The sequence below is a fragment of the Mytilus trossulus genome, chromosome 2 (assembly GCF_036588685.1).
Source record: "Mytilus trossulus isolate FHL-02 chromosome 2, PNRI_Mtr1.1.1.hap1, whole genome shotgun sequence".
Lineage (NCBI taxonomy): Eukaryota > Metazoa > Mollusca > Bivalvia > Mytilida > Mytilidae > Mytilus > Mytilus trossulus.
In genome coordinates this window covers 91,248,096-91,470,279 of record NC_086374.1, presented here as the reverse complement: position 1 = coordinate 91,470,279, position 222,184 = coordinate 91,248,096, and the positions used below count along the sequence as shown (strand labels likewise).

Sequence of the window (222,184 nt, the reverse complement as noted above, 5' to 3'; positions counted from 1 at the left end):
TTAAAAAAAAAAGTGGGTTTTATTCAATATAAAAAGAAATTATATTTGTACCTTTATGGCCTAAATCGAGCATTAAAACTTAGCATGTTCATAAAGGAAATGCATTCTTGTCCTATTCGGAAAACGTTCTTTTAAACTTTATAATGATATTTGTAATATAAAAAAGCAGTCTATGAATATAATTCATAAAATAAGAAATAGTTATATTTTTAGTGCGGGGATGATATACACAATGGTTCGATTATATATCTCGACGTCAGCAATATCATCGTTTGTTTTAATACACATTTTAGGTTATTTGTAACGACTTTTAATTGATAGAAATAAGATAGTATAAAATAAGGAGATGTGGCATGACAGTCAGTCAGACAAATTTCCACCAAAGACCCAATGCCGTAGAAGTTTACACATATCGGCCTTCGAAAATGAGCAAAACACAGAATGAATAATAAACTATGGAAGGCTACGAAAAGACAGATGTAAATAGATGTCAAAGGTACCAGGCTTATAATTTAATACGTCAGACGCGCGTTTCGTCTACATAATACTCATCAGTGATGTTCAGAACAAAATATTAAAACGACAAAATTTACGGCCTTGATTTATGTTCAAAATAATTAACGAAAAACAAACGCAAACCACTGAATCAAAGCCTCTTGACTTTAGAAAGGCAACTACAGAATGTGTCATACAGAGATACAACACTCCCAACCTTTTACATAACACGATGAACACGTTATAACCGTGTAATATATATAAGGTATTTGCTTAAACACACATTAAGGATGTACTTAGTTGAGGTTTAGGAATTATTTCAGATTTTCGAACTCCTCAGTGTTTTTTTCCTTTAATATACAGGGTAAAATATTTTGCCCTTTCATACTAATTTTTCTTTTCATATAAGACTTCAATAGCTCTTAAAAAGTCATTTATCAAAATTCTTAATCAAAACAATTGTGCTGATTCCATCGTTAAGTTCTTCAATGTTGTATCAGACGGAAAATTTCCCCTTGACAATATTGCATTTCTCTTATGGATTGAATTAGTTAACTTTTTCAGCACTTCAAAAGCAGATTCTAGATTTCTTTCCTTTCGATTTGAGACCCAAATCATATCGATCCAAATATAAGGTTAAATTCAAAGTCAGCCTTTTCCCGCCATTTTTGTAAAAATTAAATCCCTGGAAAAAGAGTTCCATAACCTATCAACATCTTGTGTATATATGTCTACCTCATTAGATACTCTTGTAAAAAGGATGTTCAAGTAAAGATTGACAATACTTTTAAGCTTATCAAATCTTTGATAGAAAAGAAGGAGACTCTTCATACGAGAAATACCTTTGGTAAAAGAGCGTTTGACTATGTCGAAAAATATGGTGGCTCAGAAGAAATTAAACTGAACTTAGAGGAAAATCATTTCGGAAAGTCCATAATCACATGGACAAGAACTGTAATATTTCTGACTTGGTACAGGCATTTTCAAATGTAGAAAATGGTGGATTTAACCTGGTTCTATAGCGCTAACCCTCTCACTTTAATGACAGTCTCATCAAATTCCGTGATATTTACATTGATGTGTTAAATAAGCAGACATAATAAATCAAATAATCAAAATATGGGTACATCAGTCATAAGCAAGTTGCTTTTTAGTCACTTTGCGTCCGGCGTCCGTCGTCCGTCGTCTGTCGTCCGGCGTTAGCTTTTCAAAAATCTTCTCCTCTGAAACTACTGGGCCAAATCAAACCAAACTTGGCCACAATCATCAGTGGGGTATCTAGTTTTAAAAATGTGTGGCGTGACCCGGTCAACCAACCAAGATGGCCGCCACGGCTAAAAATAGAACATAGGGGTAAAATGCAGTTTTTGGCTTATAACTCAAAAACCAAAGCATTTAGAGCAAATCTGACATGGGGGTTAAAATGTTTATCAGGTCAAGATCTATCTGCCCTGAAATTTTCAGATGAATCGGTCAATCGGTTGTTGGGTTGCTGCCCCTGAATTGGTAATTTTGAGGAAATTTTGCTGTTTTTGGTTATTATCTTGAATATTATTATAGATAAAGATAAACTGTAAACAGCAATAATGTTCAGCAAAGTAAGATCTACAAATAAGTCAACATGACCAAAATGGTCAGTTGACCCGTTTAGGAGTTATTGCCCTTTATAGTAAATTTTTAACCATTTTTCGTAAATTAAAGTAATCTTTTACAAAAATCTTCTTCTCTGAAACTACTGTGCCAAAGTAATCCAAACTTGGCCACAATCATCTTTGGGGTATCTAGTTTAAAAAAATGTGTGACGTGACCTGGTCAACCAACCAAGATGGCCGCCACGGCTAAAAATAGAACATAGGGGTAAAATTCAGTTTTTGGCTTATAACTCAAAAACCAAAACATTTTGAGGAAATCTGACGAGATAAAAATGTTTATCAGGTCAAGATCTATCTGCCCTGAAATTTTCAGATGAATCAGTCAATAGGTTGTTGGGTTGCTACCCCTGAATTGGTAATTTTGAGGAATTTTTGCTGTTTTTGGTTATTATCTTGAATATTATTATAGATAGAGATAAACTGTATACATCAATAATGTTCAGCAAAGTTAGATTTACAAATAAATCAACATGACCGAAATGTCAGTTGACCCCTTTAGGAGTTATTGCCCTTTATAGTCAATTTTTAACCATTTTTCGTAAATCTAAGTAATCTTTTACAAAAATCTCCACTGAAACTACTAGGCCACAATCATCTTTGGGGTATCTAGGTTGAAAAATGTGTCCGATGACCTGGCCATTCAACCAAGATGGCCGCCACGACTAAAAATAGAACATAGGGGTAAAATGCAGTTTTGGGTTTATAACTATGAAACCAAAGCATTTAGAGCAAATCTGACAAGAAGTTAAATTGTTAATCAAGTCAATATCTATCTGTCCTTTTTCAGATGAATTGGACAACTGGTTGTTGGGTTGCTGCCCTCCAATTGGTAATTTTTAAAGAAATTTTGCCGTTTTTGGTTATCTTGAATACTATTATAGATAGCAATAAACTGTAAACAGCAATAATGTTTAGCAAAGTAAGATCTACAAATAAGTCAACATGACCTAAATGGTCAATTGACCCCTTAAGGAGTTATTGCCCTTTAAAGTCAATTTTTAACAATTTTCATTAATTTGGTAAATTTATGTAAATTTTTACCAAATATAGTTCTCTGTTACTAATGGGCAAAGTTCATTATAGATATAATTGTTAGAAGCAAAATCGTTCAGTAAAGTAAGAACTTCAAACACATCACCATCACCAAAATACAATTTTGTCATGGATCCATTTGTGTCCTTTGTTTAATATGAACATAGACCAAGGTGAGCGACACAGGCTCTTTAGAGCCTCTAGTTAAATTAATATTAATGTAGAGTAAACATCATTCAACCGGAGAAAAATAAGCCACACAATCAACCCAAAACGGATAACTCGATTAAGAAGTAAAAAAAAATCAAACATCAGGATAAGATTTTTAAATCATGTTAAATGGATAATATATAATTAAACAATAATATTGATGAGGATGTTTCTGACATATTTTGGGGTGGTAAATTAAAAGTTTAGATATTTTTCGTTCAAGGCAAATAAGCTTATTTTGAAAAATGTATTAACATTATTAGAAGGCAAAATGTTGACAAAGTTCTTTTAAAAGCAAAATCAGAACAAACAGTTTCGTTTTCTACCACTTCGTGAAAGAGCGAATATAAAAGATCGCAGATCCTTTCCGTTCTTCTTAAGTATTTATATTAAACATGACAACACTATTGCCACAATACATAAGGATATGAGTCTACCATTCCTCATTCAGTGATAGGTAATAAAAGAAAGAAGTTTATGATTACCAACTAGCAACCAGCTATATCACTAGTATACATAATTTTGACCTGAAATAGTCATTTTGATCTAAACATCATCTTAAACATTTAATATTTCAGTCACGTTCAGTCTTTCAGTCAATTTTCAACTGAAAAGTACTTTCAGTACTGTGCATACACATTGCTTTGTTTCTTTATTGAATTATGACGTGGCTCTGTACTTATATACTTAATGTGTTATTGTTCTATAATACTTTTTGTATTCTTGTCTTTCATTTTTGCTAATATGCTTGATCTATATGCCTTTTTGTTTTTTTCTTACATATGATGTGGCTCTGTTCTTATGCATCCTTTCATTGTGTTATTGTCCATTGACAACTTTTGTATTCTTGTCTTTCATTTTTGCTTTTATGCTTGGTCTATATGCCTTTTTGTGTTTTTTACATATGATGTGGCTCTGTTCTTATGCATCCTTTCATTGTGTTATTGTTCATTGAAAACTTTTGTATTCTTGTCTTTATTTTTGCTTTTATGCTTGGTCTATGTGCCTTTTTGTGTTTTTTTTTACATATGATGTGGCTCTGTTCTTATGCATCCTTTCATTGTGTTATTGTCCATTGACAACTTTTGTATTCTTGTCTTTCATTTTTGCTATTATGCTTGGTCTATATGCTTTTTTGTGTTTTTTACATATGATGTGGCTCTGTTCTTATGCATCCTTTATTGGTATATTGTTCATTGAAAACTTTTGTATTCTTGTCTTTTATTTTTGCTTTTATGCTTGGTCTATGTGCCTTTTTGTGTTTGTTGATACACATGGCGTAGCTCTGTACGTATAAATCCCGTCATTTGTTTGTTTTTTATAGTGATCAAGATAATAACACAATGTTGACTGCTGTATCCCTATGTTTGACTTTTCTTTCTATTATGTGTGGTGTTTTTTGTTCATACATCGTTGTAAATATAATGGGATTATGCGACTGTCATACAAGTGAGAAGTTTAGCTAGCTATAAAAGCAAGTTTAATCCACCATTTTCTATTTGAGAAAATGATTGTACCAAGTCAGTAATATGACAGTCGTTGTCTATTCGTTTGATTTGTTTGAGCTTTTGATTTTGCCATTTCATTAGGGCCATTCCGTTTAGAATTTTCCTGAGAGTTCAGTATTTTTGTTATTTTTCTTTTTACAGTCAAATCGGTACCAAAATCTATGACAAATGAGACGATTTTGATTTTAAAATTATCAATTTCCCCCACTTTTATAGTAGGAAGATTCCAACTTAACCTGCATATGGAATATACATTTCCTGTATTCAAGAGCTTTCTGCTGATACTAAAACGTAACCAGTGTCTGAGCAGAAAGTTGATGATTCAGGATTATATCAAAAAACGTCTCATCCTTTTTCTAAAAAAAATCATCGGAATATTCCAATACCTTGTTGATAAATATTCTGTATCAACTGCACAAACAATACACGATGATCTTCAATTATAGATTCTCGGTACTGACATTGTTTATCATATAAATAACTTGATGTACATTTGACATGGCTCGGTACTTGTACATCCCGTCATTGTGTTGTTGTGTTGTGGTACATTTTTGTGTTTTTGTGTTTTTGTTGCTTTCCTTTTATACGTGGCTTTTGGTTTTTATTTATTGACATATTTGTTTGTTTTCTAAAGTGATTAAGATAATAACATAATGTTGACTTTTCTACCCTGATTTTTGACAACTTTACCTATTATGCCTGTTGTTTTGTACTCACATCGTCGTCAAATTGAAATGTTATGCGTCTGTCTTACAAATTAGAGGTTTAGCTAGCTGTACAATAGAGTTTAATCCACCATTTTTTTCACATGGGAAATGCATATTCCAAGTCAGTAATATGACAGTTGTTATCCATTCGTTTGATGTGTTTAAGCTTCCAATTTTGACATTTGCTAAGGGACTTTCCGTTTAGAATTTTCCTCGGTTTTTGATATTTTTGTTATTTTACTTTTTTCAGCCGATTCCGTACTGTTCAGTAGCTTTTCAGAAAATTTAGAATGATGCTGATGTATGCATGTAAATAACAACTTCTAAAAAGTCTATCTATCCCGCGGGTCTATCTGTGTTGACATTGTTGGTCATTGTTATGGTCATAGCTTTAAAAAGTAAAATCACAAAAATACTGAACTCAGAGGAAAATCAATTAGGAAAGTCCATAATACATGGCAAAATCAAATAACAAAACGCATCAAAAACGAATGGACAAGAACTGTCATATTCCTGACTTGGTACAGGCATTTTCAAATGTAGAAAATGGTGGATTACAAATAGTATTGAATGCTTTTGATATACTTAGGATTTTCCCATTAAGGAAATATAACCTTAGCTATATTTGACAAAACCTTTCGGATTTTTTTATTCAAGCGTTCCCGATGAGTCTTCTGAAAATTAAACGCTCACGTCGAACGCAAGTCTTGCATACACTTTTTTAAATCCCGGTATCTGTGATTAGCTTATTCAGAAAAAGTAATTTTTATAAAATTTATTTTCAATATATCTTGTCTAAAGAAGTGATTTTGGATTCAATCCGGTATTATTGGATGAATATTTTGAAAGGAGCCGTCCGACAAAAAGATGTTATTATTTTTATGCATATACTAGTATATCAATAATTACATTACATTTACATGTATTTACAAGCAGAGATGTACAACTTAATGTTGCACAATTACTGCGCTTGCTTTGATTAAAGTGCACGCACAGTATAAACACAAATAAACTCATCATAGATACCAGGAATAAATTTAGTATATACGCCAGACGCGCGTTTCGTCTTCAAAAGACTCATCAGTGACGCTCGAATCCAAAAAAATTAAAAAGGCCAAATATAGTACGAATTTAAAGAGCATTAAGGACCAAACTTCCTAAAGGTTTTGCCAAATACAGCTAAGGTATCTATGCCTGAGGTAGATAAGTCTTAGTATTTCAAAAAAATCAAAAATTTGTAAACAGTAAATTTATAAATATAACCATATCAATGACAATTCATGTCAGCACAAACAGTGTTGACTACTGGGCTTGTGATACCCTCGGGGAAATAAATATCCACCAGCGGTGGCATCGACCCAGTGGTTGTAAATAAACTCATCATAGATACGAGGACTAAATTTAGTATATACAACAGACGCGCGTCTCGTCTTCAAAAGACTCATCAGTGATTCTCAAATCCAAAAAAAAAAAGGCCAAATAAAGTACGAATTTGAAGAGCATTGAGGACCAAAATTCCTAAAGGTTTTGCCAAATACAGCTAAGGTAATCTATGCCTGCGAAAAAAAGCCTTGGTATTTCAAAAAATTCAAAAATTTGTAAACAGTAAATTTATAAATATAACCATATCAATGACAATTCATGTCAGCACAAAAAGTGTTGACTACTGGGCTTGTGATACCCTTGGGGAAATAAATCTCCACCAGCAGTGGCATCGACCCAGTGGTTGTAAATAAACTCATCAAGAGATCTAATATCCAAAAATCCCATTGAAATGGTACAAAATGAAACTTTAAATCCTCATTAAAGAATGCGAAATGCCAAACCATCTTTGATAATGATCAAAACACGTCTTTTAAAACATAAAAATATAAAAAGGACAAAATTCAAAACAATATTTTAACAGTAAATTTGGTTCTGCTCATATCAAATAAATGACAGAAGTTTGAATGTATTTTATTTTTATCATAAAATCGTCTCTTTTCTCAAATATATGTATTTTCTCTAATAGATAAAATACTAGAATAACTACTAATGGAATAATAAAAAAAAACCACCGCGTCTATTGCTACTCTTTATCTTTGCATGTTTTAGGTGCAAAATATATATAGAAACAAAGAGATGTTAAATGAGAAAACACAACACAATGTGTAAAATGTAAACAATTATAGGTCAACTTTCGGCCTGCCATAAAATATAATGGCATAGACCACAAGTACGGAGACAGTATGCACGTATAAGTGTTCCTAAAACATGCGTTAATCTCCATAGCGTTGGATCGTTGAAGCCATTCTTTTAAGATCCCGATGACGTATCTTCATGATTTACATATATACATGAACAAATTTTATTTACACTGTTTCGGATTAAATCTCGAAAGTATTTAATCTTGAAAAGGTATATGAATGGATTTATCATTGAATTTATTCCTGCAAATAGAAAGGACGCATTCCTTATAATTCTCGATGATGACATACCAGTATAAAACCCATCCAGTAAATACACTACAGTCAGAGGTGTATTGACAGCAAAGAATAAAACAGCTATCATACCAATTGTTGTGCACAGTTTAATGTCGGATTTTTTTATTTTGCGAACATTTAATTTTTCCATTTTCTTTTGATGTTGATTAAGAAATACTAATAAAATTGTCATAGCAACCACAACTCCAACTTGGGTAATTGCAAAAACGATTCCAAGGGTACCATATGCTGTATATTTTTGAGCTTGAAACAAACTATCAAATGAGCACACGCGGGCGTCATTGTAACTTCTGACAGTAACCACCGACACGATGCTACTTAGTAGAATAGCTAGTCCCCATGACATTATTATGATGAACATTTTCTTTTTCTTTTGACTCATGAAAAACCTTGACTGTAAACAAATTACCATATTTCGTTCAATGCAAATTCCTAACACCTGAAACATCGATGCCATAAACGTCACGCAAAGCAGGTAACCTCTGATAGCACAGTCAGCGAAAGACATCTTTGTTCCTGTGAGTGTGTTCGTTATCAACAACCAAGAGACTCCAATAATAGCGTCAGTAAAACTTAAACTCAGTATATGAATGTATTTTAGTTTAAGTTTCCTTATGAATGTTATTATCACCATAACTAAAGATGGAACATTAAAAACAACAGTTAAAGATCCAAAAACGTATAAAACGACAATGAAAAATGTATTATTTACTTTGATACAATTGCTAGCGCAATACGTATCGTTTTCAAATACGGTGAAGTTCTGTTTTGCGCTCATTTTGCAGAAAATGACCACTGGCAATGAGTTGATTACATATACATCATTTATATATGTTGCGTTCCTGTGTCCAGACATTCAAATAGTTTTAAACAGGTGGGTAATTTCCTGTTGGCGATATGTTATCAATATGTATACTGAAAATAGCATGTAATACGTGTAATTAGTATAATTGCTAACGCAGTGTTAATTTAAGTGTAAAATGTAAACTCATCAATTAAATAAGCTAACAGAGGAAGAAATTCGAAACCAGAAAAGAAGTATCGAATTCATTATATAACGTCAGCATATATGGGGACACAGGTTCTTTTGAATACTATACAATTATAGCATTTGTACAAGGTCAATACAAGGATATATGTAACTGAAAGAAGTATATTGACTGAGGACGAACCATTGAACTACAGGCTTCTGACTTGAGACAGGCAAATACATACATAATATAGCGCGGTTAAACATATACGCGGGATCCAAACTCTAACCTGGGACAGTGGGGTAACAAAACGACAGAAGAACGAACTATAATAATCAGTTAAAAAGGCTTAACTCATGAGATGGATACACATAGAAATAATATAACAAGTACACAGAGTGGATGTGTCTGGGTACTGGTAACAAAAAGACAATGATTACAGATCTGAGAGTACGTGCAGTTACTGACAGCTAGTTCAAAGCCAAAATAGCTAATAAAACAAATCATGCATCTACGATTAAATTATCAATCAGTAGACATCCAACATCCAATGGATTTCATAAAAAGACGTCATAAACCGTGAAAAAAACCACCTTATGGAATACCAAGATACAGGAATGGACAGATTATAGATCCATGAAGGTGCATTTGTATATAACAATAATATTTAGTTTGCATTTAATTTGCTAATAACAATATCAATATTAATACCAATAAAAACAATATTCAAAGATCTAATGACAGTACTAAATGGTAACCTTTTAGAACTAGTTTATTTAAAGGATCGACAAGTTTACCAGGATAGTTTCTGAATTTCAGGACACTATAAACGACATCTCCGTAAAATTGAGGATGTGATATCCCGTTTAAAATAATTAACTGGTTTCGAGAAGAAGATATTTGTATAGATTAATGTGTGAGGTTAAATCTGTATACTTGCATTTCTCGTAAAGTCTTATAATGTTCCACTGTGGTGATATTTTTTTTGTTTGTTTTGACAACAAAATGGTAATAAGTATATATTTTGCTCTATGGTCGGGTGGTTGTCGCTTTGACATATTCACCATTTCCTTTCTCAATTTTATTATCAAGGTTAATAATACCGTTAAAATAAAAATAAAAAAACTACGTGGCAAGATTAAAATACAAAACAAACAAATGCAAGAACAATAAACACAGAGAAATAAGTAAATACATAACATGCATAACATAATAGTTAATTACAACATGTAATCCGCAGAATAATAACATATACCTACAGCGAATTTACGACAGGACACAAGGACACAACAAACGAAGTATAAACCTACGTGTCACAGGCAGTGATCAACGCCACAACAAGTGACGTATATTTTGTGACGTTTATATAAATACACACGAATTTTAAAAATAAAATATATTTTGATTCTTATATTGACACAAAGAAGACTATTAAATTGGTATTGAGTTTGAAATGGTTTTATTTTGTGTATTTTCTACCATCATTAGCATATCAAAATGAAATTTGTTTTGAAGAATAATTTAGTTTCAAACATCCTGTAATAGTTACCGATATTAAAAAGACGAATGGCGTAATTACCATTATTTGATTTGATTGAATCCATACCGTACAGTAAACTAGAAAACACACCAAAACCACAGGTATTACGGAGGTTTCGACAAATTGTAGAACCATGACTGCACATGTGCATATCACAATGATATAAAGTTTGTTATTGAAAAGTAAAATCACAAAAATACTGAACTAAGAGGAAAATCAAATCGGAAAGAAAATGGCAAAATCTAATAACAAAACACATCAAAAACGAACAGACAAGAACTGTTATATTCTTGACTTGGTACAGGCATTTTCAAATGTAGAAAATGATGGATTAAACCTGGTTTTATAGCGTTAACCCTCTCACATTGATGACAGTCTCATTTACTGATAAAAAATCAATATTTATACCAATCAATAAATACAATATTCAATGATCCAGTTACAGTGTTAAAATTGTAACCTTTTACGATGGGTTTGTTTGATCGTTGTAACTATCAGTGAATGTTTTATGAATAATAATAATACTTTATTCCGAAAGCAATACAGCTTATAGGATACATATACACAATTTTACACCAATATAAGAATTTCACAAGAGATATATTAATAGTAAATATAAATATAAGGTGTGCATGAAAGAACATATAATACATAATACATAATACAAAATACGAGCGGAGAATGATATGATACTTAAATAAAGTGAGAACAAAAATATTATTTACTGCAATTAAATTCTAAGTTTTTCAGCAGATTTTAGAAATATACCTAAGTTATTCAATTCTTTAATATTTCTGACAGATAACAACTGGATAAGTTTGAATGTAGAAGGATTTCTCCAATAATACTTTTTTATATACTTTTCTCGAATCTGACTATATTTTTTACATTCAAGTATAAAATGGTATTCATCTTCAATAGAGCTAGTATTACAATTTGTACATAGTCTATTATTTTTATCAACATTATAATATCTACCTGTTTCTATACTTAATATATGAGCTGATATACGATATTTACAAATGTATGGTTTGTATATATAATTTACAGGTCTATCTAAATAAAATTGCAATGTGTGTGTACAATACATGTATCTATACAAATGACATTTATTTGAATTCTCAAAAAACATAGTTGCTTCACTAATGAATGCACCAAGCATTCTTTCTTTTAATTGCGATAGAAAAATATCTTTACAATCTACACTTTGGTTCAACCAAACATAATTAAATCCATATCTTAACAAAATATCTCTAATTTTACAACACCAGTTGTGTTTATCGTTCTTTTTAATAAAACTTCTGTCATACATCTCATCATAGCTATTCTTTAATATACAATTTTCTGTACTCAAAATCTTAATCCAATATTTGACCATTCTATACTGCCTTTCAATGTACATTGGCAATCTACCTAATTCACAATAAACCATATTAGTTACAGCACTCATTTTGACTTTAAGAATACGTTTTAAAAAATACAAATGAACTTTTTCAATATTTGGTGCCATATGAAATCCCCATATTTCCGAGCAATAATTCAGTATACTTGCTACATAAGTATCAAATAATGACAACAAAGTTTCAAGATTATAATAATCATCATGTATTTTATTGAATATACTAAACACAGCCTTTTTACCCTGTTCTGATAGTTTCTTTTGAGTATTTGCAAAGTTACCAGTATAATAAAATAAAATTCCTAAATACATGAACTCGTTACATACATCAATAGCCTTTCCATTAATATACCATTGCTCTTCTGGTCTAATTTTCCCTCTGTTTCTAAAAATTACAATTTTGGTTTTTTAAGTAATTTGTATGAAATTCCATGACTATTAATAAACCAGTAATATATAGATAACGTAAAATGAAATAACAAAGAAAAAACGCGGCTACAGACAGACACATGGTGAAGGAGTAGTGATATATAAACACTGTAAAATGGTACCAAAGGATCATTTCCGTTTAAAAAGGAACAATTAACACAAATGGATGGAAAATCGTTCCCTTTGTGATTAAATGTTTGTGTATAGTTTCTCGTGAAATGAAATATAGCAAATCTAGGAAATCACAGGTTATCCCTTTATTTTTTCTCTGGGTAAATTCAAAAACTTGTACCAAATATCCACGTATAACCAATACTTGTACCAAATATCCAAAGGCTATAATAAATACCAAAGACTTTCTAAAGCGGATAGTCGCACGAAAACGACAATGCTCTATATTTAATAAGAAATAAATACAATTCATACATACATATCTACACATATAATATATAATTCAAACATCAGTATCAAACACAAAACTCTCCAAATATAAAGCTTAAGAATTATAATTTACCACGAAAATTCGACTGCTTTAGATTGACGACGTCGTGCTGAATGATTACATTGGCAAACAAATACCGCGAAAATAATTTTGAAGCGGGAAAACATAACGCTTTCTATGCTATATGTGATGAAACACCCAGGAGAAATTAATTTCATTCTTATGCACTGCCCGTTTAAACGAATGAAATTCCAATTCATCACATTTAAACAGCACACTTCAGAACAGAACAATAACCAGTCTGCTATTTAAGGGACAAAAGTGGTTCCCATAGAAATTAATACCTACAATCTGTCGATAAACTGTAAGAGCTTCAATCATGTCATCGCACCTCTAATAAGTATATATAGCAAATTTTGCCTTTTGCATTAGGGAAGAATGCCTTAACTTAGTTATAACACATATATGTGTAAGCAAGTTGTCCATACGACCACTAAAGTTACTTGTTTTTATACCAAATTTATTGATCTGGCAATGAGGCAACAGAAAAAGATCGAGAAACTTCAGAGCGATTTCTTATTTGAATTCAAATAAATCGTGTACCTATCTACTTTTCTATCAGGTCTCTGATAAAACGTCGCATTCACAAGTTGAAAAACTGTGTGAACGATCGACCAAAGTCCGTTTTCAGAGACAAAGAGGCCATGAAATGTCTATCAACTCTTCATGATAAGTATGTTGTTGTTCCTGCGGACAAAGCTTCAAATAATATTGTCTTTGTATGTAAATCGTATTACTACGAATGTCTTGTAAAAGAATTGGGTATAACGGAGCACTCAGGTAATCCCACATACAAAGACATATCATTTGACAAGGATGAGATTTTAGCAAATCATAAGTCCATCATGGCTTCAATAAACATTATATTGAACACCATATCGGAGGACTTACCTTGTTTGTATTGGATACCAAAGCTTCATAAAATTCCGTACAAGCAACGGTATATTGCTGGCTCATCTTCATGTTCAACTAAAGAATTGTCCATTAGATTGACTAAAACTCTGTCCGCAGTGAAAGAAGGTCTTCAGAAATACTGTGAAACTGTTTACTCGCGTAGTGGTATTAACCATATGTGGATTCTTAAAAATTCTAAAGAACTTCTAGACAATTTTAAATCTCGGTTTTTAACTGAAATTAGTTCGATCAAAACTTTTGATTTTTCAACCCTGTATACCACCATTCCCCATGTAAAATTGAAAAATCGCCTAAAAGAAATTATCCACAATGCCTTTCAACATAAAAATGGTAGCATACGCTATAAATTTATTACTTTGGGATTTCATGAGGCATATTTCGTTAATAGTGACAAACAAAAAGGTAAAACATGCTACACAGAAGAACAAGTTGTCAGTATGCTGGAGTTTCTTATCGACAACATATTTGTTGAGTTTCGAGGTAGACTTTTCCAACAAGTTGTCGGCATTCCTATGGGAACAAACTGTGCGCCTCTTCTTGCCGACCTCTTCTTATTTTCATATGAATCGGAGTTCCTCCAGACACTTGTCAAAAACAAGAGGATCAAAGAAGCCAGATTATTTAATTTCACTTTCAGATATATTGATGATGTTCTTTCCATAAACAATCCGAACTTTTCTGATTGGGTTCCTTTGATATATCGCCCAGAACTAGAGATTAAAGAAACAACAGACACAGCTTCCTCCGCCTCATTTTTAGACTTATATCTCTAATTTGACTTACACAGTCATCTCAGTACCAGAATCTATGACAAACGAGACGATTTTAATTTTGAAATTATAAATTTCCCCCACCTTAGTAGCAATATACCAACTTCACCTGCATATGGGATATATATTTCCCAACTTATTCGATATTCAAAAGTAAAAACACAAAAATACTGAACTCCGAGGAGAATTCAAAAAGGAAAATCCAAAATCAAAAGGCAAAATCAAAAGTCCAAACACATCAAACGAATGGATAACAACTGTCATATTCCTGACTTGGTACAGGCATTTTCTAATGTAGAAAATGGTGGATTGAACAGCTCCTACTCAGACTTTGTAAAACGTCATCAGTGTCTGAGTAGAATGTTGATGAACCAGGGATATGTCAAAGAACGTCACGTCCTTTTTCTAAAAAAGTTCATCGGAAGGTATCAAGACCTTGTTGATAAATATTCCGTATCAACTTTTCAAATAATACACGATGGTCTTGATGTATATATTCTGCGTACTGATGTTGTTTATCATCTTAACAACATGTTTTATTGTTCTTTCATTTGTCTTTGTTCTAGTATTTATATAGTTTGACGTGGCTCGGTACTTATACATCTCGTCAATGTGTTTGTATTGGCTTTCATTTTTTTGTGTTTTTTTTTGTATATGCGACTTTTTGTATTTCTTTTCTTTTTATTACTTGACTCTGTAATTTAAAAGATCCCGTCAGTATTATATTGGTCTATTATATGTCATTATGATATATTTCTATTATGAAAATCATTCAATCGCGTAGTGGTATTGACTATTTTTGGATTCTCATAATTCTACCTATAACTTTTGGACTTGTTTTAATATCGGTCTATTTCTGTAATTTATTCTTACATACTTTTGATTTTTTAACCCTGTATGCTTACTTTGCCTATGTAAATTTTAAAACTGTTTGTATGCACATTGAACGACACATTTATGTGACGTATAAAATTTTCTGACGTCAGACACTCAAATCAATTAATGTGTTCGTAGATAGAAGATGTTTTTGTGTTCGATTAAATTGTCCCCTTTTTAAATTGTTATACGATGATGACTGATGTACCCATATTTTGACTATTTTATTAATTGTGACTGTTTATTTAACGCATCATGTAAATATAACGGAATTTGATGAGACTGTTATTAAAGTGAGAAGGTTAGCGCTATAGAACCAGGTTTAATCCACCATTTTCTACATTTGAAAATGCCCGTACCAAGTCAGGAATATGACAGTTCTAGTCCATTCGTTTTTGATGCGTTTTGTTATTTGATTTTGCCATGTGATTATGGACTTTCCTAATTGATTTTCCTCTAAGTTCAGTTTTTTATGATTTTACTTTTTTTATTCATTAACTGTACTCTTTCGTCATAACGTCTACTGTAGATCATTATTTGCACTTCACTTCGGTTGGTTGAATGATACATCTAGATTCCCCTGAATGTCATTCACAGAATCATGAAGTCGACTAAAAACCTAATTTGACCAGTAACAAATTTGTTGATATTTTGAAATATTTATTACACCTATTTCGCATTGTCACCAAAAAAAAAACATACTTTAACTGTTATGATCATTTGACAACAATTAATAAAATATGATTCAACGGATATAAAAACTTACAAAAATGCAATTTTGTACGCCCGAACATTGTTTCAAAAAGGAACTTAACTAAATTAATACAAAAATCCTCTTCACCAGTTACGCTAGAATCCAAAAGTTACAGTCGATATCCAGTTCGAAATTCAAGGATCCAATTTACCGAAGGTTTCATTGTACGATCGATAGATTTGTTATAAAATCAAGTAACGTAAGTGGTAATGTAAAAAAATTGCCTACACATATATTTGCTGTAGCATAGTTAAAGCATTCGAAGGTTTAAACATTTAATGTTGCTTCTTGCTATTCCCGTGGTTATACATCCATTGTATAATGCATTTATATTTATTTATAGTTGACAATAGCTGTGTTGATGGTTTTGATTTTTTCACTTCAATGTGAGTAACAATATGAAGTTACTTCTGAAAAATCTTATGTTTCATTTATTAAATGGTAATTAATTTTAACCCCAGACATACTTTAGTTTGTTTGCTGTATTGTGCTTGTGCTGTTTGTATCATTTAAGTCAACTCAGCACTCTATTGAACCATATCAAAATTCCGTAAAGGGAGATTACAATTGTACAATGTATTAAAATTACAATAGTTATAGTCATTAGGGTTAGTTCATTTGATGATATAATGTATTGACTAGTCTAAGAGTAAGTAAATAGATTTAAAAACTTCACTGTCGGATAGTCTTTAAAACTGCCTATTATTTCAAAAAGATATACAATTATTGCTGGCTTAATGTTTATGTTAGGTATAATCTGTGTTGCAAATGAAAACCATTGATTTTAAGGAATTGCAAATACATATTTTAATAAATTCTGTATTATGAATAACAACGACAAGTTCGTAAATTTAACTACTATAACAATACATCCATTTAAACAATATTTAAAATGTTTATCCAACACAATGCAAAATAACAGAATGGTCAATTAAAAAGTCAGAAGTATTAATTGACCACTTAAAAAACTCAAACTATTTACTTAGAACTTCAAGTAGACAGTTAATACTAAATTTCAAAAATGCGTACAAGTTTTGACATTGGGTTACATTAATATGTTTATCATATATAGTTTTAATTATTAAACGAAAAACGTAAAAATAATAGCATTCACATTTTTGAAATGAATACATGAAAGAAGTTTTCCCCACACGAAATGAAACTCATTTTTTCAATCTTTAAACTCATTTTGCTAACCTTTATGTCATAGTCGATACCAGCTTCATTAAACCGATTATATTACTTCTCATTTGCAACTATTGCAGTCATATTTGTTGGGTCTTACTTATTGTTTGGGTAACAATAATTTTGACTACAATCTCAAGAGATCAAATGAATGAACACTCTGAACAAAAATGTTCAGGTATTTCACATCCAATGTTTTATGATAATATTCTATACAAACAAACATATTTAGAAGGCTTATGTTTACGATACTGTTCCCAGGTCATTAAAGATGGCATAATTAGGTATTAAAATTGATGAACCCATAGGATCTCTACATCAGAAATAATAATTATTTTTTATAAAACTGAGTTGTTGGCATAATACGAGCACAAAACCAGGTTCTCTCGTTTGACTTTCAGGGCCTTGCACAACTGATTATGCGGTATGGACTCCCCTCATAGTTGAAGGACGTACCATGACCTATAGCTGATAATTTCTGTGTCAATTTTTGTCACTTGTGGATAGTTGTCGTAGTGGCAATCATAGCATATCTTCTTTTCTTTACATTCAACCTACTACTTTTCTATAAATGATCTGTACCAAGTCAGGAATATGTCAGTTGTTATCACATTGTTCATTTCTTATGCATGTTGGCGTTTGTTTTCGTAACAGTCCATTGTTTATGTTGTTTTGATTCCTTTTATAGTTGATGTGTTTCCCTCAGTTTTGGTTTGTGATCCAGATTTGTTTCAGTTAAATCGACTATTGATTGATCAGCGGTATACTACTACTGCCTTTATTTCTGTTTTTTCCCCATATATCCCATAGAAAGGATACTATTAGGGATTGTGCTTGAGCCCGGCTCGTTGTTGAAAGCCCTATTTATTACAAATTCTAACTTGGATGGAAAGTTGTCTCGTTGGCCCTCATACCACATCTTTCTATATTTATAAACAGTAAACCAACAAAATACCGCACTCCAAGAAAAATTAAATTGAAAAGTCTCATATCAAAAGTCAAAATCAAAAGCTGAAACACATTATCAAACGAATGGAAAACAACTGTCATATTCCTGATTTGGTACAGGAATTGTCTAGTTTAGAAAATGATTAACTAAACCTGGTTTGATAGCAAGTCAAACCATGCACTCGTATGATAGTCACATACATTTCCATTATATGGACAACGATATGTGATTAAACCAACAAACATTATAGGTCAAATTGTCAAAAAAGGAGTACAATGCTTATCAAGATTTAACACTGTAACACGTAATTAATATGAACTGCCGTTAGTTTTCTCGTTTGAATTGTTTTACATTGTCATATCGGGGCCTTTTATAGCTGACTATGCGTTACGGGCTTTGCTCATTGTTGAAGGCCGTACAATGACCTATAGTTGTTAATACCTGTGTCATTTTGTTCTCTTGTGGACAGTTGTCTGATTGGCAATCATACCACATCTTCTTTTTTTATAGTTAATATTTTTGTTTAAGGGCCAGCCGATGCCCGCATCAAGGTACGAAATTTGTTTGCTGTGTTGAAAACCCATTGGTGGCTTTGGACTGTTTTCTGATTTTTTGTCGCATTGTTGTCTATTTTGCACATTCCCCATTTCCCTTCTCAACTTAACTCTATTTATTTATCTACTTTTGCTCTACTGATTTTTATTGTATGTTGCTTTGTAAGATTTTTTTTTTAACTAATCCTACTTCAAAAGAAACAGGTTATGTATATGTAATGTGCCTGTTCCATTCTCGGTGTCTTTTATCACTTAGACTAAATGTTTGTTATGTATCTTTTATTTTTAGTGTTAATGCTAGATCTGTGATTTACTTTATTTTATTTGGTCAGAACCCTTTTGTCGGATGTATTAGAACTTATAAGAACTCGTCACTTTGTGTGTACAAATGTTTATTTGTTATGTCGTATTGATATGCATCATTCACGCTAAGACTTCATCTCACTTCATTCATAGTAAATTTATTTGCAAGCCACTTGTCGTCGTCGGTGGAACTCACTAAAAATGTGGGTAGAATTATTAATGTTCTATTCAGTGTTCATTGTATCCTACAAGTATTAAAATAATTAAAATAAGTCTTTACGACTGTGATTTGTAAATATATCTAAGAGCAAGCTTATGAATAGAATTTAAGGTAATCTTTAATGACAATGTATGACTTTGTTCTTACAATTTAAAATTAAAAAAAATGTATATTAAAAATAGATATAGGAAGATGTGGTGTGAGTGCCAATGACACAACTCTCCATCCAAATAATAATTCATAAAACAAGTAAATGCCTACTAAATGTTTCATGTTTAGATATTTCCTAAAACTAACTGAAAAGGATTAATTTCTTCACCAACTGCAAATGCTTTATTTGTTATCAATTTATCACCTTAAATGGAAACGACAATTGACCAGTGAGTAAAACAATACAACCATTTAAACAGGAAACCATACTTTTAACCAAATGATATGACGCAGAAAGAAACAATTGAATTTTGAAATATCCAATCAAATTGTGCTAGTTAATAAACATTTACACTTTATAAGTAGAAATATTTGGAACGTCCAGTTATCATTGATATTATTTCGAAGATGTGTAAAGACGCTTTCAAAATTTTATGCTTTATGTTTATCTTGTGTGGTTTTCATTATAAAGCTTGGCAAATAACTGATGCCAAAAAATTGCGTTCACATCTATTAGACGGATATGTGAAAGACATCTTTCCCATACAAAATGAAACTGATTCTTTGAATCTTCATATTTTTTTTCATTTATTTTCCATTGATTCATTTAATGAGGTTGAAGGAAGAATAATTGTAACAGCGGCACTTCGAATAATATGGAAAGATCCTTCGTTGTCGTGGGATCCTGATTTATATGGAGGCAAAGAAAGTCTTTATATTTCGTCCGATCAAATATGGACGCCACTATTATATCTTCTATATACACCAGATGAAATGAAATCTGTTGGAGAGGACATTGAGTATGTTATTTTAATACTTCACGATGGAACCGTTTCTTATTCGCCTGGAGGTGTAATGAATACAAAATGTGATACAGATGTCTCTCGATTCCCATTTGATGTTCAAACATGTAGTCTAAATTTTGTAACTTGGGGAATAGCATCAGACATTTTGATTTTGTTAAATCATTTTAATTATGCTGGAACTGAATATTATGTAGACAATCCTGATTGGAAGTTGATAAACACGGAGACATACGCTTATGATGAAGGCGGCTACCTTGCTAAGATAACCATCAAACGAAATTCTTTTTACTATGTTATAATGGTTATATTGCCTATGATGTTGTTCTCTATTCTAAATCCACTTGTCTTTTTACTACCAACAGAATCAGGTGAACGTATGTCTCTAGCTATTTCAATTTTGTTATCATATGCAATTTTTCTGACCATAATGTCATCGACGATACCAGCGACATCAAATCCAATATGTTACTTGTTAGTGGCCATGATCGCTATCATATTTGTCAGCGGAATCATTATTATACTTCTTATAATATCAGCTGCATTTTACTATGAGGAGAAAGTGAAAATATCTAATTGTTATAAATTAGTTCTAAAATTTGACGATAGACGAGACATGTCAAATAATGAGTACCTTTCAGGGAAACAGATGTCTAAAATACTGGACAAACAATTTATTGTGATATCGTATTCATTACTTACTGTTGTCATGTTAACATTGTTTATACTGATCGTTAATTAGATAAGGTCTCTCACGATCTGATTATGCAATGTACGAACAAAAGTTTAGCTCTTTGAAAGGGATCCATTCACAAAACTTACATTTCAGTCATAAAACATGTCACTGTTAAAACTGAATGTTTACATGTTGTAAGCAGATGTTACGTGAGAAGGAATGACAATATCATTTGAAATGCGCAACCTTTCTTTTATTTTCATTGTATTGGAAATGTAAGAAACTTATATTCTTTTAAAACAAAAAGTTATTGTATGATTAAGTCTTGTTTTTCAACACAGAAAGTTCATGTAACATTTCATTGCATATACGATATTAACAATCACGGGAAGACAACCTATCAAATGTTCACCACTTTTTTTCCCTGTGTGCACAAGCTTTAGTAACCATGTAGATAATCTATAAAACATACCGATTAAAATGAATTGTGATTGTATATGTTTAATACTAAGAATATATTTACTGCAATGCATTATTGTCCATTTGACTTCTATATATTTGCAGAAAAAAAATCTTACAAATTCATTTTAATAAATTAATATTTTTTTCCTTGATGTATGTTAATATATGATATATGCGAACTCTGACTATTAATTTCATAATTTTTGGTCCATTATTAAAAAAAGTTTCCCATTAGGTCTCTATGTTAATTTTATTTTTTGAAGTGTTGATTACCTGATGGAGTAAGTATAAGTAGTGTAATGACCTTCAAACCAAAACAAAAACAACATCCATATGCTTTTAATGTTTGTTTATTTGTACCATGTGACTATACCGATTTGAATATTAAAGGACACCAATGAAAATGATCATCACTTTATAGTTTTGATTATTGATTTTATTTCATTATATAAGTTAACTTACTATACACAAACTGTGCATGCTTTTAGCATGGTGAGTTGTATAACAATGCAAAGAGACTCTGAAAAGTTTATTAAAAAACAGCCTAAAGTTAATATACATTCAGTTATTTATTAATGTGCAAAATGCACATCTTGGAAGCAAACAATTTTGAAAAATAAAAAAAATGTTTTTATAGTTGGAAAATTCTATCATAACTCATGGCCACTAACATAACATATAAAGGACAAACATATGTTAGGTAAACATATAAAACAATATTCATTTGCATATCCTTTGCCTATAAAGTACTATTTTACTAGTTTATACTATATCCTCTATTTTTAAACAGAAAATGGAAATTGCAGTTTCCTTTCATATATAGAACAATTATGACAACCACATGACATGAAATCTAAGTTTGGTTGATGGTCAGTAGAGGTCATCTTAAAATTTAAATATTCAAAGTCACATGGTACAAATAAACAAACATTAAAAGCACATGGATGTTGTTTTTGTTTTGGTCTAAAGGCCGTTACACTACTTATACTTACTCCATCTGGTAAACAACACTCCAAAAAATTAAATTAACATAGAGACCTAATGGGAAACTTTTTTAATTATTGACCAAAAAATATGAAATTAAAAGTCAGAGTTCGTATATATCATATATTAACATAAATCGAGGTAAAAATTATTAATTTATAAAAATGAATTTTTAAGATTTTTTTTCTGCAAATATATAGAAGTCAAATGGACAAGAATTCAGTTCCTACAACTGTCAACTCAATGCAATATGTTTTCGACCCCCCCCCCTTTTTTTTTTTATATGTAACCGGATGTTACGTACTATGATTTGGTGGTATTACATCTTAAATAAAATGCTTCGCTGCACGCACACAGCATGATACGATTGCAAGCTCTGACGAACTCGGAACAGCTGGGGCAAATTTGAACACACTATTCAAGCTTGATAATGTCTGAATCTGGATTGTGGTCAAATTTTTGACATAATATAGCTTAGTTCACAATAAATGTGGTCAAAGATCTTAAACATATGATGCATGATACTGTATAAGTGATGATTGTATGATTCTAGTATAGTTTTCCAAAACAGAATCGCACAAATTTCCTCTTTCAATACTTGTTTGTTTATCAAAATAAAGTTTAAGTTGAACACTCATTTTTCTCTATTATCATAGATTCGAAAAAGCGCAAAATAGTAGTTATATTTTTCGGCCAAAAAAAAAAAGCAATTAAAGACAAAAGGACAATAACTTCTATAAGCAACCATTTAACGATTTCGGAAAGCTTTATTTGTTTGAAGATCTAATTGTATCTTTGCTGTCATTAGTTATTATTATTCCCTATTTATTATGGCCTCTTCAAATAGCAAAACGAAAAGGTGCGACTTTATGCTGTGGCTGAAATTCCCAAAGAGGTGCAATACCGCCAATGTTGCACCCTATTCTCCTATCTTTGTTATATAATGAAAAACTTTGAGTAGAAAATTATCCTGTCCAGCACTACAGAAAAAATATCACATAACATTTCACAACATACAAGATAATAAAAAGTAAGATCACAAAAATACTGAACTTGGTGGAAAATTAATTCGGAAAGTCCGTAATCACAAGGCAAAATCAAATAACAAAACGCATCAAAAACGAATGGACAAGAACTGTCATATTCCTGACTTGGTACAGGCATTCTAAAATGTAGAAAATGGTGGATTAAACCTGGTTTTATAGCGCTAACCCTCTCACTTTGATGACAGTCTCATCAAATATTCCGTTATATTTACAATGATGCTATAACTAAACAGACACAATTAATAAAGACAAATAAAAGAACAATAAAACACGTTGTTAAGATGATAAACAACATCAGTACGCAGAATATATACACCAAGACCATCGTGTATTATTTGTGAAGTTGATACGGAATATTTATCAACAAGGTCTTAGTACCTTCCGATGAACTTTTTTTAACAAAGGACGAGACGTTCTTTGACATACCCCTGGTTCATCAACTTTCTACTCAGACACTGATGACGTTTAACAAAGTCTGAGTAGGAGCTCTTGCATATCGAATTAGTTGGGAAACATATATCCCATATGCAGGTGAAGTTGGTATATTGCTACTAAGGTGGGGAAAATTTTTAATTTCAAAATTAAAATCGTCTCGTTTGTCATAGATTCTGGTACTGAGATGACGGTGTAAGTCAAATTCGAGATATAAGTCTAAAAATGAGGCGGAGGAAGCCATGTCTGTTGTTTCTTTAATTTCTAGTTCTGGGGGAAATATTTATGGAACCCATTTGATCCTCTTGTTTTTGACAAGTGTCTGGAGGAACTTCCTATTCATATGAAAATAAGAAGAGATATAGGAATGGCGACAATTTGTTGGAAAAGTTTACCTCCAAACCTAACAGATATGTTGTCGATAATTAAGAAACTCCAGCATACTGACCACTCGTTCTTCTGTGTAGCATGTTTTACCTTTTTGTTTGTCACTATTAACCATATATGCCTTATGAAATCCCAAAGTAATAAATATAGCGTATGCTACCATTTTTATGATGAAAGGCATTGTGGATTATTTCTTTTAGGCGATTTTTCAATTTCACATGGGGAATGGTGGTATACAGGGTTGAAAAATCAAAAGTGTTGCTAGAACTAATTTCAGAAAAAGACCGAGATTTAAAATTGTCTACAAGTTCTTAAGAATTTTTAAGAATCCATATATGGTTAATACCACTACGCAAGTAAACAGTTTCACAGTATTTCTGAAGACCCTCTTTCACTGCGGAAGTTATCCAATCAAACGTTCACCGCTTTTGTTGTGTTCAAGCTTTAGTAACCATGTAACCTGAAATTTCTGAATATTTGTATAGAAACACCCAATGAAAATGAATGACGATTTGAAACACCCAAGTAATAAGTTTGTGACTCGAAATATTTTTACTGCAATGAAATGTAGGATTAATTTCTTAAAACTGTCAATCCAAGGGAACACTTTTTCGTATGTAATCGGATGTGACGAAAGTTTGACTATGATTTTGGTGATACTATACTTAAAATATAATACTACTGATACCAAAACAGGCATCTGTAGAGTTCATATATAAATGGCATTCCCATCCTAATGGTACGGTGATATTGTTTACTAATAGTTAACAAGGGTACCAGTCCTTGGATTTGTCATTAAAGCTTATCAATAAACTCATCATGGATACCAGGACTAAATTTAGTATATATGCCAGACGCGCGTTTCGCCTACAAAAGACTCATCAGTGACGCTCGAATCCAAAAATGTTAAAAAGGCCAAATAAAGTACGATTTATCACAGTAGTAATTTCTTAAACATTGTTCTTATTTGTCTAACGTTGATTTTGTTAGTTAAGCTCCAACATTCTTTATATATGATTCTGAGCATGTAGTTCAATTGTTGTCATATTCCAAACGTGGTCCAAATGTACCGATTGGTTATAATCATGGAAAAGTCTAAAAGGGGCACTAGCTGTCAAATTCGTGTTCACCAATTTGACTCAAATTCTCACATTTTATTTATAACAATGTTAATGTTGTCATTTTTTATGTTATACTTAACACTGCCATTAAAGCGGGAGGTTTGGCACGCACAATACCAGGTTCACCCTACCATTTTTTCATAACACGCCCTGTACCAAGTCAAGAAAATGGCCATTGTTACATTATAGTTCGTTTCTGTGTGTGTTACGTTGTGTCTCTGTTGTGTCGTTGTTCTCTTATATTTTATACGTTTCCCTCAGTTTAAGTTTGTAACCCGGATTTGTTTTGTTTTTTCTCTATCGATTTATGAATTTTGAACATTTTTGAACTTCTGTTGCCTTTATTTAAAACATTCATACAAATTATAAAAAAGTATAAAATAAACAATTTACAGGACATGGGCTCAATTATATGTAGTTTCATTTCCTGTGTATTTTTAGTGTAGACGCCATCTTATTAACTATCGAGTTGACCTCTGATGACCACATATGGGTTATAAACATAAATATCGATATCGAAATCATGCAATTGGATTTTTCCAGGCCGGTTTAATTTCATTTTATAGATTAAAAATATATGTTAACCATCGTTTTTATCGGTATATGAATGATTTTTTATGGATCCAATCAGTCAAACAGATGATTCACCTTTTCAAATTAAAACTCGGTCTGTGTTTTGTGTATAAGTTTCACAAGATTTGGTTGAGGCAAACTTAAATTAGAGAAAGGATACCAATTTATTGATATATGTACAGATGGACAAGTGTAAAACTTAATCCCACCTTCACTACAGCGAATACATAAAAACAAATTAATATAATCTTTGAATTTGAAATGATAACCAGATGCTCTGCAGGGCATAGCTTTGTACGACCTAAGATGTTGAACCCTGAACAGTTGGGGCAAGTATGGACACTACATTTAAGCTTGATATAGCTCTTTGAATTTGGATATTGATTAAACACTTGATACATCATAAGTTTCTTACACGGAATGACTGTGATCTAATAAATTTTAAAATTAATATTAATCAATTGTTACTTCTAAAAATAAATGTACAGCTAATGATCTCAAGACAATAATAATTTCTTAATTGTTATATGTATTTAAAATCACAGTATTTAATGTTTGTATAAACAGTTTTAAAAATTTCTTACTATAACTAGCAAACAAATAGCAAAGAGTACCAACATAAAGAAACTAAGCTAAAGTAATTGTCCATTAACCAAGAAACCCTTGATTTCCACGTTTTTTGCCCCTAATTCGTAAACAGAATGAGTCATAACTCCACAACCCCAGTCCTTACCATCCTTTTATGGTGTGAAAACTGGTGATACAATTTCAGGCAATTCTATACACTGTTCCACAAAATATTGTCTGGAAACTAGAGAAATGCTTATTTTGGCCCCTTTTATACCCCTTATTCCTAAACCAAAGGGAACCATAACCCCAAAAATCAATCCATTTCAAATCAATTCCTTTTTTGTGGTTTAAAACTTAGTGTTTAAATTTCAAAGATTTATATTTTCTTATACTTAAGTTATTGGCAATTTTCAAATTATGCTAAAATTATTGGCAATTTTCCAATGAAGTTTATTATACTGAGGTCATTGACAAATTTCTCATAGTTTATTAATATTATATATAATGGCAAATTTCAAATACAAATAGTATGAAGAAGTTCAAACATTACATTTGGATTACCTCCCTTACACTGCTTTCAAATGATCGTAACCATCCCTAAGTAGTATGGAGTCTTGTGGTATAATTTCAGAAAGATTCATACACTTTTACACAAGAGACATGTTTTGTCGAAATGCGCATCTGGTGCAACAAAATTGGTACCGTTGGTTTTTATTATTGTCTTGAAACTACAAAATTGCTTGTTTTTGGCCCTTTATTCCGAGACCGTCCACAACCCTTAAACTAAATCCAAATCTTCTACTTATGGTATTTAACATTGTGGTACAATTTCAGAGCAATTGAAATACTTATACACAACTTATTGTCCCGAAACTAGATAAATAATTGTTTTGGGTCACTTTGGGCCCTTAATTCATAAACCTTCGGGACCATAACCCCCAAAAGCAATTCCAAGCTTCCTTTTCTGGTTATAAACATTGTGTTTAAATTTTATTCATTTCTGTATACTTATACTGATAGTTATTAACTGGAAACCATTTTTTGCTGTCAAAAACTCTATATGTCCCCAAATTGTAGCGAGTTTGAATAATGAGTATTAATAGGACAAAGCTACTTAAAACTTGATTTCCTCTCAACCATGCTGCTTCATCTGAACAATTAAGTTTTGTACTGTTTAAATGATAAAATCTAATAGCAGAAGAATTCCTGGTTCAGATAACTTTTTAGAATTTTGGGTCCTCAATGCTCAACTTTATACTTGTTTGGCTTTTTAACTATTTTAATCTGAGCGTCACTGATGAGTCTTATGTAGACAAAACACATGTTGGGCGTAAAAAACTATAAGCTTGTAACCTTTGATAATTACTTTACTGTGAATATTACACAAGAGATAAAAAAATATTGACCGGTATAACAGGCCAAACCAACCACCAAACTTTTCCTTAAAAGAATTACACATATAGACTTACAACACATGTCTAGATATCCTGACTTGGTAAAAGTGGTTGGGCAAAACCAGTTAAACCTTACAATAAACATCCAACTTTGTCTACACATGTATATAGACCTTATATCACATATTTTAGTTTGGCTATTAATAGTATGACCACTAGCCTAAACAAAGAAATAATGCGACATCAATTTGTACCAATACAGACATGTCTAAAAACGGGACAATATTGACTTATTTTTACTTCTATCAAATGAGGTGAGTTTTTTTTAAGATAATTACAGACCTTTAATACTTGTGTAATATATAACAAGAACAACACAAGGTTAGATTTGTTTTATTGGTATGGTTTCATACCAAAGTGAATTTATATCTAAATTACACAAGATTGTACATATAAAGCACATTGATACACACATTTTACACCAAACCATAAACATGTATACACTTAAAAATGAAACATCCATTCAACTTAGTACACTATAGTTAATGTCACTTCCATTCACTTACAACCAAAATCATCATTTCTAAAAATGTAGTCATTAAATTTAGAATATCTAATGTTCTTTACTAACTTACAAATTGTTAGCAGAATGAATACTGAAAATTCAGAAATTATTGTGAATGAATGAAGGTTGCATAAATAAGAACTCCCATTTCTGATATCTGGTACAATATTTTTTGCAGAAATTGCAATAATTAACCTTGCATTTTAGTTCAATTTAAAAATAATAAATCACAATATCGAATGCTTGAGATTATTTCTGAAATTAAAGTAATAAGAAATTAGCCATGTAAATTTTGTAAGGCTAAATTCGTATTTAATACTATACATTACAGTTATATAAATAAATTGACTTTAAAAGAAATTTAAATAATGTACAGTAATTCTAAAACATGTCTTCAATTTGCATAAAATTAAAAACAAAAAAAATTTACAGTTAAAACTTTTCCTCATATTAGCCAAGCTGAACCATACATTCAACATACTCCAGTGAATATGTACATTCGAACTAAACAATTATTTTCATGTACCAGGCAAGTTGAAATAGTACAAATTCTAGTACTATACAGTACTTAAGTACTCAATTTTTTTTTTAAATCACTCACACTACACACATGCATATCATAAATGACCATCTTGTTTTGATACTGAATATCCAAACTATATCTGTTTAGACGTTCACATGTAAATGATTAAACCCTGAACCCTATTTCATTGAAAACATTCTTATAATATGTTCCTTTTTATTATTCAAAAAAAAATATTGCCTTTACATTTAACTGCTTGCATATTAAAGCACAAAAAAAAAGAGTAAAAAAAGCTGTAAATTTGAAATTCCATATGACAGTATTAACTGTATGGGTTTCAATTTTTGTCAAATGCTCAAGTATTTGGAAGCATAGATCTTAAACTTAATTGTTGATTCCATTCATATACTAAAGTGTTCACATACGTCATTGTGATAAAATTAGATCTCTCAAAAATTAAAAAAAAAAGAAATACATATTCTTGTCATCCTCCCAATTATACATTTTATTGTTCCCCCTTTTGTAATCTGTACACATCATACATCACTCTCTATTCATGTTTCCCCTAATCTGCACTATCTTCCATTCTAATCATTCAATACAAAATTAACAATATCATAAGTACAAGAACCGCATAACAGGTTACTTGAGGATAAGAAAGTGAGAAAATATGAAATGTAAACTTCTGCTTAAATGTTCATAATACCTTGTATTATATTCACAGAAAATTTTAGAAAAAACCCCAACATTTTGTGAATGGTAGGTTTTCTCCATAATGACAAAGGAAGCAATAATATTTTGTTTGACTGGACAATTATATTGATATTATGTTATATGAATAAAAAAGAATGTAATACAACCTCAGTTTTTATCACTTCTGCACAATAACAAAAAACGTGACCTTTATATCTAAAGGTTGGATTCATCAATATTTCTATGAAGAAACAGATTCCTGTCAAGTCTCCACTATGGAAGAATATATGCCACATTTTATTTCATTGATATTTCAAATTAGTTGTGGATTTTCAAAATATTAAGAGTTTTGAATATTTTTCTAATTTGTGAACATCATATTCATATCAAAGATTACACCTTCATATTTAATTTTTTTTTAATAAATATTTCAACAGTATTTCAAATTGGTCTGGACAAGAAAACTATTAATAATCAACTGCAAACTTAAATTTATTGGAAAAACCACAAAAAATAGGTTCTTCCTCAACTGTCAGGCCTTTTTTTTTTGTTGTCAATGAGAATTCACAAAATTATATTCACACTTCTATATGTTATGGTTGATCAATGGACAAGAATTTGAGATTAATCAAATCAATTTAAGAAATAAGAAATACTGTATGCAAATAATGGAATTAAAAGAATTTAACATGCAAATTTTACTAATGAAAGTCCATCTTAGCTGAGTAGGTTGTAAATAAATAAAATCTGAAAGTATCTATGAATATAAGAAGTTTCAAGATACTTTTTCCATAGAAAATTCTAAAATTCTTGCAAGATGAAGATCAGTGACACACAATCTCACATGATATTCCATCATCTAGTACCATAATTGATATATTTTATAATATTGTGTTTTAAGAAAAAGTTTACTTTATTTTGCTATGATTATAAAGAGACTGACCTATGTTTTATATATATAATAATAAATACTGAGAGTATATTCATTCAAACAAGTCATTGTGAAGTTATTAAATAATATCTGTCACTAATATCTAACAGAACCCATAAATTATTTCAATAAAAACACACTGGACTAGCATCAGATACAAGTGAAAGATATAAATAAATACATAATCTGTTTATTTGTTCGTGGTTAAACATAAAACTTTAACCAATCAGACCACTAATGTACAGCTGAGCCTGATCCATCAACCAATCAAAAATCACAGACAATTCATGTGAGCAACTTCTATCCAATCAAATAGCTTTATAAATGGCAACAAAATCCATCAAAAATCACATGGCTAAGCTGTCCAATTAAAATGCAGTATACATCTGAGGTTATGGAAAGGCTTGGAAGTTTGATCACAATTATTTGTATTATAATGAAACTGATTGGAATTGTTTACATATTCTTCTAGAATGTTATTTGATCAGTTTCAGATCCCTCCCACTTTCTTCTCAGTTTCCTTCTGTTGATTTCTCTTGATGTATAAATTCAATAATTTTACCTACGAAAAACAAATACAAAAAAATTACAAGATTTGTATATAAAATGTGAAATAACTGATGTGGAAAGTATGTGATAAGGTCATAAATGTATTTAGATTTTAGGTAATGTTTTATATATTTATGAAAAAGTCATTTTTAATTCATGCATGATAACTAACAATTTTACATGTGAAACAGTTTTATGTCAAACATGGGACTACCAGGCTGTCAAAATCAATAAACAGTAAATTCTACAAAATAAAAATCACTTTATATTTGGCCATTAAACTAATGAAAGACGGTTAGAAGCACTTTGTAAGCAATGAATAAATTACTCACGATATACATTTTTTCTGTAAAGTAACTTTTAAATAATTTATAGTCTTATTTTAAATTTATTTATAGTTGATTCAGAAAAACACACATAAATGTAAGGTACATGTAACTTCAGTGTCAATAAATCTCAATCAACATAAGACAAATTCAGATTTATATTCTTTAAATATTTATCAGAAAATGGAAAATTAAAAAAACAAAAAGAAAGAATAAGATTTTTAGATTATGACGAAAAGTTGCAATAAATCTGAAGAATACTTACTTTACTATAATTGAGTTTGGTAAGGTAGTTCCATATTGTCTCTCCCACTTTAGTATGAATTGCAACTAAACAGAATACAGCAGACTTTCTGACGGTACTAACTTGATCATCATAGGCCTAAAATATTAATTTCATTGATATTACAACTGAACTTTTGTTTTTATGTTACTTATTTGTTTTCTTTCAATTTTTGCACATAAATTAGGCTGTTAGTTTTCTATTTCAGGGCCTTTTAAAGTGGACTATGCAGTATGAGCTTTGCTTATGGTTGAAAGCCGTACGATGACCTATGGTAATTTCTGTGTCTTTTTGGTCTCTTGTGGAGAGTTGTCTCATTGGCAATCATACCACATCTACTCTTTTATTTATAAGAGTGGAGTTCATGCATATAAACCAAGTTCACTTGTTTTGTTATGTGAATCATAAGCTTTTGTTTATATAGAACCAAACTGATGAAACAGGTTTTCCACAATGGGCTGTTACAAAATTACACATAGGAGCAGATGCAGAGGATCACAGAAGCCACTTTCCAAGACCAAGATCACCCATGAGATCTAAATTGTAATTTTGCCTATATTCATTCCAAAATTCTATGTTGAAATGTCTGTAATCCTTTTGTTACCAGTTCAATGATTTGCTTGACTAGTTGTAACAGTTTGTTACTCTATCAATCTATAGAAAACAAAGGTTATATTGTATTCTTTCTTCATGTTTCCTCCATCTCTTCAATTGGAAAATAACATTTCTTTTATATGTGACTTTTGACAAAAGGGGTGTGGCTGTACCATTTAAATTCCTTTAGTGATGTATGTTCACAAACTTTTCTGACTATTTATTAAGTCATAATATGCATACTTAAATTGCCATATAGTATAAGATTTGGCTAGCCATAAAACCAGGTTCAACCCACCATTTTTTCTTAAAATGTCCTGTACCAAGTCAGGAATATTGCAATTCTATTAAATAGTTCATTTTTATGTATGTTGACCTTTGTTTTGTTACACTTAAGTGTTTTTGTTGTTCCATTGTTCTCCTCTTATATTTGATGTGTTTCCCTCAGTTTTAGTTTATTGTTTTATCTCAATCAATTTATGACTTTTTAACAGCAGTATACTACTGTTGCCTTTATTTATTAAGAAGTGACAATTGAAACTCATTCCACTCTTGGTTCATTGTCACATACCTTTACTAAACCAGGAATGATGTCAGTAAGTTTGCCTTCCAGGGCATCATTACTTACCTTTACTAAACCAGGAATGATGTCAGTAAGTTTGCCTTCCAGGGCATCATTACTTAGCTTTACTAAACCAGGAATGATGTCAGTAAGTTTGCCTTCCAGGGCATCATTACTTAGCTTTACTAAACCAGGAATGATGTCAGTAAGTTTGCCTTCCAGGGCCTCATTATTTACCTTTACTAAACCAGGAATGAAGTTGGTAAGTTTGCCTTCCAGGGCCTCATTACTTACCTTTACTAAACCAGGAATGATGTCAGTAAGTTTGCCTTCCAGGGCATCATTACTTAGCTTTACTAAACCAGGAATGATGTCAGTAAGTTTGCCTTCCAGGGCATCATTACTTACCTTTACTAAACCAAAATGATGTCAGTCAGTTTGCCTTCTAGGGCATCATTACTTACCTTTACTAAACCAGGAATGATGTCGGTAAGTTAGTCTTCCAGGGCATCATTACTTACCTTTACTAAACCAGGAATGATGTCGGTAAGTTTGCCTTCCAGGGCATCATTACTTACCTTTACTAAACCAGGAATGATGTCAGTAAGTTTGCCTTCCAGGGCATCATTACTTAGCTTTACTAAACCAGGAATGATGTCAGTAAGTTTGCCTTCCAGGGCCTCATTATTTACCTTTACTAAACCAGGAATGATGTCGGTAAGTTAGTCTTCCAGGGCATCATTACTTACCTTTACTAAACCAGGAATGATGTCGGTAAGTTTGCCTTCCAGGGCATCATTACTTACCTTTACTAAACCAGGAATGATGTCAGTAAGTTTGCCTTCCAGGGCATCATTACTTACCTTTACTAAACCAGGAATGATGTCAGTAAGTTTGCCTTCCAGGGCCTCATTATTTACCTTTACTAAACCAGGAATGATGTCGGTAAGTTAGTCTTCCAGGGCATCATTACTTACCTTTACTAAACCAGGAATGATGTCGGTAAGTTTGCCTTCCAGGGCATCATTACTTACCTTTACTAAACCAGGAATGATGTCAGTAAGTTTGCCTTCCAGGGCATCATTACTTAGCTTTACTAAACCAGGAATGATGTCAGTAAGTTTGCCTTCCAGGGCATCATTACTTAGCTTTACTAAACCAGGAATGATGTCAGTAAGTTTGCCTTCCAGGGCCTCATTATTTACCTTTACTAAACCAGGAATGAAGTTGGTAAGTTTGCCTTCCAGGGCCTCATTACTTACCTTTACTAAACCAGGAATGATGTCAGTAAGTTTGCCTTCCAGGGCATCATTACTTAGCTTTACTAAACCAGGAATGATGTCAGTAAGTTTGCCTTCCAGGGCATCATTACTTACCTTTACTAAACCAAAATGATGTCAGTCAGTTTGCCTTCTAGGGCATCATTACTTACCTTTACTAAACCAGGAATGATGTCGGTAAGTTAGTCTTCCAGGGCATCATTACTTACCTTTACTAAACCAGGAATGATGTCGGTAAGTTTGCCTTCCAGGGCATCTGTAGGCATTCTCTCGACTGCTTTAGTCTGCATTTTGATGGCCCCTAAATTGATAGGATGTGATGCTGACTGGACAATAGGGGTTAGGATTCTGATACATTGATCAGGTGGGATATAATTAGCTAGAGTCTCTGCGCACTCATCAGCTGCCTTTTGTACCTAAAACAACAAAGGAACAATAGTATTGATTCATTAAGGGTGTCATACTCGACATGCAATAAATCATGAAACTATACTGAGTGCCAATGAAAACGCAACACTTGGGTTTTCAAAAATAAAATTTATATTAGAAATGATAATCTTTCAAAATAAATTGATCTTGAAAATTAACAATTCTAACAATATATCGATATCAAACAAAAATGATTCGTTGTCATCTTTCAGACGCTATAGGTAAACGAAACATCCAATGTCGAATCATCAACTCACAGTCCTAACAAAACATGTTACAACCCCGTTGTGCAGCGCAATCTCGACAGCGCCGTGAAATTCATCATCCCGGACGTTTAATGTGATCTCGAGGAATGTTATCCCACTTATCCCGCAAAGCAAACTCAAGCTGACTTTATGATATTGGTGGTGGTTTTCATCGTCTAAACCATGTCTAATCTGATGCAAAATTTGCTTGATTGAACCAACATCGGGCGAAACACATGACTTTTGGCCGAGATGGATGTCAACTGTCTATGTAAGCACCACTAACGGTTTTTGGTACATAATGAATGATTTTTGGTCTACATAATTCGATGTTTACGTCTGAGGGCTGTTTAGAAGTCACTAAGGAAAGACTTTGGTGCTCTTTAACAATCTCTGCGCAAATGGTGCTTTATTGAAATTGCTCCAAAGGATCTACCGTGACAACCATTGAACTCTGGTGACCTTTGTACAGCCATCAGAGTCATTATCGGATATGTTTAAGACCAAATGTATCCGTCTGGCTGAGCATTTTTTGCTTTTTGTACCCCGGGATGTGGCTTATCATTGAATGATCCATTTTTTGTTGAATTTGTGGAAGATTTGAGTTATTTTAGAGGCTACAACTTCAGTCTTCTCGTAATTGTATGCTGTAAAAGGCTTCATTGGATCATGTCCAAAACTGCATGTCGCTGGTTGTCAGAAAGTCCTGGCATTTACTCAGATGTTTATTGCAGTTTCCTCACAATAAGGGCGGGAAAATTCATGACATTAGCCAAGCTTTAAATGACAAAATCGTGAAAATGGTGCGTATGTTGAAAAGCGGTGAACTCGGTTTATGTCCGTTCAAAATAACCCTTTCTTCGCATTTGTTCCAAAAATCACTCAACCGTAAAGTTGTCGACAATTGCCTTAAAAGTCAATTTTAACCAACTATATAAAGTTCTAATATAAATAAAATAAAAATTATAAGATTTTTTTGAAAAACAAAAGCGTTGAGTTTTCATTGGCACTCAGTATATATGTTATTCTTAACTGTGAAACTGATTTCAAAAGTATTTATCTGATGACTTGAATCATGCAATTTGAATTGTTTCTTGTGTAATTCATCAACAGGAAAATATACATTGTGTAAAAGATTTTGGTCCATGCCAAAAATAAAATACCCTCTCTTCAATATTCATACATCAATAAGAAGTCAGTTTAAACAGAGAGCTAGACAATGTATTTTGCATAAACAAAACTCATCACATACCCTCCAATCTGGATCTTTATGTGCCTCTAATATCCTCAGTGTAGTTAATTCAGCATAGTCGCAGAATCGCCTTGGTTGATGCCGCAATATTTCTCGCAGACATTTTAAGGCCAATGCTCTAATTTGTACCTGTAATATAAAAAAGAAAATTTGTAGTTGTTCCTAAAGAGAAATGAAATAAAGTTAAATGATACAACAAAATGGATTCTATCACCAGTCTGTGTGAATTACATTGTCAATAAATGTGTTAATTAAAAACACTCAAATTTGTCATAAGAAAATAATCAAATAAAACTCAACTTATTAAAGTTGTGTAAGGCATTCTGAATCCTAGATTTATTTTGAACATATCACTCAAAGAACAAAATGTTCACCAGTCATCCCTACACTGTAGTTTATATATATTTTGCACATTTTTTTGTCAAAAGTAAACTTCCGTAAAATCATTTTTAGTGATATCAACAATATTGATTACTTGTACTAATTATAAGCTTACATCGTTATCGCCCAAAGTTTCTAGTAATATCAACAATATTGTTTTAAAGTGTTCATCCCACAGTCCAAATGATCCTTCTCGGGTTAATTTGATTAACTGTTTCATTGCTTCTTCTCTCTCTTCATTTCTGAAAAAATTAATGAGAAAATACACTAATCTATAAAACACTTATTATCTCCCTTTATATGAATACAAGGGTATTTATGTCAAGGTGTAATACCACCAAATCATGGTAAGTCACATCTGCTTGCATACGAAAGTAGGCCTAAAAAAATATTCCCTTGAATTTGACAGTTGTAGAAAATTAACCCTGCATTTCAATGCACTTAAATTTTTCTGAGTCGTACATATGTATGTTGGATGTCTGAAAGTATCATCCTTTTTTTATTTGATGGTCTTATAAAATATTTTGGAACGTTAAGGTTACATAGTTACCAAAGCAGGTAACCAGTAAATAACAGTATGAAAATTGGGTTGTTTACTTCCGGTGTTGATTACTTTCTTATATGCAATGAAATGTAGTGTGAAATTTTCACTGTATCACTGGAAAGGATTAAACTTTATACATGCAAAGTATTTCTTTGGTTGAAATAAAGGTAAATACTGTACAATTTTTTTAAAAGTGCCAATTTAACAAAGACTAATAGGGAAAAATCAATGGTGGTATTACACCTCAATGAATTGGAAATCTGACAACAAAATACACATATTGTCAACTTCTTTCATTTAGTAAATGAATACGTTTTCAAGGGTGATTTTAACTTTCAATAAAATATAAATTTCTGTTATGTTTGTAGGCAGAATTTGATAAAACCAGAAAATTGGATACCCCAAAATTAAATGAATCCCCAATAAAAATTAGATACCACAAAATTAAATAAATCCCCAATAAAATGTTTACTTTTATCAAATGTTTGTCTAATCCACTTACCTTTCATTGTGGTTAGATAATTCTTTAAGAATTTCAGAAATAATATCATTTTCTGAAAAATCTGAAAATACAATGATGTTGTTTAATAAACAAATAAGATCACAATGTTTTCTTTAACTTAAATAATTTATCCAGTTCAATACACTTTAATTCAATTTTAAATCCAAACAAATCACTGACAAAAAGCCTTGATCAAGTTGACATAGAATGTATGTATGAATAATTAGTACATGAAAAGTGATTTGAACAAAACAAAAACACATATATAAATAAATATTTCACTAAAGCACATTAGTTTAACCTTGGCAACAAATGAAACACTGATGAACCCAACAAAGATTTTAAGTTTGTGATAACAGCTTATTATGAACCTAAGAGACAACATGAGTGAAAATGTAAAATGTCCGAATTATTTCATGCCAAGCAGGGAAAGTTAAAAATGTCAAGCTTAAATTTATGTAGTTTGATATCATGCATTCAAATGGCTTTTAAAATTTAATTTAAAAACATGCTTTTCTAATAAATAACAAACATTACACTTTGACTTGAATATCTTGCTTAAAAAAATTTGTTTACTGGTTTTAGGGGTGTATTAAAGGCCATAATTCACCTCTCAATAATATTGGTGTATTTGCATTGAGAGTTTACTGTTCCATTGATGTTTACTTGTACCCAGAAATAGTGTCTTTAATTCACAACCAACAATCAATCTTTTATTCAAAACCAGCAATCTTTTTTTTCACAACCAACAATCAATCTTTTATTCACAGTACAAGACATTGCTAATGTTTAAATGTGGACTGCTTGGTCCTTCATTTCAGGTAGGTATGCCATAAAATAAGTCTTTTTATCTTAGAATTTCAAGATACAGTTTACAAGGACTACAATCAAAATCACGTGATGGATAAACACACACTGGAAGTAACAGTCGAGCAGACCGCTTGAAAGGTAAGTAGTCGTATTTACTTGTTTATATCAATAAAATTTATTAAATAAGGTAGTGCACCAAATGTCGGATACTATCTAGTGTTGAAATACACAATTATCCTTGCTGGAAAGCGTGCAGTTAATGCTAACACTTCGACTCAGTTCCGAAATTTCACCAGATAACTGTGTCGAAGTGTTTGCAATAACTGCACGCTTTCTAGCAGAAACAATTGTGTATTTCAAAACTACATACTATCCAACATTCGGTGTGCCAACTTATTAATCAAAATTTAATTGATATAAACAAGAAAATGCAACTACTTACCTTTCAAGTGGCTAGTTCGACTGTAACTTCCGGTGTGTGTATATCCATCACGTGGTTTTGATTGTACCCCTTGGTTTAATATGTTCTCAAGAACAAACACCCAAAAATCTGTTGTTAATGTTCTTTAAAAAAGTCAAAAACCAAAATATTGGGAAATTTACTTGTGTAAAGATGTGAATTAAAAGAGAGTCCTACAGTATGTTCTATTGCTCTTTACTGGTGTTCAGAATAGAATTTAAAATATAATTGAATCCCCTCAAGCTGTTGTTAAAAAAATCCCTCAATTCTAATTAAATTGAATACAACACATGTTTTCAACATACACACTAAAGTTTAAAATGTAAAATGTATACACATGCTATTATAACAACAAATAGTGTTTGACAGCGGGTTGTGATAATATAACAAATATTTCAATGATGTTAATTTCAATAAAACCTAACTAGAGGCTCCAAAGAGCCTGTGTCGCTCACCTTGGTCTATGTGAATATTAAACAAATGACGCATTTGAATTCATGACAAAATTGTGTTTTGGTGATGGTGATGTGTTTGTACATCTTACTTTACTGAACATTCTTACCAACATTCTATCTATATTGAACTTGGCCTAAGAGTTTCAGTCGAAAATGTTAATCAAAATTTACAAATTTTATGAAAATTGTTAAAAATTGACTTTTAAGGGCAATAACTCCTTATGGGGTCAATTGACCATTTTGGTCATGTTGACTTATTTTTAAGTCTTACTTTGCTGTACATTGTTGCTCTTTACAGTTTATCTCTATCTATAATAATATTCAAGATAATAACCATTTTGGTCATGTTGACTTATTTGTAGATCTTATTTTGCTGAACATTATTGCTGTTTACAGTTTATCTCTATCTTTAATAATATTCAAGATAATAACAAAAAACAGCAAAATACCCCTAAAATTACCAATTCAGGGGCAGCAACCCAACAATGGGTTGTCCGATCCATCTGAAAATTTCAGGGCAGTTAGATCTTGACCTGATAAACAATTTTATCCCGTGTCAGATTTGCTCTAAATGCTTTGGTTTGTGAGTTATAAGCCAAAAACTGCATTTTACCCCTATGATCTATTTTTAGCAATGGCGGCCATCTTGGTTGGTTGGCCGAGTCACGCCACACATTTTTTTAACTAGATACCCCAATGATGATTGTGGCCAAGTTTGTTTTAATTTGGCCTAGTAGTTTCAGAGGAGAAGATTTTTGTAAAAGATTACTAAGATTTACAAAAATTGTTAAAAATTGACTATAAAGGGCAATAACTCCTAAAGGGGTCAACTGACCATTTTGATTATGTTGACTTATTTGTAGATCTTACTTTGCTGAACATTATTGTTGTTAACAGTTTGTCTCTATCTATAATAATATTCAAAATAATAACCAAAAACAGCAAAATTTCCCTAAAATTACCAATTCAGGGGCAGCAACCCAACAACTGGTTGTCTGATTCATCTGAAAATTTCAGGGCAGATAGATCTTGACCTGAAGAACATCTTTACTCTAAATGCTTTGGTTTTTGAGTTATAAGCCAAAAACTGCATTTTACCCCCTATGTTCTATTTTTAGCTGTGGCGGCCATCTTGGTTGGTTGGCGGGGTCACGCCACACAATTTTTAAACTAGATACCCCAATGATGATTATGGCCAAGTCTGGATTAATTTGGCCCAGCAGTTTCAGAGAAGATTTTTGTAAAAGTTAACGACGACGGACAACGGACGACGGACAACGCCGGACGCCGCATGCCAAGTGATGAGAATAGCTCACCTGGCCCTTTGGGCCAGGTGAGCTAAAAATAGGAAATACTTATACAAAATTAGTTTGTTAAAAACAGGATCTTAGATTCTTTTTATCTATTTGATTTAAAGAAATTAACATATTTATACAGGCTTCACAAAAATCAACAATATCATCATCTATGACAATTCATACTTGTTTTGTTCTTTAATCTAACAGCTTTTAATCTATAGGCAACATTAAAATTAATTGCATTTTATGTTAGTCGAATTTCAAGTTTCTATTTTGTAAAAAAATCCATAGCAAAATGCAAAATTATACAAAATCACAAAATTCAAGCAATAAAACTGTTTTGGTCTTTTTAACTGTCAAAATTTTAAAAGCTGTTAGACATGATGTTAAGGGGAGATAACCAGACATGATGTTAAAAAGGGAGATAACCACAATCCTGCAAGGTCACACCACCACACAATGAAATATTACCGTCTTCATACTGAGATATCCCTAACAATGCTTTCCATGGTTCTGAAGCGCAGCAAAAGTTTTATATCAGTTTTGATAATTTACAAATAGTACATCTAATTAATTCAATTTTCAATTTTTGTTCAACACTACTTGATTATATCAGAAAGGATTGAATTATATAATTTTACACCTTATTTGATTTTCTGTAACTTGGAAAGTTTCATGAATAGCACTGTGGATTCATTGTTATTTGCAGAATACCATTTTCACTTTATTTATATTTAGTGGGTATAAAATTTAAATGTTCAATGAACCTTAAATTTCATAAATGCTTCTATGCAAACTTTGTTAAAACCACAAAATCATAAATCTGAGAAAAATGATTTTCCTAGATCCACTGAAAATAATACCCACATAAACACATGAATCTACAGTATATAGCTATTCATCAAATAGATGACTTCATTGCTACTTTCTATTCGTGAAATCTAATCCTTAGAATCTGACAATTCAATATTGAGGGTGAACCATATTGGAACACAACCAAATAATTACAAAAATTCAGTGGGAAACATATAATGAAAGCTTAGACACCTAGAATAATAGGAAGCTGTGTAATATAAGCACAGATTAAAACTGCAAATTAGTAACATCAAATAAATGAATGATATATGCAAAATGAACTAATGTGTGTTGAAATAATTACATTGAAATACATTGATATATGTTTTTTTGTTGAAAGATACATTGAAATACATTGATATACGCTTTTTTTATATTGTTCTATCAAATATCTAATTATACATAATTAAGAATGATTGCTATAATTCCATCCTGCAATATATCAGCTAATGGCAAAGTATATTGGTCAAATTCATCAAGATTGCAGAATAAAATAATTTGTATATGTGAATATACTTTTAGGAGCTTGATTAAGATGACTAAAATTTATATTCCAGATTAAAAGTGTATGATTATAAATCAGAATAAACCATCTACCAGATATATAGGTGAGTAACTGATGTATACATTATATAACAAACCTTTTGGAAAACTAAAGCGTTCAATTTCTGGAAATAATTTATACAACTGAACAAGTAGAATATAAGATGAGATGGAAAATCAATGTTTTGAAAAGTTAATAAATCTAATTTTAAATCTAACTGTATTACATATGTTTTGTTATGTTGTATTGGTTTCTTTGATAACATTGAATTCTTTAAGACATACCAGAATCCATGCCAATCTGTTAACCATATATTCATTTTTTTCTGTATATTTGTTTTTTGTACCTTACACAATTTTTACTGGGATGAATTAAGATTCAAAGATTGAGATCTGAGTTGAAAGAAAGCAAAGTGAACCAACTAAAACCACAGATATAGTGCTGTGCTGAGAGAAAAAACCTGCAAAACTGATCACCAGGGAAAAATTAACTGATATTTACTTACCTTCATTAAATGATTCACCTTCGTCAAAATCTGGATCTGCTAACCTTGACCTATTCAAACCATTTAATATTCCCTGTAAAATAAAGGTGGATGAGCAAAGACAAGGCTTTAATATTACAATAGAGATTTTGACAAATGTTTTAGTTGCAACTTAATTTGAAACTTCTCAAGACAAAGTTCAGTTTACCTTTCAATTTCGGCTACAAGCAACTTCAATTTTTGAAGGATAATAAGATGGATACTGTAAACAGGAACCAATGCCCTGTTTGCTAAGAAAAAATCGAGGACAGCAATATGATGGACAACTATATTTCTGCATTAAGTGGATATCATTATCTGCCTTCTTCATAAACACATCTCATGAGAACTTGTTACAATTTACTAAGGCAATAGGTATTATAATAGCACAAAGGGTACTTGATAAGCACAGTAAAGCAAGTTATGTGATAATAGATTAGTTAGTATCAAACATCAAAACTATTACATAACATTTCAATGTCAATAAAAAGAGTGACCTTATCACAAAACTAAACCTCAATTGTCCTTTATAACTTTGTCAACATGGTTCTAGAAACAACAATGTGTCCCCAATGAGATAACCATACATACTATACAATGTGTAACTTACCTCGTCTTGATAGTGAGAAGGATTATAATGTGTTTTCCTCCCATCAACGGCATCAGGACTGTCATTCCGTAAATCCTGAATACCACTATCTTGAGAAGTAAAGTCTATCTTTTTCTTAACATTTTCATAACTGTCCAATTTACTATTTATACTTAAATTCTGAATATCGGCAGAAGTCTTTTTGATAGAATTATATATATCTTCTGGGTTCATATTTTCTGTTTCCAGCTCATCATGATGCTCCGTCCTACAACAATAATGTTTATTTCATTATTTCTGTTTCTTTTTTTATAGATATGAAACACTAGTATGCTCTAGTAAAATTTTCAAGGATCTTTATTTTCTAACAAAACTGTTCAAATTTAAATACTTTCATTTATCGCTATTTTGTTCATTTTTCCTTTGATCTTTTTTTTGTGATCTTTTTTTTTATATCATGCTACTCGCTTGAGATGGAAAATTATTGCTAGAAACTATGGAGGCAAGTGGTGTTGCTAATGAAATTGACATGAAATTGTGAAATCATAGGTAAAATAGCGATAAACAGATTATCATTGGTCATTTCAACTCGATTGCTTTTCTCACTTACCCTGTATGGGCTCAAGTAAGAAAAACAATCTCGTTGAGATGATCAACGATAATCTATAATTATCTCATATGCTTATAGTGAGATAAAAATATGTTTTGAGATAGAATGTCATATTATACGGAGGCAAACACTGATCAAGAGACCTACTCCTATTCTAGAGATTGGCATTTCATATAATTGGAAGACAAAACTTACCGCGATGGTGGTCTACTCCTGTTTTGAGGGGGACTGGTCACATTTCTTGGAGACAACACATCACTTTCATGACTAGCGCTACGAATGTGATTATGTAAAATTTTCGTTGCACCATCCTAAGAGACAAAAAAGGAAAGTATTGTAGGATTTTTTACATAAAAAAATGACATTTTTGTTTGCATTGTTTCACATAAACTGATATATAAATTCAAGTTTTCTTTTATCATATCATATGAAAAAGTATAATAATTTACAAAAGCAGATGTTTGTGGTTTTAATTGATTTTCCAAAATTCTCCTGAAGATAGACATAGGAACCTAGCATGATCAGAGAAAAAAATATTTCTAATGTCAGACAAACTTTTCTAAAAGCTTATACATTTTTGTGCTTGTGTATATAAAAAATTTGTAAGGGTTCCGCGGAACCCAGTGTCTCGCCTACTTTTGCTGTTAATCACACACTCAACAAATATAATGATGAAAATATATTCCTCTCGATACTGTCTTTTGATTGTCAGAAGCTTCTGTCCAAGTTTGTTAAAAATCAAGGATAGTTTAAAAATCTTAAAAAATGTTTTAAAAACACTTTAACTGCGGACTGTATGTAATGTTAACTGGAAGAAAAACTAAGTCCATTTATAAGTAAAATACAGAAAAATTGGAATTTTATGTTTACAAAATTCACATCTGGACACTATCTCATGAATATAAACAAGCTTCTGTCCAAATTTGGTACAAATCAAAGATAGTTTAGGAAAGTTATTTAAATCTTAAAAACTTTAACCACAGAGTGAATGTAATGTTTCCTGGCAGAAAATACTATGTCCATTTATATAAGTAAAATGCGGAAATATTGGAATTTTCTTTTTACAAATTTTACTTCTGGATACTATCTTCTGATCATAAACCAGCTTCTGTCCAAGTTTGGTACAAACCCAGGATAGTTTAAGAAAGTTATTAAAATTCTAAAAACTTTAACCACAGAGTGAATGTAATGTTTCCTGGCAGAAAATACTATGTCCATTTATATAAGTAAAATGAGGAAATATTGGAATTTTCTTTTTACAAATTTTACTTCTGGATACTATCTTCTGATCATAAACCAGCTTCTGTCCAAGTTTGGTACAATTCCAGGATAGTTTAGAAAAAATAGAAAAAATTTTTAAAACTTAAACCAGAGTGAATGTAATGTTTCCTGGCAGAAAAAATCTAAGTCCATTTATAAGTAAAATACGGAAATATTGGAATTTTCTTTTTACAAATTTTACTTCTGGATACTATCTTCTGATCATAAACAAGCTTCTGTCCAAGTTTGGTACAATTCCAGGATAGTTTAAGAAAGTTATTAAAATTTTAAAAACTTTAACCACAGAGTGAATGTAATGTTTCCTGGCAGAAAAATCTAAGTCCATTTATAAGTAAAATACTGAAAAAATGGAATTTTATTTTAACAAAATTTATTTCTGGATACTGTCTTATGAACATAAATAAGCTTCTGTCCAAGTTTGGTAGAAATCCAGTATAGTTCAAGAAAGTTATTAAAATTTCAAAAACTTTAACCACAGAGTGAATATTTGTTGACGCCGACGGAATGTAGGATCCCTATGTCTCGCTTTTTCGACTAAAGTCGAAGGCTCGACAAAAATCATCCTATTCGCACGATTTCAAGTATCGATAGTGAAGAAAAGATAAAGATGAACTTACTTGGAATGCTTTAGGTAGGTATGATAACATCATGGAAAACTCTGGTGGATTTAAGTTAAATAATGCTATTAATACCATTTGAGCACCCTGAAAAGGAAACAAATAAAACAATCTATAAAATAAATGATTGGAATTAGATAACATACATTTAGCATTTGATAATAAATGCAATAAACCATGAGTTTTTTTTAAACGTTTTTTAAATTTTCAAATATTTGTTTTGAACTTTTCATTCTTTTCAATCTGTATTTTTAAAATGAAGATGGAATACTTTTTTATGAGTGCCAATAAGACAACTCTCCATCCCAGTCACAATCTATAAGAATAAACCATTATAGGTCAAGGTACAGTCTCCACAGTGCCTTGGCTCACACCAAACAGCAAGCTATAAAGGCCACCTAAAAATTTCAAGTGTAAAACCAATCAAACAGGAAAACCAACGGTCTAATCAATATAAAAAACGAGAAACGAACACTTATGAACAACATAAACAAACAACAACTACTGAACATCAGATTCATGTATTAATGGTACCAAACCTCGTCCTTTATCTGAAACATTAGTGTAACATCACAATATAAAAAGACGTACTATCAAATAACAATTGGAATGGCTTAACTCAATAAAAAAATATTTGATCAATGATACAATGTAAATACAAAGTTAACCAGATGCTCCGCAGGGCGTAGCTTTATACGACCGCAGAGGTTGAACCCTGAACGGTTGGGGCAAGTATGGACACAACATTCAAGCTGGATTCAGCTCTAAATTTGGATTGTGATTAAATAGTTGACACAGCATAGGTTTCTGACACAGAATGAATGTGTTCTAAAGAACTTCAAATTTTTGTTTTCTCTTAGAGCAATTCACTATGCTGTTGAATATTAATCCTCTCAAAAAAATGTTTGAAGAAATTTTCTTTTTATTTATGAAATTTCAAATGAGAAAAATTGAACCCAATTTTTTAATCACATCCCCCTTTCCCTTATTCCAAAACTAATCTCAATTAAAATATTCTAATGGAGTTTGCAACAATAACAACTCATTTAAATACATCATAAAATATTAAGATGTAAAAAAACTGTTTGTTATCACTGAATGGTAAAGATTATTTAAATTTATCAGTTGGTAGTAAAAAGTGAATATACATTGTATATTGTACATAACAAAGATTTCAGTGGATTCTGGACAAAGAAAGATAACTCCAATTAAAAAAAATTCTTGCTATTGCACAATAATGTGCAATAAGATATTTCTTGCTTACTATTCTGGACAAAGAAAGATAACTCTAATTAATTTTTTTTTTGCTATTTCACAATATTGTGAAATTAGATATATCTTGCCATTGCACAATACTGTGCTATTGAAAAGACTTGCTATTGCACAATACTTAATATAAAAATTTTATATCCTGATTTGGACCAACTTGAAAACTGGGCCCATAATCAAAAATCTAATTACATGTTTAGATTCAGCATATCAAAGAGGCCCAAGAATTTAATTTTTGTTAAAATCAAACTTAGTTTAATTTTGGACCCTTTGGACCTTAATGTAGGCCAATTTGAAAACGGGACCAAAAATGAAGAATCTACATACACAGTTATATTTGGCATATCAAAGAACCCCATTTATTCAATTTTTGATGAAATCAAATACAGTTTAATTTTGGACCCAGATTTGGACCAACTTGAAAACTGGGCCAATAATCAAGAATCTAAGTACATTTTTAGATTCAACATATCAAAGAACCCAACCGATTCATTTTTTGTCAAAATCAAACTAAGTTTAATTTTGGACCCTTTAGACCTTAATGTAGACCAATTTGAAAACATGACCAAAAGTTAAGAATCTACATTCACAGTTAGATTCGGCATATCAAAGAACCCCAATTATTCAATTTTGATGAAATCAAACAAAGTTTAATTTTGGACCCTTTGGGCCTCTTTTTCCTAAACTGTTGGGACCAAAACTCCCAAAATCAATACCAACCTTCCTTTTATGGTCATAAACCTTGTGTTTAAATTTCATAGATTTCTATTTACTTATACTAACGTTATGGTGCGAAAACCAAGAAAAATGCTTATTTGGGTCCCTTTTTGGCCCCTAATTCCTAAACTGTTGGGACCTAAACTCCCAAAATCAATACCAATCTTCCTTTTGTGGTCATGAACATTGTGTTTAAATTTCATTGATTTCTATTTACTTAAACTAAAGTTATTGTGCGAAAACCAAGAATAATGCTTATTTGGGCCCTTTTTTGGCCCCTTATTCCTAAACTGTTGAAACCAAAACTCCCAAAATCAATCCCAACCTTTCTTTTGTGGTCATAAACCTTGTGTCAAATTTCATAGATTTCTATAAACTTAAACTAAAGTTATAGTGCGAAAACCAAGAAAATGCTTATTTGGGCCCTTTTTGGCCCCTAATTCCTAAAATGTTGGGACCAAAACTCCCAAAATCAATACCAACCTTTCTTTTATGCTCATAAACCTTGTGTTAAAATTTCATATATTTCTATTCACTCTATAGAGTGCGAAAACTAAAAGTATTCGGACGCCGCCGACGACGACAACGACGACAACGACGACAACGACGACGCAGACGACGAAGCCAACGTGATAGCAATATACGACGAAAATTTTTTCAAAATTTGCGGTCGTATAATAAAAATAAGGGATGAATAATTAAAGTAAAAGTATTTTATACTGCTGTGAAATGTTTAACAAGTAAACTGCGAGCTACCCCCGCCGCAAGTGGATAATATTAATAGTGTAAAAATATGCAAGTGTTCGGTAAACAGGAAGTTGTCAAGTGATCAATCTGAAAACGCATCACACGGTATAGCTGACTTATATAAATCCTGAAACAAAATTTCAGAAATCCTTGTATTGTAGTTCCTGAGAAAAATGTGACGAAAATTTTCAACTTGGCTATCATGTGTAAAATCGTACAAGTGTTCGGTAAACAGGAAGTTGTCAAGTGATCAATCTGAAAACGCATCACACCGTATAGCTGACTTAGATAAACCCTGAAACCAAATTTCAGAAATCCTTGTATTGTAGTTCCTGAGAAAAATGTGACGAAAATTTTCAACTTGGCTATCATGTGTAAAATCATACAAGTGGTCGGTAAACAGGAAGTAGTCAAGTGATCAATCTGAAAACGCATCACACGGTATAGCTGACTTAGATAAACCCTGAAACCAAATTTCAGAAATCCTTGTATTGTAGTTCCTGAGAAAAATGTGACGAAAATTTTCAACTTGGCTGTCATGTGTAAAATCATACAAGTGTTCGGTAAACAGGAAGTTGTCAAGTGATCAATCTGAAAACGCATCACACGGTATAGCTGACTTAGATAAACCATGAAACCAAATTTCAGAAATCCTTGTATTGTAGTTCCTGAGAAAAATGTGACGAAAGTTTCATGGGATGGACTGACTGACGGACGGACTGAAGGACTGACAGACGGACTGACGGACAGACAGAGGTAAAACAGTATACCACCCCTTTTTTAAAGCGGGGGTATAACAATTTCAGAAAAACATCAACTTTGATAAAAAATATGTCATATTATACACAGGTAAATGAAAATAATTTTATTGTTAAGTATATATCTTCTGTTTGTATAATCTTCCGTTTAGAAATACCAAGAACTTTCTTGTTTTAAAATGTTTTATTATGGTGGAGAAAGTAAGTTGGTTAGAGAAAAAATAACAAGAGAATGTCCATATTACACGGATGCCACACTTGCACTATCATTTTCTATGTTCAGTAAACCCTTGAATTGGAATCAAAACTCTTATTTTGGCATCAAAATTATAGAGATCATATGATAGGGAAAATGTGTACAAAGATTCAAGTTAATTGGACTTCAATTTCATCAAAAACTACCTTGACCAAAAACTTTAACCTGTAGCAGGACTGACGGACAGACGGATTAATGAATGGACTCACACACCAATAAACATAATGACCTAGGTGGGTTATAATCATGCTTAAAAAAAATTGCAGGAATTGATGATCAAAGTTTCCATAATGCAACTTTTCAATTATTTACCTTTCTAACATCCACACTTTTTGGCTCAGTTGTCCAATTAATTATCCGTGAGATTGCTAGTCGAGAGTCTGCGGAATTCATTAAATCAGAGACATCCATAACTTGAACCAAACTGTGCAGAAAGTTCAATAAACTTGACTTAACCTGTAAGCAATGAAACAAAAAACATGTTATATCATAGTATGCAAATAATTTTATAATTCGAAGGATTGACTTCTGTATAATTAGCTCATATCTGAAATTGTTAGACTTTTTATTTATTCCCATAGTTAGTTTCTGTTCTCTGCAATTTTTAATAGCATATTAATAATATTCCATAACAAACATGGCTAAAAATCTTGAAGCAATTTTCATGCACTATCAGCCCATTATTGTAATGTAGGAAGTAGTAATTATAAAACAAAAGTTTCTTATTTATCATTTCTGGGAAATGTCCCCTCTTCTGATACACTGAATGTTAAAAGCAGAGACAATTGCTACTAAATTATTCAAAAGTAAAATCATTTTCTGAATTCTAGGAATTCTAAAAATAAAATTATCTCAAATATAGTTATATCTGATAAAACTTTCCCACTACAAATGAAATCTATTAGTTACTCATTCAATAAATGTTTTTTTTTACATTTAGCAGAAATTTTCAAAAAAATATCATCTTAATAATATTGCAGATGCGTTTGTGGTAAACTTGGTTGACAATGAGGCATAAATGGATAAAAATATGTTTGCTGAATGGCAAGCGACAAACCAAACAAGCATATGAAAATTGAAGACTTTGTGTTCAAAAGCTAGGAAAATTTCAATTGGATGTGCTTAAGTAAAATATGTTTAAGTGAAGGCTCTGTTTTGTTCAACAGGGAAGAGGCTTTGTAAATAATAACCATTTCACATTTAACAGAATTTACTTTCAACAAACTGTATTTTTTTTATTATATATGGTCAGAATATTCATCTTCCGACATTGTGAATAACATTAACCATGCACTAACAACCAATGTTGATGAAACATGACACACTAATGATCAGAAATGAATTTTATTCTCAAGCTTTTGCTTAAGATGTCTTACTGCTACACCAATTTCTTTTACGATGAACTGATTTTTCTGTTAGATTCTAAAGATAATGCAGCAGGCAGGCACCAGCACCAAACAGGCTGAACTTTTCTTCATAACTGATACTTTTCATTGACAATATACTATAGCAACTTAGCATCATATATAGGTATCTAACAATTGAAAGAGCTATTTCAAGTATTGGGTGTTTTTCAGAAAGATAACTTTGAGATTGCATTAAATGTACTAGGATAAAAATGATGTTCATCTTGACACTGTGAAAACTGTTTGACGGGTAGAAATGATTGTCACTATTATTAAAATTGTCTTATTTCGTCCATTTTGTTATGGGGAGAAAACTCTTGCTAATGAAGAAAAAGAAAACGATAATGTACTAAAATACAAAAGTATATGTCATAAAAATGGAATAAATTTAAATTGAAAATATTGTCATAATTCACATTATAAACACCACCCATACTGTTCCAAAGTTTTGAAACGGTGACAACAGAATTAAATTTGACTTTTAAAAAGAATTTGAAAAAGTGCAATAAAAGATAGAAAATTTACAACATCCATTATGAAGAAAAGTAAATAGAGCGGGAAAAGAAATGACATTTTACCTTTGGCTGTGTAAGGAAGCATGAAATATAAAGAGATACATGAGAACACTGTGTAAACCCTATTAATTCATATCTAATTCTTATTTGTATCACTGAAATACAACAAAGGAACAAAATCTACAAAGATATGGTCCATTGAACATACTATTTTCATGTACCTTTTCAGAAAATGGCAGATTTCATACTGTAAATTCAGTAATTATTGTGAGCATTTTTAATTGCAATTTCAAACAATGGCTGAAATACGAGAAATTATTGCATATCTGGAAAAGCTACATAGAGATACAATGTACATGTATCAAATATCAGAATAATCATGAAACTCCTCCTGACGCATTAATAACATTTTTTTAAACCTTGCAATAAATTCTGAATTTACAGTTATAAGTCATAAACATTACTAATGAAGCCATGGGAAAATTCAGTAATAAATCTTCTTCCTTTGTCTGGATTAGTTATCTTTTAAATTCTGCATTTTTGCAAGTATTGTGTAAGAATTTGTTTGTATTACCCATGGTTGTCAGTTTTGTCTAATGATCAGACAAAAAGGGTACAGTAACCAAAGTTTTAAATAGGATAAACAATACAGGAAAAAGATCTACCACATTTACTTCCCATGGCCTTTAGTATTATCAGTAGTAACTGCAGGAAATGATGAGCCAAGGGAAAAATTTTAAATGCCGGTACCAGTCAACATCAAGAAAATGTTTCTCATCAATGGCACAAAAAGCATTCCCCACAAGTCACTAATAATTCCATACTAATTTGTAACAACTAAATTATTTCATTTTTCAAACTAACAAAACAGTGGCTTTAACTTTTGTGGAAAAACCTGAAAGTCTGAAATACCTTTTTTGGAGGGTCAATTTCCTAAATTTTAAAAGAAAATGCAAGCTAATTTCACAATGTCAGTTCAACATTTAGAGCAATAAATTGTAGAGAAAAATAAATGCATGTAAAGGTTTTGGACCTCTATGTCTAGCTTTTTGTTTTTCTTCAGATCAATTTAATTTAATACATTCATTTTGTTTATGGTACATGTATTTGTAATTTTTGTTTTATATCTTTATGTTCAACACTTATCTCAGAGAATGTAAGCAAATCATAAAAAGCAAAATTTGAAAAAAAGCAAATCTAAATGGGATTGGAGAAGCTATTTTCTATTTTTAAATAAGATCTAAAGCTAAAACAAATACAAAAAAAGATAAAAAAATATTACAATGGATTTTGCTGAGACCTACTTTTGACGACATGAAACTTTCAGAAATATCTTTAGAATCATTTCTGTTGGAGCTCTAAAAAGTATTGGTTTGTAAACGTTATTTGTTTATTCATGAAAATGTGGATTCATTGTTGTTTTTGGGTACTAGTTCGAAGAGTTTCATAAGGATAAGAAGAACGCAAGTTTAAGGTATTCACCAGAACAAATTTTGTAAAGGCTTGTATAAGATTTTGTTAAAGTTAATATAATCAATAATCCATGAAGATATAATTCTTCCTTAATCCACACAGTCCTTTATAATATTTGAAAACAATTATCATAACTAAATATTACAATAACAATAAAATTTGAAGTGACTATGACTTAAATTTTTGTGTGCACTTGCAGAAATCTTTTTCTTATTTGTTCTTTCCCTATTATTCAAAAGATTCATCCCTGCCAAGTATAAAAGTAAACATTTCAAGAAGATGTTAAATATCATAGATGGTATAAACACTTGTTAACTAAATGTTTCTAACTTACCTTCAAACTATGTGACTGTGTCTGGTCTATGATAAACTTTGTTACCACATTAAACTGCATATTATATGGAAAATTGTCCCTAAAAATAGAAAAATGTCAATTAGGCTAATGCTACTACAATATTAGTTGTTTGTTAATCCAATTTCTTTTCTTTTTTGTGGTGATCATTTTTTAATGTGAAAGCCAGAAATTAGACAATATTCATTTTTCCAAATTTTCTTGCATTGAAAACAGAAATTAGAGATCAACTCCACCTGTTGCTCAGTTGTTAGTTCTCTATCTTGTGTTTTGTGTACTATTGTATGTCTGTTTGTCTTTTCCTTTTTTAGCGATGGCGTTTTCAATTTATTTTTGACATATTGAGTTTGAATGTCCCTCTGGTATCTTTTGCCTCTCCCAATAGAAAGCCAGGCTTAACTGACCATTTCTAATCATTTGGAAGGAACTGGTACAGTTTTTTTAGAATTTCTATTTACTGTCTCCTGTAAATGAATATCTTTTGTTATGAAACAATATTTTTTTTTCAAATTCAATTGGTATATCTTTAAATGAAGACGTGGCTTAAATGCGATCAGAAGTAATTTTTAGACTTCATGAATTTACAATGCTGTCTCATTGATGTGTACTCAGCATCATCTTGTATTCATTTAATCATCATATTCTAAGTGTGGAATGTTTTTCACAAAGTAATAACCAGATCAACCATAAAAGAAATGGAGCATTTAATTCAGAGGTTGTCGTTTGTTTATGTGTTACATATTTGTTTTTCGTTCATTTTTTGCATAAATGAGGCCGTTATTTTTCTTGTTTGAATTGTTTTAAATTGGCATTTCAGGGCATTTTATAGCTGACAATGCGGTATGGGCTGTACAATAACCTAAATTTGTTAATTTCTGTGTCATTTTGGTCTCTTGTTGAGAGTTGTCTCATTGGCAGTCATACTACATCTTCTTTTTTATATGAAGCTTACCTAATAGTGTCTAAACATTTCTGTACTTTAGTCTGCTGAGATCCCAACATATCAGCACCAGTTTTCACAATCAATTTAGTTAAAACCAAATACAAATGATCATGTAAGTCCCTATTATGTACAATCACTAAGTCAACTAATGTATCCAAAAATAAACTTAAAACCTGAAAAATAACAAAAGGAATGTGAGGAACATAGCAGTGCAATACATCCCCAGATAATTATGTAAATAACATGTGAGGGATGTAAGGGGAGGGCATCAATATGGGAACTTATGTCATGAAATAATTCAATATTGTCCAATCAGAAGAAAGATTATAAAAATGTTGCATTCAATCAAGCTTATTAGAAGAAAGATTGATATTACTAGTAATTCACAAGACGATGTTAGTAATTTGGTTGCATAAATATTGTTTTGCAACGTACTGTAAGTAATTTAGCACTTTTATTATTAACAAAATTCTTTTTTACGTTGACATATATTAAAATTTGATCTTCTGTATATTTTACTCAGTGGTGTTCACTTCAATATTTGACTACTAGTGCCTTATCATATATAGTCAAGCTTGGCTAACATATTTTGTCTATACACATTACTTTATTCCTTTGTAAAGTTCCTAAAGAGACTTCCTTTTTTATTCTTTCATTTTATGGCCATTCAAATAAATAAGTGTATAATGAGAAATTGCTTTTATTTTATGCCACCATGTATTTATATAACGGCTTATATCAATATGTCAGATATTTTTTTATGAGAACTTCAAATCATAAATCTATTACATTTGTACTCACTTTACTTGCTGGGTCATGAAACATTCTTGTAAAAATTTCCATAACTTTCCGTAATTCTACCCGCCTGTAAATGACAACAAAAGTTTAGCTAATTTAATCTCTATACAATCTTAACTATTTCACTTGCACAATCCAGAAAAAAATTCACATACAAACAAGTGCATTGCATATAATTCATATTTTAAGACAAATTTTTCAATAATTGCCAAAATTTACTTTTTTTCTTTTAGATACCTGACATTTTCTATTTTTACAGTAAAGAGTAAATCTGATTTATATAAAAAAAATCTTCTAAATCAATAAAAAGAATAGTTTTTATTCAGCATTAATCTTCCACGAGTTCTGTAAAATTTTGGTTAACTGATGAAAACTGTTAGCTACTTACGTTAAATACCGATTTAATCGTAATAAATTCTGTAGAGCTATGAGTCCTTCTTTTCTGTCTGATGTTGAAGTGCTTCCTAAGAGAGAAATAATTTCTGCTGTGTCCTGAAACGAGAGTTGAGACATTGAAGTCATGGTTACATTTAAATTAAGGAAACAAATTGGCTTATTTAAAAATTAATGTTTTAAATAAAGCTAAACATTTGTTTAAATATCTCAGACATGACATTTTTAATAATATATGACATGATTTGGAAAAAAAAGGTTAGTGAAATATGCAACTTTGAATATAACTAGGCTAAAAATCAAATAAGTGAGCACTTCTTTTTATCAAAAATATAATATATAAAATTAAACTTTCTATGTACAAAAACAAATTATCTTCAACCAAGACTTAAATTACCATCATTTCTTTCATTCTATAATTATGTATGTGTGTTTGCCCTTGTATAAGACTATTAAGGAAATCAATAATAAAAAAAAGATACCATTCTGGTTAACTACAGCAAAAGCTTTACATTTATTTACGAATACTCTTATAGATAGAGGTTGCCACAAATTTGAGAAAAACTTGGTAATGACAGACCTTTAATGATTTGTTTTCAATCTATTCTCAACTTTAAGAAGGACCTTGGTATCATTTGGACAATTTTTTGAGCAAAGTTAACATATGGACTATTAAACTTAATTTTTCTACCCGTACAGATTTATTATAGATGAAATTTATCTATATTGATACATGTGTGATGTTTGACATAAATAATATGAAACGTCACTCAGAAATCCTTAAAAAAAACCCAATCCATATAAAAATCTGATCGTTTTAAATATATGTGTCTATATCACAGAAGAGAACAAGAAAACAAGAAAATTTCATATCATTATTGACAATCAAAGTGCTTGTAAGCACTGAATGGTCAAGATTGCTTCAATTTATCAGTGGGAAGTAAATTTAATATTGCATTAGGTGTAGTTGATTTAACAGCAATTATAGACAAAGGAAGATAACTCCAATTCTTAAAGATGACTTTAACAATGACATCAGAACAGATATTAGATTCCTGCACCTTGCAAAAGTTAAGTAATTTTCTTGACAAATGTAACATAATTTTGTGCCTTGAATATTTGAGCATATATTACATAATAATTTCTGCAAATTTTCATCAATAGGATGTATAGAATATTATGATCATATGAACTATATTTTGAGTATCAAAAAGGGAGTGATAAGCCTTGGAAGATTTTGATATCAAGTCAGTCACATAAGGTTTAGATTGCATTTCATGCAATCTTTACCTAAAAACATAATTAATCAAAAAAGTGGTGGAAATGAAAATTCCAAAGAAATAGGAATAAAAATACAAAATGTACAACAATCCACAAAAATCATAAATTATTTAAATTATAAAAAAGACATGATTACACAGCTGTTACCTTGATTTCATCAGATTTAAGTGTAGGGGGCGATGACGATGACGAGTCCATATCTTTGTGCTGATGAGAGCCAGTAAAATAGTGTAAAACTAATATCAGTTTAACATTCTCAATAAATATAGGTACAATCCAATGATGTCATAAGATAGACAAATCTTGTTCTTAAAAAAACAACAATTCTTTGTATGGCCAGACTGCATACATTAACAATAAATTTTCATGGGGAAAAAAACCCAACAAAATAATATTTGCCTATGCTATGAAATTAAGAAGGCAGGATAATTTTTAGGGATACAGAGGCAAAATAAACCTTTTATACTGTGGATTCATTTATTTTCGTGGATAACAATTTTTCGTTGATTGCTGAAAACTTGCCTTTTCGTGGATATTTGATTTCGTTATTTTGCCAAAGTCTACAAACATCCTAATACAAAATTTAAATTCATGGTTCAACTGTACCCACGAAAACCCCGAAAATTGGTATCCAACGAATAATAATAAATTCACAGTATTTAATGTTGAACTTACTGATTTGGACTAAGAAGCAAACATATTATGCTTAATTAATTTCCATGTCTATTTTAAAGGATTACTAATAATGTTTCTGGGGTCAAACATGAACAACCCTGAGTAGATTAATAGTCCTGTTTGATACACTAGGTTGGGTTCAGATGTTAATCCCCACAAGATTTGTCTACCTTATTGTTGTTTATAGATGATATGAGATTATACCACATATATAACTGATAAAAGTTTACAACATAGAAATAACCAAAAATTACATCAAACTAAGTACAATAAGAAAATACAGTATACAAAGAAATGCAACAAAATATATAAAAAAGAAAATTATAAGTATAGGAGAGGAGAAACACCAAGTTTGATTTCTAATTTAGGCAGTTCCATAAACAAATACATTGGTCCTAGGGAAGGCACTTTGGAAATCTCATCTACAAGTTGGTGTTTTTTTCCAGTTAAAGTATATGAGAAATTCGAAAATTTCCTATACAGTTTTCACCATTTTCAAATTGCCTTCCTCAGGTACCCTGTATGTTAAAATAAAACAACCCTTACACAAATAATCAATATATGGATAAAATAATAACAAATAGCTCAAAACTAAAAAGTTACAAAAATCTATAAAAAAGTTTCCCAAAACCAGAAATATGTTGTTTTTCAGAAACACAAGATATACAAAACTGAATACCTGCGTAGGCGTGGGGAGTCGATAGTACCATTTTTCAAATTCCGATGATGCCTTTAGGAAGCAGCAGAAAAAAGCAAAAGCAACAAAATCATTGACTTGACCACAAAAAATGTAACTTAGATCATGTAGCAATAACTACATTCAAATAGTATGAACGATTGTGAATTATGATAAATTGTAAATGATACGATGTTTGAAGGCTAAATATTTTTTTACAAACAGTTTCACATTTTCCTGAAGTACAGTGATCTAGATACATTTGTATAAAGGTGGTTTTCAATTTTTTTTCTCTTAAAAAATTTCTGCATAAAATTTTCTACCCATTTCAAAATTGAATTTCTCAAGACATTCTACGTTTTTCAATCTGTGTTATCTTTTAATGAGGTTTTGGATGATCTTAATACTTCTGAGGTTTAATTTTGCATCGGGTAAATTTCTTTGTATAATGCCTACTGGAAACATCTAGCAAAAGTTAAGACTTATGCTGAAATTCATTAATTGTGCAACCAAGAAAGGTTTCAATTCACAAAAGAAAGGGTTTTAATTGCAAAAGAAAGGTTTTAAATTTACAAAAGAAATTTTTAATTAACATTTGTACTGAAATCTTTCAATTTTAAACAAGGTATCCCGCTAACTGTTTGTAAAAAAAGAACTTGCCTTCATAGAATGCTGATATACAACAATTACTTCATATTATATAATATAAGTCGTGTGGAATATTAAAATTACATGATGCACATACACAGTGAAAATTCTAAATAATTCATAACATATACATAATAAACAAGTGATTTTAATATCAAAATGTAAATATTATCAATACATGTATTATAAAATAAATGTACAGTAAAACTTAGTTTATTTATGCTGAAACTTCCAATAACAGTCTCTTTGGTAATTTCTATTATTGAAAAAAAAAAACAATTTAATATATTTTGAACAATAAATTTCAATTGCAAAGCATCAATTTATCTACCATAAATAATTTTAATTAAAAACTTATCAAATTAAAGTAGAAAATGATTTTAAAGCTTTCTAACAAAGTTTTACTGTGAAGGTTAAACTGAATATCAATATCAATAAAACCAACTTAAATGAATTAAATTCAAAGATTTTTGCATAAAAAACCCAAACTTGGCTTAACACAGTGTCCTATTGGCATACCTCATTCAAACACAGATGTACCAAGGGCTAAAGATTGTATTCCAATGGATCCTGACACATTGTCTATTCATAAAGCTTTAGGATTTTAGTGTTATCAATATGTTTTTTTTTACCCTGGTACATGGTACACATTTCTAGGACATAAACCAATCATATTTTACCTAGATTTACTAACTCAATTCTATTTTTCTCAATTGTATTCAGAGCTTTATAAATATATAAAAAATAAAAAAACCTTGATGACAACAAAACTTGTGAGTTAAACCTCAGGTGTAAAGTCACCAAAATTACGATGTTTCACATGAAAAATATGCATTTCTATTGCTGAAAATGAACACACTAATCATTCTCCAAATAAAACCTAGTTTTGCATATGATTTGTTTCAGCAATTAACAAAATAGCGCTCAATCCATGACTTGTTTTATTCACAAAACATTTTACATCCCACTATTCATAAGAAATACACTGCAATTAAGATTGTTCATGATATACAGATGTTAGTTACTAACAAGCATATAACTTCTGTCGCTAAATTTATAACACAAGTGATAACAAGGGAAACGTTTTTAGAATTAGTAATTTTAGTCAATACATGCTTCAACATTTTTTTATAACTTTGTTAAAATGCCTTCTTGAATAGAAAAGGCTTCAAAAATGTTAATCCTAAGTTACAGTCTGTTTGATCTGAGGAATACAAAAGTAACAAAATTTTAACACTGCTTTAAGGGAGGCAACCATATTTTAAAGCAACATGCTTACAATTTTCTAAGCATAAAATATATGAAGTAATAAATACTGTGTTATATTTTATTAGTCAGGAATCATTTTAAAGTCAACAATACCAACCGAAACAAAATTTAATTTAAAGAAGTTTCTGGGATTTGTAACTTGTCTAAAGACCTTTTTCTTTTAAAGAAGACATTCTTAAATAATCTTTGCCCTATATTGAATCATTATACATTTATTGTTGTACAAATTTAGTCAAACTCACCTCAGAAGTTTTGCCAAGAGAAGCAAAAGACCTTTCTGAACACACACTAGAGTTTTCACTGGCAGCGTCATCTGAATCATACGTATCATATCTTGATCTACCTCCACGTATCTGAAATAGAAATCTTACAATACAACTAAATAATAAATATATGTTTGGTGCCCACATTGACACATACTATAGATAAATTTAATTAAGTGTTCTTGAAAGGCAAAAAAAAGCTGAAGCTGCATAGGTACTTCATTTCAGCATTCAACATTGTTCTTATCACAGTAACTAACATTTGTAATGGGAACAGAAGTATTGAAATTTTGTGGTTGACCATAATCCACAATACTTTGTATCCCTATAATATTTATAAATCAATGATACCAAATCAAGAAAACACCACTGTATCAGGTTAGGGGGTATGTTTGGTTTACTTCAACCAGTGTTTGTTGTTCGTTGCTGTACACTGCATATCATATTTGTTTTTCATACTTTTTTTGTAGATAAATCAGGCAATTAGTTTTCCTATTTGGCAATCACACAACATCTTCATATTTTAATTATTTAATACAGATAAAGTATTTGCAAATGTTATCAAAATGGAAAGCTAACTTTTTTCAAATGCAATTAGGCATAAAACACACAATGAGCTGAAAATAATGAAATCATGATAATAATGTTAACCAGCCAGTCACTACTAACAACAAGTAAAAAATTTAGGTGATGAAAAATGTAATACAAAATCAGTACCATATTTTTTTTTTATATATCCCTAAAGATAATAGCTGTCAGTCAGGTGAAACTAGAAATTAAGAAGATGTGGTATGATTGCCAATGAGACAATGCTCCACTAGTTGAAATGACACAGAAATTAACAACTATAGGTCACTGTACGGCCTTCAACAATGAACATTGAAGTTATATTTCATCATTTACTTACTAAGGCTTCAGCCAAAGCATCCTCCACATCAGAGCCGGGACGTAACACACGATGTGCTTGCACTGTAAAAACAAACTTACATCATTACAAATCTTAGCTATAAAATGCTATTTTTATTTAAATCATTGAATTTAACTATAATTTAAACTTTTTATAGCATTAACTGTACTGGGTTTTTTTTACTCAGAAGACTTTAAAGAAAAAAAGATTGTCAGTGTAGAAATGTTGATTTTACTTAAGAAATAACCTATTAATATTATATAGATACCATAGTCTATAACAGATTGAATTGACAAGTAATACCCTTTTACAAAAGAAGGTTAAAGCCAAATGTTAAAATATATGTATGTAAAAGTTTTAAACTGAAAGATTTATTTTTTCTGTGTACTAAAACTTCAAAACAGTAAAGAATTTTGTTCTAACCTTTGGTCTTGCCACCTGATGAGGGGATTTTACTTCCACTTAGTCTTCGTTCTCTGCCAGAATGACCATATCTATTGGGACTACCTTCACGACTAGCACCTTGACTTCTGACCATTCCCGATCGCCGTGGTTTAGCTGGAGTTCTGTCTTTTCGTGTATGGGAGACATAACCAAGTCGCGAGTTGGGAGAATTAGATCTACTGTTGGCTGAAAAAATAATAATCAACTCATTAAGTCTTTTTACATGACTGTAAATTCAGTAATTTGTTGTGTGCAGTTACCGATGTATCATTATTGTCGTTGAACAATTGATTAAGAATACAAGATGAGTTATCAAGTTTTCAGGATATTCTACAAATAATGGTAACAAATATAAAATGTATGATTTTTTTTGTTGTGAAATCTTATCTTTCACAATTTTTTAAATAATAAATATTACAAAATTTTTCAATTTACAGATTGAAATATTTTCAACAAACAATTAGACTTTATTCCTTGATTTCCATTATAAGCTGCTGTATATGACTGTTCACTTAAACAAATAAAAGAAAGAAAGTAAATAGGCCAATATGTTTTGGAAAATTAATACTGTCACTTATATATGAGATTCTTAATAAGGGAGATAACTAATAGATCCATCAGTTTTTGTCAATGTTATCTTTTTCATCAAAACATTGTAATATGCAAAATATATAAAAAATATTAGTCTGTTTGCTGATGAGCTATTACTAAAAAAAAATATTGCAAAACATACTGTTTTTTTAATTATTAATATATGTTAATGTTTACTTTTTCTTATGCATTGCAGAATATAGTACAATGGTCAAATTTAAAGGACATCAACTTTGAATCAATATTTTTATATCATTTTTATACAAATAATTGAATATAAATTCTGACCAATAAAAAAATGTGTGAGTTTATGGTTTCCTCTTTTCTATTTCTTTTAAATATTTTTTGCCTTTTGTATATGGACACCATCTGCTGTTTGTCATGATTCACTAACAAGTGCAACTAAAATTTCAATATTTAAAATTTTGAACTAAATAAATATGGTAAGTTAAAGTAGTGAAATTCTTAAAAAGATAAATCCTTAACAAATGCAAATTTGTAAAAATCGTAAATGGCCTAAATCTATGCTAAAGTCTACAGAAAGTTGGTGTTCAGTATCTACAAATTTTATTGCACAAACAATCACACCAAGCAGTGCACAATAACAAAAAAATGTTATAAGCACAACAGGCAAACCAAAAACAAAAGGAAAGAAAAGGAAGAACACAAAAAAGTAATAACTTTCAAAACATTTCAATAACAAAATATTTCAACATTTTTCTAAATCTTCCACACACAATTCTCTACTCATTTTCAAGAATGAAAACTCTTGTCATTTTCACAAGTAAAATTATCATGCTCCAGTGGATTATTGAAGTATTAACCTGAAGCTATAATAAAATTAACCAAATTTGAAAAATATATATAAAATGAGCTACATGCTTTTATGCATATAATTGACTACTGGTACATATTTTTCTAATGGTCACTCTATCACTATCTATGATCAGTAACATAAATTGCAGAAATGTCATGCTTAGTACAGTACAAACTATGGACTAAATCCGTTGTTAGTTTTGGACCAATCGAATTGTTATCCTACACCAAACAGACACAACTCAGATCAAAATCCTCAGTCAACACATGTTATAATACAAGATGTCTAACATTCAGATCTATAAATCCAATTTAACTTTCCAACACAGATATGTCCATGTGTTCCATTACTTACGTTGAGACTGTGATGCGCCTGAAGTCCTCGGTCGTCGACTGGTGGATGAATGACTGGTACTACTTTTCTGTCTCGCTGTAAAAGGTTCAATTCCAATACAAAACATTCAATCACATTTTTCTACAATTCTCTACTAATACCTGAGATGACCTTAACTACAAATGGACAATACTTCTTAGCCCACATCAGTAGGAGAAGTAATGCTGCAATCTTTAACATACCATGTTGGAACATACCAGTTTTTTTGATGTACATGAGAACTAATGTTAAAAGCCGAAATCAACTAAACTTTATTAAAATTTTGTTGAACATGTACTGTAATTTCTGTTCTATATGATCAATTCTAATTTCAATAGTTTAATATTAAATATTCAAATTAGCTTTTACTGAAATTAACATTATAACTCCCAGAAAATATGTGTTCAAGTTTGATAACTTGATGGCTTCAGTTCTTACACATAGACTTACATTCTCATACTTTGACCTCTGTATGTATCATTGGCAATTATTCCACATCCTCTAACTTTATACAAAATTTTTTTTTTCTTTTTGAAAAGTATTTTAAGCAAGAATCTTAGAAATGATATGCCTTACTAAACATTTTTTTTTTGCATTAAAACTATACATGTATATAAAGGTATAATTGAATAATACAAGACAAACATAATACATTATATTATAATAGTGATATATTATAGCTTTGTATATTGGAATCTACACTATTATGTGCCCTTTATTCCACAACTAATTATCTAGCCATCCCCTTTCCTTTTTGTGAAAACTACAGAAAGTTCCTTTACAATCCTACTGTTTAATAATTATATTAAAAGCTAAATTCCATCTCACTTTTATCTTTTCAACATAACCAATTCACAATAGTTCTCAAGAAACTTTTAACTTTTATTTGAACACAGTAAATAGCAATTACATTGTTCTTGGGTTACCATTTTATTTTAAATCTGTAAAAACGTTGTAAATTGGTATTTATAAGCGACTTTCTTAATAAAATATAAAATAAAATGAAAGCCTAATTTGACAGGGCAAGGAAAAATATTTTCTTGATATAAAATCTGAAAATCGTATTTGATCTTTCAGCAAACCTCTATTATTATTTTTTCTAAATGACAAGATTGAACAATCGTTACCAAAATTTTCATCCATTTCAACATCTGAAAGGTATTCCATGTCATCCTCATATTCACCATTTTCAATCTGAGATCGTGACGGTATTTCAACAACATAAGGGAATAAGGCAAAATGCACCTTTTTAGGTCGGTTCCACAATGCACTACTTTCATTAGCAGGCATAATCATTTTCAAAAAATATTTTAACGTTGATCAAATTCTTAGAGAAAAGGCTAAAGGCTGAAGGTCACATTATAAAACTTTTCAACATCCATAATTTTACAATTCCAAATTACAAAGTGCTCTTCACAATAACTATCAGTAAGAAATATATTCCATGAACTTTCAGTGAAAGGAAGCATACAAATTGTCATCAATGTTCACATACAATATAACATCCATATCTTATTCATCCAATAATTATTAATCAGTACTACAATCCTCATTCAATAGTTAACTATTTGTTAGTATTAAAGAGAGATTCTTTCCATGCACAATCCACATATCACACCATTCCATTCTAGTTTTAATTAAAATCCAAATTAATCAACGTTTTATGTTTATGTATTAATCACAAAGTTTTAAATCAACACCCACACCCATAACATAGATGGACTACAAAACAATATAATCCACAATTGATTTCCAATCCTTTCAACTTTATAAATATTTTAATTCAATTTTATTATTGACTTTCAATACTACAAATTCCTTCGATATTAAATATACATAGTTCTTTGTTTTCAGAGAGTATCCATTGTAGAAATCAGATTCATAGAAACGATGAAGGGAAAAAAGTTCAGTGAAATCCAGCTAGGCTATAGTACATTATTCCAATGAAATTTCTTAAACCAAAACTTCAAACAATCATCTGGAAATTATTAAGCAATGCCGTTTTCCATGAACCAGTTCAAACAAATCTCTAAACCGGAAGCACAATACAAACAGAGTATATCTGTTAAATTAAAATTCCCTTATTTGTTGATTTCCGTTTTGATCCTATTATAAATCACGTCTTATTAAAGATCCCAATACATTATGGTCAATGATCGGCACATTTAAAAGTTAACAGTGCAGACCTGTTATAGAATTTGTTTTTAAAGAAGTAAATCTGATGATCGTTGGTCAGAATAACTATTTTCTCCTTTAGGATCATATAAAACACTAATTCTAATCCTTTACAATAACACAGGTGATTAATAGATTAAGGCCATATCAGATGGTCAGTTAGGGATCACTGAATCAAAACAATATATCTATTACAAAATAGTTTGATATCCTAGTCTTTTGGTCACTTGTCAGAGTATAGATGGTCAGTTAGGGATCACTGAATCAAAACAAAATATCTATTACAAAATATTCTCATATCATAGTCCATTGGTCACTTGTCAGAGTATAATTATTTCTTGACCCTCTCTATCTATAACTTGTAAAGACAATAAAACACTAAAAGACACTTTTATTGTAAAGTCATAAGTTTTTTATATCATTGCCTTTGAGCATTTTCTATCACTCAAGAAACAAAGAAATATTTTTTCCATAACTAACAAGTTTTTAAAATTTAATATTCCCAACTAACATAATGTTATTTTTCACATGGCAATGTTTTCATCATCATTTTTATAAATAATTGCTGCATCCTTTAATGTTTTTCTTTTTGAACCAGTCTTAAAGAATTCCAGAATAACAAATCCAGTGTTTCTTAAACTTCCTTCAAAGACACAATGCAACAGTGACCCAACTTCTTTTTTTTCTCTCACAGCAATCTTTATCTCAATTTTAAACTATCCCACATCACTTCATCAAAATTAATCATCTCAACAACAAAAAACAATGGATGCCATATATAATTACAATCGATCTACATTCAGGTAATCAAATTAGTTTCAGGTTGACAGAACTTTATGTACCAGTTTTTTGTTCGGAAGCAGATTAACTTATCCCACATAGTAAGGTATAACCATATACAAAGGACGGTTATGACTCACGTCCAGGTAAAAACCGTTACATACAAACAACTTATCACCTAGCCAGGTGCTATCAACTCAGCTAGCCATAGGCAATAATTTGTACCTATATCTCAGACCAATATTGATGAACAAAATGTACGGGTCTTGTGAAAATGTACTAATAACAGCTACAAGTGCTGTCATCTATAAAGTGATACTTCATTTTAAATCTAAATCAATACATAATCAAGAGCAACTTAATCATTTAAAGAAAGTGGTACTGAAATTAATCAATAATGAAATATGTTACTTAATGTGCAGAAAAAGATGCATCTTTAATGCACTAGTCATTAAATGCATGGATGAAAGCTGACAGCACTCTGTTAACACTAATTGTGAATCTCAAACCATACAATTTTACATTGCTAGTAATTTGCATAGAGTCAGGGGATGCAGTATAACCATGCTGCACCCCCCCCCCCCCCCCAAACAAACAAACAAAAAAGGCAAAATTTTTTTGGTTATATTTTACATTAACATTTTTTCAATTCACATACTTTTTTTATTTTTTCTATTCAAAAGAAAATGTTCCTTATAAAATTTCCTTGTCCAAAATATTGCAGTACAATTGTAACAACAATGTGTTAACTGGTGGGAAATTGATCACACTGTATGTTTATAAATAAACCACGATTTACCTGTCGTTATTATACAACTAAGTATGTAATAATTTCCTTTTACTTACTATTTTATTACCTAGATTAGCAACAAAAGATTACTAAGGAATGTCACCATTCAGCTACTTTGATCTTTTCATTATGAATAAAAGGAGACTGTTCAAACTTTATTGATTACTTTATAATCTAATTTGAAAACATTTTTGCCTCGTCATCACACATTCTAAATGGATATCTATTGAAAGATGAATTTTTGCCAGTGCTAAGGGTCTTTGGCCTTATTAAGTTATTTGATTTATAAATAATATAATTGATATTTAAAACTATTCAAAGTGTAAAAAATCATTCAAACTGTACTGTAAATTATTTTGGGATACATAATCCTATTTTAATTGAAAAATGAAAAAAAAGACAAGAATGTGTCCCCAGTACACAGATGCCCCATCCGCTTTATCATTTTTAATGTTCAGTGGACCTTGAAAATGGGAGAAAATCTCTAATTTAGCATTAAAACTAGAAAGATTATATCATAGGGAACATGTGTACTAAGTTTCAAGTTGATTGGACTTCAACTTCATCAAAAACTACCTCGACTTCTTTTTTTTTGAAGGAGGGCCAATGGACGAAGGAACGCACAGACTGGAAAACATAATGCCCATAAATGGAACATAATAAATATGAGCATGGTTATGTTTTTATTATTTAAAAGAGGAGGATATTTTACCTTCTAATGGAAATGCCAATTTTTTATGGCTTTTTCATCACATCTTTTAAAATTACTCAAGATATGAGTTGGTTCAGATCGTAAATTACAGAAATATGTATTTATCATTTGTGATGTAATATTATGGAATTTAAAAGTTTAAATGATTCTAAACAAAACCTTTCCAGAATCATTTCTGAACCAGTAGTTAACAGAAAACAGAACAACAGTAATTTTGTCCATTACATTAAAATATTGGGACACTTTCATAAAATATTAGGGATAATTCAGCATGAGTTGACATCTATGGTAAACAAAACAAATTTTCTAGTTAAAATAATTGTTTTAAAACAACTTGAAGAGTTTGTATCATACTAATTCAAGCTCAAATTCTACATCCTGTTTTGGGATTTTATCAATTTAGAAACCAAACATACACATCAGTGAAAAATGTAAACAATACAACATGAAAGACCACCACAAGGGGCTAATATCTATAATATACCATTTATCTCACAAATGAAAACCTTTAAAACACTGCTGCCTTTAATAACATATGAAATTAATGACCAGTAACACATAATAGTTAACATATCAGCCTAGTCCTGTCTAATCAAAGATGTATACAAGAGTTGCAGAGTTTGTACAAACAGACTAAATAGATTTTTTTTTTCTTTTAGAAAATAGCTATAACTCTTTTTTATTCACATAAATCGAGGATGCAAATTTTATTTATTTTATATTGATGATAACCAAATAGAATTTAAGGCTGTGAAGCCAAATAGGCAATAAATGGAACATTCTCTTACAATAAAAGGTATCATAAATATGGTAATACCTATTAAATACAATTCATTTTTAGATCTACATTGTCCAAGGTATTCTGAATTTAACCAAAAGAATGCAGAAGGAATTTGTTATTGCAGTTCCTATGTCCAGGCATAATAAACATTTGTATGGATATAAATAAGAGAGTTACTTTTGTTTCTTATTCCTTATACCATATTATTGAATTACTTGTTATATAATAAGCACTTTGTATTATTACTTGTACAAGATCAAATGATAAATTTAATTTGTGAATGTAATTTGTTTGTGACTCAACTTTCAGATTTTTCTCTCTCTCTCTCTCTCTTTTTCTCTAGTAGCTTTCTTTTGCTTCTGTATTAATGACCTATAAACAATTACAATAACACACGTACACCTGACCACTCATTAATTATAGGTAAATGTCAGGATATAGGTATAAACTGTCAACTTTTTAACTAATGGTAACTAAAAATAGCCAATGGTTATTTCAACTATCTTTAACGTCAAAATACTTCTCTTACCATCCATCTAGTATTTTTAATAAACTGCAGTATGCTTACTCTGTTTATTTCTTAATACTCAAAACAGCTTCTTCAGTCCAGAACCTATCGTACTAAATGGTCCACTTTTTTATTCAAATATAAGTTTATTTTTTTTATCCTAAGTATTATGAAATTTCGTACTATTATGCCAAGTCATTCACCATATATGTTTTTGTTTATATCTAAACATTCATATCTCCTCAACATCCAGAATAACTTCCATACATGTCAACAGAGAGGGATACACAAAAGGTTGGGATTATTTTCAACCATAGTACTGGTAAATGATTTCAGAAAATGTGTCCAAATGACAACTTTCATATCCAACTGGCACTATCACAACTCTGAAATCTAGATGAAAACACTCAATTATCTTGCATCTCTATACATTTCTCACTACCCCTATTCTGAATTTTCTAACCCTATTATCCAATTCATATTTTGGGGAAGGGAAAGGAATGGAATCCATTACATGACCTAGTACATGCTTGTTAGTTAGTGATCACACCTCTATAAAGGGCACACTTGAGGATGGCATGCTGTGGGTTTTTATCCCATCTAAACTTCCACTCTAAAGGTTTAAAACATCCATTCCCAGATCAAAATGGATTCTTTAAAATACATGCTGGGAACAGCTTTAAATATCTTTTCAATCAAGCAAGCCTCAACCAACAATTGTCAAACATAATTCTACAAAACCATCCATGATCTTATCATGCCCCTAATCTGAAACATATCATTCTCAATATTTATAAATCTCCTTACGCAGTGAGTTATATGTTGAATTGTATGATGATCCTGAGTTATGAGAAAAATGCACAGGAGTTGTTCTTCCAGTTACGGACGATGTAGGTGTCATGCGTCCGGATATCGATGATGTTGGTGTCATACGTCCAGAGATTTGTGAAGTTGGTGTCATACGACCAGAAAATGACACTGGTGTTGTTCTCCCAGATGTCTGATTTCGACGGTTTCTGGGCGCTGTAGCATAGGGATTGGTTATGTCTGCGGCACTATTTGAACGTCCAATTCTACGGCCATATAAATCGTAAAGAGGTTTGTCTAAGTCTGAAAGTTATTACCAGGCATGAAAATAAATATATAAACAGAAACAAATGTTAAAAGAATATAGAAATTAAATTTAAAATGTTATAAATACAAATCAGTAATACAAGATAAGTACAAGATATAGAAATTAAAGATTATGAGTGTACAGAGGTATAAAGAAGCGGTATTAAAACAAAGACTGTCTTAATTCAGGAATAATGAAATATTGAAACATTTAATCAAAAATTCTAATTCAAAGCTTTTTGATTTTTTTTAAGCATATGGAAGTTATATATATTGAAAGTAATAAAACATGAAAAACTTCCATAATGGTTAAGGATTGAATTGAGATTCAATCATTGATTGAGATCAAACATATCTTTGAAATCTGCAGTTTTTTAGTTACCTTCAATCTACAAGTTGACATGCCTACTTTCATTTTGTACATATAAAGATAAACAGTCTTTGTTCTAATTAAGCAGATAAACATACTAAGAGAGATGGCAGAAATAAAAGTGGTTGAGTGATGTGATAACTAAAGGCCAAACCACAGCAACAGCTGATATCTAGCACGCTATACTCTATCACATGGTGGTCATGTGATTGTCTTACCTTGTTTGTGGGCGTCGCCTTCAACATCCAAATCTGGACGTGAAAGTGAAAGTAGAAAGTAATAAAAAGGATACATGCAAAACAAGCACAAAGGAAAAGTACTAATAATGGTATTGAAAGGGGTCATGTCAATTTTCACATTGACTTGTGGCTGAAGATTAAAACATTTCATGTTATCATGCTAATTGAAAATGCAATGAATAATTTGAAGAAAAAACATATTCCATGCTATTTTATACAACCATTTTAAATATGACTTCTCGCTTTGCCATCAAGCAACTGGTTTCAATCATCGGTAATTGCAAATAACATTTCTAGAGTTTTCTCTTGTAACAAATCTTTTACATCCAACCTTTTCATTCGCATAACTATGATTTTATCATGAAACAAAATTAGTAAACTTCTTTCTTTTCTCAAAATATAGGTAAGAGGTATTAAATTGAATCAGACAATATCATCACAACCAATTTAAACTGCAGATTTGACAATAGATTTTAAATAACCCCATTCCCCAACTTTTTTCAAGTTTCTTTCAAACTATATGTATTTACGTCCTCAACACCATAGGAGAAAATGAAAGAAAAATCTATCGTGAGATTATATAAATAAACTGCAAACTTGCAGGCAGAATGTATATAACAACCAGCACCTGAAAACACGAAAAAAAGTCAGGGAAGAGATGTGGATTATCTCCCTTACCAAAGAAAAAGACAAGAGACACAATTCTACCCAAGCCAGTATGACATTAAAATATTCACTATAAAAAGGCTAGTTTATAACTGCCATTTTCTTGAAACAAACTTTATCAGACTGCAAAATAAACTATAAATGTTTTAAATTCCTTATTAGCTTGCATGCAATTTTCTGCACTCTAAAGTCATATTTATAAGCTACTGGTGTAATCTTTTAAAAAAAAATTTTTGTTTTATATCTACATGTATACTAAGGGACATTGTTCTTTCGATGAAATGAATTTTGACACTAGATATTTTAAGGTTCCTGCTAAGTTAATAAAGCCTCCAGAATAATAAAGGGAACTTCATGCACAAGATTTTTAAAAACAATTTTAAATTTTGCTTTAAAATAGTCATGCTCTGCTTAATATATATGTTAATAAGCATCTTGCCTTTATAGATAATCCTCGTTACTTTTCTTAAATTATAGATAGTACAAACTACTGAACTTTAATATAAGTTTTATTTCCCAATCATAGTAAAAATTATTCTTTAAAATAAATATAAAGTAGAACTGAATTTGGTTGCTGCATCATTTGAAATTATATATATTTATATCAAACTATGAAGTTAAATCTGAAATTCTCAACCAATTTCTCAACCAATGCATTTTTTTCTTCTTCAAATGATCTTTTAATACATTGAGACAAATGATGACATTCATCATCAACTACATACCTGCACCACCTGTATCACTACTTGCAGAACTGAACTTATTTTTTCTCTTTCCAATCCTTCTGTAATAGTAATAATTCTAATGAAAAATTTCAGTAAGAGCAATGTTGCACAGATTTGAAAGCATTCATTAAACCACAAGATTTGGGACAAGTAAATTTGAACATCACATCTAAGAATAGATTTCCATAAAAGTTTGTCCTATTCACATAACATTTATTTAAGGCATATAATCCAAAGGTAGCAAAACTATAAAAATTCATTCAAATCAGAATTTTTTGACATTTCCCACTGTAGTTTTTTTTGGTTGAAAATTCACAAAAAACAAATTTGAGGCTAATAATGAAATATCTTACAGAAAGATCATAGATGCAACATTTTCAAGGCAAAATTATGTCCCTTGTATTATATCATAAACGTCTATCCATAGACGAAGAATAAGATATAACTTTATAAACATACAAATTAAAATTCAGTACCTTCAGTTTCAGATACAAAATGCAGACATCATTATAATTTAGGGGTAAAATAAATTAATGTAACTCGAATTCTATTTATGTTTAATGCACTCACCCTAATGTACTGGAATCGAAGCCTCTATCTGTACTAGCTGATCGTGGACGTGATGTCAACCCTTCAGCACTATTTAATGAATTATTACTAGATGATCCACTCAGTTCTCCTTTAACCTGTTTTTGTTTGGAGGGTTCTAAGGCATTCAACAAGGCATCTGCCTGATCTTTGAAATGGTCAGCAAATCCCCAAAATGCTCTGAAGGTAGAAAATATATCATTAAGACATGATACTTTTAAAATCGGCACATATGATATCATTTGAAGTTACAGCTGGAGAATTGTGTATCTCCATATTGCAGGTCTGCACACGTTCAATGTCCTTGCTTCATATTGTATGTAAATGCATTGAAAATCTTAAAATGTGCACAAAGTTTTAAATCTTGACAGTAATATACTGATATAAAATACGGTGTGTTATTCATATTTTTCAATGTTTTATAATTTGTATTATTTACTATACTTATACATTTGAAATGTGTGCAAAGAACAAATCATAGTGACTATATTGGCTGTGATTAAAGGAAATGTAACATTTTCATGTATGTTTCACCATTTTCTACATAAGAAAATCCCTGTACCAAGTCTGGAATATGGCAGTTGTTATTTATTTGAATGATGTGTTAGAGCTTTTGATTTTGTCAAATCATTAAGGACTTTCCGTTTTGATTTTCCTTGGAGTTCAGTAATTTTGTGATTAACTTTTTTCTTTCACATATATACAATGACATAAACCATAATATTACATAAATAATTTTCCAAAAATTAACATGTAGAGGGCGTTTGGTGTGGAAAACACATATCATTGTGTCAAAACAAAAAGCTTGAATGAAATACTTACTTTCTAGAGAATGCCCTGGCCTCAGTATCTGCATCATTGATTCCTCTCTTTAAAGCATCCTGTAGATTAGCTATCTGTTTCTCTAAAACATGTGTTGGCCAAGTGTGTAAAATTTGATTTATGAATTCACAAACTTGTCTGAAAAAAAGTAAAAAACAGTACATATATTAATGTGCCTGTAACTTTCAATTTGCTAAACATAAAATATAGACAACTATTTGCATTAAGTAAGAAAGTTGTTGTCATAAAAAAAAGTTGTTAAAGTATATTTTCAGCTGGCATTTTTTTCAGGAAGTAATTTCATGTTAAACTCAATAAACAAATTCCTTTTTAGTGTTTCAGAAATCTAATACACTGGTTTCATTATTAGACCTGCTTTAGTAACCAAACACAGTACTTTCTGTTTTGTTTCATTTTTTGTTTTGGGGACTGGGAGGGGCAGCTGCTCTGCATTGGCCTTTTTGTCATACAGGTTTATGTTGAAAATGTGTGTAAAAAGCCTTTTTAAACTATTCAGTTTTGATATGCACACAAAACATTTTTTGTTTTATTTTGTTTAATTGTAACATTTTGAATGTACTTATATCCTTTTAATATGCATGAGTGCAACCTGGTAGAAATATGGTTCTGTTCAGATATATTCAAATATTCATTTTCTAGTACAAGGTATACTTTACTGAATATTTTTATATAGATAGTATATGAGGTAATCAGTAAGGTTCTGGCCAGAAGTTTTGATAAGTAGAGATGGGTAGCTAATCGTCTCATTGTACTAGATTTTGATATTTAACCTTCTCTAGTGATTGGTAACTTACAGTTTTATTGACTTGGATTTTGATGCTAACACTGAAGTAATGGGTAATTTGAATTTTATTACACTGAATTTTGATGTTAAAATTCTAGTGTTGGTAACTTACTGTCTTATTGTAGCGTATTTTGATGTTAACACTGAAGTGATGGGTAACTTACCGTCTTATTGTAGCAGATTTTGATGTTATTACTGAGGTGATGGGTAAGTTACCGTCTTATTGTAGCAGATTTAGTGATGGGTAACTTACCGTCTTATTGTAGCAGATTTTGATGTTAACACTGAAGTGATGGGTAACTTACCGTCTTATTGTAGCAGATTTTGATGTTAACACTGAAGTGATGGGTAACTTACCGTCTTATTGTAGCAGATTTTGATGTTAACACTGAAGTGATGGGTAACTTACCGTCTTATTGCAGCGGATTTTGATTTTAACACTGAAGTGATGGTTAACTTACCATCTTATTGTAGCGGATTTTGATGTTAACACTGAAGTGATGGGTAAGTTACAGTCTTATTGTAGCAGATTTTTTTTTTTTTTTTTTTTTTTTTTTTTTTTATTTTTATTATTTATAACTTCCAATTTACAACATAATATACACAAATATAATAGCAATATATAATATATAAATCTATAGATATTATCTAATCAATACATCTTTCTATTAGGAAGCAATTTTTTTTTTATTTTTTTTTTAAATATACAAATATAAGATAAAGAGTAAAGCAGTTTGAACACCGGAGAGAGAGAGATAGAAAGAGAAAGAGAGCGAGAGAGAATAGTGTGGTGAGTTTTCAATATAATTCATCTAGAAATTGAATTCTATTTTAGTATAGTAAATACAGCATTTTCATTTATAACATGTATATACATTTTTGTACTTAACTAAGCATGCTAAGTAATATATCAAAAGCATTCCATTCTCTGAGAAACTGATGTTCACATTTGTTTTTCATAGCAATATTTTTGTCCATTGCATACACATATTTTATCTTTTCTTTTACTGAGTTTATTGTCAGTTGTTTTTTAAAACATCTGGAATTATAAATATATTGCTTTATGGTAAGAAAAATAGTATTTTCTGCATTGCCTTTTGATATTTTTGCAGTGTTACCAAACAAAAAAACTTCTTTTTTAAAAAGTACACTAATTCCATTGGTTAGAAACCAATTTTCAATCTGTTCTAATAATAATTGTGTATGTTCACATTCCCAAAATAAATGTTCTAATGTTTCAATTTCTCTATTACAAAATGTACAATTTGGATTATCATAAATCTTAATTTTATGAAGAAATTTGTTTGTAGCTAAGATTCGATGATTGAATCTAAACTGTAGCCACTGTAACTTAGTATTATTTGTGACAACAAATGGCAGTTTATAAATTTTTTTCCAATGATTTTGATCAAAGCCAAAAATTTCAGTCCATCTTAACTGACTAGTGGGAACACTTCCATTTTTATTCAAAACAATATACATATCTTTAGATCCTTTTGAACTTTTAACAAGTCTTTTAATAGCAGATGGAATTAAAGGTAGTTCTAATTTGTGATTTTTTCCCACAAATGATTTTGATGCTTGATGTATAGCAGATATAATACTATTATATCTCATGAAATTCACATTTATCTGATACATTTCTTCTATCTTTTGATGAGAGAAAAAGGTCCCATCTTCATTTACAATATCATTTATAAATCTTATACCATTTTCAAACCAGTCTTTATAAAAAATAGGTTTATTTGCTACCTTTATATTATTGTTAAGCCAGATTGGACTAGCAAGAAAGCATTCCCAACTGTCATATTCATCTTTTTCTCTAAGAAGTTGCCATGCTTTCAGAACATCTAGCCAAAATTTATTTTTGATATGTTGCTGTAATTTTTGGATATAAACACTTCCACAACCATAAAATTTTTCAAGTTCTACATGAACATTTGACAAAAAAACATTCTGCCATTTGTTGTCTGTTTTAAATAATCTCCTTATCCATGTACACTTCAGTGCTAAAATAAATGCACTAAGATTTATCATTTTGAGTCCACCATCTTCAATATCATTTTGTAAAACATCTCTCTTAATTCTATCAATTGGTGAACTCCATATAAAATTGTACATAAGTTGAATAACATTTTTTAAAATATCATCACTTGGATTTGGTAAGGATATAAACAAATGATTTAAAATAGGCAATATCAATGTCTTTACTACAGTAATTCTACCAATAACAGTAAGATTTCGTTTTGACCATTGTCTTATTACACATTTAATTTGTACAATTTTTTCATCATAATTAATTTTTACAATTCTATCAAGATTAACATCAAAGCTTATACCTAGTACCTTAAAACATGTTTCTCCCCATGTAAGGTTTCTATTTTGGCATAATACCTCATTACTATACTTTTTATTTCCTATCCAAATAACTTGTGTTTTAGAAAAATTAATATTTAAACCAGATATATTTCCAAACCAATCTAATTCATTTAATGCTTCATTCAGAGATTCTTCTTTACCATCTAAAATAAGAGATGTGTCATCAGCAAATTGTGAAAGTTTGTGCTCAACTTGTGTAATTGTAATACCATTTATTTTATCATTATTTCGTATTTTTAATGCTAATATCTCAGCACAGAGAATAAAAATATAAGGCGACAAGGGATCACCTTGTCTACAGCCTCGTTCTATAGAAAAAAATTCTGATAGATGTCCTCCCTGGTTTACAGCTGATTTGATATTGTTATAAAAAACTTTAACCCAATTAATTATTGATTCTCCAAAATTGAACAACTTCAAGACACTGGTTAAAAATTCCCAAGAAATCGAATCAAATGCCTTTTCGAAATCTATGAGCAGCAAAAGTCCTGGAATATCTTTTTCCTCAGTAAATTGCATAATATCATAAATTAAACGAAGATTTTCTCCAATATATCTCCCACTTATAAATCCAGTTTGATCGAAATCTATCAGTTTATCTAAAACTGTTTTAAAGCGTTTTGCTATAACTCCAGAGCCAATTTTATATACTGTATTTAATAAAGATATAGGTCGCCAATTTTTTAAGAAATGTCTAGGCTTATTTCCCTTCGGCAGGCATGTAATGATTCCTTGTTTTTGCGTAACAGATAGTTCACCAATCTCAGTACTGTAGTTCAAGGAGTTTACAACAAAAATTTTCAAATCTTTCCAAAAAAATTTAAAGAACTCTGTGGAGAAACCATCAGATCCTGGTGTTTTATTATTTTTCATATTTTTCAATATCAAACCAGCTTCTTCAATTGTTATTTCACCTTCAAGATTTTTTTTCTCATCATCAGTTAGTTTTTTTAATTTTATATCTTTCAATCCTTCTTTAAGTTTACTGAATTTATCTCCCTTTGACTTGTCTTTATTCTTGTACAAATTTTCATAAAAAGATTTTACTTCTTTTAAAATATCTTTTTGTTTTGAAATTACATCTCCATTTTCTTTTACTACTTTTGGTATTATCTTATTTGTAAAATTTTTTGATTCTAGCCCACAAAAATAGCTAGTAGGTTTTTCACCCTCTTCTACCCATTGTATTCTTGATCGAATTATCTTCCCTTTAATTTTTTCTTTTCTTATATTTTCTAATTCACATTTTTTATTTTCCAAAATCTGTATTGAACCTTCATCTACCTTTTCTTCCAAAATAAGAATTTCATTTCTAAGATCTTTCTCTTGTTTTTCTTTTACCTTTTTCTTATAACTTGAATAAGATATAGTTTTACCTCTAATTTCCATCAACATTGTCTCAAGAAATAAGTGACTATTAATATTAAAATGGAGATCTTCATTATTCATGTCTTCAATTCTATCTATATCATAAATTACATATTGTTTTTTAACTTCTACTATTTTTTCTTTAACAATCTTTATATATTCTGGATCATACAATAATGAATTATTAAATTTCCACAATCCTCTACCTCGATCAAAAGGATTAAATTCTAGATTTAATACAACCATAGAATGATCAGAGCGATAGCTAGGCTCGATATTACAATTTTTCAAACAGCATAGTAAATCTTCAGATAAAAGAAAAAAATCTAGCCTTGCTTGTTTAAAGGGGGTTCTTTTTCTCCATGTGAAACGCTTCAAATCTGGGTAAAGTTCACGGAAAGGGTCAATGAGACACCTTTCCTGAATGATTTCTAAAACTTTCTCCCGAGCATTTGGGTTATTTACATGTAAATAATTATAATAGTCTATATCAGGGTTGAGAACAAGATTAAAATCACCACATATCATATAGCTATCATTACCAAAATCATCTATAATTGACATAATTTGATCATAAAAAATAGGAGTATCTATATTTGGTCCATAAATAGTTACAAATGTAAAATGTAAAGTATCAACAACTAAGTCTAATACTAAATAATTACCACCAACATCTTTTTTTTCTTTTAGGACCTTTAACTCAAAGTTGTTATTAAACATAACTGCTACACCTCTTGAATTTGAGCTATAAGATGAAAAATAACTATCATATCCCCACATAGCTCTTATATTATTTTCATTTTCACATAAGAAATGAGTATCTTGTAAACAGTAAATATTGTAATTCTTTGTTCTTAAATAGTTAAAAACATCTCTTCTTTTAACACTATCTCCTAAACCTTGACAATTAACAGTTAATACCTTCAGGGCACACATGATATGATGTCAGTAAATACACTAGCACATAATATGACCTTAAAAAAATCTAACAGTAATATCTGATTATTCTCAATGTGTGTAAAAATACTAAAGAAAAACATTTCACCAACATAAAGATGCATAAAAATGATAAACAGGATAACTCACCATAAACTAAACCAAAACAAAATGTAATGGAATGATATTGCAGAAATGCAATAATTAATAAAAAGAATAAAGGACTGGAAAGAAAAAGAAAGAGATAAAAACAAGAATTTAGCATCAAAATGGCAGACATTTTTGATTGAATTAATGTCAAAACAAAATTCTAGTTTTTTGCAGTATAATTGTTCTTTCAATTTTATATATCCTGTATATGATTTATCAGTTATGACATAGTCAACTATTTTACAAAGTGGAGACAACTTTTATAGTATTAAGATTTGTCCCATGAAAATAAGAATGGCACTTTTAACATGTTTAAAAAATAGATCAAAGTTCATCAAGACATAATGTACATGTAACAATGAGAGTCAAGTACTAAGTTAACTACTTATTTCCTTTGTCTCAATCTAAGAAAAATGTCATCAAATATATTGAACTTCAGCTGTAGACCATCAGATATCCTTCCATATACACCACAGTTGAAGTACCATACGTCGCTGAACCATTCAGTCTCATTTAGTCTTTTCATCAGTTCAATGTTCCTTTTGGAAATGTCATCATAAAATCTTACATGGTCTTGTAAATTCTTCTTTTCTCGCATCACTCTTCGTTTGACATCACTACTGAATAGTCTCACAATAAGAGGTTTTGGTCCTAATTTGTCAGATGGAATTCTATGGATGGCGACAACATCTCTTTCCTCAAGTTCAACATTCATGTCCCTTTTCACTTTACTAATAAAGTCCGCACGCAGATCTTGTCGCTCTCGCCATGGAAAGTTTATAACTCTTATGTTGTTTTTGCGAGAATATTGTTCATTGTAGTTGCTGCTGGTAATAGCTTCTCTTGTCAGTTGTTCATTTTGGTGTAGTTCTTTCTTTGTTGCAGATAGGCTTTTCATAGCTACCTCCGCTTTCTCCCTCAAGTTCTCATTTTCTATTGATAATGCATCTATTTTCTCTTGCATTTCCTCTATTACTTCTGATACTTTTTTATCAATTTTTGTCTCTATGGATGAAGTAAATTCTTTAAATAAATTCTTCACTATAGTAGTTACAATGACTTCCAGATCACTTGACTTAACAAGGTCTTTTGTTGCATTTTCAAGGTCTATCTTTTTTAATCCACCCTCCAGGTTTTGTTTAATTTCTTCTATGTCCCTTTGTATACTAATTATACCAGTAAGATCAACACTTGTATTTGATTCATTTGACACTTCAGAGTGAGTCCTTTTTGGTTGTTTATTAGGTTTTTCAGTTTTTTCTTTGTCAACTTTATCTAATTTGGCAGCTAGTAAAGTCTGAACAGTGTTTCCACATTTTCCACTTTTCACAGATTTGTTACTTGTAAGGCTATTGCCTCCAGGCATGTTGAATTAAATCCTTTGTTATCAAGTAAATATAATCAATAATAGGTGAACACTTGAATCCAAAAAAATGGTTATCTGTAAATATCACAAAAGTTCCACCAAATTTTTCTCATAAGTTGGCATCCAATGATTCAGCAAAATGTTATCTATCAGTCTATCCACTTTTCATCATGCAACAATTCATATAAAACACAAAAAACTGCAAAAAACTGGGAGCTGACTTTTTACAGTGTTTTCAGCTCGGCGGCCATCTTAATCTCTATTATCTAATCTCTAATCTTATTGTAGCAGATTTTGATGTTAACACTGAAGTGATGGGTAACTTACCATCTTATTGTAGCGGATTTTGATGTCAACGCTGAAGTGATGGATAACTTACCATCTTATTGTAGCGGATTTTGATGTTAACACTGAAGTGATGGGTAACTTACCCTCTTATTGTAGCAGATTTTGATGTTAACACTGAAGTGATGGGTAACTTACCGTCTTATTGTAGCGGATTTTGATGTCAACGCTGAAGTGATGGATAACTTACCATCTTATTGTAGCGGATTTTGATGTTAACACTGAAGTGATGGGTAACTTACCGTCTTATTGTAGCGGATTTTGATGTTAACACTGAAGTGATGGGTAAGTTACAGTCTTATTGTAGCAGATTTTGATGTTAACACTGAAGTGATGGGTAACTTACCCTCTTATTGTAGCAGATTTTGATGTTAACACTGAAGTGATGGGTAACTTACCGTCTTATTGTAGCAGATTTTGATGTCAACGCTGAAGTGATGGATAACTTACCATCTTATTGTAGCGGATTTTGATGTTAACACTGAAGTGATGGGTAACTTACCGTCTTATTGTAGCGGATTTTGATGTTAACACTGAAGTGATGGGTAAGTTACAGTCTTATTGTAGCAGATTTTGATGTTAACACTGAAGTGATGGGTAACTTACCCTCTTATTGTAGCAGATTTTGATGTTAACACTGAAGTGATGGGTAACTTACCGTCTTATTGTAGCAGATTTTGATGTCAACGCTGAAGTGATGGATAACTTACCATCTTATTGTAGCGGATTTTGATGTTAACACTGAAGTGATGGGTAACTTACCGTCTTATTGTAGCGGATTTTGATGTTAACACTGAAGTGATGGGCAACTTACTGTCTTTTTGTAGCAGATTTTGATTTTAACACTGAAGTGATGGGCAACTTCCTGTCTTTTTGTAGCAGATTTTGATGTTAACACTGAAGTGTTGGGCAACTTACTGTCTTTTTGTAGCAGATTTTGATGTTAACACTGAAGTGATGGGCAACTTACTGTTGTTTTGTAGCAGATTTTGATGTTAACACTGAAGTGATGGGCAACTTACTGTCTTTTTGTAGCAGATTTTGATGTTAACACTGAATTGATGGGTAACTTATTGTAGCAGATTTTAATGTTAACACTGAAGTGATGGGTAACTTACCGTCTTATTGTAGCAGATTTTGATGTTAACACTGAAGTGATGAGTAACTTACCGTCTTTTTGTAGCGGATTTTGATGTTAACACTGAAGTGATGGGCAACTTACTGTCTTTTTGTAGCAGATTTTGTTGTTAACACTGAAGTGATGGGCAACTTACTTTTTTTTTGTAGCAGATTTTGATGTTAACACTGAAGTGATGGGCAACTTACTGTCTTTTTGTAGCAGATTTTGATGTTAAAACTGAAGAGATGGGTAACTTATTGTCTTATTGTAGCAGATTTTAATGTTAACACTGAAGTGATGGGTAACTAACTGTCTTATTGTAGCAGATTTTGATGTTAACACTGAAGTGATGGGTAACTTACCGTCTTTTTGTAGCGGATTTTGATGTTAACACTGAAGTGATGGGCAACTTACTGTCTTTTTGTAGCAGATTTTGATGTTAACACTGAAGTAATGGGTAACTTACCATCTTATTATAGCAGATTTTGATGTTAACACTGAAGTGATGGGTAACTTACCATCTTATTGTAGCTGATTTTGATGTTAACACTGAAGTGATGGGTAATTTACTGTCTTATTGTAGCAGATTTAGATGTTAACACTGAAGTGATGAGTAACTTACTGTCTTATTGTAGCAGATTTTGATGTTAACACTGAAGTGATGGGTAACTTACTGTCTTATTGTAGCAGATTTTGATGTTAACACTGAAGTGATGGGTAATTTACCGTCTTATTGTAGCAGATTTTGATGTTAACACTGAAGTGATGGGTAACTTACTGTCATATTGTAGCAGATTTTGATGTTAACACTGAAGTGATGGGTAACTTACTGTCTTATTGTAGCAGATTTTGATGTTAACACAGAAGTGATGGGTAACTTACCGTCTTATTGTAGCAGATTTTGATGTTAACACAGAAGTGATGGGTAACTTACCGTCTTATTGTAGCAGATTTTGATGTTAACACTGAAGTTATGATTGGCAACAACCTATGGGAATGTGTGTACTGCAAAAAAAAAAGAAGCATACTGTTATAATGTGTATATTTACAATGTTTGTACTTAAATAATAAAATCTTCACAAATTTTGTTGAATCTACAGTAATTATTCCTTGTACATTTGAAAGTCCTTACCGTTCACTTTCATTAAACTTGACATGTTATGTAATATATTTAAGGAATGACTGTAATATTTTCTATGAAGAAATAACATAAAACATTTGGTGCACACTGAATAAAGCGTGTAGCGGGTCATTTAACAGTGTGCACCACATTTTTTATGTTATTTCGAATAGACAGAAAAAAATATTACAGTCATTTCTTATAATTTAATTCTAAATTCCATTTTAAACAGTAGAAAACCATGAAAAAAACGTTGTTGACGTCAAAGGTCACATGACTAAATTATGTCTATGAGCTGATAACAAAATAATGTCAGCCAATCAGAAGACGCATTACATCCTAAATTAGATTATTTAACAAGCTTATCCAACAATTGAGATTTTTTTTTTTCAAAAAGGTCATGTTAAAAAGTAATTGAACCAAAACATATTCAAGTTGTATCCCTTGTTTGTTAGACTTACTTGTAAAATGAATCGTATACAGACTATTCCTGATGTAGCCATGATTTTAGCACTATTGGGTATCAAGTTGATGAGATGACTCATCTGAGATTCGGCAAAATGATCAAACTTGCTTCCTAATTGCTGAGACATATATCTGAAAATAAAAAGAAACATCTTACTAGAACTTATAATATGACTTTATCATCACTGATATTAATTAACTATAAAGCTGACTGTTCAATATGGGTTTTGCTCATTGTTGAAGGCTGTATGATGACCTATAGTTGTTAATTTCTGTGTCATTTGGTCTCTTGTAGAGAGTTTGTCTGAAACAGGTTTTTTCAGTACAGGACTAAATTTTTTTATCTACTCAACTTGTATATATATTGTCATAGTAATCAAGTTTCATGGAAAATGATTTTAGTCATGTTTAGAAGTACAGTAGACTCCACCTAATCGGATATCGGCTAAACGAATATATCGGCTATTGTAATATTATTTCAAAACACCAAACCATTCCCTATACATTTCAGTCAAAATACATCGGATAATCGAATATCGGTTATTAGAATATATCGGCTAATTGGATAGGAATATTCATGAAAAATGTGTGAAACCATGTACAATCGAATATTTTGAAATAATTTCATATTTTTCTTGACAGGAAATGAAGCCGGAAGTTGCGCCATTACGAAGTTTAAGAAAATTTCAGTACAGAAATGTTTCATTTTATTAATAAAACGATCTTTTATAGTCAAATAAAACATGTTTCTTCTTGTTGTCTTGTTTATTTTATGAATCTGATATTATATTTTGCCTAAGATGTGTTTGTTATGTGTTTATCAAAATGTGATGGTTATCATTTACTTCACAAACAAGGACACGACAGAAATAATAAACTGTGCGTGATGTTCATCAATAATTATTAAATATGAATGAAAAGTACCTCTTTCTCAACAATTTATTAAAATAAATATAAAAGTCCCGTGTAAAAATAAGGAATCGTGTGTCAATAGCATATCCCAGGTGAAATAGAATTATGTAACTTGTACACATGTACGCCATTTTCCTAATTTACATAATATTCAGCCTTTTATTTTGAACCACGGCAGATAAGATAGAAAAGTAAATTAATTTTCCTCATCTTGATGTCCAATTTTATAATCATAAAAGTAGTTGTATTACTTGAAATGGAAATGTGTTTCATAAATAAACCAGATGCTCCGCAGGGCGTAGCTTTATACGAACGCAGAGGTTGAACCCTGAACGGTTGGGGCAAGTATGGACACAACATTCAAGCTGGATTCCACTCTAAATTTGGATTGTGATTAAATAGTTGACACAGCATAGGTTTCTGACACAGAATGAATGTTTTCAAATGAACTTAAAATTTTTGTTTTCTCTTAGAGCAATTCACTATGCTGTTGAATATTAATCCTCTCAAAAAAATGTTTGAAGAAATTTTCTTTTTATTTATGAAATTTCAAATGAGAAAAATTGAACCCAATTTTTTATTCACATCCCCCTTTCCCTTATTCCAAAACTAATTTCAATTAAAATATTCTAATGGAGTTTGCAACAATTACTACTCATTTAAATACATCATAAAATATTAAGATGTAAAAAAACTGCTTGTTATCACTGAATGGTAAAGATTATTTAAATTTACCAGTTGGTAGTAAAAAGTGAATATACATTGTATATTGTATATAACAAAGATTTAAGTTGATTCTGGACAAAGAAAGATAACTCCAATTAAAAAAAATTCTTGCAGATATTTCTTGCTTACTATACTGGACAAAGAAAGATAACTCTTAATTAAAAAAAAAATTGCTATTTCACAATATTGTGAAATTAGATATTTCTTGCCATTGCACAATACTGTGCAATTGAAAAGACTTGCTATTGCACAATACTTAATATAATAATTTTAGATCCTGATTTGGACCAACTTGAAAACTGGGCCCATAATCAAAAATCTAAGTACATGTTTAGATTCAGCATATCAAAGAGGCCCAAGAATTTAATTTTTGTTAAAATCAAACTTAGTTTAATTTTGGACCCTTTGCACTTTAATTTAGACCAATTTTAAAACTGGGCCAAAAATTAAGAATCTACATACACAGTTAGATTTGGCATATCAAAGAACCCCAATTTTTCAATTTTTCATGAAATCAAACAATGTTTAATTTTGGACCAAGATTTGGGCCAACTTGAAAACTGGGCCAATAATCAAAAATCTAAGTACATTTTTAGATTCAGCATATCAAAGAACCCCAAGGTTTCAATTTTTGTTAAAATCAAACTAAGTTTAATTTTGGACCCTTTGGACCTTAATGTAGACCAATTTGAAAACGGGACCAAAAATTAAGAATCTACATACACAGTTAGATTCGGCATATTAAAGAACCCCAATTATTCAATTTTGATGAAATCAAACAAAGTTTAATTTTGGACCCTTTGGGCCCCTTTTTCCTTAACTGTTGGGACCAAAACTCCAAAAATCAATACCAACCTTCCTTTTATAGTCATAAACCTTATGTTTAAATTTCATAGATTTCTATTTACTTATACTAACGCTATGGTGCGAAAACCAAGAAAAATGCTTATTTGGGTCCCTTTTTGGCCCCTAATTCCTAAACTGTTGGGACCGAAACTTCCAAAATCAATACCAACCTTCCTTTTGTGGTCATAAACATTGTGTTTAAATTTCATTGATTTATATTCACTTTAACTAAAGTTATTGTGCGAAAACCAAGAATAATGCTTATTTGGGCCCTTTTTTGGCCCCTAATTCCTAAACTGTTGAAACCAAAACTCCCAAAATCAATCCCAACCTTTCTTTTGTGGTCATAAACCTTGTGTCAAAATTTCATAGATTTCTATTAACTTAAACTAAAGTTATAGTGCGAAAACCAAGAAAATGCTTATTTGGGCCCTTTTTGGCCCCTAATTCCTAAAATGTTGGGACCAAAACTCCCAAAATCAATACCAGCCTTCCTTTTATGGTCATAAACCTTGTGTTAAAATTTCATAGATTTCTATTCACTTTTACTAAAGTTAGAGTGCGAAAACTAAAAGTATTCGGACGACGACGACGACGACGACGCCGCCAACGTGATATCAATATACGACGAAAATTTTTTCAAAATTTGCGGTCGTATAAAAACTGTAGAAAATTAGATCCGAGTTCGATCACCTTCTTAAGCTATTAATAGATTTACCTGTGGCCTACTTCCGAGAATTCATAGTTATTTTTAGCTTTTACCTGTTTTAACACACAAATGAAACAAATCACCCAAAAACAACAAGTCTCATTATTTAAGAGGTACATATTAAATTCAGATAATCAACACATAATTAAAAAATCAACAGACTGACAGTTAAACAAAATACATTGTAATTAACTGATCGATCTATTACTCAATCAACCGATTTATCTGAACTTGTACCTGAAAAAAACATTGAGATTAGTTACAAATTTCCATTAATAAAGCAGCTATAATAGCTATTGGTATCTTAGGGTTGTGTCTTTCAATTTAAAAAAACAAACTTGGAGGAATATACGTTCATCGGCTAATTGAATATATCGGACAATCGGATATTTTTAGCTGACATTTTGGGTATCCGATTGGCCGGAGTCTACTGTATAACATATCCAATTCCTTTTAGCTTATTAACAAAATATGTAGATGTAAGTCTTCTGTTCCATGTTCACTAATTTTAAAATAAATGAAAAAACTTTTATGAAAACCAACAACATAAGTTGTCTAACGATAGCATGCTTGATTTGAGCGTGTTCTATTCGTGTCTGGGTCAAAGAATTTTTAAAATCAGGTTTTTGTATCTTCTTATACAAGCTCACTTTACAAATGATTAAGATTAAGATTAAGTAGTGTCTGCTTAATTCTTGAATAAGGAGTGCTTCTTGAATAATTGTTAGAAATTAAAAATGGGACTCATTCTAAATGAAGTCCTTGGGTTAAAACTGAATATTTAGAAATTTTATTTTCTTTTTGAGTGGAAGTGTGGGTGAACAATTACATTTCAGCATTTTATTTTAATTTTTCTGCGATAAATCAATGTCAAGACTTAATCTATGTAAACTTACGCTACAGTAATACAGGCTTCTCTAACAATCTGAGATCGAAGGTCCCGGATACAAATGGTAAAACAGGGTTCCATACCCCTCAACAATTGGAAAAACTCATCCTGCTGCTGCCCTCCTTGTACTATCACAGATCGAACAGTTTTAATCTAAAATAAGGACAATCAAAATAAATATTTTAGCCCAGGTATCATGCATTAACAGTCATTTATTCTCTAGGGAATTTAGTGTTGTTTGCATACCTTTAAGACAAATTTTGGTTTGGTTCCTTGCATTGCTATCAAATTGATGTTTACCCTTGGCCTCCTTTATTCTTATTTTCCCTTAAGAGCGATTACAATGACAAAATATTCTTCATACATAATTCAGAATCACTCTTTTGACAAGCTTAGACAATTTCTTTCTTATAGTCATGACACTTATTGATGTTAACAATAATCAACCAAGTTACCATATTGAGACTACAGCCTCCATTTGGGCCTAAAGTATTCAAAGACAATTTTGGAATTCTGCTGACTTAGGTGTCATTGTGTAGAAGTTAACTGATATGTATATTTTCTTGCTACATTGAAGACCTGTTGGTGACATTCTTCTGTTGTTTTTTATTTGGTCGGGTTGTTGTCTCTTTGACACATTCCCCATTTCCATTCTCAATTTTATATATATATATATTTTGCCTTGGTAACCTTACAAGTTACATCAGGTAGACAGAGTCTGATTTTATTATTAATTGACCAGCTCCACCCCATTCCCCCAAACAAATGCAGTGTATCTGGGTCTCTGATATATTAATCAGTAATAAATGGGAAGTTTTGACTGCAGCTGTCCAAGATTTATAGGTATCGTGCAAAACAGCAAAGTATTGTTTTTTATACAAAACATTTTCTTAAGATATTTCTTACAGAGCAATAACAACAAATTTTGATATTTTTCATGGACAAAAGACAAAATTAGGATAAAAACGGAGCTTACAGCTTCATTTCTTTTCTCCCAATCTTTCTTCTCATCTGACAGGATGTCTTTGGCTTTGTTCAATACATCTGTCATGTCTCGTGCAGAAAATATCTGAAATACACATAAAACGATTACATATGTTGAGAGTTATGGAAGCAATTTTCTTATCACTTAATATGTAAAAATATGCATGAGTTCCATAGAATTTTGTGAGGTAAATATAAACGCCAAGATACTTAAATGTGGGATCTCTATTCATTTTCATTTCTTAGATAAATAACTTATGATTTCAAAGTTCAAATGGAGTTCTACTTGTTACAGTTGAGGACAAGGAAAGAGGTTAATATATAGTGTTATGCAACACATCATAATGAAGTCATGGAAGTGGTTACACCTAAAACTATATACAATGTATATCTAAGGATAAAAAAGTTATAACCCAAATTAAAATTTATTTGAACTTGAGCAAGGTCAAGCGTAATCCATATTGGTATTTCATACTTCACATGATACACTCCTAATTCAATTATCTAAAGAATACAGCAAGACAGTCAAGGTGATCCCTATACAACTGTACACCCACCTCCCCTATAAAAATAGTTATATAATAAACGATGACTTTACCTGTACTTTAGGGACATCTTCAAATGACCTGGTGAAAAAATCTTCATCCACAGCTCCTTTGCTGGCTTCTGATGAAACTACAATGGATAGAATAATAATTTTAATCAAATTGCTGTTCGTAAAATTTTACATCAGAATGTTATAGAAATAATGTCATTCAAAGTTTGCATACTTTTAAAAGCATATTTTAGGCCTTCCATTCATTAAAACATGTAGATTTTTATTTAGGTAAATTTGAAACCAACAATTATCTGTCATTTATTATTCAGCTAGGTCTGTATAAAACCCTGGTGTAGACATATTAGGTAACTGATCTTTGATATGTTGATCATCGTTGTTTTATTTACTGAAATTTCTTTGCAGTTTCTTTTTTGTCTTGTTGCTTTATATTTTCTCAAAGTGAAAGACAATTAAATTAAACCATAGATAATTTGTCATATTTTCAAATAGTAGAACAAAACATTCTTACTACATGTATTATAAACTGAAAATTGGCAAAACAACTGCTCCAAAATTTGTTCATAAATTATTCCTCCAGCTAAAATACATACATATATACAACAATATCTATATAAACATGTACAACAATGAATTGATAATTTCTGGTCCTATCACTTAAACATGCAAGACCAACACAAAATCTACCAACTACTGTGAAGAAGAAAAAAAAGAAAAAAAGAGGAAAAGTGAAGTAAACGTTACCTCTGTTGTAATAGTTTTCATTTCAATTATTTCTCTGAACAGTACTTAAAGTTGATTTTAAAGTCAAATTTTTATTCTTGAAGTTGTTTACTCAATTTCCGAAGATGTTTTTTTCTGAACATAAATGAAGGTACTATACTTTGAACTAAATATAAGTTTAATTTTTTTAAATTAGATTTTCTAAGTTCTCTACAATATTCTTCAATTAAATCTAAATCACTAAAAATTTGTTCCAACTAAACAGGTATGATTAAGGGGATGTTAGAAAGGGTGCGGTGTCCACACAATGAGACATGAGGTGCACAATATAGTTACCTGGCCCAGAAATAGACCGACGACGTTGGAGTGAGCTCCCTTTAGTAAGAAAAGCAACTCGTTAGTATAATGAATGAAAAAGCAATATTATTTGTATGTCCATGAAACAACACAGCACAGCCAGCTCATAGGCTAATGATACAAATGTGTTATAACCTGTATTGTAATGAAAATATATAGTACATAAAATAAAATCGTAATACTTTGAAAGTTTTTACCGCAGAAATTAAAGCTGATTATAGTTTGATAGTCCCTAACCACATGCTACAAATTTCTATTTTACAATTCAAACATAAATTTGAATAGGAGTGTTATATAATATCGTAAGCAATAGCATAGTAGCACTAATTCATTATTGATGATTTGACAGTATGATTTTTTGGCATAGATGTACAGGAGATTGATATCTTAAAAGAAATGATATGGTAAATTACCCAATAACACATTAGCACTTAAATGTCATGTTGGTTAATTTGACAGAAAAGATTTTCTAGCAAAGATGAATTTGATATTGATAACTTAAACTAGAGGCTCTCAAGAGCCTGTGTCGCTCACCTTGTCTATGTGCATATTAAACAATGGACACATGTCACATAAATTCATGACAAAATTGTGTTTTTGTGATGGTGCTGTGTTTGTAAATCTTACTTTACTGAACATTCTTGTTGCTACATTTATCTCTATCTATAATGAACTTGGCCCAGTAATTACAGTGGAAAAATTTTTCTAAAAATTTACAAAAATTTATGAAAAATGTAAAAAAATTGACTATAAAGGGCAATAACTCCTTAAGGGGGTCAATGGACAATTTTTATCATGTTGACCTATTTGTATTTCTTAATTTGCTGAACATTATTGCTGTTTACAGTTTATCTCTATCTATAATAGTATTCAGGATTATAACTAAAATCCACAAAATTTCCTTAAAATTACCAATTTGAGGTTGTCCGATTTGTCTGAAAATTTCAGGGCAGATAGATCTTGACCTAATAGACAATTTTACTCATGTCAAACTTGCTCTAAATTCTTTGGTTTCAGAGCTATAAGCCAAAATCTACATTTCACCCCTATGTTATATTTTTAGCCATGGCAGCCATCTTTGTTGGCTGGCATGTTCATGTCACACATTTTTTAAACTAGATACCCCAATGAGGATTGTGGCCAAGTTTGGTTAAATTTAGCCCAGTAGTTTCAGAGGAGAAGATTTTAGTAAAAGTTAAATGGCCGTCAGACACGGGGTGACGGACGACAGACAATGGACGCCGAGTGATGAGAAAAGCTCACTTGACCTGACCTGAAGTGAGCTAAAAAAATGCTCAAGAAAAGATGACATTGTAAATTCTATGCAATAACACATGAGCACTATAATGTTGGATGATTTGTGTTATGAAAGAACTCTCTAGAATATATGTTCTGAAGATTGATGATAGAGAAAGGAAGACATGATAGAGTGTGCACTCACCTGATGATGATTTGGATGGCACACCACTTCTTTTTGATGTAGTACTGGATGATGGCTGAACTCTTTTGGCGGTGAGAACTTTTGTGGAAGTCGGACGAGCAAAATCTGTGTCATCGTCACCACCTGCACGACTTGGAGCTAAAAAAAAATATATGTATGAATCTAACTGATATTTACTACAGAGATCAAGAAAGGACAATAGAGAAAGTCAATCCTCTGAAAGACAACATTTCAAACTATCATAATACCAATACAATGTCTGGACCAGTTTCACACAGGAATGGTTTGGATAATGTAAAAGAAAACCAGTGTGAGTTCAAATAACATAACTAGGTTCAAATGTTATAGAAGGACAGAGAAAATGAGATATACAAACTCATGTCTTGACACTGAACAAGCAACCAGGTGACCGACCAACTCTTAAAACTATGTTAACCCAAATATTGGAGTAATCTTTTAGCATGATTACACTGTCAAGGCTGTGTAAGACGCACCTTTATGCTGTTGATTCATTTAATTTTCTGGGTACAAATTTACATGGATTGGGAAAATTGTGTTTTAATGACTACAAGAAAAACCTTCACTGTTCAAACCATCTTTACTTCTAAACAAGAATCGTTGAATGTATGTCAAGTCTTGTACAAAGCATGCCTCTTTGAAAAGATATCTTTACAAGAGCAGATGCCATAAAAAAAAGAAGAATTAGCAATTAAGCAAGTCTATGTTCAATTTGTAATTAAGTGGCTAGGAAGTATGTGATCTCTATTACAGAATCAACAGCTGCTGCCTTACAATTCTAAGTTACCTCCCTTTGTAATGTGCAATCATGTTATAAAAAACATCATAACAATAATTATATCCAGACGACTCTGGGTAATTAAACAGATATGAACATAAATTAGTCTGACATATTCCTCATATAAATCATTCCCTGAGTATAAGTTTACTCTAATTCTTATAGCATTAATAGTAAAATTCATTGTTAGAATTCATACCAGCGAATTGATAAATTCTACATGTTCTATAAATTCAACTGTCTCCTTTTTTCTCTCTTGCTGTCATAAAAATTGTCAGATTAACAATACTTGGCGATCACAAAAAGGATTTCAGTGGCGATCCAAGGGAGGGTTCCATGGTTGGAATTTGAAACCCCCTTATTTTGATGATCAATGCATTTAAAAGGGAAAATATAGTTGGAAACCCCCTTTGAAAATTGCTGGATCCACCCCTGATTTTTTATATTGTTTTATCAAAGGCAAGGGGTGAAAATGTGTTATATTCAATGGGTTTTCAACCCATTCTCCCCCTAATTTTAACACCTCCCCCTTACAGTAGATCCAATTACCTTTCTTTGACACTAAATTTTTATATTTCTGTATCAATTTATCTTTTATAGAACTCATCTTTATTTTTATTTGTCATTTGTCAATCTCCATTTTAATTTCACATCCAATTTGTTATTTTCGTCAAACTGCCAAACAAAACAAGACGGAAACCATCTGTTAATCACACTTTCTATTCAAATTCTGTTTCTATAATCAACAAGCAAAAATATCTCCCAGGTATCATCATTCCAACAGTTAACGTGTTTCACATCGACACTTTACGCTACATGTAGGTTAAGTATGAAATAACAACATTCCTGTAGTAACACTTTCCAGTACATGTAGATTATGTGTGAGAATCGTCAATCTGCTGATGTCGGTACAAATCAAAATTTTCTGCACATGTTATAATGCAAGTTTTATTTTTGGGTGAAATATTCCAATCTGCTTAAGCTATGCAACAGCATGATTGTAACTGTAATATGTATATCAATGAAATTTTTCACTCGAGGTAAAAACTATTCCTGCCAAGATTAAATGTAAGTTTTAACTCAATTGGTACACACAAAAAACAAAGATCTTTTTTCTGATTTCACTAAACCAGAAACACTTTTATATAAAAAAAATCTGAATTAATAAAGAAATCTTATTTTGTAGCTATCCACCGACTAAATTGTAAAAACCCAATACTAAAATCCACAATGATTCTGTGTACTAGTTTTACACCATGAATTAAATGTTTCCAGTTTGATATAACATTCCATCAGTTACATATTAGAGATGTAAAGCATTAATCCATGTTTTCAACGTCTTTTGATTCTTGACAATTCTTCAGTTTTTATTCCCAGCTTAAGAAACAATTGAGGTTAGTAATTAACAGAATAATTCCCCAGTAATGAAGCAGTGAGGATTATAATGCAGAATAATACCAGACATAATAATAGTTCTCATAACTTCACTGCTTTTCTGCTTGTCTACAGATGCCTTATCTTCCACCAGGTGTACACACAAGAAATAATTAATACCACCAATCAATCAAATATTTTTCATAACTCAATGAACTAACGAGAAGACTTTTCAAATTTCATCAAGATATAACATTAATTATACTTGCAAGATATTTTTATTTACATGTTTTCAAAACTCCGCTTTTTTCTTGTTTATTAGACTAAAATCTTTGAAATTTAGTAATCATATCAAACAAGATTTTTATTCTTTAGATGCATCAAACACATCTATGGATGCAGATAAATTTGACAGCTATATTTATCAATTTATATCTGAATCTGATCATTATTGAAACCACTGTAAAATATGCTTTTTTTTACACTCGATAAATTATATAAATATCTGACAAGTAACTATCTATTTGTACAGACAAAGAAGACACAAGGATGAAATAGATTACACAGGAGATGTTCATTGCATACAACAGTGATGAATGGGGCTCCATCAGGTAGTATTGATAACCCAGTAGAGTAACTGAGTTAACAACAATATATTTATGTTGGTGGCTTAGTTAGCCTGAATTTATGTATGTGATAACCTGCAAACCTGTTTTATTGTGACAGCCCAAAAAAGCTTGCAAGATTGGAAAAGTCCATCCATGAAATTGAGGTTAATGTACATGTCAGATTAACTGTATGTAGAAAGATATTCAATCTACACTTAATTAACAATCATTTTTACACTAATAATAGTGGTTAATTTACATTTAATGAACAGTACTCTGAAAACAGACCTCTTAAACAAAATGTTTACCAACAAACCATGAAAATAAAGTCAAGCTAAGATTACCTTGTTAGATGTGTAGAACATAAGTAATTTTGTAAACAAAAAAAGAGCTGGAGTCGGTTTCACAAAAAAAACTTACGACTAAGATTGATCGTAAGTATACTGAATTGTTCATGACTTACGACCAACTTAAGTCGTAAGTTTTTTTGTGAAATTGACTCCTGGTCTTCTACTTATAGTATCTGAGAAACACGAAAACTTAGGGTTAACCAATGAACCATGAAAATGAGATCAAGGTGACTGGTCAGATGTCAAGAAAACTTGCTTTCAAGGCCATATAATCTGTCAAACCATGCCAAAAAATTTCATTTCAAAAGGAAGCTTCAAAACAAAATATGCAAGTACCAAACTTAATAGCTAACCAATTGACAAAGAATGAGGAATTGTTATAGCTCCCTCTGGGTTGTAAGAACCAACTTATCTAGAAAGGAAGACACAGGAAGAGTTTAAAATGACTTTTTTGTCATCATGTGATGTACTGTAGAGAAATATCAAAACCTTACTATAATGAGTTGCTGATTACCGTTAGCTTAAAATACCAGCATCACAAGAACACATTTTAAAATTTGAATACATTAATAGTACAAATTATTTAGTTTCAATATAAAAATTCAGCCTGATATAAAATGTACAATGTAAACAACCAATATTTGTTTTCAGAATTCATTTATTGATTTGTATGCTCCTAATCAATTCTGTCAACACCATTACTGAATTATCTCTCTGTCAGACTAAAACCATCCATCTACACCCTCAATGAGTGATAGGAACAAACAGATATACAAAACTCTAACTGAATTCTCTCTGTCAGACTAAAACCATCCATCTACACCCTCAATGAGTGATAGGAACAAACAGATAAACAAAACTCTAACTGAATTCTCTCTGTCAGACTAAAACCATCCATCTACACCCTCAATGAGTGATAGGAACAAACAGATAAACAAAACTCTGAATTCTCTCTGTCAGACTAAAACCATCCATCTACACCCTCAATGAGTGATAGGAACAAACAGATATACAAAACTCATCTTCAATAGATGAGAAAGAAAGGTAATTGCCAAATTTTCTAGCAGATGTTCATTATCCAGTGTAATAATGTGTCAAACAACATGGAATGTTACATCCTGTATTACATGTACCAGGGTAATATACTACCTAATTATACTGGTACCTAAAAGGTCTTATTTAGGGATGCTCCTCTTGATGAAGGTTACTTAAGTAGAAAACTATTCAAAGAGGTTGCCTCAGTGATAGTGCAGACAAATTCTGTTTGTCAAAGAGGTTCCCTCAGTGATAGTGCAGACAAATTCTGTTTGTCAAAGAGGTTGCCTCAGTGATAGTGCAGACAAATTCTGTTTGTCAAAGAGGTTGCCTCAGTGATAGTGCAGACAAATTCTGTTTGTCAAAGAGGTTGCCTCAGTGATAGTGCAGACAAATTCTGTTTGTCAAAGAGGTTGCCTCAGTGATAGTGCAGACAAATTCTGTTTGTCAAAGAGGTTGCCTCAGTGATAGTGCAGATAAATTATGTTTGTCAAAGAGGTTGCCTCAGTGATAGTGCAGACAAATTCTGGTTGTCAAAGAGGTTTCCTCAGTAATAGTGCAGACAAATTCTGTTTGTCAAAGAGGTTGCCTCAGTGATAGTGCAGACAAATTCTGTTTGTCAAAGAGGTTGCCTCAGTGATAGTGCAGATAAATTCTGTTTGTCAAAGAGGTTGCCTCAGTGATAGTGCAGACAAATTCTGTTTGTCAAAGAGGTCGCCTCAGTGATAGTGCAGACAAATTCTGTTTGTCAAAGAGGTTGCCTCAGTGATAGTGCAGACAAATTCTGTTTGTCAAAGAGGTTGCCTCAGTGATAGTGCAGACAAATTCTGTTTGTCAAAGAGGTTGCCTCAGTGATAGTGCAGACAAATTCTGTTTGTAGGAAGATTGTCCTGGGAGTTGGAATAAATATTGTTTTATAGGCTAATCTATTTATAAAGAGAATATCCTGGGAGTTGTTATAACATTATTCAGTATAAGTAAACTGCACTTGCTGATTGGCAGTCTGCTACACATATACTAAACTGTTCTTAACCCCAAACCTTACCTTAACCCACACTTAACCTTAAACATAACGCTAACCTAACCTGACCATGAATGAACCTTAGCTCTAAAGTATAGGGACTTTCAAAGTAAAAGAAGGCCCAAATATTTGTGTAGATGAGATAACAGAATAACAGCAGAGGTCCATTTTCAGTAGAAGCAGCTTTATACACAACATAACTATAGATATTTTAAGTGGAGAGGTATAAAGCACTCTTGAATTGATGTGCAAGTTTGGTCAAAACATAGAATCTAATATTTAGACTAACATGGAAATCTTCCATATTCAATTATATAGGTACAGTTAAGTGAATACAACACAGGGGAGCTTCATTAACATTAAAAATACATAAATCCATAATCTTACCATAAACTTAGTGATCAATTTATATATTTGTAAAAGATGACATATAGGTCATTGACATTATTTACCTTTTATTAAATTCTTATGTATATATACAATATTTACAAACAACATTTCTCAGGATATACATAGAGTTTATTTATGTTCAATGAATTCTAACCATAACATATCATAAGTGAAAAGCTTTGAACCATGGAATTATAATCAATGTTAATTAAAATATTTAACCACCTTTTCAATCATAGGTATGAACAAAATCAGGACCTGAACTAGATAAGTGCATCAATAAATCTGGTTTATTCTCGTTGACAAGAATAAAGAACTATTACTATTACAAAACACCTCATTTAACCTTCCAAAAAACAGATAAAATGGACCATAAAGATTATCCATACTTGGCCTAGTTCATCCAATTCATATAGAAATAGTTTAAACACCATTTGTATGCTTTTTTATTGAACATGGTTAAAACCCCAACAAAAGTACCCACTTCTAACGCTGTGACCCATAGCTGCCATTCACAACCCAAAATACCCAAGATTATCTTATTTGTCCAAATAAATACTGAAAACTGCGTTATGTATAAAATTGCTCAATTTTGATTACCAGTATACATAACCGAAAGCTGGAATTTAAATATCTAAGTCCTTATTGATAATATATTAAAAGCACTAGAATACCTGTTTTTAAATTTTCATTTAATTGATTAAATTACTATAAAACAAATTGTTTAATTTTTATAAAAAAAATCTACAATGTCATCCATACTGGTGTTTGAAGGAAACATAAAATATAGATATAAAAATAGAACTATCTAATATTCCCTATGACAAATTCAATTAGGCTCAAAATTTTAAAAATCGACTATTGCCATACAGGTTATATTATTAGACAAATAGATCAGCCCATAACTTAGAATATGGACCAATGATTTGTGGCTTGAGAGTCAGACCAGCTCTGTACAAGCTAGAGAAGTTAAAACTCAGCTATATTTGGAAGCATTACCCAATGAAGCATTTTATAGCCCATTAATCTATTTACAGAGAAAAGCTTCAAGGTTGCCATTAATTTAGATCGTGATTGATTACAACCATTTATTCTGTTAAAAGTACATTTGAAGATATTGTACAATTCTCTTCCAATGTTTAACTAAAGCCATAAAATTTAGGTCACCTACTGTGTTGTATGTATCAACACAATTGAGAATGAAATTCAAACCCTCATTGAAAATATGATATTGTGTACATGTATTATGTGTTTAAACCTGAGCAAAATTATTAAATGATCATATATTTACAAATATAATCTAAAAAAATTATAATCAAGCCCAATTAACAAAGGGTTTGGACTCTTCTGGGTTCTTCTTGCCTACAAATCTTTGACAGGATATACTGTTAAAATTGGCACTCATACCACAGTGGCGGATCCAAAGGGGGGGTTCCGGGGCCGATCAATGCATTTGAATGGGGACATATAGTTGGAACCCCCCTTTTTTTAAATGGCTGGATCCGCCCCTGTACCACATCTTCCTATATCTATATCAAAGGAAAAAAAATCTGATACAACTTTGAAGCAAACTATCTCATACAATGGACAAACTTCTTAAAGACCAGAAAAATCATAATTCCTTTGTAAAAACAATACTAAAAGAGAGGTTCACAAAATGTGATGACAGGTTGTTTTTTTTTTAGAAGAAAACGACCTGAATTTCATGGAATTACAGGACCCAACAATAATACTTACATGTTATTTTCACAAAACTACAGAACTAAACATTCAAATCAGCAGGAAATAGTCAAATCCCTTTTACTTTTATCAGTACCAAGAAATACCACTACCGTCAAGATGGGATGCAAAGCTTGCTTAGAATAATACTAATTCCCTTTTTATAGCTATTCTGGACCAAAAAACTTTGAGTACAATTCGTCTAATTGTAAAGAATCATAATATAAACATTTAAAGTCAACAAACATGCAATGCACATTGCTCAATGCGGTGTTTACCTAATTACCTATAAAGAGCATTTAATGCATATCATATATATCTACTGCAGTCAGTGCATTGACCTTGCATTTGAATGCACAAATTTATGCTTGTGTCCTAATTTTAACTTCTCATACAACTTGCTTTGTTTGTAATGTGTATTCGCCTTTGCAGAAATTATGACAGTGTAGCGATATACATTACTACAAGGAGTTTATACCTTCCAGTTGATTAAACACTTCTTCTCTGTGAGTACATGCTTTGATTAAGCCGATAACCAGAGTACAAACAAAAGTATTGTGATCCATGTTGAGACCCTGGGTATCTAGTTCCAAGTATCGTTCAGCGGTAACCTAGATTTCGGTGACTATCTGTAAAATCCCTTGTTAAATGCCATTTGATTAATATATTTTGTCAATTTCTTTATCTGAAAAACAATGGCTTAATCATGATAGTAATTATAATTTAAAGATCATAGTATAAATAGCCATTGAACTTTAACAAAATTTATATAGACCACACATTCATCATATTATGAAATTATCTATAGGTGTACTTTGAATTCCAAGTTTTTTGGTGCCTTATTATTAGTTTTTTAAATTGAGACCTAAAAAATTGTGTTTGTAGGTAACTAAAGGACAATGGTTTTTCACACATAATTTAAATATATACTACATGCAAATATTTATATTTTTGTATTATTTTGATATAGAATATGAGCTGTGTTCTTGAAAAAAATATTTGATTACCATTTATTTTCTTCCCTCTGATGGCCATGAAAAAAGCGCATGTCAACTCACAAACAAAAATCTTTAGCGAGAACCTGATCGTTGTGTCAACCAAATCAGGGTGTATGGTGAAGATTATGATTTGATTCTTAGGAATCGGTTCAATTTTAACAAATGATGAAATTCTTAAAAAAAAATTGAAGAATTAAGATTTTCCCTTGTGCAAATTAGGACCTTTTTAATCACAAACTTCATGAAATACACTTGTAAGTCAACCCTTGACTCTTACCCCTTAAAAGCCTGGACCTGTTTTAACGCTGTGCCGATCCTGTAATTGAATCAAAACTTGGTATTGTATTTATCTGGTGTATCACTCTGCTGCTGTAGTTTGTAATTATCATCCCAAGCAAAACAAAGGGAGAAAAACAGCAAAAAAAATAATATATTCCTACTGTAGACATTATGGCCAAATTTCATTCCTTAAATAGATTGTTTGGCACCATCTAGCATAGAGTTACTTATCAACCTTTCTATTACTTAATCTTTTTCATGCAGACATTTATCATTTCCACTTATCTATACCATTTTACAACTTTGGAAACCAACTTGACTCAATTTCAACAGAGCTCAAAATTATTTACCGGTAATTCTTTCCTGAACAAAATCAAACATTTTTCTGACAAAGTGTCAGACCCATTTGATAAGACAAATTGGACCCTTCCACTTTTTTCAATACTGAAATCTCAATTTTCACAACTTTGGTACTAAACATTTGAATTCTGACGTGTTTCTACTACACATGTATCAGGATTTCAGACGTCAATACCAAATAATTGGAGCTATTCTAATCCCTAATGTTGACAAACTTTTAAAATTTGGCCATTCACCAAGGGTCATTTACAAGCGATCTAGTATTGAAACATGATGATAAGGTTATTATAACCTATGTTGACTTAAGCTTTTATGATAATACCCCCAATGAAATGAAAACTCTTTCTCTGATCTATGTTTAATCTCCACATAGTTTAAATGATCACATCTCCAAATTAAAAGAATGCACATAATCCCCACTAAAATTCTGGCCTATTTATCAGCTACTGTTTTCTTTACAAGTGCAACTTGAGTTCTCAACAACTTAAAACCACAAAAGACTTATAACTTGTTCAAAACCGAATATTTTGTACTTCAGTTTGACATGAGCCAACCTACATATTCTTCAAATTGGTTGCCATTCAAATTCATTAATATTTGAAAATAGATTAACTGGCAGTCTTGTAAATAATACTACTGATGCTAAATTTTTTCAGTCTTCTTTCAATATCATAAATAGACCTAATTTGTTAACCAAAGACCCTTTGGGAGGGACCAAATTATAAAAATATCCAAAGACCCTTGTGGAGGGACCAAATTGAAAAAAAATATCAAAAGACCCTTGGGATTTGGACCAAATTGTGAAAAATATCCAAAGACCATCATTTTAACCTAATCTGTAAGTGTATGTATGTGTCACCTATTCCCAGAGAGATTGTAAAAAGGAGAAAATAATAATGTTGAGATCTAACTACCAGTATCACTTTCCAAGACATTAGTTTACACAATGATTCAAATCCAGCACAAGGTACGACCAATTAAAATCATGACCTCAATAAGAACATTGGTAAATATTAAAGAAAAGTAACTTAAAATCTGAATGTAGCTTGAAGTGTTCTATTTACCTAGTGGTTATATAATTATATAATTTTTTTCTCACTTCTTTTCATTCTGGTGTATCCTACTAAAACCTCTTATTTTTAACAGATATCCTATAAAGATTAACCTAAATACCATAATAGATTTAATATAAGCCTGCTCTACATTTCCTACTTCTTTTTTTGAAGACATCTTTTTACAATTTATCAAAACAGTTATGTAATGGTTTTTAACAAGTACTATACATGTACCATATCAATAATATGCTGTCATTATCATAACAAGTTTCTCATGCTTAATTAGCTTGCTTGAATGTTAAAAAGACTGAACTTTTAAGGTGAACAAACCATCCATTATTGCTCTAAGCCATATTTAAACTTGAAACTGAATAAATGCTTATGTTCCACAGCCCTTATGGCTCCAAAAGGTAGGTAACTCCTCCCCTTAATAAAATACAACAAGCTGACATTGTAAAATAAACATTTGTAAATGCAATTTAAGGCAACTGTTACATAATCTAATATGCATTTATTACCATTATATCTTTGAAGTGTTTTATCTTAAAAAAAATGTTTTATATCTCGTTTTTAAACTGTAGACATTTTATGCAATCTATTTTTACATAGTTGTTGCTTTCTTAACTTCAAGTGGTAAATATTTCATGTATATTAAGGAAAAGAAAAAAGAATCTGATGCAGTCTACATGATAAAAGGCCAGTCCATTGTAGGTCTTCATATTTGTTTGTTACTTTCCTTGGCCAGAGTACAGCACAGTTTCAGTGTGAACTGGGTACCAGCATTAGAAATTAAAAGGCTTTACAACTTAGTACACATCTATTTTTTTTACTGAAATGACAAATGCTCATTTATAGAAATATTCTAACTTTAATTGTTACATGGATCTATCCATCCTTCTGCAAAGGGACTATCTTCTTGGTGAGGTTCTTGTATTCAATTTCAAGACCCTTAAACCTGTGTACAATTTGACAATTTTCAGTCCTACATATACTTCATGATAGAATTGTTGTTCAGGTTTGTGTTCATGCAGACATTATATGATCATTTTTGGAAATAAACGAACTTGTGTAAAAAAACAATATTTGTCGATCAAAATTTACATTTCTAGGTTCAACTTGGAGCACTGCTGTTCCTTGTTTCAAGGCCCACAACATATAAAATAGTAATTTAGAGAGTATCACAAAATTAGTTCCTCCCAACACAATCAGTGGTCTCTTAAAATTAGGCTTTAAAACATCATGCCAAAAACAGTGACATAAGAAAGCTAATTGCACAATATGAAAATAGGGGTAAAAGGAGATAACAAAACCAAGGAAATATGAAATATTATCCTAGATATGCAATACTTTCTTCACTAATAATCGCTGTAATTCTAGCAAAGCCAGTCATCTCATAATTGGACCTCGGTTTTTGTACAAACGTGTAATTATGTAACCAAAGTCCTGAAACCTGACGTTCTTCACGAAGATCACTTGGCCTTGAGTTATACAAATAAAACAAAAAATATATACTTAAGAAGTGCTTCACACCCTGAAGGACCTAAAACTATCATAAATTTAAAACCTGTTTTACTGTTGTAACTCGCCTACTGTCATTTCACAGATACTAAACAAATGACTGAAAATACTTATAAGTTTACAATCTTTTAATGTTTAACCTCATTCAACCTTGGTGTCATAAATTTGAATCAATATATATGTATATCATCCTCAGAAAAAAATGTTTTAGATATATAGCATATGAATATAATCTGGAAAATGTGTGTGGGTTTGTTTCTCCATCTCTTTGGGGCAGGTGAGTTCACTTAAAAACAAGAATGTGACCATGGTACATGGATGTCCCACTAAACTAACATTTTCTGTGTTCAGTGGACCATAAAATTGGGGTAAAAACTCTAATTTGGCATTTTATTAGAAAGATCATATCATAGGGAACATGTGAACTAAGTTTCAATTTGATTGGAATTCAACTTCAGAAAAAAATAACGTGATCAAAAAATTTAACCTAAAGTGTGACAGACAGGCAGACACTCGGAAGGACAGATGATCAAACAGACTCAAAGACCGAAATACATTATGCTACTTGGTGGGGCTTAAAAATTAAAATTGTTTAGTTGCATCAAATCCCCATCTCTTGTTTAACAGATTTTTAAGTTTTGCATTACAGAATGTTAAATTCACAATGAGAAAGAACTTAGCAAGGTCACATGTTGTCATTTCCCTATTTAACTAAATGAATTCTTCTAAACTTTTTTCTAATTGACAATTTGAACAAAGACCAGGAAGGAAGGGAATAGAATTATCTGATGGTCACAGTAACCTTATCTAGTTATGAAAATAACTCTTTGGTATGTTAGGGTGGATACCTCACTACCTCAAATATCATTCATTTTAACAAAAGTCCATAAAAAATATATGTTACAGAAATAATCCTTATATCTATCACTAATGATTGTTACACTTTATAAGCTTTCAGAAATGCAGGTATTATTTTAGACTCTTCTTCATAATTTTTCCAATATAAAACAAAAACTTTAAATCTTTAAAATAGTCTTATCAAATAACCATAAGAATTCACCCCGACCCTAAACCCTAATATTTTTCTTCAAAGAAATAATTGCAACATGACTCTTTTTTTTTTAACTTTGTATACTGCAATTATAATAAAATATTTGTCTATGTATAGGCTCTTCTTGGTAAACAGAATTATATATTAGCTAATTGTGTGGCCTAATATTTTGAAATTTTACACACAAACAGCAAGTAAATCTGAATGACTGTCAAAATTATCTCCTATCATATACTTGATGTACCTGGTAATTAATTACCTTAGTTATAAAAATATTATCATGATTATGGCATACACAAGCCAAACCAAACAACAAGTTATTCGTTACATGTATGCAAGGTTGAGATAAATACATGTACCTGATATCAATAAATCATGCTAAATATTTACATGTAAATTAGATTACATTTCCTCATTCTGCATATTTCCATGAGAAAAGTGCAGAGAAATTTAAAAGCGTGAAGGATTAATTCAAGTACCAATTGTCAAAATAATCAGAAAATAATTTAGACAAAGCTAATTGGGGGAAAAAAATGGTATATAAGGAACCATGAAAAATTGAATATCTTATAGAATGATCTCAGCTTCAAAATTATTCCTCATGCATTTTACAATGCATTGATTAAAGAAAATATTCATTTCACTGCCAAACTGATCTGACCATTTACTGTACCGGTAATAAAAATTAAAGCATTAGAACCTAGAAACTTACTCAAGTCCTCCATTGGTCCATTTGAGACATCGGGGAATTTGAAAACTTGGTCATTTTCAATATCATCAAATAATTCCTTATAATCATCAAACGGTGAGGTATAATGCATTAATGGAGAGGACCATAGTTCCTCCTCAACATCCTTATTTGGCACGTCTAAGTGATTTAATCCCTGATCAAAGTTAGAGCTCATCACGTAATCCACTGAGGTAAACAACAACTAATTTACATGTTTCACGTATCCAAGCCACTTTAGTTACGAAATTTTGAACCTAAGATCCCAAAAACGACAGAACATGTTAACATTTTTAGCACCAAATACAAATTTTCTGAGGTAGTAAAATTTCCAACTGATTTTCCTTTAATACTTTAGCCACATACTAATCCGTAAGGCTCCAAAATAAAACAAACTTTCTAATTTAAATCTGATTAACTGGCTTACAAACAAAGCAGTTCTGATTTCAGAAAGTCACCTGCTAATTACAGTTAATTCAATATTTTCATAATCCTTCCCAAATACATGGATTTTATGTTGACACATTTTTCTCTACATGACATCTTGCTGATAATTTCCTTTAAAGAATTTTTCCCATTCACACATTTGTATGCATCGTATTCACCTTTTTTTAAGAATTAAAGTCACCTAACGTAAGTCCAGTTTAATTCTTAATTTCAATATCAAAATGACTTTCACCTTGTATTATTTATTAGCCTCGTTGGTAATTTAAACTTAAAGTATCGGCTAGTTTCAACATTTACTTTATCACCGGAGCTTCAGGCCAATTTCCATACTGGGTCAATTCCAGTATTTGCTTAATGTACACAAAAAAAATTACAGAAATCAAATCAATAAGTTTATATTTTGATCATCATTCATTCAACCTCAAAAACTGATCACATTCAATGACAATTTCTTGGAGATGTGCCCAAAGTATTTAATAAACACACTTTGTGATCTCGTCCTTAAAGCATTAAAGTCTCCTGTTAAACAAGTGTTCAGATAGGCCAGCTTGGAATGAATCTATTGTAAACTTTATATATGATACACAAAACCGTCTATTTGTATATTACAAGTTGTTTAAACTATGGATAGTATTTCACTTATTTATATTACGATCCAACAGTTCGAAGACACACACAACTACTAGGTTCTAGTTGTCAAAACATCTGTATTTTAAAATAATCCATTTTTTTTTAAATTTGCTAATTTAATTGATACTTTCATTCCTATTTTCAGTATTCCATAAAAAATCTAACATCTGCTCAATTGATGAAAAGGATGCTTTTACAAATATTATATTAAGATCCTAATTCATCACAACTGAACATAAATAACTTCAGACTTTCAGTCCTTGAATTTTAAATTCCTCCAGGCACATGTATATATGTCATTTGTCAAGTTATGCATAAGTATTGTTAAGCTTATGTAAAAGTGCACTGTAACAGAATGTTGTCCAATTATTGACAATTATTCAGGTGAGTGAGTTCTCTTCCTTACATACAATAATGTACACTCAAATATTTGTGCTCCATTGATGATGTAAAATGCAATGTAGATTCAATGATCAAAGTTAACAAATAAAGAAATTGTTTTAAAACATATGTCTCAAGGCACTATTTCACCGATCCTTTTTTATCAACTATTATTTCTCTTTCGGTTAAACAACAATAAGTTTAAAATGTAACCCAGTATCCACGTCCTGTCATTCATTTAAAATATCGTTGAGTTTCCAGGATCATGCAGCCACCTCTTTAGTCATTGTGAAATGACACTGGTCAGTTAAGATTTAATTGTCCATTGCTGATTAATGGCCTTTTTATTCGGTCCACTATTCATTTACAACAATTAAATAGTCACCTTAATGTCTAAATAAAGCCACCTTAATGTCAAAATAAAGATGTTCTCTATATAAATTTAAATTTCTGTTAAGTTTTATGTAATCCTTCCGCTTCTCAGAGGTTTGTTGCTTTTAAATTCTACCAGTTTCATAATACATGCACAGTTTATCTCAAATCTCAGGCTAATTTCCAACTCTGTCCTTTCCAATTAATCCTGATTTTATCCTTTCATTTAATGTAAACATAACATCATATGTGAATTAAAAAATGTCTACTCTTCACATATACATGTACTGTCTAATAATATCTCTTGTGTCAAGGCATTGTCCTTATGACAATTTTTTTCTTCCATTCTGAACACAATTGCAAGATAATATCGAAGATTTTTCGAAACACATGAAATGACTCGTTAAACCATGTCATTAATTTATCAAAACAATTAGTACCTGGATGAGCTTGATCCTTTTAAATGTATGACATAGGACCAATAATCTTGTCAGAATTATCTCACTCAGGAGAACAGGTAGTCATTGAACATAACCTGTTACCCCTTAGGCCTATTATTATATGGATCGGCCTAATTACAGGTGTAAAATTGACTATTTTTTAACAGTTAAGTAATTTTTATAACTTATCAATGTCATACTGGATAAATCCCATCAGATAGCTATTAAACTTTGAACGGTTATTTTTAATTATGTAAATAAACAATGAAAATATTTTATTCATGTTTTTTTTCTTCTGAAATTTAAGATTAATGATTTATGATCATGTCAGCACAGGCCTATTTGTATTTTTTCTAAGATTTATGAAGAAATGACCTGCAAACTACTTGTTAATAAATTCAAGCTTTTCATATCAGGACAAACTTTAACCTTATTATGGGGTACATCATGTCATAAATTTTCCAGAAATTAGGATATACAACATATTGCTTACACCTGACATCCAAAAAGCTTTTGTAGGCTTAAAAATTGGAGATCCTGTCCTCAAATTGAAACCTAATTCCATCCATGATATAAATTTCATGAATTGTCAAACGTGTTCAACCCAATAACTTCATGAATGACATATTTTGCATCAACTGTTACCATATGTTTTATTTTGCACAGTGGGTAAAGGAAAGTAGTTTCTCATTGTCAAAGATTTAAATAGCAATAGTCTATGTAAATTTTAAGTCTTAATGGTACATGATGACTGACAGAGATTTTATCAAAATACAAATTTGAAATTTTAATTACTTTAAATCACCTATTTATGGTATATTTCATACCCATTCACTGATTTAGTGAAATAGAACACTGATACAAGATATAAATCTCAGCGCAGTATTTCATGCTTCTCAGACGTAAAATGTGCAGTTAATGTCTTTTAAATTTTATCTGAAGTTGCTATATAAGAACTATGCAAATAAAAGTATGTCCTCTTTAAAAATGATGTGCAAATATTTCACTATGTCATTAATCTTAAGGCCATACCAGTAGTTTTAACATGGGTGTCAACACATCCAACCCTCTAATAAATTCATGTAGTGTTTTATGTCGTACAAATGAAAGCACCTATCCACTTATAAAATCATCCATCATGGAAAGATAGTTCTGTCAAACAGTATTACATTTGTAATGTTTTCATCCTTGTCTACTTCAATGCATCTCACAAAAGGAGATGTGGGACATATGTCAATGGGACAGCAACCCAACATCTATTTCTTACATCCTTTATCCTATATATCAGTCCTTCTATACATCGAATATAATAGACCTATTGCTTATAGTATCTGAGATATGGACTTGACCACCAAAACTTAACCTTGTTCACTGATCCATGAAATGAGGTCAAGGTCAAGTGAAAACTGTCTGACGGGCATGAGGACCTTGCAAGGTACGCACATACCAAATATAGTTATCCAATTACTTATAATGAAAGAGAATTTAACATTACAAAAATTCTTAACTTTTATTTCAAGTAGTCACTGGACCATGAAAATGAGGTCAAGGACATTAGATATGTGACTGACGGAAAGTTTGTAACATGAGGCATCTTGAGGTCTTCTACCTTCTAATATATAAAGCTTTTAAGAAGTGAGCTAACGCCGCCACTGCCGCCACTGCCGCCACCGCCGCCAGATCACTATTCCTGTCAAGCTTTCTGCAAAAGTTGCAGGCTCGACAAAAATAATGCATCAATATGAACCTAATTTGGGGAAAACCTATCTCACCTGTTCCCCTTCAGAGCCAAATATATTGTTTCAATAAGACATGTAATTGTAAGACAATTATGAAATTCACAATAATCTAAGTTACAATACTATAAATTATAAATTACATGTCCTGCATGGTACTAGAGCTACGTTTCCAATCTATGATCAATAATTATTTTGAAAAATATATACAGTGAAACCTGGCTAAAACAAATTCTGCTTAAACCGAAAACCTGTATAAACCAAACATGTTCGTGAGAACCGTCATATCAAAAAATGTGCGTTGTAAACCTGATAAAACCGAACTTCGGCCAAAACCAACCAAAATCTTAAGTCCCAAAGAGGTTCGGTTTAAACAGGTTTCACTGTATAAAGGGAACAGGTCTCATAACTAATTCTGCTTGAGGAAACCTCAAAACAAGGTCTTCTTTAGATGTACCAACCACAAAACCACTTAAAAACTCTTAATGGGTCCATCAAATAATTTCTCAATTAAATTTTAAATAACCACACAAGTAAGAGAGGACAACAAAGATTTGTGACAATCCTTTCTGTTTCATCTGCTTAAAACCAGGTTATAATTGGTATAAGCAGATCATACACCCCAGCACACAGACTATATGTCAACATAAAACCTCCCAGGTATACAGATGAATATCTGATCAACATATGGCCAAAATTATCTTCATCTAAACATCATATGAATATCTCTCATCAGCATGACATTTCATAGTCTTCATGAAAAACTTTGGATTTAAAAGTCAGAGTATCTGAGTGTCAATCATAAAATTTTCTTTAAACTTATATCTGTTGTTCTTTTATCTTTTCTAGAAAATTTTACTGGCTGACAAAAACTTTACAGGACTGGGATTTTTGGTACAAATAATTAAAAACTTGATACTACTGCAGTCTGCATGGTTAGCCACTAGTCCGATGCCCCAGACTAGTAAATATTGATTCAGACTAGTGAAATTTTCAAAATTTTATATAGTCATATAGGGACAAATTTTGATATCTAATTAACAGACTAGTAGATGAAAAAGTTTTCTGTGCAGACTGTTAACTGTTGAAATATTGACTTAAACTGCCCCACCAAATATCATTATTGCTGTCAGTCTTAGGGTCCCATCTGACAAGTAACAAGCCCTATGGATTTGAAGGGAAGTAATTTGCAGCAAATGATATATTTTGACTGCAAATATTTGGGTTACAACTCCCAAATGTAAGCCTGACAGTAAAATAAAACTGTTAGGTCCATTTGGTTCTGTTACTCAAAAATGTTTTATTTTACATAAATAATAATGATAAATTACATAATTTTCAGAGATTTTTTTTTATATATATTTTTTTTTTAACTTGCCAATATTTTATTTCCATAACGTTGGCATCAGATCAAACAGATTGGCACAAAAATTCAAACCTTTAAATAACACCTTTGAGCATTTCAAAAAAATGAAGCTAAATTGTACATATATAAAAGATTAAAGAGTAATTAAATGTTATGAATATAAAGTAAAAATAGTCAGTTCAGTATTCAAATCTACAGAGAGAAAAAATCATGTCCTTGCATATATTTATCAAAAGATTTTGAACTTAAATTAACTTGTGCCACCTCTTCTCACGATTTGATAGAAGTTTCATTAATAAGGTTAAGATTCACCGATATCAGTTTTGATAATAAAATAATATGTATTCAAGCAGGACTACAGCCTAATTCTTTGCAAAAAATGTAAAGGATTTCTAAATAGAGTTTATTTACATAAAAAGACCATAAGAAGTTATAACAAATTTCATCTGAATTACATAAATAAATGTAAACACTTCTACAAGTTCAAATCATTTGTCCTTTTCTGTGTTTACATGTTTTTATATTCACCCACAAAACCAACATTCCAATAATTTTTCAATTTTAGATCTTCTATTAGAAAAAAAATGATACCTGTCAAATAATTGTGATGTTATATTAGGTAAATGAATGATAAAAATGTTTATTTATGTTATCTAATAAAATGTCCCAAATATCTATTAATATTTGTACTTGCTATCGATAGATCTCTTTACTTTAATAAGTAAACATATTGACAAATAAATTCCACCCAAATAAATAAACATTTGGAGTAAACTGATTTGAAAGTACGGGAAATCAGGTGAACAGATTGATTTCAATCTTTGAATTGAAATATTACTTTTTATTATGCCAAGATAAGTTGGATGAACTTTTGATGTTATTGTCTGTTAACAAATCTGGAATAATCCAAAAAGTCTAAATAAAAACAAGCTAGAACTTGAAGTATTGAAATTTGAATAGTTCTAAACCCTTTAGCACTGTGTGTAAAACTTGAAATTAATTTCACACTGCTATAATTCTTTGATGCTCTTCAGAATTAATCATTTTAAATGAAGATTAACGAAAATTGATTAAAGCAAACCTCAAAATAATATTAACAATTCTAATTTAATTTTGAAAAATATTCTAGTAAAATGATAATTCACAAGCATCTTTTTTCAAATTCATTAACTTCAAAAAATTAATATTTGTATTGGAAGAAATATTGTGAACTGTTGACAAGAAAATATGCTGATTGTGCATAAAATGCTGTCAATATCATCAATAGGTTGAAACGTTTCCTCAGTAAATTTATTTACATTGCACATGTGTATTTGTATACCAGTAGATAATGATAATTATTGATTACATTATTTGATTCTGACGTAGTATTGACATCACAGTCCTAAAGTTAGTAAATATTACAATTTTAAATTCTTTTTACACTACTATATTCATGTGGGAAAACAATAACCAATACATGATAATATTTCAAATTTTATAGTATATATAAATAAACAGGCATTCATACGGACAATAGGTGTAAAATCAATGTCCTTCAAATTTATTCAAACTATCAAATTTGATTTAACGTATTATACTGAAACTTAATTCAGTACTGCAAAAATTACATACAAAATAATACACCATGGTAGGAATGGTTATAAAGTATCAACATTTCAGGTGTATTTCTCAGGTATTGCCTTGTAAATTCAGAAATTATTGCATGCATTTATTATTGCTATTTTGTCATTTTAGACTAAAATGCGATTTTAATTTTTGCAATATTAAGAAAAATCCTGTTTGATTCATGTAAAAAATTTCAAAATGCAAATTTTAATTATTATGATGATAACCCTGTCACATTTTTCACAATAATAAAAATATCATAATAATTTCTGAATTAACAGTATTTTTTACATTGGTTGCAATGAATTACATTGATTTCCCAGTTAGATAAATCCGATAATTTCACATGTGAAATAAACGTGGTTATTTCACTCTCTGACGTCATACAACAATAGGCGTTGTCAAGACGTCGATAACGTCGAAACAAAACATGCGTAGGAAAACCATATAGTTCCTTACATTTTCTACATTAATTTCATAAAAAAAGCAATTTGACAATGTAATAAAAAGTATAACTATACAACCCATGAAAACTGTTTAGAGGGATCTGAGTTTGTGACGCTGATTATAAACAGGCAAGTAAATATATAAAACACAAATAAACATGAAAGCACCTGCAACCGTTTAGTATGATTTTACTAGTTTCATTGTTTCAGATTGTATTGTTTCAATCACTTTACATGGCAAATCAATAGTTCTTAGAGCCAAAATACTATCTTACATGTACCTACTAATTCATTACTAACAAAGATGTCTTCTTTCTTAGTCTCTTTTTACAGCTGTAAGACATCTGTGACTCTATTCACAAAAAAATTGTATGAAACAAGAATGTGTTCCTAGTACATGGATGCCCCCATCTGCACTATCATTTACTATGTTCAGTTGACCGTGAAAATGATGGAACATCTCTAATTTGGCATTGAAATTAGAAAGATCATATCATAGGGAACATGACATTGTGTACTAAGTTTCAAGTTGATTTGACTTCAACTTCATCAAAAACTTATCTCTACCAAAAACTTTAACATGAAGTGGATAGACAGACAGACGCACAGACCAGAAAACACAATGCTCATAAATTGGGCATAAAAATAAGTCAAACATTTACCCTATATCTAACAATCAATTTTAGTCACCAGATTTTTTATTTGAGCTTTGAACTTGAGAGGCAAACTTTGTGTTCACAGTACTCAAAACTGGTGTAATTATAACTGTTAACATTTACAAGGTGTCTTCAGTTATTGAAAAAGGTTAGAAAAAACTCCTTTTTCAGCAGAGTTAGTGCTTTTGCACATTTGATTTAACTTCAGTCAGTGGTTTGTCTGTTCTGACCACAGTCTAGCTGAACATTCATCTTTAAGTACACTTTCCAAGTATATTTTCTATCTTAACTTCAATATAATAAACTTGCAAGTAGCAAAGCAGTAATATCTTTCTGAACCAAAATAAAAACATAAAGAAAACCAAACCCAATCAGGGAAATCTAGTGGTAAAAAAAGCTCAGTAAAATTTGCAACCAGACCAGAAACAGAAAGATTTATTGAGTGATCCAATTTAAAAATTTCAAATCCCTAAACATACAAACAAAATATTGGTATAAAAGCAGGTTTATAAAGAAGCTTTTTTCTACCTGATGTCATTTCATCTGGATACAATGAACCCTCTGTGAGCAAAAAATACAACAGAATATTTCTAAGAGCAAATGAATTATCTCCCTTATTATATTATTTAAGTAATGAGTTGAGAAATAACAGAGTAGTCTCCCTTTACATGTGTATAAATAATATAAGAGGAATATCTGATTTAATAAATATCTTTCTTAAATATATTTTAAATATTGACCCTCAGCAAGTCATAAAATCAAACATAATGTATAGCTCCTTTTATTTGGAAAATACTCAAAACCGTTTCCTTTTTTTTTCACTAAGAATTAAAATTAAGAATTGTGCTGTTGCAAACTGCCTGTAAATAGACCTTTAAACTAAGTATTGCCATAGTACTAGTCTCAAACAAAACCATTACAAATATTAGTTCCTATACCAAATCTACTCACCAAAATCTGCTGTAGCCAACATGTTTCCTGATGCTTTTACTTCATCAAACCTTTGGTATATCTGGGTTAATCTAAAATAAAAAAATATTTAGAAAAATAACAATTAAGAATGAACTAAACAATATTTTATGGGAATAAAAGGACAGGCAGAGTATGCATCAACAAGAAGAAAAAAACGTCTTTTCAAAATAAATCTAAACAAGAGGCTGTCACAACGACAGCAAACCAGATTAATTAGCATTTATTTGTGTCCTGGCAATATCACAAGAACCATTACTGATGATTGGTGAAAGTGAAAATTGTCAATATCAAATTTGACCTCTATTTTGTCATCAGTATCATCATATTAAAATTTGAAAAGCTTAGATTGAATGGTTCGTGAGTAAATGCAACAATGTGAATGGAAACACCGTTTTACGACCTTCAAGAACCATAACTACTGAACGGTAAAAGTCAAAATCGTCATTATTGAACTTGACTTCTTTTTTGTCATCAGTAACAACATATTAAAATTTTAAAAGCTTTGGTTGAACAGTTCATGCGTAAATGCATGGACACAACTGGAAACACCATTTTTCAATGTTTCAAGAACCATAACTCCTGAACGGTAAAAGTCAAAATCGTCATTATTGAACTTGACCTCCATTTAGTCATCAGTAACAACATATTAAATTTTCGGAAGCTTTGGTTGAACAGTTCATGCGTAAATGCACGGAAACGACTGGAAACGCCATTTTAGATCTTTCAAGAACCATAACTACTGAACGATAAAAGTCAAAATCATCATTATTAAACTTGACCTCTATTTTGTCATCAGTAACAACATATTAAAATTTGGGAAGCTTCGGTAGAACTGTTTATGCGTAAATGCACGGACACGACTGGAAACACTATTTTTCAATCTTTCAAGAACCATAACCCCTGAACGGTAAAAGTCAAAATCGTCATTATTGAACTTGACCTCCATTTTTTCACCAGTAACAACATATTAAAATTTGGGAAGCTTTGGTAGAACTGTTTATGCGTAAATGCACGGACACGACTGGAAACACTATTTTTCAATCTTTCAAGAACCATAACCCCTGAACGGTAAAAGTCAAAATCGTCATTATTGAACTTGACCTCCATTTTGTCATCAGTAACAACACATTAAAATTTGGGAAGCTTTGGTAGAACAGTTCATGGATAAATGCACGGACACGACTGGAAACGCCATTTTTCAATCTTTCAAGAACCATAACTCCTGAACGGTAAAAGTCAAAATCGCCATTATTGAACTTGACCTTCATTTAGTTGTCAGTAACAACATATTAAAATTTTAAAAGCTTTGGTTGAACGGTTCATGAGTTAATGCACGGACAACATTTGATTGCCGACCGCCCGACTGGCCGTCCGACCGCAGTACATCCCCAAATCAATAACCGACATTTTTGTCACAAAAATCGGGTTAAAAACACTGTGGATTAATTATTATTTGTTGGATACAAATATTTGTGATTACGCTGGTATGGGTTAACCCCAAATCAAATGTTCAACAAAATTCAAAGTTCTTATGATTGTATGTGGACTTTGGCAAAACCATATGTCTACGAAAAGGCAAGCTTTTCTGCTATTACAAAAATCAAAACAAACAAAAATAAATGAATTCACAGTAACATTGTATGTTTCTCTAAGAATGCAGTTAAATTTTGATGAGATGCCTACTTCTGTGCTGGTATTCCTTTCTTCGCCAGATCCTGTCTAACTTTTTCCCCGACATGTCTATAGATCTCACATAGAGTATTAACAGCCTCATCTCTAACCTATAATATACAAATATTTATAGATAGGCTTTAATATACAATGCTTTATTTGCATGATCTGAAATAGAAAATACTGGATAAGATGAAGCTACCCAAAAATGTCTTCTTTCAATTTATCTGTATAAAACTCAAGACTTCAAAACTAAAGATATCATTGTAAAGCACGCTCAGACACACATATTTTTTTGATTTTTGGTGTTTTAACGCCACATATACACACTGCTTTTGGGCTATTTCATGGCGGCAAGTTTGTATTGGTGGAGGAAGCTGGAGTGTCTGTGGTATATGTGTAACATGAGGTAAATATACAATAATAAACAACTCATTCAGATGAAATAAAGCTGGATGAAGATTCTGCAAGTTATTGCAACTCATAATGTATAAATCTCAATTGCATGTAGGTGTCATATATATATAATTTGATGATAAAATCAAATCTTTATGCATATATTTTTACTGTTTCATAAAATAACATAAAATGCACACTATTGGGCGTTATATTCCCAGTGCATTGTTGTATGGCCACACAAAGTTAGGCCTAAAAAATTATAGTTCGTTGTCATCTTTCCAAACTAACCCTAAATTTTCATGCTTTTTCACATTTTTTTTGTTTAGCATCGTAAAAGACATTTTGGGTGAAACATGTATATTGATATCCATAAAATTTCTTTGTATTGAAAAAAAAATTATAATTATTTACACAACTTGATTTCCTTTTTTTTTTTTTTATGCACACAGACTGGAAACAAGCATATATTTTATTGGCCTGAGTACATTATAGATTCCAATTTCAATGTTAACCAATACCTGTGAATTCTGGTCTTCTATTAATTTGCATATTGAAGGAACGATTTTGTTGAGAGATAAACATCTGGCTCCATACCTGTGTAAATAACAATATCTCATTAAGGTGACAGGTTATAAATAAGAAAAAAACAATTTGAATAAAATTGCAATAAACATCATAATGTACATCAAAAAATTATATACAAACTGTGTCACTGACACTTTATGTTCATGATAATAATCAAAATGTGTTTTTTTACTTCTTTCCTATGTGTACTTAAAAAATGTCCTGTATTTTTTGAACGACCTTTACTGGCTATACAGCCCTTGCATGATTGGTATTTTTCTGTAATTCCTCTTTTCCTTTTTATATATTATTCATATACAACAAGGACTCAAAAAGTGAGCTTTATTACCATTAGTTCCTGTGACATTTACCATTACTATACCTCTACAATCCATTTAAAAATAAGTGAAAAATTCACCTCTACAACCAGGAGTAGTTCAGTTTAACAATATGGGTTTACAATATAATTCCAGAGACTAAAATGAGGAATGCAGCTATCAGTAGTCACTAAAAAACCATGCAAGTCATTTTGCTACATCTATACTAATATTGAAGGCTCGACAAAAAAAGGGAGAGCTAAAAAATTGTCCTTTCCCCAAGTATCTACAACTTTTGATACCTTTCCTGAAATTCTCCAGTCATAAATTTAACTAAAATTTATCCTACAACAACAGTTTATATACTTTCTGTTACACCCTATATGCCTGCGAGTTCACAGGTTTGTTCAAGTGATCATTAAAATTAAGAGAAGAATTCTGACGACTTACAAGTTTAATGTATTCTGTAAACATATGAGTACCCCTTCTCTTACATGCCATAACTTGTGGTTGAAGGCTCCCATCAATCTTTCAAACACAAACTGCAAGAAGAAATCAACATATATGGTTTTCAATATATTTCATCTGAATTGATTTTTTTTTTATCAAACTATGAATCTTACATGTAGGTAATGTATGATAACATATTAAAATACTTAGCTTGTAAATGGTACAGGAATGGAAATACTTGTACTACAAAACAGATATCTCCCTAAAACCAATGTCCGTGGAGAGTGAGAGGTCCCACTGATGCTGACCTAATGTGGACCATCATTCAAGTTAAATATCATACTTCTTACAATACAAAGGATTAAAACATTGATATAAACTAACAAGAATGTGTCCCTTCATCCACAGTATCATTTTCTATGTTCAGTGGATTGTGAAAACAGGTTAAAAACTCTAATTTGAAATTAAATTGGAAAGATCATATCATAAGGAAAATATGTGTTCAATCAAATAAAAGCAAAACTAAGCCTTAAATATGGATGTATATTTAAAATATATTCCTTTATACTCATGAAGATAAAAAATTTGCATTATGGATTCTGGCTTTCAAAGTTCAAAGTTAGCTCCTACTAGAAGTTTAACCATGAATATTTTAATCAAGTTGTTGATTGATACCTATTCAATAATATTAATCTGTTGATAGAAAACATTTAAAATCTTCTTTGCATCAGTTCAGCATAGAATACTTAAGAAAAAGTACCTGAGGTGATGATCCAGGCATCATCAATTTCAACAATAATTGCTGTGCTTGATCTCTGACCTGCAAAACATAAATTTTCTATGCTTAAAATAAATTTCTTTCACAAGTTGTTTACCCTTAAATATCTTTTTATTCAAAACTATAACATATATGTAGATGTTCTGTTTCACTATTTCCACTATTTTAGCAAATTTAGTTAAAAAGTACATTCAATAACTCTATTGATTATGGGAGATAACTCCTTTTTGCTTATACTTGCACAAACATAGTTATCTCCCATTTGCTTAACAATTACCATGCAGTTGCTCTTTTCTATTTTAAGAAATATAAGACTTCTTGTGACTAAAAATTGTGATCTTAACATTTAAGAAAATACTTTGAGTTTTCATAGATTTGATAATTCATATCATTCATTTTAAATTTATTACAAATTGCAAAAGAATTTAATTACTGCCAATCATAAAATTGCCTTTTATAATGATGAGGATGACATTTTCAACAAACATATACTTAGGTTAAAGACAATATCATTATTCATATCATTATTATAGAATCTTATTGACACAATACCAATTCTATCTATAAAGACTCCTGTAAAATATGAAAAATAGCCAATTCTCCAATACAATTAAGATTACCTGACTGTATTACTAATGGCTTTTACTATTAACGAGCAAAACTCTATACTTCAGATTCCTGACAGGACCCAGAAGGAGGAGAACTTTATACTTGTTAAATTCCAAACAAGTTGGAATAAGATAAACCCCCACCCTTCTCTGAGGGCATTCAATTTATAAATTAATAATAATTCGCCTTCTTAAACAAAATTAGCATTCATACATATTTGTTGGTTTTAAAAGGGGACACTCTGTCAAGCAGGGTCTTTTATAGCTGACTATACTTAATGTGTTTTGTTGAAGGCTATACAGTGACCAATAGTTGTTAAATCATATCCACATTATTTGGACTTTGGTGGTAAGCTGTCTGACTTGCAATCATACCACATCTCCTTATTTATTTTTCTTGGGGGTTTTCTGGGTTTGAGTTTACCACACTTTTTGCTTTTTGCTTGAAAATATTGATTTGATATTTGGTGTATTATCTGAATTGGTTAAAACTTGACAAGAACAAAGTCCCTGCCATTTTTTTTTCAAATCCTGATTTTTTATTGGATATATAGGTTCTGAGTCAAGAGTACAATGGCTGTACCCTGAAAACAAATAGCTTCAAACTGACTCTACAAATCTATAAATAGAACATTGTTTACAGGTGATATTGTTTCACCTGATGAGATATGTTTATCCTTTAGTTATCTAAATGATAACACTTGATGTTATGTAATATACATTTACAAATTAAATCAGAGCCCTCAAACACTGTAACTAGTTTTCAGAGAACTTTATCTTTGTGATAAACAGAAAATCAATTTGCCTTATCAGCCAGTTGTCTGATATATCTTTTTAGATAATCTAAAAACAACTTAAAAATATATTTTTCCTACTCATCTTACATCAAGTTTCCTCTTCAATAAATCATTTAACCTTAAATTTTGACCTTTTTTTTTCTCTGGCTCAGGGTCAAACAAAAGACTGAATTGGTAAGTGTTGCTACTCTACTAAGCATGTAGGAGCAAGGAAAAAGACTGTTTAGACCAGAATAATGTGTCTGGGTAATATGACATGTCTTCTGGTTTTCAAGTAAACCAGCCCACTAATAATCCAGCTCATCAGGTTTGTCTAATACAAAACACTGTCATATTGTACCAACATGTTCTCTTACTCAATATTAATCTTAATTTGACATCAAAGTTAAACAGCTATCCCACAACACCATCATCATCATCATCAATAGACAATAAGCATGTACTGTTTCCCACTGAACATTTAGCAGCAATTTGTGTAATCAATTAATTCAATTTTGCAAAACCTGCATTATATTTATCAGAAAGAAAGACTGATTTATCCAAAATTGTTTTTCTAACTTTAGGATCCTCAATGCTCTCCAACTTTGTATTTGTTTGGCTTTTGATATTAGAGTCACTGATGAGTCTTATGTAGAAGAAACGTGTGTCGGGCGTACTAAATTATAATCCTGGTACCTTTGATAACTATTTGGGCACATCTTCAACAGAAATCCATCAGATATAGACCATATTTAAATGAATAAGAACATGAAAAATGTAAAAAAAACTTTTGGAGATTTAAATTTACCCAGTCAACTGAGAGAACCTGCATGATGTGGATTAAGAATTTTGTTATGGACATCAAACTTCTTTTAATCAATAAAAATGTATAATTACTGTAAATCTATGGTTATCAAGCTTCAAGCCTGGTACAAAGTGATTAAACATTTTGTGTACATCCTTACCTGATCTTTGGAATCTCCCAGTCTGTCCACCACTGCCACCATTACTGTAATTAAACATCACATTTACAGTTTAATCAATGTTTTATATCTTTACACATACATCACTTACATTACCAAATCATTATTCCTTGGAAACTTATGTAATAAAATTCCTGGTTAACTTAGGAGTTAAGTAATTACCAAATATGGTAAAATGACTAAAAACATGTAAGTTGGAATACAAACAATAATTCAGTTTCCGCATGGAGTATAAAACATGTAATCTTATTTTTTACATGTATGTTGTCAAGAGTTTGTGAAGACAGACCACTCAAACGGTCCTTTTTATTTATATGCATCTTCTTTGTTTGTATAATTTAAGGTGTTTGTTGCTGTAAAGCATTTATGTTTTTATATGAAAGGCTAACACAACCGTCTAATTTTCATATTTGGACGAGTTTTGAGTCAACATTGTTATCTCAGTTGACATTATTGTTACCTAAGCTTAATTTCAAAATAATATTTTCCAGGTCCTTTAAGATTGTTATGAGGCCCCATTTCTTATACATCCTTTGCTCTCAAATATTCTGCTTTTACATTCCTGGTAAACTAAAGGTCAATCCTGGAAAGGGCTTCGGAAGCATTAAATTTTCAAAGTATTGTTTTTCTTTTTTTTTTCTCATTGAAATTAATTAAAATAAAAACCTGAAGAGATATGTGGTTTGAAGTCTTCTCCCATCCTGTCTACCATTAAACATAATACTTCTAACCCATTGATGGATATCTGAAAATATAAAAACATACCATTTTATAGTTATGCTGAACAGACTTATAGTAATTGAAAGGGTAAACTTTACCCACTCAAATGAGTTGAAATTATTGTCTTTCAAGATGTTTGGACTTTCTTTCAAAAACAGAACTATACCGGCTGTTACATTTTATATAAATTATAACGTGGTCTATAACTTGTCATAAGACAATACACCAAATATCAAATCAACATCTTCAAGCACAAAGCAAAAACGTGTGGAAAACTGATTTGATAAACTTAAAGATGGACAGAAAGACAGACAGATGGACACAGTACAAGCCTAAAGTCCCCTTCCAACAAAAAAAAAGATGAATTAGGCAGCTAAATCGCCTCTAAATCAAGTTAATTTTTTACCTATCTAAAATTCAATCACATTTATTAGAACATTTATGGTATCACAATGTATACACTTTCAATACTGTATTCAAATATTAACATTTGAAATATATAATACAAATAAAATATTTACACTTAATATCCTATAACCTATAAATATTTGTTAGTGCTTGTTGGGTTAATTTGACATAATAATAAAAAAAACATTGTTAAGAGTTTTAAATTAATGCAGATGGAGTGTTTTTCCTGCCATGTACTACAAGTAAATCAAATAAAATGACAGTTTAATATCATATAAAAAATTATGTCCACCATGTAAACACAATGTAAACTTGATGTTTAAGTGTCAAGTTTTACAATAGAAAACTATAAGCACAATAAGTTAGTCCAAGATAAATCTGCTTCTGATCTGAGACCTGTGTCCTTTTAGAATCATGGTAATCCAAAGTGCAATGCTATGTTGCTTTGCTGTGATGCTTATATACATGAAATTAAAATTGTGTTATAGTTGTTTTGCTATTATTTCTTAACACAAGATTGAACTTTCAAGATGTATTTCAAATTTTTATGTTTACCAAGGCAAGTCTAGTTTTCTTTTCAAAATACAATTATACAAATTCTTAAAAGTACACATCCACTTTCTACCCTGTATTTAAAATTGTATAATTAAAACTGCCCTGGGCTTTGGCTACCGAACTTTACTGTCCTTATATATAATTTACATTTATGTAACAAAATCCCTTACGACAAAATAAATACATGTTAAGTTATTTTATGGTTTATTATTTCACTATTTTCATCGCTTAATGTGGACCCTGTACAACTGGTTCCCTGGTACAAACATTATGGAAGAACAAAAGGCTTAATTTATATATTTATTTGGTTTTTTTTCAAAAATAATAGACAAACCATGAATCATTTTCTACATACACCAAAAAAACAGCTGACTCAGGCGGGTCAAAAATATTAATAGTTATAGGTGTATACTATTTGTCACCAGGTGCAATTTTTAAATTTATGTGTTTTGGGTGAAGGAATACCTATTTCTTACTAAGTTGTATTTCAATTTTTGAAATGATTTCATCAACTGTATTCTTAACCCTTACCATGCGGTACCTGTCTTTTGACGGGCGGACCCTAATAACCGTTATTTGGCTCTAATGGCGTTCCATACTTTTAGAAGTCCACTTTATGATACTTATTTTAAAAGTTATGCATGTTCCGTCAATCTGAGGCTATCCATATTCACGTTTCTCATGTATAAGTAGCATTTTGAGCACAAATACGGACTTGGAAAATTGAAATTGGCTAAAACTCGGTTTTCTGGAGGGGTAGGCTTCACATCTGTATCTTACACAAGAAGTTCAGAGGCATAAAACTGGCAAAGACAGTGCAAACCCACAGCCATATAACTACTGATCATTATTATTGTTGAAATACGCATAGGAAACAACTACTTCCGGTTTGGGTCCAATCGAAGTCAAAAATCGGCAAAAATCGTGAAATTCGGTATTTTGGGTCCAAATGACCTTCTGTAGACCAATGAATCAAGATCAGATTCACTCCGACCTAACAACTGTTGGGGTCTATTTGTTCACTAGGGTCCACTCTACACGCAGACTACAGCTGGATACCTTAACCAGCAACCCTGGGTCTTCTGGGTCAAGAGAAGGGGTGAAAAATCGGCAAAATTGACGTTTTTTGCACCTGTTGACCCACTTTGGGGCAAATTCCCGTCAAAAAAAATCCGCCTCCTCAGCCCGACCACCCCACCCCGTGATCACCTATATTAGATTTAAAGAAATCAATATGCTACAGCAACAGGGCTAAGCTCATTTGCATATAATTTGCATATTTTTGCAAATAAACGAAAATTAGACATTTTCTAAAAACAATTCCGCATGGTAAGGGTTAAGACCTGTTTGTGTCCTTCTGCTGTTGTTTTTTCTATGGTCGGGTTGTTGTCTCTTTGATACAGTCCCCATTTTCATTCTCAATTTTACTAAGAACTTTCACTATAATACTTGGAAGTACAAAGAAAGAACTATGCATGGAAACACAGTAAGATTTTACCCTCACTTAGACATCTGACAACTTTAACAGCAGTTTTAAATTAAGCAAGGTTATTTACAAGACGTGCATTACTTGCATAGTTTTGAAAATCTACTTTGAAAATTGGCATAATAGTTATGCAGATTTCAGTTTTATGAGGTATATTTGATTTCAAGTGGAAAGATACTGCTTTCATCTCACAAGACAATTTCTGCAAATGATTTGTGTTATTTTACTTTAAATTCCAGTACTAATATACAAATGTAATTACAAATAAGTTTATTGATATTTCAAAGATCTGTAAATATAACAATGGAATAATGTTGTTTTTTTAATTGATAGAAAATGAATGAAAATGACAATCACATTTTCAGTAAAAGGCGCTTCATGTAAAATGTGTTTTTCATTTTGTTTTTAAAACATTTAAAAGTTAAACAGCATTCATTTCTATGAAAACTTAAAACGTGTATTTTTTCTATGTATGTACACATCTATGTATGTAATATACCACATTTGAAAATCAGGGGACTTCTTTTTAGGTGACAATTAAATGAACAAATTAAACTAACTACATACATATGTACATAAATGTCATTCCTAAAGTCAACAAACAAAATAATAAATTGTTTCATCTGTCTACATACAAGGTTTTCACAACATTATTAAACTATCTGTTTATGTATAGATTAAAAGTAAGATCAATGACCAAATACATGTACCAAAGTTTTATTATCAAAGAACTTTTACTTAGACCAAACATATTATAATATCTTATCTAATGTTTGTCAACAAAAAGAACTTTCTTCATAAGACTTGACCACTATGTTTAGCCTTATTGTCACTGGGGCATGAACAACAACAGTATCTCTTGTAGTGTCCTGCCTATTATATGGTGGTCACCACCTGTGAGAGAAATTGACTTATATATTCTCTTTTACAGGTATTTCTATGGCTAGGAAAATGGTCACCCTGTGCACCTGTGTGAAAGTTTGACTGTTTAATTTCTCATTTACTGGTTTTGTATTTCTATGGCTAAGTAAATGGTCAACACCTGTGAGAATGTTTGATTGTTTGATTTCTCATTTATATTAGTATACCCAATTAACACTGACAAGTTTCTCATCTTAACATGTCAAATGCTTAATAAGAAGAAAACATGCACATGTAACTAATAACACAGAAAACATGTACGTATATATGTGCATGTTAATAATACCGAATAATTACCTGACTGATAAAACACGTTAAAAATAACTACATGTCCATAAATATTGTATTATTGTTCAGGGCTGTTCCAGTAAAAAATGTAAAGGACAAGAATGTGTCCATAGTACACAGATGCCCCACTGCACTTTCATTTTCTATGTTCAGTGGACCTTTAAATTGGGGTCAAAAATCTAATTTGGCATTCAAATAAGAAAGATTATATCATAGGAAACATTGTTACTAAGTTTCAAGTTGATTGGACTTCAACTTCACCAAAAACTACTTCAACCAAAACTTTAACCTAAAGCAGGACAGAGGGACAAACGGATAAACAAACGCAATGACCAGAAAACATAATGCCCCTGTACTATTGTAGCCTTTTTTTGTGTAGGTGGGACATACAAAGGGGTGGGTGGACAGTACAACACTATTGTAGCAGTTCCCCAATACATGTATCTCATGGATGTCTGTCCCCTTATTTATCCATTCCCCTTTTTTTTAAGTCCGAAAACCTTAGCACACCACATATGAAAATATCTTTATATAGATTCTAATTTTTAAATATATATAATATTGTAATTTGAATGAATGGGTGGACCACATGTCTCAACATTTTACATACAAATGTATACCATACGTCTTTTGTCATGCAGATGCACTATTTACACCAAGGTGATCTTAACTTATATAATTTGATATCCTGCATGTGTCATGCTTTTAGAACTCCTCCCAAATTATAGAAATCTATATACATGTATCCTTTTACATTAATTATATATAACCTTAATATCTTTGCAAAAAATGATGGGTGTCACAAATACATTAATATAGTCATGATAGTGTTGACTTTTATATAATCACATTAATATTATCTACAAATTACATTATCAATAAACATAATAATTGCCCATACAAACAATTTGTTTATCTATTTATGAGGAAGTGTAACAGGTATTGACAGGTATTATGATAGATAACTTGTTATAACACCAAGTGTAATTATTACATGATCTCCTGATCTAACACCTTGACCTGCATTCCATCAGACAATCTACCTCTATGTCCTGCAGGTTTTCCTGATTGCATATTACATATATACCCAGACATGCATAACATGTGATTGTTTACATATCTTTGTTCATTGGTTATGGATGGTTGTCTCATTGGCAATCATATCACATCTTTTTTTTTTTTATAAATATAAGGTCTATTTAATATTTCAACTGCATAACAGAGGTATTTCATAGTATTTTTTAAACGCCAGAAATAATTTGTAATGATTACCTACATTAAATGGATCTACTTGTAAGCAATGAATTAAGTGACAAGTGCATGAACTACAAGTGTACATTTATCTGATTAATATTCAAAGCAATTAAACTACAGGTGCTAGTCCTAAATAAATATCAAAAGATTATTCAAGTTACGCTTAAACTTAAAAGTAGTTCTTGGGAAAAACATGAAGAATAGTTCAATGCTTTTAAAAAAGTATTTTCCAGGAAACAATAGTTGACTAAATAGCCTTCTCCTTCATGATTTTGGTCATATATTTTTCTGTCAATGACAAACGAAATTACATGAATTGAATATTTTTTAACAATGTGTCCAATAATTAGTCTGCTTTTAAAAAATTGGAGAAAACACTGTGTAGATTAAAAAAATTTCCGATGTAACTTTACTGGAAAACAAAAATCCCTGTTTTTTAAGAAAAAGTTGGTTTTTTTTGTTACCACAGTCAAATTTATTGAGTGCCAGTATACACACAAAACCTGTACCCTATAGCATGAGAGCTATGAGAACTCTACACTTTGGCATGTTTAGTTTTAAAACAGACAGAAGTTATATCCACATACACACTAATCAAATGCTCAATTACATCTTATCACAAGTTAATCTAATAAGCTTGAAATGTATCCCTCCAATCTGTCTATATAAATGGTCTGTGGGTAAACAAATTGTATTTGTATTGACATTTCTACAATTATTAAAATGATAATTCTACAGATAATCATATCTACATGTACTACAAAGGGCGACTATTAATAGAATTTGGTCAATAAACTAACCCTGTAATGAACTATAAGAAAATACTTATGATTATATAATATATTTAATGTTAAATATATACTTCTTTTAATAAAGACATTTATTTAAAAATAATCATAACATATTAAGGAGTGAAAACATGAGGTATAAATGAGTATATACTTTTTTAAAAGACAAACAGTTATTCATAAGACAAATTTAGTTCTTTATATAAGAAGATGTGGTATGAGTCATAATGAGTGCCAGAGACAAATCTCATCCAAGTCACACAAATTATAAAAGTAAACTAAGTCAAGAGCCTGTAATTCAGTAGTTGTGGTTTGTTTATGTGTTACATATTTATGTTTCGTTAATTTTTTCTACATAAAATAGGCTGTTAGTTTTCTCCTTTGTCAGAATTGTTTTTACTTTGTCATTTCTGGACCTTTTATAGCTAACTATGCGGTATGGGCTTTGCTCCTTGATGAAGGCTGTGAAGTGACCTATAGTTGTTCATTTCTGTGTCTTTTTGGTCTCTTGTGGAGAGTTGTCTCATTGCCAATCATACCACATCTTCTTTTTTATACTTTATATACTTTACACAAAAAAATAAAGATTGAGACCTGAGCTTAAGATTGTTGGTGTCCCAGGATGTTTTTACTGACCTTACCATTGGTACATTTTAGCTCAACTTTATGACAAGTGAAATGGAGGCAGGGCAGATCCAGCAATTTTTAAAAGGGGGTTCCAATCATATGTCTCCAGTCAAATGTATTGATCGTCAATAGAAAGGGGGTGTTCCAAACCCCTGCCCCCCCTGGATCAGCCACTGTGAGGTAAAATGTTTCAAAATAAAATTATTCAATTATTAAATTAGAAGGGTTAATTTCAGAAATTCTGTAGGATTTTGAATTCAAACTTATTACTGCCACCAAAAAATTATGTAAAATGTGCAAATTTATTACAAGACTGCTGAACATATTCTGCAGACTTATATATATACATAAGATAACATTTATTTCCTTTATACAACATCCTAATTCAGTAAAATGAAAAGATAGATGTCATTTTGTGCATACATGTACACAGTTTCAAAGGTCATGGATTCCTTGTAATTTCGTTACTCAAAATAACAAAAATATAATGTGATGAACAAGAATATTCAATTAGCAGATATATATTTGGTATTATTCACCTTTATACAAGTTATTGATTGTAAAATTGTTCTAAAATAAACATACTTGACAGGTTAATCATGTACCCTTTATGTCTAATCAAAAAGAGGACACAGTATTGTTATAAAAGTAAACTTCAAGGAACATTATTTCAAATGTTCTCATTTCTTTATCAGTGATGTCCCAAATTTTTTTAAATCCCCTAAAAGTATGATTTTTATCTTCTTTTTTTTTTTTAAAAAGATTGTTGTAAACATTGTAAAAGTAAAACGATATTGCACTTTTATTCCTTTTTTACTTTCAGTTAAAAGGATTAATTACTGTGGCCCAAAATGACAAATGTAAAACAATTCAAACCAGAAAACTAACAGCATGATTTATATATGTAACAAAGATGAACAAAATACAAATATGATACATGTATAGTACAGCAAATAACAACAAGCACTCAATTACAGGCTAGCATGAAGTATTATAAATAATATATGGGAGTCACCATGGGTAAACATGATTGTATATTAGAACTTAGGAAAGGCATTCTTAGTTACTTTTTCTATTGTACTAAGTGTGACTCTTAATTTATTCCATTCATCTGCAATATGCATTTAATTGTTTGTTTTTGATGATATAATAAGCTACATACATATGTATGACCAAGAATTATCTTTTGAATTCAAAAATAAAGTCATAAAGTATATATAAGAATACTCTACAAAAGTATATCAAGATAGTAAAGGATTAACCTGATTAACTTAATCCCGGTTGGTCTTTCATACAGATACAGGTATTTGACAATTGTGTACCTGTGACATATCTTATCAGACTAAATATTTTGACAATCCATTTGTGTGTCAATGAAATGCTTGTTGATATAGATATTTATACATGTATATTCTACCATTTTATACATAACCACCTGTTGTTACTTTTTGTGGTAACTTTCAATAAAAATACTACATTGTTGTATTAAAAAATGCATGTACATGTTTGGTATACAAAATAATATACATTGTATTTCATTATTTTGAAAAAAGTCATGAGAACTATATGTTGCTGATCTTATAAAATAAAATAAAATGAAATTTTTTGTCTTAATGAAATCAAAGTACTGATTTCGAAGTTCTGAATATTTTATTACAAAAAAAGTTCTACTATGGTTATGAATATATACATTTGATCAAAATAGACGATTTAAAACATTTTAAATAAAATTCTAAACATATTGTTTGTGGAAGATACATTTCATTTTCAGGGTACATATATGCACATTTAATCTTATGTCAATTTTGGCATTAGAAACAAAATTAATTCTACATTTGTTCTGAGGGTGTGATTTACAGAATTCTGAAAATTGTATTATGATATATACAATGTATTATAAGAAGTAACAGTTCAATGAAGGTCAAATTCTGAATGATGTGTTCAAGTTTGATTTTTTCACTACTTTAAAGAAGGACATGGATTGTACATGTTCAAACATGCACAAATAAAAAATATTGGCAATTATACCACATCTTCTTTTTATAGCATTCTCAACATGCTCAAGAATGAAAGAATGATTTTGAATGAAAACATTTTTTTTTAAACATTTGTCTTCTTTTCATTTTTGTACATGTTGTACTAAATGAGTGTATTATCCATAACTTTTAAAATATGATTTTTGATCAAATTATTATCTGTGATGTTTTTCTCAAAGAAAATTTGATAACTTCACCTTACATCCTTAGTTATGTATGTTTTAATCTGACCAGTCATCTTTCAGACAGCTATATATATAGTTGCTTAAAACACTTTGAAGAATATAATTCTTTGGTATAACCAATATAATATATATCAGAATCTGAAAAAAAATCTGAATGGGATTACCAGTACCTGATATTTTGGAAAAATTCCATGTATTGATTTATAGAAAATGATATAGCACAGCTGACCAAGTAATAAATTACATTTTTAACAATTGCAGAAGAATTTATGAAACTGTATATATAAATTTACTTATATTCATCAATTTATTTTACCATACATCATAATACATGTATACAATACAGCTTCTTTCCGTTAATATAAAGTTGAATAGTTTCCCTGAACATGCTTGAAAAGATTGGTATAAGAGAGGTCTGTTTAGGTTAGCAGAAACACAGGTGCATGTACATGAGAATGCATAAATCATGATAAATATTGTTGAAAATCACACTTTTTAATTAACAAATGCATTACATGTAATTAAAATAGCAACAAGTCACAATAAAAATAAAGTCAATATTATTTACATGTTATTTAAAATATGTACAGCATATACTGTACAGTGTATGTACTACAACTATAACTATAATATATACATGGATAAGGTCTCTGCACAATGCTAGGCGGTGTTGTCGTAGAAGTTAGGAAAAAAAAAAGTGCAGGTTCCAGCCCCGGCGCCGGGGAGGAAGTTACGAATCAAATCTACTCTAACATCGTTAGATTGATTTTCTAGGCACTTTATAATATATACATGATATATACATTCCAATTTGAATTGTTTTAAACTACATTTTGGGGCCCTTCATAGCTTGCTGTTTGGTATAAATCAATTCAAGGCTCTGTGTTAAAGGCCATACTTTGACCTATAATTGTTAACTTTTTATACATTGTGACTTGGATTGACATTTGTCTAATTGGCACTAATCATGCTAATACCACATCTTCTTTTCTATAATGTATTTGTGCATACATTATTGTAAAATATATAGTACATACATGTACATGTATATGTCATAGCACCTAGCATCTATACATTTTTCTCCATAATCTGTGTTTCATCACAAAATATTGATAGTGGTGCATGTACATGTTGACTGAACAAAAATGGTCAGCATAATTTTGAAGGATGTGAATTATATATAAAGCAATTTTAAAGTCATGTAAGTAGAGTCTTCACAATAAACCACACCATATTTAAGTGAAGTCTGAAGGTACTTTTAATTTTATATTTTATAGGAGGGAGGACTAGGTCCCATCACCACTACACATAAACCCAAGGAAGAGAAAACAAAATAAATCTTGTAAATATTTTGTTAGAACCAACACGTAGCCTCTTTTTAATTGTTTTCAGTGCAGTATTTGCTTTTCAGATTCATCAAATGCATATAATATATGTACATTTGTATTATTCACAAAAAGTCATCAGTTCAATGTAGTACATACATTAAATGAACATATATAATATACGTTTAATGTACAATTTGTACCTTGTAGACCAATCCAAAATTCATTTGCTTTCTTATTCAGGTATTTTATCTTATGAATGAATAAAAAATTATCTACAGAATTAACCAAGGGTGTAAGAATGTTTTACATCAATGTCTTGATCTTTAAATATTTTGTCCTTTTTCATTCAATGTCATTGATATATCACAAGCAGTGTATTTAAATTGCAATCTACATCATTTGAAAAATATCCATGATGACAAAAAGTTTTGTCCTTTTTCAGTTTTAATTTTTTGCATGAGCAATCATGATAAAAAATATGATTAGCCCTTGTCATTGCCCTGTTATACTTGGCTAAATTTATAGAACTAACGAACAAGGTCAAATTGTAATCTTCATTGAAGTATTTGTAACCATTAAATACTGCAGACCTTTACATGTTTTTACAATACATATGATATATACATGTTTAGCTACATATTGTACTTGGTCACTGGACATGTAGAAGCATATATATATAAGCATGTAAATAACCAATACAGCTCATGTATTTTTATTCCATCATAACCTGCACATTGTTGGCAACCTTTACCTGTCCACTTCAAATTTGACCTCATATATTGTAAACAAGTAAGCACATGTAGAGCTATAAATGTACCCATCATTTGCAAAGCGAAATTTTCATTTTTTGAAAGGACAAAATTAACAGGTACATGTACTAATAGGGCCATAATAAAAAATAGGTTTGTTTGCCCAAACGCTACCTACCCAGAAAAAAGCTGCCTACTCAAATTCTTTTATTGTCCTGATTTGAAGAAGTTTTTTTTAATCAAATAGGCATGAAGACTAATAAACATTTGATACTTCAATTTCTTTTTTTGAAAGAAAAAAAAAGAAAATGCCTACCTACCTACCCACTGTCTCAACCTTTGGGTAGGGTTTGGGCAAACCAAAATATTTTTAAGTGTGGCCTAGTTATATATAAAAAAAGAAGATGTAGAATGATTGCCAATGAGACAACTCTCCACAAAAGACCAAATGACACAGAAATCTTACAACTATAGTTCACCTTACAGTCTTCAACAATGAGCTTTAACTTGAAATGACTATATATACATGTACTTCATTTTAACTTTGGAGGATAGTAGTCTCATTTGGTAATCATACGACATCTCCTTATATGCCTTATTTTCATTTTTTAATTTCTTATGTATTTATATAAATGTAAGATTTGCATTCAAAAAAACTATAATATCGTTCTAGTCTATGTGTATACATCTACATGTAGGTGATAGCTTTTTTTTAAAATGTACATGTGTACAACCTTTCAGAATGCATCAAAAGGGCATACATATACACATGTACATGCATGTAGCTACCTACATGTAGAAACTGAACAAAACAAGATGTGTATTTTTATCTAACTTACCTTATAATTACTGCAGTTAACCCATGCTACAAGGCCACCGATTAATTCATCTATGTCTATACAATGTATTGAACTGTAAGGATCTCTTAAATGTGACACTAAGTCTGAATGAGTCTGCACTCGCTTTCTTGTATCAGATGTTGTTATTCCAAGGGTAAAATCATCCAGTGTAGCCATTTTGCAAGAATTTAAAATTTAAACCGATTTTTCACAGAAACAAATTTAATCCACTGATTATCTAGTGCAATTTACATGAATTGTCTGTATCATTATCAAAATCATCTTAAGATCCTGCAATGGAAATTAAACAAACAAATGTACTTCCCTACCATACATACTAAACAGAAATAGTTGAGACCCACTACATACTATGTTTAATCATTGGTAATGTAATTAATGTCAGTGGTTAATGCCAATACTTTAAAGACACACATAACATAAAAAAAATCACTTTTATAAAAGTGGCTTGAATACTTATAAATGTGAGATGAGGAAACTGTTATGCGTTGGGCATTTAAAACATATCATACATGTAATTGTTTCATTTTAATGTTAAAAAAAATATTAAAGATACAAAAAAACATTTTTTTTTTAATTATTACTTCTAGCTACAAATGTATAGACTCAGCTTCTGGAATTTGAATCTTGATCATGTTGATAGTCTATCTAAGCCACATTTGATTCAACTAGTCAGGACCTCGTGCATGTACATGTATGTAATGAACTGTTTTATAATTGTCAGGACTTGCACAAAATGTATCATATGTACATGTAAAGTTTTAAAATGTTTTTGTTTTTCAATTTTACTTTACACAAGTGATGTGATTATAACGCCAAAGGGCTCACGCTAGCAGGCAACTGGGTGATAGTTGCTTTCCCCTTTGTCTCTTCTCTTTGCTCACCCTTCAAAGCCGAAAGCTAGACGCCCTGTTGTTTAGTCGCTTTCATCATAGGACATTTTCAATTTTTACAAAGTCGATAAAACATTAATTTTTTATTGATAATTAAAGAAATTCAGACAGAAACATTTCATTTTCTTAAGAAATGAGGTTTTACAGTGTGTAGCAGTTTATTTTTTATAAAAGGACAACTTCTGGAACTTGTTACTCAATCTACATGTACATTTGTAACTTTTGGTAGCAAAAAAAGTTTGTTACTCTTCTTCTTTAAAATCTCACCACTTCTCCCTATCGGTTTCAAAAAGAGAAGTCACTTCTCCCTATGATTCTGATGTAGTGATGTGATACTTGTAACATGAAAAATACATGCACTGATGCAGTGTTGGGATCAATACAACTTGGTCTGCGTGAACACAGGGTTAAGTTAGGATTTTGAGGGCTTTAGTCTTTTTTGCGTACTATCAAATTCAACCTATTTTTGTGTAACAGCAAGGGACCAAGGATGTACATGTATATTACTAGCTTCATCTTTGACTTTGTCAGATTTTTAAGGACTTAGCTACTACTCAGACATGATTTGCAGTTATTGTATAATTTAACTGTATTGGCCCTTATTATGAAAGATTCTGACATGCAGGGATCCAGAAAATTAGTTCACAATTTCTCTTCAGTTGGTTTCAAGGGAAATTCCTGATAAACAAATTTGGATTCCATTTTTTTTAAACAAGGAAACAGAGCATAAATTAACTTACACTGATTATCTCACTGCATAATCATTATCCTTATAAAACATTTGAGTCAATATTTGGATAACATTTCTATGAAGTTAGAACTGTAGAAAATCCTTTTATGAACGATTTTAATGCCTGTATGGAAGTTGTAAACAAATCAAGAATAGTCAATAAATTCATTTTTTACTTTCAGTTTGAAAATGAAATTAAAACGGGAAGTGACACGTTGATAATATACATTGTAAATGTATATTCAAAGCGAGTGTGGTTTCAATCATTTTTTTAAATTTTAATTCTTTTAGTAAGAGATAAATATTTGTCTCTCTCGTTGAATAGATACTGAATATATTTCATATTTTATTATTTTGGTGTCGATAAATAGTTAGGGGAATACTTTCACGTTCACCCTTGTGTAGGACACAGTACAGGAAGCACCTGTTTGACTGTGTGAAAACATTGAATGTTTTGAATAAAGTTTTTGATGAAATTTTATATCAAATATGACGAAAATTGGTTCGAATGACGAATCTTCGACAACTAAACTTTAATAAGTGATTGTTTTAAAAAATATTTATATTAAAAATGCGAACTGTCCGAAAAAACAATTTTGATGAAACCATACTCCTTAGTGTTGAAATGCAGACTGACCATGCTGACTGAATTTCCTGGGGAAAATAGTTGATAATTAATTAATAATTAGCGAATTAGTGACTCATCAGATGACGAGAAGCTGATTAGTTGTAATTACAACTTGTAACGGTGTGTTCCCATTTCGCCTTAGTTGTGAATTCCAGGTAAAAAAGGTAAAAAAAATACTAAGGCGAGATGGGAATTGTACTAAGGCGAAATGTGAATTTAGATGAAAAAATTAAATAAACAAATTAAAGCTCTGTGTTTTTATAACAATATAAACATTAAGTAATTAGGGATTTGTGTCTCTTGGATTATTATTTTAACATTTATTTATAAAAAGAAACTTTATGATTTAAAAAATTGTGATTTTAGAAGAAAAAAATCTATAATTAAACATTATTCAGTATCAATTGTATGAATTTCCCACTGTCTTATTTAAATATATTACAGAAATTTTAAATAAAATAAATAAAATAATAAATATTGTTTTTAAAATTGTTTTAATTATATATAATAAAGATAATGCATGGTACTCTTTGACTTCTTAAAGCTTGGTCCAAATATTAATTTACCAATGATCAGGTCATTAGTTAGCTTTGTCTTCATAATTATTGAATTTGAATGTGCATCAAGAAATGCAGTATCTCATTTCTTTCCAAACGCAGAACTCAAAGGTTGTTTGTTCCACTACGCAAAAGCAATATGGAAAAAGACACAGGAATATGGGCTTCAAACTCAGTATAAAGATGTCCCAGATGTCAACAAACTCAACAAACTCGAAAATGCACCACAGTCAGATGCTTGCACCAAATTAACAGACTATATAGTTCTGACATGGCTAGAGGGCAGATACCCACAACCAACCTGGAACCACCACCAAACAGAAGGACCCAGAACAAATAACCATTTAGAGGGCTGGCATAACAAGTTCAAAAAGAGAGTAAAAACTGCACATCCAAATATATTCGAAATCATCAATGTGTTTAAGAAAGAGCAAGCAGCCAACGAGGTAAAGAAGGTACAATATGCAGCAGGTGGCAAGATGCGGGGAAAAGCAAAGAAGTACAGGGAACTAGAAGAAAGATTCGCAACTTTGAAGGAATCACTACACAATGGTACGAAAGACTATATTCAGTATGGTGATGCAGCATCATTCATCCTCAAACTTGGAAATTAGATGAACTTTGAACATTCAAATGTGTAAATTAGTGTTTTGTATTTCACAATATGAACTTTATGGAAATACGCATGTTTTATGTATTAGTGCTATTTCTTATGCTATTGTAATAACATTGTGCTTTGAATTCAGTGCTGATTGAAATAAAATATTTGTTATGATAGTTTGATATTTGTCTTTATTTTTTCATTAAAGTATGAAATATCCTTATCAAATTTGTCATCTCTACTAAGACTTTGTTTAAAAATATCATACATGAGTAAAAAAAAATACAATTTCAGGAAAAGAAATAACACATTTTTAAAAAGTGGGACACAAAATAGTCTTCTTTTAAATAGTATTTCATGGTAATATTTGACATCAAAATAACAAATATCAACTAATTGCAATACAAACAAAACATAACTTAATTACAATGTTTACAGAAGCTCCCATTTCGCCTTAGTTAATTCTTGTTTACCTGAAAATTTGTACTAAGGCAAACTGGGATTAATTTTATATGTAAATTTTGACAGCTAAGGCGAAATGAGAATAAGCCCTTGTAACACCTGTTGCAAGTGTAAATTAATACCTGGGGGTCATAAACTTGTCAAAAACATAAGGAAAGGTAAATTTATAGTATTTCAATGCGATGACCAATGGCCTGGAAGATGTTGTTCTGCACTCAATAACTGATGATAACATGCCTAGAACTTGTGTCATTATGCTTCACGGGTTTGAATCATTTCAAAATTTCTTATTTATGGTGTTTACATGAAGAAATGTGAATTTGAAGTTGTATACAACTTATTGCTATTTGTCCATCATAACTGGACATCACCAAAAGTTCCCATGAAATTTGAAGTCAAAATATCTGTCACCACAATGGAAAAGCAATTTATACTGTACATATGTTGTATGACATCAAAAGTTCAAGCAGGACAGATGATAATTATAAGGACTAAGGTGTGTTGTGAAGAAAACATAGTCAATAAAGAAATACCAATTTCAAGTTCCAGGATTTTACTAAGACTGACCTCATAAACATTAGCGCTATTTGTCTGCAATTACTGGATATCACACAGGTTCCCGTGAAATTGTGAAGTCATAAAACAAAATATCTGACGCCACAATGGAAAAGTGATTGTTGTATGCGTAAAAAATTCAAGCTGCTGGGTCAGCCGTGATTAGCGATAAGGTGTATATGAGCACTTGTTGACAAGAAGACTCTATAAAGCAATAACTGTTGGTTTTTTTTAAGTCAAATGCAGTTGTAATTAGTAAAACAGGGAAACCAAAATCCCAAGTTTCAGAATCACTGTCACTAATGTCAGTAATGAATGGGATGGAACTTTTACATAATCACCAGACCAAGTACCTTGTTTATATGTTTATGATAGGTGCACTATAGTGAGTATACATTTGACATTTATATTCACATCATGGAGGCTGACATGTCTGAACTGTAATGAGTCATTCCTTTTATTGACAGCAGGTGGCTGTTGTTGTTTGTATCTTTTTATTTTACCGGTGTTTTTGCAAAATTTTGACCTGCTGCATTATCCTGAATAGACTTTTACTGTTTTCTATAGTATGACAACTACTATATATATATAACTGGTAATCCATCGCTTCGAAAGCAAGCACATATCAATAATTGTGACATTTATTTTGTATACCTACCGAATAAAGGACTTCTCGTCCGCCATGATGAATTTCAAATTCATGACGTCAAAATCTCGTCAATTCTCGGAAAAGATGAGATTCATATCTAATTACCGTAAATGTCATAAATCATTCTATTTGAAGTTCATATTGGGCTTTTTAACTCACCGGGGCCTCAAGGGGGAAGCAAGTTAACTCGTACCAACGGAAACTCGTACCATGTTAACTCGTACCAAAAAAGTTAACTCGTAACACAGGAAAGTCGTACCACTGCAAACTCGTACCATCAAAAATATATAAAATATTAAGAATATTTTTTGTAAACTTTTAAAATAAAACTAATGTTGAATTACTTGAATTTTATACTGGATTTTATAGACAAAAATACGAATTTTTTTTTCTAAAAAGCTTTATTTTTTAAGCTGATCTTTCAAAGTAGTTATAATCCAGAAGAAAGAAAAAAAAATGCTTTAACTGTTCCTTAAGTTGAATATCTATATCCAAATTAAATTAATTAATGCTGTAATCCATGATCACACATTGAATGCTTTGTTTACAATTGTTGAAAGCCATGTGCTTTTTGGCGGGAAAATTCGGGAACAGGAAACGGTTACATTTCATTGTAACTTGCTATTTATAAAAAGTAAGAATTTCATTTTGGAAATCATTTTGATTAACTGCTAGGATTTATTCATGAAAAATTACTTTGGAATGATTAAAAATTAAATTCAATAATTATCAGTAAAAGTTTAAAAAAGTCTTTTCATAAGAGACAACAAAGCAAATCTGCCACGGTATTTTCTATCCAAATTTTTATAGACAGGGAACATTAGCTACAAATTGGTCATTGTACTTTCAAATTATATACATTTTACAAACTTGAGAGGTATTGAGTGAAAGTAATTTACATACATCATAAAACACCATTTAAATGCATTTAAATAAGTTGGTACGAGTTAGCAGTGGTACGAGTTTGCAATGGTACGAGTTTTTGTAAAGTGGTACGAGTTGACGTTGGTACGAGTTTACAATGGTACGGGATAACTATAATTCCTCAAGGGCCTCACATCTGAGCTCTTGACGTCCGTCGTCGTAAATATATATACTCATCATAGATACCAGGACTAAATTTAGTAAACTAGTTCAAGAATCTTCTCATCCGAAACTACTAGGCCATATAATATAACTTCAAAATTAGTTTATAAATTGTATTTGAAGTTAAATGATCCATCGACAAACATGGCCGCCATTGCTAAAAATAGAACATATGGGTTAAATGAAGTTTTTGGCTTATATGTCTTAAAAACTAAATCATCTGGCACGTGGCAAAAAAATTTAAATGTTCAATAGACCGCAAGTTCTATCAGACCAAATATTTGCATACATGCAAATCCTTGCATCCTCAGACGAATCGAACAACCCATTGTTGAGTTGCAGCCACTTATATTTTAAGAGCATTTTGCAGTTTTTGGTTATTATTTTTAATATTGTTGAACATAAAAAAATTAGAAACTACAAAAAAATGTACATGACCAAAAGTGCCAATTGACCGGGCCCTTAGTGAGTTATTGACACAAATTTTCACATTTTTTTCTTTCCCATAAGACCAGTAGTTTCAGAGGAGAAGGTTTTTAAAAAGTAAGCAAACATGAATTCTTTTTAACTTCAACCGAATTTTCCTTAGGGTAACTTGTTTATAAATTGTATCCGAAGTTTTGTTCCATTAACAAACATGACCGCCTTAGTTAAACATACAACAGGGTCAAATGCAGTTTTCGCTTTTATCTCAAAAACTATAGAAGTAAGGACAAAAGTGACACCTATCAAAATTAATCTGCACACTAAATAACCTGACGGTAGCCATTTCAATTTACATGGCATAGCTCAGATAATAGTAAATAATTTTTAATCTACTATCCGAGTTTACTATACTGATTTCTATTAATTTTAATAAATTTCACGTATTTTTGTGACAGTTTAATATAAATATACATGAAACGACATGTAATTACTCTTGGCTTTCAAGTCCTAGTTTACTGTTCATCTGCATCGGTCACTGATATCTATCTTTTTAGTAGTATAACAGATATGGATCGTCTGTTTTCAAAAGTGGCGGAGGTCACATAAAAAAGGCTTAGCCTCCAAATACCTATGAGCGAGAATGGCCGCGTGGATTATCCTTCATTCATGCACCAAACTCCATTCGCATCGATTCTTTCAACACAATAGGGAAATTGGTCACAATCGGTAAATTTAAAGACCAGACTAGTAATATATATCTTATTCAAAGATCTATAACCGCGAAAACATGTCCCATCATCGTTCAACCAAGGATTCGAACATATATATCTTACTATACAAATTCTTGATACAACTATTTCACGAATGTGGCCATGATAATTGGACAGTGTTCATTTTGCTTTATATGAGTAGACAGAAAAATCGCGTACAAACCAATTAACAACACGATGCTGTGACACGTTTACTCCAAAGCCTTCAAGATTTGAATGACCTTTTTTGAAACTTTTTTTGGGACTGCAAAAGATGCAATCATGGCTTAAAGGTAAGACAAATCACCAGGGAAAAGAGCACTGAAGAAGTTCAGGCCAATAAATTATACGAATACTTTATTTTAACAATTTGGATTGAACTTAAACATTCAAAATAATATTTCGGATACAAAACTTAAAACATCCTAGTATCCTGGCAGTATACTTCGATTGCTATCTTCATCAATAACGTTGTTAAGCTTCCTTTTTTTTGCGGGAAAACAGTATTTAGATGTTTTAACAAAAAGGAAAACTTCTGACCAATGGGAAATAACTCATAGATTTAAACTGCACAATTGAGCAGGTTCCACTATTCGTTATTCCAGACATTTCAGATTAAATACAACTGGATAATAACGTTTTACCTTACACAAGTATTTGATATTTGATATAAAATCGAATTCCTTAATGTCTCCCAAGAACAACTATAAACAAGTTAAACTAGAGGCTCTAAAGAGCCTGTGTCGCTCACCTTGGTCTATGTGAATATCGAACAGAGGAAGCAGATGGATTCATGACAAAATTGTGTTTTGGTGATGGTGATGTGATTGTACATCTTACTTTACTGAACATTCTTGCTGCTTACAATTATCTCTATCTTGGCCCAGTAGTTTCAGTTGAAAATGTAAGTAAAAATTTACAAATTTCATGAAAATTGTTAAACATTGACTATAAGGGGTAATAACTCCTCAGGGGGTCAATTGAATATTTCGGTCAGGTTGACTTATTTGTAAATCTTACTTTGCTGTACATTATTGGTGTTGACAGTTTATCTTTATCTATAATAATATTCAAGATAATAACCAATAACGGCATTTTTTTTTTAAATTACTTATTCAGGGGCAGCAACCCAACAAAGGATTGTCTGATTCATCTGAAAATTTTAGGGCAGATAGATCTTGACCTGATAAACAAATGTATCCTATCAGATTTGCTCTAAATGCTTTGGTTTTTTGAGTTATAAGCTAAAAACTGCATTTTACCCCTATGTTATAATATTAGCCGTGGCGACCATCTTGGTTGGATGGTCGGGTCACCGGACACATTTTTTAAACACGATACCCCAAAGATGATTGTGGCCAAGTTTGAAATAATTTGGCCCGGTAGTTTCAGAGGAGAAGATTTTTGTAGAAGATTACGGAGATTTACGAAAAATGGTTAAAAATTGACTATAAAGGGCAATAACTCCTAAAGGGATCAACTGACCATTTTGGTCATGTTGAATTATTTGTAAATCTTACTTTGCTGAACATTATTTCTGTTTACAGTTTATCTCCATCTATAATAATATTCAAGATAATAACCATAAACAGTAAAATTTCCTTAAAATTACAAATTTAGGGACAGCAACCCAACAACGGGTTGTCCGATTCATATGAAAATTTCAGGGCAGACAAGACTTGACCTGAAAAACAATTTTAACTAGTGTCAGATTTGCTCTAAATGCTTTGGTTTTTGAGTTATGAGATAAAGTGCTACATGTGAAAAAAACCGACCCACTGTCTACAGTCTCGTAACTCAAAAAGTTTAAATCTTATTTTCACCAAAAAGTATACAGATCGTTCGACCATCATAAGAAACAAGTATGTTAAGTTTCATAAAATTTGGATAAGCGGTTCTCAAGTTACGGTGCGACATGTGGACGCCGGACAGACGGACAGACATTTACACGGACGGACGGACGCTGGACATTTGTAAACCATAATACGACCTGTCAAAAAAGATGTTTGTGTCTGCTTTGCATATCAATTTTAAAAATAATTGTATTGATCTGCATTAGTTTAGAGCAGGGAATGATGACTATATTCGGTATGGGCTTTGCTCATTGTTGAAGGCCGTACGGTGACCTATAATTGTTAATGTTTGTGTCATTTTGGTCTTTTGTTGATAGTTGTCTCATTGGCAATCATACCACATCTTCTTTTTTATATTTTGTTAAGATATACATCCAAATATGTATTATGATATTTACAAGTAGATAGGGCCTGATATTGTCCTATCTCTATGACACATTATTTTGTTACAGTGTCCTCAGACGAAGCCCTTTCATGAAAATATTGTTGGTTTATCACTTTACATAATAAAATTAACGGTCCAAAACTTACTGCACCAGTTGCGCATTTCGACAATATATATGCCTTTTCATTGATGCTCGGGCTAGCATATCTAAAAGTCCAGTACCTTTTTAAAACATTCTAGAGCAGATCAAACAAATAAGGATCTAATCTGTAAAATCTTTGTGATAATAGAAAAGGGTGCTGACAACTAATTTGGAAAAGACACTTTCTTAACTTACTTGAAAAAGAAAACAAAGGTCTTTTTTTTTTAGGTCTATTTGATGTTCGTTTAAACAAAGACGAATAACTTGATCTTCCGTCGAAAGGAGGGCGAAGGTTAGAGGGATATTCAAACTTCAAACTCATAGATCAATAATAAAGTGACAACGTCATTGCCAAAAAAAACCAAAAAGACAAAAAGACAAACAATAGTACACAAAATACAGCATAGAAAGATGAAAACTATGCAAAAAGAATCCTACAAAATTATGGGTGATCTCAGATGCTCCGAAACGGTAAGCAGACACTGCTCCACATGTGCACCAATCGTATTGCTTATTACAAATCCGGTAAATAGTCATAATCGGTAGGTCATATTCGGGATTGTAGTTACTACATAAGGAACATATCCGATATCATCTGTGAAACGGATATTCCATGACGATCAACCAACTCGTGATGGCGTCCGTAAAATTTACGAAGTGATGATTTCAACTTCATCATTTGGAACTCTTGGTGAAATATTTTCCTTGTGAACAGCAACCCTATATCAAAGAAATCATTATAGGAAATACAAGCCGCCTAGAATATCGTAGCAATGGGGAGTTGTAGCTCGGAGATATCTACTCCGTATGCAGGCGCTGCTGTAATGTTGCTACAGAAAATGGAAAGTTCACAATTTGGAAACTGAAATCATCTCTTTTGTCGTAAAGCGTTGTTTTCAAACGACCCTCATTGTCAATTTCTAGATGTAAGTCAAAACTTGAGGCAGACGTTACTGTCTCTGTTGTATCCTCTATCTCTATTTCGATGTGATAAATACTTTCAACATAGTCACCAAATTTTGTATTACTTATTGAGAAAACAACATCTGTATAGCGGACAGTAAAGTTTAATGACATTGCTGTCTTATTTTGTTTCTTCTTAAGAAGTTCCTGTTTGAAGTCAGCCTCGTACGAGTAAAGGAACAAGTCAGCAAAATGAGGGACACAGTTGGTTCCCATGTGGAGGCCGATAATTTTATGAAAAACACGTCCTCCAAACGTAATAAATATGTTGTCGGTCAAGAAATCAAGAATCTTGAAAATGTCAGTTTCAGTGAATATTTTTTTTTAAATCAGAGTGATTTTTTTTACAAAATAGGATGTATCCCTCCCTACGTCAAGATACTCGTATCTACGTGGACCGTTCAATTTGTTATATGCATACTTTCAACACTAAAATTTGTATCATACAGAGAATGAATATACAACACCAATTTTTAAACATTTTGATATATAAAAATATCACAAAGTTTAATCTGTAAAATAAAGCTGGTAAGGATAAACACAACTTTTTTTATCAAATATTCTATACAATTTTATTTGATTAATTATTAATACAGTATTCATATATACCATTTTTACACAAATATCATTAAAACAATTTCATACACAATCAACTTCAAATATGAAGTTTGAATCACTTGATTTACACTATGCTATAACAGAAAAAGACAAATTAATAAGGTTCCATCAATTTGTCTGTCATTCAAAACACTTAAACATAATGGTATTGTTTGATGATGTCATAGATGAGACTTTCCAACGTGCAGCATATCCTATAGCACGGATTACACCGATTTCATGCAATGAGTTAGTTTTTCTCATTTTTTTGCGTAAAGTGCCTCCTGCTAAAAAACTTCAAGCGCCTTGTGTGTTTTAGTCTACAGTAGGCCATTCAAATGTACCTGATTTCTAGCAAGTAACATGAACCAAAATGAGAACATAATTGTCAATAACATACACGTGCCAATTTTTCCACACCAGATGCGCATTTTGAAAATTTATTTCTCTTCAGTGATGATCAGGCCCACATATTTGAAAATCTACAGCTTATTGAAAATATGAAATCAAAATGTATAAAAAAAAACGTATAGTCGAAGCTGGAAAAGGAATCATAGCTTTGCACGAGAGAGGTACATTCCGTAATTTTAAATAATTTCAAAACAAGAAAAGAACAGAGATACTACCAACATACATAGGAAATTATTCTATAGCATACTATTTATTAATCATTTTAAGTACTAAGTCACACAAAATCTTGTAGTCATCCTTTGTATTATAAACATTGGCACTCAGTCGACAGTAGGCTTTACCGTCCACGAAGGTAATACATGGAACTATACCATAGTTTACGATGATTTCTACAATACGTCTTTCGCCATCATCCTGTAAATGTTAAAATGAATAATCCGTTCTTTGAAGAAATATTGTCATTAAATCATAAAATATACATATATAAAAATATTATTTTTTGGGCCGAAACCAATATTCAGGATAAAAGAAACCTTACACTCCATCTATGGAAGCGCTCATCTTTATGTCTTTTCACCTTTTTCCGTTTCGTGACAGGAACATGAGTGCTCATGTACCATACAGATATTTAAATAGAAAGTTTAATAATATACCAAAAATTTGTTTACATGTTTGCACATTGTCTTCTCCATTTTGTACTTCTGTTTAATCATTGCCTTTGTAGACTTTCAGGCGTTTGTTTCCTTGTTACGTTTTGTTTTATTTGACAAACGGAATCAAAAGCGAACGTTTTCATATAATTTCAAAAAAATCAAAAAAAATCAAAATATTGTTTTTTATATTATTTAAATTTGAATTCTACGTACAATACTATTCATCGATGATGTTTGCTTTAATTCTGGTAGCCGAACCAATCTCATAAAAGGTGCTTCCATTGATTTTGGTATTTGCAGTTTTTCTGTCTTCCAAGAGGAAGAGAGTAATTCTGTAGATGTGTTCAATAAATCATCAGTATAATCTCTTATTTTTTCCTGTAAAAAATAATGCAGTAAAAAGTAAGATCAGAAAACTACTGAGCTCCGAGGAAAATCCAAAATGGAAAGTCCCTAATCAAATGGCAAAATCAAATGACAATACACAGCAAATGAATGGAGAACAACTGTCATATTCCTGACTTGGTACAGGCATTTTCAAATGTAGAAAATTGTAATTTAAGGTAAGTTGTTAGAAACATACAGTTTCGTATATTAATATATATGTAGGTTGAAAGACTGCCAGTCGTTAAAACATCTTAAACCACAGATTCAGCTTATTGTTTGGGGATATATACAAGGCAATAAATTGGCTAATCAAATTAAATAGAAGTATTTGCGTACTTCTATAGTCGAAAAGCAATGGATAATTTAAAAAACTATTTAAAAAAGTATTAGATCAAAACATTTTAGAATAAATCGTTTGGCACGCATTTTTTTTATTAAAACGTTTCATTGTCATTCCAAATATATTTGTATTACTAATTACAGCTGGTCAATTTTTTCAAAGTTATTCAATTCATTTAAGTTTGATAAAAGGGAGATTGCCAAAAATTTCCTGTCAAACAGTCAAATTAAAAAAAAAAAAATGTATTTGTAAAAGAGAGGCGAAAGATAGCAGAAGGCCATTCAAACACAGAAGTCAAAAATAAACTGACCACGACATGGCTCAAAAAGAAAAAGACAAACAGACAATCAATAGTACACAAAACACAACTGGAAAGCTGAAAACTGGCCAAAACATGCTCCGAAAGTGTGAATGAGTTTTCAATGCTTCCTGGAGACCGAGAAAACGTTCATGCATAACTTTCCAATGGGTTTGGGGAATTAAATTGCTTCAATACTACTTGCAAACATGGATTGATTTGCAAAAAAAAAAAATTACAGCTATTTAAAGTGAAGTAAAAAGTAAAATCACAAAAATACTGAACTGAGAGGAAAATCAAATCGGAATGTCCCTATTCATGGCAAAATTCAAATGACAAAACACATAAAAAACGAATGGACAACAACTGTCATATTCCTGACTTGGTACAGGCATTTTCAAATGTCGAACATGGTGGATAAAAAGACATTAAAGGAATAATCAAAATCGAAAACAAATTGAAAATGCTATTGCCAAAAAAGAAAAAAAAAGATAAAAAAAAACCAAACAACAGTTTACAAAATATGCTAAAAAATTAGCAATATGAACCCAACCAACAAACCCTTGGTGATCTCAGGTCATCCGGAAGGGAAATCAGATTGTACTCCACATGTAGCACCCTTCGTGTTGCTCTTGTTGGTACAATCCCCGTGAACAATCTAATTCGGTAGGTCAGATTTGAGGATTGTGGTAGCCACAATTGGAACATATCCATCGTCATCAGCAAGACAGATGATTCATTACACTCAACAAGCTCGTGCTGGCGTTCGAAAATTTCTAAAGAGGGGATTTCAACACTATCGATTGAAAATATTAGTTAAAAGCTTCATTGTGCGCAGGAACCTTCTATTACGGAAATGCAACCTCTTGAATATCGTTTCTACTTGGATATGTGAACTCCAAATGAAGGCACTGCTTGAGTGCATAGACAGGGATAGTTCATAATTGGGGACCTGAAATCATCTATTTTGTCTCAACCGACTCTCATAAAAATTATCAGTGTCAATCTATGAATAAATGATAGTGTCTCATAAGTCGTTTTCGGCTGGCATCCTTTTACTTAAATGTTAGGTTCTTATGACTTTATGTATATATATATATATATATATATTGATATTGTAATGGATGGTGACACTTTAATAAAATAAATCTTATCTTATCTTATCTTATCTAATAAAACAACAAAAATACCGAACTCAAAGAAAATTCTAAACGGAAAGTCCTTTAACAAATGACAAAATCAAAAGTTCAAACACACCAAACTAATGGAAAACAACTGTCATAATCCTGACTCGGTACATGCATTTCCTTATATAGAAAATTGTGGATTCCACATGGTTTCAATGGCATATACTTACATTTATCTGTGATCTTCTTTGTTTCATGTAAGATTGGATGAATGCCTTTAACATAATCCTCATATTTATTATGTGAGAGAACATACTATATATAGCGGAATGTTCAGTCGAAGGGTAGTGCTAACTTCTTTTATTTCTTCCAAAAAAGCTCATGGATGAATAATGGAACATGTTGGTCAGAAGAGGAGAACAGTTGGTTTCAATGGGAATAGTTATGGTTGGTTTAAAAATAAGTCACACAAAAGTAACAGTTATGTTGTCAATAAATAAAACTAGCATCTTAAAAATGTCATTTTCAGAGAATGCAATGTTTTGTTTGAATCCGAGTGTAAATTTCACAAAATACGATGTGTCTCTCACTATAAAGAAAAGATAATTGTTTCCAAATTGGCTATACTTTGGGTTTTTTATGAGAGAAGCAGAACAAACTCTTTCAATTGATACTTTAGGATGAAGTGGGAAATACTTGTGTAAAAGGTTGAACAGTCAAATGCCTAAATATTATTATGAAGAGGACAGTAACTTAGGATTGTTTAAACTGAAATAGATCTATGGAATATTTTAGTATCCACAACTGAATTAATTGAACCAGTCCTAGAGTAGATATGTTCACAGTAAATTTGAATCTATGCTTTGATTTGATAAAATTCGTGTAAGTTATTTAGAAAGAAGTTTCATTTTAATGACAATGAGGAAATTTTCTGTATGTTTGTAATTATGAATATTAAAAGACTTCATTCAAAACTGCATCGTTTTTTCCAGAAAAATATTAACAGCTAATACATTAACAGATTAACTTACGTAGCCTCCTAGATCTTTATAAAATTGTATTGCCTCCGGTACAACACAATATGGACTATCATCACGTGTTCCTTGTTTGAAAAAATCATTTTGAAAAGTGGTTTTATAACCATGAGATGTGACAGTTGGCCTAACCCAATCTTGATGTTCCTTCTTCACATACAATATCGCACAACCTCGAGGAGTATATAGCCACTTGTGAAGATTTCCTAAATAAATATAGTATGTTAATATAAAGGAATAGATCGATTTCTCAATGTCAAAGTATATGGTTGTTTAATCATATATTATATATTTTCTGACGCCAAACACGCGAAACATTTTTTTTAATTTGATAGATGCTTTTTGTGCTTTTTTGTAAATGTTTGTTTTAAGATTGTAACATAGTGATGACTGCTGTAACCATATTTTGACTATTTTACCCATTATGTGTGTTTGGTTCACACATCGTTGTAAAAATTACGGAATTTGATGCGACTGTCATACAATTGAGAGGTTTAGCGCTATAAAACCAGATTCAATCCACCATTTTCTACATTTAAAAATGCCTGTACCAAGTCAGGAATATGACTGTTGTTTGTTGTTATCCATTTGTTTAATGTGTTTTGTTGGTTGATATTGCCATTAGATTTAAAACTTTCCGTTTTGAATTTTCTTCGGATTTCAGTATTATTGTGATTTGACTTTTTAAGTATATTCATGTTTATATAAATCAGAGAGAAACTAAAAAGAGACACAACAGATGGTACAAAAGGAGAGTTACACATTTATTTTATATTCAAAGATCTATATATCTGTATATAGTTATGTGAAGTGATTTTAGTTACATTATCACTATATTTCATATAATTATGTTTATTGCATTGAACTATTTCGATTATAACTATACCAATTTCTATTTAAGGTTTTAAGCATGACGCAATATTTTTTTATGTGACAAAACTAATTGGAGATTTCATCATCTAATTTCAAAGTAAAAATTTTGATTAAATCCGGCTTGGTGGTATTTTTAAATTTTCTAAAAGTACAAGGATATTAGTTGACCTGAATCTAAAAATGACACACATGCAATCTGAACTGATCTCAAATTTTTGTAACCTGAAATCAACAAGTTACACTTTATTGAAAGGAAAGATGGAAATTAATTCTAAGATTGATAAACCTTTATCATTCTATTTTCTATTTCTGAAAATGGACAGTTTTTTCTCTTTGTGTTGCATTTTTACGTTGAGTCGTTTGTGTTTTCTCTTATTTTTGAGATATTGAGATAAGACGTGGCACGGTACTTGTCTATCCCAAATTCATGTATTTGGTTTTCATGTTACATTTGTTATTCTCGTGGTGTTTTGTCTGATGATTGGTCTGTTTCTGTGTGTGTTGCGTTTCGGTGTTGTGTCGTTGTTCTCCTCTTATATTTAATGCGTTTCGCTCGGTTTTGGTTTGTTACCCCGATTTTGTTTTTTGTCCATGGATTTATGAGTTTTGAACAGCGGTATACTACTGTTGCCTTTATTTCTAAAATCTTCCTACGACGCGATAGAAATTTTTTTAAATAGAATTGCCGTGTCGTTATTTAATCAAACAAGACCAAGTTTTTGAAAATATTTTTTTTTGTATGAAGATAATGACAGTAAGCCGTTTTTAAACACAACTCGTCCTTTATCCAATAACATGCAAGCTGAAGGTTACCGATCTTCGACCAGAAATTGTTTTAACGTTGATCTTCCCCTATTGCGTTGTCTGTGTTTACTTTGCAAACGCATGTTAATATTTTACCTGAATAAAAATCAGCATCAAGCTCCTTCAGATTAAGGGGAATCTGTCCGGGTGCATGTGCTCCGTCTATTAATGTCATTACTCCATATTCTTTACACAAAGGTATTAACTTTTCTAAAGGCATTCTAATGGCTGATTGACTAGTTATGTGATCTGTAAAAAAAAACTCATTAAGAAAGACGAGTTAGAAAGTTAATGAATTTTATTAAACCTTCCGTGATCTACAAAATGCAAGTTATTTCAAAAGCACTTCTGGTACATTACATTTGTTAAGTGTTATTTTCGTTGCTCACTCAAGAAATGTAGTGCAGACCGATAGCAATTATTATTATGTTTAATCTTATTCAGATATTCAAGCCAAAATGAAAGCATTTTTCTTTGTCTTTCATTTGACCATAAAAGATGAAGAACGGCAATAAAAGCGCTGTTTCTTTGCTTTCTCTGTTGTGTATGTGTGTGTCTTGTGTATGTGTTGGTGTGTGTGTGTATGTACTGATTTTGTATCATGGATGGGTACACCATATCCTTTTATTCTATTAAAAATGTACAATTGGAACGAGCTAATGTTTTATTGAATTTCAGTCTCCTCTTCGGTTTGTTTCGATACTTCGACTATTTACCATATTACGGTACAGCAATGAATACTTAAAAAATGTATTTATAATAACCAACAAACCCAGTACAACTACTTTCACATTAGGTTGCTTTTTAAAATATTCCCTATACATTTCAACAACTTCCTCTTCGCTGTTAATTGGAAATTGTAGTGTTAACAAGTCTGTGCGAACACCTAAAACAAATTTCAAATAAATCAGAATATATATCAATAGTCACAAAATTAGTTTATCGATGTTCAAATCTTCTGAGAGTAAATGCTGTTAAAATAAAAACTGCTAACTTTTTATGTACAGTAAAGTCATACTTCTGATTGAAAAGACTCTTATCTTTGATGACATTTTAAAAATGAAAATAGGATACACTCTCAATAAAAAGTAAAAACACAAAAATACTGAACTCCGAGGAAAATTCAAAAAGGAAAGTCCAAAATCAAAAGGCAAAATAAAAAGTCCAAACACATCAAAAGAATGGATAACAACTGTCATATTCCTGACTTGATACAGGCATTTTCTAATGTAGAAAATGCTGGATTGAACCTGGTTGTACAGCTAGCTAAACCTCTCACTTGTATGACAGTCGCAAAGTGAGAGACGGAAAGCCAAAACAATGCAAATAGAAAACAATTGATATTTCCTGATCCCACACAATTTATGATTCTTGTCTATCCAAAGAATATCGTCAAATAATTTTGATGTCATGTTGACATTGATATTTTCCAGGCTTTTATATCAAAATATATAGTATGATAAGTTTTGTCTATTTCAAAAAAAAAACCTGATGCAAACATTTAGTACAGCAAAATGTTTGTCATTAACGTTATTGTTGGATGTCATTCCAACCTATGTTGCTCACACGGTATACTGGTTCCCGGTACTACGTTCCAGGTATTAGCTCATATCCATACTCTCTCACGAGGTTATATTGGTATATGTGTAACATACTTAATATTGAGATCGGGAACCAGTCTACTCACACGGCAATTTCAATCCAAACGTGGATACGTAATACAAAACCCATTGATATTTTGTTAAACTATTGACAGTATTTCTGTATTCATGATCATGAAACCATCAACCAAAATTCTAATTCCATCATAAGTGTCTCGTGGATATTGGAACTTTCAACAGATAAAACAATATTTGACTATCTTTTATTTCAGTTAATAAATGCGTTTTATTTTACCTGCGATACAAGAGAACTGTGCAGTCGCTTCACACGTATTTACGACAGCACGATATGTATTGTCATTATACAAGATGATATCTTCTGGTTTCAGTTTCATTGACTTTAATACTGTATTGACACCTAAAACGATACGTTTCATTTTGGAAAATCTTAGCTACTCCGTGCATTACAAGCAGTAAATTTTTTCACCATAAATTATATTATTTTAAATAAAATATGATATGCATTTGAACATTGATAAGTATTATGATTTTCCGTTCGTATGCGTCGTTTTTGTTTACATTTGATCTTTTTATCATGACAGTTTGAGTTTGTATTGTGCCAGTATGTTAGTAAAAAAAAATATGTAAACTTTTCAAAATTAAACACACAAAGGACTGAATTTATACGAACATTGCTAAAAATCAACGCTCTTCAACTTCATACTTTATTTTACCTTTCAACCCTTTATTTATTCTAGCGTTACTGGTGGGTTTTTTTGTAAACGAAACACGCGTCTTACGCAATACAAAATTTCAATCCTCGTATCTGTGATGAGTTTATTTTCAACTACTGGGTCGATGCCTCTTTTGGGTCCTCAATGCTCTTCAATTTCGTACCTTATTTGGCTTTTGTAACATTGTTTTAGTCGAGCGTCACTGATGAGTCTTTTATAGACGGAACACACACCTCTGACGCAAATACAATCCTGATGTTTATGATGAGTTTATCTACACTAAAGAACACTCATGCTTTCCCGACATATTCGTTACATTTTTAACCTAGTTATCGCCAGTGATTAACATGGTCGAACCGCTTAGTTTTATTTCATAAAACATACAAAAACCACAATGTCAAAAACCTAAAATGAAATGGAATTCTTAACTGAAAAAATAGGTATAACCATTTTCTATGTTATGTTTAGAAACCTGATGTTGTGTTTTGGACAAAAACCAAATCGTCTGGATCAGCATGAACAAACTCTGCAATACAATGTCTTGCTTCGTCTTGTTTTATTCTTCTATTTCTTCGGAACCATAAATCTGGTGAACTGTCCATTTCATCTATAATTCTAAAACACGCGAAGATTTGAGACCATAAAAAAATACAGATTTTAAGTCATTTCTAAAGTGCAAAAATCTTTGAAAAACTTTTTTTCAGATGAGGATTTTCCGTTTATAATAACACCTTGCTCTTCGATTTATGCGACAATGCCACTTTGTTTTTATAAGAAAGCATTTAATGAATTCAAAACTTGGTGTTTTGATTAATTAATGTTACAGTATATATTTTATTTAATGTATAGAAATAAAAGCGGTAAAACAGATACATCAAATATACATTATTCTCCGGGTGCTGGAATTTCTCACTACATTGAAGACCTGTTGGTGACCTTCTGCTGTTGTCTGTTCTATGGTCGGGTTGTTGTCTCCTTTACACATTCCCCATTTCCATTCTCAATTTCATTCAAAGACAGAGCTTAAGCTGTTAATTAAAAATATTTGTATTCGTTTTGTAGATAAAATGAACATCAAATGGGAAGTTTACTCCTGAAAAATAAATATGCCTCTCAGATGTTCTAGTTGTCTGCTTTTTCAGATTTTAAATAGAGAAATGTATGACACAATCATGGAGGTGCGTTGTTAGGAACAAAACGTCTTCTCTGATAATTGCAACCTTGTATATATGTAACCATATAGGTCCTAAAACAGCAGTAATTATTTCACAATGAACGTCTGCAATTTCGTCTATTATCACTTCCATGGGTTTTTTTTAAAACTATATCCCGATTTAATTTGCTAATGGTTTCCAATATAACAAATATGTTTATAATATGATTGTTATATGTAACTGCTGTCAAGAAAACCGAATGAACACTGCAGATATAAGTCACGAGGTAATAAACCCCTTTCATTACATAAATAGACACACTAGGTATTGCTCAAGACTTTTAAAAATGACTTGGTATGAATAGGACAAAAAATGTCATTATTATCAAGTTCATATTAAAAAAAAATCAAATGTTTAAATTACTTTCTTTGAGCTTCCTTTATCCGTCTCGGCACAACCCCGTAAGATCCATGGTTTATGAATGTTACTCCTTCCGTCAGAGGAAACTCCTTTTCCTTCATCTCCTTTCCAAATAAAGGCATCGCATCCATTTAGTTAAGATATATCTGCAAATAATCATTCCATTATATTTTGATATACATTCTTACAGTTTACAGCCTGATATATCTTATCGCCTATCACAAATGAGTTTTCTTTTCTTAATTACGATAGACTAGAGCCCAAATACGTTTAAAATGTGCGTGTTTGACTTCAACATAATGTTTATTCAGAATTTATTGTGGACATTTATTTTTGCGATTATTTAGCATTCGACACACATACGAGATTAAAAATTGCGATTCCAGGATAAGCTGAATACAAATACTGCTATAAAATGTTTATTTGATTTAAAAAAATATATAAAACATATCGCAAAATGGTTTCAATGTACAGTACACTACAAACTAGTAAATGTGTGAAATGGCCTATTTCTGTACTTGACTGTACTGAGTTTTACTCGACCAGTCTGAATTGGTCTGAGTTTTACTCGACCAGTCTAAACTGGTCTGACTTTTACTTGACATTACTCGACCCCAGTCTGAACCATACTCAAATGTACTGAATCGAACTTGACCCTTATCTTTGCCATTTACAATAGACTGAATTATTACTCGACCAGTCTAAAACAGTCTTAACCCATTCTCGACCTGTACTCGACCTATTCCTCCAGTCTAAACCATACTTAACCAAAATTCTGAACAATACTCGACCAGTCTGAACCATACTGGACCAAATAACATCTACTTTTCTTAATTTTTACAATAAATTTCTTTTTAACTGACACTTATAACAACAGCCAACAAAATCAATGAATTGTTTAGCCTTATTAAGACATATATCTATTATAATAATTTTAAATATTTTTTTTATATCATATATTATTTATAAAAAGGGATCAAATTAAAGAAATTTAGAAAATTATTCTCCTGATTAGTGTTGAAGTGTAGAGTATTACCTCTGATTGGGTCAAACTCATGTATAAGATAACACCTGGTCAGAGGTATCAAATTTTAAACAACATTTATTCAAAATTGCAACATCCTGTTTAACTTAAATATCAAGGCCTTTCGATTATACTAGATAAGTAGTGCACGAGTTTTAGAAAATAGGGCTTTCTTTTTACCGTTAAAACACACATGTACTGATTTCATTAAACCATATTAAAGTGCTTTTAGTATGTCATGTCTTTAATTTGACAAAAGCTACTGACATCTAATTGAAATAAAGTTTTACTATTACTTTGGAACACATTTTCAATTTCAAGTGGTTCAAATTCTTTTTTTTTTTAAATCATTTTCTTAATTGATAATATTCAGTTGATAGATACAAAAAATATGTCTAGGTTGGTTAAGACTTGGTCGAGTATGGTTCAGACTAGTCGCGTATAATTCAAACTCGTATAAAATTGTTAAGTAATGGTCGAGTACAAGTTTAGACTGTCAAGTATGGTTCAGGCTACAGTCAAGTATTATCAAATAAATTTCAGGCCAATTCAGACTGGTCGAGTAAAAATAAGTACAGTCGAGTACAGATATAGGCCATTTCAGATTTTTTCTGGTTTGTAGTGGTAGTAAATAATGTTAGATTAAATAGCATGCTCGGATTTTTCATCTCCTGATTTAAAATGGTTTATTTTATGATAATTTTAGGAGAATTGATGATTAACTGACCAAACATCCTCATATTAGTTAAACCTTTATACTAGCATTTACCTCTTTGCATTAAAAATAAGGAATAGAAAATACCCATGAATAAACAAACGCCATCGGTCTACGATAGACAGTATTGCAAAGGAAAAGACGACATGTCAACTATAAGTTCGCAAAAATATCAAACAGAACGCATAAGATTAGACAGCATAACTAATGCATGTTAAGTAAAGACAACCATCGACGATCTCTAGGTTCCTGATTTAGAACATACACATACACAAATAAAGGCAACAGTAGTATACAGCTATTCAAAACTCATAAATTTATGGACAAAAACAAAATCGGTGAAACAAACTAAAATCAAATTAAAATAAGTAATAGAAAAATAAACACAAACGAGTTGAAGGGTTGAATTATATTTGAAGCGTTCATCCTCGCCTCTTCCAATATGTTTTAACGAAAACAAAGGGATATGCGAGAAGATATTTGTCTAAGATTGTCATCTACACAAAAAATAGCTACTTCACAGATTCGTGCAGGTAAGGAAGGGTTGTTTAAAATATGAATTAACCTTAAAATACTTACCTGGCTTCAGATAAAATCTAATAAAGTAAGTGTACAGTTGTTCGACAGTTAATACTTACATTTATGTTATGTAAACAAAGCCCCATGTGATATCTTACTGATTATACATTCTAACTACTAGAATTATCATTTCACACTATTTTCATTTGAATATTTTTTAAAAGGAGAAAGTAAAAGAGATATTACTTTGCCCCTGAAATTGCCAAATAAAACCAAAATAAAAGTATTCAGGACTGTCAAAAATATGTCAATTAACTCATTAAATACACCAGTACTAAAATTCTGTACGACTTGAGCACCAGTTTTAACTAATAATGAACCATCATTGATTCTTCGTCGACTGTAATACCTTTTTTGAATTTAGAAGTTCTCTCTATAAAAACGTGATCCCTTGTATCAACTTTTTGATTTACAGCTCAACACAAAGTTTGAAAATATGTGTTGAATAAATAAGTAAGGTTCATGTGAATCCTTTGGCTAAAATGGCTATGTTTTCAACTAAATATTTATACTGAGTACATTTGAACAAATCTATGTATGTGAAAACGTTTTAGGGCATGGCATGCCCTAGAAAAATAGAGTTCAAATTCATTTTGTTTTAGAAACTAAAATGTAAGCCTAACTGGATTTAACCATACACTCTTTTTCGTTCCTACAAAAGGGTAAACAACTAATATTGGAAAGAAGTTAAAAAATTTCCAAATAGGTTATAATTGCAGTTGATTGCATTGATTGACATGTTTTCTCGTTTGAATTGTTTTACATTGTCATTTCGGGGCCTTTAATAACTGACTATGCGGTATGGGCTTTGCTCATTGTTGAATGCCCTACAGTGACCTATAGTTGTAATTTTTGTGTTATTTTGGTCTCTTAAATGTGAAGAGGTGGAAGCAAAAATTTGGTTAGCTTTCTAGTTCTCAATCTGGGTGTTGTACATTGTATATGTACATGTATCCCATTTGAAATGATTTACAAAAATGTATACACCTTAACGTTATTTGTCTGCCATTACTGGACATCACAAAGGTTCCCCTAAAATTTCAACATCATAATAAAATATCTTGACGCCACAATGGAGAAGTGATTCTTGTATGACCTCAATAGTTCAAGCAAGGCAGATTCCCAGGTCAATCACGAAAGATTTTCAAATAGTGATAAGATGTATTTGCCGCTATTCTAGACCGAATAATCTGTCTCTAGTGTGGGTTCATTTGTCATTCCATATTTTCTTATCATCATTTGGCTATTTTATTTGTGTCCACAAAAAAAAAATAAATATAAAATAGCCAAATGATGATAAGAAAATGTGGGTTCAAATGAACCCACACTAGAGACAGATAATTCGGTCTACTTATGGCTAATCCTGGCTGACCTGGCTGCTTGAACTTTTTGTGATATACAGTAATGAAGGACAAGTAGCGATAAGGTGTATAATTGGTTATATAGTTAATATTTTTGTTATTGTTTGCTGCTTCATAAAAATTAGTGACATATCCTTTTCTTCAAATCAAAAGAAAACAAACTCCATGTAAGAGTTAGGTTACCAAGACCCGAGATAAAAGAAATGGACTAACGTGTTTTCGGATTTAAGATCAACTATTCATTTCACCTTTTCCAAATTTTGACTTTATTATGTTAACGTTTCACTACATACTGACGTCCTTTACTCATTGACAGCTGGGAACCAGAACAAAAGTCTTATTGGCAATCATACCACATCTTCTTTTTTATATATATGGGCAGTAGATACCTGACAATAATTGCAGAGACGAAAAAAGTGCATAGCAAAATCTATTTGGGTTTTTGATTTTGATTTGAATTAAATGAATCAAATGGTTATAATATTACCTAAAAACTTTTCAAGGTACACAAATTTGATAGACAGACAGACTGCACTCAGAGAAAATTTCCGAGTGAAAAAGCAAACATACTAGCCAACTGATCAATTAATTCTTTCTAATACGATTTCCTCTTTGATAGGAAAAGGTAGTCATTTCGACTGGTTTCTCAATTAACAAGACTATAATCCACACATATACGGTTGTACCGATTTAAAGTTCGAGGTCAATGACAAATAGTATTACGAGGATGATCAAGGTAAACATTGCAAAATGTAATAAAAATTGCATTCATAACCATTGGCTAGTCGAATCTGGAGCATTATCCCTGAGTATGCGCTCAATAAATATTTACTACTGACAGATGTAAACTACATTATACTCTTCTACACAAACTATCGACCGAAAAGTACATTATGGCTTCCTCGGATGACACGAAAGGTAAGTGTATTATGTTTATATCAAGGTGTAAGCTGAGGGTATAATCAATTCATTTCTTTTAACTACACACCTATGTTATCTTAATATTAAAGACATTCATAATAATTTATAAGTTTATAATCACCATGCATACGTGCAGCAAATAACGAAGCCAAAATATGACGACGTCGTTGTTTACATTGTATGCATAAATGTATTTGCTTCATTCTGGTTAAGCAGGCGAAATAAGAATGCACGAATTGCTTTTAATTAAAGAAGTGCACACTGACAGATGGAAATAGATTATAAGATGCATGGAAACTCGTCCCATTAGCAAACTCATATATATAAAAAAATATATGAAGATGTGGTGTGAGTGTCAACTCTCCATCCAAATAACAATTTATAAAAGTAAACCATTATAGGTCAATGTACGGCTTTCAACACGGAGCCTTGACAGTCACTTATGTTTTATATCTGACCAAAGCAATCATCGAACTTAAGGAGGCTCGCGGGTATAAAAAATTCAGAAAAAAATCAAACATTTATTTTTCATTACAAGTTTTAAAAATTACCTTAAGAAATTGTTACTTTATCATATGGTTAAAAAATCATTCCACAAAATCAATACGTGTTGGCCCCAGGTGACTTTTAAAATATAGATATCATTGAAAAATCTCCAAATTATCTCCCTTTGGTGTAAAAATGCCATTTTTTGGCATTAAAATTGAAATATCTTTTTTAACTCATCGGTGACCTATATTTTATATTGTTGTTTTCGAATGAGCTGTACAAAAACTAAATAATTAAGATATTAAGGAAAGCAAAAATAGGAATATGGCATCATATCTAAACATTTTAACATTTAAATTATTATAAAACTTTTTGATTTATTTAGTTGCAGATTTGTATAAAAATCCTGTAGTAAAATTACCTCATATCAACGAACTAAAAGAAATAGATGCAGAATTAAGATTGAAGTCATCAGACGAGGAAATAGATTTTGTACACGGTATTTGCACATTTCTTTATTTTAGTTGTATATCATGGGTTATATTTAGTTTTCTTTTTAACCTCTATGTTATTTAATAAAAATAATTTCACGACTGATTGATCTTTGCGTTAACTACGATTTTAATACAGGTGTTACACGTAGAAATTGCTCACTATGCTCACTGCTTATCATCGTTAGAATGGCGATCGCATTGTGATTGATTTTACTGTTTGGAATATCAATTCCTTAATTCCATGTAAAAGACATGCAAATACTAGCGTTAATCATCTCAGTTTTTTTAATTATATTTCGCTATTTTTAATTAAATTGCAATGCTTTTTTTTCTCCCATGATATCAGTATTGTACTTTTACATATTCAGATTCCTAAATTATTTGAACCTTATATTATCATACATAACATTTCGGTGTTGAAATGAATATCAATAATGTGGTCATTTTTATAAATTTCTTGTATTACAAAACTTTGAATTTTTCGAAAAATTACGGATGTTCTTACCCCAGGCATATATTACCTTAGCTGTATTTGGCACAACTTTTTGGAATTTTGAATTCTCAATGCTTTTCAACTTCTTACTTGTCTGGCTTTATAAATATTTTGATATGAGCGTCACTGATGACTCTTGTGTAGACGAAACGCTTGTCTGGTATACTAAATTATAATCCTGGTACCTTTGATAACTATATAATGTAACTTCTTTTGCAATCTGCAATCGTATATCTTACTTAGCTATACATGATCATTGTAGAGCATTTGAAGGATGTGATCAAGGCTTACCAGAGGGTAAATGAGCTAATTGAACCACAACTTCCTGTAAAATATCCCCGAACCCCCGGATTTAAATCAGATGACGATGCCTGGTAAGTGATATTGCTCCTGAATATTAGGATGGATCGCTCTGACTCACACATAGGATTCAAAACACTATACACTACTTAAATCAACTACAGTTTGATTGTGTGGTTGCATTTTTATATAACAGATAAATGTTTTATAAGCTGTTCCGATATACAGTGGTTCAGGACTTCAAATATTTTAACACTTTATGGGTTGATCTAAAATGCAAATAAAAGTAAACAATGAACGTGGTTTTTAAATTTGATATATGTTTTTTTGTGCTTCCTGGTTAAATATTTGTTTGTTTTTGTTCTTATTGAGATTGTGACACAGTGATAACCGCTTTACCCATATTTTTGCAATTTTATTATGTATGTTTCGACTCTTGTACCAGTATAATGTTTAGCGCTATAAAACCCGGGTTAATCCATCATTTTCTACATTTGAAATTACCTGTACCAAGTCAGGAATGTTTCAGATGTTGTCCCTTCGTTTGATGTGTTTTATCATTTGATTTTGCTATTTGATTAGGGACTGTCCGTTTTGAATTTTCCTCAGAGTTCATTTAAAAAAGAAGATGTGGTATGATTGCCAATGAAACAACTCTCCACAATTTTATGTGATATTACTTTTCTCGTCATAATCAAGGTTATCAACTATTATATGATCGAGTTCGCAACCATACAGTAAGAATCAAAATACGATACCAAAAACATATTCAATACTCTTTCCCCGCGAAAAGACTTAAAACCTGTAAAAAATATATACTCATTTTCTTTGTAAAAGGAAGGCTACCGTTTAGACATCTTATGGATAGTTGATATTAAATAATAGAATTTTACAAAGGTATTGGAAATGTGAGGTTAAAGGAACGTCGACAGGTAAACTGGCAGGTAAGATGATTGGCATCAAAGACAATGTAGCTGTTGCTGGAGTACCAATGATGAATGGATCTAAAATACTAGAGGGATACACACCGGAGTTTGACGCAACCATCATCACCAGAATACTTGATGAAGGTTCGTGGTATAGTATTCTTTATAGGAATACATACGTATTATTCTAACATGACGTCCTTCAAACGCTTTGAGTACACACCCGTGGTAAAATTTGAATATATTGCATGGGCTGTTCCGATCGTACTCCCACGTCATATGCTTTTTTATGAATGATTTTCGCGACGTCATAAAACGATGACGTTAGTATATGAGCATTTTACGGGAAAATACACGCTTTCAAATCCGAAAATCATCACAACATGGAAACATAAACAAACGATGCTAAAATGTGTTATAAGCCACCTTTGTTGAAACATTTAAGACATATAAGTAAATTATTATTTAAATTAATTAAAAGCTATCTATATGCGTTATTTTAAATAGTTTAAGCATGTCACTAATTCAGTTTGCTCCGTTCTTTTACGCCAATTTGATAGCGGCGTTTATTTATGGGAATGGCAAATATTTGCCTCCACCTAGAGCGCTTCGACCCAAAAGAATTGCCGTATTTGACCTATTAGAATCGAAATAATTAATGGGGGCTTGAATATATCTAGATTTTACCACGGGTTGTCCCTTTATGCCGATTATAGTTCCGTTTTATTAACAAAATAGGGAGAGCAACCATAAATTATTGTTATTTAGGATCCAACAGCCTCAACTATGTAAACATACTTCACAGATGAAAAAAAAAACCACAATTTACTACAAATTCAACCAAATGAACATACAAATCTAACAATAAAACAAACAATAAAGTATCGTAGTTGAGAGTACATACATGATAAAACATCAAACTTTATATCAGTAGTATCTTTACAAATTTTAAGTGAATTACAAGAAAAAAACATGAAATTTTCCCCACTAAAGCTATTTATTTTTATAGGTCTCAACCAGCCAGTATGGGTTATATTCATATCTGACGATTGCTTTGAAATTATGAATTCATCTTTTATTTCATAATTGTTTTGAATTGTTACATCGGCATAATTGCTGTCTTCAGAATTTTTTCCTATAATAGATTTTTTTTAACAGAATAGTCATCTGATGTGACATTTTTGATTTTTTTCGTGGTAACGGTGGCCATCATGCACATCTCAAAGTCCACTGCACAACTTATCATGGTGGTCCTTATCATAGTAGAGCTTCATCAGCATTGGTCCATTGGATTCTGAGATTTGTGTTGCTCAGTCTTTTGTTTTCTATGCTGTGTTTTGTGTACTGTTGTTTGACTTTTGGTCATATTGATTTTTTTATATCGTCAGTTTATTTTCGACTTGTGAGTTTGTATGTACCCTAGGTATCTTTTGCTTCTCTTTGAAATAAATCGAGGTTATTGTATAAAGTAAATGCTTGAAAATATGTAAAATTAGTGGCTACATTTTTTTGAATTCTCATTAAGTAAAACTCTTTACGATTAATTTAACTGGTTCGATGCCACTTCTGGTGGACGTTTCGTCTGCGAGGGTATCACCAGCCCAGTAGTCAACATTTCGGTGTTGACATGAATATCAATAATGAGGTCATTTTTGTAAATTTCCTGTTTACAAAACTTTGAATTTTTCGAAAAATTAAGTCCTTTCTTATCCTAGTCATAAATTACCTTAGCCGTATTTGGCACAACTTTTAGGACTTTTGGATCTTCAATGCTCTTCAACATTGTACTTGTTTGGCTTTATAAATATTTTGATATGAACGTCACTAATGAGTCTTATGTAGACGAAACGCACGTCTGGCGTACTAAATTATAATCCTGGTACCTTTGATAACTATTGACAGAAGTGATCTTTAAGTCACTATTTTGTATTTATAAGGTGGAATTATTGCTGGAAAAACCGTCTGTGAAGATATGTGTTTCAGTGGTAATAGTTGGACATCTTCCTCTGGACCAGTTAAAAATCCTTTTAACAACAGACTTTCCGCTGGTGGGTCTAGTTCCGGTAGTGCTGCTCTGGTAAATAATTCTAACTTTTTTCTAACATAATGTGTTACCATTTACAGTTATCAAATGGCGGCAAAAGAGGAATATTTATTATTTTAGAATTGTTTTTACCAGTGAAAGACCGATTCCTAACTGTCATGCATTCTCAGCACTATTTGGTTTATCAATATCTTTCAGTATGGACATACAATTGTGACTAGGGCTTAATTGTAAAATGAATTTACATATATCATCGAGTTACTTGTTGCCTCTTTATGTTGGAATGTACTTACCGGAGATATTACAAACAAGTTCTTGAATATTAACAAACACTGTAACTTGCTCAGACATAGCTAACATGTTTAAATCCTGCTTTGTTAAGAATCACAAACCAAAAATTCTCTGAAACTGACATTATCAAGATACTCGATTTATTGATTGACAACATATTTGTTACGTATGGAGGATGTGTTAATCAACAGACTGTCGGAATTTCAATGGGAACCAATTGTGTCTTCTTATCGCCGGATTGTTTTTTTATTATTATGAGACTGACTTCATACAGGAACTTCATAGGAAGAAAGATAATAAGTTAGCAATATCCTTTAACTTTACGTTCCGCTATATAGATGATGTTCTCTCACTAAATAATACAAACTTTGGTGACCACGTTGAACGAATATATCCCATTACACTGGAGAGAAAGGATACTACAGATACAGTCAAGTCTGCCTCATATATTGACTTACATCTAGAAATTGACAATGAGGGTTGGTTGAAAACAAAACTTTACGACAAAAGAGATGATTTCAGCTTCCCAATTGTGAACTTACCATTTCTATGTAGCATCATTCCAGCATACGTATTACTAGTATATATCTACCAATTGATACGATATACCCGGGCTTGTATTTCTTATCATGATTTCTTTGATAAGGATTGCTTCTCACAAGGAAGCTATTAAACCAAGAGTTCCAAATATGTTGGTTGACTGTTAAAAAAACATGGACAAAGATGTGAATCTGATCTCATGTTTGATTAAATATGAACAGAAACGAATATGTAAGATTCTCTGGAAAATTTGACATGCAGACTGCAACGACAAATAGGTACTGCACCTAACACATTTTGAAGTTCTGCAAGTTGAAAGAGAATAATTTTAACGTTCTATAATTGTTGCTAAACCGATTTATTATGAGAAATGTATGATACTCATGCAGGTAAATATAGTGTTTTATTATTTTTGGTAACTCTTTACAACAGTTAGCTAGAAAAGAAATTGATTTGGCTATTGGGGGAGATCAAGGAGGATCCATTCGAATTCCATCCAGTTGGTGTGGAACTGTTGGATTGAAACCTACTTTTGGGTTAGTGCCGTATACAGGAATAGCATCAATAGAAACAACAATCGATCATACTGGACCAATGGCAAGAACAGTCAAAGACTGCGCTTTACTTTTGGAGGTATAGTTCTTTTTTAAGATATAAATATGTACACACATAAACTGATATGTATTTATAATTAAACATGTATATAACTAACCACGTTCTAGAGGGTAACAGTACTATATGGAACGTTAAGAAGCCGGCATATGTATCTCTCACATATTTAAAATTGAAATAGACTTATATATATCTTCATATATATAAGAAGGTGTGGTATGAGTGCCAATGAGACAACTTTCCATCCAAATAACAATTTATAAAAGTAAACAACTATAGATCAAGGTACGGCTTTCAACACGGAGCTAAGGCCTAATATATCATGTACTGTACTACAACTCTAGATTCTACTATACCGTATAGTTGCTAATAAAAAATGCCCCGTCACAACAATTCAACAATTTAGAAAAAAAACCTACAGCCTGAGTTATACTACAACAATAAATGAAATACAATTTTAACACATAGTTACCACTGTATCACAGCTTCTTATGAGAGTGCACATAAATGATCTACTTTATTTCTAATTTGTTATATTCAATCATTATAGGTGATAGCTGGTTATGATGAAGGTCGTGACCCAAGACAGATACCGAACATAGAAATTCCGACTTATTCTCAAATGGTAAGTTACTAATGGTTAACATTCAGTATTTAAATTTGATAAAATGTATACTTGATTCTTTGATGAACTAATGCAGACAGAATGATAAATGGTTTATGGTTGAACATGTGCTGCGAATGATAAACGCATTTCTCTACTTTTAACCATATTAACAGATAGCAGTCTAAAGGCAGTGTATTATTTACTTCTTGATGTTAATGTCTGTAATATCTGCTTTGTTTATTGTTTTGTTTTACATCATACAGGTTTTCACATGATTCACATTTAGTCATGTCGGGCTGTGCCTTTTATAGCTGACTTTACATTATAAGTTTTGTTCATTGTTGAAGGCATACGACATACATTTGTAATAAGGATAAAATTAAGATTCTTGTCTTGCAATCTATTAAAAAAATCAGCTTTAAAGTTTAATAAATATGAACATTGAAATTCTAACAAAACTACTGTCCAAATTCTAAGTTTAATTCAAAAAGGAAGAAAATAATAAAAATTGACAAAACCAAAGGCTCGACTATTTACGGAACGACTGAAAAGCAATTGTCATAATCTTGACTTGATACAGGTATCAACATGGTATTGGTGTCGGTATCATTGAAAATTTATCTCACAAATAATAAGTCCTATATAGTAGTGAGGATTGATGTGAATGCTTGCCTTTTACATTCTATCATGGTGTTATCAGATTTTTGTTTAACTCAATGGCTTCGATTGGCATTTTCTTTCTCTTTTCTTTTTATCTAGATAAACTGTGAAATGCTGCATGTTTAACATCGAGCACCATTTACAAAATACATTGCAATTATTTTATGCTATTTTTTGCCTCTATTCTTTTTAGGTAGATGATGGAGTCAAAGGCTTAAAAATTGGTTTAGTAAAAGAAGGTTTCTCATTCAAACAAATGGAAGAAGATGTAGCCAAGCTAGTAAGGGAATCTGCAATCAAACTGACCGGGGCTGGTGCTACTGTAGAGGATACATCCATACCAATGCACGATGATGGTATACATACATATAAATATTACAAATAAATTTGAGGATGGAAACCCTTGCTATGTTGTGTTTTCCCTTTGAAAAACATAAAACGAAATTAGTTGCTGTTGAGGTTAATATCTCATAGCATTATTTGTAAATGAAACTTCGACTGTTTCATCATTGATACCTTAAGTTTTGTCCGATGACCAACTAACGCATTAATAAAAGACATGTATTGACAATAATTTTTATTTTACATAAAATAATGTATATCTTATAAAACGTATTAATAAGGTGATAATCGAAGTGAAACATACCAAAAGTTGATGCGCTACACACATTTTATTCTATCAGCGTTATCAAGAAAACTAAAAACGAATATTTAAAAAAAACGCTATTTAAGGAATGACTGTAATAGTTTTATATATATGAAGCAATGCAGAAAATAAATACCGTTTTCAAGGAGTAAATCGTGAAAAATACGTTACTAAGTTATTCATAGATACATTGGACCAATTTATCAAAATAGCAATACACAGTAGCATTAGCATTTCATCAAATTTGCTTTGCAAGATTTAGTATTGATACTTTTAGTTTTTAGCTTGAATAAACATTTAACGAGATATTATCTTACACCTTATGATGTTTTAAATTTACTTTAAAGTACAGATTTCGACATTAGAGTGTAGGGATAAATGGTGTCTATATGCAAGCAAACTACTACGGACTTTGAGCTAATTTCCAATAACTGGGAGCGTTCTTTCATATGATATTTTTTAGCATTGTTTGATTGGCAGTTAATTTTGCTGTCTGTTGTATTTTTATATAGAGTTCTGTCGAATAAGTTCCAATTTTATTGGTGTTCTTCCCATTTGCTATTTCACTGAAAAAATAAAAATTATGTTATAGGTTTACAGATTCTTGATTATTGTTAAATGCCGTATATCGAACTGTTGATTTTGATTTATTTTATTGTTGGTTTATTCTCTTTTGGTCTACACCCCACTTTCCCTTTTGTCTCTTACTTTCAAGTAAAAAATTTAATATGCAACGATTTTCAGATAAGATATTTTAACAAAAACAATTATCATTGTTATTTGCTTTTAAATGTGATATATAAGATGAATATTAAAGATAGATTTCTTGCAAAATGATTTTTCGGATCGAATGTCATCCTTTTTTGACTTTTTCGTTTAATAAAACCATCATATATAACAGGTTTAAACCTTTTAATGCAAATAGAGCCTTAAGTCTACTGTTCAAAAGACTTACCACAGTTCATCAAGACCTGTCAATTATCGTCCTTCTCAATTCATACGTACAATCTGAAAGTTTATCTAGACCTTCCAATCTCCTCTATCTTAGCAGTTTTGCTTTTCACTATTTTTGACGTTTGATTTAGGATCATTTAGGTAAACATTTGATTATTGCTCCCTGGGTATCTTCTACCCCTCCCCTTTTTTTAATCTTGGTGTGATGTGTAAAAACCATTCAAATCCATATCCAGTTACATAAAGCAAAATAAAATATATCAAAGATGATACTTAACAGGTTTAGCAATTTGGACACCAGCAACCTTTGAAGGAACATACAAGTGTATGGTGCAAGGAAATGGTATGTACATATATGTTTGGGAAAATCACGAAATTATAGATGAATTAACAGTGAATTGTAAAACCATTTTTAGATTTGGTGCGAAGTGTTTTCTTGATTGACATTCACCAGGAACGCGTCAAATCAATATAAATGGTCAACTAAGCTTTAGGGTGTATAACTCATCATCCAAGTCTTTAAAATACCAAGAATGAATAAATACAATATAAAGTTGAAAGAAAAGAGAAAATTACCTTAAAAAGTAAAGAATACAGACACAAAGGAACCCATCAACACCTCTTTTAAGCCTTTAAGTTAGACGAGAATTCTTAGCACAATAACAAGTAATATGCCTTCGCCTGAAAATTACAATGCTAGACAAAAATAATGAAAACAACAGTTTTTAGATTTCCTGCTTTCGAAGCGCTTTTCTTGATTCACCTTCATCAGGAACGCTCAAAACGGAAAATTTGAAAGCCAGAGATGTATAGGAACCGAAACAGTTAAAGAGATATATGACCAAAAAGAATCTAACATAATATCAAAATCTAACTGGTCAACCAAGCTTTTGGGTGTAGAACTCATCATCTTAGTCTTAAGATATGTATGCAACATTATCGCTATTTTGTGCATTTTTCCTTTGATCTTTTTTTGTGATAATTTTCATATCATGCTTCTCGCTTGATATGGAAAAATTATTGCTAGAAACTAAGAGGCCACGTGGCGTTGCTAACGAAATTGACATTGAAATTGACAACGTCGTCATAGGTGAAATAGCGATAAACAGATTATCATTGGTCATCTCAACTCGATTGCTTTTCTCACTTTCGCTGTACCAGCTCAAGCGAGAAAATCAATCTCGTTGAGATAATCAACGATAATCTATAAATATCGATTGGAGTTTTAAACGAAAATGATAACAGGGTATCGTAGAGAAAGGCAAATATTACCATACATAAATGATATTGAGAGTAAAAGCAGAAAAGGTTAGTAAAAAAATATATGGAAAAAGTATACAACTACGAACAACAATATACATCCAATCTACTCGAAATAATTAAAAGGAGACCAACTAGTATTCCTTTAATATTCTACTGTACAAATCATACAGATACTTATTGTTTATGCTTCATTTTACCAAACACAGGTGCTGGCTATCACTGGAAGGGACATTATCCTACTTCTATGCAGGAAGCGCATGCTCGGGGATTTGCCACAAGGCCACATGACATGTCATTTGCCCTCAAGCTGGTTGTTATAATAGCTGAGTATATCAGCAAAAATTACCAGAATAAATTTTATGCCAAAAGTTTGAATCTCACAAACGTACTCACGATGGCATACGATGAAGCTCTGAAAAAATACGATGTATTGATTATGCCAACATTGCCAATGAAACCACTTCCACTACCAACTGAAAAAGATGATTTGCACGGTTTGTATTTAATTAAACTCTTACTGACATATCTGTCATTCTTATGTTGGAAAATGTGTCAGAATTTAACCACTATTCTAAATAAGGGGAAACTAGTACAATACTGACTAGATATATAAATAATTAAAGATCAAGCTACCTTAATATGTTGGCTTTAACCTGGTTTTATCGATAGTTAAACCTCTCACGTGTATGACATTTGCATAAAATGGATTTTATTGATGTATGAACAAAACAAACAGACATAGTAGGTAAAAATGTCAAAAATAGGTGTACGGCAGTCAACATTGTGTTATAATCTTAATCACTACAAAAACGAGCAAATATGCCGATATTCATATCTGTTAGATTAATAAATTTAAAGATGTTTTCGAACTAAAAATGGATTATGATGATAAAAAAAGAGACTGACGAAATCATTGAAAAATAATAACCCAAATAAACCAGTCGTTATATTTCACTCACTTCGACCGCTGTATTTGGAGGACAATGACCGTAACCCCCTTACGCTATAATCAGTATTTGAGTTAGAAAAAACTAAAAAACGACGGAAATACAAGCACCAATCAACAAAAAAAAACATTTCATTCAACGTTGTCTTCTATACATTTATTAATAATTGATATTATTATTCAAAACAGAAATAATCCGTCTTACATTTGATATGATCAAGAATACAGCACCATTTGACTCAACTGGACACCCTGCTTTGTCAATAAATGCCGGATTTTCCGAAGGACTTCCAGTTGGAATGATGATTATTGGGAGGAAATTTGATGAAGCAACTGTTTTGAAAGTGGCAAGGGCATTCGAGAAAATAAGGGACGGAAAATAAACGAGACAAACACTATTAAGCAATTAGTTTTCTCATTACATTTTATTCTTCATTTATGACAAATATTACACATTCTATAAATATTTATGACATAAATATTTGATATTGCTATATTCAGTTACCTGCTTTAATACAAGAAAATATATATTTTTTATTTTGTCATACAATGAATACGATACACGCAATGAGTGTGAATACACATTGCTACAGAGTAAACGCGTGATCTCTGTACATAACTAGCTATTGTCTTTTCATATTAATCAGTAGCATTTATCTATATTTTGATATATTTGAAATAATGTTTCTAGTCTATAAATAAAATAATAAAAAAAACTAAAATATTTCCGATGTTTTCAGTCTTAATCTATGATAGTGTCTTTTTTCTTTTTCTTTTACTTTTTGTATTGTTGTACATATTCCACTAATCATGAATAGTAGGAATCTAGATCGTCCAGTCATAGTTCTTAAATATCCTTCTGTACATTGGGATTCAAGGTAGAACAGTTTTCAGTTACGACGAAGACACAAATTATGACGAAAATATTCAACAACTAAGGTTGAACTTGTGTGGATTTGGCAATTTTTAGCTTTTTCCCGGACATCTCGCTACGGGAGTGTTGAAGTCTTTATCATCCACGGGTTTTTTTCAAAGTTGATGTTTTTTCCTGAAATTGTTTAGCATTTCACAGCGGTATAATACTTTTACTTTAACTATTCATCCCTTATTTTTATGAACTCTGTATTAACGTTGTATCATAGATCAAATTCATTCGTTCAATTTTCCTTTGTGTTACTACGTTTTTTGATTGAGTTAAGCCATTCCAATTGATATTTTCTAGTATGTTTTTCTATGTTGTTATGGTACACTATTGTTTCAGATAAGGGAGAAGGTTTGGTAGATCTACCATTAAAGCGTTTAATCTCGCTGCAAGCCTTAGCCGTATTTGGCACAATTTTTTTGAATTTTGGTTCCTCAATGCTCTTCAAATTTGTACTTGTTTGGCTTTATAACTATTTTGACCTGAGCGTCACTGGAGATTCATATGTAGACGAAATGCGCGTCTGGCGTTACGTATTGAATTAGAATCCTGGTACCTTTGATAACTATTTACACCTGTCCTAAGTCAGGAAGCTGATGTTCAGTAGTTGTCGTTTGTTCATGTGTTTCATAAGTGTTTCTCGTTATATATAGATTAGACCGTTGTTTTTACCTCGTTTGAATGGTTTAACACAAGTCATTTTTTGATGCCCTTTATAGCTTGCTGTTCGGTTTGAGCTAAAGCACCGTGTTGTAGACCGTATCTTGACCTATAATGGTTTACATTTTTTTTAAATTTTATTTTGACTTTGATGGAGAGTTGTCTCATTTCACTGATGAGTCTTTTGAAGACAAAACTCGCATTAGGCGTTATCACAAAATTTAATCCTGGTATCCATGATGAGTTTATTTACTACCGCTGGGTCGATGCTACTGCTAGTGGAGTTTTAATTCCCCAAGGTATCACCAATCCAGTAGTCACCACTTCTGTGCTGACATGAACTATCATTGATATGGTCATATTTATAAATTAACTGTTTACAAAAAAAAAATGATTTACTTCCTCAGGAATAGATTACCTGAGCTGTATTTGGCAAAACTTTTAAGAATTTTGGTCATCAATGCTCTCCAATTTCGTACTTTATTTGGCTTTTTGAACTTTTTTGGATTCGAGCGGACTCACTGATGAGTCTTTTGAAGACGAAACGCGCGTCTGGCGTTATTACACAATTTAATCCCGGTATCTATCATGAGTTTATTTGCACTCCCCACATCTTCCTATATTTTTTATTTTCATTTTTTTAGTTAGGCATGCATGATGAAGGTAACTTAAAAAAAAGCTAGTATGATTTTGATTGAAAACGAAAATATTAACTCATTTAAAAATAAAAATGTATGAGATGACAAATGCTGTGAATGATTGTTATTCATCGGATACCAACTTCAAGGATTTCATTGGTACATGGTAACAAAGAATTAAATATGCAACGAATTACAAATTTTGTAGATAAAGAAATGTCAATTTTGCAAAACCACGAAATCAAATATACACGAATATGCAAGTTTCTTCTCAATTCACGAAAGTTTGTCTTCAAGATAATACACGAATCTACAGGTGTCAACATAGAATACTTAATGACATAAAGCTATAAAAAAAATATCTAGATTTCCGTTTCCACTGAGAATAGACGTATGCTTGCTGTACTGTGTTGCTGTATATTATATTTGTTTTTCGTTCATTGTTTTGTCAATAAATCAGACTGCTAGTTTTCTCGAGTGAATTCTTTAACAATTGTAATTTCGGGGTCTTTTATAGATGACTGTACGATATGGGTTTTGCTCATTCTAAAGGTCACAAGTTGAACTATAGATGTTAAGGTCTGTATCATTTGGTCTCCGGTGAACAGTTATTTCAGTTACAATCATACCACATCTTCTTATTTCATATTCATATGTATTCTCTTTAACTACAGAAATAGTTAATAGTTGTGTGTGGATCCTTATGACGCCTATACTTATAACGCTAACGCATAGACATAAGCTTCATAATTGTCAAATCGTTTTCCCCTGTTGGTAAGCTTCCCTTAACTCCATTGTTTAACTGTCTCATTTGCACTGTAATTAAGACGAAGTACCGTTTACTTTGAATTGATAGTGTAAACGATATTCGAACTGAAAAGTCATAAACTCAACTTATTACCTGTCTAATAATTTATGTAAGTGGGCTTCGACGTTCTTTTGCATTTTATAAAATAACTGAACATGATGGGCACATGCGCAACTCATCTCCAAGAGTCAAATTAAAGCTTGCATGCATATGGACCTGAAAGAGGTCGAACTTTTTGTTTTGATAAATGAACCTTTCTTTAGCATTTCTACAGCATTACTTCAAATTCATCGTTTCTTTCTTTTCTTTCTTTTTTTTTTTTATTAAATGTCAGTTTTGAAAATTTGACACTACATTATATGAATTTATTTTTAATATAATTGATATATTCAAAAATAATCAAGTACATTTGTATATTGTCACACACACACATATATTTATGCTATGTCTTCGTAACCATTTAAATATCCTGATTTTATTTAAAGTCGAATGTACATGTATGTATTTCCATTTTGATAAATAAACAACTATAAGCGTAGCACATGCGCCGATAGTATAAACTGTGTCAATAATTCAACTAAGGTAAGTTATGGTTAATTTTACAGTTGAACAATAGTTTGTCTAAAATGTTAAATGAATATGTTTATATGATATATGTTAGTTACATACGCTTAATGTATCAGGAATGGTGTTTTGGTGCACTATTCTGGCACCTTCGTATATGCATAAAAAGACATATCTGCATGGTATAGCATACATATATTTCGTTAAACATGTTAAAGATCAATAATTATAGATTATTGTTGATCATCTCAACGAGATTGATTTTCTCGCTTGAGCTGGTACAGCGAAAGTGAGAAAATCAATCGAGTTGAGATGACCAATGATAATCTATTTATCGCTATTTTACCTATGACGACGTTGTCAATTTCATCATGTTCATGTCAATTTCGTTAGCAACGCCACGTGGCCTCCTTAGTTTCTAGTGATAATTATTCCATCTCAAGCGAGTAGCATGATATGAAAATTATCACAAAAAAAGATCAAACGAAAAATGCACAAAATAGCGATAATTCGAAATACATAGGTATACAAGGGACATTTAAAATTATTTGGTTTTAAGGTTTACTTAACATAGATTTCTACTACTGTAACAGTATTATTTTCCTTGACCTTTGATAAAACTTCTCTGTTTGTTCTAAATTATAAACCTTTTTAATCGAAACGTGTTAGGGCATAATGAAAAATATAAATTGTTGTGTATCTGAATTACGATTGCGTAACAAAATAGTACTATAACTACATGATTTGTAAGAATTTTACAATACACAAACCGTACATTAAACCTGTGCAAGTTTTTCTTCCATGTAACATATTACTAAGGAAACGGTTCTAAATTCTAATTGATCATTAATCAACAAAATAGCAACAATGCAAAGACAAATGTAAAAAAAACAAAGTTAAGTGATCGTGTATCAAATCGTTATTGCAAATATAAAAATAAGACGCAAAAAGTATACCGAATGCTAACAAATATATATATATATATATATATTTTAAAATGCACGTAAAAACAGAGACGTAATTCTCTTTAATGGTTAAACATCCCGAGGACACAAATAGCTCAAAGTCATCTAGAAGCGGAACAGTAAAATATTGAAACCTCTTTAAAACCGTGCTATTACAGAGATAAACACAAAAACAATTTATATTTAGATATGTACATGTACCTTGAGCAAGAAAAGAAAACAAAGCAACAAAATATTATGAACTGGTCACAATGGAAACCAAACAGTTACAAGTATATCATTTACAAACAAACACATTTGAAAATAACCGAATCGCCCTGTCTCAAGGACAAATATTACCAATGTTATTCTATTTAAGTTGATATCATTGAGAGAGGAAAAGACCTTAGTATTTCTGGAGATATAGTCCGAAAGAGCAATGGCATCAGGAACACAAGGTAATTCAATACTATTTATGGTTATGTATATGCGATACTTAGTTATTTTGTAATTTACCTCTTGTTTCACATGTCAATGTGACCGAGTGTTTTTGAAATAAAGCATATTGTATTGTACTGTAGTTAGATTATTTTTTTTTTTTTTTAAAGTATAGAAAATAAATTTAAGATTGTTAAGATTTAAGATGTATGTTTCATTATAATACGTTATTCTGATTGGCTAATTGCACATCACATGTTATTCCGTAAATAATTGCATGAGACAATAACATTTCATTCATGATGACACGAGGTCCCACAATAAAGTGCACAGGTGAATTTTAAAAATTAAACTTCATGAAAATCGTGTTTTTATAATCCTAGCTAAAAAATGTAATTATAAGTATTGAATGCTTCTTTTTGTAACTTTATAGGGTTGTAAAAGCGTTGACCGTGCGTACATTTTTAGAATGAAGCGCTTCCGCGCTTCATACAAAATGTTCTTCGGTCAACGCTTTTACACCCCCAATAAATTTACAAAAAGAAGCATTCAATTCTTAAATAAAAAAATTTCTCAATGCGAATTTTCGACAAACGAAAAAGCAATAGTGACCACCTCTAGATCTGAAAGTAGCTGATGTTCAATGATAATCTGTTATTGTTTGTGTGAGAGAAAAAACACTTTTTTGAAAAGTCATCAACAGTTAAACCTTTTTCGTATAACCCGGTGTAAAATTTATATATATTTTTGGTATTGTAAACAAATCTACCCGGTCTTAGACTGTAAAAAGAAGCAACACAATTTCTACGAGCATTCTATAAAGGTACTGAAATATTATTGTTATCAAATATAAGAACAAATACATTTATAAGTTAACAGAAAATAGCCTGAGAGAAGTCAATGTTGTCTCCATGAATATTCATTACTTACTATTTACTTGTAGATTTATATAAAAGCCCTGTTTGCCAAAAACCCAATCTGGATGAATTAAAGCAAATAGACGCTGATTTGAGATTAAAGTTATCCGATGAAGACCTCAAGGAAATGCATGGTATTTTAAAAGTGTTCAGCCTAAGTTCTGATTAGAGAGTAGAGAGTCAATCGAATATTACAGAAGTATAATTATAAACCACATAAAATATTTAGCAATTCACAACCGATGAAAAGGTAGAGGGATGGATGCAACTTGTACCTCCTTTCATTATCTGATTTTAACAAAAATAAAGAGGTACAAGGTAAATTGACAAAAGAAGAGGACCACAAAACATAACACGATTTAAAGCATGATGACAACCAACATTACAAAAAGGTAAAGATGTGTTGGTTCTAATTTTTCTCAACGGAACGACAATTTAAGGTCTTTTTTGTGGTTCTCATATGTCACAACGGAACATACATTTATTTTTTTACGGTTCTGATGTGGTACAACGGAACGAAAATTTTAAGTTGTTGTGGTTCTGATGACGTGTCACAACGGAGCACAAATTTAATATGTTGTGGTTCTGATCTGTCACAACGGAATGAAATTTTGAGGTGCTGTGGTTCTAATGTGTCGCAAAGAAACGAAAATTTAATATGCCGTATTTTCTAAAGTCTCACAAGAGAACGAAAAGATAAGGTGTTGTGGTTTAAATGTGTTACAACGAAACGAAAAGTTGTTGCCTGAATGCTTTTTGAGTTTAATGTCCGTTAGCAAAATATTCATGCATATAAAAAAGAAGATGTGGTATTATTGCCAATGAGACAACTATCCACAAAAGACCAAAATGACACAAACATTAACAACTATAGGTAACCGTACGGCCTTCAACAATGAGCAAAGCCCATACCGCATAGTCAGCTATAAAAGGCCCCGATAAGACAATGTAAAACAATTCAAACGAGAAAACTAACGGCCTTATCTATGTAAAAAAAATGAACGAAAAACAAATATGTTACACATAAACAAACGACAACCACTGAATTGCAGGCTCCTGACCTCGGACAGTCACATACATAAATAATGTGGCGGGGTTAAACATGTAAGCGGGATCCCAACCCTCCCCTAACCTGGGACAGTGGTATAACAGTTAACTCATCAGATAGACAAAAAATACAAGTGGACGTTGGCGGGTACGTATACATCCCGACACAAAAAGACACGAAGAACAGATCTGAGAGTACTCGCAGTTATCTGACAGTTAGTTCAAAGCCACTGGTGCCCAAGATTGGACCTAGCTTAATAATTTGTTAGAATAAGTATGTTCTTGAGAGTAGGATTATCAAAATGAATGCAAGATAAAAAGACCGCAAATGTAAGAAAATCCTAAAATGGGTGAGTGAAAAAAATACACGACACTGGATCACCTACGGACCCCTCAAATGATTTTAGTGAAAGATACTTACGTGTTAAGAGTATGTCAATCTACCAACACATGTATTGAATGTTAGTTATTTAAAAAAAAAATTATATATGAATTTATAAAAAAAAAATGGTAACAATAATTGCAGACAATTTTCAAGGACTTATAAGCTCTTTGCAAAGACTAAATGAGATTCCTGAACCACAACTTCCTGTCAAATACCCGAGGACTCCCGGGTACAGTTCCGAAGACGATGCCTGGTAAGTGAACTGTAAGTTTGAATTTAGATCAATTTAACTCTATCATGAGGATCCCCACGTTTTCGGGTATCTATATTTCCTTAGCTTTCACAGTTTACGAGTTTTATATAGTGAAGTAAATCCGGTAAATCCGGAAAAGATACCGGATATTCGGACGCACGAACCATAGTTTACTACAAATGCATCCTCATCTGGGTTTGTTTTTTTCTTGACTTTCTGAAAGAAATCACATACATATTCTCAAAATATACACAAACAAATAACGGGTGGTGAGTATGAAGAAGAATTTGCTTATCCTTTCAGAGCACCTGTGATCACTCCTGATATTGTGGCGGGGTTCGTGCTGCTCAGTGTTTAGTTTTGTATGTAGTGTTCACGCTTCTTTTTTGACCTTGTTGGAATAAGTTTTTTTCAAGTTACACGTTTTGAATGTCTCTTCTGTATCAAATGCCTCTTTTTGAACAACAACACATATTCAATAAGCACACACAATTTTCATTGCAGGTATTGGAAATGTGACATCAAAGGTGCAGCGAAAGGTAAACTGGCAGGTAAGACGATTGGCATCAAAGACAATGTAGCTGTTGCTGGAGTACCAATGATGAATGGATCGAAAATACTAGAGGGATACACACCGGAGTTTGACGCAACCATCATCACCAGAATACTTGATGAAGGTACTCTTTTGAACTTCCTTGTCATTACCGATTTTGCATATAAAAAATACATACATTAATAACTCAGAACCAATATCAGAAAAAATAAATTAAAAGTATAAGCAAACCCAAACTTAGATCTTTTTTTAGAAAAAAAAAGCTTTGACAAATGTAACATAAGGAGATTTGGTAAGATTGCTAATGAGACAAATATTCAGCACACAAAGTGACGTAGATGTTAGCAATTTAAAAGTATTGCCTTCAACAATGAGCAAAAGTATGAACCTTAAAACTTAGAAAAAAGGTCTAAAACCTCGAAATTCCGTAATTTAAAACCAAACTTCTCTATTATGTTTATTCACATTAAACTTTAAAATTGATATGATAAAAAAAAAAACGCCGGATATCTTACCTATTTGTGATCATATCATGCTCCGAATCCTTGAAACTACTCTTTTGAAATAGTCCAACATATTGTTTGTATCAAAATAATATGTCAATCATACCACTTTATTCAGTATTATAGAAAGAAACAGGTGTGTGATCAGCAATTAAATAGTCATCCATAACTCACAAAAATATTGCAAATTATACATTTTCAAGATAATTTTTAATTAATCATCAACCAGGAGGTAATATTGTTGGAAAGACTGTTTGTGAAGATATGTGTTACAGTGTACTGAGCTGCACAGCATCTACTGGCCCTGTTAAGAATCCAATTGACAGTAAGCTTTCTGCCGGGGGATCCAGTTCCGGAAGTGCTGCTCTAGTGAGTTTATATACCATTTAAAATGTAGTGGATTAATTTTTAAAAGATTATTTTTGTCATTTTGTTGAATAAAGTTGTCAACGGAACATCTCTTTTTAAACAGCTATTAACCAGTAAGTCATAAGATTGAGAATAGAAATGGGGAATATGTCAAAGCAACAAAAACCCGACCATAGAGCAGACAACAGCCGAAGGCCAAATGGGTCTCTAATGTAGCGAGAAACTATCGCACCCGGAGGAGTCTTTTAGCTGGCCCCATAACAGTCTATTAGTTAAAAAACAGCACTAATAAGCAACAATCAGACGAAAATTATTTGATTTAGATAGGAAACATAAGTTATTGCTTTGATTTGAGATATTTGCTCTATTAAAAAATCTTAAAAATTAAAAAAAAATATCATGTGACCATGGTGACTGTCTATGTAAAACAGTGGAGGTGCTATTCTGTATAATAATTGACTAATTTTTAGCTCGGAAGAAAGGAGATTGATTTAGCTATAGGAGGTGATCAAGGAGGGTCTATACGTATTCCTTCGAGTTGCTGTGGAACCGTAGGATTAAAGCCTACATTTGGTTTGGTACCTTACACGGGAATAGCATCACTAGAATCGACATTGGATCATGTAGGACCGATGGCCAGAACAGTCACCGATTGCGCACTTCTCCTTGAAGTAATTTATCGATTTTTTTATATTGTTTATTTATGTTTGAAATAACTAGAATAACTTGCATTTATCTTTAAATATAAAATCTAGACTGCTTTTATATACAATTGGAATGATTTTTATTCAAATCCAACAGTCTATATATAATTTCAAAACTTACGAAATATTTACAATAGGCAAATTTTGGTTTTCCTGTTTGAATTGTTTACATTAGTCATTTTGAGGCCCTTCTATAGCTTGCTGTTCAGTTTTAGCCAAGGCTCCGAATTGAAGGCCGTATTTGACCTATAATTGTTAACTTTATATACTTTGTGATTTACATGGAGAGTTGTTTCATTGGCACGCATACCATATATTATGAACAATCAATAGTCAATATTGTAGAGAACAAAACAAGATAACAAAAGCTGAGAAATGGCAATAACAAAGATACAAATTTCAGACTAAAACTATCAACTATTGAGTACATGTAAACAAGTAACTGTGCTTAAAATAAAAAAAAAAGTGTGTAATTTAGACTCCAAAACAAACATGGAGTGACACACCGGAATCTCTGGAATGATAGATATGCCCGGCTTTGTGTGTGACACCATTGATTTTAAAACTTTAAAACTCCCTCAAGATTTTAAACCATGAGAACTTTTAGTAGATATGCTCAAGAGACATCTACTTTAATATTGAAATCGTAACGTTTTGCACATACACACATCTGTTTTCAAATGGTAAAACTGTTTACACTTTAATTCCGTAGAACACGGTATATTGTAGGTAATCGCTGGGTATGACGAAGGACGTGACCCCAGACAAATTCCAAATATAGCAATACCTCAGTATTCACAATTGGTAAGAACTTGAACATAATAATCTTTCTCCCCCCTTTTAAAAAAAAATCATTACACAATAGAAGATCGTTTTAACAGTAAGTTAATTCTTAAGTAACAAACCTTTTTTCATGAATTATAAAATGTTGACCCCAATCACGTGCACATATAACTAAGGCATTGCAAAAGACGTTCAAGATAAAGATGGTTGGTAAACTTTTAAGATGTTTTCCTTGTCTTTATAACTGATAAGGTTTTAAGATAGCTTTCATCTTCATTTTGATTCTTTAGAACAGTAATGTCATATCGACAACAAACCAAATTTAAAACACATTTGTTATTCCGTAACAACACTTTTGTTTGAAAATTCAATATGAAGATTCATGCGTTGGAAGCCTTCTTCTGGAGTTCTCCACCAGTGACGCTCACGTCAAAAGATTTGAACACCAAGGACATTTAAATGCACAAGATTTCTACGACGATAATATCTACATACTCTAAAAATAATGAACATTTTCAAAGGGATTGAAGGTTTAAAAAAAAATATTGCAACACTATGCAGGAGTTCACTGAACATCAATGGAGAGACATTTATTGTCGAAATCCGATTACACAAAAAAATATTGACACCCTATGTTTGTGGCATAACATCGTGGCCACAAATTAATTGTTTTCTGTTAAATATTAAATTAATATTAAGATCCATTTGGTTACATCTTGTGATCAATTTTATTTGTATATATCTTTATTCTCATAAAGCCAATGCATTACATCGGTACAGAGATAACAAATACAACAATAAATATTTACAATATGTACAAAACAAGCGAGAGAGGTTACAAAAGTTACAAGCCAGGAGTACAAACACTAATATTTATATTTTTCATAAAAGAAAAAAGCTTCTTCAGAACTGGTTTTCTTGTACTTGACAAAAGTTCAGAGAATTTAACTGTATTTTTCCGTTTTGTAAAATATGCAGTTAAAAACTCTTTTCATTCAAATATAAAATGATATTCGTCACCTATTTGTTGATTGTTACATAGACTGCAAAAGCGGTTTTCTCTGATCACGTTTTGCCATCTTCCTGTTTCAATCGGCAGCTTAGCATTAGTCGTTCTAAATCGACAAAAAATAATAGCGTCTTTGAAGTCCAAAATATTAAAATATTCTTCGAATTCCAAGTTTTTCTTAAATTTTTTGTAGTTTATACCTTTTGACGAATTTTGAATGAGGGAATTCCAGTTCTGAATATATTGATCTAGCAATCTCTGCTTTATAACAGTTTTTAACCATTCTGTATTAACAAAATTTTGTGACTCCCATATGTGTGAGAAACCACAATCTTGAAATATATTTTGTATAAACAAGATCCATTAAGTAAGTAAATTTGTCAATCGCCAATGGCAGTCAGCAGGGATAAAGAACATCAGTTGTTCGACCTGTTAGTCAAATGCGTTTTGTTTAAATATACTTTTTCACTTTTTTGGTCTTTTGGAAAATGTTGTTTGTGCTGTTTTTAGACCCTTCTACAACGTTATTTGTTTTACATGCACACGTATACAAATTGCGGTTTTTATCCAACGCAATCATAGGTTTGAACGTAGTTTTCAATTTAGACTTGGTTATATTTTTCGTTTGGGCTTTTATCATATTTTCACTCCGGTTTATATGATCCGTTCATCCTATATTGACTATCAAAATTCAAAAGTCTATCTAAAAATGAGGATACATTTTATATGGCCTTCCAAATACCATTTCGATCCCCAACATCACCGGAGAGACATTTATTGTGAAAATCCGGATCTGATGTACAAAAAAAATTAAAAAAAATATTGACACCTTATGTTTGTGGCATAACATCGTGGCCACAGGTTAATTGTTTTCTTTTTAGTATTAAATTTACATTAAGATCAATTTTGTTACATCTTGTGATCAATTTTATTTGACAATCGCCAATGGCAGTCAGCAGGTTTAAAGAACATCAGTTGTTCGACCTGTTAGTCAAATTCGTTTTGTTTAAATATACTTTTTCACTTTTTGGGTCTTTTGGGAAATGTTGTTTGTGCTGTATTTAGAACCATCTACAACGAAATTTGTTTTACATGTACACGTATAAAAAATGCGGTTTTTTTTCCAACGCAATCATATGTTTGAACGTAGTTTTCAATTTAGACTCGTATATATATACATGTATATAAGCAGCACATATTTTATACCAATAAATATCCCTTACACTTGTATGTATTTAAAGTTATTTAAACTAGTGTTGTCAACGGTTAACCGGTTAACCGGTTAATCGGTCGAACGACCGAATACCGAATACCAAAAACTTTAACCGGTTAACCGGCCTTTTTTCCCAATTTTGATAGATTTGATATAAATCTGTATTGAAATCATAAAAATTGTCGTTGTGGTAATTAATTTGACAGATCAATTGTCAAGTTAATTGATTGCTATTGTTAATCCTAACAAAATAAAATTGATTAGATTTCGGGGCAGGATTTTAAAGAAACATAATTAGTATACATGTTTTTTTAACAATAACTTTAAAATCAGTAATGAGATGAAACTTTACTAATTACTTCATTATTTCGTTTTTTGATCTAATATTATGTAAACCTACATCCAAATGTGCAACCTCCGTAATGCAAGGGTTAGTCTTACTTTAAATTAAATAAAATTGTGAAATGCAAACCAATGTGAATGTACTCAATGTATACATGTTAGTACGAGTAACACGCTTAAAGATAAAAAGCAAACACAGTAAAGAATATACGGTGACCTATAGTTGTTTATTTTTGTGTCATCTTGGTCTCTTGTGGATAATTGTCTTATTGGCAATCATACCACATCTTATCTTTTTATAATTATTCATTTCAAATTGAAATACACTGCATTATTTTCGGAGACAACAAGAGAAAAGGGAAGAATAATCGGTTTCAGACATAAATATGATATATTCAATTCTACGAGATTAAGATTTTGTTTTCAATCTGAAGTTGGTACTGACAGTAACAAACGCTATAGTTGATACGGTGTATTGGATTATTAAAAGTCAAACTACGCCAGGAATCCTCACGGACAAGCCTTATAATGCTAAAGGAAAAACTTCAACTCTAAAAGGGTATTTATGTCTTGGATGAAAGGTTGTCAAATGACACTCATACCACATCTTATATGTATGTGTAGGGTTCTATTGATAAGCTTTCAAACACCAACTTAAACTACCGGTTAACCGGTTAATCGGTCGAACGATTATCCGAGTAACCGGTTAGGCAAAAGTGTACGATTTGACAACACTAATTTAAACATACTATTTAAAATCGTTCTTTTTTTTTCTTTGTGCACAAAGAGTCCTGTTGAAATCGTTTACCGTCTTTTTTTTCTCCGAAAGATTGATGCTGGTATAAAAGGCTTAAAGATTGGTTTAGTTAAAGAAGGATTTGAGACCCCAGTAATGGAAGCAGATGTGGCTGAGATTGTCGAGGGAGCTGCACATAAATTGAGAGGAGCTGGCGCTACAGTTGAGGAAACCAGTATACCTCTACATAATGATGGTATGGTTAAAATGAAACATTATTGTCAATGAAACCAATATGAAAAAAAAGTTGCAGCTCATTCATTGTAAGTTATATAATCTTATTGTGCTGCGGAAAATGTTTAATTTACGAGTTTCTTGCTGAGGTAAGGTTATTTTGCAACGTCCAATGGCCACTTATCTTTTTTAAAATGTTGATTTTATTTTGAATTTTGCCAAAAGTGGAATACAGAAAATACTGTAATATTTTCTTTATTATAATGTTATATTACAGGAATAAAGATCTGGCACCCAATTGCACTGCAAGGACAATATAACTGTATGATAAAAGGAAATGGTATGGATAGGAATTTTCATTGTTTTAATCCAAAGTGATAATAATATAAATAAAATTGAGAATGGAACCATTATAAACAGGTTTTGTAAATATGAATTTCTATCAACAACATAAATTGATGTCGATATTACCATATTTTCCTTTTGAAGACCCCTTCCGTAACAATGTATCGCACACATATCAAAATAATCTTTTGTCAATTTAATATCTTTTACAACATAAGAAAATGCCTGTACCAAGTCAGGTATATGACAGATGTTATATCCATTCGTTTGATGTGTTTGAGGTCTTTGAGCTTTCGGTTGTGCCATTTGATTAGTGACTTTCCGTTTTGAATTTCCTTGGAGTTCAGTATTTTTGTGATTTTACTTTTTTCTTCTGACTTCCAGAGTTCACAATGAGATAGGAGGTTAATGGATAGAGATAAAGAGATACACGATTTTTTTATTAGCTTTTCGCTAATTGAAACGGGTGTAAAGTGATCGTTGTTTCTGTTCTTATGTTCACCAGTCCTCAACCGTCCAAACATAATATTCCAATCTAATTAAAATATTGATCTCTGATTACGTTATACTGCATAACCCAATTCCATTAGCCAGCAGTAGATAAACACTTAAAAAAAATATTCGCATCTCATTATTTCTAAAAAGCTGTTAGATTATTATGGCAAATACATTTTGAATTATTTGAAAAGTGAGGTAATTTCAAAACCAATGAAAAAGTATAAACTTACAAAAAACTTTTTCTAGAAAGAAGGATGAACAGGATATAATCGTTTGGAATATTTCAAATAATAATTACAAAAAAACAACAGTAACAGATTTGTTTTGTGAAATTTAAAAGTTCAATTTGAAAAAAAAGTTTCCTCCGTAATTTACACTGTACATATACATCTTTTGCATCTTAGAAAATGCATCCATCGGCATCTAATTCAATATTTATATTTATTGTTATCCAAGCATACCCATCTTTCATTTGAAATCACGTTGGTTAAAGAATAAGATTACCTGATGAATACGTAATATATATATCACAAAAAGGGATTTGCTTTAATCTTTCAATTTTAATAATTTCTTGAATTATTCTCTTAAATTTAGGTACAGGATATAACTGGAAAGGACATTATCCCACCTCTATGCAAGAAGCATTTGCTAGAGGTTTGTTCACACGTCCTTATGATATGCCACAGCCTCTTAAGAAAGGTTGCGTGATGGCGGAATATATCCAAAGAAATTACCAGAATAAATTTTACGCCAAGGCAATGAATCTTGTACAGGTTTTAACTAAAGCTTATGATGATGCATTGAAGGAATACGATGTTTTGATAATGCCAACAGTACCTATTAAACCAACTGCTCTACCAACAGGAAATGATGACTTAAAAGGTTCGTAGCGATACTTTGATAGTTTACACAATCTAGAACACATAATGTATTCTAGGAAAAACAATCAGCAACATATTAACGTTATGGATTTGTATTTGGAGATTTGACGATTTTGAGACAAATCATGTAAAAGCATTTTCCGCGGACTTTTGTTGTGGTTTTTTTAACAACTGTTAACTGATTTGGAATTTCATTCTGTAATATTTGAAAGAATAAGATAAATATTTGCATTATTTTTCGATAGAATATTATAGTTATAAGAGCCAAAAGTATGTGCTACATTTTACAAAGATCTGTGACATGCATTACAGGTAAAACTAGGGATAAAAATCCCAGAGCAGTGATCTTTAAATAAAAAATAAATAAAATTGAGAATGGAAATGGGGAATGTGTCAAAGAGACAACAACCCGACCAAAAAAAAAACAACAGCAGAAGGTCACCAACAGGTCTTCAATGTAGCGAGAAATTCCCGCACCTGGAGGCGTCCTTCAGCTGGTTTATGTATGCCAGTATAGAATAATGTACAATAGTGTTATTTATCAGCTTTCTAAATCTTAATACAATACGATGCATTTCAAGCTAGTTTATTTAATTTCACTTTCAGATATATTGTTGATGTTCTTTTTATTAACAATCCGACCTTTTCTGATTGGGTTCCATTTATATATCCCACTAGAAATTAAAGAAACAACAGTCAAGGCTTCCTCCGCCTCATTTTTAGACTTATATCTCGAATTTGACATCCACATACATCTCAGTACCAGAATCTATGACAAACGAGACGATTTTAATTTTGAAATTATCAATTTCCCCAACCTTAGTAGCAATATACCAACTTCACCTGCATCTGGGATATACATTTCCCAACTTATTCGATAGTCAAGAGCTTGCAGCTACTACTCAGACGTTGTAAAACTTCATCAGTGTCTGAGCAGAAGTTGATGAACAAGGGGGATGTAAAAGAACGTCCGTCCTTTTTCTAAAAAAAAGTTCATCGGAAGGTACCAAGACCTTGTTGATAAATATTCCGTATCAACTTCACAAATAATATATGATGGTCTTGATGTATAGGTTCTGCGTACTGTTGTTGTTTATAATCATAACGTGTTATAATGTTCTTTTAATTTGTCTTTGAAATTTTATTTATTTTACTTTTACTGTTTGTTCTGTTTTCTGTGATATCCATTTGACGTGCCTCGGTACTTATGTGTTTGTGTTATCTTTCGTTTTTGCTGGTGTGTTTTGTACGTGTGACTTTTTGTGTTCTTTTGGTACATATGACGTGGCTCTACACTTATCAAGATCCCGCAATTATGTTATTGTTCTATTATAATTTAGAAAATACTTTGAACGACAAAATTATTTTACTCGCGCAGCGGTATTAACCAAATGTGGATTCTTACAAATTTTGAAGAACTTCTGGATAATTTTAAATCTCGGTCTTTTTCTGAAATTAGTTCTAGGAAAATTTTGATTTTTTTAACCCTGTATACCACCATTTCCCATGGGAAATTATATATATTTTTTTTTATTAAATTAAGAACGACAAAATTATTTAATATCTCTTCCTGTGTGACGTTTACGTTTTCTGATGTCAAACACGCAAAGCAATGCATGTGGTTGTTAAATTTGGTATTTGTGACACTGTGATGACTGCTGTACCAATATTTTGACAATTTTACCTGTTATGTCTGTTTTGTTCGCGTATCGTTGTAAATATAATGGAATTTGATGCGACTGTCATACAAGTGAGAGGTTTAGCGATATAAAACAAGGTTTAATCAACCATTTTCTACATTTAAAAATGCCTGTACCAAGTCAGGAATATGACAGTTGTTGTTCATTCCGAATCGTTTGATGTGTTTTGTTATCTATTTATTATTGTTTGAAATTTTCCTCTAAATTCAGTATTTTTGTGGTTTTACATTTTACAGAGTTTGTGACTGTAAAATCAGCTCCGTATCAATCATTCGATTTAGTACCATGAAAAAGTACTTTTTGCTGAACTTGACATCCGTCATCTGTTATTTTACGACCATTTTCTCCGTAACTAAAATCAGAAAATTTCAAACAATAATAAGATATTACAGAGCTTGTGTTTCATATCATAATTTACTTGATGCTTACTAGGAAGATATTGAAACAAGGGTTCAAATTTTAAAGTGGTACAATTGAAACAGATTTACGGAAACCATCACGAGTTGTTTCGTTGACTGTAATGAAAAGAGTGTGCCACAGTTGATAATGGATGTTTTCCAACTGTCTCAACTCTTCCTCGATTGCGAAATTGTCGAATAAGACTTAGCTCTGAATTTGAGCTTTCAATGCGTAAAATGACGCATGCTAATGTGGCGTTTATAAGACGTGGGCGCAGTCTTAGGTTCAGATAAGAGTTAATTACCAATCAGTGATGCCTACATACCATTTATTTCATAGGAGTGTACTACGACGGATATCACATATATAATACGATCTGCTTACCCTTCCAAAGCACATGTCTGATATTCCGCCGGTGTTTGACAAAGGACTTGTATACTTGTATCACTGTTAAAGTCCTATGTGTTGCATAATTCAATCTTTTTTTATGCCCCACCTACGATAGTAGAGGGGCATTATGTTTTCTGGTCTGTGGCTCCGTTCGTTCGTCCGTCTGTGCGTCCGTCCGTCCGTCCGTCCCATTTCAGGTTAAAGTTTTTGGTCAAGGTAGTTTTTGATGAAGCTGAAGTCCAATCAACTTAAAACTTTTATACACTGATGCTTATGATATGATCTTTCTAATTTTAAAGCCAAAAATAGACTGTTGACCCCAATTTCACGGTCCACTGAACATAGAAAATGAAAGTGGGAATTTCAGGTTAAAGTTTTTGGTCAAGGTAGTTTTTGATGAAGCTGAAGTCCAATCAACTTGAAACTTGATACACTTGTTGCTGATGACATGATCTTTTTAATTTTAAAGCCAAATTAGACTTTTGACCCCAATTTCACGGTCCACTGAACATAGAAAATGAAAGTGGGAATTTCAGGTTTAAGTTTTTGATAAAATTGAAGTCCAATCAACTTGAAACTTAGTACACATGTTCCCTATAGTATGATCTTTCTTATTTTAATGCCAAATTAGATTATTACCCAATTTCACGGTCCATGGAACATGGAAAAGGATAGTGCAAGTGGGGCATCCATGTACTTTGGACACATTCTTGTTTTTTATGTATTGTGAATTTGTTAGTCGTTTCCTTGTTTGTTCGATTTTTGTCTTTATGTGTCTCTTTTACTTACGAGTGTTTAATATCTCTTTAGTATAGGCCGGCTCTTTTAAAAGCAATTTAAGATTTCATTTTTTTTTTATAGTTTAAAGGGATTACACTGAATTATTCAAGGTATACTTAGCAGGTCGTCACTACGTTACCATGTATTTAACGTTTTATTAGGTTCCAATAATTCTGAAAAAATTCTGTCAGAATAATTGGCCGCAAGTTATTCTCTATTCAGCTTTAGGGTTTATTTTATTTTATTTTTTCTTGTGTAATTGTCACGGTTTTTTTAACCTTAATTATTATATAAAATTGAGAAAGGAAATGGTGAATATGTCAAAGCGACAACCACCCGACCATAGAGCAGACAACAGCCGAAGGCAACCAATGGGTCTTCAATGTAGCGAGAATTCCCGCACCCGTATAACTTTTTATATTATTTCTATATAAATCATTCATATGATGCTTGTTTGTTAAAATGAAAAGACACGCATTTGTGTTGGCTTCTTTTAATACTGATGATCACGGCATAATAAATTTGGGGAAATGGAGTAACGCCAAAAGGGGTATTAATGGACGATTCAACAGTGTACTAGTAAATGTAGTTTTCAAACATGATTTTCGTCACATATATCGTTTTTAGTTTCCGTGGATATATATGAAATCAAAACTTACGTAGATGATGTCATTAGTATATCTCAAAACTGTTTCAACAAAATAGAGGTATTTTTGTAATTTTTCAGTGTGTAATCAATTGATAAAAACAAATGCGACACTACAAACTTTTCATTTTCATCTAACCACTATTTAGTTATCTGGAACCCTCATCTGAATTTATAAATAAAATTGTATTAAAAGTCATTTGGATTAATCTTTTCAGATAAAAGAAGCAAGTCGGCATGTACAATGAAAAATAATGCGCCATTTAACGCAACAGGTCACCCGGCTTTATCGATCAATGCTGGGTTTTCCGAAGGGCTTCCTGTTGGGATGATGATTATTGGAAAGAAGTACGACGAAACAACTATTCTCAAAGTTGCAAGAGCATATGAAAAAATAAGAGACGATTAGTTTGATGTCAGGTAGAATGAAGAATATCTCAAATTTTTTTTTACGTACATTTTAGAAAAAAATATTTATAATATGTAACTGGACGTAAATGTAAGATTATTAAAAACAAATATATTTGGTTTTTATTAGTCGATTCTTTTTTTTTATGCAATCGACGGAAATGCAATAAAAAAAAAACACAAGATATTTGTGAGTTTCAAGTATTCACTCTACAATTATATTAAAACCCTTTCGAACAGATGAATTCATGCACAGTTTTAGCGACATATTTTGGCGCCTTAGATCTTTAGTTTCTCCAACAATAGTAACATATGGGATATACAATTCCCAAACTCATTCGGTATTCAGGAGCTTGTAACAACTACTCAGACTTTGTTAAACATCAGCAGTGTATGATCAGAAATTTGATGAAGCAGGGTTATATTAAAGAAGCTTCTTCCTTCTTTTTTATTAGCTCACCTGGCCCGAAGGGCTAAGTGAGCTTTTCTCATCACTTGGCGTCCGTCGTCGTCGTCGTCGTTAACATTTTTCATTTTGAACTTCTTCTAGAGAACCACTGAATGGAATGAAACCAAACATGACACGAATGTTCCTTATGAGGTGCTGACTAAGTGTTGTTACTTTATAGCTGATCCATCATCCAAGATGGCCGCCAGCGGGGGACTTAGTTTAACATAGGACCCTAAGGGAAATGCATACAAATGACTACTTTTAGATAACCACTGGACGGAATGAAATCAAACATGGCAGGAATGTTCCTTATGAGGTGCTGACCAAGTGTTGTTACTTTGTAGCCGATCCATCATCCAAGATGGCCGTCAGCAGGGGACTTAGTTTAACATAGGACCCTATGGGAAATGCATACAAATGACTTCTTTTAGAGAACCACTGAATGTAATGAAACTACACATGGCATGAATGTTCCTTATGAGGTGCTGACCAAGTGTTATTACTTTGTAGCCGATCCATCATCCAAGATGGCCGCCAGTGGGGGACTTAGTTTAACGTAGGACCCTATGGGAAATGCATACAAATGACTTCTTTTAGAGAACCATTGAATGGAATGAAACCAAACATGGCATGAATGTTCCTCATGAGATGCTGATCAAGTGTTGTTACTTTGTAGCCGATCCATCATCCAAGATGGCCGCCAGCGGTGGACTTAGTTTAACATAGGACCCTACGGGAATGCATACAAATGACTTCTTTTAGAAAACCACTAAATGGAATGAAACCAAACATGGGATGAATGTTCCTTATGAGGTGCTGACCAAGTGTTGTTACTTTGTAGCCGATCCATTATCCAAGATGGCCGCCAGCGGGGGACTTAGTTTAACATAGGACCCTATGGGAAATACATACAAATGTCTTCTTTTAGAGAACCACTGAATGGAATGAAACCAAACATAGCATGAATGTTTCTTATCTGGTGCTGACCAAGTGTTGTTACTTTGTAGCCAAATTTTATCTTTTTTTATATGAATTCAAAAACCCAAATAGAGTCAGGTGAGCGATACAGGCTCTTGAGAGCCTCTAGGTTTTTTAATTTATAAAACTAAACAGGACGATACAAAGACCCTGTGGATAAATATTTCATATCAACTTCACTTATCATACACGATGGTAATGAAGTATAGGTTCTAGGTACTGACGTTATTACTCACATCAGTTATGTTTTATAGTATTCTTTTATTTTTCATTGTGAATTATTACTTTAACTGTTTAGTGTTTATTTGGTAAGATTCATTTGACATGAGTCGAGACGTATACTTCCCGTCTTCGTGGTATTGTGCTATGGTTTTTGGGATACGATTGCTGTCAAGCAATCTGTAGACTTTTACCGTTGACCCTATGATCCATTCCCTCACGTCATTCGTTTAATTCTAAACATTCAGCAACATCTCAGATTCTTATGATTGTCTTGCTTAAAAAAGGTAAAAACAAGCAAAACAATTGAACATAAACAACTTTCTTGTAATGTTTTACTCATAATCTTCATGTGTGATATTTTCCTTGACTTATATGCGTGTTTTTAACAATACTGAAAATCAGAATTAAACAGTATTTATATTTAGTGTTTTATAAATTTAGAAACACGTCAGAGGGAATTCCCAAATTTTGATAACTTGCGAGAGTTCTCTGAATTCCGATCGATAATTCTATTTCTGTCATAAGAACTGAAGTGGAGGATTTCTATATTTTACCGTTATGAAACTGATATTTGATACTATACTCTCATAAAGAAATGGAGAATCATTCATAATATCATTTAATAAACGTTCTTGTTCCAAATCGCAAGTCGCCGTTTGTTTATGTAATAGTGCGCATGTGCGGTCTCATTAATTAGAGACAAGAAGAATTTTAGAGACAAGAAGCGACAAGAAGAATAATATATTAGCAACAAGAAACTATGTTAATTAATATTGATAGAAAAAAGGGTTACTTTGAAACTTGTAAATCTAATTCAGTTGCTACATTTATTTACATGATATTTTAATAGGTTTCACAGGAAGTATTACGTCTACCCTGTCGTTTTATGATATTACTTTTACTTGTGTTTTAGAACAATAATATATTTTGGCTTATAATTTGTTTTTAAAACTAATTTTGTTCAATATATAATAAAATTGCAAAATGCGTTTGTGCATAATTGTCCAGAAAATACTTACACAAATTGTGAAATACAAATTAAGAACTGAAATCAAACAAGAGGAAAACATAATTAAAATGTGAATATTTTTATCATTTTGTTTAGTGTATTGTTTCATTTAACGATATTTAATTATCATGTGTATGCATATTGATTGAAGATTAAAGGAAATTGATGACAATCTTGAGTTTGCAATAGGTGTTCACTATTTACAATAATTGTATATTCTGGCGCGTGTAATTGTTGAAAGTGTTTGTTGGATGTTATTGTAGCAATAAAATAAGGGACACGCGCCTCATTAATCTCATTTGATGCTCTAAATTGTGCATAACCTTAGAATAAAGCCACAGCTAATGTTGGTCCTATCAGGAAAAATTAATTGTACAGTAAGAAGGAAATAATATTTCATGTTTTTGTTTCAATAAATCCTTCAAAGGGAAGGTGACAAATCTTTGTTTTCATTTTCATTTTGTAGCGTTTACAATTCCTTTTTAATTTCTTCATCTATCAATATGATAATAAAAACTACAAAATTCCTTCCTCGCAATTTTTTATGCCCCACCTACAATAGTAGAGGGGCATTATGTGTACTGGTCTGTGGCTGCGTTCGTCTGTGCGTCTGTTCGTTCAGGTTAAAGTTTTTGGTCAAGGTTGTTTTTGATGAAGCTGAAGTTCAATCAACTTGAAACTTAGTACAACTATTGCTTATGATATGATCTTTCTAATTTTAAAGCCAAATTAGACGTTTGACTTCAATTGCACGGTCCACTGAACATAGAAAATGAAAGTGGAAGTTTCAGGTTAAAGTTTTTGGTCAAGGTAGTTTTTGATCCACCAGTGTAGAACTTAATCCAGAAGAAAGTTAAAACATTGCTTTAACTGTACCTTAAATTGAATATATATCCAATTTAAGTTAATTAAAGCTGTAATCCATGATCACAAATTGAATGCTATGTTTACAATTGTTAAAAGCCATGTGCTTTTTTGGGCGGGGAAAGGAGGACCCCTTAACAGGAATCAGTTACATTTCATTGTTATTTTTAGACCGTAAAAATAATTTTGCCAATTATTTTGACTAACTGCTAAGATTTAATTATTCATGAAAAATTTTCTTCGGGTGAAACTGTTAATACTTTAATTATCTACATCTGCCACAGTATTTTCTATCCAATAGACAAGGAACATTAGCTAAAAATTGGTCATTGTACTTTCAAATTATGTACATTTTACAGACTTAAGAGGTATTGATTGAAAGTAACGTATATCATGTATATTCATCATTTAACACCATTAAAATGCATTTAAATAAGTTGGTACAAGTTAGCAGTGGTACGAGTTTGCATTGGTACAAGTTTTTTTTATCTATCATTATGATAATAAAAACTACAAAATCCCTTCTTCGCAAATTTGTATGCCCCACCTACAATAGTAGAGGGGCATTATGTTTTCTGGTCTGTGGCTGCGTTCGTCTGTGCGTCTGTTCGTTCAGGTTAAAGTTTTTGGTCAAGGTAGTTTTTGATGAAGCTGAAGTTCAATCAAGTTGAAACTTAGTACACTTGTTGCTTATGATATGATCCTTCTAATTTTAAAGCCAAATTAGACGTTTGACTTCAATTGCACGGTCCACTGAACATAGAAAATGAAAGTGGAAGTTTCAGGTTAAAGTTTTTGGTCAAGGTAGTTTTTGATGAAATTGAAGTCCAATCAACTTCAACCTTAGTATATATGTCGTGTACAAGTTGCGATTTTGTACAGGTTATAACGTGTACAAAAATATTGTACATGTTATAACTTGTATAATGCAAAAATACAAGTTATATCATGTACAAAAGTACCTCGTACATGTTATAACCTGTACAAAATATTGCTTAAAAATGGTTTTAAATTGTACAAAATCGAAAAATAAGGATATGTTTCTATTATCGTAACAGGCGTTATTAACCTCAATAATATTTTCATAACTTTTTTATTATTCCTTCATGTTAGTGTGTTTTGTAGTTTTTTGATATAGTTAATGGCCAGGGGTCGGTATTACGAAGCATTCCTAAGACCTGTCATAAAATATATCTTAGGACATATCTTATGATATATCTTAGAAAATGTCTTATGACCACTGTTATATCTGTCTATGGTCATATCTTTATTTGATGAATTATAGTTATGAGTGTCCACTTTGAGGGCAATAGTAAAATACTTTCATTCTAGTTGACACTTAAAGACATAAGAGGATAGCCAGGACAGATGTGTCTACAAATAAAATTGGGAATGCAAATGGGTATGTGTCTAAAAGATAACAACCCGCCTATGGAGCAGACAACATCCAAAGGCCACAAAAACATGTTTTCAAAGTAGAGGATATATATTTAAAACATCAAAATGACATTCGCCTCATGCAATGGTCTTATAGTTTATAAAAAAAAATGAGTTATAAATTTACATAAGTGACATGCTGAAGGCCAAAAATGTTGAAGAGTAGATCTAAAGACATTGATAATGAAGCGTGGTCCAATGAAAACTATTCAGCTTTCTCTTGCTTTTACATCTAGTAAGCATATAAGACATTGTTTAAGTCTTTGCATGCTATACAACGAGAGGGAGGAATATTTCCCAAAATTATTAGGCATTGTTCTTAAATTTTTTGAAAGAATTTAGTTACTAGAACTAGTATCTAATGTAATTGTCATTTAAGAAATGCAAGCTTATAGTAAATAGTGTCACACTTATTTAAGCCATGATGGACTGCATAAAACATACAATTACATGAAAACACATTTTGCCTATATAAGTCATGAAACAAATATTCCTGAAACTTTGTGATCATTCTCCTCTACGGTAAAAGACACGTTCTGGCCTTTTTATTGTTGTTCTTTATGCATTGGTGAATTTAAATGTATATTTTACTTCATTAAGATTTATCTTAAATTTTGTACAAGTTAAAACCATTTTTAAGCAATATTTTGTACAGGTTATAACATGTATGAGGTACTTTTGTACATGTTATAACTTGTATTTTTGCATTATACAAGTTATAACATGTACAACATTTTTGTACATGTTATAACCTGTACAAAATCGCAACTTGTACACGACAGTTTGTTTTCTATAGTATAATCTTTTTAATTGTAATGCCAAATTAGATTATTACCCAATTTCACGGTCCATGGAACATGCAAAAGGATAGTGCGAGTGGGGCATCCGTGTACTTAAGACACATTCTTGTTAATTTATTCATCCATCAATATAATACTAAAAAAATATTATGATGTATTTGATAAAAAAAAAAAAGTTTTCTTGTCGCTAGATAGCTTCTTGTCGCTTTTTGTCACTAAATTTGTTCTTCTTGTCGCTTCTTGACGCTTCTTGATGCTAATTAGTGAGACCCCGCATGCGTATAGTTTTCCTGATTTCAAGGGGTATCAGATTGAGTGATTCCCCGTTTTCATTGGTAAATTTGAAACTCATGGGATTATTTCTATGTCTGTCTGCTATTGAGGGTTATTTTTGCTGCATAGATTTAAATCATATGCATAATTTAAATTAAAATAAATGCTTCATCGTAAAAATTACCTATAACACCCCTTCAGCCGAAATGGGGTCTTCCATATTATCGTTTCGAGTTGTCTCCCTTCTGGAAGTATTTTCGTCAAGAAAAAATAACTCGTTAATGCCGATAAACGTCGTATTATATTAAGAACGATCTCAATGTTAACAGAGGAGTGTGTACGGAAAGGAGTCAGGCCCTCTGACCCAAAGTAACTTCAATATTTAAAGAGTAAGAAATGGGGTTCCTCCTAAACTGGTCCGCCGTTCTATATATAAATATAGCTTCGCACCGAAGGTCAGTGTAGCGATAAGTGAACACTACAGGGCCCCAGATTAGTGTTCCTCATAGAATTACGGTGATAAGATACGGAAGCAAGTTAACTCGTACCAAGACAACTCGTACCAAAAAAAGTTAATTTGCACCACTGGGAAGTCGTACCATTGAGAAAAATATATAAAAAAATATGATTTTTTATGGGTATTTGTTTGTAAACTGAATAAAAATAAAGTTGAATTACTTGAATTTTATACAGGATCTTAATGAAAACTTAGACAAAAATAAAGAATGTTTTTAAGCATTATTGTTTTAACTGATCTTTCAAACTAGAACGTAGGCGGATCCAGGGCCCTCCCCCTTTTTCGTGGGAAAATTTGGTTGATTATAAAGGGAATCATTGGAGCATGACTGGAGCGGGACCCTCTTAGGTCAGTCAGAGGGCCCCACTTAGGAAAAGTTCTGGATCCACCAGTGTAGAACTTAATCCAGAAGAAAGTTAAAACATTGCTTTAACTGTACCTTAAATTGAATATATATCCAATTTAAGTTAATTAAAGCTGTAATCCATGATCACAAATTGAATGCTATGTTTACAATTGTTAAAAGCCATGTGCTTTTTTGGGCGGGGAAAAGGAGGACCCCTTAACAGGAATCAGTTACATTTCATTGTTATTTTTAGACCGTAAAAATAATTTTGCCAATCATTTTGACTAACTGCTAAGATTTAATTATTCATGAAAAATTTTCTTCGGGTGAAACTGTTAATACTCTAATTATCTACATCTGCCACATTATTTTCTATCCAATAGACAAGGAACATTAGCTACAAATTGGTCATTGTACTTTCAAATTATGTACATTTTACAGACTTAAGAGGTATTGAGTGAAAGTAACGTATATCATGTATATCCATCATTTAACACCATTTAAATGCATTTAAATAAGTTGGTACAAGTTAGCAGTGGTACGAGTTTGCATTGGTACAAGTTTTTTTTAGTGGTACAGTTTACAATGGTACGGGATAACTATAATTCGATAAAACACAATGAGTACATGGCTCATACACTTGTAACCGGGATTGGCTATTCTTCAAGTTGAGTGACTATTCGGATTATTACATTTTGCATGTGCAGTTGAATTAGTTTTGAAAATAATACTATCCAGCTGTACCAGGGTTACCGGCCAAAAATGCTTGAGACTCACGCATGTTCATGCTTTTTTTGCGGCAGTATCCTTGGATCTATTTTTTTCCTCTTTGATCTTTTCAATTTTGGCCAAATCTCATGCATTTGCTTAATGAAAATTTGGCAAAACTGCGATACATGTGTCAATGAAAACTTTGGCAATCGTATCCTTCAGAGCATTCTGCTCTTTGATTTTTTGTAGTTAAGCATTTCGTTTTGGCTTATGTTCTTTGTCTATATACTTTTTTGTTTTTCTTAAGATTATAATACAATGTTGACCGTTGTACCCCTATTTTGACATTTTTCCATGTCTGTTTGTTTTGTTCAGATATTATTGTTTATATAATAGAATTTTATGCAACTGTCATGCAAGTGAGTGGTAGGGCTAGCTTAAAACCCGGTCCAATTCACCATGTACTTTTGATATTTTACTTCATACCAATACAACTTTAAATTAAAATCTACGACACCATTGCTCACGATTTAAAAATTGTGAACTTTCCAATTCTCGCACGTAACATCCCTGTCCACCTTTGTATGACGGTTACCTATCTCAGTTAATACTCTACACTCCTGAACACAAGTGCATATACACACTATGTTTGCTTAATTTACAGGGATATTATCTGTATTCCAACAGAGGTTTGAGGACGAATGGTTGAAACAAACAAAACATAAGGATTAAGTTCACCTTTACGAATCAGATGACCAATACAATGAATTAGTGTCTCAAATGACTATTGACATTTTTTCGCGTGTATTAATTGTATTGCAGCAGATGCACATTTCGACACTTGATGTCTTTTTGAGCCCGTATTTCTATCACAATGGTTTAATATATTTGAAATAAACAACACTAAAACAAGCTTTAAAGAGCAAATGTAAACAAAATGTTTCTAAGATATTACCAAATTTGAACAAGGAATCAAAGCTTTTCAACTGTATCGCATGCCTCAGGGGCGGTTACAGCCATTTTAAAATGGAGAGGGGAGTTCCAACGATATTTCCCAAGTTAAATGCATTGATCGTACAAAAACTCCTGGAACCCTCCCATTGATCATCCTCTGTGCCATTAGTTAAGGGTAGACATAATGATAACGTAAATAATAAAGAATAAGAAGCCAACTTGACAACCTTTTAAATGTACTTTTCTTTATATTAAGTTTTTGTCGAGCCTGTTACTTTTGATGCAGTCTACTATATTTGGTGTCAGGAAGGATTGTAAGGTGTGCAGATGTCATTTGACCTTAACCTCATTTTCACGGTTCAGTCGTTATAGTTAAGTTTTTGTGTTTTGATTTGTTTTCCGAAAACTATAAGCAATAGGTCAACTATATTTGTTGCATGTAAAAATAGTAAGCTGTACATGTCCAGCTGTAATAGTTTATCTGAATTTGACCTAATTTTCATGGTTCATTGGTCAATGTTTAGTTTTCTTTGTTATGTCTGTTTCTTAGAAAATATAAGCAATACATTAACTATATTTAGTATATTGAATAATTTTAAGGTGTGCATGTATTTCTTTTTGGTTATTTTGACCTTGACCTCATTTTCTTGGATCATGTTGAGTTTATGGGATAGTTTTAGTAAGACTATCAACATGATAGCCAGAGGCGGATTTAGGGGGGGGGGGGCCAGGGGGCCCGCCCCCCCCTTTTTTGGAAACAAAATTGGTTGCTTATATAGGGAATCACTGAAGCGTGACTGGACCGGGTCCCCTCTTAGGTCAGTCAGTGGGCCCCCACTTATGAAAATTTCTGGATCCGCCACTGATAGCAGTGGTAAGTAATGCAGGCGAGACATTTCAGCTTAAACACTGTTGTTCAAATGTTCATCTTTCGTTACGCGCTTGATGAAGAAAGCATCATTGATGATGGTAGGAATGTCCTTTGTCGTCAGGCGTTATATTTTCGGGAGGCATCATTATAATTAAAACTTTATCGTGATTCGTTAAAATTTCCATATCACAGATAATTATCGTAACCGTTATTTTTATAAAACATTTAACTTGATTCGTCAAAATCAGTCGATTTATTTATTGCTTAAATAAAAGTCTACATTTTATTGTCATGATTCACCAAAACTTACAATTAACGTTATTTGGCAAACACTTTTACCGTTATTCGTCATGAAGGTACCCCATTGCTACCCTCACCGATGAGCACTCTTAAATTACTGGCATGATTTTACTTATTGATAAAGGCAGAATTTAAACAAGATAAACCATTATTGATGTTTCTTGTTTTGGAACAAATTGCAAGAAGGATAAAGGAGGGGCGAGTGATGCTAGAGGAATTGTCAAACTCAGATCGAAAATAAACTAAACAACGCCATGTAATTTTGGTAGGTCACACTCTTGGTGTAAATTGTAGTTACGACATAAGGAACATATCCTATATCATCTGTGAAACGGTTATTCCATGACGGTCAACCAACTCGTGATGGCGTCCATAAAATTTTCGAAGGGATGATTGCAACTTCACCATTTGGAACTCTTGGTTTAAAAGCTTCCTTGTGAGAAGTAACCCTCTATCAAAGTAATCATGATAGAAAATACAAACCCTTGGATGTCGAATCAATTGGGAGATATGTACTCCGTATGCAGGCGCTGCTGGAATGTTCACATTTGGGAAGCTGAAATCATCTTTTTTGTCATAAAATGTTGTTTTCAACCGGCCTTCATTGTCAATTTCCAGATGTAAGTTAAGATATGAGGCAGACTTAACTGTATCAGTTGTATCATTTATCTCTAGTTCGATGGGATAGATGCGTTTAATTAGTTTTAATGTTAGTTCATATGTATTACCCTTTCAATTTCAGAAAATCTGTGATTTTTTTTAATTCTTGAAGAAAAGGGTGCAAATTATTTAACAGCGACCATCATTATTTTTTATAAGCTTCGAATTTTATTTGGAAATTAGTCTAAATGCATTGATGATTTAAAAATCTGCTTCCGGAATGTTTTTGAAATAATCTTAAGTGCTTATTAAAGTCACCAACCATGTCTTTATAGATTCGTTTTTTTTGCTGCAATGATATTTCCCGCAAAAAATGTGTAAAAAAGATGGTAACTTGGGAGCACAGGATGGGTAACTAGTTCCTTGTCAGTCATACCACATTGCAGGACCTTGACTTAGAACAATACCTAAAAAAACCTCCGACATGTGACTTTTCCCACTCGCCTCTGGTCATGTTATAATTGGGGATCTAAACATAATCCAACATGACAATCTCCGAAAAGTGATTTCTCATGGTCCTAAGTTTAGAGAACCCCAACACATCAATTGGAACCATAACTTCAAAATAATTATGGATTCCATTGAGGACTACGCCAGAGCATGGGCTAAGCGAGAAGAAGATGAACTGGACACTTTGTCAGAATGGTTTAAACTTTCAGGTCTCTGATAAAACGTCGCATTCACAAGTTGAAAAACTGTGTGAACGATCGATCAAAGTCCGTTTTCAGACACAAATAGGCCATGAAATGTCTATCAACTCTTCATGATAAGTATGTTGTTGTTCCTGCGGACAAAGCTTCAAATCAATCTAATTAAATAGTATAACGTAACCAGAGATCAATATTTTAATTAGATTGAGCTTCAAATAAAATTGTCTTTGTATGTAAATCGTATTAATACGAATGTCTTGTAAAAAATGGGTATAAAGGAGCACTCAGGTAATCCCACATACAAAGACGTATCATTTGACAAGGATGAGATTTTAGCAAATTATAAGTCCTTCATGGCTTTAATTAACATTACATTGAACATCAAATCGGAGGACTAACCTTGTTTGTATTGGATACCAAAGCTTCATAAAATTCCGTACAAACAACGGTATATTGCTGGCTCATTTTCATGTTCCACTAAAGAATTGTCCATTATATTGACTAAAATTCTGTCCGCAGTGAAAGAGGGTCTTCAGAAATAGCGTGAAACTGTTTACTCGCGTAGTGGTATTAACCATATGTGGATTCTTAAAAATTCTAAAGAACTTCTAGACAATTTTAAATCTCGGTCTTTTTCTGAAATTATTTCCATCAAAACTTTTGATTTTTCAACCCTGTATACCACCATTCCCCATGTGAAATTGAAAAATCGCCTTAAAGAAATAATCCACAATGCCTTTCAACATAAAAATGGTAGCATACTAGTACTAGTACTAGTACTTTGGGATTTCATATGGCATATTTCGTTAATAGTGACATTCCAACAATATGTCGGCATTCCTATGGGAACGAACTGTGCGCCTCTTCTTGCCGACCTCTTCTTATTTTCATATGAATCGGAGTTCCTCCAGACACTTGTCAAAACAAGAGGATCAAAGAAGCCAGATTATTTAATTTCACTTTCAGATATATTGATGATATTCTTTCCATAAACGATCCGAACTTTTCTTATTGGGTTCCATTAATATATCCTCTAGAACTAGAGATTAAAGAAACAACAGACACGGCTTCCTCCGCCTCATTTTTATAATTATATCTCGAATTTGACTTGCACAGTCATCTCAGTACCAGAATCTATGACAAACGAAAGTCAAACTTTCCTGAAGTCCTGTATTTAATATACTCAGGAGAACACTTTCCGTTTTCCTTCTACAATTTGTCGATGGTTTAAAGAAAGATGTGATCTTTATCTATGTTCATACAGGGTTTCCGCTGGCGGTCGCCATTTTCGCAATTTGCGAAAAAATAATAATTGTGGCGATTAAAATTCGTCATTGGCCGATGGTTTAAAGAAAGATGTGATCTTTATCTATGTTCAACTTCCAAACTGTATGAGTATTTGGACCGTATACGTTAGTCCGAGTTTACTCTGACGTCCGACGGCTGTTTTGCCAGACAAGCTGGGGTCGTGACACGTAAGAGTAATCTCGGACGGCCCCAGCTTGTCTGGCAAAACAGCCGTCGGACGTCAGAGTAATCTCGGACTACGTATACGTATACTCATAGGGTCCGACCATATACGCGTACGGCCGGACCGTATGAGTATACGCGTATGGTCCAATACGAGCTGACCATACATGTAATTTTAATGTGCGTATTGTTTGCGTTTACTTTTCTACATTGGTTAAAGGTATAGGGGGAGGGTTGAGATCTCACAAACATGTTTAACCCTGCCGCATTTTTGCGCCTGTCCCAAGTCAGGAGCCTCTGGCCTTTGTTAGTCTTGTATTATTTTAATTTTAGTTTCTTGTGTACAATTTGGAAAATAGTATGGCGTTCATTATCACCGAACTAGTATATATTTGTTTAGGGGCCAGCTGAAGGACGCCTCCGGGTGCGGGAATTTCTCGCTACATTGAAGACCTGTTGATGACCTTCTGCTGTTGTGTTTTTTTATTTGGTCGAGTTGTTGTCTCTTTGACACATTCCCCATTTCCATTCTCAATTTTATTGAATCATATGGGTTGTATTTAAACAAACATTTATCACAATCTTCAGTTTTATTTCTATAAATTCTTGTTATTTGATTAGATGGATAAAATGAACAAATGAACAATTGTAATTAAATATTTGATTAATTGTGTATCTGAATCCTATTTTGCTACTCTCGCCCAAGGTGACACTTGCTACCTTGCTACCACAAGTAATGTAATATTTTTTTACATTTACATGTTTGCAGTTCATTTATGTTCCTTTGCATTTGCAGTTTTTGTAAAGTTTCTAATATTATAAACAATTGTCCTCCCACATTATGTTTACTTCAGATATCGTCAATTTCAATAATGTATTACTGATCGACTTGTTAAAAACAAGCTATTAACAGATTTAATTAGCGTGAATTTTTAAATACATGTACAATGTAGTTAAAAAATACAGTTTTATTTCAATTACAATTAAACTTTTCCATATCAATTTGAGAGATAAGTTATGTTGATCTGTTACATGCATTTGTAACTTATAAACTTAAGCAACTTCTTAATGATATTATTCAGAGCGTACGCATACGGTCCGACCGTATGAGTATTTTGAAAAAGTACGCATACGGTCCAGACCGTACGCGTACGGTCCAAATACTCAATGGTCCGGAACATCTATACGACTGATTATAATTATTTGATGTACCGTCCGAATCCCACGATGAAGAAAGGCACAGCTGCTTTTAGTAGTGGATATTTTGGGAATGGAGTGATAGTAAATAATTTAGCGTCTACGGATAGCAAAGTATTCAATGTGAGAATATGAAATTACAGGATACCACTAAGTTGACTTTTGAAAATCGTCACCAGTTAAAAAAGATTGATAAATGCTAAAATAAATATTATGTGAAAAGTCAAACTGTTTAAAAAAATATTTAAAAATTGCTTTCTTGATTGTTAATGGACTTTTTTTTTCTAGTTGTTTTAACTGATGGTTATATGGCTTTATTGAATATAAATGCACATTTTTACCCATATGGGTTGAAGGCATACATAAATCAACATAATAATTTTACAATACATTATACAGAAAAAAAAACTCGAAAGAACAAAACATTATATACATAGATGCATCTATTATGCAGTTGTTGAGTCCACCCTCCTCAGTGACCATGACTTTTTAAAAAATGAAGCAGCATACTGCATAATTGACGGAAACGAAAGACATAAAACCAATTTATCCAAATTATCCATATTATCTATATCGGAGTAGATATATTTCTAACTTTCTGCAAAAAATCAAATCTCTAATCTTTATTTTGTGTACAGGTAAATAAAAAATGCTCTTCATCATCTATTTTATTAAGACAACAATGTTGACATAAACGTTCTTTCCTTTTTATATTTTTGTACCTATCCCTTTCAATTTCAAAAATATGGTCACTCACCCTTAATTTAGTGATTTTTATGCCCCATCTACGATAGTAGAGGGGCATTATGTTTTCTGGTCTGTGCGTCCGTTCATCTGTCTGTCTGTTCGTTCGTCCGTCCGTCCGTCCGTCCGTCTGTCTGTCCGTTTGTTCGTCCGTCTGTCCCACTTCAGGCCGTTAAAGTTTTTGGTCAAGGTAGTTTTTGATGAAGTTGAAGTCCAATCAACTTGAAACTCAGTACACATGTTCCTTATGATATGATCTTTCTAATTTTTGAACCAAATTAAACTTTTGACCCCAATTTCACAGTCCACTGAACATAGAAAATGAAAGTGCATGTTTCAGGTTAACTGAGTTTTTGGTCTATGTAGTTTTTGATGAAGTTGAAATCCAATCAACTTGAAACTATACACATGTTCCTTATGATATCATCTTTCTAATTCTAATGCCTAATTATATTTCTTATCCAATTTCATGGTCCATTGAACATGGAAAATGATAGTGCAAGTGGGGCATCCGTGTACTGACTTTGGACACATTTTTGTTTTTCCTTATTTCAAAGTTATTCTCTTTAAGTGAATAAGGCTCAGTTAACTTACATATTTCTTTTTGATCATTAATAATTTATTATTTTCTGTTAAAGACTTGATTGTTTTAAAGAACAGCTTTTTAGCTCACCTGGCCCGAAGGGCCAAGTGAGCTTTTCCCATCACTTTGCGTCCGTCGTCCGTCGTCGTCCGTCGTCGTTAACTTTTACAAAAATCTTCTCCTCTGAAACTACTGGGCCAAATCAAACCAAACTTGGCCACAATCATCATTGGGGTATCTAGTTTAAAAAATGTGTGGCGTGACCCGGTCAACCAACCAAGATGGCCGCCACGGCTAAAAATAGAACATAGGGGTAAAATGCAGTTTTTGGCTTATAACTCAAAAACCAAAGCATTTAGAGGAAATCTGACATGGGGTAAAAATGTTTATCAGGTCAAGATCTATCTGCCCTGAAATTTTCAGATGAATCGGTCAATTGGTTGTTGGGTTGCTGCCCCTGAATTGGTAATTTTGAAGAAATTTTGCTGTTTTTGGTTATTATCTTGAATATTATTATAGTTAGAGATAAACTGTAAACAGCAATAATGTTCAGCAAAGTAAGATCTACAAATAAGTCAACATGACCAAAATGGTCAGTTGACCCGTTTAGGAGTTATTGCCCTTTATAGTCAATTTTTAACCATTTTTCGTTAATTAAAGTAATCTTTTACAAAAATCTTCTCCTCTGAAACTACTTGGCCAAATTAATCCAAACTTGGCCACAATCATCTTTGGGGTATCTAGTTTAAAAAATGTGTGGCGTGACCTGGTCAACCAACCAAGATGGCCGCCACGGCTAAAAATAGAACATATGGGGTAAAATGCAGTTTTTGGCTTATAACTCAAAAACCAAAGCATTTTGAGAAAATCTGACAGGGATAAAAATGTTTATCAGGTCAAGAACTATCTGCCCTGAAATTTTCAGATGAATCGGTCAACTGGTTGTTGGGTTGCTGCCCCTGAATTGGTAATTTTGAGGAAATTTTGCTGTTTTTGGTTATTATCTTGAATATTTTTATAGATAGAGATAAATTGTAAACAGCAATAATGTTCAGCAAAGTAAGATCTACAAATAAGTCAACATGACCTAAATGGTCAATTGACCCCTTAAGGAGTTATTGCCCTTTATAGTCAATTTTTAACAATTTTCAATAATTTGGTAAATTTATGTAAATTTTTACCAAATATAGTTCTCTGTTACTAATGGGCAAAGTTCATGATAGATATAATTGTAAGAAGCAAAATCGTTCAGTAAAGTAGGAACTTCAAACACATCACCATCACCAAAATACATTTTTGTCATGAATCCATTTGTGTCCTTTGTTTAATATGCACATAGACCAAGGTGAGCGACACAGGCTCTTTAGAGCCTCTAGTTATAGTTTTCTATAAGAGAGGGACGAAAGATACTAGAAAGACAGTCAGATGCCAAGCCCTAATTTCAAATGAAAGTTTTAATATGTATATTGAAACTACCAGTGTGAATACCATATATTTGTAGCATGCTAGCGTTAAATGACTTGAAAATAACCGGATAAGCATGACATAAATTAGCAACTTCCAATATTTCATTATCTCCCTTGATTAATGGTGGAAGAAAAATAAATCGATCAACAGAGATTGAAAACAATGACATAATTTCCATTTCTTGCATCTATATAGAGCATCACGTTATAATACTTCGCTATCTTTTAGATATATTGAACAGTCGGTGTTAGATCTGAACGCAATAATACACTTGGAAACTGACAACCAGTGGGCCGATTCTAGGGTATTATAAAACTAAAATTTATGAGATAGAAAGTGACATTATTTAAGTTTATGTAAACAGGTTTGGACAAGTTACCCAAATAAGTAACAATATAACCTGTTTGTCATTAAATATCTCAAATAGGATCTACATGAACAGTGCATTTGCACAGAAATCTGTCTTCTTTGCATGAGACTTTGATTTTTTTTTATATTTATCAGTCTAGTAAAATATAAGATTGGAATTCAATACAAATTCATTTTTTAATAATTGTATTATATGAAAAAAAACGTTACCTGATGAAAGCTTTTCTTTTGTTTACGTTGAATTTGACGTCATAACTTGAACGTCACAGGTAAATCCCTAACATAATCAAAATCAGGAACATAATGGTACATGTATTTCCGTTTCTTTAATAAACAGGTTTCAATTAAAACATAAAAACATACAGACTTTGTCCCCATTCACAGGTTATGCCTGCCTCATATTAATTGAAATGCCAAAATCATGTACCAGTAAGACATATTGTAATGCTAATTGTTTGGGAAAATATTTTATGTTATTTTTGCTACAATTCTTTACATAGCCAAATTTCCAAATAAATACCTGGTATAATTTGACAACACTTATATGTGTTTTACTTAATTGTCAATTTTCTGAAATTGTTAAGAAGACACAAGTTCAACTTGAATTTTTATTCACACATTTCATAAATATGCCAGGCTATTGTTGATTAGACTTCTTCGTAATTGGTAATTAGAATATTAAAACTCCTTGTAATCCTTTATCTTCACTTACACACTTCAACAGACCATACAGATACTGATCTAATTTTTCCCCAGTCATCTTGGGATGACTGTGATGGAGTTACTGTCATCAGCTTAACCCCAGTGTTTTTTTCAGGTGTAATAAAAGACTATCTTGTCATGCTTGTAGTAGAACATACATGTACATACATGATATAGATTTTGCCACATATTTTGATATACAAAACTTGTCTATGTATACATTTTTGTACATTGTAGATGAAAACTACATGTATATGTAGTATTCCTTTGTATTAAATAGAACTGAAATTTTTTACTGTACAATTAATGTACAAAAAAAATGTACAATGTACCTATATTGCTGTCACTGATAACCATGAAGACTTTCTAATCTGAGCAATGTTTAATACTTCAAAGTATGTATACAAAAAGTGTTAATGTAATTCTTTTTCTTAAGATTATAAATATTATAAATATTTTTGTATACATACTTTGAAGTACTATTGCTTAGCAAGGAAAGATTAATTGAAAGTTCATGTTATTAATGTTTATTACTTCTCTTTCAGAAAGAAGTATTGTTTTTAATGATGGACTTGCCAACATGACAAATGGATGATATGCCCATAGCCTGTATTTGGGAAAGTATTCCTGATGATATTATACTCCACGTATTTTCTTTCCTCCCAGCAGCATCATTACTACAGGCAGCTCAAGTTTGCAGGTAAGTAGAAAGATAAAGACAGACTGAGTAAAAATTGACCGAAACAATTGACTTCAGGTGCTATATTGAAGACCCATTTGTTGCCTTTGACTGGATTCAGCTGTTTGGTCCAGTTGATGTCTCTTTGACTTATTCTAGTAAAACAATACAAAAATTAAATACTTGTCTTTTGAACATATTTTTTGTATTAAAAAGACTTCTGGCAAAAACAAACAAAGAAATCCTAGTCAGAAGTTTATTAATATCTCTACTTAAGGCAGCAATCTTACAAAGATAATGTCAAAAACTTATTAATATCTCTACTTAAACAGCAATTTATAGCTAACAAAGATGCAAAATGTAATGTCAACACTTTATTTTATCTCTACCTAAGGCAGCAATCTTACAAAGATAATGTCAAAAACTTATTAATATCTTTACTTAAACAGCAATCTATAGCTAACAAAGATACAAAATGTAATGTCAACACTTTATTTGATCTCTACCTAAGGCAGCAATCTAACAAAGATTATATCAAAACTTGTTAATAGCTCTACTTAGACACCAATCTAACAACGAAAATATCAAAACTTTATTAATATCTTTACTGTAATTGCAATCTAACAAAGATCGTATATACTTTATTAGATGTTGGTAGGATAGAAATCTAACAAAGATCATATATACTTTATTAGATGTTGGTACAGAGTAAGCAGAGACGAGCTGCTTTGGAAGGATGTATTCTACAGACATTGGAAAATTGATAGAAATATACCCATGGCACCTGGCAAGTCGTCATGGTTACAGGAATATAAACGTCTTCAGTACCACACGCCAGCGGTAGAGAGTGAGGTGATTAGACAACACACAGATCAGGTTTTACATGTCAGCTTCTCACACAATGGAAAAATGTTTGCTACAAGTTCCAAAGATGGATTTATTAAGGTATTTATATGATATGAGTGCTTATGTACTGATGTTGTCTCTTTAACCGAAATAATGAATGAATACTTTATTATCATAAAACAACTGTTACAGAGACAATATATATATACATATTAACAATATACAAACTTATAATGCATGTTAGAATTACATATACATGTACAATAAACGACATTAAAGACAATAACACCCATCCATTACCGCATGGTAAATAATTTATTGTGGTCTACATGTTTTGCCCCAGCAAGCGCGGCGTCTTCAGGTCAATTACAATATTGAAAAATTACAGTGAAGTATAGATTCTGCGTTTGTGCGGTTCACAGAATTAAATGTCATAATGAATGTAGTCATGACGATGTTAAGACATTTAATTCTGTGAACCGCACAACTGCAGAATTACTACCTCAGGTGTTCATGGTGTTGGTTCACCATATTTAAATTCAAGTATACATGTACAATGTATAAAGTAATACTAAAAAACTCCAACCTGGAGGAACAACCTTCTCTTGAACATTCTTTATAGATTTACACAGTTTTTTTTATAATAATGATTACAATGTTGGAAGATGCTGTTCAAACTTTTAAATTACATTTTCGTGACAAAAGGAGGACATGTCCAGAAAGCAGATTTTTTCTAGCATTATTAAAGTAACTATAAATGGATTGATCAGAATTTTCACAGGGGTTATTTTGGCTTTATTGGCAATCACATAAAATGCTTGAAAATACTTCAACAAAGGGTTTGAATAAATTGATTGTATTGATGATAAACTTTTGAATGTTACACTTCAACTTACAGCAATCCCTGCACAAAATATTGGCATGAATATTGCACACAAAAATTTTTTGTAAACAGTATTTTTATACCCCTCTTTAAAAAGTGATAGTACTGTATACTGTTTTACCTCTGTCTGTCCGTCTATCCATTAGTCCAGATGTCAGTCTTTCTCATGAATATTTTTCATCACGTTTTTTCTTAGGAGCTGCATTTTTTGTGTATAACAAAAGGATTTCTGAAAATTTGATTTCATGGTTTATATAAGTCAGCTATACTGTGTTATGCATTTTCAGATTCATCACTAAACAACTTCCTTTATTCTTAACACTTACATAATTTTACACATGAGTAGCCAAGTTAAAAATAATTATGAATATTGATTTGAGATCAGTATGGAGAAAGAGAAATAGTTGCTTCTTTTGTCTCTGGTTGTGAGTGGTTTCATTACTAATCGTACCACATCATATATTTGTCCACTAAAGTCTTTGAACTTAGTAATCTGATGAGATTTACTTAAAGATTAAAGTTCTATAAATCGCCGTTTTTAGAATCTAATGCATCCTGGGTAATATTTTCAAAAGCGTACACCAAAGCGTTTTGATTGGTTTAAAATGTTATAAACAATGGAAATTCAACCAATGACGTAACGTTTTTTTTACTTTAGGTATGAACAATTAAATTACCCATGATGCTCTAGATTCTGAAACGGCAAATTGTTTTTTATTATTTTAGTGGTTCAGCAAAACTGTGTAGACCATTTTAAATACTCTTAAAATTATGTTTCCATTTTAGGTTTGGAATACAACATATCCTATATCCTTAAAGTATAAGGAGAATATGAAACGTTTTACTTGGAAGTATACACAGTTCTCACAGTTCAATGAGAGTGATACACTGCTACTAGTTTCTGGGGTTCATTTTGGTTCCAACAGCACATCAGGAGAAATAGCTGTGTTTTCACTACAGGGTTTGTGATATTCATTATAGGATTCACAGTTTCAGACTATATTGCAGTTCAAAAGCATACGTCAATATTGAATTGTGATCAAAACATCCCAAACAATTCAAGACATTATTTTCATTTTAGAGAACACATAGCCCATATTCATTCATATTTTGAAACAGTGTATTATACATTACATCTATAAAGTACAACTAAGGTTAATTTTATATTAACCAAACATTAGATGAAGCATATATATCACTTCAAAAGAATTGAATTAATCCTTGTAATTCAAAATACCATTTCCTAGGAACATTTCATTTATGTGTTATCTGATAAAAATACTTCAATGAAAAAATATTTATTAAATACCATTGATATTTGATATCCTTCATACATCCTATACGCTTGTTTTGTGTCCTTAAAAAAATATCAATTATAAGTATTGTGATACATATCTGTTTCACAGCAAGTTCTTCTTTTGATCAGGGCTATAATTGTGGATTTGATTACTGTCGCCTATGAAACAGAACTTTACACTATTGACAAACGTAGCATTAATTACACACCCCTCTGTCATGAAAATATTTGTGCATCGATTATGTATCAGCACTGCCATGTGTTCCTCAATGTTTTTGTATTGTATTTTAGGTAACTTTGAACTACAAGCTCGAGTTATCAACAAACCATATGATGTATTTGGTACTTGGTATAATGACAGTCATTTAGTATCTGGGAGCCTTCATTGGACAGGACAATTACAGTCTTGTTCTGTTTTATGGCTTAATAAGGTAAGTTACATAGAGGAGATACTTAGAATAAAATTATGATCAAATGATCATTTAACAGCCTTTCAAAGCCTGCAGAAGCATGTCCAGTGAAGTTCTGTTAAAAGAGTTATTTAAAATTTAAAGGAAATGCGAATCTGTAAAAAGAAAAAAAAAATGACTACTGTTAATTCAGAAATTATTTTGATGCTTTTATAATTGCGAAAAATGTGACAGGGTTATAATCACAATAATTTTAAATCGTATTTTGAAATTTTTATATGGATTAAACTGCAGTTTCCTCAATATCACAAAATTAAAAACACATTTTAGTCTAAAATGACTAATTGGCGACATTAAATGCACATAATAATTTCAGAATTTACAGTAATTCTATGCAAATATTATTGTTACTTCAAGTTGAAAATGTACATAATTCACATAGTATAATAAAATTGTTTCTTAAACCAAGGTATTTAATTTGATCAGTTTGTTATTAAGTTGAATTATTAATACTAAATGTAATTAAATGATTTACTTATATATGCTACAAATCAAATATATAAAATACTCAATTTGTGACTGAACAACCATGATAATTCACTCGTGCTACTCTTATTTATGAGTAAATGTTTTGTTCTGTCACTTGTTCAATATTTTTCAATTTCTGAATTCTTGTAAATTATTCTAAAATCTTAATTAAAAAATGTTTTTCATCATCAGGCGTTTCAAGACACAGAAAATGAACATGAATCAGTGGTGATGAGACTATATAAACTGAAAAATATTAATGCTAGTTCAGTTCGGACTGTTATGGTTGCTAGCTGTCGAGAGGTGATGGAAACAGACGACAAAGACGAGATCGGTAAAGGGAGCAAACGTGTACAGGATAAAGCTGATAGAGAAGACAATAATGAAAGCTCTTCCAAAATTGCTAAGAAAAATAAGGAAAAATTTCTTGGAACTATTGAGTATAAACAAGAATATCGTGATGCTGAGAAAAGTCATAAGAAATTTACCCAAAAGTCTGAAAACAGTAAGATGTCAAATCAGTGTGGTAGTAATCATAGTTCTTTTTCTGAAGACGATCTGGTGAGACAGTTAAGTGACAATGATCTACCGAATTCAAATAATCAAACTCCTATTAGAGGTACCAAGGATATCTCTATGCCAGATGTAGATAAACTAGTTGAAAAAACAACTAAGTGTGTCTCTTTGTCCTCAGAAACAATTGATACTTCCATAAGTGGTAATCCAGTGAACCCTACCAATGGTTCGATCCAAGATACATCTAATAGTAACAACTCGGCTCAGAATTCTAGTTCGAGTCAGTGTGGCTGTGGGAGTTCATGTTCTTGTCATGGTGGCATGTACTTAGATGGAGCCACGTTTGGTTCACCGCTCCAGTCACATTTCTTTCGAAGTAATGACCACAGAGTGGCATTAGATGATTGGAATCCTGCGTCTGCTCTTCACATGGGAGATACAAGTATAACTTACCCAAACTTTATAACTGCTGACTCAACTAGTCCACAGAAAGGGAACATTTTAGATAAATTCTTAATATTTACACAGGGTTCAAAGACATATACACCACATCAGATTGGAATTAAGAGAATAAAGCCGCTAGAAAAGATATTGGGAGATGAGAGACCGCTTTTACCAGATATTGAATTCAATTCACCAGCATTGGAATCCATAGCATATGATAAACTTGATAAAGTTATAGACATGCATGGTCATATCATAGGATTAGCCTTATCTCCTGATCATCGGTAAATATACAATTCTACATATAAACAGAGAAAAGAGTCAAATTAAAAATGTCAATGCAAAAAAAAGGAGCACTTTGATAAATGTAGGAAAAAAGATAAGAAATAATGTCCATTTATGAACAAATGTTTCATTGTATATTTTTTTTTTATCTCTTCTTTCAAAGTTATATGTTTTAAAAAAATAAACTATATTTTTTTCAGATTTTTTGTTAGTTATAAAGTTAATTTTGAAAACTTGACATTTTCACCAAAAACATTTTGTTTATAATCTTCATGTTTTAAATTGCAATAAACACAAACATTGAAGTTCCAATTCAATGTTTGTGTTTATGTGACGGCAATACCTAATTCCAGTTGATATTGCAGCAGGCTTGGGTTCTAGTTGTAATTGTAATAATTAATCAGCTGTCATCAATTACAATTTATCAAGTAATCACTGTAATCATTAATCAGCCATAAATAATTACAGGTATTTGTATGTGAACTGTAGACCTTGGCCAAAGGATTATGACATACAGAATCCCTTAGCTCCGCCTCCTATTGCTCAGGAGATTGACATCCATGTGATAGACTTACTGAGGCTGGCAGAAGTTGGTACCATGTATAGAGCACACAAAGCCTACACTCCCAATGATGAATGTTTCTTCATTTTCCTTGATGTTAGTCAGCAGTATGTTGCCAGGTAAAAAAAGCTACGAAAATATTGATTCACTTTAAGATGCTTATTTCAAGTTTTTAAAAGTATTTGCTTTTACTGTTATTGTGTAAGGTCATTTTCTTGACTTTTGTAATGAAAATGACTCTAATTTGATAAAGCATTCCTCAAATGCAATATTTAATTTGAAGTTTAATAGTTAACCTTTTTGCCTAGAAATTTTGATCTGGTAACAGATATGTAACAAGACTTCATTTATGAAATTCAGGTCCCTCTGACTGGTAATCTTGGTGCATCTTATTTCCAGGTTTAAATGTACCAATATGGTTAAAAAAAATATTGATTAAATTTTGATGTTGTAAAAGAACTCATAGGTGCTCTCTAGCTTGTTTCAATATCAAAATTCTTTGATTAATTTAATTGGAGTATCATATTGGTTAAACTTATTGCCAATCTACAGCAAGTTGTTTATCTTCACATTGTAGTATGTGGTATTAAGATATAGCATTACCGGACTGATTTAAAAGCCTGGTATTTCTTATGGAAACAGTTTACAAGAAAATTTAAAGTTTTTGAAAAATTCTTGTAAGAAAGACGGCAAATAAAATTGAGAATGGAAATGGGGTATATGTCAAAGAGACAACAACCCAACCTAAGAGCAGGCAGCAGCTGAAGGTCATCAATGTATCTGCAACACAGCAAGAAAATCCTGCATCCAGAAGTTAGGCCTCAGCTAGCTTCCAAACAAAATGTGTTCCAGCTCAGTGAAAACAGACACCACACCAAGTGGTTGAACAATTTGAAAAACACCATAAGATGATGACAAGGGAACATTACCATTGAAAATGGAAAAATTAACATAGGAAATGAAAAAAAACATCTCTTTTCTCATAAATTTTGGGTTGAGGTTCCTGTTGGAGATATATATATATATATCAAGATCCAGGAAAGGCTGTGTTCATTGTTAGAATTAGCCTTATTTAATTTCAATTTTGGCAGGATAGGATAAATCTTTCAAATGCTTTTCTAGCACTATAGAGCTTTGATTTCCGTTGTGGAATGCTCACCTCTGTTAGGAAGGGGTATATTTGTATCAAAAACTATTTTATTTGGAGATTTTTTTAATTTTTATTTGGATTCAGCATATCGTTTATGTGATTTAATTATCTTTTCCAGTGGAGCTGAAGACAAGCATGGGTATATATGGGATCGTCACTATGGAGTCTGTCTAAGTAAATTTCGTCATGAAGATGTAGTAAACTGTGTAGCATTCAGTCCGAGCGACTCAGAAATTTTAGTGACTGTTAGTGATGACTGCACTATTAAGATTTGGCGTTCACTGAATCGTGAAAAATCTATGAAATTCACTGGTTTGTTTAATCCTGGACTATATATGTGATATTTGTCATAATATAATACTATAGTAATACAGATGAACCTATGTCATATATTAAGAAAACATGGTGCTTAATATTTGTGATATTTTGCTATGATTATTTAAATGTACAAAAACAAAGATCTTGTATGTTGATATGTGTTTTGTTTGTATAATAATGTAAATATGACAAGTATGATGTAAATATATGTCAAATATATAGTTTCTATTTCTTCCTGTATATCTATAAATAAAAGAATTGGGAGTACCCAGTGGTTAGGAATTGTCAGCCGGCACAATGTGTTGACTCTATCAAACAAATTTTCATCAATTGATTAATAATCGTTTTATACCTTAAACCCATGTATTACCCATCACCAGTTTTATAACACTTCAGATCACTTCAGACCACCCTTTTCCCCCAACAAACACACACAATGCTATTTGTCATTTTGTTTATGCCCTTTATACCTTTTGTGGAGAATTCCTTGTGATTAATAATCTCTTATAAGAGTATTCACTTCATACTGTTTCAACAATTCCTTAATATTTTATAGCCTCTTAAATAAAAATGTTGCCAAGCAACAAAAATTTAACAATCAATAAGTATTTTTCAAAAACTTAAATCTTTATTCAATTCTTGTTTTTTAATAGAAATTTTTTAATAGATATTTTTTAATGCTTTTTTGCAGATAAATCTTCTATTATAGACTATAAATCCTTTTGCCAACAATTTTTTTTTAAGAATCACACATGGCTTCCTAATGTTGATTCATTATAAGTCTTTGTGGATTTGGTTGTAAAAGATAACCACTGATTTAATTGTTGTAACAAAGTATTAAGTTTTTGTTGGCTTATGATGCAGACTCTGGCAAATTTATGGAATAAAAAAACACATGTTAATAGACAACTTTTGAGTTTGATGCATTTCTGTTAAAAACTTTGGTTTTAATTTTTCTTTATTTGCAAAAAAACCCCAAAAAACTATTTTGGTCATGGTAAATACATAGACAAAAAAACAAAACAATTTTGGTCATGGCAAATGCATAGACAAAACAAACAGAAGGAAAATACATATGATAAAAACAGTTACTGGTTTCCTATCCTCAGTTCTAATGACTCTTTAATAAAAGAAAAAACTGCTTTTACGTCATTTGGTGTTGATGGATTTAGTATTATCACGAGTTTATTAGTAAAATTAAGTGTATTTAAATTGACATATTTTTGTATATAATATTTTAGAAAGATTTCTCTTTTATTTTTATTAATTTTACAGTTTAAGAATTAATTTTACCGAATGTTATTCATGCGTTTCGGGGCATCATCACTTTGTGTCCAATGTTGAGCATGTGGTTGGAAAACTATGATGCTATATAGCACAGTTTATTCAGCAAATTGAATTTTCATAATTGAAATTCTGCACTGCTGTCATTAGGGAATTGTGATTAAGTACCTACAAAACAAATATTATTTCTAGTTTATCCTGCATGATGACTATCACTAAGACGCTTGATAAACAGCAGGCAATCCCCTCTATCTGGTTAATGACATCATATTAAAAGGTGTGCCTAATTGACAAGTTTTTTCCAGTGAAGGACAAACTCAAAAGAGGTCTATTGGTACCAAAGAAAATTTATTAATCCTCAGTATGTTTCAATGTATTATAAACTGTTTATTATGAAAAAAATTAATGCATGAAAAATAATGTTATTTTCCACAGATATCACGCTTAAAGCTGTTGATTGGTGCCTTTCAAGTTTAAATTATTATTTGTCTGTCATGTTTGTAGGTATAATGATTTGTTCATTGTATAAAATCATTGTTTTGGTTTAATTAAATTGTTTAGTGTTAAATTTTTTATATGTGGGTGTCTGAGAATCTTAAGTTAAAAAGTTTTTTGTATTCAAAACATTATCTTACATTTTATAAAACATATGTTTTGTTGATAAAACATCCACTCTAGGAGTGGGAGCAATATTGTTATCTAGTAATCTGTCTGCCCATCCTTTTGTCAGTTTATCTATTCCTCCATTTTTCTTATAAACTACCGTAAAGAATGTCTTTATATATGCAGTGTGAAACTTGAAATGCTGGTACATTTAATACCATAATGAATAATATGCCAGTACTACTGACTACTGTTAATTTTTTGCCATATTTTTCTTTTATTGCAAACAAGTGCAGGGATTATTATCACATTTTTTTTTAACTTAAAGTCTTCGTTTTAATCATTTAATTTCCATTTGACATTTTTTTAATCATTTTTATCCATTAATCAATTATAATTGCATATACTGATCATAAGCTTTTACTGTAAATGTACACATTTCAAAATAACTCTGTACCACGGCTTATTATATTGGTCATTGAAAAAGGGTTAACTTCTGTAAAAGTAATCTGGCTGTATTATAATTACATTTGACGTGTGTATTGTGGGTTCAATATTTTCATGGACACTAATTTTCAAAGATTCTCTTGTAAGGATGAACCATGAAATTATAGTTTTCAAAAAAACAAAATTTTGGTGGTCTTGCTGAATGCAGATTGGTCAAAACCATAAAATCAATTGTCAACAAAAATACAATTTCTCTTAAATCCTTGAAATTTAGTTCCAATGAATTGATAGATATCCATAGTATTTTATATCAATTACTTAATTAATGAATTATTTTACTGTACATGTTTAATTTATCAACATAAAAGAAATTTGGAAGATAATTTTTATGATATGGAAAGGAGGAGGTGTGACAAGAACCATTATTAAAAGATATAAAATTAACTGTCTTTACTATTGTTTTATAATATCCTAGTCTGGTTAATAAATGGTAGTTTTACTAGTTATTATGTGACAGGATTCCTTTAATTTGTCAAACTCTGGCACTCTGATCAAATATTTAAAGTCTATTGTGGAGACTTCCATATTTAAAAGGGACAACCAGGATTGATTATATATATTATGATCATCTGACAACAACTCTTTATAAACAACTTGAATTCACAAACTTAACCACAGAAAATGACCTTGTAATATCCTCAGAAGTAACTAGTGGGGGATCCAGAACCATTTATAAGGGGGGCCACTACCTGACCTAAGGGATGACCAGCTCCAGTCATAATTCAGTGATTACCTATATAATCAACCAAATTTTTCCACAAAAGGGGGGCAAGGCCCCCTGAATCCGCCTATGGTAACTGTGGAGCAACATCTGGCCAGAATACCTAAGATCTGCTTACCTTTCCTGACCACCTAAGATCAACAAAGTTATTGGTTGGTTTTGTGTTACTAAAAAGTACCTGCACATGTAAAAGACATCTTATAAAGAAATATTTTTTTGTAAAATGTTTTTAAAGATAGTGATTTTACATTCTGGTTATTAACTGTACCTGGAAGATAATTAACAATTCTGTATATGGCATCCTGTGGCAAAATATCTTGGATAAGGCTTAAGCACTTAGTTAGCTAATAATGGGCTGTTTTCAAGATTCAGCAGTTCTGGCAAGTATATGTATTGCAGTTTAAATCAAAGGCCAGAAGACAAACTTCTTTTAAGTTTATTGTGTGAATCAGTTTTTTGCAAAGAAACATCTGATTTAAAGTAAGACATGCACTAGCTGCTAAAACTGTTTGTCATGATTCAGGGTCAGATATTTATCACAATACAGTAAAGCTCTCTAGAATGTGAGGTAAAATGTGTAAGGTCATTTCAACTAGAGGTTCTAAACAGGCTGTATCGCTCACCTTGGTCTATGTGCATATCAAACAAAGGACACGGATGATTTCATGACAAAGTTGTGTTTGGTGTTGTGTTTGTAGATCTTAATTTACTGAACATTCTTGCTGCTTACATATATCTTTATCTATAATGACCTTGACCCAGTAGTTTCAGAGGAAAATATTTTGTAAAAGTTAAAATTTACCAAATTTATGAAAATTGTTAAAAATCTACCTATGAAATATAGATAATTAAGGTTTTGAACTTTAAATTCAATCATGATCAATGGGACTTTTTGTTGTTTCTCTTTTTGAAGATTATTGAAAAAAATCTGGTTCCTAAAATAACCTCATTTAATTATGGGGATTCTTGTCAAGAACAACACTATTTTCCATTTGTAATTATTGAAAATTTTAAATTGATGAAATTATACTTGTTTTAATTTTAAATAAGACATTGAAGTTTATTGATCAGATGTAGATAATGCCTTTATGATCAAAACAAGTTTCTTTTGTATTACATTACAACATACATATTTTAGTTATACTTCATAATGATAAACACATACCATACCATTGGGAACTGCAGATTTTGTTCAAATTATACATGTGCTATGTTTTAATAGGTTACAAATGTTCATGTTATGTCCTGGTACCAAAGTTCATATTTGAGTTTTAATCACAGTTTGTAAGGACTGGTTTTTCTGTACCGGTATTCTTCAGACATCACTACAAAACTACCCTCCAATCATCTAGAAGTACATGTAATTGTTTCTTATATATATATATATATATATGGTCATCATGTTTCGCCAGCAAAGAAGTATACATTTGTAGTATGTACTTAAGTGTTTATTTTTGCTGGACATAGGAATAGGGATGTTGCTGCTGCTGCAGTGTTAACTTTTAAAAGCTTTATATTTTAGTAGGTGGAATACCTGATTGCTTCATCTATAATACTTAAATTACGAGGTCCAATTTGTCAGCCGTCATCACGTAAAAACGACGAATCAAAGAATTCAACTTTATATTTAACTAATATAGTACAAATGTGTAGATTAAAAATTACACCACTCCAGGCCCTTTTGTTTTCCACGTAATTAATATTGCCAATAATTAAGAAGTTCCGGGTCGAGTCCGATACCGATACCAATAGTATATTCACCTGTTACCTATCACCTTATCTGTAAGTTCCGCATCTGACTGGCGCACCAACAAACGGTGTATTCAGGATTAATATAATCACAGGGTTGACACTACTAAATTGTCAACTACCTATTGTAGTATTTTAATCAGTAAGACTTTCTAAGATAACAATACGAATACTAAAAATCTGGACTAAAAATAAGGCGTATAGGTACAGTTTTCAATTTGTTAGCGGGCATGACGTAAAACAGCGAATCAAAGAATTCAACTTTATTTATAACTAATATAGGACAATGCTGTTGATTAAAAAATACTCCATTCCAGGACCTTTTGTTTTCCAAATAATTAATATTACCAATAATTGATAAGTTCCAGTTCGACGGGTTCAAACAGAAAGATTTGAAAGCAGAGAAAACTGTGTATCTTATAATCGGCATGAATTTACCAGATGACAATACTAATACTAAAATAAGGCTTGCGCATAGTTATATACTTTAAATCAGTCACGAACCCGCGATATCACGGGTGTGTTCTAGTACTATGTATAAAGATGCCTTATGTTATGAAAAATTCCGCCTGTCATATGTTCTTTGTCCTTTAACTCATTTTCATGGTTCAGTTGTCAAAGTTAAGGTGGTATGGGTGTCTTCCTCCATCTTGGATTGTAAAAAACATAGAACCAAAGATCCAGATTTTCTATCAAGTCAGCAAAATTTGATGCAGGAATGTAGTTTTTTAATGTGAATTTTCATTTAAAAGAACCAATTCATAAGAATATAACTTATAAATATTAACATTTTTGCAAATGTTGATTATTTTCGGTTGTTTTTAAAAAAAATACATTGACATTTGAAGGGGAGGCAACTCTAAAACAGTGCATTTTCTGAATGAATCTACAAGGAATTTTCCTATTTTGTATTTTAGCCGGGGGAAATGGATGGTGACCCTATCTTTTCTTTTGATATTCTCAAAGCATGGTCTGAAAGCTATCTTTTCCTTAAGTATTTAACAATTCTAACATTTTGTTTAGTTTCTAATCCCAAAATGGTGTTTTTTCCTGTATAATCCATACAAAATGTGTCATTTTGTCACGTCCTGTAGCTTGAGAAAATGCGGGGTGACCTATCATTTTTATTATATTTTTCAACATATATCAATATATTTTACGTTTTGGCAAAGTATGAACAAATTCTATCATTTTTATTTTAGACTCCCATACCACCTTAAGTGTTTGTGTATTGATCTTTTATGCCCTCACTGTAGTGGAGGGGCATCAATTTATACCCTTGTCCGTCTGTACATCCTTTTTCTGTATGTCACATTCTTCTGTATGTCACAAAATTGGTTTCCATTCTCAAAATATAGTTTGCCCGAAATAACACAGATTAAGTTTGAATTTGGGTAGCATCCCCTTTTACCATTCTAGAGTAATGCCTCTTTACATGAAACTAAAAAACTGAGAGCAATTACAAATTTAAGTGTCCCATGCGCACACTTTCCCCATTTATTTTCTCACACTATATTAATAGGCCATCTTTATTTGGTGTATGGAAATATTTTATGATGTAGATATCTGTCTCGTAGGTTTTATTTGATTTGGACCTCATTTTCACGCTTCCTTGCCCAGTGTTTAGTTTCAAGATGTGTTTTTGGTCTGTTTTTCTTAAACTAAAAGCTATGGGTCAACTTTATTTGTTGTATGGAATGATTGTAATGTGTCTACGTCAGTCTGGTATGTATCATCCGAACTTGACCTCATTGTCATGGTTCATTAGTCAATGTTTCGCTTTAAAAGTAAAGACTGTTTCCTATAAACTATAAGCATAAGGTTAACTATATTTAGTGTATTGAATGATTGTTAGGTGTACATTTATTTCCCCGTTGAAATTCCCGATTGTTTATCTTACCTTGATTTT

The 222,184-nt window shown here is 31.4% G+C and overlaps 7 protein-coding genes across 13 annotated transcripts; 5 read left to right on the top strand and 2 right to left on the bottom strand.

Moving 5' to 3' along the window:
* Positions 1–20,012: 20,012 nt before the first annotated feature.
* On the top strand, positions 20,013–21,202 carry LOC134706092 (acetylcholine receptor subunit alpha-1-B-like). Its single transcript, XM_063564800.1, has one exon. It carries the CDS (start codon positions 20,013–20,015, stop codon positions 21,147–21,149), a length of 1,137 nt encoding a protein of 378 aa, XP_063420870.1. The 3' UTR covers positions 21,150–21,202.
* A 7,228-nt stretch (positions 21,203–28,430) lies between these two features.
* LOC134708348 (CLIP-associating protein 1-B-like) lies at positions 28,431–138,016 on the bottom strand. 7 transcript variants are annotated; one of them, XM_063568805.1, is made up of 44 exons: positions 137,957–138,016; positions 132,855–133,145; positions 121,337–121,415; positions 120,653–120,696; positions 118,286–118,345; positions 117,526–117,617; positions 116,713–116,788; positions 115,808–115,905; positions 114,104–114,174; positions 91,790–91,927; positions 90,328–90,366; positions 89,311–89,387; positions 88,705–88,797; positions 87,736–87,881; positions 83,643–83,778; positions 82,996–83,066; positions 73,593–73,730; positions 72,753–72,950; positions 72,183–72,241; positions 70,771–70,803; positions 69,877–70,179; positions 63,306–63,380; positions 61,523–61,729; positions 61,100–61,161; positions 60,172–60,282; positions 58,016–58,066; positions 56,809–56,868; positions 55,376–55,479; positions 54,991–55,054; positions 54,199–54,362; positions 53,229–53,307; positions 52,334–52,354; positions 49,813–49,956; positions 45,754–45,840; positions 44,051–44,166; positions 43,267–43,513; positions 42,639–42,711; positions 41,206–41,247; positions 37,712–37,772; positions 36,781–36,907; positions 36,285–36,413; positions 34,568–34,774; positions 31,905–32,021; positions 28,431–31,326 (listed from the first exon to the last, which is right to left on the bottom strand). In XM_063568805.1, exons 2-44 carry the CDS (start codon positions 133,029–133,031, stop codon positions 31,255–31,257), a joined length of 4,548 nt encoding a protein of 1,515 aa, XP_063424875.1. In that variant the 5' UTR covers positions 133,032–133,145; positions 137,957–138,016; the 3' UTR covers positions 28,431–31,254. The 7 variants fall into 7 exon arrangements, with proteins under 7 accessions (XP_063424875.1, XP_063424878.1, XP_063424876.1 ...); XM_063568808.1 differs by lacking the exon at positions 56,809–56,868; XM_063568806.1 differs by lacking the exon at positions 70,771–70,803.
* On the top strand, positions 135,644–136,294 carry LOC134706090 (uncharacterized). Its single transcript, XM_063564799.1, has one exon. It carries the CDS (start codon positions 135,644–135,646, stop codon positions 136,292–136,294), a length of 651 nt encoding a protein of 216 aa, XP_063420869.1.
* A 6,787-nt stretch (positions 138,017–144,803) lies between the features above and the next one.
* LOC134705526 (uncharacterized) lies at positions 144,804–156,357 on the bottom strand. Its single transcript, XM_063564244.1, has 9 exons — positions 156,303–156,357; positions 153,988–154,130; positions 152,883–153,025; positions 151,972–152,094; positions 150,848–150,961; positions 150,172–150,324; positions 148,396–148,604; positions 145,426–145,590; positions 144,804–144,973 (listed from the first exon to the last, which is right to left on the bottom strand). Exons 2-9 carry the CDS (start codon positions 154,113–154,115, stop codon positions 144,806–144,808), a joined length of 1,203 nt encoding a protein of 400 aa, XP_063420314.1. The 5' UTR covers positions 154,116–154,130; positions 156,303–156,357; the 3' UTR covers positions 144,804–144,805.
* A 2,009-nt stretch (positions 156,358–158,366) lies between these two features.
* LOC134708346 (amidase-like) lies at positions 158,367–170,575 on the top strand. The gene is made up of 11 exons (XM_063568803.1): positions 158,367–158,581; positions 159,459–159,572; positions 160,323–160,434; positions 161,258–161,430; positions 163,224–163,363; positions 164,594–164,794; positions 165,324–165,398; positions 166,234–166,396; positions 167,921–167,983; positions 169,110–169,397; positions 170,039–170,575. Exons 1-11 carry the CDS (start codon positions 158,557–158,559, stop codon positions 170,230–170,232), a joined length of 1,548 nt encoding a protein of 515 aa, XP_063424873.1. The 5' UTR covers positions 158,367–158,556; the 3' UTR covers positions 170,233–170,575.
* A 2,745-nt stretch (positions 170,576–173,320) lies between these two features.
* On the top strand, positions 173,321–190,019 carry LOC134708347 (amidase-like). Its single transcript, XM_063568804.1, has 12 exons — positions 173,321–173,459; positions 174,765–174,843; positions 175,767–175,874; positions 177,314–177,425; positions 177,930–178,102; positions 178,711–178,850; positions 179,321–179,521; positions 180,284–180,358; positions 183,731–183,893; positions 184,149–184,211; positions 185,309–185,596; positions 189,729–190,019. The coding sequence occupies exons 2-12, from the start codon at positions 174,825–174,827 to the stop codon at positions 189,917–189,919; spliced, it is 1,533 nt and encodes a 510-aa protein (XP_063424874.1). The 5' UTR covers positions 173,321–173,459; positions 174,765–174,824; the 3' UTR covers positions 189,920–190,019.
* Positions 190,020–206,530: 16,511 nt separating this feature from the next.
* On the top strand, positions 206,531–215,453 carry LOC134708345 (F-box/WD repeat-containing protein 5-like). Its single transcript, XM_063568802.1, has 8 exons — positions 206,531–206,726; positions 208,039–208,193; positions 208,868–209,117; positions 210,688–210,862; positions 211,490–211,629; positions 212,329–213,380; positions 213,850–214,062; positions 215,212–215,453. Exons 2-8 carry the CDS (start codon positions 208,081–208,083, stop codon positions 215,432–215,434), a joined length of 2,166 nt encoding a protein of 721 aa, XP_063424872.1. The 5' UTR covers positions 206,531–206,726; positions 208,039–208,080; the 3' UTR covers positions 215,435–215,453.
* The last annotated feature ends 6,731 nt before the right edge of the window (positions 215,454–222,184 follow it).

What these genes read in the sequence shown, in the direction of transcription:
- LOC134706092 (XM_063564800.1), top strand. Translation starts at nt 20,013, where the DNA reads ATGTGTAAAGACGCTTTCAAAATTTTATGCTTTATGTTTATCTTGTGT.
- LOC134708348 (XM_063568805.1), bottom strand. Translation starts at nt 133,031, where the DNA reads ATGGCTACACTGGATGATTTTACCCTTGGAATAACAACATCTGATACA. An exon ending in CAAACCACATATCTCTTCAG is followed by an intron (nt 120,697 to 121,336) that starts GTTTTTATTTTA and finishes GTTTAATTACAG; the next exon opens with TAATGGTGGCAGTGGTGGAC. An exon ending in GTATACGATTCATTTTACAA is followed by an intron (nt 83,067 to 83,642) that starts GTAAGTCTAACA and finishes TTTTTTTTGCAG; the next exon opens with TACACACATTCCCATAGGTT.
- LOC134706090 (XM_063564799.1), top strand. Translation starts at nt 135,644, where the DNA reads ATGGTACTCTTTGACTTCTTAAAGCTTGGTCCAAATATTAATTTACCA.
- LOC134705526 (XM_063564244.1), bottom strand. Translation starts at nt 154,115, where the DNA reads ATGGATGCGATGCCTTTATTTGGAAAGGAGATGAAGGAAAAGGAGTTT. An exon ending in ACAGTTCTCTTGTATCGCAG is followed by an intron (nt 150,962 to 151,971) that starts GTAAAATAAAAC and finishes AATTTGTTTTAG; the next exon opens with GTGTTCGCACAGACTTGTTA. An exon ending in ATAAAGATCTAGGAGGCTAC is followed by an intron (nt 145,591 to 148,395) that starts GTAAGTTAATCT and finishes TATTTTTTACAG; the next exon opens with GAAAAAATAAGAGATTATAC.
- LOC134708346 (XM_063568803.1), top strand. Translation starts at nt 158,557, where the DNA reads ATGGCTTCCTCGGATGACACGAAAG. An exon ending in GGAAATAGATTTTGTACACG is followed by an intron (nt 159,573 to 160,322) that starts GTATTTGCACAT and finishes TGATCATTGTAG; the next exon opens with AGCATTTGAAGGATGTGATC. An exon ending in CATACCAATGCACGATGATG is followed by an intron (nt 166,397 to 167,920) that starts GTATACATACAT and finishes GATACTTAACAG; the next exon opens with GTTTAGCAATTTGGACACCA.
- LOC134708347 (XM_063568804.1), top strand. An exon ending in AGTTCCGAAGACGATGCCTG is followed by an intron (nt 177,426 to 177,929) that starts GTAAGTGAACTG and finishes TTTTCATTGCAG; the next exon opens with GTATTGGAAATGTGACATCA. An exon ending in CTGTATGATAAAAGGAAATG is followed by an intron (nt 184,212 to 185,308) that starts GTATGGATAGGA and finishes TCTTAAATTTAG; the next exon opens with GTACAGGATATAACTGGAAA.
- LOC134708345 (XM_063568802.1), top strand. Translation starts at nt 208,081, where the DNA reads ATGGATGATATGCCCATAGCCTGTATTTGGGAAAGTATTCCTGATGAT. An exon ending in GCCTTATCTCCTGATCATCG is followed by an intron (nt 213,381 to 213,849) that starts GTAAATATACAA and finishes AAATAATTACAG; the next exon opens with GTATTTGTATGTGAACTGTA. An exon ending in AGTCAGCAGTATGTTGCCAG is followed by an intron (nt 214,063 to 215,211) that starts GTAAAAAAAGCT and finishes TATCTTTTCCAG; the next exon opens with TGGAGCTGAAGACAAGCATG.